Source organism: Myotis daubentonii, chromosome 9 (assembly GCF_963259705.1).
Source record: "Myotis daubentonii chromosome 9, mMyoDau2.1, whole genome shotgun sequence".
Taxonomy (NCBI): Eukaryota; Metazoa; Chordata; class Mammalia; order Chiroptera; family Vespertilionidae; genus Myotis; species Myotis daubentonii.
Window position 1 is genome coordinate 24,086,704 of NC_081848.1, and position 247,525 is coordinate 24,334,228.

A 247,525-nucleotide genomic window follows, 5' to 3' on the forward strand; every position below is an offset into this window, starting at 1 on the left:
TACAATAGGGTGTAATTTCCCCCCACTATTTTATGTCTCTCGTTGTGTCAGGTGGGTGCCAAGACAGAATTAGACATGCAAGAGATGTATTGGTGGGGGAGGGGGAGCATGTTTGGAGGATAAAGGGGTGAGGGAGCCAGAGGAAGTGGGTGGGGCCTTCAGTCCCGGAGGAAGGAGCACTGGGTGGGAGGAGCCTCCCCTTGCCGGAGCTCTGGGGAAGTCTCAGCCAGGCCAGTGGGGAGCCCAGGTGCAGGTGTCCCGCCTGAGGCGTCTGCATTGTTGAGGGAAGGCCTGGCTGCCAGGCCTCCTCGTTGGCTGTGAATGGTGGGGGTGGGGGAAGCATGGCCTCAGCGTGAAAGCATGGGGAGACCTAAACATGTAGCAGCTGGAGGCTGTTCCCCAGCTACCCTTCTTGCAGCAGGTTCTCTTGTTGGGAGGTCTGAGTGGCCATCTCAGTGGCTGTGACACCCTGTGCCTAGCTAACTATAGACCAGCTACTCAATACCCGGCAATCCAGAAATCTCTTTAAGCAGTGCCCACGTTCCAACTTTCCACTTTCTCTTCATCACCAAAACTTAGCTGTTTTGCCCTAGTTGGTTTGACTCAGTGGCTAGAGCGTTGGCCTGCGGATGGAAGGGTCCCTGGTTCGATTCAAGTCAAGGGCATGTACCTCGGTTGCAGGCTCCTCCAGGGTCCAGGCAGGAGGCAACCAATCCATGTGTTTCTCTCACATCAATATTTCTCTCTGTCTTTCCCGCTCTCTCCCACTCTCCCTAAAAATCAATGGAAAAATATTCTCGGGTGAAGATTAAAAAAAACAAACAAACCAAATTTAGGTGTTTTGCATGCTGTTCTCTTAAGATTCTGTGTCCTGTTTTCTTAGGACCTTAATGCCCCTCCAGGAAATGACTGTCATTGGAGAGTGGTTAAGTGTGCAGGGCCTGAGGCCGCGCTGCCCGGGTCAGCGCCTGAATCCACCACCTACTGACTGTGGGAGGTGAGTCAAAGCACTGAACTTTGTGCCTCAGTTTTCTCATTTACAAAATTCTGACAAAAATAATGGCTATCTTGCGGGGCTGTAACAATTGCTATTTAGAACAAAGCTTTGGGAATAAGTTCTCAGAGCCCCCATCAATAATAGGATTAGTGCCCTTATAATGGAGACTCTAAATCAAAACATTTTTTTGCTTAATCTCTTTACCCTTTTCACCCAGCCCCCAACCTCCCTCCTCTCTGGCAGCTGTCAGTCTGTTCATATCTATGAATCTGTTTTTATTTTGTTTCTTAGATTATTTTGTTCATTAGATTCCACATAGAAGTAAAATCATATGGTACTCGTCTTTCTCTGACTGACTCATTTCACTTGGGGTGGCGAGCACACAATACGATCTATAGATGATGTATTATCAAATTGTACACCTGAAACCTATATAATTTTATTAACCAGTGTCACCCCAATAATTTCAATAAAATAAAAAAAGTCTCTTCAGTTAGAGAGATTTCTTGCTCCCTTCCTCCCTTCGCCATGTGAGAATACAATGAGAAGTCTGCAGCCCTGAAGACGGTCCTTACCTGACCAAGCTGTAACCTGAACTTGGACATTTAGCCTTTAAAACTATGAGAAAAAAATTCCTGATGTTTATAAGCTACCCGGCCTACTGTGTTTTGCTAGAGCAGCATGAACAGATTAGGCCAACAATTAATTAAAAATTAATAAGTTCCTGGTCAAAATTAATATTAATATGATTAATTAATATTAATATATCTCCCAGGAACACGTTTGCCTTTGAGTTTTTTGCAATTCCATTTATCCTACTTGCTAACTCCTAGTAGACATTTCAAAAAAGTCTTGCAGAGGCTTTAAGGAACCCTTCATACCATTGCATGTAGGCCGGTATCTATTCCGCCTGGTTTTGGAATCAGACACAGGTTGTTAGCATAAAGCCGAATACATAGTAAATACTCAAAATGGGAAGGTGATGTCAGCACCAGACCAAAAAAACATGACTCTTTTGTTTCTCCCTTTACATTTACAACAAATCAGACAACTATATCTCAACCAAGGATCTCCTGCTCAACACACCAACATGCCTGAAAGATCTACAATCGAAATGGCAGCTATTTCTACCATGAGCACTGGTAAACATAGTCTCTGCCTTCATTTTTTTGTCTTTGTTCTTTTATTTACTCAACATTTATTGAGCATCTGTGGGTGTCAGACTAACCAGACACAGTTCTTGCCTTTCACAAGACCAGATGCTAAGAGGAGAGAAGGTACAAGCACAAAAGTAACTACATAAAGGGTAGAAAAATCACGATAATTTTAGTAGAGAGTTGGATAAAGTGCTAAGAGAGTAGAGAAGAGGGAGAAATTGCTTTCAGATGGGCATCAGGGAAGACATTCTGGAAAAACAGATCCATCACCTGGTTTGTAGATGCCAAGATCTACACATGGGACCCGGGAACGTGCAGAAAGAGCCCCTTGGAAAGGAAACATGTTTGGCATCGTATTTATCATCTGCCATTACCTAGCCTGGAGGAAACTATGTGTATTTTCAGGGAAGTGTTGCTTTATAGGAAACAGCTGCCTCTCAAATCACATTGTAAATATGAATGGCAGAGCCCTGGCTGGTGTGTACCGGTTGGTTGGATGTCCAAAAGGTAGCCAGGCCCAGCCAGCATGGCTCAGTGGTTGAGTGTTGGTTGACCTATGAACCAGGAGGTCGAGGTTCGATTCCGGTCAGGGCACATGCCAGGGTTTCAGGCTCAATCCCCAGTCGGGGGCGTAAAGAAGGCAGCCGATTGATGTTTTGCTCTCACTTTCTCCCTCTCCCTTCCTCTCTTTGTAAAAATGAATTAAAAAAAAACATTAAAAAGTATACAAATGGCAGAACTACCCAGCAAATCAGAAATAATAACAAGGATAACTTCAAGCCTCTCATCTGCTCCTTTTAAGCATTTGATAAACAATGCTCATCTCTGAATGCTTTTCTGGGACTGATGGGGGGGATACATCAAGGTCTTTTCCTTTCTTTTGATCATCATCAGAGTAATTGCATGGGGGAACCAACACCTTGTTAAGGACCCTGACTCCATCCCTTCCTTGGGGGAAATTGCCACCTGTCTCCTGCTCAGCCTGAACTTCATCCACTTCATGCAGGCCCCCCAGTAGGCTTCTAAAATGAATGCAGCCTGTGAGCTGACGTCACCTGTGTTTCTGTTCCTCAAGCCTCTGCTGGGAGAAAGCCCTGGTTGAGATTTCCAGTGAAATGGGCTGGTCCTTGGCCACATGTCAATTGCCCCCATTGGGGGTCCATTTGGGGGAACAGCAGGAGACTCCATTTTCTTTCCCCACTTCACCTTTAATAAGGTGGGAGGCATGGGATGGGCCAGGTGCTCCCTGGTTCCCTGATCTGATTGAAGCAGTCCTGATTTTAAAGAAGGGAAAATGCAGGAAGCTTACAGTGCCCCGTGATGCAAGAGAGGACTCTGGATTCCTGGCACTGTAGACCAGAAACCTTGGGAGGAATTGGTTGAAAGAAGGACAAAGTAGGGGTAATAAGAGTTCAGTTTTATAAAGTTTCAGATCCCTTTTAAATCAGCCGTGTAAAAACATAGAGTAGGCAGTTATATATTTATATATGGAGCTCTGAAAAGACATTAAGATTAAAGATATAATAGGCATAAATAGAGAAAACTTTGGGGATCTTTAAGATATATGTGTTATCTAAATCCATAGGACTGATAATATCACCAAGGAAGTGGATGTTTTTAAAGAAGAGAAAAAGAGCCCTAGGACTTCCCAAAGGTTTGAAATCCAGTAGAAGATGGGGACCCAGCAAAGAGTTAAGAGGCAGGACGAATCCAGGAGAATTTGAAGTCATAGAAGAATATGAGGGAAGCATTTCAAGGCCAAGGAATGATCAAACTGGCCAGCTGGCTGATGGTTCAAGAGAGGAGGCCACTGAGAACTGACTGTTGGATTTTTTTTTTAATTAAATCTTTATTGTTCAGATTATTACATTTGTTCCCTTTTTTTCCCCCCCATAACTCCCCTCCTCCCAGTTCCCGCCCCACCCTCCGCCCTCACTCCCCACCCACTGTCCTCATCCATAGGTGCACGATTTTTGTCCAGTCTCTTCCCACATCTCCCACACCCCTTTCCCCCCAAAGAATAGTCAGTCCATTCCCTTTCTATGTCCCTGATTCTATTATAATCAACAGTTCATTCTTTTCATCAGATTATTTATTCACTTGATTCTTAGATTCACTTGTTGATAGATGCATATTTGTTGTTCATAATGTGTATCTTTACCTTTTTCTTCCTCTTCCTCTTCTTAAAGGATACCTTTCAGCATTTCATATAATCCTGGTTTGGTGGTGATGAACTCCTTTAGCTTTTCCTTATCTGTGAAGCTCTTTATCTGACCTTCAATTCTGAATGATAGCTTTGCTGGATAAAGTAATCTTGGTTGTAGGTTCTTGCTATTCATCACTTTGAATATTTCTTGCCACTCCCTTCTGGCCTGCAAAGTTTCTGTTGAGAAATCAGCTGACAGTCATATGGGTATTCCCTTGTAGGTAACTGAGTTTCTTTCTCTTGCTGTTTTTAAGATTCTCTCTTTATCTTTTGCTCTTGGCATTTTAATTATGATGTGTCTTGGTGTGGTCCTCTTTGGATTCCTTTTGTTTGGGGTTCTCCGCGCTTCTTGGACCTGTAAGTCCATTTCTTTCACCAGGTGGGGGAAGTTTTCTGTCATTATTTCTTCAAATAGGTTTTCAATATCTTGCTCTCTCTCATCTTCTGGCACCCCTATAATTCTGATGTTGGTGCGCTTGAAGCTGTCCCAGAGGCTCCTTACACTATCCTCGCATTTTTGGATTCTTTTTTCATTTTGCTTTTCCGGTTGGATGTTTTTTGCTTCCTCGCATTTCAAATCATTGACTTGATTCTTGCGCTCCTCTGGTCTGCTGTCGGGAGTCTGTATAATATGCGTTATTTCAGTCCGTGTGTGCTTAATTTCTAGTTGGTTCCCCAATATAAGATCGAGGGTCTTATTAGTTTTCGTGTAGATCTCATTAAGTTTATCGGCAGCTTCTAAACAGTTCTTGAGAGACCTTAAAAGTGTGGTTCTGAACTCTATTTCTTCCATTGACAATTTTGTCCTGTTTCTTTGTCTCCGCATTTTGTTATGCTTCCTTGGTGCACCCCCTAGTGGTCTTTGTTCGCAGTCTTATAGATAAATCTTGATTGTTGTAGCTAATTCCAGGGAGGGTTTGACCTCCAGGCCAAGTGGCTATGAGAATCAGCTGTGTCAGCAGTGAGAGAACTTCTGTCCTCTAGGGAGGTGCTAATCTAGCCTTTGCGTGAGGCTATCCGGCAAATGCCTCTGTGCAGGGCGTGGGCAGGGCGGGTCGAACAGGATCAACAGGGTGGGCCAGAGAGAGCAGTTATGGCGGCTCTCAGTCCTGTCCCCAGGGGCTCTGCCTCTCTGAGTCCCAGCACCCACTGCAAAACTGGGAGAGAAAGCTGCACTCGCTCTGACCGAAGCCAGACAGTCCCGCTTCTCCCGTTTGAGTCTGGGTCCCTAAAGACTCGCCTGTATCTGGAGCTCAGAGTCTGCGACTCCCTCCCGATTGAAAACGCCAACCGCTCCCTCCACCGCCAGCCCGCTCCGCGCACTCCGCACCTCAGAGTTTGACTTCAGCACTGCGCCTCCTCTGAGTGTCCGTATGCGTTTCTCTTTCCTCCTAGTTGTAGGACTTCCACTCAGCCAGCGTTCCTGTGGTTCTGGGTGATGTCCGTTCCGTGTTTTAGTTTCACTTTTGAAGTAGTTGTTCAAAGCAGCAAACTCCGGCGTTAACCTATGCCGCCATCTTGGTTCCTGACTGTTGGATTTAATAACATGGAAGTTACCAGTGACCTTGACAAGAGCAACTTTAGGCAAGTTTGCCCTGGCTCCTGGGCACTGAGCTCTGCATTCCCTTCCTGGACCCTCTCTCAGCTTTTCTATGCAACAAACGTCCTTGGAACCCTTTGCCACTGCCCCGATCTTCTGTCTCCAGACATTACAGATATTCTTAACCTTTTGCAGTCAGAGGCTCTTTGAGGAACTTATATAAGTATGTGTTCTTTCTCTACACACTTGTACAGTTATGTATTACTAGTGGCCCAGTGCACAGATTCGTGCACATTGAACGGAAATTAATTAGAAGAAATATTTTAGATTCCCAGCCAAGGCACATGTCCGGGTTGCAGGCTCGATTCCAAGTAGGGGGCGTGCAGGAGGCAGCCGAGCAATGATTCTCTCTCATCACTGATGTTTCTCTCTCTCTCTCTCTCTCTCTCTCTCTCTCTCTCTCTCTCTCTCCCTCTCCCTCTCCCTTCCTCTCTGAAATCAACAGAAGAAATATTTTAATATCACTATTCGCTCTTTCTCTATAATAGAAGTTTCAACCAAAGTCACGATCGACAATGACAGATCGTGCCGGGAGCCGGTCCATCCTTGCTGTTTCAAGGGACCTGCCATATATAGCATACGGTTCTTAATATGTTTGCTCACCTTCTTGGCGCTGTGTTTTAACCAAGGTCACCTCTCCGAGAAAGGTTGAATCCCCAGGTAGGGATTTTCCCCTGAAGTTAGGGAGGGGATGAAACTCCTTAACTAAGCGCCAGGCGGGTAGTTAATCAATTTAACTACAAACAATCATGCTTAAGCTACATAATCTTTACTCCCTGGAATGGAGATAAGAAAAGCCCTAACCTTTGTAATAGAAATTGACAGGATTAGAATCAACTGGTATAAATACAGATGCAACAAGACAACAACAGACAGAACTTAGAACACAGAACTCAGAACACAGAACTAAGGACACAGGGCTTGGAAGACAGGACCAAGAGAGACAGAGCCTAGGCACAGAACCTACACAGAACGTTCTCTAGAGACAGAAGAACTTCGCTGGAGAGAGCATGCCGGAGGATCCTGGAGAGGGACTGGCCTGGGAGCCTGGAGGCGGAGCCTGGCGAGAGAGCATGGCAAAAGTACCTGGACTGAACCTGACTGCGGAGATTGGCAGGAGAGCCTGACTGGAACCTGGTGACTGAACCTGACTGGAGTACCTGGACAGAACCTGGCTGGAGATCCTAAGCAGAACCTCTCTGGAGATCGAGACCAAAACTTGACTGGAGATCCGGGCTGGAGATCCTGGCTAGGGTGCTGATCAACTGAACACTGTCTCCGTGTCCTTCCTTCTTCGCCGACTCCGTCCACACCTTTGGGGACCCCTGGACCTGCTGGGGTTGGACCCCGGCATCTGGCGCCCGAACAGGGACCCCTAGGTAAGCGCCCCACACTCGGGACGGATCAGACTCCACCGTAGGAAGAGGGTGGATAGTCTTCGCCGACTCCGTCCACACCTTTGGGAACCCCTGGAACAGGATTCCCATAGGTAAGCCCCCCCCCCATTGAGAACCCCCACATTCGGGACGGATAGGACTCCACCAGGGTACTGCAGACCCCCCTATAGAAGATAAGTAGGGTAAGAAGGTGGATAGTACAGAACTTAGATTGAGAAGATGTGCCATACTGAGTCCAAAGAAAGAAGACTCTGTATTGATCCTTAGATTGAGAAGATGTGCCATACTGAGTCCAAAGAAAGAAGACTCTGTATTGATCCTTAGATTGAGAAGATGTGCCATACTGAGTCCAAAGAAAGAAGACTCTGTATTGATCTTTAGATTAAGAAGATGTGCCATACTGAGTCTAAAGAAAAAAGACTCTGTATTGATCTTTAGATTAAGAAGATGTGCCATACTGAGTCTAAAGAAAGAAGACTCTGTATGATCTTTTAACATATATGCTTGCTAGCAGAGGAATTAAGGTTACTCCCAGTCAGACAGAACGTTTTATACAAGAAGTATGTCCATGCTTTTCTGAGGAAGGAAAGGTAAATGTAATGGCATGGGAGAAGGTAGGCCCAAGGAGCCTTATCCTTAACCCCACTGCAGCCTTTCCACCCCGGGAAAGTGCAGGATTGGCAAGCTCTCCCTGGGGTGATAGATCAGGACTCAGGTAATAGCAGAAAGCGCCAATCCTACTCTTAAAATGGATACAAGAGAGCGTTTCAGGTTTTTCTTTTTAATGCTTGCTTTTAAAAAATAAAAAAGGGGGAATTTGCCGGGAGCAGGTCCATCCTTGCTGTTTCAAGGGACCTGGCATATATGGCATACGGTTCTTAATATGTTTGCTCACCTTCTTGGCGCTGTGTTTTAACCAAAGTCACCTCTCTGAGAAAGGTTGAATCCCCAGGTAGGGATTTTCCCCCGAAGTTAGGGAGGGAATAAAACCCCTCAACTAAGTGCCAGGCGGGTAATTAATCCCTTTAACTACGAACAATCATGCTTAAACTACATAATCTTTTCTCCCTGGAATGGAGATAAGAAACGCCCTAACCTTTGTAATAGAGATTGATAGGATTGAATCAACTGGTATAAATACAGTTGTAACAAGACAGAAACACTCAGAACTTAGAACAGAATCAAGAAGACAGAACCTACACGGAGCCTAGAGACAGAAGAACTTCGCTGGAGAGAGCATGCCGGAGGATCCTGGAGAGGGACTGGCCTCGGAGCCTAGAGACAGAGCCTAGCGGGAGAACATGGCAAGGGATCCTGGACTGAACCTGACTGCAGAGGTTGGCAAGAGAGCCTGACTAGAACCTGGCTACTGAACCTGGCTAGAGGAACCTGGCTATGATGATCACCCGAAGGCTGCCTCCGTGTCATTCCTTCTTCGCCGACTCCGTCCACACCTTTGGGGACCCCTGGACCTGCTGGGGTTGGACCCCGGCAAGATCGAAACACGTGCGTGCGATTGGCTTCAGTGAGAGCTTGATATGTATCATGCATGCGTGAGTCAACATTTATTTATTTATTTATTTATTTATTTTTAAATATATATTTTATTGATTTTTTACAGAGAGGAAGGGAGAGGGATAGAGAGTTAGAAACATCGATGAGAGAGAAACATCCATCAGCTGCTTCCTGCACACCCCCTACCAGGGATGTGCCCACAACCTAGGTACATGCTCTTGACCGGAATAGAACCTGAGACCCTTCAGCCTGCAGGCCGACCCTCTATCCACTGAGCCAAACCGGTCAGGGCAACATTTATTTTTAAATTGCCAGTGCGTGTCATATGTATCGGCCGTTGGACGGATGATGGTCAGTCACGTAGCCTTTTAGATATATACATAATTTCAGGGGCTCACAGACTTCCTAATCCCTGACTCCAGGATGAGAAAGCCTTACTCTCAGCTCATCTAAGGAGGTTCCTTCAGCTGTGGGAGCACAAGGGTCTTATGATCCTCATTTGTCCTTTTGAGAACCCAAACCTTTTCCAGGAACCTCACAGGTCGTGCCCTGAAGCAGATGCAGAGTCTCTGTCTAGGCCAGCGGTTCTCAACCTGTGGGTTGCGACCCCTTTGGGGGTCGAACGACCCTTTCACAGGGGTCGCCTAAGACCATCGGAAAACACATATATAATTACAGATTGTTTTTGTGATTAATCACTATGCTTTAATTATGTTCAATTTGTAACAATGAACTTGGGGGTCACCACAACATGAGGAACTGTCTTAAAGGGTCGCGGCATCAGGAAGGTTGAGAAACACTGGTCTAGGCAGCCAAGCTACATTTGCATTCTTTAACCTTTTTACTCTAAAAATAGCAGCTTCCATTAAGCAGGCTTAAGTCTCAAACACTGCACATTGCTTTTTTGTTGGAGCGGCTCCCTCACCTTGTGGGTCAGGGGCCCGGCTCCAGCAGTACATCATCTAGGAGGCTCGACAACATTTGAGGCCCTGTGCCCGCAGCAAACCTCCGATGTGGCGCAGACCGGGTGGCAAAGTCACGGTGGTGAAGGGCTGAGAGTTGGCAGCCAGACAGAGCTGGCTGTGAATTTCGCTTTGCCATTTAATTAAGGCTGTGAACCCTGGACAAGTTGGGCCCTGCATCTATAAAATCAGGGTAATAATGCCCATCTCTTAGTGTCGTTGGGGAGTAAATAAGGCATGAAAAGTGCTTCCCCCTATGTCTGGAACATAGGATGAGCCTGGTAAAGAGAATTATTACTAGTACTGAAAGAATAAAAGAATGTTACAAACTGCACAGGCCCAGCTGCCAGGCCTAGCTGCCTGTTTTATCTCAACTCCCTAGGCTTCCCCCACTAGAGATAGGAACAGAGGGAATGACGCCCTCCCCAAGGCTATTACAGGAGATAGCCCCAACAAAGGATGGGTTGAGTAAACCCAGCTTCAATCAACCTTGAGAGGAACAGGCTGTAAAACACCAGGAAGGAGTGCCTTATCCCTATCAAGACACAAACAATTTCTTTGTTCTCCTCTTACCCTCCTGCATGCAACCCCTCCCTGATGTGTGATTTTAGCATATAAATAGCTGAAAAACTCCTTGCTGGGCGCACAACTCCTCTGCTCTTGTGTGAGTACGGGTTGGGCCCCAGCGCGCTGGAATAAAGAATAAAGCCTCTTGCGTTTTGCATCAAGTGACGTCTCCTGCGGTTGATTGGGGTCGCCGTCGATCTGTGGGACAGAGTGAGGGTCCCGCTTCGGGGGTCTCACATTTGGGGGCTCGTCCGGGATTAGACGACCACCCCTCATCCGCGGAGCCGACCTTGGAGGTAAGAAGGGGTACCCCGAGTTGTTTGTCTCTGTCTTGTGTTTGTCAAGCGGTCTGGATTTGAGTGCGTGCTTTCGGTTTGGCAGCCGTTCGGCTACTCGTGAGAGTGGCCGAACAGTGGTCGGTAGACGTGCCTGGAGGACCACAGGTTGCAGCCCTGGGGGACGCCCCAAGGGTAGAGGAGGAGTCAAGGGACGCCTTGAGCCCCCATCTGGGGGGGTGTAAAAGCCCCCATGTGGGGGGGTGTAAAAGCCCCCATTTGCTTTGTTTTCAGTTTTTCTTCCGCGGGGTCGGAAGGCTGTTTTTAGGTGTCTTTGTTTGTTTGGTGTCTGTGTTCTTTTGTTTGATTTTGTGGACTCACTGGACGGACGCTATGGGACAGACTCAAACTACTCCTTTTAGCATTATGGTCGTTTTAAAGTCAAGGGCTGGGTCAAACCTGCTTGCCAGCCTCAGGTGTGGTTTTCCAGAACTTCTGAGAACTTGGGACCTTGAAGCTTACTGAATTCAAATGATAAAAACTTATGTCTTGCATTTTTGAAGGTTATTCTTAAAAATGTTACTGATTGAGAAAAACTGTGTTGTGGTAGCTAAATGCCTTTGCTGAATGAATGTCTGGTGAAAGTGTGCGAGTGTGGAGGGAGGGGGCCTGCCCTCTCCTCTCCTTTGTGTGGCTCCACAACTTTGGTCAGGCGGGTACCTGAGTGAAAATCTATGAAAACAGGTCACCCCTCCCTTGTCTGTCTCTCGTCACCGATCATCATGAGGTTGGGATAAAGTAAACCTGCTGCTCTTAATTACATGTTAAAAAAGATTTTTTAAAAGGGATACAATAGAGATTGTGAAATTAAAATGAATGCTAAAACATTGAGGAAGCATGAGTGAACAGCTGTTTGTTTGTGTGGAACTAGCCAATTTGCTACCAAGAGGGGGGACTGGATGCAGTCTTAACTCCTCCGGTAGGTTCTCACCAAAACGTTGGTCAAGAATTCTGTTCCGGGACATGGGTGCCAGGAGTGCCCCCACGCCCGTCTGGGGAATTGGGCATTGTTTTGTTTATCTGCTCAGCTCCAGTCTGGGCTAGTCTACTGAGAGTGTGAATACGAGTGTTTATCTATTTTGGCTGCTCATTACTAGTCTGTGTAAAGTGAAAGTTACTTTGATTTATTTTGCATTTCTGTTAATTCATCTGGCTGAACGTTTGGACTGGACCCGCGGTGGGCTGCAAGAATCTCCAGCAGTTCTCAGAGTCTTTTGCTCTCCACTACAGAAGGAATCAGCCCACTTAGTTAATATAAATTTCTGTCTATCAGTTGCTCTTACCTGGGTTGTAAATCGCTGTAATTCCAAGATTGCTTATAAAAGAGTAAAAGAAAAAATCTGTGAGGAAAAGCAGCCTGGGCTGAGAGAAGTGGGGCGGGGGAGGGTTGGCAGTTATGCTGCTGGCTGCAAACCTAACAGGTCTTATCAATGAACTTCAAGGTAACTAAAAGTAACTGTAAGCACAGTCTTTCTCTGCCCTGGTTTATTCTTTTAACCCTTCCAATGCTAAATTAAACCGATACCTGTTCTTAGTTTTGTCACAAAAGGTCTAGATATATCTTAAGAATAAAAGTACTTTAAAATGTGTTCATAAATATTAATCTAAAATTGCTGACTGTTCACTTTTGGTAATCATTAAAAGATTAAGGTTTCTAAGAATAAAGAATTCAAATACATTAAGAACAACTAAACTTCCAGGAGAAGGGCGGAGGAGAAACAGACCTGAAATCCACAGCCGCCCTGGTGATTTAGAAGTTTAGAACTGTTTGCTAGGCAAACTCAGCCCCTGAGAGCCAGGTCAAAAAAAGGGGACTGGTGGGAAGTCAAGGATAGGGCCCTGTAACTAGTAAACAGGGTTAACAAAAGAGCAAAGAAAAGAGCACTCTCCCTGGACCTGGGAGCCATCAGGACTTTGAAATTCTCGAAGAGAGGAGGAGTCTGACTCAGAGACTGGCCAGAACCTCATTGGGTTAGAAAAACCGGAGGCTGCATATTGAACTTATAGACTGCAGTTTGTCTCCCTAAACAAAGGTTAAATCGTTTATGTCTATCTGATTAGTGTCATTTGTTGTCCACACCCAGGGACAAATGAAGTTAGAAAATAAGCCTTATTTTAATTAGTTCTTTTATTCAGGAGGAGCCAACCTGGTCCCTCCCTGCAACATGAGTAATAAAATGCATGTTAAAAACTTTTAAAATTGCTCAAACCTTGCTGCCTTGGATCCAGTTCTGCGTGTGTAAGAAGGGACAGAGTAAAGGCCAGAAGAAGCTGGCAAGGCCATCCAAACCACCCAGCCGCTATTGGCCAGAGCTGCCTGAGGCGGACCTCCTCGGACTGGCAACAGCTGACTCTGACTAGCACAGACTGGGCTTTTCCCAACTGGGCCCCCATGAGCCGATGGTCAAAATGAAAATCGGGGGCCAGACTGGGAACTTTATGATTGATACAGCGGCAGAGCACTCGGTAGTTACTCAGAAGGTAGCTCCCCTCTCAGGACAGGAAGTCACCATTATTGGAGCTACCGGTACGGTACCACAGCTGCAGACTGTTCTGCCGCCCCCGCCGATATCAGTTAGGCGGCCGTCAGGTGGTTCATGAATTCCTATATTTACCAGTTGACCTGGTCCCTCTAATGGGCGGAGACCTTTTAGCCAAAATGGAAGCAGAAACCACTTTTACCCCAGATGGCTCAACACAGCCTTGCCTAGGTGAAGAGACCTCTCCAATGATCCTGTCCTTAGCAGTGCCGAGAGAGGAAGAATGAAGACTTTATACCCCCCAGCCAAAGGCCCCCACATCTGTTCTTGTCAGGCCCCCATCAGAAGACTTGGGCAGTGTTCTGCCAAATTTCCCAAGACTGTAAAAGTACTTGTTCACTGAAAAGGTATAAATGTAAATGTTTATTTGATATTTATATATCTACTTAGGTATAAATATTTGTAAGATAAATAAAACCCCCGTTTAGTCTCCTGGTGTATTCTGGAGCAGCCCATTCAGTCTTGACAGAGCCAATGGGACCAGTAACATCTAAGAAGACACCAGTTCTAAGAGCCACCGGACAAACTGCCTTTTTCCTTGGACATCAAAGAGGATTGTGGACCTCAGAAAGAACACGGTAACTCATTCGTTTCTATTCATGCCAGAATGCCTGTACCCCTTACTTGGATGTGATCTCTTACAGAAATGACAAGCTACCCATAAGCTTGTTCGAGATGCCCTGCCAGTGCCACCTCGGACTTTGTACATCCTTTCATCCTGGGAACTCAGTGTGGTTAAAGAAGTTCACGACCCCAGGACTCACCCCAACTTGAAAAGGACTATACCTGCAGAAAATTGTATAATAGACTCATTTCATACACATGGCTTCAGAAAGACAAGAACAATTTTACCTTATATAGAAAGGTCCAATATTATGTTTCATTGTATTAATGTGTTGTATTAACCTTCAATTCTCTTACAGGTTTAAATGTAGCTGTAACTGGCAAATGTCCAGTCTCCCACACTGAGGAACATTGCTATAGCTATGTGTTAGCTGTCCTGGAAGGGGACTATGTGGGGTGAACTCCAAAAGTAAAGGGTGTCTAGCTGCCAAGAGGGCAGGTGCCCAACTGGGCAAAGGAGAATACCCATCAGGTTTTAGTCTCTATCGAGAGACAGTTGACAGTTGGCAGCCTGTATACTATCTTGTAGGCCTGTGTGACCATGCCCATGTCAGAGGTGGCACAAAACCTCAACTGTAGAAAACTGGGAAAAGCCTGTTTGGAATAGAAGGTCTGAGGCAAGGTTATGCATTTATAATTTGAAAGTATGAAATTTAAAAAGGTTGTGTATGTGATAAGAAGGAGAAGAGAAATGTTGAAAGAAAATTAATCAAATGATACAGGCCAGTAGGTCAGAAAGAGTAAATAACTTACATTCTGCCTCCCTAAACAGAGGGTAAATAGTTATGCCAAAGTACTTAGGAAGAATGATAAAAGAAATCTAACAGTTACAAGGAAAATCAGAAGATGTTAAGGCAGGTCAGTGGCTTTTTCTCCTTATGTAATTCCTCCGAAATTTGGCAATGCTTAATAAGTCATGGCAATACATTTCTTTGCATAAATTCAATAAGACCAGTTTCCAGTAGTGGTTTTATTTAATGAAAACTTTGACTGGAGTATCATGTTTTAAAGAAACCTGTCTGAGCTCTGAAGACTTGAAGCCAAAAAAGGTGCCACAGGAAAAGCCCGGTATCCTGCTTGGGAGCCCTGAAGATGGCTGGCGCTGGAGCGTCAGGCCCATGCCCTGCCATCAGTGGCGGTTGGTCAGAGTAGAAGGGGAGCAATAAGGATGCCTCTGCATCCCTGCGAAACCCCCACACACTCTGGGCCACAACGAGTAGGAGGGCTACTGAGATGGGCTTTAAAGCCTAGAGCGTGGGCTCAGGTGGAGTTGCTACAGGTGAGGGATTCACCTAACTCAGCAGATACTGCAGGCAGGCCTGATGGCATCTGGATGGCTTGGCTTCCTGGCCCTACGGGGTACATTAAGATTCAATCATGAAATTCCAGCACAGGTAGTCAGTTACCATTCTTGTTGTATTTATGCAAACATCAGGCCAAATTGAATACAGTAGATAAATTGATCTTGATTTGGCTTTTGGATAGCCATAGAGGAGTTTTAAGAAGAAAAATCCTATTTCAACAGAGGTTATTAAAACTGAAATGTTTTCTTTCCCTCCCACCAGACCATTTGTTACAGTTTGTCTCTGCCAGGTCACAAGCCTACCTCCTTCTGTGCCCAGGCCTCATCGTCCCTCTGACAGATAGCAAGGATCTCTTGGCTCTGAGAGAAACTTCTGTCCCTCCTCAGCACGAAGCAGCTACAGAAGAGAATTCAACGCCCATTTTCCCTGAAAGAATTCAGAGCCAGGATCCTTGAGATAATATAATAAGCAGTTAGACAGACATGAGCAGAGCAAGGACGATGGGTCAACTGGCACTGACTCCCCAGAAGCAGGAGGGACCTAGGCTGCAGACAAAGCAGCCCAGGAGGCTGCCCTAAAACCAGTGGGGCCTTTACAGATTCTAGTGACTCTTCCAGACCCTGTACTACTCATCTCACCAGTTTACTCAAGTTCTTTCAGGTTTTACAGTCTACCCAGCAAGCAGACCAGAAGCACGTCCAAGATGATCTGCCTGTATCCGGTTCATCCCTTCCAACCTGGTGACACTGTTTGGGTAAAGAAATTTGCCACCCAAGGACTGAAAGGACCACCCCCACGGCGGTCAGGTCGACGGGATCCCGACTTGGCTTCATCACACCTGGCTTAAGACAGCCCAGGCAAAATAGAGAAGTCTAGGACTCAGTGGACCCTCATATCCACCCTTATGGGTCCTCTTATTATATTGCTTTTAATTCTTACTTTTGGGCCCTGTATCTTAAACCGACTGGTCACCTTTCAAGTACTAGTGCTCAGGCAGCAATACCAGTCTCTCCGCCAGAGAGATAGTTTCGAAGAGGAATGTCTAGAGACAGAAGTTCCATGATTAGAACTTACCAAAAAGCAAATGGGGGAATGAAAGAATAAAAGAATGTTACAAACTGCACAGGCCCAGCTGCCAGGCCTAGCTGCCTGTTTTATCTCAACTCCCTAGGCTTCCCCCACTAGAGATAGGAACAGAGGGAATGACGCCCTCCCCAAGGCTATTACAGGAGATAGCCCCAACAAAGGATGGGTTGAGTAAACCCAGCTTCAATCAACCTTGAGAGGAACAGGCTGTAAAACACCAGGAAGGAGTGCCTTATCCCTATCAAGACACAAACAATTTCTTTGTTCTCCTCTTACCCTCCTGCATGCAACCCCTCCCTGATGTGTGATTTTAGCATATAAATAGCTGAAAAACTCCTTGCTGGGCGCACAACTCCTCTGCTCTTGTGTGAGTACGGGTTGGGCCCCAGCGCGCTGGAATAAAGAATAAAGCCTCTTGCGTTTTGCATCAAGTGACGTCTCCTGCGGTTGATTGGGGTCGCCGTCGATCTGTGGGACAGAGTGAGGGTCCCGCTTCGGGGGTCTCACAGTACCACCACCACCACCACCTCCACCCAGACCACCACCACCACCACCAACAAAAACAATGCCACCTCCACCACTTGCAGCATCACAATCACCAACACCACCACCATCGCCACCATCACCACTGCCGTGGCCACTGCTGCCACCGCTGCCTCCTCTGCCACACTGCACTGTATTCGTTCATTCATTTGGCTCCCCTGCTGAAGGAGGCAAAGGCAGGGAAAGGAGCTGTGTATCTTCCCATCCACAGTGCCCTACCTTGTGCTCTGAAAGCACACACAGAAATTTTATGAAACAAGTCAATGAATGGACATGCATGACAATATTTTAAAATCCCCTTTAGCTCTATATAATTTTATGCCAAGGATATGGGACCTAACATAACTTGAGTTCCTATAGTGTGAAAGGTGCTAAGTAGGTGCTTTATATCACATGTAGTCTTTATTCTCATCTCTTACCCCCAGCCATCCCTCTCTCTACTAATGCCTCTTCTCATTCGCCATCTCACTTTTGGGGGCCCGCCTCAGCTGAGCAGAGTTAGCATTTTCTAAATAGGATCACTCTTTCTTGAATTCTTAGGTTTATCTGGATTCTTGACACCTCAAGAATGATTTGTGCCAATTTTAGATCGCATTTGTTGTAGGTGGTAGGAAAGGCACCAGGTGTCTGACGGGTGGTGTCAAACCTGAGCTCCGCAACCTCGGTACTTGGGTTCTGGCTGGAAAAGAATTCAGAACAAGACTCAAATTGTAAGAGAACATTTACTGGGTTAATCACAGAGGTAGAAAAAGCAATTCCTGGAAGAAATGGGCTTAGCAAACAAATTCCAGAGGTAAAGGAAGGGCCTTGGAGCTTGGGCTTGAGGAAGCCAATGGTCCCGTGCCTGGGGGGCAGGGGTTGAGGAGGAAGGGAAAGGCACGGGTGTGCTCCTGGGAGGGAGAGCACAATGGGTCCTTGCCCTAAGGGTTTTCAGGTGGAGATTTTAGGGGAGGCCCGAGGGAAAGATTTTCATAGAATATTCAGCAGTTTTCCAGATGTGTCCTTTCAGGGCTGTGGTCTTCCCCTGATTGATTGGCCGGCACCAGGGTGGGGGTCATTATTCCACGCAGCTGGTGCTGACGTTATCTGGGCCCGGAGCTGAAATACAACTGAGACCTAGATGTTACCTCTAGGGAGGAAAGGTCAGGGGGTCCAAACCTCTTGACCAGCGATGTGCTAGGGGAGGAAACGTCACCCTGGGGCCAGGTCCCACCCTACATTGATTGTCCTTTGCTAGGCACCCGGGGCATTCCATCCTGGTGACCTTCTGCACCCGGCCCATCATCCTTGCACTGCTCATGCCTAACTGCCTACAACAGCATTCATATAAAGGAGTGTCTCTCAAAGAATGTTCTGGGAACCTCATAGATATGCACATTCTGTATCCCCCACCTCAGAACTAATGAGTCAGAAACTGGGCCCAGCAACCGGTGTCTTAACAAGCCCTCCAGGCGATTCTGGTGCTCACGCAAGCTGGAGAGCCACTGACGTCAACTACATGTACGTGGGTATGGAGCAGTTCCACAGACACTGATGAGTGGAAGTTTTCATTCTTACCCACTGTAGCGAGGCTATGAGGCTACTTGGTACTCCTGAAATAAGGCATTTACAAATGATGAGGCACTGGCAGGGGCAGGGCAGCAGGTGGAGAGGACAGGCAGAGAAGGACAGGACTAGAGATGAGAGTAAGCCTTCCGAGGAGCCCTCAGGCCTGGGCTAGCCTCAGGGAGGCTTGTAAAATTCTCCCACCTCCACCGCAGAACTCATTTTCAGCAGTTTTAAGTGGAGCCATATACAGCCGGAAAGACAGAGCAGGGCTGGCTGAGGGGCTGGGGCAGCCGGCCTCCTGCTCACTCCCTGCGGAGCCCCTGAGTTCCTTGGGCAAACCATATGCTTCCTCGCAGCTGTGATTCCGTAATGCCAGCAGCAGAGCCACTGGTCCTGGCTTAGCCGCCACAGAGAAAAGCCGCTAAGCTGTCAGCCACAGATGGGACATGCTGACAAATAGCGAGGAGGCCCAGTGGAGTCAGGGTCCCTGCCTGGGGAGGGCACCATCTCACAGGATGCACGGCCGCCTGGTGGGATAGTGACTGTGGGTGAAGCAAGCCCCCAGGAGGCAGGGGCTGACAAGGAGACAGGCTGGAATGACCGTGGACACCTGGCCGGTTTGGGTAATTTCTCCTGGACAGCCTTCCATGAGGGAGGGCATTTGGGGGGACATTTAATAGCTTGTGGTGATGTGTATACATGTAACACACATTCTGTATAGAACAGTGCCATGGTTCTCGTTCCTTGGAAAAGTCAGTCACTCTCAGCAGGCCACTTTGCTGCATTTAGAAGATGTGCCACAATCACACACCGTGATGTTAGTGCCCCTCCACCTGTGCTCTCCGAAGTGCCTTTCCCTCCCTGGGGATTCCTATCAGGGCTGCCTCCTCTTGGAAGTCCCTCGGGGTGGCCGCCCCCCTCCTTCCTTTTGTTCCTGCTGCATGCGTTTCCGCACTGTGTTAACTTGCGGATGGCTTTGCTGCTCTCTGTAGACCATAAGCCCCTGAGCACAGGCTCCGTGCATGCAGCCAGTGCCAGCCCAGCTCTACCGCAGAACAGATGTTCAAGCCATCCTGGGGGGATGACGCACTGATCATTGTAGGAGGGGAGGGCATCTCACCTGGGCAAGCCCAGCTGATGTGGAGGTCAGTTGGGGTGGGGGTACCCTCACATTCATAGCGGGCTCCTGGCTTGTTTTCCCTCCTGCTCTGAGAGCAGCTGGTAAGACAGGGAAGGCACAGATCCCGGAGCTCAGGAAGGCACAGCATCCAGTGATAAACCGTCCTGCTAACACCACAAGCAGAGACGGAACTGAGGCAGGTCTCACGGGTCCCCAGACTCAGAATATCAGATCTCATTGGCTACAAGTTCCAGCTCACCCTGATAGTCTGCCCCGTTGTTCTTTCTTGTGGCTCATTTAAGCCACTGCTCACTGAGGACATAGCGAGGAGGTCTCTACAAACCAGGAAGATGGTCCTCACCAGGAACTAAACTGCCAGCACCTTGACCTTGGTCTCCCCAGCCTCCAGAACTGTAAGGAAATAAATTTCTATTGTTTAAACCACCAGGTTAAGGTAACTTGTTGTGGCAGCCCGAGCTAACTGAGACAAGGACACAGGTGGGAGTGAAACAGAGGGTTGGAGCCAGAGCCCAGCTCAGCCGCCGCCTTCCACCTGGCCTGTGTGCACCAGGCCTGAGGTTTCTTAGCAGCTGTAGAGATGTAGGGACTGGTCACTATGGCAACAGCACTGCAGGTTCAGCTGTGGCCTGGGCGCAGACACTCCCTTCCCCACCTCAGGACCAACCACCTGCTAACCAGGATTGTCATGCCTGAGGCAGACCGTAGCATTCAGGCATGCAACCAATCTCAGGTGTCACCTAGCTTTCCCCCACCCCCCACCCCACTCTAGACCCTCGCTATAGAACAACCCAGAGCCTCACTCTCTTGGGCTTTTGGAGCCAAAGAAAAATAGTGTATGTTTGGGAGAAGTAGGAGATCAAAAAGGTTGCACACACAATCAGCAACTTTCAGATCCTGCCTTTTCTCCCACAGCCGAACTGACCAGTGGGATGTAGAGAGGCTGATAACCTCAAACGTGGGTTTGGCATGTTGCCAGATGCCAACATCTGTTCCAAGGAAAGACAGTGTGCCTCTCTGTCAACATTAGGGCAAGCCTGTTCCTCAGCCCTGCCATCCAGCCAGACCCCCTCGCCAAGACAGGAGTGGGCCAGAGAGCTGGTCACCATATGCACTTTAAAGAGAAAAGGATTAAGTAAACCCAGTCAAAAAGGTTCTCACTCATAGTAGATGTTGAGTTCATGCAAAAAATACCAGAGAGGTTCCATTGTTTGTCCCAGGTGCTCCCTGTAAAACTAACAGAAGCTCCTCATTTCTACCCCACTGCCCCGTGGCTGGCCCCACCCATCCTGAGCAACCCAGGGAGTCAAGGGTCATGGAGTCAGGGGAGCAGATGGTGACCCAGACTTGAAGTGCAAGGAAGGGCTTCCTCTTCCCCATTGAGTTCTGAGCCAGAGGAAATTAAGTCAAACAGCAGGAAGAGAAATGATTTCCAGGAGAGAAAAGAGAAATTCAGACAAAAATGAGGACTCAGGTCTAGAGCTGTCCTGTCCATTTGAAGAAGCCTGGTGGTATATTGGCAGGGGCACCAGACTGGACTCAGGAAAATGGAATTATAGTTTAGTATTGGCGCCTCCTGGCTGTGCAACCGAAGATTACACTTAACCTACCAAGGACCGTTTTCTCTATTAAGTAGAGAAAACACATCCTATTCTGCTTGGTTCTCACAGTGGTCAGGATGATGATGATCAAACAAGAGAAAATGTGTGCAGTGGGTCTTTGTGGACATGTGATATAAAGAAAACAAACTTTTAAGCTCTTTGAAAACAGACACTGGTAAATCTGGTAAGGGGAAGCCAGGCCGCTCTCTGAGGGGCAGCCATTGGATCTGCCCTTAATGGCTCACGCTGGCCACCGTTCCTGGAGTCCCAGCTGCTGAGAACCCGAATCAGTCTCTTCACAGAATGGATTTATGGAGCCAAGTCAGCCAACAGCTCTCCATTCTGTAGACAGAGTCAGTTGAGCTGGATTGAGGTCAGAATTGAATTGATCAGCCTGGAAGGCTCATCTGACAGCCCCAGGGGTAGAGAAAAGCCAGGAACCTGGTAGCTAAAGCCACAGATTTAAAGGGAGGCATTCTGAGTGCACAGTGTGGCAGGGACTGCTAGCAACCACTGGCCTAGTAATACAGCACTTCATTATTGCTTGTTGAGTTCTCATTATGTGCCAGGTGCTATGCAAAGTTCTTTCCAAATATTACCCCTTTTAGTTTTCTGAACATCCTATGAAGGAGCTATTGCTATTTTACCTATGAGAAAACCAGAGCTCAGAGAGGTTAGGTAACTTGTCCAGAATAATACAGGTGAGAGAGCTGGAATTTGAATCAAGGCATACGTGATAGCCACAGTGCCAGCGATTCCTACCCTGTAGGGGCACCAGATTCACCTGCAAGGCCTGTTGAAAGATGAACTTCTAGGCCCCATACACAGAGTGTCTGATTCAGGAGGTCTGGGGAGGGCCTGGGAATTTGTATTTCTAACAGGTTCGCCAGGGATGCTACTGGTCCTGGGGAGCAGCCTTAGAGATCTGTGCCAAAGCCACTCCCACAGGTACCTCTGCAGGCAGGAGGTGCTGGCCCGCCAGAGGGAGCCACCTGCTGTGCACACACCTGTCCTCAACACACTTCCCGGAAACACCCTTCCTAGGAGCCTCGCCTAGACGTGGCAAACATAGGGATTCTCATCTTTCTAGAAAACTGTTTGCCACCTTCCTCTCAGTTCCTCATTCACCTGACTCATGACCTGTTGAAAATAGTCGTTCACCTTCAAAGTGCCAGAATCTGGAAGGATCTCTTACATCATCTCAGGACTGGGTCCTCATGCTGAACCCTCTCTAGGGTGTCCATAGAGCCTGCACAGCAAGATGTCCATTACCACTGAGGCCAGGGGATGGTAGCCATGGTAGGAGACAGTTCTGTAAGCTCTCTTCTTCCTTCCTGTGCAGACTAGCTGGCTGCTAATATGAAACTCAGCCCTGCCCCGCAAAATGCTTGAATTCCTTCCTTAGTCTCCTGAGTGGGTTAAATGCCGCCTCCCACGCACGAAAGGTTGCCAGTTCGATTCCCGGTCAGGGCACACACCTGGGTTGCAGGCTCCATCCCCAGTAGGGGACGTGCAGGAGGCAGCAGATGGATGACTCTCATCATTGATGTTTCTATCTCTCTCTCTCTCTCCCTCTCCCTTCCTCTCTCAGAAATAAATAAAAACATATTCAAAATTTTTTTAAAGAAAATAACTATCATTTACCAAGTACCTACTATGTGCCAGGCACTGAGCCAGGCAGTCTGCATATATTCAGTCCTCCAACTGGCCAACAAGGCAGCTGTTACTACGACTAATGGGATCAACAAGCAACCCCAAGCATCCTCACCCCTTGACACAGCTGGTTTACCATATTTGCAGGCACTCTCCGTGAGCTTGGCATGTGGCCCTGTTCCCATTTCAGACAGAGAAAGCTAAGCCCCGGAGACCGTCTCATCTGGGGCCACACAGATTATGGGGTCAGCTATGACCCCCTGCACTGTCTGCCTCCAGGTTGGGCTCCCTTTGTACTGCAGCTGCCCAGACAGTGCTTGCCCCGCCACCTCCACCCCACCCCCCACCCCCAAGGCCACAGGGCTCTGTCCTATATGGAGGAAAAGAGCTTTGAAATGATCTCATTTCTGCCACCGACAGTCTCTGGAAAACACAAACTCTCCGAGCTTCGGTTTCTTCATCTGTTGACCGGGGCTGGTGATACCTGCCTCTGCTGCTTTCTGGGGTTTTGTGAGAATCCAAAGGCATTTTGAAAAGTATGACATGGAGACAAATGCCCAGGGGTATTATCAGGGACACAGTGTTCAGAGGAAAGCCGACTTTCTTTGCATGGGAAGATTTTATGGCGACCTTTAAGCAAGGAGCCAGCGCGGCTCTTAGTTCACAATAGTTTAGAACGTTTTGATTCAGAGGCCTGAAAGCACAGATGGATCCAGAGAAAATATTTGCAGGCAAGGTTCCCAGAAACAGCCAAAGAGGAGGAATCGGAGCTCCCATGAGGCGTGGGGGTGGGGTCAGGACGGTGGCCCAGCTCTCCTTTGCCACCAGCTCCTCATCCCAGACTCAGGAAATCTTGCCACCCCTGGGCCCTTTCCCACATCCCCCGTGGGGGCAGGGGGTCTCCTTTGGCCTCTTAGTTCGGGGGTGAGGGGAGAGATGGAGATGGCTCTGGGTGCAGGAGTGCCCTGCCTATGGAGAGAACAGGAGGAGGTGTGGGGGAGGGAAGCGAGGGGACCTTCACTTGCTGCTCTCATTCTGCTGTATGGGGCTGGGTGCTTTATGCATTCTAGAGCACATGCTGTGTAAGAGGGCTCTACAGAGGACCTACACCCATTTCCTTTTCGGAAACGAGGAGACTGGGGCCGGGTGTAAGTGAGAACTATCACTCAGCTCTGAGGTGGGGGAGCTGGATTTAGAACACAAGTCTGGTTGACTCCACAGCCCCAGCAACCTGCTTCCTCCTCGGGCTCTCTCTGCGAGTTCATCTGAAGAATACCCAAACCCAGCACTGCGCACTGCCTGGCACCCCCTCCTGGTAACACTCTGAACGTGAAGCGTTCCTCCACACCCCAAGCTCTGGACCTCCTCTTCAGTCCTGCCTTCTGTTTTACCTTCTGTGAATATTAGGCCTTAGTCACACAATTTCCAAACGAGCAAGCGTGCCTCCTTGCCTTTGCTCACAAGGTTCCCTCTGCCTAGAATTCCCTTCCAGCCTCCCTCCCAATGTTCCCCACTCCACCTCACCCCACGCCCAGCGGCCTGGCAGCTACCTACTGTTAAAGGATAAACTGAGGCATATTACATTTTTAAAATGCAAGTTACAGTTTCATTTATTTATTTATTTATTAATAGATTTTTATTGATTTCAGAGAGGAAGGGAGAAGGAGAGAGAGAGAAACATCAATGATGAGAGAGAATCATTGACTGGCTGACTCCTGCACGTCCCCTGCTGGGGATTGAGCCTGCAACCCAGGCATGTGCCCTGACAGGGAGTTGAACCCACTGTAAATGGGTTCACAGTCCACAGGCCTATGCCCTATCCACTGAGCCAAACCAGCTAGGGCCATATTACAGTTTTAAGAAGCCATTTGAGCACGTATTGACTTGAAGCCAGAGGTGGTTTGGAGCGCTCCACCAGCAGGAACTGGGGATAGACTTTTATAGAGAAAATGTGGAAGCAAAGAGAGGAAATGATTGATTGACCATAGCTTGAAGCCAAGTTGGCTGTTTGAGATTGGTTGTCCTTAAGTTTTGATTTTATAACCTAGAGGCATTTACAGGCTTAGATTTGGGTGTACTTATTCCAGCAGCCACAGCATCAGAGCCAGCTCAGTGACGGCCTCCCGGCTTAGTAAATTTAACAGTGCTCATCTTCGAAGGCTCAGCTCAAGGGGTGCCACCCCTGCGATGCCTTTCCTCACCCCCACCATCCACCCAGAGGTAGAACTTATTCTTCCCTCCTTGGAGCTCCCACTGTGATCCTTACAGATTTCCATCATTTTCATTTTCATTTTCCTTCTTATATAGGTCTATCTCTCCCATTGGATGATAAGCCCTTCAGGAGGCAGCAGATGGATGGCTCTCATCATTGATGTAGGGACCATGTAGTATTCATTTTGGAATTTCCACAATTTTCACAGTGCCTGGGACTTAGTAAATGCCATTTTAATTTTAAAATATATGTTAGGGCATAAATACTATAGTAATACATTTTCATGGTAAAAAAGTCCAAGCAATAAAGATAATGAGAAAGTCCTCTTTCACCTTAATTCAATCGCACTTCCCTTTCCAGAGTAATCAATTTGATATGAATCTTTTCAGGTCTTCTGCTATGCCCTCACATATCTGTGAACATGGAGAAAGATATAATTTTGAAGAGGTAACTAGAAATAGGCTTATATTATCAAGTGTTTTACAACTTGGGTTTTTTTTCTTTTTAAAAAATATATATTTTTACTGATTTCAGAGAGGAAGGGAGAGGGAAAGAGAGATAGAAACATCAATGATGAGAGAGAATCATTGATTGACTGCCTCCTGCATGCCCCCCAACGGGGATTGAGCCCGCAACCCAGGCATATGCCCTTGACTGGAATTGAACCTGGGACCCTTCAGTCCTCAAGCCGATGCAAAACACAAAGGATTGATAAAGGACTATTATCCAAAATACACAAAGAACTCTTAAAATTCAACAATAAGAAAACAAACTAATTTTAAAATGGCTGAAAAACCTAAATAGACACCTCACCAAGGAAGACACACTAGTTGGCAAATAACATAGAAAAAAACAACAACTCAATGTCATATGTCATAAGGGAATTGCAAGTGAAAACCAGATAGCACTGCAGGCCTATTAGAAAGGCTAAAATCCAAAACACTGACAGCAGCAGATGCTCGGGAGGATATGACACAGCAGAAACACTCATTCATTGCTGGTGGGAAAGCAATATGGCAGAGCTACTTTAGAAGACAATCTGGCAGTTTCCTACAAAGCTAAACATAAGCTTACCATATGATCCGACAATCATCATGCCTCTAAATATTTACCCAAACGAATTGAAAACTTTTATCCACACAACCTGCACGTGAATATTTATAGCAACTTTAAGGTTGGAAGCAACTAAAATGTCCTTCAATAGGTGAATGAGTAAACAAAGTGTGATATATCCATACAATGGCATATTCCAATTTCATGACATTATCATCATCATCATCATCATCATCATCATCATCATTGCCGGAGTTCTTGTCCCATCATCAAGAAGGGTTCAGGAATCTGGAGAAGGCTGTGCGTAGATGTTATAGGACTCCAGAGACTAATAAAGAGTCTGGAGATGAGATATATAACTTTGAAAGGCATTTGGGGGTCAGAGGAGCTTAGCTAAAGGAGCTAAGTTCTAAGGTCTTAAATCTAAAGTCTTAGGTTCTCTCTGTCCCCAGAGACCCCATGCTTTTTATTAACACAACTTGTCCTGAGGCGAGGCAGAGATATACACTTCAAAAAGTCAGGGTTTGGTACAGAGTCCATTGTCAGAATGGGGGAATTAGCCTACGGCTCTTCAGGTGTTTGGCCAGTAGGAGGCAATAACATGTAGATTAAGATGCCTTTTAGCTGTCTGGCAGCCACAATCAGTTTCCTATTCAGGTTTGGGGAAATGCCTTCAGCCATTCCCAACAGGTGACTACATGTGTGACTCAACTCAGTTGAGTCCCCAAGTCTCATCAACCTTTTTTTTTTTTTTCCTACCCCCACCCCCCTCATCAACCTTTGGATGAAACTCTTGAAATTATGACATGCTGGAATTGGTATCAGGCAATTATCATGATGTTTGCAGTCCCAGGAGAGTTCACAATGTACCCTCTCACCAGTGATCTAATCTGATCCTCACAAGGACCCCAGGGCAGGCAGGGCAGAGATCTTGATGCCAGTTTACAGACAGGGAAGCTGTGATTGGGAGATTGCACTGCCCGAGGTCACACAGCTGGTAACAAAAATATCATCTTTCATCCTAGATCAGTGGTTCTCAAAGCTAAACTTTTATCCACACAACCTGCACATGAATATTTATAGCAGCTTTAAGTTTGGAAGCAACTAAAATGTCCTTCAATAGGTGAATGAGTAAACAAAGTGTGATATATCCATACAATGTCATATTCCAATTTCATTGTTACAAATTGAACATAATTAAAGCATAGTGATTAATCACAAGAACAATATGTAATTATATATGTGTTTTCCAATGGTCTTAGGCAACCCCTGTGAAAGGGTCATTCAACCTCCAAAGGGGTCGTTCGACCCCCAGGTTGAGAACCGCTGTCCTAGATCTTATACCTCACTGCCTTCAGTCCAGCCTTTTGGGCCTTGATTGAACTTGGACCATGATGCAGGGGGCCCTGGTGGTAGGAGGTACTGTGATCATGGAACTAGATGTGTCATCTTGGAAGGGAGAGATGAAGAGAGGGTCTAACACGTGGCTTCAGTGTCTCCTGCTGTCTCCTGCCCTGGATCAGCACTGTTCTCCCTGGATCCCTTCTCTGTCTTTTCCCTGTTGGAGGCATTGCCACTCACAGCACGCAGAGACAGGGCAGCAGGATGCTTGTTATTTATTCACTGAGAGCACATCAGCCCATTCCTTCTTTTCCTGAAGGAGGCAGGTCAAGCTGTGCCAACTTGTGCCTTATTAGTTCTGGGAGCTGGATTTGCTGGCCACAGAGATGTCCACTCCCTGAAAGCACAAAGAGGATTTTCTTTAGGTGGGAGAATGCCCTGAGATATCCATAACTGAATACAGAGGAGATTTGCTCAGGAAATGTACAGAGGGGTGGAAAATGAGAAAGAGGCGAGAGAATTGCTCTTGCTAGCATTTGGTCACCATGACAACAATGGCATCTTAACATAAGCATAACTGATCATTTTAAGTCAGAGGGGTTGATTTTCTCTCTCTCTCTCTCTCTCTCTCTCTCTCTCTCTCTCTCTCTTTCTCTCTCTCTCTCTCTATATATATATAGTTATATATATATAGTTATATATATAGTTATATATATATATAGTTATATATATAGTTATATATATAGTTATATATATATATATATATATATATATATATATATATATATATATATATATATATTAAGACATGCCAGATTCCACCCTCTTCTTTAATTCTGGAATATATAAATGGAGTATGAGACTGCATCCTACCTAGCTCAGCACTCTGGCATAATGTGACTCTGAGCCTGAAAGCCTGTGTTGAAAACAGTCAAGCATGTTGGTGGGAACTGAAAGAGCTCATGCAGGGTGAGACTGTGGAGGAATGAGAAGTACCAGATGGGCTTACAGCACCAGCAGGAGGGTGGGGGGTGGGGTGGGGGGATGGTCCTCACAGCAGTGGACAAGGAAGCAGCAGCTGTGTGGGACCTGTGGTAGGCTGAATAATGCCCCCCCCCCCCCAAATGGTCATGTCCTAATCCCTGAAACTGATAAGTATGTTACATGTTACCTTGGCCAAAGGTACTTTGCAGATGTGATTCAGCGAAGGATGTTAAGTGGGGAGATTATCCCAGATTATCTTGGTGGCCGAGTGTAATCACCAGGGTCCTTATAAGAGGACAGCAAGAGGACCAGAGTCAGAGAAGATTATGTGACAATGGAGGCAGAAGAAAATAAAGAAATAAGACAACAAAAGCAGGGCCCATGTGCGGAAGAATTCAAGCAACCTCTATAAACCGGAAAGGGCAAGAAAATGGATTCTTCCCTAGAGCTCCAGCAGGAATGCAGCCACAGTCCAGCCTCTTGGGCCTTGATTTTAGATATCTGACCTCCAGAACCGCAAGGGTGATAAATATATATATATATTTTAATATATATATTTCAGAGAGGAAGGGAGAGGGAAAGAGAGAGAGAAACATCAATGATGAGAGTGAATCACTGATTGGCTGCCTCCTGCACGCCCCTTACTGGGGATTGAGCCTGTAACTGGGCATATACCCTTGACCCGAATCAAACCCTGGACCCTTTTGTCCACAGGCCGATGCTCTCTCCACTGAGCCAAACCGGCTGGGCTAAACGGGTGATGTTTTACGCCACTAAGTTTGTGGTAATTTGTCACAGTGGCATTGGGAAACATAAAAGACTGATTTTCAAGAATGGCACCAGCCATTGTCATGGAAGCAAAGGGACCAAAAAACAAGGGCCCACCCATGAATGAGCAGCATCTCCGCACCTCTGTGCACCCGGCATCTAAAAGCAGGACCCTCTCCAGGCATTGAGCAAGGCTGTGCTGCAGCAGGGAAAGGAGGATGCCCGGGGGAGGGAAAGGGCCTGACCTTCAGCTTTTTTTTTTTTTTTAAATTAAATCTTTATTGTTCAGATTATTACATTTGTTCCTCTTTTTTTTCCCCCCCATAACTCCCCTCCTCCCAGTTCCCGCCCCACCCTCCGCCCTCACTCCCCACCCACTGTCCTCATCCATAGGTGCACGATTTTTGTCCAGTCTCTTCCCACATCTCCCACACCCCTTTCCCCCCCAAGAATAGTCAGTCCATTCCCTTTCTATGTCCCTGATTCTATTATAATCAACAGTTCATTCTGTTCATCAGATTATTTATTCACTTGATTCTTAGATTCACTTGTTGATAGATGCATATTTGTTGTTCATAATTTGTATCTTTACCTTTTTCTTCCTCTTCCTCTTCTTAAAGGATACCTTTCAGCATTTCATATAATCCTGGTTTGGTGGTGATGAACTCCTTTAGCTTTTCCTTATCTGTGAAGCTCTTTATCTGACCTTCAATTCTGAAGGATAGCTTTGCTGGATAAAGTAATCTTGGTTGTAGGTTCTTGGTATTCATCACTTTGAATATTTCTTGCCACTCCCTTCTGGCCTGCAAAGTTTCTGTTGAGAAATCAGCTGACAGTCGTATGGGTATTCCCTTGTAGGTAACTGAGTTTCTTTCTCTTGCTGTTTTTAAGATTCTCTCTTTATCTTTTGCTCTTGGCATTTTAATTATGATGTGTCTTGGTGTGGTCCTCTTTGGATTCCTTTTGTTTGGGGTTCTCCGTGCTTCTTGGACCTGTAAGTCCATCTCTTTCACCAGGTGGGGGAAGTTTTCTGTCATTATTTCTTCAAATAGGTTTTCAATATCTTGCTCTCTCTCATCTTCTGGCACCCCTATAATTCTGATGTTGGTGCGCTTGAAGCTGTCCCAGAGGCTCCTTACACTATCCTCGCATTTTTGGATTCTTTTTTCATTTTGCTTTTCCGGTTGGATGTTTTTTGCTTCCTCGCATTTCAAATCATTGACTTGATTCTTGCGCTCCTCTGGTCTGCTGTCGGGCGTCTGTATAATATTCGTTATTTCAGTCCGTGTATGCTTAATTTCTCGTTGGTTCCCCAATATAAGATCGAGGGTCTTATTAGTTTTCGTGTAGATCTCATTAAGTTTATCGGCAGCTTCTAAACAGTTCTTGAGAGACCTTAAAAGTGTGGTTCTGAACTCTATATCTTCCTTTGACAATTTTGTCCTGTTTCTTTGTCTCCGCATTTTGTTATGCTTCCTTGGTGCACCCCCTAGTGGTCTTTGTTCTCAGTCTTATAGTTAAATCTTGATTGTTGTAGCTAATTCCAGGGAGGGTTTGACCTCCAGGCCAAGTGGCTATGAGAATCAGCTGCGTCAGCAGTGAGAGAACTTCTGTCCTCTAGGGAGGTGCTAATCTAGCCTTTGCCTGAGGCTATCCGGCAAATGCCTCTGTGCAGGGCTTGGGCGGTGCGGGTCGCACAGGATCAACAGGGTGGGCCAGAGAGAGCAGTTATGGCGGCTCTCAGTCCTGTCCCCAGGGGCTCTGCCTCTCTGAGTCCCAGCACCCGCTGCAAAGCTCGGAGAGAAAGCTGCACTCGCTCTGACCGAAGCCAGACAGTCCCGCTTCTCCCGTTTGAGTCTGGGTCCCTAAAGACTCGCCCGGATCTGGTGCTCAGAGTCTGCGACTCCCTCCCGATTGAAAACAACAACCGCGCCCTCCGCCGCCAGCCCGCTCCGCGCACTCCGCACCTCAGAATTTGACTTCAGCACTGCGCCTCCTCTGAGTGTCCGTATGCGTTTCTCTTTCCTCCTAGTTGTAGGACTTCCACTCAGCCAGCGTTCCTGTGGTTCTGGGTGATGTCCCTTCCGTTTTTTGGTTTCACTTTTGAAGTAGTTGTTCAAAGCGGCAAACTCCCGTGTTAACCTATGCCGCCATCTTGGTTCTCCGACCTTCAGCTTTTGACAACATCAGCCATAGTCAGTAGTCTCAACTAGCTTTCCCAGCCCATGCAAACAGCTGGAAAGGAAAACAGAACAGCGAGGACGGTAACTATGCTCAATACTCATTAACAAACCTGATTAACTACCTGTGGTCTACATTCAGGGTGGCCATGAAGTCAGAGAACACATAGTTTCATTCTGTATTTTAATGTAATTTAAAACCATTAACCATGCACATACACATACACGTATACAGTGTACCTCATCTCTCTGGAGTCTTTCTCCCACAAGCATGTCTCTCCTAGTTCAGTCCATCTTCATCTGTCTTCTTGACTATGGTCACAACCTCTGACTGGTGCCCCTGCCTGCACTCTTGCTGCCCTCAAGTCCATCCTCTGTGTCTTTTCCAAAACGCTAATCTTACTCTGTCATCTCCTAGTAACAGCCTTTCCATGGCTTCCCATTGGCCCAAAGGATGAAAGCCAAATCCCTCACTTCTCTAGACTAGAAGCTCCTCACGTTTAGGTAGGACTTGCTGGCATAAGAACAGGGCATCGCACCGGGCGGGCACCTACTCCATATGAATGGGAGGTCTGACAAGGACCTCCATGAGTCATTTTTTGTGACTTCCACTTTGAGACTGCTCCAGCCACACTAAGTCTCTCTCTTCCTTGAAAGAGGTCTATTTCTCTTCCAGGTCTTTGTACACCACCCCCCCCCCCCCCCCCCCCCCGTTTTCTGGGTCTCCAGCCCCGCCTTCCTGGTGTTGTCATTTCCCACTTAACTTTGAGGATGTAGTTTAAACACTCCCTCCTCTCAGAGGCCTGCCCTGATCTCTAGGTTAAGTTCTCATGATAGGTTCTCACAGTCTTGAGCTTCCTCTACCATCATGCTCATCATACTTGATCTTAACTACTTCTTTAGGCTTTATGCTCAATGTCCCGCCTTCTCAGCCTCAGCACTGTTGAGATTTGGGGCCGGATAACTCTTGTTGTTGGGGTTCTACTATGCACTGTAGGATGTTGAGCAGCATCCCTGTAGCAACCTCCTCCCGAGTCATGATCATCAAAAGCATCTGCAGGCATTGCAATGTCCGCGGGAGGAGGGGCAACATTGCCCATGTCGAGAACACTGCTCTGTGAACGCAGGTGTATGACTATCTTGTTTCCTTTGGCATCTCCAATGTCTGGCAAAGTGCCTGGGCCACTGCGGGCGCTAATAACTAATTATTAAACCTCATGGTGCCCAGCCTTTGTGGTTGCTAAACGCAGTTCTGCGTGTCTTCCAGGCCCTTTCCTCTCTGGGGTCCTCTCTGCCCTTAGAAGGCTTGGAAAGGGCTCTTCCTGGGGTGCTGAGGAAAGCTGGGAGTCCAGAGGAGGGTTAGAGACGTCCTACTGCTCTCAAATATCTATCTCCTGCCAATGTCACACCCTAACTGGTTGATGGCTGTTAAGGGGAACCCGGAGCCCTACACAGTAGGGATACAGCCCGTCAAAAGCTGTTTGGAATAATGGAAAAGGGCAGTGGTCTGGGACTCAGTTCTTCCATAAAAACCTGTGTGACTCTGGGCTATTCGCTCTACCTCTCTGGGCCTCAGTTACTCTCGCGGTGAAATAAGGGGCTTGAACTAGGAGTGGCTTTTTCTAGACTGCTGTGCTTCAGCAAATAACATCACAGAAACCACAGGGAATAACAGACACTTTAAAAAACATTAGAAAAAGAAACAGCCCACAAGCCCAGGATCCTCTCAATGGTGCTGTTGCCCCTGTCTCGGGATATGAACTGCTCTGACTTACATTTCAGTGTTTGCTTCGTGTTGGCTCGGCCGCAGGGCTGTGAGCCGCCTGCCCCCGAGGGCAGGCACACTGTGGGCACCTCTGGGCCCATCCCAAGCAATAGACCCGCAGGCACTCAGACCGGCAGAGCCTGTGAACTGGTGGGAGCTATTATTGTGTCCCTTATACAGGCGTGGAAGCTGAGGCACAAAGAGTTTAAGGAACATAATCAAATTTGCACAGTTAGTAAAGCAGACAAGCCAGGCCTTTAGCCCAGGCAGGCGGGCTCAGGTGTCCACCTGTGCTGCCTTGAGCAGGTGTTCAGTGTATGGCAACAAATTATATGGTGAATGAATGAGTCTGCAGACCTCAGGACAGGCCCCAAGCTCTGCCCAGAGCCAGAGAAAACCCTGCAGGAAGAGCACCCAGGGAAAGGGCTGGACCCCCCAAGCTGTCTGTTTTTCAGTAGGGCAAAACAAGACACCCATAATTCAGAGGCCCTACACCCACACCTGTACCTCTGCTTACACCCAGCTGTGCCCTGATTCACCCCCAGATCCATCTCTCCCAAAGCTTCGTTCATGCTCAGATTCAGGAGAAACTACCAGCTGTTCATCTTAGAGATTTAAAGAAAACAAATAGAAAGAAGGCACGCCCGGCTGGCTGCAAGTTTGCCTGTTCAGGGATTTTCTCCCCAAATGGCACACGTGACAGTGTCAGGCATCTATTCCTCACCGTGTGCACAGGGGCAGCCCCAGAGGCAGGGGCGGTCGTCCGCGCCCAGCGCCACGGAGCTTCGGCGTACGCGCTGTCCCACCAGCGATGTGACATCAACCTCAGACCGTCTCGGGAGGACTAACTCTGTGTGTCGTGAGGAAACGAGCCTTGTTCAGGATGGTTCCGGAAAGCACACTATCCACCTTGTCCGCCCCCATTGTGGCCTGGACTGGGCGCTCCCGCTGTTGGTTGGTATCTCCCGCTGTTGGTCTGTCCTGTCAGAAATATTTCCTGAATAACACGAGAAAGGGCTCTTTAATCCAAACCCTAGAACTGCAGAAGGAAGAATGGAACAGATTGAGCACTCTGTGTGGAGCCCACGTGGCCTGGCTTATGAAGGCTGGGTTGGCAATTGCGTGGTGGCTGGGAGCCGGGCCTGGGAGTCGGGACGTCTGGGCCAAGTATGGGCTCTGACATTGCATCTCCTCAGGAAAGAGACTGACCTGCCTGGGTCACAGCTTCCTGTTCTCTAAAGTGGGGATAACAATAGTCACCACCTCTCAGGGTTGCTGTGAGTATGAAATGTGATAGTGTTTGCACGGTTTTCCAGTTTTCAAAAATATTTATTTAAATTTATTGGGGCAACATTGGTTAATAACATGATATACAAGATTATAGTGTACAAGATTATAATCTGACATCTGTGTACTCGATTGTGTGCTCACCCCCAAAGTCCAGGACCATATATTTGACTCCCTTTACCCACTTCGCCCTCCCCTCCCCTCTTTCACCTCCGGTAACCAGCATTCTGTTGTCTGTGTCTATGAGTTTGTTTTTATTTGTTTTATTGGTTCATTTGTTACGTTTTGTTTTCTAATCCACATGAGTGAAATCATATAGGTTTTGTCCTTTCCATCTGACTTATTTCACTTAGCATAATAATCTCAAGATCTGTCTATGGGAGAATGACAATACTTCATCTTGTTTGTTTATTTGTATAGTTCTTAAGGTCAACATACCCGCCGTTATTGGAACAAATGACCATCTGCTCACAGTGCACTAGCAACGTGCCAAATACAAGGCCTTAGGAGCAAGTCCTCTCTACAACTGGTGAGCAAGTGGCTAGTGCTGTGCACTTCCATGTCTGCACTGTCCTTCAGTTGTCTCGTTTCTGGGTCACTCTCAGCAGTCGTGACCCCATTCTGGTACATTCCAGTCCAACAGAGGGGACTTCCTCCAGTCACAGTGGATCAGTGAGGCGGTTTTAGTCTTGGGATCCTCAAAGATTTGCAGCCATAGCGATGCTGATGTTTTTCAATCATAATTGTTCAAAAATCAGTTCCTATTTGCAACTGCACATACATTAAAAGGGAACGTTGGACAAAGACCTTGTCTGCATATATGCATAACTCATGGACACAGACAACAGGGTGGTGAAGGTCTGGGGTGAGGGGCAGGGGCTGGCTGGAGGGGATAAGTCGGGGGGCAAGGGGGACATATGTAATTCTTTCAATAATAAAGATTAAAAAAAAGGAATGTTGGAGATGTCTTTAATTATCCCAGTGCCTTGCCCAATGCCTGGATCAAAATAGGTGCTCCATAAATATTTATAGAATGAAGAAACAATGCCTCTGAAAACTGTCTCCTACAAAATGCTGGCGAATATCATCGCCAAAGGTGTCTGCTGCAGCTACAGGGGAAGAAGTTTCCCAGAATTCTTGGCACTGCCCCACTTCTCAGGAGCCTTTTTCTTTTGGGGGCATCAAATGTTCTTAAATGCAGCAGCTGGAGCTACAAAAACTGGTTCCCTTTCAACAAAATGTGACTTTGTCCCCATTTTTCAGGTTAACTGATTCATCCTCACTGCATGGGGATTTCAAATGTAGTTTGAAACTGGGAAGATCTATAAAAACATAATTGCTACCGTTCCATGTGAATTAACGAGCTAGTAGGGGTTTAAAGCAAAAGGAGTCTGTTAGTCTCTAGCCCTCATTTTCCAATAGATATAACTATTTTTAAATGGGCTTAATGTAGAAAACTGTATCTGAAAGAAACAAAGAGAGCAGAAACACAAGATCAAAAATTCTTTTGAGCAATTCACTAAGCAGTAGTTTGATTGCTAGGAGTCTCTTATTCCTGTGGGCAGCAGACTCAGTTACATCCGGGAGCCAGAGCCGGAAGGGGGTCACAGAGGCTCAGGCTACTTATTGGCTGTGACTGAAGGATGTCAGTATTTAGAATGTATGAAGCATACTGACCATCTCCCTGACTCCAATCATCCATCATCCAAAGGCCACAGGGACCTTCTAAAACACAGGTCCATTCTTGGCTCCTGAAGCACCACTCACTTCTGGTTTTCCTCCTACCATTTTGGTTTTTCCTTCTCTGTCTCCGTGGAAGGCTCAACTTTCTTATTCGGTTCGTACTATGGAGTTCTTAAAGGCTTCAGCCTAAGTCCTCTTTAAATATATTTTACTGATTTTTTTTTTTTTTGCAGAGAGGAAGGGAGAGGGATAGAGAGTCAGAAACATCGGTGAGAGAGAAACATCGATCAGCTGCCTCCTGCACACCTCCCACTGGGGATGTGCCCGCAACCAAGGCACATGCCCCTGACCGGAATCGAACCTGGGACCCTTAAGTCCGCAGGCCGACGCTCCATCCACTGAGCCAAACCGGTCAGGGCCAAAGTCCTCTTTAATACTTACTCCATGTGCTGTCCCCTAATGATCTCAAGCACACCTAGAGTTTTAACTCCAACCTACAAACAAATGACCAACATATTTCTATCCCCAGCCCAGATATCTTCTCTGATTTCTAGATGTATTTACTCCATTATTTCTTTGGTATCTTCACTTAAATATTCCAGTGGCAGCCCTAGCTGGTTGAGCTTAGTGGAGAGAGTGTCAGCATGTGGACTGAAGGTCCCGGATTCGATTCCCATCAAGGGCACATGACCAGGTTGCAGGCTCATCCCCAGTAGAGGGCATGCAGAAGGCAGCTAATCAATGATTCTTTCTCATCATTGATATTTCTATCTCTTTCTCTCTCCAATTAATAAAAATATATTTTAAAAAAATTAATAAAATAAGTATTTCAGTGACATCTTAACTTCAACCCATTCAAATGAATACAGGCTCCTTTATTTAATTTTTTGCAGTGTTACTTGTCTTAGCCAATGCCCTGCCAATGGTCCAGCTACACAAGCCAGACCCATCTGTCATCTCCAACACAGTCCTCTCTTCCTCCAGCCGCATGTCCATCTAGCACCAAGTTTTCTCTCCATCTCCGTCACTACTGCTCTAGAGCAGCGGTTCTCAACCTGTGGGTCGCGACCTCTTTGGGGGGGTCGAACGACCCTTTCACAGGGGTCGCCTAAGACCATCGGAAAACACATACATAATTACACATTGTTTTTGTGATTAATCACTACGCTTTAATTATGTTCAATTTGTAACAATGAAATTGGGGGTCACCACAACATGAGGAACTGTCTTAAAGGGTCGCAGCATTAGGAAGGTTGAGAACCACTGCTCTAGAGCAAGCCCATGGTCCCTTGGGTTCTCCTTCCAGATCACTTTCCCCCCTGAATTGCAGATCTGATTGTGTCACCCCTTCCTAACAACTTAAAAAAAAAACCAATGACTTTTTTTAAGGATTCCCAAACTATTCTGAAGATAAAGATCACCTAGGAAATATTTTAAAACAGTTTCTGGGGTCCCAATACTGATCTATTGAATTAGATTTTCCAGGAGAGATGCGCAGTAATCTGTGCATAAAATAAGCATTCCAGTGATTCTTATTGTCAGGCAAGTTCCAGCGATGAGGCTCTAAGACAAGGGTGGGGAACATCCGGCCCCTGAAATTACTTAGTCTGGCCCTGCCAAGACATTAATGGTGAGTTAATTAAATGTTTGACCAGCCCTAGCCCAGTTTGTCTCAGTGGCTAGACTCGAGCCTTGGCCTGAGGACTGAAGGGTCCCACGTTTGATTCCGGTCAAGGGCATGTACCTTGGTTGCAGACTTCTCCCCAGGTGAGGATATAAAAAAAAATGTTTGACCAAATATTGCAGGCTATGTTATTTTAATGTTTAGTTCAATATTATTTTACTTAAAAATCTGCAAAACTGAAGGAAGGATCTGATCTGTTGTTAAAGGAAAGCAATTTCCCAGTATCTATTTAGTCATTTTAGCTTTGTGTGGAATAGTAACAGGAATGGAAGTTTCTGTTCAAGATCCTCCCTCCAGCACACTCAGGCAGGAGCCAGGGTCTTACAGCAAGACAACACCTTCTTGGTCTGAACTCACAGTAACCCTCTCACCAGGTGAAACAGGAGCTCTTCCCCAGGCACACACACACCAGGTCTTCTTTTCACTGATCTACATGGGGTCCTACAAATCCTTCACTTTCAAGTTGAGAAAAATGTGAAAGGATTGCTTAACTCTCTGACTGCAACAAACCCAACTACTCGTTAATTCTTGACAATGACAAGGATAAAATGCTTGAAATTTGTAAGAGGTTCCACTTTTAATAGAACAACTCAAATGTAGAAAATGGGGTCAAGTAACATGCTTTCCTGTTTTAAAATGTCACTTGATAAAACTTACTGAGACAAGATGTGCAGCACTTTCTTGTACTTGGTGTTATAAACTAGCATAGCAGGCTAATTCTTTTTTTTTTCATGTTTACAATTTTTTTAATTGAGATATAATTGATATATAACATTATATTAGTTTCAGGTGTACAACATAATTCAATATATGTATATATTCTGAAATGACCCCCACAATAAGTCTAGTTAATATTCATCACCACACAGTTACAGTTGTTTTTCTTGTGATGAGAACTTTTAAGATTTACTATCAGCAACTTTCAAATATACAATATAGTTTTATTACCAATATGCTTTATATTACAACCCTGTGATTTATTTATGTTATAGCTGGGAGTTTGTACTTTTTAACTCACTTCATCCATTTTTTCCCACCCCTCACTTCCCCATGTCTGGTAACTACCAATCAATTCTCTGTATCTTGAGCTTGGTTTTTGTTTCTTTACTGTTTTTTTATTTTTTTTTAATTAAATCTTTATTGTTCAGATTATTACAGTTGTTCCTCTTTTTCCCCCCCATAGCTCCCCTCCACCCGGTTCCCACCCCACCCTCTGCCCTTACCCCCCCTCCACTGTCCTCATCCATAGTTGTACGATTTTTGTCCAGTCTCTTCCCGCATCCCCCACACCCCTCCCCCCTCTAACCCCCCCCCCCCCCCCCGCAGCCAAGAATAGTCAGTCCACTCCCTTTCTGTGCCCCTGATTCTATTATAATCACCAGTTTATTCTGTTCATCAGATTATTTATTCACTTGATTTTCAGATTCACTTGTTGATAGATGTGTATTTGTTGTTCATAATTTGTATCTGTACCTTTTTCTTCTTCTTCTTCTTAAAGGATACCTTTCAGCATTTCATATAATACTGGTTTGGTGGTGATGAACTCCTTTAGCTTTTCCTTATCTATGAAGCTCTTTATCTGACCTTCAATTCTGAATGATAGCTTTGCTGGATAAAGTAATCTAGGTTGTAGGTACTTGGTATTCATCACTTTGAATATTTCTTGCCGCTCCCTTCTGGCCTAGCAGGCTAATTCTTAAGTGGGTCATGTTGCATGGCCTTCGAATGATGTTATAAATATCCAAAGGGCCCTGGCAGCAAAAGCTTCCTCACCCCTGCTCTAACCACTCCTACGTGATCTGCAGTGTGTCCAAGGCCCTGCATTGTGCCCGCCTCTTTGGAGATGCCAGGACTCTGGACTACAACGAACCTGAACTTTCCCAGGTTCCTGGAGAGCCTGGCCTCCCTTCTCCTCACCTCCTCTAATCAAGCTTAGGTAGGAAAACAAGATGAAAGGCAGTGAGGACTGTCCACCAACTAGGGCAGCGTCTTTTCCCATTGCTGCCCCCACCAGCCCCATCACCCTCTTTCTTATTGGCCCAGAGAGCTCAGTTTGGATGGCCCTCTCCTTGCCTTCCTGGTCAGCAGAACCTCAGAGGGGCCGGAGTGACTGTTAAGAGCTCTCTCTTTTCCCCTTTCCTCCTGGGCACTGTTCTGTGAGGACACACAAGAGACCTTTCTTTTGCTGGGACAAGGCCCAAGGAAGTGGCTCCCCCCAGGGAAGGTCCTCAGCCATGAAGTTGACCAGCTGGAACTGGTTCTGGGGCAGACGGCTCTGTGCAGGAGGAAAGCAAGCTCTGCTGGATGTAGGAGTTGGGGAGAGTCTGGCATCTTTGTAACGCCCCGAGTTTGCTCTTCTAATATCTAGCATAGTGCGTGAAGTGTGATTAAGCTCTAGACCTCCTGTCTGGGATCTGCTTCAACATGACATGAGAAAAGGGAAACTGCTGAGGATGCAGATGAAGTAGGATGGGTGGTGAGTTGTAATGTGGAGGAGTTGGATTTCTTCTTGGAGTGCTAAGGCGGAAGCTGTCAGGTCTTCCTCAGCCGCAGGGGGCCTTGCCTCCTCCATGTGGAGGGAGGAATCGGCCCCAGGAAACCCCTTCATCCCCCTTCATCGGAGCCACTTGCTGGAGACCCGCGCTCTGCCAACAGGGCTTCCATCCCTCAGAGTCCCACTTATCCTCACCTGCCCACCTACTGGCGCACCCAGAGGCCACAGCAGACATTCTGTAATTTGTCTGTAAGCGTATCTCCCAGGCTCTCAGGATGAAGTCCAGACCCATGAATGTGGCTCACAAGGCCCCTTTCTACTTTCCCAGTCTCAGCTCCATGCGCACAGCACCCGCATCCTTCGCTTGAGCTCTGCCTGGGCTCCTCCAAGCTCTCACACAGGCGATTTCCTCCTCCAGTTCCCTCCCCACCCCCAACCCCACCTTTTCCCATGGCAGTTTGTCCTTGGTTTAGATGTTACCTATTCTAGGAAGCTGCCCTCTCATAACAGCTGAACTTGCTGAATGGAAACTGGTGTTCCCTGGGGTATGCAGGGCCTGAGGAGTGATATATATATAGGAAGCCTTCCAGCAATTACTAGTACTTTCTTAAATAGCCAAGGGCCTCTCTGGGGCCATTTTAGGTGCATTTTCCATAAGAAATCTGCAGCCCAAAAGAGGCTGCCTGGATTCTCTTTGTTAGTAGCTGTGGGCTACTCAGTGCAGAGAGGTAAAACCTCTCTCTCCACCTCTCTATGCTCACCTCTTTCCTATGCCATTCTTCCTCCACAGGCTGATTTGCCAAATCTCTCTAGAGCGAAATCAGTAACGCAACCAAGACCAAGCTCATATCGCTTGCCACGCAACAGCTAATCAGTCAAGTGCCAAGGAATTGGAGCAAGGGAAGCAACTTTATTTGGAAAGCCAATAAGCCACGTACCTGGCAGACGAGTGTCCTAAAGAAACATCTTAAGGAAGTACAGAATGAGTCTTTTCTGCCAAGGGCAGGGGAAAATTCGAGGGGCAAGAGGTGGTTGACAACTGCAGACACCTGGGCACTCGCAGGGGTTCGAGGAAGATTGTAAAACTTCTTTGTACTTCGTCTGTTGACTCTAGTTGATGTGAGTCTAGTCTCTAGGTTTCTGCACGTCTCTGACAAGTAATCATTATTTTAACACATACTTCCCTTATCTCCTAAGAAGAGGCACTTTCTGCTAAGGGGCTGTCTTTGTACAGCTCAATCTACAAGCAGAATTCCTCTCATGATTAGCGTGTCTGTGTGCAAGACTAAGCAGAAGCTACTAACCTGGAGGCTATGGGAACAAAGCAGGCTTGAACCAGGAGTCAGAGAGGCTGAGCATTTCACTCGGTTACAGTAATAATCACACCTGACATCTACTGAGTGCTCAGTATGGGCCAGGCCTGTGCCAGGAGCCTGGCATGGCTCGTCTGAGTAATCAGGCTGCAGGTTGCCAGCAGCAACCCCAAGAGACAAATGTTATCCCCAGACAGATACATGAAGGTGAAAGTTGAGATGTTAAGTTGCCTAAAGCTTGTAGGAACATCAATTCCAGGTTTGAATCCAGGTCTTTCTTACCCCATACCCGTCCTCTGAGACTGCTCTCAGGGTAAGAAGAGACTGGGGCAGTTGCTCCCCCACTGTGTCAGCAAAGACCCAGTGATAAAGGTCAGGGAGCTGACCTCCTATGCTTTCTGAAATATGCCAAGTGCATTAAAAATTCCCAGAGCCAGCCATGACCGGTTTGGCTCAGTGGATAGAGCGTCGGCCTGCGGACTGAAAGGTCCCAGGTTTGATTCTGGTCAAGGGCATGTACCTTGGTTGCGTGCACATCCCCAGTAGGAGGTGTGCAGGAGACAGCTGATCAATGTTTCTCTCTCATAGATGTTTCTAACTCTCTATCTCTCTCCCTTCCTCTCTGTAAAATCAATAAAATATATTTTAAAAAAAATTCCCAGAGCCATTCCGGAACACCAGCTGGGTGTCCTATAATTTAACTAAATTCTGACACTGCCTACCTAGAGGTAGCCTCAGATGCCATCCAGCTTGAGGGTTCAGTCAGTCCTCTAAGACTGCCTCCTCCCATCTGCCCCGACTTCACTTCAGACACCAGTCATAAGTCCATGTTGTTGCCTATGCTTCTGACCGACTGGCTATAAATCAGAGGTTCCCATGAACCCCTCCTCGGGTTTGATTAATTTATGAATAGTTCACAGAACTCAGGACCCCTGTTTAACAGCTAGATTACTGATTATTAAAAAGGATTCATATCCTTTAATGGGATATGAATCAACAGCCAGATGACAGAGACACAGGGCGGGGTCCGGAACAAAGGGGCGTCTGTCTGCATGGAGTCTGGGGCCTGGCGCGAGGCAGCGTTCTGGTTCCCTGGGTTTTTAGGGAGGCCCCATTACACAGGCATGATTAACTCGTTCGCTGTTGGTGACCAATGCATACTCCAGCCCCTCTCCCCTTTCTAGCCGGTTGCAGGGGGAGGGGGGATTTGAGTGACAGGACTGAAAGGTCCAATCCTGTATTCATGGTTGCTTTCCTTGGTAACCAGCTCCCACCCTTAGGAGCTTTCCAAGCCACAGCATTCACATAAACCCACTGGTGGTGGAAAGGGGCTTGTTATGAATAACAGACTCCCATTTCACTTTATGGTTCTGATTTCAGGAACTGAGAAGAGACCAAGTAGATATACCAAGAGATGCGCCCACGGCTCTTATCACTTAGGCAATTCCAAGCCTTTGGAAGCCGTGAGCCAGGAACAGGGGATGAAAACCCAATACATATGAGAAATATCTTTCGGCCGCCTGAAACAGCAGTGCCACAAGCATCTTCTAGGAGTCAGAGCTGCTGGATGAGAGCCGCCAAGAGCTGGCACAGTGCAACGGAAAAGAGTACAGGTTCCGGCATTAAACCTACTTTAATTTCTGGCTGTGTGTCCTTGGGCAAGTGAGCTAAGCACTCTGGTCTTGTCCCAGAGTAAATGGAAGATGGTTTTGTACCTAACGCATGGTCTGAGAGGTGTAAATCCTTTAGGCAAGTGGTCGGCAAACTGCTGCTCGCGAGCCACATGCGGCTCTTTGGCTCCTTGAGTGTGGCTCTTCCACAAAATACCACGTGTGGGCGCACACGTACAGTGCGATTGAAACTTCGTGGCCCATGCGCCGAAGTCAGCATTTTGTAGAAGAGCCACACTCAAGGGGCCAAAGAGCCGCATGTGGCTCGCGAGCCGCAGTTTGCCAACCACTGCTCTAGGTAATCAAGGCCTGTAAAGTACACCAGGTGACTGTGATCTAAGGCATCTTCCTCCTGCTCAAGTGCCTTCTGCTTCGGGGAGCAGAGAATCTGGAAATGTAAAGCTTCTTCAGATCAACTCACTAGGTCTCAGGGCTGCCCAGTGCGACTCCCTGTGATGAGAGCCATGTTCTAGAGCTTCCCCGTCTAATGTGGCAGCCACAGGTGGCTACTGAGCACTTGAAATGTACTAAATTTTAATTTAATTTTAACTTATTTAAATTTAAACAGCCACATGTGACCAGTGGCCTCTGTAATGGGTAGCCTATCAGAACCATCACTGTGTTGATTTATGGATGCAGTTTATCCCTCCTGTTCCTCGCCATCTCTTTGATCCTGAGAGAGACAGGCACATGCACTATAAATCTCATCTTACAGACAAGGAAACGGTGGCTCAGAGAGGTGCCCAGCTAACGACCAAGGTGGACCTAGCGTCCTGGGCTCCTGAACAACCCTAGGAGGGTGCCGTTCTCACCCTGCAGACATCAGAGGATGACTGCCAGGCCCAAATCATGTCTCACCTCATTGCCATGACTGTGTAAAGGGGTAGAGTGAGATGCCAGGAGCTGCTAGCACCAGAGAAGCAGCATTTCCAAGTTGGGATCCAAGAGAGAAGGGTGGCCATTCCCATGGCCGGGCACTAGAGGGCGCTGCTGACAGAGCCGCAAGCTCTGATACGGAGTCATTTCCGTCCTTAGATGCTTTTTGAAGGTGGAACACATGGCCAACTTCTTGGTGATATTTTCATGTCAGATACAGGCACTGGCTCCAAAAGAGCGTTCCCCGAGGTCAGAATGTACTGTTTAGATTCACTGGTTTGTGTTTTGTTTTGTTTTTTACCTACTTATTCAGAGGCAACAATATCTGAAGAGGCAGCAATCATCCTTCAGTGAACAGGGGGAGGAAAGAATAGGTGAGTAATGGGAAGAGGAGCAAGGTGGGGTGCAGTAGGATTTATGGAAGGAATACATCACTGAAAAGGGTGGAGCAGAGGAAAGTGAAGACAAGACTCGATGACTAACCCAACACTTCCACTGTGACAAGAAAACCACAGAAGGACTTCAAAAGCATTCCCATTCTCCTTCCCGTGGCTGAGGGGGGAGACAGGCCGGTTTGCATGTCCTCCTGGGACAAGGCCCTGGCCTCTGAGTATTAATATTTCCAACGTATCCCAAGAGGAAAATCTCTCCCCCGTCTTCAGCGGCATCTCTTTCCAACCCGTGAACAGGTTAGTGCGGGGGTGGGGGTGGGGGTGGGGGTGGGGGTGGGAGGAGGGGACACTCTCTCCATTCTATTGGAAGCTGAGCCCCAGAGCCCAGAGACCTGCCCCAGGTCACTCAGCCAGGTCACTCCAACATGGCACAGCCAGTTCCCTAGCTTCTTGGGCCCGGTTTCTTCATCTGTCGATGGTGGTGGAGGGTGACACTTTTTCACAGGTCGTTGTGAGGATTAAACAAAATAACACGCACAGAGGGCTTGGCATGGTGCCAGGCAGTCAGGGCATCACCAGGTTTTACCTACGGCTACGGCTTCTGGATGTCAGGCCAGCAGTGAGAGAGGTGGACCGGAGGGCGAGGCTGGGAATGTAGACGTCGTAGGCCTGGAGCCCAGAACCCCTCTGCAGTCCTGGCGGCAGCCCTCGGAGCCTGGGCACTGGGGAAAGGGAGCCCCATTCTCACCGAGGCCCACGCAGGCATCCCGCCCCAACTCCTTAGCAGGAAGGATGTCCAGGAGCCGATCTGTCCTGGGCACTGAGCGCCCTCCCCCTGCCCCCACACATTCCTGTGGGGTGTGCCAGGGGTGCCAGGCCCAGGCTGCTCCTTACACAGACGGGTTCTCGGGGTTGTAGTTGCAGTAAGCCCCCTTGAGGGATGAGGTAATGTCTCCATGGCTTGCTTACCACTCTCTACAAAAGCAGTGGCTTCCTGGAGCTCGGTGATCCTCCGCCGTGATGCAAACACACGGAGTGGAGGCACCAACATGGCCCTGGATGGGGCTCAGGAGTCAGGCAGGCAGAGGGTTTGGATGGGCGGCCGTGCTGCCAGCTGTGCCCTGGAGGAGGGTCCCGGCCTTGGAGAGGGAGTGGGGGAGGGTGGGAGGGGCCCAGCAAGGCTTTGTTGTCTATGGAGTGTGCAGCCTGTCCTGCCTCCCAGGATTGGGCTGAGGCTGAGGGACTGAAATTTCAAAACTACCGTCTGTCACGGATCTTCAGCGTTATTAAAAAAGAGCTGCCGCTGGGAACTTAGAGTCACACTTATCAAGGGTCTCTTGTTTTTATTTGTTTTTTAAAATAATTTATATATATATTATTAATTTCGGAGAGGAAGGGAGAGGGAAAGAGAGATAGAAACATCAATGATGAGAGGGAATCATTGGTTGGCTGCCCCCTATTGGGGATCGAGCCCACAACCCAGCCACGTGCCCTTGACCGGAATCGAACCTGCGACCCTCTGGTCTGCAGGCCGACGCTCCATCCACTGAGCCAAACCGGCTAGGGCTCTTGCTTTTATTTTACTAACTATTCTGTGTGTTCGTGCCTGGCTGTGAGCCGCCTGGAATCCCGGTGGGAAAGATGAAAGATAACAAATAAACACGCAGACGAATGTCAGAGAGAACAAAGGCCCCGCTTGCTCTCCTGAGGGAGGTGAGAAAAGGGAGTGACGGAGGGTTCAGAACAGGACATCGATGTTTTCTTTGAGAGCTGTGTGTCCACAGAAGTTTTGTAAAACTCCCCCTTGCAATGCACCGTGGGGAGGAAGGGAGAATTTCTTGACACACAATTCCTACCAGGAAAGCTGTGTTTTAAACCCAGGCATATCTGTCGCCTTTAATGTTGTTGATGTTTGTATTTCAAAAGAGGACAGGAAAGGAACAAAAAGCAGACCCAGCTACAAGAAAACCTGCGGAGTTGATAATATAGAAAGAGGGGAGGGGCATCCTCGAATTTGGGCCCATGGGAGGGCGGTCCCAGCGGGTCTCACAGTGGGGTCCAGGTGACGGCACAGGGCAGTCTGGTTTGGGAGCGCTCGGATGGAAGGCTGTAGGAAGCCCGCAGGGTTGGGCCAGGGTATGTGTCTCTAACGGTCCTTCCTGTGGGACATGGGAGCCGGGAGCCTCTGGTGTTCACGTAACGCAGGACTCTGAGGAATGGGGGACCCGAAGGACCCAGCCCTCCGGCTTTTGCAAGAGGAGAGATGCATTGGCTCACAGAACCAAATCACGAGGACAGGAGTGCCCCTGGGCCAGGGACCACAGGAACAACGGCAGGAGCTCAGGGACGCTCTCCTCGCTCCCCTCTGCTCCTTCTGCCTCAGCTCTGCTTCCATAGCGCTGGGCACCTGCCCCCCGGACCCAGCTCTGCCACCGGAGCAGGAGTGCAGCCTGGTACAAGTGCAGGCCGGCCCAGGGGAGTGCAGAGTGCCGGGGGGCTCTGACTGAAGGCTCCAACACAGACCCCTGTGCCATCAGAGGTGAAGGGGACCATCCCAAGGAACAAGCCTGGGAGGTCGGGAGCAGGCAGGAGGCGTGGCCTGGATATGGATGGCAGCTCCCATGTAACCAGAGGGAGGGAGGGCAGTTGGGTGGGGTGGGAGTGGGGGTGGGAGAGGTGCTGGGCTCTCCAGGTGACGGGAGAGTGGTGTCCCCCACCGTGTGTAAACCAAAGAGCAGGCTGCCCTGGAGCTCTGGGGTCCTGGATTTCTCTTCGTTCTTCCAGAAGCAGCTGTGGAAGGGTCTGTGCAGCCTGCAGAGCCCGCACGGGAGCTCCGGCCCTGCCTCCATTCCGGCCCTGCCTCCACTCCGGCTGTGAGCTGCGTCCTGGCATCTCTGCCTGCTGGTCTGAGGAGAAGCCTCTCTGTCAGCTTCAGCAGCAGCAGGAGGACACGCCCCCAGGTCATGTCTCCGCATGACAGAGGCTGGATGGGGCCGGGAGAAAATGGGTCTAATTCAAAGTCTGAGCAGGTCCCTCCTGTGCTGGGCCTCCTTCTGGACGACCATGGGCCCCCCCACCTTTCTCTTTACAGCAGACTGTGTATGGCTGACAGTGACGCCAACCATCACAGGAGGCTCTTTCTTGCTTGCTGGTGGCAAAGCCCCCCGCCCTCACCAGGGTACAGGGGCTTGGGCCCTGACTCAGTGGCACCCCTGGGTTTGGGGCCAGCTGTCTGCACTTTCCAACATCCATGGAGTTGCACAGTGTCTGCAAATTCCTCCTGCGGACCCCCCGCTCACTCCCCATTTCATTGGTTGGTTTATGCCTGCCTGTGGCTGGGCAGATGAACCCCACCTGCACCCCAATAAGGAACATGTAAACAGTTGCTTCCTGGCCCTCTGCAGAAAACAGTGCAAATCCCTGGACCGTGAGAACTCCCGGTCCGCCGCTGGATCCCACGGAGCCATGGGCACCAGCCCCGCTCCTAACACTAGCTGACGTCAGGGAGTGCTTTATCTGTGCCTGCCCCGGACACTGCCCGGCTGGCCTCGTCCTCCCACTGGGAACCTCCGCGAGAAAGGGGCTGTGCACTCAAGTGACAGATAAGGACAAGGAGGCACCATTAAGCGACTGGCCCGAGCTCACACAGCTAGTAAATAGCGGAGCTGCTTCCCAACCCTATCAGCTTGGCTCTGGAGAGAGGCCTTCCCAACGACTCTGTGGCCAGTGGACTCACCAGAAGGAGGCCATCAGTTCATCTGTTCGTGCGTCGTGGCAGGGAAGCAGGGGACGCCTGGGGTGAGGGCTTCTCTAGGCAATATTAACATTTTAGAAAAGTGTTTTTATTGATTTCAGAGAGAAAGGGAGAGGACGAGATAGAAACATCCATGATGAGAGAAAATCATTGATCGGCTGCCTCCTGCACGCCCCCCAATTGGGGATTGAACCCGCAAACTAGAATCGAACTGTCACCTCCTGGTTCATAGATTGATGCTCAACCAATGAGCATCAAACACTGGCTGGACTTAAATTTTTTTAATTGATTTTTTTAGAGAGAGAGGAAGGGGGAGGGAGAGAGAGAGAGTTGCATCCTGCAACCACCCCACTGGGGATCGAACTGTCAACCTTTCGCGCATGGGACCATGCACAACCAACTGAGCCACACCAGCTAGGGCCTCTCGATGTAATATTAATTAATGCTTTTAGGCCCAACAACAATAATAATACCCGTTTCATAGGGTTATTGTGAAAATTAAGTTAAATAATGCACAGAAAGTGCTTAGCACAGAGCCTGACACGTGATGGGTGATCAGTACCTGCTAGCTATGACTCCTTGTATTGCAATGATGACTAGAGAAATGCTTGTCATGTAGCATCTATTCAATTGGTCAGCCAGCTCTGTTGATTTAGCCTCCTATTCAGCTCATCAATCTCCCGCCCTTTTTGGTGGTGACAACATTCCAGGCAGAACAATGACCTTTGAATTTGTCCGTCTCTGTGCTTTCCTTCCCTTGGCTGACGTGGACGCGGGAAGTGGGAGAGGGTTATGGGCTTGCACACCGAATCCGGCTCCCTCTCCACTCGCTGTGTCATTTCAGGTGGACCACTCAACATCTCCAAGTCCCAATTCCCTGGTGTATAAAAGGTGGGCACAATAATACCTTCCTTATATGAGGTAGAGGGGAGAAAAAATGAAAAAAATGTATGTGCAGCTTTAGATACGAGGGTTGGCATATGCTCAGTGTGGCATATTTCATTTTCCAAAGTGATCACAGCACCAGCAGTATTTCCAGTCCCTCATGCTCTTCTAGCAGCTCGTCATTTCCACTTGAAGAGACGAACTACTCCGCCCTGCCCCCGCCCACTGGACTCCGGAAGGCCCTCGTTAATGCCTTGACGAATAGAAGAACAGTCTAGATGTGGCAGAAGTGATGCTGCTCTGAGCCCAGGGCATATAAAAGGCAATACATCTTCTGCATCTCTCTCTCTCTCTCTCTCTCTCTCTCTCTCTCTCTCTCTCTCTCTCTCCCTTTGACACCCTGAGGCTGTCACACTGGACAGACCACACAGGGAGAGATGCCCCAGGACTCCCTTAGCCTTTTGAGTCCCTCATTCCTCCAGCTGAATCAAGCAGAGATGAATTATCCACACCGAGCCCTGCCTAAATGGCAGAATTCTGAGCAAAATAAATGGCTGTTTTATGCTGCTAACTGGGGTAATTGTTACATAGCCATGGAAATGGAATCACCCAATGCCATATTGTCCCTTCCAAATAGTGCGCACGCTCTGCAGCCCTCAGTTATCTTTCTATAAAACAGCATCGGCCAGATCACATTCTTGCTTAAATATACCTTTTCTAGCTCTCAACATCCTATTGCCACGGGACAAAGGCCATATTCTTTGCACAGCAGCTCAGGGACCTAAAGGGCCCCCAGCCTCTTCTCCACCTGCCCTTGCAGACTCAAGCTGTGTGTCCTGAGCATGGCCTGCTGTTCCCTCTGCCCTTCAACCTCAGTACTGTCTCAGTCATCTGAGTTCTACTCACGTGGCACCTGGTTTTTGACCCCTCTCCTTTCCAGGGGTGGGGAACCTTTTTTCTGCCAAGGGCCATCTGGGTATTTATAACATCACTAGAGGCCCGGTGCATGACATTCATGCACTGGGGGTGGGGGTGGGGTGGGGAGGGGAGTTCCCTCAGCCCAGCCTGCGCCCTCTCACAGTCCAGGACCCCTTGGGGGATGTCTGACTGCCAGCTTAGGCCCACTCCCCACAGTCAGACATCCCCTGAAGGGTCCTTAGTGCTGCTGTGGCTTCTGTCTGAGTGGTGCTCCCCTGTGGGTGCGCACTGACCACCAGGGAGCAGTCCTGTGTTAGCATCTGCCCCTGGTGGTCAGTGTGTGTCCTAGTGACCAGTCGTTCCAGCATTCTGTTGATTTACATATTAGCCTTTTATTATATAGGATTCTCCGGCCATATACACATTATCAACTTAAAACTTAGCCTGCTGTATTTGGTCAAACATTTAATTGACTCACCCCTTATGCTTTGGCAGGGCCAGACCAAATGACTCTGCAGGCCTTGTACAGCCCATGAGCTGTAGGGTCCACCCCTGCTTTAGACCAACAGGACAATCCGTACAACCCATAATTTTGACATTTACCATACATGGTATTGTGCTCCCTTCTGGTCTTTTCACCCAGACTATGAGCTTGGAGGGAAGGGCAGGTAGAGCATCTTACTTCTCTTTACACCCTTCATTTAACACAAGATGAGTATGCTGAACTAGTGTGTGTGTGTGTGTGTGTGTGTGTGTGTGTGTGTGTATTGCATTTAAGCGTATTCTGGGTGTGAATTATTTACATCACAAGTTATCTGTGATGCTGTGTATATCCCGAGAATCCTGAAGAGCCAGCTGTTGCATGTGGTCTCCACCAGGCGGTGGTGAGTGGCATTTCTCCAATCCCATAGCTCACCTGCAAAAGGGACCTGCATTGGCCATCAGCCCTGGTCCCCCTGGGGAAAGGTCCCTGGTCTGTTTGCACCTGCCATCCTGTTGCTATGGCCATTCCCAGCTCAGCTGTGCAGCCACAGGGCTCTGAGGCTCTCCAGGGAAGAGTCAGACATCTTCCACGGTGACCTCACGGTACCGGGGCCGGCCCTCCCGGCTCTGCCATCGGGAGAAACCCCAGCTCCCCCATCCAGAACAGTGCCTTTGCGGAATCTCCTGGCTCTTTAGACACACAAGTCAGGCTCGAGGCTCCGCTTAGGTGACTGCCGACTGATCCACAGCACACCCACCACCGCTCAGGGCCCTGATCACCAGGCAGGGAGGGTGCAGGCTCTGAAAAGTCCTGATGCCCTCAGCGTCAGTACAGATGGCCCACGCTGCCCAGAGAGTGCCAGGACGGCTGCGGGAGGGCCCAGCTCGAATCTGGCTCTGCTGGCATTTCATGTGTGAGTGGGAAAGTGCCCGTGTTTTCTCTTCTGGTTTCTGCCAGCTGTGAAAAAATAAAAATCATGATAGCCATCCCTAGGCCATGCTCACAGCACAGAAGACACACGTAGGCTCTTTAGAAAAAGGGCAGCATGCACAGGGCGAGGGATGCTACGTGGAGTCTGCACATTTGTCGGCCTCTTGTGACTGCCCAGAATGACTCTGCGGGAACAGACGCGGGCAGCGCTGCTCTGTTTGCTGGTTACCAGGAGCCTCCACAGTGGCCTTTCATCTTTCCCTTCGGGCGCGGACGGTCCTGACTGAGAGGCACGGATGGCTGGGGCGGCGGCCGGTGTCTGCTGTGTCTCCTCTGGTTTATGACTGATGCGCAGCAGTTGCACGTGCCTGGCGAGCTGTGACGGGTGTGAATTCAGTGGTGAATGATGCGGCCAAGGGAAAACGGGACAGGGCATTTTTATTGACTAAGATATAAACTATTACGTATTGTATAAACGATTGACATGTGAAAATTTAAACTCAATTTTTTAAATTAAAGAAGTTTCATTATGGACATTAAGTTTTTTTTTTTAAAGTAAAGACACTGACAGTTACTGCCTCTAACTACCTTTCTTCCAGGTAAAATCATATTGAGAAAGTAGCCTTGAGAGAGAAGAGGCAGGAAACTCCCGGGTCCTGTGTAGGCCCCTCCCAGCGGTTCTGGGGAGGATGGGCCTGGACAGCAGCTGGCCCTGTGGCAGGGGAGGAGCCCTGAGAGGTAGTAGAAGGGGAACGAGTCTGTCTGCGCTCTCTAAATGTGTCCCAGCTGTGGGACTGCCCCCTGCAGACGTGGTGGAGCCTCTGTCTGTTCTCACGGCCACCTTGGGGCTGGGACTGCAGGGCATGGCTGTGCACCATCTGCCAAATTCTCTCCAAATGCTGAGGCGGTGGCGGGGGGCAAGGAGCAAATTGTTTCCTGTACCAGGTGACTTCAGTTAGACTTAAACGGAGGCTGCATGGCATCATGGGGAAATCTTTGTGTTGAGTCAGCTAAGCGTAGGCTTGCATGCTACCCTGCCACTTCCTTGGGTAAGCGCGGACCGTGGATCATTTGCTTCATCTCTCTGCCTCTCTCTGCACTTGCTCTCCTGAGGACCAAATGCAGTGATTGATAGAAAATGCTTGGCACACAGTAGGTGTTCAGTCCTCAGTCTCCCCCCCCCCCCCCCCCCAACAACTGGCCTTCCTTCAGGGCAGGAATGGCCCAAGCAGTCTGCACCCTCTGGCTCCCCTCCAGCATCTGAAATGTGCTGGGCACATAATTGATTTTTAGTAATAACCTGACAAGTGACGCGCAAACGGGGCTTCTGTCTACGGGCTGTTCCTAAAGCTAAATATTTAGAAGACTCTGGTGGACACCCTGCAACATGGAAGTGCTAGGGACAAGGGGAGGCTAAATGCCATCCACAGCCTGGGCACAGTCAGACGCGCATCCAGCTGGATTACGCCAGGAAAATGAGTTCTTCTCTAGGCCACAGGCTGCGACGCTGAACAGAAAACCAGCCCCTCCGTTAGAGCTGACAGGCTTTCTGGGAACAGGGCAGGCCCGGCCAGGGTGGGCCCGAGCCGTCTGCTGGGCCATGGGACTGTCAGGTCCTCGGGACCCCAACGTCATCATGACATTCGTCACCAATTCGTGCTCGGACAGGCGATTGGAAATGCCATGGGGAGCTGGGGAGCTGGGGGACTGCGCTTGGCCACGCCTGACACGCGTTGCAAAATTTGGCTCTTTCTTAGCCCAAAACCCGAACACCTCCCAAGGCCCATGGTCTTAGCTCTCAACTCCTGGGTAATGCTGTGGGGAAGCTGGGTGGCAGCACAGGGACACACCCTGGGTTTCAATGACCTCCCCTCTTCCCCACAAAGAGAGGTGCCGGCGGAGGAATCTCCCTCGTGAAAAAGCAAGTTGTAGGAAGTAGCATGGTCTTATTCTCTAATGTTCATCCATATATATCTGTGTACCTATCTATTCGGTTATATACAATTGTTAACAATGGTTAATAATAAAAATTTTTTATTGTTAATCCTCACCCGAGGATATTTTTCCATTGATTTTTAGAAAGCATTGGAGGGAGGGGGAGAGATAGAAACATCGATGTGAGAGACATACATCAATTGGTTGCCTCCCACATGTGCCCCAACCAGGACCAGGGATGGAGCCTGCAACCGAGGTATGTGCCGTTGGCCGGAATGGGACCCGGGACCCTTCAATCCGTGGGCCAACGCTCTATCCACTGAGCCAAACCAGCTAGGACAATCATAGGGATTTAGAGGAGTGGCTTCTATTTTGTAGACTTCTATGCCATTTGACTATTTTTTATAACAAATGTGTATCCCTGGCATATTTAAAAAAATATTTTACTTTTGTTTCCCTGAAAACAGTTGCTGAAAACGCAAGAAACTTGGAATAATTCACATGTAGCTCAAATTTTAATGCACATCTATTCTGGGTACCAGACAGTATTCCTTCCCCAGACAGAGGACACTCATGTGATAAGAGGCAGACTGAGGCAAGGGCTGGAATAGATGCCATGACCTGGGGGCTGGCATTGGTGGAGGGCCTACTGTGTGCAGGCACAGTACAACTCTTCTCCCAGAGTTGAGAGAATGAATCCTGCGGGTTGACTCATCCAGCCATCAAATACCCCAGCTCCAATGGTGCCTGTCAGGTCCACCCAAGGATTTCATTTGACTGAAAAACACAGACATCTCTGAGCCACACGTCTGAGCCTGAGAGCAGGTCCTGGGACAGGTCTGCCTCTGGGTCGCTTCTCCCCACCAGGCACACTCTGTGTGATAAACAGTCAAGCTGCTCCAAATTAAATCTGTATCTTAGAAACAAGCTGCCGGCTTTCGTCCAGTCCGTCCAGGACAGGCCTTCTGCCAGAAAGAGCACGTTTCCAAAAAGAGCCTCAAAATGTTACTTTTTCCAATGAGCCAGGTGCCTATCAATTCTCTTTAGAATTATTAAAAACAAAAGCAAGCTGGTGAGCCATTAAAAATAAAAGCTAAGCAGAGTCCTAGGCCGCAATGGACTGTAGGGAGAGCAGGGGCTTGGCCGGAAGCAGGCCCGAGTGGGACGGTGGAGCCCAAGGACTCACCGCACTGCACTTCGTGTGAGGCTGTTTGCTCATCTGCAACTCAGGGCTGAGGAAGGAGGATAACACCACCTCAGGGCTGTTAAAGGGAAGTACTATTCCAAAGCCAGCTCAGGCTAGGGCCTCCCTCCCTCCCTCCAACAGCCAGAGGGTGAGTATCATCAGTTTCTGGCAATAGGACCATGACTCACATCAGAAGAGCCTCCCTTTGACAGAAACCCAGGCCAGATGGGGAGGGCCTCCCTCCGGGCTCCACAGGGAAGTGTGGAGGGGACAGACTGGTCCAGGGAGCAGGCTCACCTGGACATGCTCAGGACTATTTCTCCTTTCGGGCCTCACGCCTCACGAGGAAGAGCCTGGGCAACCCAAAGGCATCGTCACTCCTAGAGTGCACAGAGGTCCCAGCTCAGGACTCAGGGCAGAGGCCAGCCTGCCTTCAGGGTGCAGCCACAGGGCTACCACTTGGAAGAACTGCACAGAACCGCGGTCTCGGGGTGCACAAGGAGCCAAGAGAAAGGCCGGAGCTCAGGGCGCCCCCACAAACTGCAAGCACAGGGAGATGGGCACCAGCTTCGAGGGCCCTCGGCTTAGCCCCAAAGGCAGCGAGGCTTCCAGCTGCTCCTGGAGGGGCGCCGGGAGGGGAGGCCGGGGACTGCAGTGTGTCCTTTATGCCGCGCCAGTCACACCCGCATGCAGCAGAGGCCTGGGGGTCCCCCTGGGAGGCGGCAGGACGGGTCAGAACCCAAGCAGGTAGGAGCTTGCGCTCGGCTGACGCCCAGCACCTTCTGCCTGTCCCTGCCAGTGCACAGCTCTGCGTCCTGGGCTCAAATACCCCGCCACTTCACATCACCCTCTCCGCTGAAGGAGGCCCGCTCGGAGGATAAACAGAGGGCACCTCCTCCTCCCCAGCCGTGTCCCCTGGAGGTCACTGTCCCCTGGGGGGGGGGGGAGCCTGCACCCGAGGGCCCTCACAGGGTCTATTCTGTTCTCCTGCCTGAACTTGACCAGTCACCATGAGACCCCTTTCTGCCAAAGCCCCGCCCCTCTTTCCTGTGACCCTGAGTCACTAACAAGGCAGTGACATCTTCTGTGCCTATCCTGGGGCGCAGGCTGGTCCCCCACACTCTGGGCCCAGGCTGCTTAGATTAATTCCTGAGTGACAGCGGCCACTGGCAGGCTCTGGACCCAGGAGCCCCAAAAGAGGAGCCCAGAGGAGATCAAAGTGGCCCTGCCTCCCGCCAGCCCTGGCTCCTGCGCTTCCTCTGTCCTTTTTGTGTGGAGAAGCCAGGAGGGGGCGGGTGACACACTCCCTCCCGAGATCTGGGTGACTCACTTCCTTGTCAAATCCAGAGCCCGTTGGTGGAAGCAGAGCTCACAGGAAGCAAAACAGCCAGCGAGGCTGCCTCCCAGCAATAAAGTGAAATGAAACTCAACACACATTGATGGTGCACCCGGGGCACAAGTTCTTTGGAAAAGAGCAAGCTTGAGGACAAGAAAAGCTATTTCATCCTTTTATTATATACAATATTAAGGCACAAGTTTAAGCAGCAAAGAACAGGAAAATCTTTGGCTGACCAACAGTATCGGCGCTCTCTGGGGGACACACTCGTGTTCTTGGACCCCCCCCCCCCCCCACGCGGTACACAGACCCATCTGGCCGTGCAGCCCGGACACCCAGGTCAGGACCGACCGGCAGACTAACATGCCATCTGTCGCACCTAAGTCTGCTGGAGAGCACAGCACGCTGCCCCCAAGCACAGCGACACACACGGAAAGGCGGTGGCACCGGTGCGGTCCGAGTCCTGGCCGAGGCCGCTGCAGGCACCCGCCCTTCTCACAGAATTCCACAGGCTCTGTGCGTGCCTCGTGGAGGAGGAGGTCCCACTCTCACTCCTCAGAGGGAAAAAACACCTTCACGCAAAGATAACCACCATGGATACATCTGCATACATTCTGTTCGTAATAAATACTTACAGGCAGGTGTCTAGATGTGAACAGAATCCTAGGCAAAGTCACATGTAAACACACCACTGGGCGTCAAAGCTTCCGGGGCTGACACAAGAAAATGCGGTATAGGTACTTCATTATATTGAGAACAATTATTTTAATTCTGCAACGAAGCAAAGTTTCATGACAAACACCTCGCTCAGAGCATAACATGACAATAACATGCGCTAAGCATACACGGCTTTACAGGGCACCTACCGGAGTTTAAACCAATGACTCCGCGCTCACATCTGTGTGTATGCGGAGATGGGAGCTCATAGAAGGCACGGCGAGAGAACAGATTTAAAAAATGGATCCACTAGAAGTTACACAGACTCATGACGGCTGTCCTCCTAAGAAGTGGTCACTTTGAGGGGCTCCTGGAGTCCAAAGACTCACTCCGAGGAACATCTTAGGGGTTTTCTTGTGTTTTTTTAAAGCTAAAATGGTGTGACTTACCTTAATCACACAGCTTTGTTTAGCCAACCGAGTGAATGACTCGGATTTCTTCCAAACCTAAGTCCATGAAGCGTTCTATGTGTAAGGACACTGACATGAACACGCCGGTCCCAAAGCCATACCAACAGAGCGTTCGTTCACACCAAGTTCTCCTCGGGCAGCGCGGCCGTGACCAGGACAGTGTCGCCCAAAGGGCCGCCTTCTGAGGAGGGTGCGTAAGGTGAAACACTTGGATCTTCTGGATTTTAAGAAGAGAAACCCGACACACCACCTTACAGTCAGACCTCACATGTGTGCACCTACATATACATGTGTCTTTATACATCATTACATGACTAAACCAGAGAAGGGTTTTCCACTTAAAGGAAGAGAAGGAAACTGGTGGTTGGTTCCGGAGGAAATCCACGTACTGAAATGCCGACCTTGCCATGCTCCCAGCGGATCAGCTTCTGGCAACTTCTTTTTTTCCTTTTTTTTTTTTTCTTGGCATCTTCTTAATTCCTCCACCCACTTCCCATGGAGCCACATGTCAGAGGCAAACCCATTCCACTCCTCACACTGAATGAAGATGCTTTAAGCACACTGATGAACTAACCAGAAGGGAGAAAAGGAGACCAACATGTACATATAAAGCATAGACCACAACGGCCTCCGGTTTGGGGTGGGGAGAAGCCAACGGTGGGCTGGATGCTCTCTGGCTGCTGACAGCCTTCACCATTTCAGAACCCTGCGGGCGCCCGCGGGCCATGACCGTGTGCGCCTTCGCTCAGGAGCGCACGGTCATTCGGAGGGCACAGAAGCGCGCGCCACGGGCGCCAGTGCCGAGGCGCAGCGGGACTCTGGTTTTGGAAAACACACCTCCTTGCCCAGCAGAGCGCCCCATAGGATGTGCGCCAGCTCCCTGCCTGGACGCCTTTTAAACCCCAAGGTATTCTTCACCGCCCTGGGAGCGGGCCTCCCCTGACGGCTGTGCTCACTTCGGGCTCAGAAGGCTGCTGCCCGGGGGAGCTCGTCAGTCCAGCAGCACTCGCTGTGTAAAGGCCACTGCACCGTGAGGACCCAGGTGGCTGAGGGTAAAGCCGGGAGAACCAATCGGTCTCTGGAAGGTGGGCTTCTCTGCAGGGGGCGCCCTGACAGCCTCTCCCCTGAGCAACAGAACCCCGAGCTGTTCCTGTTCACAACTCATCTGGAGCCACCGCCTGGATATCCGAACCAAGCCCCGTGCAGTCAGGTGCACCCAGGAGCCCAGAGAGCAAGCCTGCAGGGCTGCAGAGGGAGGCCCGGCTGCTCTGGGTCTCCAGGCAGAGGCCCGTCGTGCATGCCTGCTTGGAACGGCTGAACTCAACACCGTCGTTAGCCAACACCGAGAGGAAAAAATGCACATGCCCTGAAGTTAGCTGCTGGAATCTGGCCGCACCGCCTAGCCCGTGCAGCACCCCGGGCGGCACACAGAAGCTGCCACCCACGTTCAAGGAGGAAGCAGAATTGCTCTGCACGTCTTCGCACAAAGTCAAAGCCTTGCCCTTTCTGCGATAGGCCTGCGAGCTCCATAATCAGACACCGCGGGGAACACCCACCAAGTCCAGACCCTGCGCAATGCACACATGCTTCTTAGGTGGTTGTGTAGCCACGCTTATAACGGGACACAAGGAGCTCCATCTATGCCTGGGGTTTATGGGCAATGCTAGGCGCTCTGGGCCCACTCCTGTTTTCTTTCTTTCTTTTTTTAAAAATCCTCACCCGAGGATATTTTTCCATTGATTTTTAGGGAGAGTAGAAGAGAGAGGGAAAGACAGAGAGAAACACTGATGTGAGAGAAACACACCCATTGGTTGCCTCCTGCATGAGCCCCGACCAGGGCCTGGGCCGGGGAGGAGCCTGCAACCAAGGTACATGCCCTTGACAGGAATCAAACTCGGGGCCCTTTGGTCACCAGGCTGAAGCTCTACCCACTGAGCAAAACCGGCTAGGACACTCGTCTTGTTACTTAGCTCCTGAGAGTGGGGCAGCTGCACGTATACACACACACACACACACACACACACACCACACACACGCACACACGCAAACGCATGCACATCACAGACGTGGGGGAGAGCAGGCCAAGATGTGGCACCAAAGGACAGTAATTATCCCTCCATCAGACGCAGTCCAGCCTGTGACAAAGGCACAGCTCCTCTCCACATTCATGGTTCAGATCCGGGTAATCCTGGCTGTGAGGCTCTGGGAAGGGACTCAGCCTCCCTGACGCCTCGTTTCCTCCTGTGAAATAAGGAGAATAAACGTGGCCCTGCTCCCGGGTGGCCTGCACTCACTGCAAGGTATTGCCATGGCGCCAGCATACAGTCAGCACTAAAAACCAGAGATGCTATTATTTCTTCTGAAAAATCAAATGATAACATATTGCAAACTGCCCAGAACATAGAGTGGGTGCTGAGGACAAGCACGCAGCGTGGCTTCAAGCGGGTTACAGAGATGAGGTGTCAGGGGCCCTGGCCTGGCAGGAAATCTCCCATAAAAGAGTTCTTAAAGCTGTAGGTCCCTTTTGTTAGGGAAGTCTTGGCAGGTTAGAAAACAGATCCACAAAGACCACAGCGCAACTGGAACGTGGTGATGTCCCTGCTTGCATTCTGACAATAACACGACGGGCATGTGTGCCAGTTGGTGCCAGGAGTGCCAGTGAGGTGCGTTAGAGCACGGAGACCAGGTCTGGGGGAAACTGGGCTGTGGCTCTCGCCCTCACCCACTTTCAGGGGAGCTGCCCAAGTTTGGAGTAGCCCAGACATGGGTGGGGATGGGGCTGGCAGAGGCGACTTGCCTTCCTATCTCTAGATACTTTCTCTCCTTCCTGGTGCATCCCAACAATAATCAGGCATCAAAATGTCCTTAAGAGTCAGTTGCCATCTACTGACCCTCATCACCCACAAAAAGTGATGAGAACAGAGACTGGAATGGGGATCCTCTGCCCCATGCACAGCAACCCTTTCCTCACTACGGGGCCTCTGTGCCTTCTCCTCACACGCCAGGGCATTTGGGGAGCTCCTCGCCCCGGCCGCTGCGGCTACCCGGCTGCACAATATTCAGCGGTGCTTAACCGGGGACAAAGGAGGCGGCAGGACGCGCAAGCTCAGGGCGCAGGCAGAGCAGCTGGGGGGTCACACCAACGCCAGGCCCCTCTGGGCAAAGCACTGGTTTCCTCCCTCCCCTCCAGCCGACACTTGTCATCCTTCAACCTCCTTATTTTGGGGAGGCTGTACCTCCACCCAGGTTACACTCTAAAAACCAACCCTCAAGTAAGCCAGCCAAGCAACATTTCCTGAGCAGGGCTGCCTCCAGGCTTCACTGAGGTGGTCTCGAGCCGGGGCCTCCCTCTCTTTCCTGAACTGAGCATGAGGCGCACGACCTGGAATAACAGCGTCCCGCTGGCTGCCGATGTGGACGTGGAGGGAGAACGGGAGAACGGCCTCAGGGCTGGAGCCGCTGCTCCTCTGTTCTGACCCAGCACCTCCTGGATCTGGGAGGAAAGCCTCCCGTCCGAGGGGTGAGATGGAGGCCGTCACACACAGGGACATGGGCCCCCACCTCCCTCCCTCCTGGCTCTTTAACACGATAGTCCTGTCTTTCATGTTAAAAAGACAGGCCTAAAAAATCAGACCAACCTGTAGGTTGCCAAGCAAGTTCATGGCAGAGTGGAGAGTGGGGAACGTGCTCAGGAGCCACAGGTCCGAGAAAGGGGACAGGGTACCCGCACAGGGCGGGCCCAGAGGCCACGAGTCCAGGGCCATTCATTTCCTGGCGTGCCATCCTGAAAGCCTTACCCTGCAGAGCCAAGAGGCGGGAACGCCAAGCTCCGTGCAAGAGCTGACGTGAGGGAGAAAAAAGCCAGGGCCACGCTCCTCATCCTCACACAGCGGTCACACTGGCTCTGGGCCTCCCGCCTCGCCAAAGCTCACCAAGTGCACAGTCAGAAAGACAGTAGCAGCTGCGGGGGAGGCAGCAGCCAGGAGGCCAGCCTAGGGCTCTGTCCCGCTGGCCACTGAGAAACACAGCAGGAATGCTGACAGTTCAGACACGGCTCTCGAGAATCCCAGACCTACTCTGTCACGTTTCACTTAAAAATGAAGAAGAAGAAGAAGAAGAAGGAGGAGGAGGAGGAGGAGGAGGAGGAGGAGGAGGAGGAGGAGGAGGAGGAGGAGGAGGAGGAGGAGGAATAAAATGAAAGAAAACGGAGCAAAGACAGAGAAGTCAGGCAAGTCGGGGAGGATGAGCACCAAGATCAAAACGCTCCCATTCTGTTCAGAAAACACCGCCTCGAGTCCACACAAGCTAGGAAGCCCCACCATCTCCTGCAAAACCCAAACCAAGCCGGTCATTAGCCGAGGCCCGGAAGGTGGCCCCTCCACATTTCATCTCGTCGTCACAGCCACACACATTCACAGGACACCCCCGGGGGGCACAGGTGGTATTTCATTACACCCAGAGGGGCTCCCAGAGACTTCTAGGAGGTTCTTAAACAGATGCTAGAGGGCAGGGAGAAGGGGGGTATTCCAAGGAAGATTCCGGTTCAGGTTTATGTGTTTATAACCAGAAAATGGGTGTACACAGACCCTCCCCATGAGATACATTTTCTGTACATTGGAAAATTCCATTTCCTATTTCTTCTTCATTTCCAAACCTACATGCATCGTCTCTCTGCCACCATAGGCAATAAAAATCCATAGCGTTCACTCCATCTTCATTCGTGTAGGTCTCCTGTTTTTTTTTTTTTTTTTTAAACATTTATAAAAAGTGTTCTTACGAATCTGAAATCTTTATCAGTTCCAATCATTCCTGGCTTCCCATCTACCACCTTCCCGATCGCTCTCCTTGCTCGTGCCGCTCCCTTGGCCACGCTCCTTCTCCTCCTCCGCTTGTCACCGTCCCGGCACGACGTTCCTCAGGGACACAGCGCTAGATGAGGACCTCCATCATCTCCGCGTCCGGGAACTCGGGCTTGTGCAGCAGGCTGCTGGCGCGGCCTTTGTGGTCAGGCGACTTCCCGTGGCCAGGAGAGCTCTCTGCCAAACACAAGAGAAGCGTCGGCAGCCCGCTCCTCGGTGCGGGCACCGGGTGTCTCTGTGGAACCCTTTCAGACACCACCCTCGCCCCCAGGGCCTGCAGGCAAGGCCCCTGGCTCACGTGGGGCAGGCACTTCTCACACATCCCCGTCTTCCTCGGAAAAGTGCATTCCAGGAATTAAATCTCAGAACAATGGCAATGCTGGACATGCTTATCTATTCCGTAGGATGAACAGTTCATTGATGCCCCAAATAACCCCACACTTCCTCAAAAGCATTCCTGAAGAGACCCATCCCCATGACTGAGATGAGTCCCCGTGACAAAGCCAGGTCTACTCTTTCCCGGGCGCTTCTGGACTCCTCGCAAGCTCACTCCTCCCAAGCCGTCTTCTCTTAAGTGTTTTCGGGTGACCCATTAGCACCGGCCTGAGTGCAGCGCCAGAGTTCCCCTCCTCTGCAGTTGAACCTGCCTTGTCCTTCAGGAAGGAGGCACCCCGACCCCAAATCCTGAATGAGTAAGGCCCCGTCCAGGTATCCCAGCCTCGGAGGCACCTGGTGCCTGGTACTGCCGCCCCCCACCCCCCCATACCTTGGACCACGTCTATTTCTGCCCCTTGTAGGAAAGGGCTGGTTACAAAGCACGGTAATAAATTAGGGGTGTCTACACACATTGCATTCCATAAGAGCGCACAGCCTAGCTGTATTGGGGTAACCATAATCATAAAAAACACCCACAGAGTGAGAGCTGCCCCCTCCCCAGCTCAACAAAGGCTCCCTCTCTCAGGCCAGGGAGCCCCAGGGTGTTTCCCTACAGCGTAACACCTCAGAACATCTTACCCAGTTTCTCTGCGGTCCCCTTGGCCGCTGGGTGTTTCAGGACCGGGCTGTTGGAAGGGGTCACACTCAGCCGGCCGCGGGTGGGCAAGGAGGCCATGTTGGGCCAGAAGAGTTCGGTGCTCTTGTCCGTCTGGGTGCTGCTGTCTTTGCTGCCCGTCTTGGCGTGGGCGCTGCCGGCCGACGTGGCGGACACTGTTGGGGCCGGTGCTGTGGCGGGCGGGGCGGGCAGCGCGGGGGTGGAGGCGTGCTCGTGGTGCTCCTTCCCCAGCAGCAGCCCTGAGGACGGAAGGATAGGTTTTCAATGCTGTTCTTTAATACAAACCAAATCCCTCCTCTCGGGGATCATTTTCTTCTTGACTCAGGACTCACCAAAGGCACTTATAAGCACTGACTCTGTGCCTGACCAGTTGAGAAGCACTGAGGAAATTAAACAACGGAAAAGACCTAGTCCCCTCCCCAAAAATGTATAGTTGTTTTTAAGGAGTTGCAAAGCAAACTGATTATAACCTAATATGATAAACAGTAGGATAAAATGACTCTAAAGTGGCATGAGATACCCAGTAGCCAGTGTCGAGGGTGGGGGATTCTGTAAGGCTGTCTGGAGCAAGTTGATGCTTGCTCCGCCTCACGCAGGCCGGGGAGGGCTGGCCTCGAGTCGTGGTTGTGTGCTTTAGAAAAACGGAGTCCTAGGCATGGCCCCACTGGCCTGCTGTGCTTCTCAACGGCCCACAGTTCCACCCGTCTTGGCACTGGATGGTCTCCCGCAGCACCGGGGTCAAATACAACCTTGTTTCCAGGTCAGGCCGACACCCAGGAGACCCAGCAGCTGAGAGCCACGGCCCCGAGAAGCAGGAAACCAGCCGGGCCCTGGGAAGAGCCACTCGGCCGCTTCTCGCGGGGGCCCGGGGTAGGCAGGCTGGGGGCAGGAGCGAGGAAGCGCTGGAGGGAACAGGCAGGCACGGTGGGCAGTGCTTTCCCTCCTCCTCAACGTCTCCCTGCAGCGCCGGGCAGGACAGCTCCGTTTTTATTTAAATAATGAAACACGGCACACATTCAGAAACGTGCCAGCACTCCGAACACTAGCCTATAGAAAATGCGGTCAGCACAGTCAACTGCTTGTTCACGCGGCCGAACCAGCCAGCGATTCATACAGTGTCCTCCCCAGGGCTGTCGGAGGTGCCATTCACAGAAACACAGAGCAGCTCGGTGCGCCCGGCTGCGTCCTCCAACGGAACGTGCCTCTTGGTGGCTTGGATGTGTTGTTAACAGAGGATTCCATTCAGCGGGTGGGGCCTGAGGCTGCTTCTCTAACAAGCTCCCAGGCGAGGCCGGTGATGCTGGTCCACCGGCCACACTCGGAGAGGCCGGGGACTTCGCACACGTCACCTCCCTTCGTACGTCACAGCAGCGCTGAGGTAGGCCCCGTGTTAGCCTCTGCTTTCCGGACATGGAAACGGCGGAGAAGTGAGCATCTCACAGCTAAGAAGGCGCAGAAATGGGATTCAAGCCCAGCTGTGCCCAGCTCTACCCCAACCTGTGTTCTTCCCTCCTAACCAGCTGCAGGCTGACAGGGATGATCTCATGGAAGTAGGTCACTGGCCAGTCATCTCACCCGGAGCCCTCGCCATCAGCAGGGCGTACACTGTCACCCCCACCCCCTTCCAGGGCCCGTTGGGCAAGAGATGGTGGAAGCAGCGTGGGGACTGTGCAGAGGCCGTGTCTGCTGCTTCTGCCCTGCCTCTCAGAGAGCCTCTCTGGTTTTGTGACGCGTGGACACCAATGACAATGGCAATAATGGGAGGAACACAGTGCAGAGAACACAGCAATTCTTCCTGCAGACGGGGTCCTCTCCCAGGCCTGGTGTAGCCCTGCAGATGCCAGGGACACAGGCACAGAGACCAGAGAAACGCCCGTCTGGCTGCATGTTGCAAACGGACCTGGGCAAACGGGCCTGGGTACCAACTCTCGGGCTCCCTAACTGTGTGGGGAGCTAAGTGTCCTGTGGGGGGGGGAAGGGGAGGGGGGGCGCCTTTGATGATCCCAGCTGCTGTCCACCCGCATCGTCTTTGAAGTGCTGTCCCCGAGCGCAGGGGCTGCTGAGGCCACCTGTGGAGGCACTTCACTCGGAGATTCTGGCTGGGAGCCTTGATCCCCCGACCCTGGCAGGTTCATACTGGAAGCTCTTATCCCTTCTGGCACGAAGCAGCCAGGCTCCTCTGGGGTTCTGTGCTGACAAAAACTGGCTCTCGACTCCACAGATAAAGAAAACACACTGACCCAGGGAAATGCATCAAAGGAGGCCAGACCCTGCAGCTGCCAGAGTGCGGCAGGGGGAGCCGGGGGGAGCACATGTGTCTGGGAATGCTGCCTGCTTCCTCTCCAGACCCAGCGAGCCGTCGACAGGCTGGCCCTCGCCCCAGGAAACCCATTCGTGGCTAACACCACATCTGCAGAATTCTCAAAACTCTGCCCGTGTAACAACCATGCAACCAGCACCACAACCACCAGCCTCTCACGCTCGCACACTTCCTCCGAAGTGCCTCTGCCCGGTTATCTCACTTCGCTCTCCCCACGGCCCAGGAGCAACAGGACAGGCACTGCCCTGCTTTTCCAGGCGCAGAAGCGGAGGCAGAGCAGTCTGACAAGTGGTCAGGGGCAGAGCCAAGTTCAGAGGCCTGATGTCTATGGGCTTTTCCATTTTATGCTGTGAGGGTCGGGCACTTCCACTTTCAACCGTGATGATAAGTACATGAGTCAACCCATGGCCAACAGCCAATCTGGTGGTATAGCCACTGCCTCCACATCGCTCATTCAGCGTTCACAGCCAAAGTATGATTGGTTATCCTCCCCATTTCACAGATGAGTAAACTGAGACTTGGGAATACTCAGCGACAGTTCTGTGTCCCATGAGGGGCAGAAGCCAGACACTACAAAAGTGTCAGGACTTTTTCCACCAGATGAGGTTGCCTCTCAGAGCTGGTGTATAGCTCTTGCCTTCCAGACCCTAGACCCCAGCCGGATGGAGTCGTGGGGCTCACCTATGCTCCCCTTCCAGGTCCTCTCTTCCTTCTTCTCCTCCGCTAACTGGCTGCTGGTCAGAGAGGTCTGGCGGGAGTGTGTCCCGGTGGCCGCAGCAATGGAAGGGACGGAGCGGGCGGGCCGCAGGCTTGAGGAGTCCGCCTTCCCGGCGTCTTTGCGGGATCGCTGCTGAAGGACCTTAATCATGGCATCCCTCTCGATGATCTTGGCATGGAGATTTTTAATGCTGAATAACAAAACAAAACAAAACAAGTCACAATCACACTCCATTTGGCTAGGAAAACACGAAACGTTTTTCAGGTTGCCCAGGGACTTGAATTAGAATTCAGGATGGAGAATGAAGCGCAGTAAAGTCTTCAAACATTTCCTATCTGCAAAGTGTATAAGCTGGATCTTTGGTAGTAGATCAGAGGGGTGCACCTCCTCTGGCCCCTGGGGAGCCCCTGGGACTTGCTGGGAACCTGAGGACATAGGTGAGAAAGGTGTGGCCTCCCAGCAGCGGCTCAGAGGCCCGCTCAGAGGGCCTGGGTCCCTGGCTGTGGGTGGGAGAGCAGCAGGAAGCCTCATTCAGGGCCAGCCTTCCACGGAGGTCAGTTTCCCTATTTTCTCAGAAAGACAGAAGATGAACAGGTTTTCTGGGAGAAGTTAATTTTCCCCACCAAGGCCAAAAATGAGAATCAGAAAACACTCGAGCTCTTTTCAAACTTGGAGAGTAACTTGCCGCACCTGCCAGCTGTTCAGAGCAGGGGCTGGGGCTGGAGTGTGAGCCCAAACGCGGGCCCGGGGGTCGTGAGGTGCGTGGCCAGGGTGGAGCGCAGTGTCACGGCCGCGCACGCGGCTGTCCTTACGTGTACTCCATGTCCTGACACCTCCTGGCGGCCTGCACCACCTCCTCCTCCTCCTGCCAGATGTGGGCCTCCAGCGAGGCCTCGCCGTAGCTGCCGTTCCGCGAGTGGTTGATGATCGTGGTGTCCCTGGCAACACAGGACACATGGAGGGTGATGCGAACGCTCACTGAGAGGCGTGAGAGGCCACCGCACTAAACATCTCTCTCCACACACTCCTCCCCCCGCTTTCCCTCCTGGATCCTGGCCCATTCCCTCCCTCAGCTTGGTGGAATGAAGACAGTATCTAAGGAAAACAAAACAAAATCCCACAGTAACAATTCCCTGCCCTCTACCAGCACCACCGTGGATCACGCTATGACTATGGACGCTGCACCTGCTGACACGTGGGTACTATTATTATAGTTCATAGGGTCTCTCGTTCACACTTATCCTTTCTGACTTTCTCAATCGGAGTTGAAGTTTTATGGCTGCTCCTTACCCACACAGCAGCTATTTCAGTATTTCACAGTAAATGGGGACTCAGTAAATACTTAAAGCGGATACTGGTCCTCTTGGACAGAGAGGCTCACGCTGAAAGCTCCATCCTGCTTGCTTTCTAGCTCGCTTCTCCTTGCATGGGCCCCTGCCCGGGACTCAGGTCCACTCGGCGTGACAGCCACGCCAGCAGCACCGCCGAGAGATGAAGACACACAAGACACCCTGTCCTTGGAGAGTGCAGCGCACGGTGGAAGACGGGAGGGACAGACACGGGCTGTCTTATGGAAAACAACTGGCCAAAGAGAACTCTTCCTGCCGCTGGTTTCGGCAATTTGATCGCTCCTAGTTAACGATGGCTGCTAAGAATAGGATCACTGTGCCCTGGCCGGGTGGCTCAGTTGGTCAGAGTATCATCCCGATACACTCAGGTTGCGGGTTTGATCCCCAATCAGGGTATATGCAAGAATCAACCAATGAGTCCAGCTCGCAAAGGCTTTTGCAGAATCGCACGTCTGTAGGCAGCCAGAGCTGGGGAAGCCTTGCATGCGGGGTCCCGCCTCCCTATGCCATGCTCTTGCCATTAAAAACCACAGGGCATCACCGAGAGCCATGCCCCAGACCAAAGCTGGCAAAGAAGCCAAGCCCCTTTGTAACTCTAGGATGGTTTGTTCTCTTCCACAGGGTAGAGAGGTGATATACTAATCACCTTACAGAGCAAAAAGCTGAAAAGAAAAACATCCCAATTGTGTAACCATCAAGAAATACTTCCAAGAGCGTCAATGTTCCCACCCAGATGGTCCAAAGACTGAACTGGGGGCTGCAACCCCGTCCCCTCTAGCATCACGACCGCAGCTTCGACACAGCAGACGTCTCAAACGTCCATCCCCACCCCCGGGGGCTCGCTTGGATGGGGTTCTGTGGGCTGTTTCCCCTCAGAGCACAGACCTGCATGAACAACACTCGGGCACTAGGAACTGATTCCCAAGTGGCCATGTCCCCCGTGAATCCGCAGGTCTCCCCAGACGCGAGTGTGCCGTGGCGCCCAGCGGAGGCATCGATGCCCCCATGGGTGGCACTGCCCTCCGCCCAGTCCTGGAGGCATCAGGTGAGCGTACTGCTGGCGGGTCTCCTCTACGTGAGGATGAACACGAGAGCCCATGGGCGGCTTACGAAGGACCCCCTCTGCCCCAATGGGCCTCCTCTTCTTCAGTAGAGAAGAAATAACACATCCCAAAGAAACGTGGGGCTGACCAGCCCAATATTATGGATGCACTTTTGAAACTTGAGGATGGCTTCCAACTACACCCGTGGTCGGCAAACAGCGGCTCGCGAGCCACATGCAGCGCTTTGGCCCCTTGAGTGTGGTTCTTCCTAAACCTTAGGAGTGCCCTAATTAAGTTAATAACAATGTACCTACCTATATAGTTTAAGTTTAAAAAATTTGGCTCTAAAAATAAATTTCAATCGTTGCACTGTTGATATTTGGCTCTGTTGACTGAGTTTGCCGACCACTGAACTAGACTAATCCTAAATTTTAGTGAATTCCAAACAACTCCGAATGAAATGTAACTTATTGGCAAAGGGCAAAGTGGTGGGAGGCGGGGTGAGGGAGCGGCAGTGAGAGAGAGAGAGGATGGGGAGATGCTCGGCCGCCCCAGCGGCGCGGGCGATCACGCGTGCAGGTGAGCGCGGCGATCAAGGAGCTACCTGCTCACCCAGACAGCAGGAGTTTCACAGAATTTTTCTGTCAATTATTGAACATTTTGAGCCAATTTTGAAAGAAGAATAAGGTTGTGCACTACAGAAAGGAAAGAAGGCAACAGAGGTCATAACAGACGGCGGCAGAAAACAACTGCCAGCCAAGTGGAATCAGGCTTGAAGGCAGACAGGTCTCTCTTCCCGCGTGGCCCCACCACTGACGAGCAGTGCGACTCGGAATAAACCGCCGCACCTCCCTAGCCCCATTTCTTCACCTGCCAACGAGGGTAATAACAGTGCCTCCTTTCAGGGCTGTTAGGAGAATGAATTCTTCTTCTTGTCCGGCCCCTGTCACACACCCGCTGTTGAAATAAACTCTCCCAACATCACACTTGAAGACCGAATAGTAGCCCTGGGCGGTTTGGCTCAGTGGATAGAGTGTCGGCCTGCGGACTGAAGGGTCCCAGGTTCGATTCTGGTCAAGGGCAAGTACCTTGGTTGAGGGCACATCTCCAGTAGGGGGTGTGCAGGAGGCAGCTGATCGATGTTTCTCTCTCATCGATGTTTCTAACTCTCTATCCCTCTCCCTTCCTCTGTATGTATTTAAAAAAAAAAAAGACCTAATAGTATCCCGCTGTGTGAATGCACTTTACCTAGGGGAGTGAAGCCCCGTGGGACCCCAGGCTGGCCTCACCTCTCAGCTGCGGCGGTGGCTGCGGCGTTCATGGCAAAGTGCCGGATGGTGCTCTCTTCCAGATACTTCTGCTCCCACTTGGTCATGTCGGCCTCCAGCGCCAGGATCCGCTCCTCCTTCTCCCTCACAAGTTCCATGAGGGCCGGGGCATTGTATTCCAGCATGCTGGCTGGCGGGCCGTTTCCATGTTTCTAGAGAAGCAGAGAGAGAACATCTTGATGCGAAACGGGGGCTATAACGCAGACCACGTGAACCGTGTCTGCAGTTGCCTGGGTGGAGCACAGAGTTCACCCAGAGCCGCAGCGCGTTCGCACACCTTACCATCCCACTCTCGCTCCCTCTCCAGGAGGGATGACCAACCTTCGCAGATCCTAACACCAGGCTACCTCACCTACCAAATTCCTGCCTCAATGAATTGTCATGTAACTTTATCGTATAAATAGACAATATTATCCCAATTTTACAGAGGAGAAAACTAAGCTTCAGAGAGGCTAGATGAACTGTTCCATGTCTCTGGGCGACAGCAGGGTCAGGATTCAAACCCACGTCTGTCGGTCCATACGGCTCTGCATGACAAGAAGTGGCTTGTCCAACGTCCTGCAGCTCATTTATACCAAAAGCAAGAGCCTCCTGGTCTGGGCACTTTCTCCCGCGCTCTCAGAAGTGATTCCAGGTGTCTGTCTTCCCCGAGGCTGGGAGATAAAATGGAGAGGCCCAGGAACTGGGAGCGAGAAGCCCTGACACGCGTGCTCTCCCGGCTGCAGAGCTCTCGTCTGGGAAACAAATGAATACCTGCCCCACTTAGAAGCCTGGGAGTCAAACAAGATAATGCACATGAGAGCATTTAATAAACTTTAAAGGGCTAAACAAAGTAAGGAGCTGCCAGAAAGTCTGTGATGCAAGCTCAGCCCGTTCTTGTCACCGGGGTCTGTAAGACAAGGAATAAAGCGGATGTCTTAGCTGGATGCTCACAGAGGAGAATATTCACGTTTCAGATTTTTTTCCCTTTTAACTCAGGCATCCTATTTCCTCTAAGCAGCACGGCTTGGAGGACGATGGGGTTTGAGGAGGTTCTGACTTCAGGGACAATGACTTCATCCCAGCTATTCCATGTCCCCTCCAGTTTACCCAGGGGTCACACACTGCAAATGCAGAGCTGGCTGCAAGGTGAGAGAGGCACTCTGAACCACACACAAGCTCGAGCCGCCCTGATGGAGGCTCATCCTACCAGAGAAAGAAGAGCAATGGGCCCACAGGCTTTTGTAAACCGTATGATTGTGTTCAATTTTTTAAAGCTACAAATACCAACTATTCTAGGATCTTGCCAGGGACTAACATTTAATCAGGAGCAGAGCGAAGGCATGCACCTGTCCTCATCCACCTGCACAGGAAGTCACGGACTCCGGAGCCAGCCCCTGGCCTCAGGCAGGAGGACATCGGGTCCGGCAACACAAGAGCTCCCTTGTTCTCAGAAACGGTCCAAGAAAAAGATCCCACAGCCTCACTCAGCTGCCTCCACGCTGGTCAGGTTCTCTCTGAATCCTAAGGTTCCCATCTCAGCTGGTTTATTCATTTTGAGCTCACATGAGTCTTCACAGAGCACCTAATTCAGGCCATTAAGACTTATTAAATAAAAGCATGAGTTTCAACACTCAAGCATAGCACAATCTAACAGGCAAGCATGCCGGCCAGGACAATGGGCCGACGGTTAGGCAGGCCAGCTTCTGCTGCCCATTCAGTTGATCAACAAATATTTACTGAGCACGTACTAGTACACCATGTGCTGGGAATACCACAGTGAACACATTTCTGTCACCTTTTCCAGTGGGACTGGAAGAGCTGGAGTAAGGGAGGGATGTGGGAGAGGGTGCCAGGATGCCCGGGCCTTGCACATACTCTGAAGGTCATGATGGTAAAACAACGATAGCTATTCTTTCTCAATGAGTTGCTCAGTGCCGGGCACTGTGCGGATTTTCTTATCTGAGGTTATACGTGTAAGGTCAGCATACGTATTGGCCCCATTTTAAAGACAAGGAAGTTGAGGCTCAGACAGCTCACTCACCCAAGGGCACTTTCCTAGTAGGAGGAGCAGGCAGGGGTCACCCACCTTAGTCAGTCTAACCCTGGAGTCATCCTGTGAATCAATTGACTCCATGTTGCTCTGTTACCTCCAGTCTACCCACTGTCGGGAAGGTTCCAGGCACCTCTCAAGATTAACCGCGGCTCATGTGGGGGCTTTGTGCTGTTAAGGATGTGGGTGGAGAAGTTCGGCTGTGTCCCGGCATCAGTCTAAGGGCAGAGAGCCCTTGTGTGGGTCTTGATTTAATAAGTTCTCTGAGCTACTCTCTCCAACGGTCCCTTCAGAATAACACCCTATGGGGAGTGGCTTTGTTGAGGGGGGATATGACCAGGAGCTCTGCTACCATGTGACCTCAGTGTGACCTTCCTACAAAGGTCAGATAAATGCCTCTGCAGCTCAGGAGTGAGGAGCGGGGTGCCAGTGGGCTGGTTACATCCAGGCAAGCATATGCAGGAGCTGCTGCAGAGTGAATGAGGAGGAAGCTGATCAGCAAGGCCCCTGGGTGGCCTTTCCTAGAAAGGCTGAGTTTCTTGGGGGACCTCAGGCACGGGAGTGGACTAGAGTGGACTTCAGGCATCCCCGCTGAGAGCCAGCAGGCCTGCACTCACCACACCGTCCATGGGCTCCAGGCAGGAGTCTGACCAAACTTTGTAGTATACTAGAGGCCCTAGTATACTAGGGAGGGAGTCCCTCAGTCTGGCATGCACCCTCTCGAAGTCTGGGATGCCTTGGGGGACATCCCTCTTGCAGTCCAGGATCCCTCGTTCCTTACCGCTTGGCTCGCTGCTCCTTAGCACTCTGCAGAGGCAGGAGAGGCTCCCACCACCACCACTGTGCTTGCCAGCCATGAGCTCGGCTTCTGGCTGAGCAGTGTTCCTCCTGTGGGAGTGCACTGACCACGAGGGTCAGCTCCTGCATTGAGCGTCTGCCCTCTGGTGGTCAGTGCGCATCATAGTGACTGGTTGTTCTGGTCATTCCACCATAACAGTCGCTTAGGCTTTTATTATATAGATTCCACATGGAACTAACTAGAAACTCAAGGTTTTGGGGTGAATTTATGTGTAATAAAATTTTTACCTTTTTTGGTTATAGAATAACTAGTGTCCGGGTGCACAGATTCGTGCACATGGAAAGGAAATTAATTAGAAGAACTATTTTAATATCGCTATTTGTCCTTTATAATAGAAGTGTCAACCAAATTCATGATTGACAATGATAGATGGAAACACACGCATGCGATTGGCGCCAGCAAGAGCTTTATATGTATCGCGCATGCGTGAGTCAACTTCGCCTTGTATATATATATATAGATGTATGCTCACTGACAAAATGATAGAATACAGAAGTATTCAAGGAAAAATTAAAAAAATAATACTCATCTTTTTAATGAGGAAGTAAAACAACAAGGAAACTAATATCATAAGAGATGGATCAACACGCTCATGAAAAGAAACTGATATTATTTTTAAAGAGATGCCGAGGTAAACAAAGTTCTGTTTAGCTCTATATAGATCATCTCCCCTCTTTTTGGTCTCATGTCAGCCATAACCAGCAGGGAGTCTGCTGTCAGCCCCCCAGACTAGATCCAAAATGCAAGCCAAGTAATTTTCCTGGAGAGCCTCATCATGAAACCTCTGTCTCCCCTCCCCCTCCCCCAGGTACTCCCAGAACTGCCAGCAGCCTCTGGCATGGCAGGGACTCGTGTCTGCCCGTCTGAGAAAGCAATGGGCGTGAGGGTGCATGGCTCTGAGCGTGCACACTGTGAACAGTCCTCTGTGGCAAGGGATATTTTTCAAATCATTCTCACCTCACATTTCTCCTTGGTACACAGCAAGGATAATGGGGTTGAGTCTGGCTTTATAGCATTCAAAATAGAAGGTCCCAGGATAAGTTACCTAACCCTAGGGGCTGGGGACACAGGAACTGGAAACAAACATTCTCTGCAGCGCTGAGTTTTGCCCGTTTTGCCAGCCAACGGTTCGTGCGGCTCACCGGTGCCAGCGCGGTGCCAGCTTCCGAGAAGCCGGCCCTCCAGGGAGAAGGTTCAGACCTCAGTAACTGCACAGGGGGAACAGCTGGAGGGTGGCCCACAGGCCAGGGAAGACGGCCCAGGGAGGACGGGGCAGCAGTCCAGAGACAGACTCACCCTTCCTTACGAGCCACCAACTTAGCCAAGGTGGTGGGCGGCCGGGTGGGTTCCTTAATGTTCTGGGCGATCTCACCGACACCTCCTCCGCCCGCCAAGTACACACGCCCGGGAAACGTGGGCGCCGGCCATGAGAGAGGGCGGGGCCGGCCCGCGTGTGCTCTTTCAAGTGTTTCCAAGTCTTTCACCCACAGCCACTGTGCCCCGTCCAGTAGGTAATCCCACGGAGCCGTCTTGCATTCCCCTGGTTCCCGACTGAGGGCGCACCCTTCATCGCTGCAGAGGGCTTTGCCCACCGCACTGGCCAACGGCGCATGGCCAGGCGCTCGCTGGAGCCAGGAGTCTGACGGCCTGGGAGGCTCCCAGTCCAGCCACAGGGCCGTCCTGCAGGCTCGTCCCCTAGCCGAGGCACACGGAGCCCGGCTGGGGCGTTTTACTTGAGCTTATTTATAGCTGAGTTAGGCTAACTGCTGCTGCCAGGATGAAACGAGGCAGAGGAGCAGGAGCTTACGGCCAATATTACACTCCAGGGATCGTCCTGAACGCCTTCCTCTCCTTTACCTCGGACATGCACTGATGGTCAGTCCTTCTAATCTCCCGCTCTGCCCGCTCCCCCTGGATTCCCACTGCCACTCCCCGCGATGACACCAACAGCCCTCAGGCCGGCTTCCTCCCCGTCGCCATCTGCCCCCCAAGACACCCCTGACACCACCAGAGCACTCCTTCCCCAGCCCTGTGCACGACATTCCTCTCCAGCTGAAAAACTACCATCGTTGGCTCTGTTGTCACAGGACAAAGCCCAGTCCCTCACCTGGACCACACGCCTTCCATGGCTGCCTCATCCCTCCAGCGCCGCACTGGGCTACACCCTGCTGCCCCGAACTGCCTCTCTCCTTGACATATCCTTCCTCTACTTCTGATGTTCTACTCAGAACGCCCCGAAAACTCATCTTTCAAAGTCCAACTCAAATGTCCGCCTCTGGGAAGCCGTCTAAAGCCACATTCCCCAATGCCCAGCCACCTTCTGTGAGGACATCACTCGAGTGAGTGGACTCCCCGTCCTCCCCTGGCCGCTGTGCTGGCTCCCTAGGACAGGGAGCTCTCCTTGACCCCGGCCCCCCCAGTGCCGAGAGCGGAGCCTCGTGTGCATCCTGCCGTCTGTCAGCCCCGCCCCCGGCCACGCACCTGCTGGGTCCTCAGGGCGTCCAGCTCTCGCTCCAGCCAGGTCCGAAGTCTCCGCTCCATCTGCTCCCGCTTCTCACATGCGGACTGCAGCTGGGTCAGCGCCTGCTGCAGCTTCTCCACCTTCTCCACGTAGGCTTGCTTCTCTCGTAGCTGAGCGGAGGGAGAAAAGGAACCCAGGATCGGACTGGCGGTTCTCAGCACCGGTGTGGAGGGAGACCAGGCTTCAACTACCAGTGCATGTGCCCCCCTACTCCTCCCACTGCCGTGAGCTGGCACAGAAAGGGGTTAGACACGGCCACCAGGTGTACCTCACACGGCTGGGATGCTTGGAATCGAAGACCCTACTGGGGCCCCTGCCTTCAGTTATTGGTACAGCTCTGAGCGCAATCCTTGGTTACTGCTTAGTAATTATAGCATTTGCTGGCATTGGAAATGGGGTTAAGAGTTTTTAATGTGATGAGGAAATGCTTACTCTACAATGTTAACTGAAAAATCCAGAATAAAAAATTATATACAACATTATCACAACTCTGTCTATCCATCTATGAAGACAACAAGACAGAAAGGAAATACTTAAAAGCACTAACCAGCCCGGTCAGTTTGGCTCACTGGTTAGAGCACCGGCCCGCGGACCGACTTCTGATCAAGGGCGTGTAACTCAGTTGTGGGTTTGATCCCGACCCCAGTTGGGGGGAGTGCAGGAGCAACAAATCGATGTCTCTCTCACATTGACATTCTCTTTCTCTCTCTCTCTCCCCTTCTCAATGGAAAAAATATCCTCAGGTGAGGATAAGAAATCAATAAAAAAATAAAAATAAAAGCACTAACCGTGTTTATCTGTATGGCTGAATAGACATTTCTCATCTTCTTTATTCTCCTCCGGATTTTTCAAATTTTCCATAATAATTATGAATTACTATTATAATAGAGAATAATTGTGTGTGTGTTTATATGCACGTGTGCCCATGTGTATGTCTGAACAAAGATTAAAATTTCTCATTCTAGGTAATGGTGGAGTAACTTTCTCCTAAAGGTTTGAGCCTTTACAGAGTAGCTGACAGCCCTGAAGAGGCCAGAAGGGCATGAACACCCAACAACCACGGAGGAGATGGAAATTAAGGTCAAAATGACCGTTGGAAACGTCACGTCCAGTATGGACTGAGAATCCCAATTAACAATTTCAAGTTCTTACCCTCAGACTTTGTTTTCTTCCAGCGACACGTTTGGGCCGTGACCATGAATCCCAGGCACATTTCTAACTTTCTGGGAAGTAGCTGGTGTCAAAAATCAGGTCGAGGCACTTATTATCTGGTCCTGAGTGGGGAGGCCAGATGCCACTTCCTGCCATTCTGCATCTGGGCGTGCAAATGCCTTGCAGGTGACTCAGATCCTGGGTTTAACCCACAGCTGCACTGGCGCGGGGGAACATGCTGGGATGTAGAGCTGCTGTGAGGGGGTCTGACTTAGCAGGCTGCACTGCCCTGAGCTGAGCCTGTATGCTAGCCAGAGCCACTGGAATAAAATGGAGGTACTTCTGATCTTTCAAGGGTAGTGGCAAGAACAGCAACTTTATTATTATTTTTTAAATTATATTTTTATTGATTTCAGAGAGGAAGGGAGAGTAGAGATAGAAACATCAACGATGAGAGGATTATTGATTGGCTGCCTCCTACATACCCCCTACTGAGGATAGAGCCCGCAACCCGGGCATGTGCCCTTACTGGGAATTGAACCATGACCTCCTGGTTCATAGGTTGATGCTCAACCACTGAGACACACCGGCTTGGCAAAACAGCAACTGTACAGCCTTTTTTTACACCTGCTCTTGGGATCAATTTTCATATGGCTCTTTAATTCATTGTGCCTTTGATTGCTTGATTTGATTTAATAGGCATGTGAGGTCCTACTAACTGCAGGTTCTTGTTATAGATGACTCATCTGATCAAATATTTTGTGAGTACCATTCATATACCACTTACCAATTTTCTAAGTGTGTAGGTTCTAGAAGACCTTTGATCCCTGTTGGGCAGAGTGCACACTGTGTGTCCCCAATGCCCGGAACAGCACCTGGCATCCAGCAGGTACTCAATAAACACTTGTTAAGTGAATGAATTAGTAACCCTAATCAACTGCAAGATTCTCGAAGGCATGGCTCTCTTTCATTTACCTTTGCAGCAACCTTAAGCCTCGCAAGGAGTATATGATGATGAAGATGGCTGATAATAACGATAATCATATTCAGCCAACATTTTTAAAGCACCACCATGCAAGCTTTGTGCTTCATATATAGTATCTCACTTAATCCTCCCAATAACAGTAAAAGGCACACTCCTTTATTATCTCTGTTTAAGGGATGAGGAAACTGAGGACGGAAGAGGTCACATGACTGTTCAAGGTCACAGAGCTGATACATCCGTCCTGGGTCACGAAGCTCGATCATTGTGGTCTGGCCCGAGAGTCCCAGCTCCTCACCATCCTGGGGAGTGATGGGAAGCACACACAGGAGCCATCTGGACTGAATAAGGCCCTTCAGAAGGAACCTTAATAAGAACAAGGAGTGTGTCTGGGAGCCAGACACAGACATTCAGAGAGGCTGCACACAATCAAATACCTTATATGGATATAATGACAAGAAAAGATCCACAATAGTGATCAGAAAGAACCTGTCTCCAAGGACTTCACAGCTTTCACTTTGATAGAAATTAAAAAAAAGATTAAAAATGTATAACTTTCCTTTGTTCCTCACACGGAGAAGGAGCCTCAATAAGTGATTTCAGTTATAACGATAGTAAGGGTCCTCGCCTCAAAGCAGACACCCTGTCCTTCAGGGGCGGAGGTCACTTTCTGGGCACATGCTTTCCTACCTGATGAGTTCCTTCGTGGTGACAGGGAAGATGCAGTGAGGCTGCTGCCTGGGATGGCTCATGCTAGCATTCACACGGTTTCTACACCGGACTTACAGGGTTGAAAAGGTTTCTCATGGACAAGACCCTGGGAGACTTAACAGTCTTCCCCTTCAGCTGCTTTAACCTTGATGTTTGCTGAGACACTGAGTGACCTGGCATCAGGAGATGTTTCTGAAGGAATAGCTTTTTATTTTCAACAGCAGCAGCAACAGCTGAACCAATCACGGCACTGTTTTCTGCATGTCGGGCACCAAGCAAAGCAGTCTGCGTAGACCATCCAGGCCATGCGTCCTCCGGACTGGGGGCTCCTACTGTCCACAGGGCTCCTGCTTACCCGGCCAGACCTCGTCTCCTTTTCTGACACTGTCTACAGCCTGCATCCCCTCACTCAGACCTCAGAAGGGGACATTCTACCTCCACAGCCAGGAGTAAAGGAAAAGTCTACCTCACAAAACAATCTAAAGGGTTAATCTCATCAGAAACTACTAATCCACAATGCTTACGTGGGATCACACTTTCCTGGATCTGGGGGGTGGGGGAGTCATTGCAGGCCGAGCCCACTTCTGAAAACTGGAGACAGGCTTGTTTGAAAGCCACCCCTGCTCCACCCCACGGAGGACTTTTGCCTTTCTCAATGCTATCAGGAGTCCAAAGACAGAGTAATTGAACTCTTTTTTGAAAAATTGTTAGTCTGTTTTCTGTACAGAACCAGTGGTTTCCAGTCCTCCCACTTATGTCTAGCCCTGAACACATGCCAACCAGCGGGCTGCAGGCGGGGCTGCAGGCTGAGGGTGAGCTCTCTGCTGATGGTATTCATGTGTGCCGTTCATACTTTGCCTGGCTCTGGGTTGGATCAAGTCTGCTTTTATTAATTTTTATTTGGGAGATCTCCTACATTCCCCCCTTTCCCTCCATCCCAACTCAACTCCTTGCAGTTGGCTCTAGTTGAAGGTGCTTGGTTAGAAAATGGAAATGGAGGCCCTCAGGGCTTTGCCCCCCCCCACCCCGCCCGCCAATCCTCCCACCCCGTCTCACCTCCTCTTCCAGCTTGATGACCCTGGCCTGCGCATTGCTCAGAGCCTGGTCCAGGATTTCAATGTGTCTCCGGTGGTCCTCGCTTGCAGTCCTCACTGCTGCTAACTCCATTTCTAACTTCTCCTTTTCCTTCAAGAATTCTTTGTCTAGAAGGGAGACAGAAACAAAACTACATCTATCAGAAAAAGTGTTCCCCTCTGGGCTCACTGCCAGCCTACATCTGGCAACGATTAAAAACAAGAAGCATGGAAAGAGTAGAGGGTCGAGTTACCGCCTCTGCTCCCTCTTAATAGCTGTGGTGTGTGAGGTAAAGGCTTTCTCAGCCAGCACTGTTAGCTCTACACACACTCAGTTCCAGAGACGAACCAGGGACCCCACGTTCCCAGTAACTCACTTCTGTACATTTCCTCTAAGGCTGCAAATTAACTCTTTACCTACGATTCCATGTTATGCTTACAACCTCCCCCGTTTCCATCTTCCAAACCAGGGCAGGCGACACTAACAACAGCACTAATATTCTCATTCACAGAAAAATAAGCCGGGGTCCAGAAGCCAAAGCTCTTGGTCTGAGGCCAGACAACAGAAGGGCGCTCCCAGCCGGGCCTCCCTTCTCTGGCTGGTTCCTCTTCCCACAGGACCTGGCCCCACATGTTCCCCTTCTTCAGTTCAGGAAAGAAAAGGGCATTGCTTTGGGTTTGGGGAAAGGGCTTTCCTCTCCCCGACGCGGGCAGGGCCGATGGTGTCACGGGATCAGAATCATGTAGTGAAAACATTTTTCCTGTGGCAAAGCAATACATTTTATTTTTCAAATAAGTTAGAATGGTTAGATATGTTGTTTATCATATGGAAAAGCTTGATTGGGCTGAATGTGTAAGACTAAGGGGTTGGTTGAATAAACTACCGTGAGCCCTATCCTGGGACAGGATGCCACCATTAAAATGAGTGAATATTAGAAACATGAGGAAAACAATCCCCGTTATTGAGAAAAAGTGGTTCCAAGTCCTATGCACACTATCCCATAGTTTTAGAAAGCAGCATGTCAGTAAGCAGCAGCAGCAGCAATGGTTAGGAATTGACTTTATGTGCCCACACTGTTATCTCAGTCCTCCTGTCAACCACACTGGAACACAGGGAACCAACGCCTGCAAGAGATACCACATGTGACAGGGGCTTCATTCCTTCACGATTTCCTGCAATAGTCACACATTAACTTAACAATGGTTACCAACAGTGAGGACTAGCTGTTGGGCACTGAAGCAATAGGAAAAACGCTGTGCTTAAGGAGCAGCAAATGTGACAGCAGGACACGAGGATGAAAAGGACGCTTTAAGGCTGCAGATACCCAGGTAACAAACACACAGTCTTAGAGCCGGAAGAGATCATAGGAAACATCACCATCCAGTTGCACCCCTTTCGCTTTAAGGGCAAGAAAAGGAAAGCCCAGGAGCGAAGGCACTTGTCCCAGATGCCCCCACTGCTGGGGCGGGGCCAGGGCCAGAATCCCAGTCCTCTCATGTCCCATGGCCATGAGCTTCCTGCTGGCCTGCACGGCCCGCATTGTGAGCTATGTCAATGGGGTCAGTGTGCAACGGGACAGCCTCGGGACTGACGGAAGGAGTGAGCAGCCCCGGAAGCTAAGTAATGGCCATGCTGCTTAGAAACAGTAGCATCCGCTGGAAACAAAATGAGGCCCCAGAGACCCCGCCCAGAACAGAACACTCCTCTTGGGCTCTTTTTGCTCCATTGCAATGTCCAGCCACCCCCTTTCCCCACTTCAGTGGCATTTGAAATGCTGCCTCTGAAACTTCCTTCCCAGTCCATGGGGAACAGGCTCTGGGCCGCACCATCTACACCCTGAGCAGCCCTGGGACCAGGGCACTTCACTCTTCTGTGCACAGCCCCTAACATTGGTGCCCCAGCTCCCTGGGCGTGGCCATCCTCTCAATGGGCACCATGCCCACTGGCACCCAGCAGTTCCTCAGCAGGCAGGCCTGGGAATGAACCACATTCAGAGCTTCTACCTGCTTATCAACATCAGCCTAAGAGTTCTTCTCTCTGCTGGAGGCAGCCAAGGACACACTGATTTTGACCAGAAGCCGTGAAATGGTAGACTGAGCCCAAGACTAGAAGCCACAACCAGGGCTTCTTGTAGTTTGCAAATCGATGATCACAATCATCGCCGTGTCACGACGACAGCTGTTTACATTTCTAAATTAACAGATACCACCTCCCAGCGTGCGTGCGCGTGCGCGCGCGCGCACACACACACACACACACACACACACACACGCACGCATACACACACACACATGCACGCACGCACGCACACACAAGCACGCTCCAGCACTCGCTCTTCCCTTCTTCCGCAGTATCACATTGTGCTCAAGAGTGGACTCTGGCATCAGGAAGAACTGGATTCACATCCCAGGCTCATCCCTTGGCAGCTCCGAGGTGCAGTATCTGACCTCTCAGAGCCTCAGCTCCCTCATCATCAAATGGGAAGGATAACACTACATGGCAGTGCTGTGCCGACTCTGTGGATGGCGATAATGCATACAAAGTACGAAAGAACCTAAATATCTAACACTTTATCTGCTTGGGTCATTATTGATTCCCTGAGCCTAGAATACTGCCTGGCCCAGTAAATGTTGTTGAATGAATAAATGACTTTCTACCATCATTACCAACTGTACAATAAATGGCAACTCTTTTTCTTTTATTGTTTAAAGTTTTACATATGTCTCCTTTTTCCCCAATTGACCTCCCCCCCCCCCCCGCCCCACAGCCATTCCCACCCCGGGCAAGCCCCCACAGCCCCTAATAAACTAAACATAGGTTATTCAATGGACACAATGTCTGTGTCCATTGGTTATGCTAACATGCATGCATATAAGTCCTTTGGTTGCTCTCTAACCACCCCCCCCATTTGTTTCTAGATCGATCTATTCTTGTTCATCAAATTATGTTGATCATTACATCCCACATATGAATGAGATCATGTGATATTTATCTTTCTCCGACTGGCTTATTTCACTTAGCATAATGCTCTCCAGTTCCATCCATGCTGTTGCAAATGGTATGTGCCTGCAACCATGGTACACGCCCTTGACTGGAATCGAACCTGGGACCCTTCAGTCTGCAGGCCGATGCTCTAGCCACTGAGTCAAACTGGTTAGGGCAATAAATGGCAACTCTTGCTAGATGTTCGGTATTAGGCCTTTGTTACACAGCTGTCCCCTCCACTTGTGCGGCCACCACGCAGCAGATGGCTGGTGCAGACCATGGACATCCGGTTCCCTTCTCTGCCCAGGCTGCTGGAACCTCAGTGTACCCGACAGGACAAAGATTTGGGTACTGGATGAAGACTCCGTTCGATCTGGAATGCTTTGTAGCCTCTGGAATTCATGGGTGAAAACACTGTCCGAGTTGGGTGACTTAGACTGAAGCGTGCCACTTACTATGCCCCGCCCTGGCTCGGAGCTCCTGGTCCACTGACAGGAAGTAGTGCTCTCGATAATAAAGTTTTAAAAACAACCATTTGTGACAACAGTGGTAACAATAACTAAACCTGCTCATGTATGTTGAATGACCATGTTCCAAAATGGTGACATACTATTCCCTTTATGTTATTCCTTTAAGTTTACTGTAAGAGGTAGGCACCGTTAGTATTCCCATTTCCAGTTGAGGAAAACGACGCTAAGAAAGGATAACTATCGTGCCCACAGAAGTGATGCTCATCAATGGGAGAGCCAGAACTCGCATTCTCATCTAGGCCATGTCACAAGCATGGCTCTAACCACCTCCCCTGAGGAAGCGTGCAGAGATAGAGAGTGGCAGGACAGAAGCAGGAAGTATAGAGGAGCTCAACTATAACACAGCTCATTACTGCACAGATTTAAGTACGTCACGGGTCATGTCATAATTCTCAAAATACAGCAAGTACACCCACATGTGTTTCCACTTACAAATATCAATTAATTAAGCATCTACTTAATTAATTGAGTAACATCACAGAGTCCTGGTTGAAAGCATGGATCCAGAATCAAGCTGCCTGGGTTCAGATCCAGCTCCACTACTTATGGTTTTGTGACTATGGAAGCAAAAGCACTTCTTTGAGCTTCAGTTTCCTTGCTTTGAAAGTGAGGATCACAACAGTACCTGCTTCCAACTGCACATGGTAAGTGCCCAGTAGATGTTAACTATCACAACGCTGTGGTTACTGTGGTTGTTTTGAAAAGTGTGATAATTTCTGGGACTGCAGGCGAGCAGGACATAGCGTTCTGTGCTCAATTGGGTGGGAAGCAAGGCAAGGGCATCAGCACAGGGTGCTATGAGAGCACAGAGGACATATAATTCAGGCCAGGGGGAGAAGGGGAGGGGGTGTCAAAGCAGGGAGCCCATAAAGTGGACTACCTGTGCCTCTTTAACTCCCTGGAGACTTGGGGCTGAGGTACGTCAGAGCCATTGAAAAGGCACCTCTTGGGAGATGTCAAGGGAGAGTCCTATGAGTGAAACCACCTCATCGGAAGGTCCTTTCGGTTTATCATTAGCTAAGCCCCTTGGGAGGGATCTCAAGAAAGACCAGCCTCACACTGAATTTTTGGTTGGGCTCCAGTGTATATATTGAGAATTCCTAGAATAGGCAAGTTGACACAAGGGAACTCTTGCCCGGAATGGTCTGTTTACTCGGTGGATATGAATTACCCTGGGCTGCGTGGAGCGGGGAGTTGTTTAGCCTGATGGCTCTGGGCCCACTGACACAGAGATGCCTGCTCCTACACTGTTTACTCTGGAAACCACAGCGATGGCACAGGCTTTGTAGCCAGGCCGACCTGGTGTGGTTCTGGCTCCTTCGCTACTGGCTCACCTTGGACATGTGGCTTCACCTCTGTGCCTCCATCTCTTCAGATGGAGCTAATAAGATCGATGTTGCAGGACTGTTGTGAGGATTAAAAGGACTCTCTGCAAAATACCTACCACTGGGCTTGCCACATAACAGCTAACATGTATTGCTGGGGGCTTACTACATCCCAGACACCGTGCCTCGAACTTTACAACTGAACTTCACTTAATCCTCACAACAACTCCATGTGACAGTGGAGGAAACGGAAGTGCAATGGGCTATCACACTTGCACAAGGCCAATGGCAGCTGCTGTTGTGCCTCCCTCCATAGGTTAGTCTATTTGTGTGAGGAAGGAGCAGAGTGGACGGAAACTAGAACTGGGCCATGTAATCAAAGATGCTCCCATTGTATCTGACCCCCACCCTCCCCTTCGCCAGTTCTGGGTAAGGCCCACTGTGGACAGCCTGTTGAAACTGTTTCTGAATTACTATTTGAGCACCAAGCTTAACTGCTGGCCGAACCACAGGATGGTGGGCCCTGGTAACCTGTCAAGAAATACCGTGGGCTGGGCTGGGCATGTGTGGGGACCAACAGTGGGGTGTCAAGACACCATGTGTTATGCTACTAGTTTTGTGTTTTTTTAAAAAAATATTTTTTATTGCCGAAACCGGTTTGGCTCGTGGATAGAGCGTCGGCCTGCGGACTGAGGGGTCCCAGGTTTGATTCCGGTCAAGGGCATGTACCTGGGTTGCGGGCACATCCCCAGTGGGAGATGTGCAGGAGGCGGCTGATCGATGTTTCTCTCCCATCGATGTTTCTAACTCTCTATCTCTCTCCCTTCCTCACTGTAAAAAATCAATAAAATATATTAAAAAAATATTTTTTATTGATTTTTAGAGAGCAAGAGGGTGAGGAAGGGAGAGGGAAGGAGAAACATTGATTGGCTGCTCCTGCACACCCCCAACTGGGGATCAAACCGGCAACCTTTTGGTGCACAGGACGATGCCCAAACAACTGAGCCACACTGGCCAGGGTGGCCCTGCTAGTTTTTAACTCAGAGTTTCCATCTTACAGCTGGAGCTCATGAGGAGGGCAAAGCTTCAACCTGGCCCTTCTCAAGTAGGAATCCATTTCTAGGCTTTTCCTCATGTAAAGGTTTTTAATGAGTTTCCCCCAAGCTCAATAGAGCTGGAGGGACAGAGGAGTCCAGCTGCTGCCAGCCTGACCGAAGGGTGACTCATCCCCAGGAATGTTCGGAAGTAAAGGACGCGTCTTCCTCTCCCTCCTCTCTTCTTTCAACTGGAACCAAGGTTGGACCTTTCAACCGGCCAGTTCTTCACAGGTTCACATCTGTCCTGGATTGTGTGTGTGTGTGTGTGTGTGTGTGTGTGTGTGTGAGTGTGTGTGAGTCTGTACACATAAACACAAACTAAGCTAACCCTGTTCAAGCTCTGAATCCCATGTGCTCACACAGCAATGCACAACGAGCCCACTTGGGCATCTGGTTCTGCAGTCGTTTCTCTGGCATTTCTCAAGGAGGTACTGGTGGCCTTGGATGCAGGAGGAGGGAGTGGTGGGCATCAAATTAAGGGAAGAGGAGGCAGGTATGATCCGACAACCTCTAAAATGCCAATGACAGATGAGACTGATGTTAGGAGTATAATCCCTGGGCCTCTCTGAATGAAGAGAGCTTAAAGAACTCAACCAGAGAAGAGGCCGTAGATCAGTGTTTCTGAACCTTGGCGGCACATTAGAATCACCTGGGAATCTTTTTAAAATCCTGATTTCTGGGCCTCATCCTCCGGAAATTCTGTTTCCTTGTTATGGGGTAGGGCCACAACATTAGTGATAAAGAAACAGAATTTCCAGAGGATGAGGCTCAGAAATCAGGACTTTAAAAAGATTCTCAGATGATTCTAATGTGCAGCCAAGGTTGAGAACCACTACTGTAGATGAAGGAGAGGCTCGGTAGGGAGGCAGAGGTTGCAGGTGGCTAACAGGGCCCGGGCCATCTGTTTGTATTTAAGGGTCTGTTTGCCAACCTCCACCCCCCCATCAGCACTGGAGGTTCACCAGGAGAGGGCCTGCCAGAGGCAAGTGCTTCCTAATCTGGAGATCTATACGGAGCAGACAATGTTCACATGTCTGCTCAGAAAACACTCTGTTTTGAAGAGCTATCGACCGCAGCCCTGTATACAAAGTTTTGGGAAGTAGCCATGACTGCAGTGCTAAGCCCTTCTCATCTGCCCCTGCCCACCACTCCCATTCAACAGGGTCAAACCTGAAGGGCCACGTGACCCAAACTGGGCCAATCAGAGTCTCTCGTCTGGGGACATGCCAGTAGGAGCCTGGGAGAGGTGGTGATGCAGACGGGCCACCTGGCTCTTGGGCTAGCAGCCACATCCAGCATGTGCGTTAGAGAACAGAGAAAGCCATGCTGTAGAAAATGAAGAATCAAGCAGATGGATGGAGAAAAGTGGATGAGAGCCCATGGTTACAGGGAGAGAGGGTTACAAACAGAGAGACACACACAGACTCTTAAGTACAAACTACACCTGATTCTCAGACATGCCAGCCCTGGCCCCTAGCCTTGTGAGGCCTACCTGCCCGTCCTGCCTGGGGTTCCCTCACACACCCGTGCACTTCAAAAACAGTCCTTGCTCTAGGCTTAAGCTAGCTCAAGTGGGTTTTTCCTTTTGTAATAAAAACATCACTAGAACCCTCTCCTTTTTTCTTTACACCTCTACTCCCTTCTCCACCAAGAGGACTTGGTATTTGGTAAAGCCTTAGACCAGCGGTTCTCAACCTGTGGGTCGCGACCCCTTTGGTGGTCGAACGACCCTTTCACAGGTGTCGCCTAAGACCATCCTGCATATCAGATATTTACATGACGATTCCTTACAGTAGCAACATTACAGTTATGAAGTAGCAACGAAAATAATTTTATGGCTGGGTCACAACATGAGGAACTGTATTTAAAGGGCCAGAAGGTTGAGAACCACTGCCTTAGATGATGCTGACTAACACTAATGCATTAATTCTGGTAACGAGAAACCTCTCCACAATGCTGATGCATGGGTTCTCTCTCATGAAAAGATGTCAGAACACTTATTTGCCATAGTATCTCTCCCTAAAATCTCTCCTCCTGCTCCTTCCTCAAGGATCCTTCGTCCCGGAGCTCCCTGACACCGTATCTTGTAATACGGAACAGATGCTGGCGAGGAGTCCACTTCGTGGGGCGGCTACCATCTACTTGAAGAGCCAGATCCATGCGGACGATGTTGTGGACACCAAAAGGAATTTTCTCATTATTTTCTCTGCGGTTGTGGGAGTGGGAAGTCAATGGGAAATAATTTAATTTACTTCGCTATTTACAAAACTATTTCGGCTCATCCTACCTCAAAGACAGTCCACCCTCAAGAGCTCATTCTTCACATCTGCTCTCACTCCCTCACCCCAGTTTGAGAGTCAAACTGATGAACCCAGAAAGAGACCCCCTCAAACTAAACCGAACAGAGCACTGTTCACATCATTTAAGAGTTATCTGTTCACATGAGGCTTATGGGATGCAAAACCACGTGAAAGGGGACACAATTCATCAACTCAGCAATGAAAAAGCAATATAATACAAAGCTAACCCACGAGCCCCCGGCTTGGCTTTTCGATGTCTTTTAAAGTGTTGCTGATAAAGTTTCTCAGGTAAGGAACCCTGTTGTTTCTGGGAAGGGTCTTTAGCTCTACACGGTCCCTGTAGGCCACAGCAGGTTGCCGTGGTTCTGCCAGGCAACTGGAGACATAGGTTATGAGCGGGCGGCTGACTAAGTCTATTAACAAACACAGGAACACTCCAGTGAGGGCTTGTCTTAGATGGCTGGGAGAGAGAATTGTTTTTAAATGAGTTTTGTAATAAGGAATATTAAAAACAGCAGCACAAACCAAACTGTCCTGCAGAGCCCTGGGAGAGAGAGAAGTAAGGGAGGGGGAGAAGTGATGTCGGGGACAAGCAGGAATGAGGTGGAGCTGAAACAACGCACTCCTGTCTGAACCAAAATGGATCTTCAGCTTCAATGCATTTTACATTTGGGGCTTCCAAGAAAGCTTTCTTTTAAACAAGTGTTCCGAGCGTCAGAGCCTCGGGATCAGACATTACAAAAAGGAACAAAGGTTTGTGGAAATGGCTACTGTAAAAATGCAGGGAAGAAATCTTCTGGAGATGAGTCCATATGAGAAAGTGAGACAACGCCTGACCTGTGCAGGTTTATTCAAACGTTGTTGCCCCAATTTAAGAGGAAAATAGAAATTTCCCCTTTTACATAGTACTGTGGCAGCAAAATCACCCTGAAAGACGAATCCCTTTTCAAGGCCTGCCCGCAAGGCCACACACTCACGCAGCTTTCCCGATCCCTTCGATGGCAGGTCTTCCCTGGACAGGAGGACCCCCACCTGCACTTCAGGTGGGAGCCGTGCCTCTCTAACGAGTGCTGGCCACCTGCTGCCTATATCCCAGGCACAGAGGCGAGCCAGCCTGTCCCATCCTCCCTCACCGGCGCACTTCAGCGCGTGCCTACACCCTTCTAGCTCTGCAGGATTTGAAGAATCTAAGATAGCAGAAGCGCCTCCTGTATGAAGAGATGCAACAAGTGTAGGCAACAGTTAACCGAGTAAGAGGATGCTGTTGATACAGGACCATATTCTAACTCAGTCTTTAAACTAAAATTTTAAAAATGATTGTTTTCAGACACTAATCATTGGAAAGTAATAAGCCCAACCACCAACACTTCTATTGACCTAACGGAGGAGAACATTTTGGTCTTCACATGGTATTTTTGTTAACGTTATAAAATTTACCTATTGCTCTTTAGCACCTAGGCCCCAAAGTGAGTGTGGAGCACCAAAAGAAATATATCACAGGTAAGATTTGGTAAAATATTTACTGGTATTTGAATATCAGTAGAAGTTGTCTTGAATGTAGTAATTTTCTCTGACCCATATCCTATTTCCTATTGCATTTTATTTCTAAAAACTGTACTGACACATTGAGGTGTAGCTGAGTTGTTTCTTTTTTAAACTTCATCGTTTTTTTACACATGCAGCTTGCAAACTTGCTTGATCGAATATACACCCATTCATCCAGCTCAGCTTCCACATGTACTGCTCAACTTTCCACTTTATTTTCTTTTTTACCTAAAATAAAAATGTCCAGCGGCTTCCATATCACTGCTGACAGCTTAATAACAAACTGGGCAACGAGTTAATAGTGCCACATAAAAATAGGATGCATAGGGCAGATGGTTTTGACTAGACACCTATTCGGAAATCACTTAGAAAACAAACCTGAAGACTTAAACTTTCCATGACCACCAGAGAAGAGGTCCTTTTTTGGCCTTCTCTTTCCTTAATATAAAAAGATATACAACAGACACTTCTATTTCCAGGGATGACAAAGTAAGACCCTACCAGACGGTTTGGCTCCCCACGCAGGAAACAACTGTAAAACTTGGACACAGAACAAAGAGCAATGATCTGAAGGCAGTGAAGAGTGAACTTGTGCAGACAGACGGTGGGAGTGCAGCTCACGTGGAGAGGAAAGGAACTCCACAGGCGCGGCAGGTGCTACGCCTCGACTGCGGCGGTGGCTGCATTTCACCACACTGTACCCTCAGAATATGCACATTTATTTTATTGTACATAAGTACTTATTTTGTTGTATGTAAACATATCTAAATAAACACCTAGATATTTATAGGTATGTATTATTAATTATATTCCTAGGTTTGTTTTAAATAAGGCGTTGGGGCATTATTAGAATACGCACATATAGAACTGAGTTTTTCTTTCTTTTCTTTTTTTTTTTTTTTACAGTGCAATAAAAGCAAAGTGATTTATTAGAAAGATTGTGTCTTCATGCCCTTGAACCTCTGGAGGGACTATATTATTTAAAGCTTGTCTCTTCTCTCAACAGGACTTAAACCAGCTGCACTTCTTCCCCTGGAAGGTCTTTTCTGATGCTTAGCATTTGATAAGATCCCAATGACCTTGCCCACTGGCTTCACTGAATTCATTGCCCAAGGGGACTTTTATTTTACAAACAAAAATATTCTTCCCTTAAGATAAGTAGAAAGAATGACCAGCCTTGACTTTGGGGTATTTGTAAAAAATTATAGGCAAGAACTGAGTTTTTCAAACGGGCCCTTTGAATGGCTTAACCTCCAAACTTGGCCCAAAGATCGAAGTTCATGCTGGGGAAATGGTTATACGTGGATAAAAAAAGCAGTTCATTTTGGGTTGATCAGGGAGAAAGCAATGTGTTGCCTGCAATTATATTTTCTCCCTTTCGTTAACTTCTGCAACCCCTCCCATGATTCATTTTTGTAACTTGCTCTCTTCCCCGCCCCCTCTTTTTTTCTACCAAACCAGTCTTTTGTAAGCAAAAATTAGTAACAGACCCAAGTTTATGTTTAATGGTCTAAGACCAAATTTCCTGGACTTAAAACAAACACTTTGTCCCCCAAAGTTTCGCATTCCATTAAGATATAGCTGCCTGCCCTCACTACAATTCATGAGCCCAAAATAGTTTTAAAAACAAACTGACAGAGCCGACATCACAGAGTCACTCATTGCATTCTGCTTATTTTTATCATTCAGAGAACAAAAGCTTTCATTTCAAAGACATTTTGAGAAAAGTGTTTTTAAAGACTCTAAACTCTATTCTGGTCTCAACAATTTTGCTTTTGTATCTGAAGAGATACACTAGATTATCAAACAAGGCCTTTTACTATAATTGGCTCTGGTTCAAAGACAAATGTAGAAACCAGAAGGACAAACTGTGAATTCCAGTAGTTAGAACTCACCTGAGGAGAAATGGGGACCTTACTACTAAGTCACAGTACTGGGATAAATAATTCGAATCCAAAGAAGACTTTTAGTACAAAAATTATTTAACATTCACTTACTGCCCTGATACTTCTAGGGGTAAAAATGTGAAAATTTTCACCACCCCCAGAGCCAACTAAGGACAAGCTATTCGATCATTCTTGGTTGCAGTTTCTTCATCAGTGAAACATGAAGGCCACGCTCAATGAGTTCTAAAGCTACTGAAGTTCACAGTTACAACCTCTTACATTAGCACGTCTCTGCACCACCCCAGGACACAGCGGTGGCTCCCCCGCTACAGCTCAGTATGACTTTGGGCTCCAGTCTTAGAACGGCCTGAGTTCAAACCCGTCTGCTCTACTCACCAGCTTGATGACCCGGGACAAGTTACTCAACCTTCCCGTGCCTCAGCGCCCTCACCTGTGAAATACCTGATAGGGACAGTAGGTGAGCGCTCAGCTCACAGAAAGTGCTCAATGAGTGCTGGCAGCCGTTACTGTCGTAAAATGACCAGAGCAGGCCAGCCTGAAACAGGACCTAAAGGGGAGCAAACAGGAGCCACCCTGCAACTCCACCTGAGGATAAACTTTTAACCATCAAACCAACAGCTTCTGGAGAATCTGTCATTCCCAGTGCAATCAAATGGCCTCTTAATGAGCTCAAGTTCAGAGGACACATGCACTGTAGAGGCCAGACTTGTGACCTTTAAGGTGCTCCCCAACCCTGGTATTTAAGATCCACAGACCTCATCTCACAGTAGGACGCTTATGGTAAGACATATGGCACTGCTGAGAGGCACCCCTAAAGACCTCACTATCCAGCAGTTAACTACGGACCCCAGGTTAGTCCTGCCCAGCCCTATCATTCATCATTAGCCAATTTTGGACCCCAACTGGGTAACTAAGGATTGTGACTACATTTCCATGTGTCTGTTTATCTAAAATGAAAATGGTATGCTCACCTGATTAGGGCTTCAGGAAAAGATGACTGTGAGCCCAGCTGGTGTGGCTCAATGGTTGAGCATCAACCTATAAACCAGGAGGTCACGGTTCAATTCCCAGTTGTGGGTTCGATCCCCAGTAGGGGGCGTGCAGGAGGCAGCAGATCAGTGATTCTCTCTTATCATTGATTTCTCTCTCTCTCTCTCTCCCTCTCTGAAATATATAGCCTATTTAATAAGGAGGTAATATGCAAATTGACCATCACACCCTCATAAGATGGCTGCCCATGACCAGGCTGGCAGGGGGGTTAGTGAGGTACGACCAAACAACTGTACAGCAGACTGTGTGGGGCAACCAGGCCAGCAGGGGAGTTAGTGAGGGACAACCAAATGACTGAACAAGCGGCCTGCGTGGGGCGACCAGGCCGGCAGGGGGTTTAGTGAGGGACGACCACACGACTGAACAGCAGGCTGCATGGGATGACCAGGTCAGCAGTGGGAGGGGGGGGCAGTTGGGATTGATTAGGTTGGCGGGGGGGGGGCAGTTGGGGGCAACCAGGCTGGCAGGGGGGGCAGCAGGGGTGACCAGGCTGGTGGGGAGGGGGCAGCTGGGGGCGACCTGGCCGGCAGCAGGGGTCAGTTAGGGGTGACCAGGCTGGCAGTGGGGGCAGTTAGGAGTGATCAGGCTGGCATGCAGAGGCAGTGAGGGGTGATTAGGCTGGAGGGGGGGGCAGTTAGGGGCAACCAGGCAGGCAGGCAGGTGAGCGATTAGGAGCCAGCGGTCCAGGATTGTGAGAGGGATGTTCGACTGCCGGTTTAGGCCCGATCCCCTAAACCGGCAGTCGGACATCCCCTGAGGGGTCCCAGAATGGAGAGGGTGCAGGCTGGGCTGAGGGACCCCCTCTCCCATGCACGAATTTCGTGCACCGGACCTCTAGTATATATAAAATGACCATGAAACTCTCCCAGGAAAGAATACCAATTGCATCCTAATTTATAAATTAGGCAATTTACAAAATAAGATCTAGAGAACTTCTGCAGTTCTTTTTTTCATCCTCCTTATGCTCAGAGTCCTTCTTTCTCTTCCTTCCATGACGGGAACAAGGGTCAGCCCGCCATGGCCTGCAGGCCAGATCCACCCACAGCCTGATTCCATAAATAACGTTTCACTAGAACTCGGTCGCTCCCACTTGTTTACAGACCATCTGTGGGGCTTTGGGCTACAGGGCAGAGCTGAGTGGTTGTGGCCTGAGATCACTTACCACCTGGTGCTTCACAGAACACGTTTGCTGCCCTGTGGCCCACAGGAAGCTAGCTCACAGGAAGTAGCCCATTATTAGAATAAATAATGACTATCATGTCATTCAATATCCAACAAATATTTATGAAATGCCCCTAAGTGCCAGGTTCTGGAAGCATATGACATGGGACCACAAAGGTGAGGGTGTCAGACAGGGCCCTTGCCCCCTGGTGCATGCAGTTTAGTCAGGGAAGACAGGACAAGCACAGTGAACAGTTACTTATTCACATCTAAGCTGAGACCTGGACGTGGATTTCCTGGCTCTGAACTGGCAGGGAACGCGAGGGCTCCCGGATGCCACATGAAATGGGAACGAACTCTAGTATGCTTTCCAGTCTGGGCTTACTCCATCCACCCCACTAGCCATGCAGTGCAAGGACCGGGGACTGTAATAAAGTTTAAGACACTTGACTATTCCATCTCCAAGCTGGAAAGCTAAGCCAATAAATCAATCATAAGTCATGTGCACTTGCTGGAGCCCTGATACCAACACGTGACCGGGAGACAGTTCTTTAACGAGCTCCGGGCCTTTAAGCACAGAAAACCAGCCTCACTGAGTCACACTGACTTTCACACTTGGGAGAAGATTTGATGGAGCATAAACAGATGCCCTGAAGCTCTGGGGCACTTCTGGCTGTCATGTGGGTTTGAAGTTTCTCAGTGCTGCCTGTCAAGATTGAACAAGTGGCTTAAGCATTCGCATGCTCTGCTTCCCAAATCCAGGAAGGCTTGCTAAGCCACGCCAGCATTCTCTGGGAACACAGACCATCCCCCAACCCTGAAAACTGGCAGGTCCTTCCGGACAAGGTGAGTGCTAGAATAGATGGAGGAAGGAGGTAAGGAGCAGGAAGAAGTGCTGCAGAATAAATAATGTGTTTTATAAAGTCTTCTTCACACTTCCTGGCTCTGGTTCTTCCTCCGAGCTCTACTGGCTGAATGAGCAGATTTATCCCTCTGTTTAGAGGAAATGGAAGTGCAGGGAGGTCAGGCATCGACCTTCAGGTCAGAAGCATGTCAGTGAGAGCCCAGGCCTTAGAAGATGCAGCAACTGTTCCAAAATTATTTGCTCGAGGCCATGCCTACAAAACTGTTCACTTCATTGAGCTGCACAGTCCCACTAAATGTAGGGGTTATCTTTAAAGAGGATCAGTTAACTTAAGGCCAGAAAATGTTCTTGATTTAAATGATACCACCTTGGCAGGCTCCACGGACAATTCCTTCCCCTTTGCCCAGGTGGGTCTGGGTATCTGGCATGGTCCATGGATTGGCCAGTGCGCTGCTCCAAAAACCTTTCTATACCACAGCCAATGGTTACCTCCAACACATCTCCATCAGAGTAAAAGAGAAGTCAAGGGAGTCAGAGATCAACTATATTACACCAATTTTCATGACAAGTACCTAATAGTGAAAGGTTACTTGGATATCCTCCTACTTGGAAAAAAAAGGAAGGAGGGAAGAAGGCAGGCAAAGAAGAATCAAGCATTCTTAAGATGCTTCTATTCTGACAGCAGTTTAAAAAAAAATAATTTTGCCAAATGCCTTGAAATAACAGAATAACTTGGGTATATCTCCCAACATGATGAGGAAATATTGAGCTAAAAAGAATGATTTTTAAAAATATATCTTTACTGATTTCAGAGAGGAAGGGAGAGGGAAAGAGAGATAGAAACATCAGTGATGAGAGAGAATCACTGATCAGCTGCCTCCTGCACGGCTGGATTGAAACCAGAACCCAGGCATATGCCCTGACCTGGAACCGAACTATGACCTCCTGGTTCATAGGTCAACACTCAACCACTGAGTGGAGGCGTTCCATGCAACTAAAGGGTGCCCCTACAGAATGCAGAGGGAGGAGGTGCTGTAGTAGGAGCTTTGCAGTGACTCGGGAGGTAAACCAGTGGGCCCAGATGTGACCACATCTAACCCGTCCTCCCTGACGATGTCTGAGAGAAACCCACACAAGATGCAATGAAACGCAATGGAGATTCAGAGTAACCTCCTTGTGCTCCATGTAGGCCAACAGAATTCATGTTTATGTCACCGTGATTTCTGTTTCACACGGGCCCTTATAGAACTACAAAAATAGCCAGAGGGATCCACTTATAGAAAATTATTTTAGTCTCTTTTACGTTCTCTAAGAGACAGAAAACCAAATTACCTAAAATAAGACCCAGGGTAGGATGATGATTTTAAGATTCACTGAAAATGGTAAATCACTATTATTTTCTTAAAATATTTTTATTGATATTTAGAGAGAAAGAAAGAAACATCGATGTGAGAGTGCAACATGGAACAGCTAATCTCCTATTGGGGATCGAGCCCATAACCAGGACATGTGCCCTGACAGGGAATCGAACGAACGGGCAACCTTTCGATGCATGGGATGACACCCAACCAACTGAGCTACACCGGCCAGGGAAAATTACTATTATTTTTAAAACAAGGTGGTCCCACACATTCTTTTGTTGTTAACTTTTAAACCCATGGGAATTATGAGGAAAATCCAAAGTATATGAGTTCTGACTCATTTACACACATTACTCATCAATTTAAATGAATAAATGCTCAAAAAAAGTCTTTCTTCAAGAGATACCGTTTAACAGCCAGAATCCAACTCACAAAGACTTAAACACAACTTGGTTTTATCCTGGAATAACACAAGCACAAGCCAGGGCTAATCAGGTCCCGCTCAACCCAAGAAACTAATAAGATTCCCTCTACCCACCTAGTTTCCCCACATCTAATATTTTATTTTTGGCTTTCTGGTCTAATGATGATGGAAATTCTGCAGTCATCAATTTTTCAGAAAGAAACGATTAAAAAGTTTCACTTACTGAGAAGACAGTGCTAAAAGTGAATGATGACAGACATTCCCAGGACTCTGATGTGTGTGTGTGTACGTGCGCGCGCGCGTGCATGTGTATGACAAATGAACAAATAGAAGAAGCAGAAATCTCAGTAAGTTAAAGTAGTTAAGGGACAAAGATGCCCTAGTGTCACACAGCCAGACCAAACCGGATGTCTTGTTTTTCAGGAGCAATTTGGCTGCAAAAACATTTGGAAAAACAACAACAAGCAAGCAAAAGCAGAAAGCAAGCACACTAAACTCTGAATGCTACACTACGATGTGATAGAGAAAACGATTTGTCACAGTCCTCAAAGTCCTAAGCACTCAATCCAGTGAGATTTTTAACACAGAGCCATCTCCTAACCGAGAGGAGCACAATCATCGCCCTGTTTAACGTTCCCCCAACCTGCACAGCTCAGTGGCGACTGCCCAGGCACTGCACCAAGGCCTTCATCAGGCTCCAACTAAAGAGCAGAGCTCAGTGTTTGAAGGAAAACTGCCCTGGACAGCAGGGAAATTTAGAAATCAGGCCAGGAAGGACCTTCCCCTTCCATTAACTAAGGTGTTACAGAGCTCCTACCGACAGCTCGTTCTGCGAGAGTGTGTTGGGTGTTCTTGGACTGAGTGCTTAGCTTCCCCATGAACACCTAGCAAAAGAGCCAAACATGCTATTCTCTCCTCTGACTTTCCTTCTAACTTCTCCACTGGCCAAGGTGTTTGTCAGAGGCTTCCCAACTGAGCCTCAGCTCCTTGCGAGGCATTACCCAGAGAGATCACTACTCCGCTTGGCAGGCCTGCCTTTCTCTCAGCCAAAGGCTAGCATTTCAAAAGACTCACGTGAGAAGGTTGGCTCCTCTGAAGTGCGCAATGTGAATAATTATGGTTACAAGGCATTTGGCAAGTGCTCTAGTAATAGAGTTTCAAAAGAATATGTAGATCATGAAACACATTAATAACTCTGAAGCGAGGCAGTAATTCATGCCTGCCATTCTGTACCCACATGCTAAAATGAGTCTGACAGAAAGCATCGCCCATCACTAGCCTTCTGGGCATGTCTGCACCTATTGCTATTATACTTGCTCACTTAGCTATGGGCCGCTGTGTGAGGTGACTCCACATGTTCAAACTTCAACTTATTATCTAATCCCAACGTGTTCCTTCCTCCTGATTGTTCTGGTCACACTCCCGTCTTTCTTTTACTGCCTTATTCAATTGGTCACCAAGTTCCTAATTGTCACTTGCTTATCTTCCCCTACTCTCCATTACTACTTCTGTCTTAGTTAAGACCTCTACCTCTCTTGCCCAGATACTAAAATACCTGTTATTAGTCTCCTTGCCTCCAAGTTAGTTCCTGATGAATGTCTCTTGTACTGTTCCTAACAAGCTTCTAAAATATAAGTCTTGCCAAAGGAGGCAAGAACATACAATGGAGCCAAGATAGTCTCTTCAATAAATGGTGCTGGGAAAATTGGACAGATATATGCAAGAAAATGAAACTAGACCACCAACTTACACCATACACAAAAATAAACTCAAAATGGATAAAGGACTTAAATGTACGACAGGATACCATAAAAATTCTAGAAGAATCCAAAGGCAAGAAAATCTCAGACATATGCCGAAGCAATTTCTTCACTGATACAGCTCCTAGGGCACTTGAAACTAAAGAAAAAATGAACAAATGGGACTACATCAAAATAAAAAGCTTCTGCACAGCAAAAGAAACCATCAACAAAACAACGAGAAAACCCACTGTGTGGGAAAACATATTTGCCAATGACATATCTGATAAGGGCCTAATCTCCAAAATTTATAGGGAACTCATACAACTTAACAAAAGAAAGATAAACAATCCAATCAAAAAATGGGCAAAGGACCTAAATAGACACCTTTCAAAAGAGGACATCCAGAAAGCCAAGAGACATATGAAAACATGCTCAAAGTCACTAATCATCCGAGAGATGCAAATCAAAACAGCAATGAGGTACCATCTCACACCTGTCAGACTGGCTATCATCAACAAATCAACAAACGACAAGTGCTGGAGAGGATGTGGAGAAAAAGGAACACTTGTGCACTGCTGGTGGGAATGCAGACTGGTGCAGCCACTATGGAAGACAGTATGGAGTTTCCTTAAAAAACTGAAAATGGAACTCCCATTTGACCCTGTGATCCCACCTCTAGGAATATATCCCAAGAAACCAGAAACACCAATCAGAAAGGATATATGCACCCCTATGTTCATAGCAGCACAATTCACCATAGCTAAGATCTGGAAACAGCCTAAGTGCTCATCAGTAGATGAATGGATTAGAAAACTGTGGTACATCTACACGATGGAATACTATGCTGCTGTAAAAAGGAAGGAACTCTTACCATTTGCAACGTCATGGATGGAACTGGAGAGCATTATGCTAAGTGAAATAAGCCAGTCAATAAAGGAAAAATACCACATGATCTCACTCATTCGTGGACAATAGAGACCATTATAAACTTTTGAACAATAATAGATACAGAGGCAGAGCTGCCTCAAACAGATTGTCGAGCTGCAGCGGGAAGGCCGGGGAGGGTTGGGGGGGCAGGAGGTAGGGGGGTAAGAGATCAACTAAAGGACTTGTATGCACGCATATAAGCATAACCAATGGACATAAGACACTGGGTGATAGGGGAGGCTAGGGGACTGTCTAGGGCGGGGGGATAAAATGGATACATATGTAATACCCTTTGTAATACTTTAAGCAATAAAAAAATAAAATAAAATAAAATAAAATATAAGTCTTGCAAACAATAAATTCATAAACACATTTGAAAAAAAATATAGATGCATATTTTTTATAATCTTGGAGTAGGAAGAAACATTTCTGAGCATAACATAAAATCTAAAAGGCATAAATATAGTTACTAAAAAAATCTGTAAACTAAAGGACATCATCAAAGGTAAAAAAAACAACTGGGGGAAGTAGCGGCAACACAGATGGCAGGAGACATGCTAATTTCCTTAATATAAAAAGAGTTCTTACGACTCACTAAGAAAAATACCTATCTGTAAATCTGAAATAACATACTGAGTCCATCTCTTCCCCACACTAGGAGAGGAAAAGCTAATGCAAACAATTATAAAGCGTGACTATGGCACAAAGTGTCCTGTAGAGACAGGCATTAAAAAATTGCTTAGATATCACTATTAGCAAACTTGCTTCAAATGCCCTGCCTAGATTCAGTGATATCATATGTCAACAATGAGATACCTGTAAACAGTTGAAAAATGCCTCTGGACTCTGTTTCTGCCTTTGGAGCACAATGGAGCATGCTCACACAGAACAAATCATTGCCATAAAGTCAGAAGAGTCTCTTGGCCTGCATCGTTAATGTTTTATTTTCTGAACTCACACAACACCAAACCCCATCATTCCATGAGCACAGCCATGGGCTAAGAGGCCAGATGGAACTAACTGGATTTCCCACTTTGACCTGAACTAAGTGAGAGAACGATACCCCCTGACATAAGGCAGAGGATCAGCAGAGCGACACTGCTGACAGAACTACCACAAGGACACCGACTCTACTCAGGCAGCTGATCACCCGACAGCCAGGGACGACACGCAGGTACCACAGGTGAGTCATTTTTCAAAGGAAAGCTCAGAGGAGGTGGTAAAGCTGCTGTACCCTCAGGAAGAGATACATTCTGTAGGAAAGTAAATAATTCAAGATGCTGATGGAGCTCTTCATGGGAACCTGGAGCACAGGGCAGTTCAACTGCTGCAAGACGACGAGGAAGGCTCTGATACAGAAGGCCTGGACGGCATGAGTGTCCGTCCGCCAAAACAAAACTTAAAAATGAAGCTGGGACTAATCCCTGGAGTGCGATCAGGAGTAAATGTGGGGGAAACAAAGGAGCTTAACCCAACCAAAGAGGACTACACCTTGGAAATTTCCCCAATGATTTCCCCGCCTTGAAAATGCAGGGCTGTACCGAAGGACCCGCATCAGAATTCCACCACCACCCCACATGGGTGGTCAATGCCAGGTAACATTGTTCCTTGAACTGTCTTTAGTTAGTAAACACTTAACTCACCATGTTGTTGAGATTTATGCCAGAGAAATGAATTCAGTTTTCTAAACAGGCTTAAAAAAAAGGAAGTTGTATTTTTACATTTCTGACCTGTACAATGGATTTGCAGAAATTCTAACCCTGACCGATGGTTTCTCAAAACCCATTTGCCTTTGGTGAAATTAACACAATATTCTCCCAATAATCTGGAGGCACGGGAAGCCACTGTTTATTTCATTCTGGGCAGACACGGGCTCAGTGATTTTTTGGCAACGAGAATCACATATGCAGATATATGATGTGGTCCTTCAGGTGGCCCAGGTCAGAAGGTCAGAATAAACATTACTGAAATAATGCCCAATAACTTTGGCTTCATCTCTGGCAGACCTAGGAGGCCCAACGGCTTATGTGCTAAATTACAAAACCCCACAGGTACACAGCACAAAACCTACTTAAAATTAACACGATTCTTTGTTCAGGCCCCTAGGTTTTAAAAATACCAACGTTGGGATGGATAAACATGGAGACTCACTCTGGGAAGCATACAGGCCCTCCACGGCTCTGTCTTCATGGCCGTCATACTCCCTGCTGGACAGCTGCCTGTTGGCAGTCTCCAGTCGATCTGTGCACAGAGAGAAAAGGATTATGAAGAAATGTGTATGGATCTAAGTTGTCATCAACTGAGAAATAACGTGGGAGCCAAGAGCTGGGTATGAAAAGATGCTCAGGCAGGAGCCCCAAACTGAACAACTTTTGGGGAGGAACAATACATTCCAAAATGTCAAAAGAAGTCTTCAGATGCCACACTGTGCCTTTATGCAATGGAATGCCAAGATGTGCACCAGCAGGGGGCAGCTAAGAACAGATTCCAAGAAAAATCGCTTTGCTGCCTGTGAGCAAACCTCTGATTTGAAGTCCTTGCAAAGGGTTGACTCCTTGGCCCCAAACCCAGCCCTAGTCTAACCCTGACCATGAGCCCTCTGTTTTAGCCTGCAAATGCTACCTGTATCTTAGAACAACAATTAAATACCAAAAAAGGTCAAAATGACCTAATGGATGAAGATTCTACACAGTTAGTTCTACATTTGCTCAAAGCAACTGGCAAATTTTCATTTATTCCATTAAATAATTCAGCTTAACAGGTCTTCATTGAATGTACACGATATGCAAGATAAAGAGGTTTGTAATAATAGAAAAAGTAGGATCTAGAGACTACATACAAGGCAACTGAAAAATGGCTTGGCTGATTGAAGGTGAAGTTAAATTTTATGCGTCGAGTTATTCTGTATGTTGGAGGTTGCCAAAACCCTGTAGCAGGTGACTCCTAGTTTTGGGGAAGTATATACATATACTAGAGGCCCGATGCACAAAATTCATGCAAGAGTAGGCCTTTCTTCCCCCAGCTGCCGGGCAGGCACCTGGCACCTGGGCTTCCCTTGCAGCCCTGGCTTCATCCGAAGGTCGTCTGGTCTAATTAGCATAATACGCTTTTATTATTATAGATACACATCTGTCGGCCTATTGGCCTTTATTTTTCCATCAGAGGGACATGTCTAGTCTGTCTTCTATGCTATACCAAGCAAGTGTTCAGCACTGGCTTTTACAGCATGCTACCAAATGACTCAGCATGTGTGGGAAGAGCTGTGCATCTAACACTCTTTTCAAAGTTGCCACTCACATAGTCACAAGTCACAAGTCACAGTCAGGACTTTTCAAGCCAGAAGAAGCTGCACTCCTACTCCCTCACTTTGCATATAGGCTGTCACTTCTCAGGCTCGGTGCTGAAACCTACACCCTAAACGGCAGAAAGGAACAATTCCGCTCTCTGAGAGCCCTTTCCCAGGTGGTTGGAATTTCCAAGGTTATCTCACACTGTTGGGACCTGAAGTCAGGCTGTTGGTCACAGAGCGCTGTGGGATAGAGAGAAAACATGAACGGAAGCTGACGTGCCTCGAAGGTCCCTGTTGAAGTCATGAAGTCTTCGAATCTCGCCCTCCAGTTTGTTTCTCATCGCCTTGTCCAGGGACTCTCGCTTGGCAGTGGACTTGACCAGACTCTCATAGGCTTCCGAAATCCTCTGAAGTTCTTTTTCAAACTACAAGAAAGAAGTGACATGAAAGTGGGACTCTGACATTCCCATCGGTGCCTGAGTTACACCAACTCTTTAAAAAAATGTTTATATTGATTTCAGAGAGAGGAAGGGAGACAGAGAGAGACAGAGATAGAAACGTCAGTGATGAGAGAGAATCATTGATCAGCTGCCTCATGCACATGCCCTACTGGGGATCGAGCCCACAACCTGGGCATATGCCCTGACTAGGAATCGAACCGTGACCTCCTGGTTCATAGGTCAACGCTCAACCACTTAGCCACACTGGCTCGGTCTACACTGCCTCTTTGACATTCCAAGTGTGAAAGCTGTATCTTCAATGTGGCCTTTTCTGCATCTCAAGTTTCATGTATACCAAATGGTGTAATCAATTTCACCCCCACCCTCGTCTGCCTTCTGAGGGCTACATTAGGGTCCTGCAAATAGCAGACTCACAAGTCTGGATGGACCATCTGATGTCACCTTGGAAAAATCTCTGTACCAATTCCAGAAAGGGTGAATTTAAACACAACTTAAGCCTCTAATATTTTGTACAGCAATTTACAACTATTACTAGAGGCCCGGTACACGGATTCATGCACCGGTGGGGTCCCTCAGTCTGGCCTGCGCCCTCTCGCAATCTGGGACCCCTTGAGGGATGTAGTAGTGTGTGAAGCAGCAGGCGGCAGGAGAGGAGCCCGAGCCAGGGCCAAGCGCCACGCCTCTCCCGCTCACCACTGTGCCTGCTGCCATTGCTGCCACTCAGTAGTGCTCACGCCAAGTAGGCGGGAGAGGCTTGTGCCACCGCAGCTGCACTCGCCAGCCATGAGCCCAGTGTCTGGTTTCTGCCGGTCAGCTGAGCAGCGCTCTCACTGTGGGAGCGCACTGACCACCAGGGGGCAGCTCCTGCATTGAGCGTCTGCCCCCTGGTGGTCAGTGCGTGTCATAGCTACCGGCCGGTCGTCTTGTGGTTTAGGGTTTTATATATATAGATTAGTATTCCCAGTTAACATAAGGGAAAATATTAAATACAGAACAACTAAAGGACCACAACTGGAACCCAAATTTCCAGACTCCAAGTACAGTGCTCATCCAGGAAACTTCCTTTTATGTTCCCATCCCCAAAGGAACATAAAACCCACTTGAGGAGATGCTGCTTTACTTAGCATTTTTACTCCTTTTCCTAGGAAACTATCTATATAAAGGACGAATGGACTTGAAGCTAATCATAAACAAACGTACCATAGACAATCTCTTTGCATGAAGGAATTGAAAAATATGGGATTAAACCATTTTTTTTGTTGTTGCTCTTTTTTTGTATTTCACTAAATCAAGAGCTGTAACTGGGAGAGCATTTAATCTGCGGCATATATAAATCTATAATAGGTAGCTCTAACTGTGGTAACAGGAGTCTAACTTACTAGTGAGTTTCTGAAGTAGCTATCAATAAATCCCGTTTTAGTGTTGTGTGACCTAAATAAATACCAGAGAAAGGATAAAGAGTGCCTGCAAACACAGAACCTTGATGTATTGCTAAAAGTCGGAATCAGAGGCAAGGCAGGCAGGGTTGAGAGCACTGGCGTCCCTCATTGGGCACTGAGAGACTTGCACCATGTTTTTGGTCTCCACTGGAGAGCTATGTCACCATGAGGCAGGCACCCCAATTGCCCTGATCAGAAGTCCCTGCTGGGGTTCCTATAAACAAAACATATCCTAACAGGTGTTCACTGTACACTCACTGTGTGTCTGGGTGCCAAGGATACCTGGTCTTAGGAACTCAAAGTCTAGAGATGGCCTGCACCCAGACACATCCACTTCAGTAAAGCAAAGTCATAAGGGGTGTGGTGGTGTAATGCTACGACGGAGCTGGGCGGCAAGGTCATTTTGCAGGGCTGAGAAGAGTTTCTTTAGATAAGATTTCAGAGAAAATGCCACTGAAAATGAGTCTTGAGGGATGAATAGGGATTTGGCAAGCGGAAAAGAAAAGGCCAAAGGGTGTTGGCATCCCAGGCAGAAGATAGGACGTGAGCCAAGGCCAAGCCATGAAAGTGCATGTCTCTGATGAGCGCGAGGGGCAAGTGGTAGGAGCCAGGGCCAAGTGGAAGGACTTTGTGGGCCAGGGAGAAGTATGGGAGGACACACACCCATATAAGCAGAAGGGCAGCATGGTCTTACCAGAGGTTTTACAAAGATAAATTAAGGATGGGGTTGGAGAGAGGGGGTGGGGAGACAAGGCAGGAGAAAAGAAGTCCAAGGAAGAAGCTAATGTAAACGGCTCAGTGACCGATGACAAAGCGTGAACTAGGGTAACTATAGGGTGTCCCAAAATTCACACAAGATTTGAATTTTGCGTGAGCATTAACAACAACAACAAAAAATAAAAGCCTAATTTTACTTGGTTTATTGAATCGGATTCTAATATCTGTTGCCCTTTGATTTCAATCCCTTCAATTTGATAAGCATTACCAAGTACCAATTATGGCCCAGGAGCAGGGACAATGAAGACCATGGCTTTGTGTATGTGCCAGCAAAGCCGTGGAGGCCATTTACCTGATGTGCTATTCCATACATAACCCTATACTGTATACTTTATGAATCAATAAAAAATTTACAATTTTTAATTATAAACCTGTGTTTTCTATCAAAATTACTTCTTGCGTGAATTTTGGGACACCCTATACAAGGACAGATTCCAAAGGCCCTGAGGAGTGGAATCAACAGGTCTTAGTGACGGTCTGAACTGGACGGGAGAAAGATATCAAAGACAGCACAGACATTCATTGCTTAGAAGACGGAGCAGTAAGACTGGCCAAGATCAATGGTTGTAAGAGAAACCATTCTTTCTTTAGCAAAGAAAGAAAGCCAGTTCAGTGTTGGAGTTACCATGTCTGGGGAGAATGCGGAACATCTTGGCGAGGATTTCCCCTTAGCAGGAGGAGATACAGGTGGGAAAGTAAGGAAGGGAACTGTGTCATGTGCGGATGACATGAAATCATACAGTGGAGACCACTTAGGGAGAGCAGCAGCATATGAGAGGGCCACCCATGGGGAGCATCAACACTGCAGGGGTAGGGGCGGCAGAAGAACCGGTGGGAGAGACTGAGCCAGTGATGCCATGAGCCGGGAAGCCAAAACTTAAAGGAGAGAGAATGTGGTTAGTGCCCCCGGAGGCTACAATCGAGCCAAGATACATCTGAGGAGAGGACAGGGAAAGGCTAGGGAGCTGCAGGGTTTCTTTAGTGGCAGCTGACCAGGGCAGGGTCGAGAACACTAAGGCTCCTGTCGGTACTGTCTTATTTTCTCCAAGGCCTCCTAATACCAGAGTTGATACTTCCACGGTCCCCTCATTTCCACAGACCTGTTTCTTCTAAAGAGATTATGACGGTCAGTAATGCGGCAGCAGACAGAACAGCATGTCCTGAATCCTGTTCATAGCTCTAGCACAAATCATGTTCTTTCCTTTTATTTTGTTTTCAAAAGAGATGACTCCAAAATACCACCATTGCTGTGCTAATTTCATCTATAAAAGGTGGCTTTTATTTTTGGATAGATGGGCAGGGACAGTACCTGTCACGACCAAAGGGCATCACCTAGTCGCTATGTAAGGAGAGAGGACCATAAAACCTGATGTGTCCACGATCCACTGTAACAGAGTGCCAATGCTCCAAGCCCAGGACAACTAGGAAGCCTTCCTCAGCTGCACACCCACTGTACGCTCACCTGCTGTATTCATGACTGAACTCAAATGTGCGTGTGCGTTTTGTGACTGATTTGATTGTCAATTCCTTCAGGGCAGAAATAGTCTATAGCCCAAGCACTGTGCCCTGCCAGTGAAAAAATAAGTTTAATCTTTAAATTTATACCTCCTCAAAAACAGTCTTGGGCACTGAGAAATGATACCTGATCTTGGATTTTTTTCCTTTCATTAAAAGAACTTCTCTCTGCACACTATGAAAGGCAACTGCAGGATCCCTCTGACAGCCTAGTTAGTAATCTCAAATACGAAACAACCGAGAATTGGGATTTGGTTATGTGCTTGTAGCTACCAAGAGAGAAAGGGCAAGAGTCTTAGTTCAGATAAGATACTTCCTGTGAGAAGTGACAGCTGTCACAATGGAGACAGATTAGTCTCCTTTATTGTAGTCCTAGAGGACAGAACAATGACTATATGTAGGAAGTTAAAAGATGCAGATTTTGATTCAACATAAGAATTTCCAAACTACATTTTCCAGAAGCACACTAAGCCCGGTAGTGAGCTTCTCATCCCTGGAAGCATTCATGTAAAAAAATAAAATAATAAAATAAATGACCTCCTTTCAGGATATGACACAAGGATTCCTAAGGGGTGGGAAATTGGACTAGAACCATTCTCAGAATTTCAAGTCCAAAGTTCTCTGAGTTCTAATTGCACACTCCTTCAGAACAAGAACCACACCCAATTCTTCAAATCCCTCATGTTCAGAGCATCTTAAGTCCTCCCTGACGTTTGTTAAAGACGAAGACAAGGCTGGACAGACTGACTTTGATATAAACACCAACTGGGCCAGGTCAGAGTGTGAGTGTGACCTTGTGATGAGAATACTGGGTTTGCCTTCACAACCCCATCCTCCCTTCCAGCCCAGATGTCAGCAAGCTCTTAGGCCAGGTCATCCAGGGCCCTTGAACTCACAGAGAAGCACTCACTGTCCCAGAAACAGAACCACGAGCAGACTGGAAAGCCCTGGTGCCATGAAGCCAACAGGCAGACAAGGACCCTGAGAAAATCCCAGCCATGCCAAGCTCTGGGTACTGGCTTCTCCCCTGAGCACCTTCCTATGCACAGCTCAGGGACCCACAGGACCCAAGGCAGGTCTACTATCTAAGTCCCAGATTGCCCGGTCAGACAATTGAGCAGTGAGGCCCAGCCGAGGGGAGGCCTGGGACGAGGATGACCTTGGGCACACAAGGTGTGGAATGCGGAGTCCCAGACTGCCCAGTCAGAGCCACCACGCTGAGCTGACAGGAGAGGGGCTTCACTACAGCAAGGCCTGGGGTAGCCGTCACTGCCTCGCATGCCTTCCAGCCCTCTCCCTCCAAATGTCCATCGCCCCGGTGGCTTCTGAGGCCAACCCACTCGACGAAACACAGTCTGGTCCTGCTGGAAGTGCTGTCCATTAATTATGCTTCAGGGAAACTGGGAGGAAAGCGAAGCAAATGAGTGAGTAAAAGGAAATACTGAAAAACACCCTCCCTTCCTGAGGGTCCTCAACCCTCATTCCAACACTAACAGGGAAAATTGCCACCTCGTGCCTCTGGAAACGTCTTCCCGTCTGGGCTGTGCACTGGCGTCTCTGAGCTGGGTCGTTCTTTCCTGCCATGTTCCTGGCACAGCGTGCACAGGCTAAGCCTGCAATCAAACATTCTTCTGTTTTCAGTGTTGCCCTCACACTGACTCTGAACATGCCCAGTGTGCGAGGATCCAGCCCGGATGTTACTGCTGGCACAGGGCAGCACATCCTACAATCAGCACAGTGGCTCCACCCCAAAGTGACAGTCCCCATCACTGAGAAGCAAAATCGTCACCGTGCCCACATGACAGTCCCCTTCCCGGACCTGAGGCCTAAGCAGCGGCCGAGAGACAACTGAACAGTGAGGCCGAGCCGAGGGAGGCCTGGGACAGGACGAGCAAGGCATGCAGCCGGGGAATGCTATCACCAAGTTCACCGGCTCCTCCGGCTCATGGTCCTAAGCTGTTGAGAATGGCTCCGGAACTAGTGATGGGCACGGCAAGTATTTGTCAAAATCTGAGCTTTTTTTTTTTTTTTTAAATATATTTTATTGATCTTTTACAGAGAGGAAGTGAGAGAGATAGAGAGTTAGAAACATCCATGAGAGAGAAACATTGATCAGCTGCCTCCTGCACATCTCCTACTAGGGATGCGCCCGCAACCCAGGTACATGCCCTCGACCGGAACTGAACCTGGGGCCTTTCAGTCCACAGGCCGACGCTCTATCCACTGAGCCAAACCGGTTTCGGCAGTCTGAGCTTTTCAATTGACATATGGGCCTTTCCAGTTGGATGTGTGGTAGATCAATGAAATGTAATATCTATAGAACTATTTATGGTAGTCAAAGGACTGAGGGGTTTTGGGTTCCAGAAGGCAAACAGCTTTTATTTTTCTCCTTTTTCAGAAGTCATCAAAATCCTTTGGTCACAAAAAAAGAAAAAAAAAGAAAACCAATTATATATTTATAAACTATTAAAAAATTAAATAATAAATTATAATAGAAATTATTTTAAAAAATCCTTTGGTCACAAAGGTTAAGAATCATCCCCTGTGCAGGGAATTGAGTCACTGGGAGATGAATTCTGTTTTTCAAAAATAGAAATGTGAGCCCTAGCCAGGTAGCTCAATTGGTTAGAGTGTTGTCCAGATACACTAAGGTTGTGGATTTGATCCTCGGTCAGGGCACATATAAGGATCAACCAAAAGAATGCATAGATAAGTAGCACAACAAAACTGATGTTTCTCTGTTTCTTTCTTTCTCTCCCCCTACCTACCCCTTCCTCTCGCTCTCTCTCTAAAAAATAAATTTAAAAAATAGAAATGTGCATCAAAATCAAGAAAGAAATGCATGTTACACGTCAATAAAGTATATATTAATAAACAAGTCAATGGAAAATATCAAAGCCTCCCGATCTCTGCCCCCTCCACGAAACTGTGAAACACCCGTGTGAAAAGACTCAGAACCAAACTCTGCCCTCAGGTGGGTCTGCATAGCGTCTGGACGCGTGTGCCACAGAGCTCATTAGGGAGAAGAAAGAACGGCTTATTTCGCAGAAGTGCTGAGCTGGTCCTTTCCAGTTGTAGGCCGTGCCCTGGGAGGTGTCAGAGGCAAGCTGGGGCCTGAGCAGCAGCCACAGCCAAGGCCGGAGACAGCGGGTTTCCCGCCTCCTACGGGTGTGCCTGGAGCGCGGCGGCACTCTCGCAGCCCGTGTTTCTGGCTCTCATTTTTCCTCCAGTAAAGGCAGCCAGAGCTCTCTGAGCCAAGCCTGGTCTTGACTGCAGACCAGTGGTCGGCAAATTCATTAGTCAACAGAACCAAATATCAACAGTACAATGATTGAAATTTCTTTTGAGAGCCAAATTTTTTAAACTTAAACTATATAGGTAGGTACATTGTTATTAACTTAATTAGGGTACTCCTAAGCTGGCCTTTGCTAAAAACGTCCTCAATCTGATTGAGGTATGTTCGCTGAGGTCGACCCCTTCCAACTCTCCCATCCACACTCGTCTTGTATACTTGTTTCATCTATCTCCTTTCGTTCATCCTCTCTATATGTCCAAACCATCTCAACATACCTTTCTCAGTCCTCGACACTACATCTTCTTTCACTCCACAACGTTCCCTAAAATTAACTTAATAAACTTTACTTAAAGTTTTAAGTCAACTTCGCACTGTACGTGCGCACCCGCACGTGGTATTTTGTGGAAGAGCCACACTGAAGGGGCCAAAGAGCCGCATGTGGCTCGCGAGCCACTGTTTGCCGACCACTGCTCCAGACCATTCCTGTGGAAGCTCCGCACAGATGCGCTGGGGCAGATTCAGCCCGTGCACGTATTTGTCACCAAACCCACTGCTCCCAGCTGTCTACACCAGCCTCAAACGCTCAGAGGAGCTGAGTGCTCTGACACCCTGACCAGCAACGCGACCAGGCTTCCCCTGAGGGATCCGTGCTAAACAGTGACCACCAAATGGCCAGCCAGGAGCACTGCCTGTCACAGGACCAGATCCTGTGGTTGGGAAGGTTTATATCCCTCCCTTTCTCTTTACCAAGGCCTCTGATTGGCCAGGGCGGAGCCAGGGACTTAGACTCTGGCAAGATGCCTTCCGCCACACACGCCTCCTTGCCTGCAGAGAGGAAACTCCAGCGCCCCGTGGCTCTGCTGCCTTAAAACATCCATGACCTTTGCCCCCCTCACGTCTTCTGTTCTACCCGCAGCATTTGGAGTGCTGACCTGGCTGACGTTTTCCTATCGACTCAGGCTCTCAGCATCAAGCCAAAGGCCGAAGGCTGCCATAGACTCCAATATTCCCACGATACTACACACGCTGGAATGACACAGCATCTTCCCACCTGACAAGTCACAAGCACAGGGAGAGGGCACAGTAACTCGACCTCGCCCCTCAGTGCTGAGACAACACCGAGAATGGGCTAGCTGCTTTTGAAGGGACCAGCTAAGGAAACCAGCATGGCGATGACAGGGCTCCTGAAAATCCCCGATTTAATGGAAACCTGTCTCTCTCAACTCATTCCCTGGGCTACTCTTCCACACTGTCCACCTGGGGAAATACTCCTTAGCCGCTGATTCTCCAGACCAGGGCCACCTCTGCTGTACCTACTGGAGCCCCAGAAGTGCCACTGCAGGCATGAGCTTAGGCAACTCTCCCCTTTTGGACTGTATGCTGTAGGCAGGCACCGCGTAATATTTATGTTTGGCCTCCTTCGAGCCTTACACAGTACCTGGCATAAAAAGGGATCTAGTTAACTGCTGGCAAGGGGTCAATGAATCAACCCTCCCCACCCCCAGCAGGTAAAGAATTCTGTCCTGCCCAGCCAGCGTGCCTCAGTGGTTGAGTGTTGACCTATGAACTAGGTCATGGTTCGATTCCGGATCAGGGCACATGCCAGGTTTCGGGCTCAATCCCCAGTGGGGGGCATGCAGGAGGCAGCCTATTAATTCACATCATTGATGTTTCTCTCTCTCTCTCTCCACACACACACACACACACACACACACACACACACACACACACACACACATATATTTCTGTCCCTTTTAAAGAACCTTCTCCCTCCCCTTCCCTCAGAAGTCACATACCTTGTGGAGCTTGTCAGCGTTGTCACAGTAACCCTGAAGTTCCTGGTGAAGCACGCGGTTCTCCTCTGTTAGTATCTCCACCATCTGCTGGGCTCGCTCCACAATCGCAAAGGCATCGGGACCCAGCTGCTGGCTGGGGGAGGCGGCAGGCGGCGGCTGCGGGGCGGCCAGGGTCACCGGGAGTGGCAGCGGCAAGGAGGTGGAGTGCAGAGGCCCGCTGACCGAGGAGTTCTGGGAGGACATGGGGCTGTGCTGCTGCACTGTTGACGGGAAAGGAAGCTGGCATGGGCGGCTGCAAGGGAACAGAAGACCAGCCATCAGACCCGGGGAAGTGGTGCAGAAGGAAGGAAGGCCCAGCAGCATATGCACATCGATGCTTCCACGACCAGAGGTCATCAGTGAACTTCCCAGGGCTGGGCTGAGTACAGCAGGTTCAGTCCTGCAGGCCACAGATTTACCGCCTCCCTCCGAATCAGCACTGCTCTGGTCACTGGGCGTACAGTGAACGAGACAGGTAAGGCCCTCCTCACGAAGCGCACAGTCTCAGGGAGAGGGACAGGCCAGCCACCAAACAATCAACAAACAAAGCCGGGTACTGAAGAGGAATGAGTCCTCTCCACAAACCAAGCAGAGTGGTGGGGCAGTGGATGACTGAGCGGCTAGTTCACACTGAGAGGTCCGGGGAGGAGTCTGCGAGAAGCTGATGTTTGAGTTAGCGGAGTTAGCGGTTGGGGGAGGGAGGAGAGAAGTGGGGAAGGAGTATTTCAGGGAGGGAATTGCTAGTGCTCGGGGCTCAGGTAGGGCCGAGAGCGGGCAAGATCTGACGCAAGCACAACCAGCAACAGCAGTGCAAGCTAAGACCAGAGGGATGGACAAGGGCCTTCACAAGCAAGGCCGGCCGTTCCCTAGGGTGTAAACAGAGGCCGGTGGAAAAGCCGCCTGTACGCTGACCTGGTACAGATGGTACATCGGTGGCGGGAACGGACAAAAGGCGCCCACTGAGGAGGCCTCGGTGAGGTCTAGGTGGGACTGACGAAGGCTCACAGGGTAGAGCAGAAGAGAAGTAATGGGTGGATTTTATGTATATCATGGATGGGAAAAGTAAGTGAGAAGAAAAATTACTCCTGGATGTTGGGCTCCACACAAATGGGGTGCCATTTAATGAAATGGGGCGAAGTCCTGGGGAAGGAACTAATTTCTTTGTGTTTTGATTTGCCGGGGTGAGGAGGTCTGGATATCACGTCTAATTTTAACCATGTTGAAAAGAACACACAGAGGTGTCTCCTTGACTTTTCGAATTCCGGGTCCAGCTCTACATTTAAAACACGAATTTCCATCTCCTGTCTCCACTCCCTAACAATCCCCTCCTCACTCCTGTTAACTTGTTTCATAAAAACCATCGTCTTTGCTTTCAGCCTAAGCCAAGGCCTCCTAACAGCAACCTTTACCGGTATAAACACAGCAAGGACCGTCTCCATGCCTAGCTCCCCAACCACAGCTGCCTCTCTTCTGCAGGGACTTGGGAAAACGAGGTTCCTTGTTGACTCCCTCAACCTGCAGGTCTCAATCTGGGAACCGGGGCTCTAAGAATTATAGCAACCCCAAATCACCAACATTCTGTCTCAAAGGGCTGGGTCCTCTGGAGATCCAGCTACTTCTAATCCGTAAGCATCAGCCTGTGTCACCTCCTGTTACTTGGGGCCATCCATGGCCAAAGCTCCCAGGACTACCCCCAATTTTCCCAGGAGGTGGTCTGGCCTTGTATACTTGCTGGAATGTTTTTGGACCCTGCCAGCCTCCAAATCTCACATTTTACAAGCATTTCTTGTAGCCAGGATTCCTCTGAGTGCTGACTCCTGGCAGCTAAATGTCAAACTCTGGAAGGCAATTTGACAAGGGTCTCCTGAGCCCTCCCTCACAGACACCCAGCTATTCATAAAGATGGCCACACAATAAACCTGGCAGATCCTGACAATTCTGACCACAGGCCTTGCCTGGGTAGAAAACTAACATCAGCGGCTCCACCTGAGCTGGGGAGGAATTTCCCGACCAGATTCCTCACGCCTTCAATCCAGAAGCCCTTCCATTTCCTGTGAAAAGAGCTGGGATCCGGGTTCCCCAAGGCAAGGTGAGCCATGGAGCCAATGTGGTTCTTTAGTCCTTAAGTGAGCTTCACCTTCCAGCCATCCTCAGATTTCAGAAAGGAATGCTGCCCGAGGGAGATGTAAGCCCTCCCTCCCCTCCCTCTCCACACCTATCACACAATGATCTGGTCATCCCTTTAGAACTAAACCGTGTGTGCACCTTGATGGAAATGTGTGATATGTGTCGGCCCGTGTGTAGGAGGAGGTCTGTGCGTACGAGGTCCAACTCCATCCCAGGAGGGAAATGCCCCCGAGGGCCATTCACAATGCCCAGCTTTCACCCAGGTTCCAGGTACGCCTGTCTGGGGTGAACCCACAAAAACCACAGATCTGTTACTGAGTAAGTGCATTCCTGAAGGTTGGCGAAGTCCTGCCGATCATGTCTCACGGAAAGAGGTGACCTTGGCGAAAGACAAAAGAACCACACAACACACCGCCTCGACTCAAAGGCAGACGCCCATTCCCACCTCCTAAGCCAGTGGTTCTCAACCTTCCTGATGCCGCGATCCTTTAATACATTTCCTCATGTTGTGGTGACCCCCAATTTCATTGTTACAAACTGAACATAATTAAAGCATAGTGATTAGTCACAAAAACAATATGTAATTATATATGTGTTTTCCGATGGTCTTAGGCGACCCCTGTGAAAGGGTGGTCCGACCCCCAAAGGGGTCGCGACCTACAGGTTGAGAACCGCTGTCTAAGCACCCCTTCACGCTGCGTAAAATGCAAGGGATACACGCATCAGTCTCCTCGGAGCTGAGGGACCCAGCCGAGCCGACAGTCCTGGCTTTTGGAGCACCAGGCTTCCCTCTGACCCATGTAGCTTTGCCAAGCTTAAGGGACAGGAAAGAATAGGCCTTTCCAAAGTGGGGAGTCTTCTATTAAACAGAAAACACTGGCCTCACAGATAACTTGGTGACACATTCAATACACTCCATGTTATAATGGACGATGTGCAGGCAGGGGAGCAAACCTCTATTACTTGGTCCCACTACTCAGCCAGCTTTAGGCTTAGAGTAAATGCGGGGGAAAGAGTGTTGGGAAAGAATAGGAAAATTTCACACAGGATCATCTGAGTGCTACGAAACAACCTATCCCCAGCTTCCAAAGAGAATACTACTGATCAGCCACCAGTAGGATAAGGATCTCATAGTAATGGGGCACAGAGAAAAGGGAAAAAGGGGGGACAGAACCACCATTTATTGAGAAACTACTGCGAATAGAACTCCATGCTACCACATTGTCTACTTTGTGAGCCTATTTCCCGTTAGATGGTGAAGTCAGAGAGCTAGCTTATTCGATATCATGTGTCTCAGTTTCCTGGGACTATATGCCATTTAGCTCATCGTTACAGGACTTAAGGAGTTAGTATGTACAAAGTAAACCTTGGACAAATGTTGGCTAGGAATCACCATTACTATAACTATCATTTGTAATCCACAGCCCCAATTCGGAGCCTAGCACTGAGTGTGGCATTCATGAGAAGTCCAGTAAAATTTTCCTGTTATGGTTCACATTGGCCGGGCACTTACCACAGTCCAGCCACCGTGGTATGCACGGCCACATGCACCATCTCATACTGACCTACCGCCAGTCTCTCTGTTCAGATGAGAAGAGCAAAGCACGGGATGGTAACTTGCAAAATACGTGCAACAGAGATATTAGGAACGTAAAGGAGATCCAAGCCCTGGCTTTCTGTTTCCAGGGTCTAATGGAGCTCACCATTTCCCTGTATTGGTGAAAGCAGAGAGGGCAGGTCCTCTGCTCCTGGGTTCCTGTGGCCCAGTCTGAGCCACCACCATGTCCACAATTCACACCCTAACACCCGAGGCTCCAACACCCTCCCGGGGAAACACGAAGGCTAGAAACCTGCCTGAGTTGCTCTCTTATAATCAACTGAGGCTCAGAGAACGTGTGCAATTTGTCACAAAGTGGAAGAGCCAGAATGCCAACCCCCTTGAACCTTACTTTCCCAAACTCACAGCTTCCCGATGGGTTTTCCCTTTGGTTGTGCAGACACTGTAATAGTGACAGATGTTCATATTAAGACTCAACTCTTGGGTGAACTATGGTCATAACTATTGCCATGCAGGATGGATAGCGATAATCCTCTTGTTTGGAGAAGTCACTCATTTAATTCAGGACAGCTGGAATTGTGTGAGGCTTCCTGAGAAAGTAACCTGAACTTGACCCTCTCCTTTTGAAATTCCCATACTGCAGAGCTGTTTTTCAGGATAAACAGGGCATTTGACTTGGCTCAGCCAGCTATAATTCAGCTTAAAAACTGGAGAAACTCCTGAGTGCTAATGCTGGTATTCAAAACACATGTTTAGCTGGTGGAATCTAAACAAGGCTCCACGGCCTCATTTTGTTACGGACAATGCATAGTTTTTCATCCAATAGCCGTGGGCCTGGCTTACCTTTTGGCCCCACACAGCAACTGATTTTCACAACTATATAAACTGCAAATCATAACCCCCCACTTTGGAAATGCAGACTTACTGCAGACATGCTCCTTCCTCCTCCAGCCATTTCCAACTCAAGGAAGATGGGATCGTCAAACATGCTTTCTCCAGCACGTTCCAAACCTCAGGCCCGCCAAGGGTCCGCCCTGCTCTTTAGCACATGTCTTTACGCTTGTTCACGATTTAATCTACATTCTGGCAGCATTGTTGGGTTGACATGGGTTTCTTGTGGAGAGAGAGGCATTCTTTCTAATTTGCCACATGTCCTCCGGGGCTCTGTCCCCCTTTGCTCCCTGCCTCCTCCCTGCACTGTCACTTGGCATGTTCCCAAGAAAATGTCAATAACTTTGACTCCATCTATATATATAAAAGGCTAAGTAACTAACTGACTGTCTGTCCAACTGGCTGACCAACCAACTGACTGGCTGGCTGGTACATATGATGCACACTGGCAATCCTATATAATAAAAGCCTAATATGCTAAGTGTCTGGTCATCTAGTCAACCATTCAACCAATCAAAGCATAATATGCTAATGATATGCTAAGGCCACTCAAGCGCTCGCTATGACATGCACTGACCACCAGGAGGCAAATGCTCCAACCGGTAGGTAGCTTGCTGCCAGGGTCCGGCCGATCGGGACTGAGGGAGACAGGCCGAACACACCCTGGAGCCCTCCCACAGCCCCTCCATGGCTGGCCAACCTTCTGCATCCCTCCCCCGCCCCGATCATGCACCGATGGGGTCCCTTGGTCTGGCCTGCACTCTCTCCCAATCCTGGACCCCTTAGGGGATGTCGGAGAGCTGGTTTTGGCCTGATAGCAGAATGACCAGTTTCTATGACGTGCACCGACCACCAGGGGGCAGATGCTCAATGCAGGAGCTTCCCCCTGGTGGTCAGTGCACTCCCACAGGGGTAGTGCTGCTCAGCCAGAAGCTGGGCTCATGGCTGGACAAGTGCAGCGGCGGGGGCCTCTTCCACCTCCGCAGCAGTCGGACATCCCTGAGGGTTCCCAGACTGTGAGAGGGTGCAGCCCCCCCCCCACACACACACGAATTTTGTGCACTGGGCCTCTAGTTTAAAAATAAACATTGACTCGTGCATGCACAATACATATAAAGTTCTCACTGGCACCAATCGCATGTGTGTATTTCAATCTGTCATTGTTGATAGTGAATTTGGCCGTACTGTTTACATTCTGAAGCTGAAAGAAAGCGGCATCATCGCCAGAATATGTCTGAAGACCAACTATTGGCACAACATACGTCTGAAGCCAAAAGAAGCCAGCGTGGTCAACAGAATGTATCTGAAGAACCAACTATTGGCACAACATAACTCTGAAGCTGAAAGAAAGTGGCATCCTTTCAATGTGCACGAGTCTGTACACCGGGCCACTAGTCTTAAATAAAACCAAACCAGGAGCTTTTCTGGGTACAAATGCACAGTGCATTTTTTAAAGAAAAATACAAGAGATTCAGGGGATTGGTTGCACCATAGGTCCCCCCCCCCCCCAATTGATGCAGGAAATTGCAAGCCCCCTGCACAGATGGAAGGATGGTGGAGGTGATGACTGGTGGCGATGAAGAGAACTGGGTGAGCGCACTCTGTGGAAGGAAATCACAGCCCTCTGCCTCTGAAATCTCATAAGAAGATGCTTTATCAGCTTAGGACAGAAGGGCATTCATGCTTTTATTAAGTATCCATCTACATGCTAGAAAGCAAATCCACATATTCCTACATGAATAAAATATTAACAATAAACAGGCTCCACTCTTCTCTCTGCTTCCAGGCAGCTAGTAAGTCAAGCCCACTGTGCCAAATGGGCAAGATTTAGCCCAGAGAAAGGGCAAAAAAGGCAATGGGGAGGTTCAAAGAGGAGAATATGCTCGTTTTACCAACAGAAGTGACCTTTCCTCTTCTTTTTCATTAAATGTTTTTATTGATTTCAGAGAGAGGAAAGGAGAGACAGAAACATCAATGATGAGAGAGAATCACTGATTGGCTGCCTCCTGCATGTCCCCCACTGGGGATTGGGCCCACAACCTGGACATGTGCCCTGATTGGGAATCGAGCTGTGACCTCCTGGTTCATAGGTCAATGCCCGACGAGCCACACTGGCCTGGCAAGTCTGGAATACTTAATCAGTATTCTGGTCCTCCTGAATAAAAACAAGAGGTAGGCAGAGTGCAGGCTGGACAGCAGGTGCGATATGCAAACCTGATTAGAAATTCACCGGGTAGGCCACACAGTGAAAACGTAAATCTTTGCATCCACTGCAGCATAGAGTAGACACATATACATACAGTGTGAACTCACGGGAGGCGCAGTGTGGGACAACAGATCCAGGGTGCACCCTGGCTCCTACAATTCCCAGCTGGTGCCCGTGACTAAGTTACTTTAATCTCTCTCCCTAAGCCTAAGGTTTATCACCTGTGAAAACAGAGATATTAATAGTATGCATCCCTTAGGAGTGTTGGGAAGATTAAGGATAACCCACACCAGGCGCTCGGAGGTGCAGCCTCTTGCCAGCACCACCTGTGCTCCACTGTTACCTGCTAAGGGTGGCAACGGAGTTCTAGAAACTGAAAATCAGAGCTAGTGTCAGAGAACCAACGTTTAAGATCAGAATAATCTAACTACTACAACATACCCTCCCCAAATTTAACCTAGCTGATAATTGTTAACTTCCAGGAGTTAACACTAACTAGCAAAGTTTTTCTAATTGTACTGACCTCATGTTGGTCAAAGTACAGTGATCAGGCACTATAATATCTTTGCAAAGTTATTCAGTGTCCGAAGTCTTTTATTAAATGTTCACTACAATTTATCCAACAATTTCATTTCTAAATAATGATTCCTAAGGAACGAAACCAAAATATGGAAAATTTGATATGCATGATGATGCTCACAATGTTATTCATAAAGTGATGTAAATTATATACTTTATGAAATGCAGTAATAAAAGGATGGTAATGGAAACAAACATTGTGGAAAAACATGATAAGATACTATCTAACAAAAGCTAACATACTAAACTCAGTATAGTCTATGATTATAACATGTGAAAAAATTAATTTGTATAGGGGAAAGTTTAACAGTGGGCATATTACAAAAGTAGAATATTTTAAGTGATTTTTATTTTTATTTATTTTTTAAAATATATTTTATTGATTTTTTTACAGAGAGGAAGGGAGAGGGATAGAGAGTTAGAAACATCAATCAGCTGCCTCCTGCACACTCCCTACTGGGGATGTGCCCGCAACCAAGGTACATGCCCTTGACCGCAATCGAACCTGGGACCCTTGAGTCCGCAGGCCGACGCTCTATCCATTGAGCCAAACCGGTTAGGGCATTTTAAGTGATTTTTAGCATCTTTAGTTTCCACTTTGGGAATATGGACAGATTTTTGGGGGAAAATAAACATGCATTTGACTAATTACTCCTAACTGCTCTGATAAAAATCAGATCATCCACCGATGTTCATTCATGCATTCACTTCCGTTAACGGCACAGCCAACATGAGCCAACTCATCCCCCTGGAAGTGCTCTATTTTCACAAAGTGAGTCAGAATCAATAACCAAATGCTTGCCTTTTTTTTTTAAAGACACAATTCTCCGTAAACAACCTGTCCCATTCTCACCCTGTCTTCATTCCTACCCATTTCCACTTTCAAGATGCAGGAAAGGGAAGAGGGCACAGGAACAAACCAGAGCCCTGTCCATGTCGGCTCATGGTCCCCGAGTCCCCACCAGCTACCTCAGCAAGGTGAGCTCACCTCAGTCCCCAGTCCCCAGTCCCCAGCCCCACGAGCTCACCCACACAATAGTCGAGCTGTGCACTAGGCCTTCCCTAGTGGCCCCTTCATGGCGCTTCCCACCAAGGGAGCCTATCGCGCTTTACAACAATCCACCGCACATCTCCATCTTTAGCAGATCAGAGCAGGTGAGAGAATAAGTATTGGCAACACACTGAGCCCATTTCTGCAGCTCCAGGCAAGGAAAAGGACTCAGCGATCTCACTGGGAGGCCTCCCCTCTTCCAGGAGTCTATGGCTTATTGACCCAATAGCCTGCGGCTTTCTAAACCATCACCATTAACGACAAACAGAAAACCCTTTAAGCACAAGGGAATGTGTCCGTGAAACCGGAGCGTCCTGCTCATCTTTTGGGTCAAAGATGACTTGTACATCACTCAGTGTTGAGTTTTAGATCCAGCCCCTGGAGCTCAGGCCACAGCGAATGCAACTGAAGCAGAAACGGTGTGGAGGCAACTTTGTTTACCCCGTCAGCCAAGGCTGTGCCGCCGGAGCCACGCTGGCTGGCCACGGCCAGGCTCACAAAGGGGCCTTGTGGTTCTGGGGCCCAGCCTCAATGGCCTGTCTGTTGCGTCTCCCGGGACATTTTGATGTCATGTCAATCTAGCTGCCAAGTCTGGCAACTGGCTCAAATCCCTCCTGCATTTCTTTTTCTTTTGACATCACACATTGAGACAAATGACACTTTCCACAAATAAGGGGTAGATCTCCAAGAAGTGCTTTCCTCCTCCCTCTTACTATGCCTCCCACCTTATATCCCACCTACTGCCAAGTAAAGAAAAGCAAAACAGCCCACTTTATGCATTGCCAACCGCCTTATTAACAAACAGTGCCTCCAAAGGGGAGGAAGGAGACTTCACCTGGGGATATTTTCACCTTCTGTCGAGCTCTGGAGGTTGAGTTAAAAATTCAGGGAAAAAATGTGAACTATTGCAAACTAAACCCTGTTACCATTCCATGGGATAAAACCCCATGGATTATTTTAAGCAGCTATGGTAAACCAATGTGGTGCAAACAGCAGAGATATGAAGACTACTTTATTTTCCTCTTCAAACCGATAGTTTTTGCGTTTAACTTTCTCCTTTGGCTAAGGAACTGAGAAAGGGTAAGAACAGGAGCCCGAGCCCCGTCCTGGATTCCCCAGCGGGGTCAGACTGTGCCCACGCGAGGAAGGAGTTCTGGGCCTGTCAGGAGTCTAGAATGTTGGCACACCGCTTCAGAGCTGGCTTTCCCAACCTCCTGGGGGAAGGTGTCAGCAGCTGGGTGGGGAGTGGACGGCAGGCCAGCTCTCTCTCTGCCAAGGCCAGTCACTCCCTTTTCAGAAGATGTAGACCAAGGTCTGCCCTGCACACCACCGCTGCGGTCGCAAGGAGAAGCCTCAGCACATTCGATTTAGAAACAGATAAATCAGCCCCTTTGTGGGAATGAAGACTGTCCAACAAACAGGCCGTGGCCACTTGTCTTCTCTCCTCATGCCCCACGCTCTCTCTCTGCAGGCAAAGTCAGCAACATCTAAATGCTGGCAAGCGCCCATTTCCCCTCAACCGCCTTATTTTCAACTGCCCTATTCCTCAACGCCCACACGTAGGCAATCACTAAATCCTGTCAATTCTATTTCCCCTCCTCTCTTAGCACATTTTGCTCCCCTAGCCAGTGGTCGGCAAACTGCGGCTCGCGAGCCACATGCGGCTCTTGAGCCGCAGTTTGCCGACCACTCCCCTAGACCATGGTCTCAAACCTACGCCACCTTCCCCATTTCCTATCTGGGCTACTGAAACTGTCCCTGGAGGTCCTCACAGCCTCCATTCTCCCTTCCCTCCAATTGGCCCTTATTGCCACTGAAGTCGCCTTTTGATTAAACACCAACATAGCCTCTTCTTAAAAACAATTGTTTATGGCCCAGCTGATGTTGCTCAGTGGTTGAGCGTTGACCTATGAACTAGGAGGTCACAGTTTGATTCCCAGTCAAGGCACATGCTGGGGTTGTGGGCTCGATCCCCAGTAGGGGGCATGCAGGAGGCAGCTGAACAGTCTCTCTCATCATTGATGTTTCTCTCTCTCTCTCTCTCTCTCTCTCTCTCTCTCTCTCTCTCTTTCTCTCCCCCTCTCCCTTCCTTTCTGAAATAAATAAAAATATATTTAAAAAATACAAACAAAAACACAATTTTTTTAAATATATTTTTTTCATTGATTTCAGAAAGGAAGGGAGAGCGAAAGAGAGAAACATCAATGATGAGAGAGAATCATTGATTGGCTGCCTCCTGCACGCCCCCTACTGATCGGGGGTGGAATCAAGCCTGCAACTTGGGCATGTGCCCTTGGCCGGAATCAAACCTGGGACCCTTTAGTCCTCAGGCTGACGCTATCCAGTGAGCCAAACCGGCTAGGGCCAAAACCACAATTGTTTATGGATACATTCTAAACTTCTGAGTATGATGACACTTAAGGCCTTCACCCACTGGTCTCAACTTCCACGTCCAAACACATCTTCTTCCACCTCTTACCACACCCTATCCCACCAGAACTCTGCAGGACGGCAGCTCAATTCAGACAAAACCTCCTAAACTGCCTGCAGCAACGATAACCCCCCTGCATAGTACATCCTGCTCCTTCACCGCTAACCCCCAGCTCTGATTTATCCCTGAAGACCCAACTCAGATGTCCCTACTCCCTCTGGTTGTGAGTCATCCCGGCGCTCTCTCACACCCCTGTCCTAAAACAGCAGCCTGCACTGCAATGATGTGCTCAGATGCCGGTCTCCCTGGAGACAGTGTTGCAGGTCCTCGAGAGTAAGGACCATATCCTTATCTCCGAACCAGGGCTGCACAGGATACATTCTCGGTAAGTGTTGCTGACCCCATCAACCAGTCAGAAGAGCAGCTAAGGGTCATGGAGGGGAAGGACTTTGGCAACCAGGAACACTTGAGCCGAGCTCCAGCTGCCTCGGAGTGTGCACTGTGGAAATTTATTAATCTCTCCAGGCTTTAGCTTGTCATCTGTTGACTACGGGGATGGGACTCTAGGATTTCTACGGTCCCTTTAACTCCACCGTCCCAAGCATTTAGACTACATTTTCCTTTAAAACCTACAATGAAGAAACACCCTATAAAACCCATAGTAATAATATGTTCCAGGAGTTCGGATGCTTTCCACAGAGCCTGCCAGGAAAATTCCCGCTTTGCCTGGCCACCAGGCAGAGCGCCCACGGACGGCCAACAACTCAGGCTCCTCCTCTAAACTCATAAATCCCCAACTGCCCTCGGATCGGTTCCACTCGACATATTTTGGCCCAAAATTGGCTTATTCAATAATATGCACAAGAGAAAACAACAACACCCTGATGACAAAAACCTAACATGCCTTGAAAATGACAAATGCTAAAACCGTGATTGCTGCGTTTTGAAAAGCCGAGTGAAAGGGCTAGGCTCGATAATCACCTCGTTACCCCATACTCCGGGGGTGGCTGGTACCTCAGGACGGCCACTTCCGTTCTCGCGGGCTGCGGAGCTGGGTAAGGCTTGACCATCTCGTGGACCATGCCAGGGTGCTGGTCGCTGTAGAAAAGTCCGTGCTCCTGGGTCTTGCTGACCGGGGACATCATTTGCTTGGGCTTGAAGGGGTACTCGGGTGGCGGACCCCGGGGGTCCAGCACTTTACCTGCAGGCTGGGCTGGGGCGGGCCCCCCTGCCGCCTTGAACCCCTTGCCACTCCCTGAGCCAGGGAGGTGCTGCTTAACGCCATTCCTCTCCAGCGACAGCTGCATGATTCTCTCACTGAGCGAGCGGACGTGGCCCTGCTTAAGTTCCTTCAGCGCCTCGTCCTTATGCGCCTGCCCGCTGTTGGCACGGTTCACCGTGGGCCTCCCCTCAGTCCGGGCCTTCTGGCTGGTGCCCCCCGCCATGTAGTAACCGTGACCCACGGCCCCCTGCGGCGGCGGCGGCGGCGGCTGCCCCCTGAAGAACTGGGACTGCGCTTTGGCCTCCTCGTAGGTGGGCAGCTCCTCGTTGTTCTGCTGAGGCTGCGTGGACCGGACCTGCTTCTCCATCACCGTGTTGTCCACCTGGTGTTCTTGACCCTGCGGTTCCTGGCGTGCCGACTGGTAGACCATTTGTGGGTCTTCTTGGGTGAGGTTTTCCGAGGAAGAAAAGCTGTTTGTCGGGTGGGCTGGTCCTGCACTCCCTGTGGCCTGGTGCTGAATGGCCAGCAAGTTCATGTTCTCGGTCGGGGTGCCATAGCGCAGTTGTTCCTGGATCAGCCGCTGCAATACTGTTCCAGCTGCCGCATCCTCGGAACCTCTCATTTCCACCTCTGAGATCCTCAGGAAGTTCGGGGCGTGGAAGTTACAAAGAGGATCCTCAACTACAAGGTGAACATAGGAAAAAAAGGTATCAGGCTGTTCCACAGCAACATAGGTCTGTTAGTATGTGGTAAATAATGAACATTCTAACCGGAGTAGCATGTAACAAGGTTTTAAATCCACCACCGCCTCCATGTACCTGCAGTTTCTCATGGAAGTGCTCCTCCAATTCTAAGTGTCTCTAATACTCTCCCTTCTCTGGCCTCCTACTTCCTCCTAGGCCAGTGATGACGAACCTATGACACACGTGTCAGAGGTGACACGCGAACTCATTTTTTTGGTTGATTTTTCTTTGTTAAATGGCATTTAAATATATAAAATAAATATCAAAAATATAAGTCTTTGTTTTACTATGATTGCAAAGATGAAAAAATTTCTATATGTGACACGGCACCAGAGTTCAGTTAGGGTTTTTCAAAATGCTGACACGCCGAGCTCAAAAGGTTCGCCATCACTGTCCTAGGCCTTGCTCCCTCCTTCATCCCTGCCCTTTCCTTTAATCTTCCTAATGGCCCCCTCTCTTCTTCATATAAACATGCCACGTCTTTTCCATCTTAAAAAAATACAACAAAAAACCAAAACCAAACAATAAGAAACCCCCGTTCATGGCCTTACCTGCATGTACCTCTAACACCCGGCCTCTCTCCTTCCCTTTTCCCTTAATTGTCCTCAGTGAGCAATGGACGCTTGCTGTCTCCACTTTCCAAATGCTCCAGGCACGGCCCTCCCTCCTGCTCTACTAACCAAGCCCAGTGAGAATTTTCCAGCTCTCATATGACACAACCAACCCTTCTGAAGCGTCTGGCCTGGTGATCGCCCACCTCCTGAAATGCTCTCCTAACTCGGCACCCAGGTCCTGGCTCCGGCCTCTCTGCCCACTCCTTCCCAGCCTACCTTTTCTCCACCTGCCCCTCAATTCTGGTGTTTCCCACAGCTCTGCCCTCAGTGCTCTCCCACCCTCACTCAACAGAATCTCAGGGGCATCACATCCACTGCTCATCTTCAACGACTGACCCATGACCCACATACCTACAACTGCCAGCCAATGGTCCGTGAGTCCTTCAAACGCTACCTGTCCTCCCCACCCCGAGAGGCCTACCCACCAACCAACCCCCCACATCCCCGCCTTGTCTAATTTTTGACAAACCAGAAACCTGAGAGTTTTCTAAAATTCCTTCCTCTCCCTTACCCCCAACACCTGGTCAGTGACTGCTTGTCAATTCTACCCCCAAAATATCCCTCCCAACTCTCTTTATTCCCATGCCAATCTCCAGGTTGATTATTAATAACCACAATACAACCACAAGAACCATTTTAAAGTGCATATGATATGCCACCGCACTACATTCTCTCCGTATACTCATTTGTTCCATATGAGGCAGATATTAATTCCCCCAACCTTACAGATAAGGCGAGAGGTTTAGGAAAGGTAAGTCAGAGGTCACAGAGGTAGGAAGAGCCAGGATCTGATTCGCTGCACAACAAGATCTGTGTTCATTCCACACTTATAAGCCCTTGGCGTCTCATCCCAGACCATTCATTCCAACAGCCTGCTCATCTATTTCTCCGACACTGGGCTCATTCCCATTTCCAAACCCACCCCTCAGGCAGCAACCTGTCTCCCACGCTACCTGGAAGACTGCTCAACTGGAAAACCTAGTCACATCAATGCTCTGCACAAAATTCCTCAGTCACTAGTTACAAGATGAAACTGACATTCTATCACACGGTGTAGCGCAAGCATGTCAAACTTGAGGCTCGCGGGCCACATGTAGCCCGCAACAAGTATTTTTGTGATCCAGCCAATAATTATATACACAGGAATATAAGAAACATTTTACTAAAAATTTCATAACTTAATTTTTACAATATCTTGTTATACATAACTAGAGGCTCAGTGCACGGTGGGGTTCCTTGGCCTGGCCAGCGATCAGAGCCAATCGCGGCCATCTCGCCCAGTCCCAATCAGGCCAAAAGGGGCTGGCTGGCTGGGGAGGGACCGTGGGAGCGCTCTAGGGCATGTCCGGCCCTTTATACCCAGTCCCAATCGGCTGGACCCCAGCAGCAAGCTAACCTACGGGTCAGAGCGTCTGCCTCCTGGTGGTCAGTACGCATCACAGTGACTGGTGGAAAAGTAGAATGAATGGTCAAATGAATGGTCAGACACTTAGCATATTACGCTTTTATTATACAGGATTATTAATAACGAGCTAGAACGTTCACTAATGACTGATTACTAATAATCGTGTTGCACTCATTTCCCTTACCTGCCTTACACTACCAAATGGTGTAGACGCACCATTTCTCTCCACTAATACTAGCAGCAAATATTTTAGCAGCAGATTGCCACATCACTAGTCTTGAACTGACTTGTTTGGTGTGCACAACAGGAAATATTTCGCTTTAAGAGAACAAGAAAAAATAAGTTTATTTGCGTTACGCTTATTAATTTGTGCAGTTATTCAGCGTCTGGTAAGTTCATGTTCAATAAAATATTAGTTTTTATTAACATGTTCTATTATTTTATGTTAACAATTACTCGTTTATTTCAGCCCTTTGTATTCAGCATGTGTCTATCGAAATAAACCTACATTTCTATGAAAACTGAGCTTTTTTTTTTTTTTTGCAGCCCATGTAAGCTTAAACCTTGTTTATTTGGCCCATGTTAGCCTTTGAGTTTGACATGCTTGGTGCAGCAGGTGCCGCCTGACCTTCCAACAACATTTCAGGCCACCACCACCCCACCCTCACTGGCAACCCCTTGGAGTTTAAGCTCGAATTACACCTAAGAACATATAGATCCCAGACATGCTGGCTCTCTCTGGCCTCAGCCTTTGCTCACATTCGTCCCTCTGCCTAGAAAGACGCATGTCCCCATGTCCTCCTGGGGATTCCTCGCCATGCTGCATGCGATAGCTCCAGAGCTGCCTTCTGAGCAAGTTCTTTCCTGCTGCAGTCCAGCAGGCTCAAGCCCTCCTCCAATGTCTACTCCATTGGCACAGATCTCGGTAGATCAGTGATCACCGGAGATGGCAATTATTATCTACACAGACTCTAAACTCCTGAAAGGTGAGGGTCATGCCTTCTTATTTGGGTCTCCCTAGCACACTACCCAGTGAGGGGGATCAAACATTTAACCAGTAAAAGGATACGTACACAAGCTCCATGAAATATAAAATTTAGCCCTGGCTGGGTGGCTCACTTGATTGGAGCATCATCCCGTTCACTATAAGGTTGTGGGCTTGATTCTTAATCAGGGCACATACCTAGGCTGTGGGTTCGATCCCTGGTCAGGGTGTGTACAGAAGGCAACCGATCGATATTTCACTCTCTCTTCCTCTCTCTCTAGAAATCAATGAAAGCATATCCTTGGGTGAAGATTAAATACACCCACACACAGGGTGTCAAAAAAACGTATACACACTTTAACAGCTTATAGCTCAATTCTAAAAATGAAATGTATTTTAATAAACATTGTCTTTAAAATTATTCAAAGTGTGGGAAACCCTATATAAGTTACCCCATTTCACAACAGCACTAGTACGTAGCGTATTGAAGATAACGTGTAGCATGGTAGTAAAATCTGTACCACTTACCACTGGCATGACCCTGAGCAAACCACTTACTCTCTCCTACCTCGACAGCCTCACCTGTAAATTGGGGAAGATGCAGTAGATCATCGCTAAGCAGCCTTCAGTTCTACAATGCCATGCAACGATGGCTGTGTTTCTATATATACATAGAACACGTCATTTCCCCCAAAGCCGTCTCTCTTTCCCAAGGTTGCCTTTTTTTAAACCTATAAATGGCATCCTCATATGAGTCATCCTGATAGAAATTTCAGATTTACTTCTGACCTTCTGTCTCCTTTGCTCCCTCCATTTGATCAACCACCAAGCTAGGTTTTCTTAATCCACAGTGAAATGAGGAAAAAAATAAAAGTGGAGTAATATGCTTATCTATAATAATAAAAGCGTAATATGCTAATTAGACTGGACGTCATTCCGGATGAAGCTGGGGCTGCAAGGGAAGCCCGGGTCCCAGGTGCCAGAGGGAAGCCGGTGCTGGCAGCCAGGGGAAGGAAGGCCTACTGTTGCATGAATTTCGTGCGTCGGGCCTCTAGTATATATATATAAATACTAGTATACGCATACTTCCACATTTACATGAGTATGCACATAGACACCTTCCATTAGGTTTACTGTCTTCTTTTGGCAAGGATTATATACCACTTATTCTCTTTGGTATTACAATATGAGAAAAGGTGACAGTAGATGACATCTTTAGTGTCTCAGCAATAGCAAAGACTGTGACTCTGGCTTTCATGCCCTAGGCCAGTGGTCAGCAAACTGCAGCTCGCGAGCCACATGCAGCTCTTTGGCCCCTGGAGTGTGGCCCTTCCACAAAATACCGACTTCTGTGCACGGGCTACGAAGTTACAATTGCACTGTACATGCGCGCCCGCTTCTGGCTCTCCTAACCAGTGGCTAAGATGTCCTGAATAGCCTCTGAATATCTCTAGCCTCTGGCCTCTTCTCTTTTCAATCCACACTGTATGTATTACCTGTCTTCCTCTACTAGACCCAAACACCAGCAGGTGGAGAGTTTATCTGCTACATTCACACGCTGCATCACCAGCGCCTAGAACACGGCTCTGACCACAGAAGGCCTTCGGGAAATAATGGCCGAGTAAGGTACAGAGCTCTACAGATGGTTCCTGAAGCGCAACGCTGACCATATCACTCTCCCCGTCTCCCCAGAACCTCACCTGGGACCTCAGGCAAATTGCTTGGCTTCTCTGAACCCCTCTCCCCTGTAAAATGGGCAGGCTTCCTATCTGCCTCAGAGGAGTGCACGCGTGGAGTACATTCAAACGTATCCCTTACCTTCAGATAACTGCATCTGAAATATAAATCCGAAGTTCAACAGCAAAACATTTTAAACAGTAAAAACAGATCATGGAAGGTCCACGCAAGGTGAACTGCCAAATAATCGTAGTAAGTGATGAACGACCCACGGAAAGAGCGATCAGTGTGGGTTGAACTGGGCCACACTCACTAAACAAAGACGGACTGAAACCTGCTACATCAGGCTTCCCGACAGATGCGGGGGCAGGAGAGTAAAAAAGGACGCCCTTACCCTCAGGATAACTGATCCGAAAGGCTTACTGGAACAAGCAGATTCAAATAAAAATCATTTTTTATTTCATTAAAATAAAAATGCATATCCAGAGGAAAATGAGGGTTTTTTTGGATGGATAATAAAAGGAATGGGGTCTCATCGGGCATGAAAACGATTACATTCTCTTTTCACAAGCACATTCGGACCCTGAGATCCTTCCTAAAGTGGTTTTAAAAATTCCCTTACATGCCCTAAGCTGGTTTGGCTCAGTGGATAAAGCGCGTGCCTGCAGACTGAAGGGCCCCTGGTTCGATTCCGGTCAAGGGTACATGCCTGGGTTGCAGGCTCGATCCCCAGTAGGAGGCGTGCAGAAGGGAGCCAATCAATGATTCTCTCTTATCATTGACGTTTCTATCTCTCCCTCTCCCTTCCTCTCTGAAATCAATTAAAATAAAAATTCCCTCATAGTTTTATCTCAAAAATAGGCAGGAAATTTTTACAAAGGAGAGTTTCCTCCCTACTATAGTTCTGAATTTCTTCTGAACTTCTGAGTTATTTGCAAAAAGATTAAAATGAAGTAGAAAGAAGGAAAAAAAAAAAAAGAAGGAAAGATTCTAGGAAGGAGTACCAAAAATGTATTTAGGAATTAGAGAAAAATTAGGAAATAAATGGTATAATTCTGAAGTTCCTACATACCTAGGAACTCTCTCTGCTGACTCACAAGTTATAGTGAGATAGTCTATTAACACTGTAACACAAACATTAAAAATAAGGCAACTGCCAAAAAAGAGACAGCCAATAATCCCACAAGCTGATTTTTTAAAATGAGCACAGAGAAAAAAAATTAAGCAAAAGCGCTAAACATGAGACACATCAGATCTTTTTTGTGTTTCCAACACCAGTGCCAGTAAAAGAACTTACCACCTTTCTCCCTGATGGTACCGCCGGCCTCCACCGTCAAAGCAGGCGCTTCATGCCTCCCCGAGTAGAGCGGGAAGTCTGGGAAAAAGTAGCTGGGGTCTTCTAGAATCTGGGCGGGACTACTGGGGCTGTAACAAGCAGGAGGGGGACCTGCGGGGGCGGGGGGAAAAAAAGCCAAGTGTCCCTTAGCGTTAGCGCCAAGTCCTCCCCCCCCCCCCCAACGTGTGACTCCCAAGAGCCCGCGGGGCATCCTCCCACATTTCAACGTGCAGTTCTGTCTTTTTGATTCATAAAATTCCAAAGTTACTATTCAGAATTATCACTCAGCCGGCCACCCACCAAATGACCCACAAAGTCAAAATAACAATCTTCAAGACACGCGGAGCGGAGGCTCGGACGCTTTCACACAGCCGCAGCCCTGCCAACAAGAACCAAGTCCCCAGCGACCCTGGACAAGTCGCGAAGCTCCGAACAGGCAAGGAGGGGCACAGGACAGGGCGAGGGAGAGGCCAGAAAAGGAACCCCAGGATGGGGAGAGCTGCTGGCTCTGGAATTTAAAGGACAGAGAGGGGCGGTCTCTTCGCCATGTGTCAGCAGGAGTGCGTCCCAGCCTGGGACAGAGCACTCACCCTACTCTAGGGTTTGGGGGGGGGGGGGGGGGCCCTGTGGCTGGTGGTTCTGGCCCTCGGCCACACACTGGCCTTTCGCTCCAGGGTATCTGCTTCGCACACAAAGCGGCGTGTGCTTCCTGCTCCAATTAAACGTGACACTGTGTTCAATCCCACAGTCACTGGACACGAGATACCGCAGACAACGTCCTGGGAAGACTCAGCAGCTGCCGGGGTCCAACCCCAGCAGGTCCAGGGGTCCCCTTCCCGGCAAGCAGCAGGGCCCCCAGTCCTCTCTAGCGCTGATTTCCCTGTGTGGGCACCCAGTTTATGGCTCTTTTTGGCAAAGGAACTTGGTTTATTACTCTGGGGGAAAGAGTCATGCTGTTTTTTTAAAATTAAAGTCCTTGCCTAAAAGATAGTTCTATCATAAGGAAAATGTTTCTCAGCAGTCACTTCAAACTAGTAATTTGAAACGTATCGCTAGGTTTGCTATCTACCCCTTTCCCACAAGGCCGAGGCTAGTAGTAAATAACATTATTCTGAGGCCCCAGGTGGGAACTTACTCATCGTCTTTCTGAGTTTCCTTACCTCACGACATATTTGTAGGTGTGCTCACATGCATCATAAGCATGTTTGGACTGGAGAGAAAACAGTTTTACAAGTAGAATATTTATCCTATAAAGCTAAAAATAAACCATGTTGTTGTGACTTTCACCGTAAAAATGAAAATAAGCCAAGTATGAATGAGGAGTATACGAAGACGAGCCTGAAATCACAGTCCCAATGAGGGTGGCGGCTACCTGTCAGCATTCTCCTTTTGGCCAACCTGCAAGGGCTGCCCCTGGAAAGAAACTCACTCTCTGGGCCTCATCCTCTCCAACTATAAATCTAAAAGCCTAGGGCTAAAATTAGGAATTGTGATGGCCCAGATCCAAAGGCAGATCCTGACCTGGCTTCCACTTCAGGCCGGTGGAAAATGTTGGTGGAAAATTGCAGATGGGCAAGGTGCAATCGTGGCCATACGTTAGAATGACCCGGAATTTTTAAAATCCTCGTACCCAGGCCTCACCCAGATCTGTTCAGTCAGATCTCCAGGGACAGGGCCCACACACTCGTATTTTATAAAGCTCCTCAAATGACTCCAAATGTGCAGCCAAAGTGAGAAGCTCTCTGTCAGCAGAGAGCAGCACACACGGGCAAAAAAGCAAGACACAAAAGCACATTTCTGCACCGGAGTCCCACTCCCCACCAAATCAGAGTCAGAGAGGTGATGAGAACCCACGCACTTCAAGAAAAGAGTGTGTGATTTTTATTTTTATTTTTTTACAGATCAGAGTCAGGAGTGGACTAAGAATTCTAAGTGGTAACGGAGAGCAAATTGCTAATAAAATTGAGGCCTAATTAAGGATATATGTGTATGTGCATCTAATATATAAAAAGAAGGAATATGCTTATGAGGTCAGGACTCCGTAAGGGTCATGACCAGCTCAGGAGGTGGGGCTGGGTGGGGCTGGGTGCACCCGGAGCCTGAGAGATCAACACAGAGATCAACACAGAGGGGCGCCTGCTCCGACCCTCCGCAGCCAGACTGCAGCTTAGGCCTGCTCCCCGTCAGTAGGACATCCCCTGAGGGCTCCCGGACTGTGAGAGGGGGCAGGCTGGGCACCGGGCCTCTAGTATGTATATAAAGGAGAGAGAGAGAGAGACAGAGAGAGAGAGGGAAAATATACACTTTCAATATGGAGCCCAGTTAAGAACTGTGCTATAAGCCATCTCCAGTCACTAAAATGTACTTTGATTATCCACACCTGGAAGCAAGAGACTGGGGATTCCACAGAAATCTCAGGATACCACTCCCACCCTGTAAGCATGGCTCGGGCCCAGGGAATAAGTAATGGTCCCATTCCTTTTGTTGTTGTGTTGTTGTTTTTAGAGAGAGGAAGGGAAGGAGAGAGCAGAGAGAGAGAGACAGAGAGAGGAACATTGATGTGAGAGAGAAACATCGATCGGTTGGTTGCCTTCCATACATGCCCTGAGCGGGGACTGAACCTGCAACCCAGGTATGTGCCCTGACTAGGAATCAAACTGGCAACCTTTTGGTGCATGGGGCGATGCTCAACCAACTGTGCCTCTCTGGCTGGGCAATGGTCCAGCTTTTAAAGGAATCTGCGCCACTCAAGGACTCTGTTGGCTCAACAGTGTGTAATCCATTCATGTGTTGCCTCTGGGGGCTTCATAAAGACTATTTCCATGTAAGGTCCTCTGTACTTAGGAACCTGCAGGCGCCTGTTTCTTTCAAACCAGCACCTTGTCTAAGGATGACCACTCACACAGCTTGTCTGCATGGGGAGAGTGACAAAAGCAAAGGGCAGCAAGCTAAGGTGAGCGAGCGTACAGGAGTCAGCGCTCTGGGGACTCCCCCTCGGGGGAGGGGCCGTGCAGCTCCCAGGGCCCAGCCCCACAGGAAAGCTGGAGATCTGTCTGTACCACACTTGACAAAGGGGGGAATTTGGAAATTCCAGTTGGAGGGTTCAACATTTCAGCCCTATATTGACTATGACCCATGTCACCACAAATGGTTCCCTTTCTTTACAAAACCTGCATGTCATTTGTCAGCAAGAAGAATCTTTGCTTCTCCGTCTGAGCGTGACTGCTTTTGGCTTGCTCTTAAAGCACCACGACCTTCCTTCCCATTGTGGTCTTAAGCTGTTACTTCCTTTGTATGTGTCTTGAGGCCTTTACGTGATGTGACCCTGAACAAGACTTTTTTTCCTTACTCAACAGTAGCAATAACAAAGGGCCTCAGTGTTGGAGGACAAAATGAATTAAGGCAAAATGAAGCCGTTTTCCGGGGAGTCAGGGGCACGACATGAGTCCTGGTGACCTGCTCAACAGCCTCACCTCCACCATGACTAGTTACGACCCTCAGATCAGACCCTGAATCTGTAACCAGGGCAACGTAGCAGGTTCTCCTTTAGGTGTAAACACTGTCGGACACTCAAACTGACACCCCACTATCACCCAACACTCACGCAGCTGGGAAATCGCCCGGCCTTACATGCCACTTGCTTGCACATAACCACCCTGGCCTTAGCCTCAAGTTCCGATCTCTGGTTTCCAAGGCTGTCTACAACCAGACCCCTCCTGTAGATGCCGTCAGTCTCGCTGGTCCCCTCAGCATCCCGCGAATGTGTCAACCTCATTCTCCAAATCCTGGCTAACAAAGCCATCCTCTAGCTTCACAGCTACTGTAAAGCTCTCTCCAGTCCACTGACCCCCTCAGTTTGCCTCCACACCTTCTCCTACACTTTCCGTCCTTCCCTCAGCTGCCACAGCGATGGTGATCGGAAGCACACAACTCAGCACTTACACGTCAACTGCTCTCAGAGAGTGGATTTGGAGGGATCTTTGACCTTGTCTGTAAACGAAGTAGGAGACCATCCCAGAGGACAGTGCCATATTCTCCATCAGCAAGTAGCAAGAGGGCACACACCATATATACTGCTCGCAGAGAGTAGCACGCACATGAGTGGTGCCCATCTTCCAGCGTTCCCAGGGCGGCACCCCCAGCCTGTGCCAAATGACTGCTGCAGAACACCAGGCGGTTGGTGGGTAAGTGCTGAGTGGGGTGGTGTGCCTCCCATCATAATGCTGACTCCCATTCTAAGAACACAGCCAACATGACAACACAATCTGTCTCGAACCACAGCAACTCATGTCTATTGCCTTTGCACAAACTCTAGAGAAACTCTGGCAGCTCTCCCCAGGTTTCCTCCATCTGGGGGGCCTTCCTCCCCTACGAGTCGAGGAAACGCTTGCTTGGCACACACTAAATGCCAAAACACATCCTCGGAAGCTCTACTCTCAGGCCACTTCCTCCAGGAAGTCATCTACCCTTCCTCCCCTAACATGCACTCATCTGTGCTGCCATCTCATTGCAGGCATATTTATGCCACAAAATAATACATTGCCTATGTCTTTAGGTTTTTTTCCTTGACCATTCAGTTGATTCACAGTGAGGACCCAGTCTTATTCATCTTTGTATTTCCAGTTTCTAGCAGAAATAAGATCATCATAAGTGCTCAATACATATTTATGGATTCAGTGAATCATCCACAGAGGTTCACAGTACCTAGCAGTCTCAAGCACTATATGGACACTCGATAAATATTTATTAATGGAATTAAGATGCATTCTTTAATAACCAGTTATGAACATATTCTTAATGCTACCGAGCTTAAATTGAAGGTGAGTTTGTCTTTTTCAAACTTCTCAGGAGACCAAGGCTGGGAAAAGCTACTGGGAAGAAAAAAAAGCCATCTCGTGCTGAAACGGACTAATGACAGTGCACTGTGATCCAGTTCCCGCAGGGGCTTTGTACCTGATGCCACAGTAACCGCACAGGGATTGTGCAGCCTGATCACAAGCTTCCATTACAGAAAGGTGCTGCTTCGGCCACTCCACCTGGGCTGGGCCACCCTGTCCTGGGCCAGGCCCTCACTGCCGGGCCCTCTGCCGCCCGTGGCTCCTGCGTCCTTCCCAGGTCTGCGAGCAGGAGCAGAGCCTGGAGACCTCGGAGGGTGTGCGCTCCCTCACCATAAAAAGAGGAGCCATCCCCAGGCCCACCAATCACACAGAGTCAAAGGGAGTAAACAATGAGCGTATCTATAATAATAAAAGTGTAAGATGCTAATTAGACCAGATGGCCAGACAGCAGAACGACCATCCGGACGACCTTCCGGACGAAGCTGGGGCTGCGAGGGCCGAGCCCCTTGCACGAATTTCGTGCATCGGGTCTCTAGTCCATAATAAAAGGATTTTCTCTACAAAGAGGTAATAATTTTTCAAATTTGGAGCTTAACATAAAATCCAAAGGTTATTTAAGTATCTTGACTCAAACTGCACACAATATCAAAGTTCATATTTCATGTTGATATATTTGGTTCTTAAATTATCTAAAACTAGAAGTATCTAGAGACTCTGGAGATTCTTTTCCTCAGATAAGTTTTTTTAAGCCACTTTATTGAGATTTGACTGACATGTAAAAAGCTGTACAGATTTAATGTGTCCAGCTCGATGAGTCTGGGGATAAAAGTATTAACCCGTGAGCCCACCACCACCATTAAGACCACAGACATAACCATCACCTCCCAGTGTCTCCTCCCACCCTGTTTATTATTTGTGTGTGCTTGTGTAAGAACACTTAACATAACATCTACCTTCTTAGCAAATGTTAAGTAATACAATAATAAAGTATTGTTAGCTACAGGCACTGTGCTGCGCAAGAGATCTCTAGGACTCATTCACGCCGGTAAGTTTTAACAAATAAGCCCTGTATTTATTAAATAACTGAGATTTAAATAATCTTTAATCATATTTGTTTATACCTATCCCAGGACCAAAAAGGAGCTCCTTGGGGTGGCTGTGGCACACATGGTTCTTATTAGTGTGTAAGCGCCACTGCTTAAACATGTTTCTATCACTGTATGTAAACATCGAGTACTTAATATTTTTTGAACAAAGGAAAACAAACAGGATGGAAAGCCCTCAGAAAAACCCACGATATAAAATGACAACATGAATGCACATTGATGCCCCTCTGAGCTCTGCCTCTCACCCACCCTAAGGAGGGAGAGGAGAGGTCAGACGCTCTGGCTGCCCCTGACTCCTCCAGCTTCCTGGGCCCCATTAGCGCCTGTTGTCACAGCTAAGTGACAGTGCCATGTCCATCAGGGAGCACTTTCCCAGGGACTGGGACTCTCAAGAGACAAGTACATTTCTTCCCATCACACGCACCCAACTCATAAGTCAACATCAGCTCCCAAATGAACTACATAATTTAAAGCAACCAATATTCCCAAGATACCAAACATCCATTTAGCAATCAGAGTATAACCAATATAAGCAGGAGCTACCATTTATTGAGGGCCTATTAAGTGCAGGGATGATGTAAAGCTATCGCTAGTGATCACCACCCTGTTCCCATTTCGTGGAGATGGGGACCAGGCTCACATCGGTCAGGTGATGCCCAAGGCCACAGCACTAGGCACAGCACCGCCCCTCCAACAAGAAGGTCTTTCCACTACGCCTTCCAAAGGCCCTCAAGAATCCTTCACTTAATCCTAAATCGTCTTTCCCTGACTCATTTCTTACATTAAAACCAGGAGTTTCAATGACATGCTTGCATTTACAGAAAGGTGCTGTTTCGGCCCACTCCCCCTGGGCAACCCAGCATTGCCTGCCACCAGCAGTGCAAATGTCAGCAAGAGGGAAAAGGGCACGTATGTCTTAGTATTATTATGAAGATAGTTTTTAGGTCTCAGGAACCTTCAGGGTTCTACAGACCGCACTTTGAGAAACACTGCTCTATGTGCCCTAGCCTCTTCTAGGGGGAAGGGACTGAAACATAACAAAACTTAAGATGAAAATGGCTGCAAACCAGTTAGAACTGAGTCACCTCCCTGCCCAGGCAAAGGAAGATGGTGAAACCTGAAGATGGCGCCCAGAGGCCCTCTGCTGCACAGCGCGGCTTGAACACGGCTTGTCGGGTGAATGGACCCACTGATTAAAGAAAATGTATCGGAGAGAGCGCGCAGCCCCTCCAGAAAACACCTGCACATGAATGCATCTCCCGGCCCTTGGGGAATTTTTATAAAAAGGAATACAAACCTGCAGTGATATTTCACTGGCAAAATGTCTCCATGAGATTACTTTGAGGAGGTGGAGAGAAAGGAAGCTAATAACTTGCCCAGCAGGAAGTCAGGCAATCCTTGGACACAGGCAAGGATGTTGAGGCATGATGACTGGAGAGGAAAGAGAATGATGCTGTCAAGCCCAAAGACTGGAGGATTAGAAGGATTGAAAGGATAAAACAGACAGAAGAGAAAATATCTGCTACATGGAAAAAGAGGCTATGTGTGCCTTTTGATTTGGTAAGTCTGTTTCTGAAACAGTGCAAGAATCCAGGGTGGGCCATTTATGAGCTTTGTGAACTTAAGCAAATGAGTTAACTTCTTGGTGCCCATTACCTTCTCAGTAAATGGGGGTAATAATATGGCACCTACTATGCCTGGCTGTTATGGAGATTAAATGAGACAACAGAATGGGCTAAACAGTGTCCCTGCACATAATAAGTGCTCAGTAAATTCTAGCTTCTTTTTTTGAGAATGGGGAAATGGAATGGGAATCGCTGCTATAAAATTCACTTCCCAAAGAGGATCAAATCAGCGAGCTTTTAAAAAATAGACCGCACTTTGAGAAACACTGCTCTATGTGACCTAGACGCCCAGATGCTCAAGCAGATCAGAGATGAAGGCTTTTAGAGTTTTTTAGGTCAGACCGTTCAGCTGACCGACAAACTAGACTAAAATTACATTTTCAATTTTCCAAGAATTTGAAACAAGAAAAGTCTTAAATACACAATTTCTCTGAAAATAAGCGTAGTGTTGTGGTCCTACTGGAATAACAAAATAAAATAAAAACAAAATAAAAAGAACACATAGTGATATCCCAAGGCTCTTCAAAACTCCTAACTTGTCTGGCCACCTTGGCGTTCAGGTTTAGGGTTAGGTGGGTCTGGAGAAGGTATCAGGACTCTAACCTGAAAACCTTCAGCTGCCAGGAGGCTCCACCTTCAAAGAGGACAACACGGTGGTTACCAGGAGTGTAACTGTACCAACTGTACCCAGCACAACAAATAAGAAAAACCTCTCTTTTCCTTGGCACCCTTGTTCCATAACTTTCACTCCACCTGTGGTGTAAGAGGATGAAGGTCAAGGTGTGAACTCTGAATCTCTTCTCTGCACCAACTGTGGTGAATCTATCCTTTTCACAGACAATGGAGAAGAAACTGACCCTTTAGAAAGCCCAGTCCTTCAGGATCATAACATATGTGGCAATTTAAAGACTATTTTCATCCTCCAGTGAGTCATTTTTTTTCTCTTTAAATTGCTTTTATTGATTTTTAGAGAGAGCTAGATAGAAAAACATCCATCAGCTGCCTCCTGCATGTCTCCCTACTGGGGATGGAGCCCTCAACCCGGGCATGTGCTCTGACCGGGAATCGAACCAGTGACCTGTTGGTTCATGGGTTGATGCTCAACCACTGAGCCACACCAGCTGGGCACCCAGTGAGTCTTACAATGGCCTGGCCAATACGATGAAAAATAAAAGAAATAAAACAGCTGGCCTCACTTTAAGATATAGAGCATCATCTGTTGACTGGAAGACCCATTATAACATTTCTCTAGTATCCAGTGCAACAGGCAACTGAGTAATTCTCTGGGGGGAAAAGTATGAATCAATGTGACCAGAACATAAGGTAACATTTCTGGAGATTCTGAATCTCAGGCCCAAATCAGCACAAAAATCACCAATGCGAGCATCAGTTTCACTGCTGTATGGATGAGCTTTAAGTTTGTTTGCTTTTTAATGGAGATCTATAGCGGCTAAACAAAATGACTAGTCTGATGCTCTGAGGAGGCGAAGACCACGGAAAGTCCACCTTCCGCGGACCCAGCCTTCTAGTCACCCCAGACGTGTGGAGAAAGAAGCCCCCAGAGGCCATTTGTTACACAGCAACTGGAACTGGAGCAATGATGATAGGGAACACATAACTCTTTCCAAGTGTCAGATAATGTTCTTAGCACTTTATATGCTTTAACTCACATAATACATGTAATCCTCATAATGACCTTTTGAGGTAGGCATTAATTACTATTATCTCTGTTTAACATACGAGGAGACTACTTGACAGACAAGCTAAGTAATCTGTCCAAGAATATAAAACCAGTGAGGCCCTGGCCAGGTAGCTCAGTTGGTTAGAGCATTATCCCCATACACTAAGGTTGCAGCTTCCATCCCAGGTCAGGGTGCATACAAGAAGCAACCAATGAATATAGAAATACGTGGAACAATAAATCCATGTCTCTCTATCTCTCATCAATAAATAAAAATTAAAAATAAAACAAAGCCAGTGAGTGGCACAGTGGAAAGTGAATCTAGGTTTTCAGCTCTGGGGTCTTCATTAAGCTCCACAGAAGAACACATCCCAACTAGCCCATGAGGCCCATGTCCCACAATCAGACAGGGCCACAGGAAGGCACAGGAAACCAATTTAAAGAGCTTTCTAGACCGAGACACTCCACATTTCTAGTAATTCACTGGCTGCGTCTTTGATCTCCATATCCTCCCAAGCTCCCTGGCAGGGGCCCTTCCATACTTCTAGAAATCACATCGGTACTTTAAACCCATTTCCTCTTAGTCAGTTCACAGTGAAGACAGAATTCTTGAAAGGCAGGTTATGAGTCCTTCCTTGGCCTTCTCAGAGTGGGATACACCAGCTCACCTGCCTGCTGTTTTCTATCACCGTGCGGCATTACATCCCTTTTAAAATACAAGTTCCGTGGGCGCAAAGGACATTCGCCCCACATTTAGTCCAGTGCCAGGCGTATGACAGACTTTCACATGTCAGATGGAGGGGGAAAGGTCCGCTAGAGAAACTGTATCCTTTTTTTTTTGCATTCTTGCCAAATTCTCCAACTCAGTACTGACTTGTACAATCCAGACTTAATCATTCAACAGGTACTTCCTGACCAGTGACTGCTTCTGTGCCATGGTTTATATTCTGTCCAAAAATAAGAAATGCCACGCTCCCTAATACTCAGACATGTCCCTTCTTTAACAGAAAGTGAAAATATCTCACATAAATTCAATTAGAATGTTTGTGGCGGCTGCCTAAATAAACTGTTAAATTTAATACTACAGTCTGTTCACTTTATAAACAAGCTTAATTACACATAACCCATTTTATGTTACTAAACTAACAAAGTGATCTTAGTTACTTAATAAATGCTATTAACATGTAAATATTTGTATTTACTTCAGGCTTGCCCCCCTCCCCCTCCAAATTCCTAGAATTTATGTTAGAGAAAGTTGAAGGTAAGAAACTTCAGAATTTCAGAAATTTTTTTCCTCTAAGTCCAGGACTAAGATAATCCAAATGTCAGAGTAGAGCTTTTTAGACTTATATTCTTAAACTTTTTTTTGATGAGTATTTTGAAGGATCAAATCCAGAAGTTAGCTAAAGGAAGCTGATTCGCTCTCATGCCACCACCATTCATTTTTACTCTACTGGGCCAGGCACCAGCATGGGAAGTAAGTCCGGCAGGATTGTGTCTTTTAACAAACTTCCTGTTTATTATCGGACACTCCCACAATCTTCAAGGTTTGTGATGCTGTTTACATTACTTTCCCGGGTGTCTTACTTTAAGCTGTTTCCTACTCTCTTTTTCTGTCTTTCCTCATCTTTCTCCCCCACCCCATGCAAGCAATCTTGTCTGCCCTCGTATCTTCCAATCTTTTCCCACATGACTAGTCCCTCAGGACACAGGGCCTTACAGAGAATTTCATATTCTCTTCTTCCCCCAAGGCCCCCAGATAGAGAGGGCTCATTCATAAGAAACTCGGTTCTCTGTGCCCTTCACAGTATAGGAAGGGCCTGCCTCTCTCCTGCTTTCGGGGATCACACCATCCAGAGAAGCCCTTCCAGCTGAGAGCAGTTGAATGTGAGAGGCCTTCCTCCCTCGCTGGCACGGGGCCACCGGGCGTGTGCAGAGCCCCACCTCACACTGACGAAGCAAAGCGAGCCTGGAGGCCAGGGTATCTATCATCCTTGTCTTGCTCTGTCTGTTCCGAAAAGGGTGGAGGAAAAGGTGGAGGAAAGGAGGGGAAAAGGGAGGGCAGAGTAGACCAGAAGAGGTGTGAGAGAACAGAATTGGGGAGACCTGTTATGTGGCTCCCATAATAGTCCAGGAGGTAGGTTGGGCTGTAGAGACACGCCAAGGAAGGGAAAGTATGCAAGACGTATGTTGCATACGTTCTGCAAAGGATCTAGTGACTGGGTGTGGGGCAAGTAAGGGAAGGGACTTTACAGTTTACAGCACACTTTGAAAGGAGGCAGCTGCTAGGACGAGGTGGTGTGGAATGGTATCTGAGCAGGCCCACACTGGCAGGGTGGACAGGGCAGCCCCCTGCCTCTCCCTGACAAGGGCTGGTTCAGCAGCAGAACAGACCCAAGTGGAGGAGTCCAAGCTGGCGCAGAGCCTCTCTCGAGAAGGACCTCTTACTGCTAAATCCACCCGAGCATTTCTATTTGCTTCCCTCAAGGACCAGATCCCGGGGAGAGTCCCAAGAACTAAACCAAAGCCTCAAACGTCACTAGAAGCAGTAGATACCTTGACAACAGCCTGCTAACCTGGTAAACTCTACCCCCAGCATAATGCAAATGCCGTGCTGACTGACCCACCTTCCAAATGAAATGAGTCTCCAAAACCAAAGTGGCAAAATGAGGTTCAAGATGCTGGAGCAGCCACCCTTTGTTATTCCTCCCAATCAGGTCCACACCAGACTTCCAAGGGAGAGATAAGAGAGATATTTCACTCATAAACGTGTCCCTGTTCTGTCCCAGCTGGTGTGGCCCTGTTGGTTGAGCGTCGCCCTGTGCACCGAGTGGTTACTGGTTCGATTCTTGGTAAGGGCACATGCCCAGGTTGTGGGCTTGAATGCAAGAAGCAGCCGAATGATGTTTCATTCTTGCATTGATGTTTCTCTCTCTCTCTCCATCTCCCTTCCTCTCTCTCTAAAATCAATAAAAACACACACAAAAAAGATGTCCCTGTCCCGTCATATGAAACCCAGTGATGCTGCCACCAGATAAGCAGAGCTGATAACTCTCTAGAAGAGCAGGAGCCAATGAAACTTGCTGCGATGATGGAAATGGCTGTTCAGTACTTGAATTGTGGCTGGTATGACAGAGGACCTGAATTTTTAGTTTTAAGTAATTTAAATACTACATCTGGCTAGTAGTTACTGTGGGCAGAGTAGGCTTAGGAACTTAAGGGGGGAAAAAGGATAGAATTTTTATTTCTTGACTACAAGCAAGCTGAATCTCTTGACAGTCCAGCATCTACTTAGGCTGTTTTCCAGCACCAAACTCTTCTTTCTTTGGCCATTACTACACTACACATCGATGTGCCTCCAAAATATGTTTGTAAGCACTCTGAGCCTTCAGCCCGACGCCCCAGCCAGGAACCTTCTCCGGGACACCTCTGCAGATTTCTGCATAATCTTTACCAAGTCTCCCCAGCAGCAATAAAACTCACACCAGGAGAGGCAAGTCCATCCCCAAGTCCCTTTGGACACTGTCCCAAAGGCAAGTCGAGATCCCACAAAATAATAAGACACTAATTTTGCACCATGTTTTACTCTGACACAGCCCTTTCACATGCAATATCTCATGTAAGCCTCACAATAACCTCAGGATATAAGAATTTAGTAAACACATTTATTTCACAGAGGTTAAGTGACTAGATAAAGCAATATGGTTTGCATATGGTAGCCATATACCCTAACTTGGCATGTCTTCTACGTGAGGAGAGGTCATAAGACAATTGAGGAAAAAATGGGGTTGGGAAAGGGGGAGGTAGAAAAGAATGAGTAGAAGAGAGAATAGTTATGTGCATCAAGTAGTAACCTGAGAAACCAATCAATTTATTTCCATCTCATTCATTAACATGAGTAGACACAATTTCAAAGAGTTAAGCACTTTAGTATGGGTCCAATTTAAAAGAGGACTGGGCTCTAAAATAGTGGTTCTTAATGTGCGTTCTTGAGTACTTGTTAGAAATGCAAATTCTCAGGCCCCATCCAAGATCTGAAACAGAAACTCTGGGGGTGGGACTCTGCTGTCTGAGTTCAAGTAAGTCCTCCAATAATTCTGATGCCCACCCCCGTCCAAGAACCCATGCTGGAGAAATGTACATCTAAGGCCTCATGCATTTCCTCTGGGAAAGAAACAACCTGGTCAACAAGGGACAGGAAAGGGAGCTAGCTGCCAGTGTGAAGTCTGGGACGCATCCTGGTGACAGGAGTCCTGGCTTTCTGTGCCTCGGGCAATAAACTCTGAACCAGCTCACAACAGCAGACACACCTCCCGCCACCTCCTGTGGTCAGGGCAGAGAGGAAATCGTTCTTTATTCAGAAAAATCTTGGTTTATGGGTGGGGAAAAGGCATATTTTATGGGCAGTACTAGACAGTGAATAGAGTATTCTAGCTCCTAACCTCATTCAGTAAATATTTGGTACATGACACAAAGTTTCCAACTGTGAAAAGGTAAGCTTCTATGAGTAGGAACTGGGGTTCCAGTTCCTCAGGGAAAGGAGATATATGAAAATACACATAACATTATCAAACAGTTTGCCTCTCTGCTGTTTTAGTCATAGCAATTATTATTATTACTAGAGGCCCGGTGCACAAAAATTTGTGCACTGGGGGGGGGGGGGGGGCGGGAGAGGGGGTCCCTCAGCCCGGCCTGTGCCCTCTCGCAGTCTGGGACCCCTCGGGAGATAACGACCTGCTGGCTTAGGCCTGCTCCCGGGTGGCAGAGGGCAGGCCCAATCCCTAGGTGCAGCCCCTGGTCGGGCTCAGAGCAGGGCCGATTGGGGAGTTGGGGCGCCGCCCCCGTCATGCACAGAGCAGGGCGGATCTGGAGGTTGCGATGCCACCTCTAGTCACTTTTTCAAAATTAAACATTTTTTTCCTGCAAAATATCCTGTTAAAAGGTTAAGAAGACAAACTGCATGCGGGGGAAAAATGTGGAAGCAACATATCTGACAAAGTTTTAGTACCTAAAACATATGAAGGACTCTCAAAGCTCAATAGTGGAAAAAAAATAACAACCCAGTTAGAACATGGCCACAAGACAGAGCAGACATTCCACCAAAGAGGACATTCAGATGGCAAATAAGTTCATGAAAAGATGTTTAACATCACCAGCCATTAGGGGTTGCAAATTAACACCATGATAGACTAGAACCCTTTGGGAGCAGTTAGAATAATAAACAAATGCAGGTGAGGATGCAAAGGAACTGGCCCTCTCATACTCGTGGAAATCCTAATATATAAAAAGCCAGGGGCCGTCACGACCAAAACAACTGGACGAACGACCGAACAGCAGGCTGCGTGGGGCGACCAGGCTGGCAGGGGGGACAGTGAGGGGCGACCAGGCCAGCGGGGGGGAGGAGGGGGGCAGTTGGGGGCAACCAGGCCGGTGGGGTGGGGGGGCAGTTGGGGACAACCAGGCCACAGGGAGGGCAGTTAGGGATGACCAGGCCAGTGGGGGGGGGGGCAGTTAGGGGTGATCAGGCCAGCGGGGGTGGGGGGGCAGTTAGGGGTGATCAGGCCAGCAGGCAGAGGCAGTTAGGGGAGACCAGGCGAGCAGTTAGGAGCCAGCGGTCCAGGATTGTGAGAGGGATGTCTGACTGCGGGATCAGGCCTAAACCAGCAGTCGGATATCCCTCAAGGGGTCCCAGACTGGAGAGGGTGCAGGCTGGGCTGAGGGGAATTTCATGCACAGAGCCTCTAGTGTAAAATAATGCAGGCAACTCTAGAAAAGAATTTGTCAGTTTCTTAAAAAACTAAACATACACTTACCATACAGAATCAAGCAATCACACTCCTGGGCATTTATCTAATATTAAGAACCCCCAAACTGGAAACAACCTGAATGTCCTTCAGTAAGGTGAATGGTTAAATTGTGGCACATCCATACCATGAAATACTGCTTAGCAATAAAAAGGAATGGCCTATTGAAAATGCAACAGCTTGGTTGGATCTCAAGGGTATTTGGCTTAGAGAAAAAGCCAATGTCTAAAGGTCACATACCACATGATTTTATTTATATAACATTCTCAGAATTATAGAGATGGGGTGTGGGGGGAAGGGAGATGGGTGTTACTATAAAGGGCTGGCACCAGGGAGATCCTTGAGATGATGGAATAGTTCTGTACCTGGACTGGGGTGGTGGCTACAGGAAATCTACACATGTAAAAAAACTGCATAGACACACACACACACACACACACACACACACACACACACACACACAAACGTGTGCATGTTAAACTGGGGAAGTCTGAATATGCTCTGGGGATTGTACCAATGTCAATTTCCTGCTTCCACTACACTAATGGCTAATGAGGTCCCACACACAGATTAAAACATACTCAGTAGGATTACATGACTTCATTTTTTAAAAAAAGTAAATCCAATTCCCTAGGCCCGTGGTCGGCAAACTGTGGCTCGCGAGCCCATGGGCGGCTTACGAAGGACCCCCTCTGCCCCAGTGGGCCTCCTCTTCTTCAGTAGAGAAGAAATAACACATCCCAAAGAAACGTGGGGCTGACCAGCCCAATATTATGGATGCACCTTTGAAACTTGAGGATGGCCTCCAACTACACCCGTGGTCGGCAAACTGCGGCTCGCGAGCCACATGCGGCTCTTTGGCCCCTTGAGTGTGGCTCTTCCTAAGCCTTAGGAATGCCCTAATTAAGTTAATAATAATGTACCTACCTATATAGTTTAAGTTTAAAAAATCTGGCTCTCAAAAGAAATTTCAATCATTGTACTGTTGATATTTGGCTCTGTTGACTAATGAGTTTGCCAACCACTGCCCTAGGCCCTAGGGTCTTAACAGGGATATATTTCCTAACACCTTAGAGCATCAATTGACAACCTTTCTCATATCACAGCACACATAAACTAAATACTAAAATTCTGCAGCACACCAAAAAATATATTCTTTGCTGATCTGACCAAAAAAAAGGTATAGTTGATTCATTCACATTGGACAGCTATTGTTGTGTTAGCTGTTGTCGTTTGTTTTTTGACAATCTAACGGAAAAGCGATCGGTGCCCCTGACTATAAAGTCAGCTAATTGCATGTGTTAAAATTCTTGCAGGCACACTGGTTGAAAATCGCTGCCTTAGAGCTATTCCCCCACCCCCCTCATAAAAGGAAAACCAATGCCTGATGTGGGAGCCCCTCTGGGAGTCCAGGAGTCCTGTCCTAAGTGCTTGGAATGAACATACCCTAAGGTTTCACAAGGGAGGCCAAGGGCCTCCCAAGTTAGAGAACACAGCATGGTGCCAACACACAAACAAGCCCAGGCCTAGCTTCCCACCAGCAAAAGTAGTGTACTGACCTACCCACAATGGCCAAGATTTAAATTTTGTCTTTCCTCCAAGACAAAACAAAGTCAAACCAACAGAATAATTTTTTTAATTGCTAAGCAAACAAACAAAAACTTCAACAACCCCAGACTACTTCCAACAAACCCTATAATCAAAGATGTCCTCTTACTTGACCTCCAAACTACTCCTTGCCTTTCAAGTATTCTATTGCCTAGTGATTCTGGGACTTAAGAGCCTACAAAAATTAATGGGGAAAAAAACAGGAGAAAAATTATTCAAAACACTAGAGAATTTCCTGACCTGAGCTTCCACATGCACTTAAAATGCCAGCAGCCACATTTGGGCGGGGTGGGGGGAGGGGTATTACAATTCTCCAAAGAATTGTGCACATCAGAAATACTAATAGGTCTTACAAAGTTACTTCCTTTTAATTTATGGGCCTGGAAAATCTTTCAGGTTTTTACAATTTTTACTAGCAATTCCGTTGTTTCATAGTCATTATTTTTTCTTTAAAAGGCTTACATTATATATGGTAGCCCATGGTTTTGCTTTCCAAGGTTCCAGTAACCTCAGTCAACCTCAGTCTAAAAATATTAAATGGAAAATTTCAGAAATCAGCAATTCATAAGCTTAACATTTCACGCGGTTATGAGCAGCATGACCAAATCTCACGCCATCCCAGTCCATCTGGCCCAGGACGTGACCCGCCCCTTCGTCCATTGTGTACACTACCTGCCCATTTGTCACTTAACTGGCTCAGTTATCACATGGACCGTCCTGGTATCGCAGTGCATGTGCTCAGGTAACCCTTATTTTACTTAATAATGGCCCAAAAGTGATTCACATAACTTTTATATATATGGCTAATATGCAAAGTGTCCTCTCGGGAGTTAGATCACTCGCTATGACGTCCACTGACCACCAGGGGGCGGCATGGAACGAAGGGAACCCCCGGCGAGCAACCGGAAGGCCCCGATCGGCCCTGATCGCCAGCCAGGCCTAGGGACCCTACCCATGCATGAATTTCGTGCAACGGGCCTCTAGTTATAGTATATTGTTATAACTGTTCTATTTTCTTATAGTTACTGCTAATCTCTTACTATGCCTAATTTATAAATTAACCTTTATCATAAAGATGTATATACAGGAAAAATCATAGTATACATAGGGTTCAGTACTATCTGCAGTTTCTGACATCCACTGGGAGGTAATGGGGGAGTACTGTAGCACTTCGTCATTTTCAGAGCACTTCCACAAAGTACTAAGTAAAAACACAGCACTGGTACTGAGGGGCTGTACTTTTCAACAGAATTCTCACCAGCCAGACTGCCATCTAATTTCATAAATTGGCTCAGCCATCTCTCCCAGGCTTGGGTCCACGCTCCTGCACAAGGGTAGACCAAAAAAAGGCAGATGCCTCCAGACGAACTGGCCAAGGCAGGCATTCTCAAGTCTAATCAGCAGTGTGCCTGCCCATAAAACCACTCACATTCCTGCATTCATGTGCTTTTCTTAAGGACAGCACTTTAAAACCTCATTTAAACTGCAAGTCCTCCATTAACTTCCATGAAAAGATATATGTGCCCTTCCATACATTAGTATTCTTCACCCTCCCTCTGCACAGGACCTAAAAGACCAACACTTCTGTGCACTTTAAAAAGAAGGGGAGGGGGAACGGACCTTCTAAGTCCAGCACCTTCTCCCCCTTCTATCCACTTGCAGAGGTTACAAGGGTTTCCTTATCTTGAAAATGTATCTCTCCAAAAACTAAACACACCCCACCAACACCTCACCAGGGAGAGTAGGGCATCTTTACAGCCTTCTCTATGCCCTACTCCTTTTCATTCTGCTCAAATAAGTGGCTTCCAATCCTTTACTCCTCTGTAAAACAGTTCAAAGTGTATTTAGGTATTGCTCCCACAAGTCCCATAAAGAGCAGTCACACTAACCGCACTATAACGCTCAGAGCAATGTGTTGGGAAATGAATTTCACATTGGTCTAGAGCAGTGGTTCTCAGCCTTTCTGGGCCATGCCCCACCTAAGCATCTCCAAAATCCTGATGCCCCCTCATGTGACATATAATTCTTATTATTCAAAAGTGAACTCCTATTCACGTGGAGAAAACCTAAAAGGCCATTAAGTTAACAAGCTTCAAAGAAAATGGCATCCATGAAAGAGAAAAATAAAAGAACGAAAGGACATTGAAGTACTGAGGAAGAAATCACTAAGAAATTATTTTAAAAATAATAATAATATGAACTGATATGAAAAATAGCAAATGAAGTTTCAAAACATATATAATAGAGAACTGAAATGCATAAATATGTCACAATATATATTTATATACTGTATATGAGGTCCCTAGAACCATAAGAAATGCAAAAAATTCATTGTTAATAACTCATTCTCGAATTGCCCCCTTGTGGGGCGTGTGCCCTACGTTGGGAAACCCTGGTCTAGATTCTTCAAGAGTTCGCAATCCAGACAGACCCCTAATTGTTAACCTGGGTCTGACCACCACAGGGAGCTACCAGAATCCAGAAGTGGTAGACGCCAAGAGTGGTGGGCAGTGAGGAGCAGGGGTGTCCAGGAGTGGTGGACGCCAGGAGTGGCAGGCAGCCAGGAGTAGGGGTGTCCAGGAGTGGCGGGCAGCCAGGAGTAGGGGTGTCCAGGAGTGGCGGGCAGCCAGGAGTAGGGGTGTCCAGGAGTGGTGGGCAGTCAGGAGTAGGGGTGTCCAGGAGTGGTGGGCAGCCAGGAGTAGGGGTGTCCAGGAGTGGCGGGCAGCCAGGTGTAGGGGTGTCCAGGAGTGGCGGGCAGCCAGAGGAAATCTGTCAGTTTGGCAGGGACTCAAGCGGCAGTTTGGAAGCAGAAAGCCATGACTGTTCAACATTTCAAGCCCTGACTATTCTTTTCTCTTTTTTTCAGCTTAAAACAAAAAAAGTTTTTTTTAAAAATATATTACACAGGAGCAGCTGAATGAGGTCATTCTGTCAAGCCCTGACTTTTCACTTCCCGAAAAGCAAGGACATTTTTTTGGAATTGTAGCTATTAATATCCCTCCATTCTGGTTTTACTTGCTTATGTCAAATAGCATTATTGTTTGGAGTAGTCAGGGGCATCTCAGGGTATCATAAATGGCTCTCCACCACCACCACCACCACCCCCCAACCCCAACCCCCACCACCCAGGACTTGAGCAGCAGTACAAAAACTCAACTCTCGTCGTGATATGCCTAGAAGAAGGTCATGGGCAACCGTGTCCGCACTGTGTCAGGATGGCAAGGGAGCTCAGGGCCCAGGGGCCCAAAATGTTGGTCCAAACCACAAAGCCTCCGGAGGCTGCATGCGAGGGTCCCAGCTGCTGAATCCCCAGTCCACGCAGGTGATCCACATGCAAGCTGGGCACTTTCCAAAGCTTTTGCCAATTGGAGACAGTAAACCCATACCGAAGCCACAAAAGCAAAAAGACCTTCGAACAAAAATGGAAAGTCTTCCCTTCCACCAGTCGAGATACTAGAGAGCCAGGCGTGGCGAGGCTAGGGAGCTGCGGGCAGGCGGGAGTCGGGATTCTCCGGCTGGGGCTCCCAGGGGTAACCCGGGCATCTTCGCTGCCAGCTCAGTCCAGGCGGCGGAGGCCCTCGAGGTGGGTGCGTGCAGGGGCTGTCAGTCCAGCAGGGCTGACTACCGGGCACGTTAGGCCCCTGCCCAAGCGCAGGGCCTCGGCTCCACTCGGCTGTCATCCATCGGGCGACGCGCCAATCTCCCTCCCGCCACCAATGTCACAATCCAAGAAAAAAACAGTTCATCTTGGAAAGTTTGATCCCGCCCCCCCCCCCCCCAACCAGATTCTTTTAAAGGCGGCATTAACAGCAAGGGATGTAACTCCCCGGCTTCGGTCAAATAAACCGGGGAGAACAAAGAAGAAGCTAACGCGATCCAAGCCTAGGCGGCCGGGGCGCAACCCCTGCCTCTCCCCCATCCGCCAGGGCCGACTCCCCCGCCGGCAGGAAGGGTCAGGCCGGGAGCGCGCAGCCCGTCGGGCCGGAGGGTGTGCGCGCCTTTGTCTCGCGCGGAGGGAAGCGGCCACCGGCCACCCCCTTTCCGCCTCCTCCCTCGGCAGTCGGAGACCCGGGCGCGGGCGCGTCTCCGAGAGTGTAGCCATATGGCAGGGCCCCTCCGGAAAGGCCGGTCCCCGCGTCCGGGCGCGCCCGCACCCCGGGTCCTGGGCCCCGCGGGCGGACACAACTTCCCAGTGTTGGAGGGGGCGCGGAGCAACAGGGCTCTGTGACCCAACCCGCTGGCACTGGGGGCCTACAGGGTGGCGCGGAGACGGAGTTCTTCTCTTTAAAAAAAAAAATCTGGGTAAGAGAGCAGGATTCCAGTGGCGATCACTCGGGCCCCTGGCGCCGAATCGGCTGCCCGAGTCTCTCCGAGCCGAGGCTCACTCAGCCCCGAGCCCCCGAAGAGGGCGCCCAGCCTCGAGCAGGAGGGGGCGGGGAGCACCGGGTCCCTCCCGCGGGAGACCTGGAAGACGCGGAGGCGCATCCCGAGCGGGGACGGGTTACCTTTCACCGCAGACTCACAAGTTCCCCGGCGCAACTTTGCCCTCCACATGAGGCGATCATGGCTAGTTCAGTGCCGCGGTTGGAAAAGGCGGCCGCCAGGCAGCGCGCGGGGCATGGCGTGGGGCTGCGCGGGGAAGCGACGCCCGACCATCAGCCCCATTCACACAGGAAGAAGGGAAATGCCGGGACTTCACCTCCAGCCCCAAACCCGACCACCGCTGCTGGGTCCTAGAGCGTCCCGCGCGCTCCCGCCGCGCGGGTCGGGGAGGGTCGTCCGGGCTCGTCACTGTAACCCTACACTCCACCCCGCCCCGGCGCCCGGCCGCTGGGCCCTAGAGCCCGCCTACAGCCGGGCTCCACCGTCCTCGGGTCCAGGAACCCGCCGGCTGTCTGGCCTGAAGCTCCAGCGGACATGTCTCCCGGAGAGTTAGGAAGGCGATAGCCGCCCTTGTTTTGTCCCCCGCTGCGGTTTAATTAATGTCAGTTCCTCCTCTTTCGACTTGCTCTCCCTTCCCACCAGGCTAACTCCGGCAGATAATCGGTTTCTTATCTGCCCTCTAAGTCCAGGCTAGGTTCCGTTTAGGATTTTTTTTTTCTTAAGTGGAATTTCCAGGTGAAAAGTGGCCACACGCGTTCCTCTTTGCATTCCCCAGGCCCCAGTGCCTCTGTCACACGCGGAGAGTGGACGACATGCTGCTAACGGGTCTTACACAGCCTTAGCTCTTAAATGTACTGTACATCCTGTGGCCACAAACCCCAAGCCGTTATCTGCCCTACTGGAGGCAAAGACAGTGACTCTGGGAAAATGTGGCTGATTCTCCCCCACCTCTTATTAAGCCAGGCCTTAAAGCTAAGTAACATTCTTCACCCACCCCATTGTATCCAATTATCCAGGGCAGGCCTTGGGAGTCTTGATCTGGAGACAGGGAACGAACGCCCCACCATAACATTTCTCCCCGGCTTTCAAAGGCAGCTCTGCTGCTCCCAGGACCAGAGGCCAGGTGATACTGCGGTTGCGCAGGAAGATGTTAATAGGGTTAGTGCATGCACAGGGCACACCGCTGGTGTGCCTCCCCTCTCCTTGCCCTTTCACAGACCAGGATCCCTTTGAGCATTCCTGCCGGATTGTGACAATCGCCTAATTAGACTGCCAGCAGTTGTTCCCCTTCAGTCATTCCTCTGGGATTGTGTGTTCTTCGGATGGTTCCAATCTAGTCTTCTGATTCTCAGGATGGGAAGCTCAGGAACCTCTCCAGATAAAGTCCAAATGCAGTAATTTAACGATTATTTACCAAGTACCTACTCTGTTTAAAGTCAGCTATCCTAGTACTTGATAGCACACAAAAGCAGCTAAGCCCTTCACCGATTTATTTCAGAAGACAAGATATGCAAACACAACAGGAAGGCAACAACACAAGGGCTGGAGGTGCCTGAGAAAGGTGGAGAGAAGTTCTGACTGCAGGAAGAAGGAGAGCACTGAAGGGTGGTGGAGCTCAGAGGCAGCTAGCATTTTAGCACAGACTGGGAAAGAACAGACAGAAAAAGGAGGGAAGGAAGGAAGGAAACGCACATTTATTAACTGACCTCTATTAGATACCATACTGTATCCTAGGAGGCAACAGAATTTATAAGTTTCAAGCACCCCTGGGAACAAAACAGGCATGGATTGAGTCATAGCGCAACCACTCACCATCTGTGTAACCTTGGGCCAGTCGCCTAACTTCTCTAAACCTCAGTTTACACGGTGATGAAAATAGCACTTAAGCCTCACAGGGTGGTTGTAGGACTGAATGAAGTAACAAACATAGACTATTTAGCACAATGCATATAAGTGCTCACCATATACTTGCTATGATTATTTCAACCAAGCCTCCAATAGCCCTGTAAGGCAGAGAGGATCTGGGAAATAGTTGCAGGAAGCAATGACCTGAGAGGTTGGGGCAAAGGAGATGGAAAGGAAGAGATACCATGCAGATACCTAATCTTTGAATATACCACATGCAATGAAGAAAGATACCAAACCTTTGGAGCAAGATTTTCCTCTTTTCGTGGACTAGATGGCTATCCTGGGAGAAAGAGCAACGCAATCAAGTTAACCCAGATTTTGGACCTGCATCATAGGGAGAATGGACCGTTCTTTGAAGAATGGGTCATTGGACCCATGATGGAAGAAGCAGAGGTGAGAGACTGAGAGAGGAAACTTGTCTGAGAAAGATGTTAAGAGACTTACTATCCCCTGAGCAAGAGGAAATAAGAAGAGCTTGAGGCCGAAACCGGTTTGGCTCAGTGGATAGAGCGTCGGCCTGCGGACTGACAGGTCCCAGGTTCGATTCCGGTGAAGGCCATGTACCTGGGTTGCGGGCACATCCCCAGTAGGAGATGTGCAGGAGGCAGCTGATCGATGTTTCTCTCTCATCGATGTTTCTAACTCTCTATCTCTCTCCCTTCCTCTCTGTAAAAAATCAATAAAATGTATTTTTTTAAAAAACACTGTAAGCTCTCTTGAGCAAGTAGTTTAAAAAGAAAAAAAAGAAGAGCTTGAGTGAGAAGCCGAGAAAAGGTATAGAGGGGAATAAATGAAGCTGTGAAGATTGGTTTACCTGGAATGCCCACAACAAAAAATTAGGGAAAAAAGGAGAAGAGGAAGAGGTGGGAGAAGCAGAGAACTGGGCAGGTTTAAAGGCATAGAAGACAGGAAACTGAGGAATTGGGTCCCTTTCTCAGATTCCTCGACTTCTGATGAAGTGACAGGCACAGCTTGTGGGCTCAGGAATCTTCTGATTCAATTAGGTGGACCAGCCTGGACTCTTCATATTGATACCAAGTGATAACACAAGTCAAATTCATGGCATTATCGACAGAAAGACCTGCTGGAGGCCAATTTCCCCCTCCATATATATACCTGAACTCCAACTATTAATAATCACTACATCAAATATGGAAAATGAATAATCTTCTACATCAATTACATCTGAATCTACTGTTCAGGAACTAAGGCCTGAGAAAAAGACTTTGGATCTGACTAGCAAGAGATCATCAATAACACTTTACAGTAATATTTGGTTGGAGATTCCAAAGTATGGGCCAAATAGGAAGAAGGTATGTTAATAATAAAAACTAAATGCAGTTTCACTATCAGCCAGGTGAACCAATCAGCATCTGTGTTTTCTTTGGATCTGCACAAACACTCTAAAGGTCAGCATCTTTCCTTTCTAAAGTGACACAGGTTGTCTTTTACTCGCCCCTAGGAAAGTTGGGAAGGTGATGATGGAACAATTTCAGCGTTCTTAGGAACAGCTCAGAGAACTGTCTCCAAACCAGGCAGGCACCAGGATGTACCAGACAAGCACAGAGGCCGGAAGAAGGGTGAGGTAATGGGCATCCAGGTAAAGGAGCATGAACTTGGCCTTTAGAGTAAGTCCTGGCTCCACCCATTTCCAACTATGGAGAGTAACCTAACAAGAGCCTCGGCTTCCTCCTCTGTGAAATGGCTGCCATATCACAGGTTAAAACAAAGCATTATGGGAGCACAAAGGAGTGACCAATTTTGCAGGATTGGGAGGTGGGAGAGGGTGAGAAGTTTCAAAAAAATCCATGTACTGAGAGAAAGATATTACTAATAAAGGCATGGGCATGTCACATGGCACTTGCCTCCTCTGGAGATTCTGACACACGCCTTGCCTCATCTTGCAAACTATTGACAAAATTCAGGGACTACTGGGAGTGCTTAAAGTAGAGGGTGCAGGGAGACTATTGCTCTGACAAGAGGAAGGGCAGGGGATGAGCTTTTGCCAGGCCAGAGTAATGAAGAATGGAAGAGTGACAAATGAAGAGGAGGAGGATGTGCAAGGCAAGTGGAAGATACACAGGTGAGACACCTCTGTAGGTCTGGAAATTTCAGCTGCCTTAGACATGAGGGAACTCCTCCTAGGAAGATTTAGATGTATTGTAACAGATCATCTGGAAACCCTACTCTGTTTGAAACTTACCCAAAGACTCTTTATGAAAAAACCTCCCAACAAATATGTATTAAATACCTCCTAGGGGCCAGGGTCTATACTACCAACCTACATGGGCGTTTGGCTCAGTTAGCAAGCTATGGATCGGCCTGTTTGTCTGGATGTTATTAGCTTCATGCCCATGTGACACACCAGTCTCTTCTTGCCTCATGACTTTCTCCTGTGAACTTATTACCAGTATGCACTAAACACACCATTTGTTCTATCTAAAACACAAGAAACAGAGAGTAGATATGAACTTGTCCAGGGAAAATGCACCTAAATGCAGCTAAAGAGGAAGGGTAGCCCTAGCTGGTTTGGCTCAGTGGATAGAGCGTTGGCCTGCGGACTGAAGGGTCCTGGGTTCAATTCCGATCAAGGGCACATGCCTGGGCTGTGGGCTTAATCCCCAGTAGGGGGCGTGCAGGAGGCAACCAATCAATGATTCTCTCTGATCATTGATGCTTCTATCTCTCTCTCCCTCTCCCTTCCTCTCTGAAATCAATAAAAATATATTTAAAAAAAAAATAAAGAGGAAGGGTAGAGACATTGGTCCCAAATGAACCCGAGGTCAGATCCTGACTGACATACGGAGTAGCTGTGAATATAAAGAGCCTGGCATATAGCAGGTATTTAATAAATGATATGCATCTTAATTTGTATTTGCCACTATTACTACTACAAAAACCTTGGGAGTATTAAAGGTCATACTTTTTGGTTGATTATCTCAGGATTTCTCAGCCTTGGCACTATTGACATTTTGGGCTGGTAATATTTTGTTGTGAAAGATTGATCTGTGTATTATAGGATGTTTAACAACATCCCTGGCTTCTACCCACTAGATGCCAGTAGCAACACCCTACCCCAAATCAAGTTGTGGTAACTAATAACACCTCCACAGATACTGCCAAGTGTCTCTTATGGGACAAACTGCCCCTGGTTGAGAACCATTGAGTTAGTTGAGTAACTGATGTTGCCTAGTTTACAGGCTCCCAAGCTTCTGACCATAATGATCATTCTACTGAGTTGTTGGGTGAATCCAATTGCATACTAATAAGAAGCAGCCTCAGTTTCATTTATCCTGTAGTATATCATGCTATAATAGTTTCTTCCTTTCCCTCTTTTCACAAACAAAAAACTAGTCATGGGTGCAGGGTGGAGGGGGTCAATGGGGAAAAAAGCTGACATCTGTAATACTTTCAACAATAAAAATAAATTTAAAAAATATACAATATCAGCCAAAAAGCTAATCATGTTTTACTCTCTTATTTCCAAAGATGATATAGACACCTTTTTTTCCTAAAGCTAGGATCGTACTGAATTCCTAAAATAACAGCAACACAAGATGTCTATTAAAAACAAGGATTGTCACAATAATTGGACATAACTTAGGTCAGAATGTTCATACTTGAGATCCCTTGTGGTTGCCATTCTGAAAAGGATGCTTCGGTGTTTTATTCGGAAAATATGTGCTTTCTGCCCATAGCTAGAAAGAACAGTGAGAAGAATGGCCCCTCCACAACTTATACAACAGTTCTCGTCCTCCTCTTTCTAGAATATACACTAAACACCGTCATGTCTTGTACTTTAAATGCCAAACACAGAGAAATGGGGAAGCTTTCACCATTCCTAGTGGCTTCAGCAGCTCTGGATGGTTCGGTTCAGGAGAAAAACTTGTTTTACAGCATAAACTCAGAGTGGGGTGAGGTGTTAAAATTTAAATGATGTTATTCATCCGGAAATCAGGAAGTACTTATGGTGTTCTGTGATAGAGCCAGTGTCATACGATGCAGAAGAGTCTTCAGAAAAGTCCAAGGTAGAGAGTGAAATAATTAGAAATATTCAGAAAAAAATAAGTCCTAAACAGAAGGATTAACTGAAAGGAAAGCACAATACAGTTTGAAAGAAGGCAAAACTATGTGAGCGCTACAATGGTTCATTTATTCATTCATTCAAAAAATGTTATCAATTACATTGAATGACAAGACACTCCACTTGTTGCCCAAATACCTTGGTATGGGCTCTGTCTCACTAAATGTATATATATAAATCTATAATACAAATTTGTCCATGTGTGATGAAGAAAAGGAGCAATCACTGAGACTAACAAAGGAGAATGGTGGCTTCTTAGAAGGGGTGGAAAGGGAAGGCTTCTGGAAGGTGATGAAGAAGGGAGAGCAAACAGCATGTCCAAAGATCTTGAAGCAGGAAAGAGCTCAATGAGTGTAAGAAACAAAGGAGGCAAAAGGAGAGAGGACCTGCAGGTATCCAGTACCGGGGATCCAGGGATGGGTCCAGGAAGAATTCCTTAGCCATGGTACCAGTCTCCCTTATCCAGTATCTGGGAATGGATCCTTTCTATTCAACCTTTATGACATAAGGCATATACAGATGAGTTTCAAACTAAGTGGAAGTGAGAAAGGAAACATCAGAAAATGACCAATTGGGGGTAAAATATAAAAGGATTAAATAGAAACAACCTGAAAGTAAACTCCATAGTCTATGTATTTGATCACAATATTTATACAAAAGATACGATCTCTCTAGAGGCTTCGAATGAGCCCCATTAAAAAAGGGGAAGACCAGGATCCCCAGTGCAGTAGGGCAGTGGTTCTTAAACTTCAGCTGCATCAGTCACCGGAAGAGCTTGTTGACACACAGCTTCTGATTCAGTAGGTCAGGGTGGGGCCCAAGAATTGCATTTCTAACAAGTTCCCAGATGACCCTAATGCAGCTGGTCCATGAGTCACACTTGGAGAACCACTGGTGTAGCATATTTGGGGGAACCTACCTTTCTATGAACACAGACTCCCAACCTAAATAAGGCAATTGGCAAGAGTCGTCGTAGGAGAAGAATGGTCAAAGCCCAGTTCTCAGTTCTAACATAGCACGTACCGAGTAGTGTCTCCTCTGTGCCAGGTGATCTCAAACACTATCGCATTTTATCGGTACCTGGAAGGTAGGTATTATCATCCAAGTTTTACACATGAAGGAAAAGTCTAGGTGAGGTTATGTGAATTTCCCGAGGTCGGGTGGCTTATGAGTGACGAGGCAGGATTCAAGCCTGGTTTAACCACTGCATTACTTTTTCTGACAAGCAAGCAGTTCCTCCTCCCAGCTCGCCTGGACAGGAGAGAGGCTCCCCGCAAGTCCAGCCTGGGTGAAGCAGTGGAAAGCACTCTGAGGCCTGACCCTGGTGTAGCTGGTGATGGATGGACTCACAGACTCTTGGGGGCTGCTAGGGACCTGAACTTTTACTAAGTTTTTCCCTTCTTGTGGAAGGGAGTAGGACCTATTAAGACTCCACAAAATCACTGTGCTAGGCATGTAACAAACATCCTCTTTTTCTAAACCACCAGAGGTGGTTTCCAGTCTGTGGGACACAGTTAAGTATCTTAAAACACAGGCTGAGAAGTCAGATGGGCCTGGGAACAACTCCCCTTCTGCCACTCTATTGTTATCTGACTAGCTAACTCAACTCACTTGACCTTACTAAAGCTTGGTTTTCCTTCTTTTAATAAGTAGTAGTTAACAATAGTATCCACCTTAAAGGTTGTGAGAAATCCATGAGTCAACAGCATGTAAAGCTCTCAGCACAGTGCTTAGCACGCAGCACATACACCATAATTATTAGCTATTATTACCAACTTGTTATCCATTTTCTTTCAAAATATGGTCACATTAGAGGACTTTGAATTATTGTTCTGCTAGACTGTGCTAGACACACAGTTTCTTTTTGTTTACATGTCCTGCGTTTTTGGAATATTTAATAGGTAAATCCAGGATATATGAATGATGAGCATCTTGATTTCACGGCCACTCACGCCTCAATTAAGAAAAATATCTCCAGATATTGTTATAGGCAAAACAGAGATGAAATGGTCTAGATTGTGTATTTTAGGCAAATCTGTAATAATAAAAGCATAATATGCTAATTAGACCAGACTGCCAAACGACCTTCCGGACATCATTCCAGATGTCCTTCCGGACAAAGCCATGGTGGCTGGGGCCGAGGAAGAGTGGTTAGGAGCGATCAGGCAGGCATACAGGCCAGCGGTTAGGAGCCAGTGGTCCCAGATTTTGAGGGGGATGTCCGACTGCTGGTTAACTGGCAGTCGGACATCCCCTGAGGGATCCCAGATTGCAAAAGGGTGCAGGCCGGGCTGAGTGACCCTTCCCATGAACAAATTTCGTGCACCGGGCCTCTAGTTTAAAATAATTAAATAACCATCGCTAATGGGTATTGATTCATGGAGTGATAGTAACGTGGTTGCAGGCTTGATATCAAGGGGTCTGATGACCCCACTATGCCAAGTATTGGTCAAGTTATATAGTGAGATCATGTGCTTAGTTCTCAGTACCAGATTAAAGGGAAATACTCCTCAACTGTCAGGCAGTCAGCCGATGTTGAGCAGGATGGGAATGGATGGAGAAACCAGAGCATATTAGGAAGATAAACAACATGGAGAAGAGAAGATTAAGATACAACCTGATAGCCATCTTCAGAAAGGAAAGAGGAATGGATGAACTTATTCTAAATTCGCTATATAACACACCAGAGCATTGTTTTCAAAGAGTAGTTGGCAACCCATTAGTGGAAATCACTGAACAGCATTTTAAATAAATAAAATAAAACATATTAGAAAACATCAGATGCAGCCCATCTAATAAGGGTGTAATTGCTATGCCACAAAACTTCAATTTTAGCTGTATTCATATTAAAAATTGTACCTGTGAGTCTAAATGTAAAATGTACCCTTATGTTGGGTCACAGTAAAAAAAAAAATTAAAGGTCTAGAACACAAACATGGAGAACTGGGTTCAAGAACAAGAAGTCAGGGTTAAGCTGCCTACATAGAAAGTGTTATAAGAATGGTCACTGCAGCTCTAGACCAGGCTTTCTCAGGAGGCTCCTCCCACATACACACAGCACCCCCTCTGGTGACGACCTGGCACAGGCTGAGTGCCCATGCATTAAGGAGGGAGGACCCTGGGTGTTCAGGGGATGAGGACACTAAGATGCTCTGACTCTTCAAAATGGAGTAGATTAGACCTCAGCTTCAGGTTACAAGAGAGAATAGAGAAAATGAGTCTTCCATACACAGACACCAGAAGTCCTGCAGCCAGTCCAGGAGAAAGACTGGCCTGGGATACGTGTTATATAAAATGGAGCGCACATCAAATCCCTGAAGTTGTCCAGGATTTCTGCTGCAAGAAGGGTTAATTTTTGCATCCATTTTCTAATGAGGTGATAAAATAAGACACCTATCAGCCATTGCATCTCATTGACATAAGCACCCAAATGGAGTCCGATGGGGACTGAGTACCGACGGCAGGAACGGAGCAGGGCTTGAGCTCACCTAACAAAGCAAACCAAACGCAATGCAAGGGCAGAGCAGCCCAGGTGCTGCTCCCACACCCAGGGCTGCCAGATAAACCCCCAGTCGGACTTGAATTTCAGATAAGCAACAAGAGCTTTTAGTTTAGTAAATCCCAACTGGTGCAGGGGACACATATATACTACAAACAATCATTTGCTTTTTACCTGAAATTCAGCGTTAACTGCTATGCTGTATTTTTGTTTGCTAATTCTGACAATGCCTTCCTACGCTAGGTTATGTCCCTACACCTTTAGAGGGTTCCTCAGTCTCTCATTTGCTAAACCGTGTGGAATGGCAGCTCCCAGGAGCTGAGAGTGGTACAAAGAATAATGATGATCCTAACGGGGAAAGAGTGAAATTCACGTGAGCTTTCTCCCATGGAGCCCCACTTAGCCAAATATAAGGACCTTTTACTGGTGGGACAGACTCCTGGAGCCGTGAGGATATGCACAGCATTTCAGGAAGGAGTTCATGAGGTCACAGTCCCACTGTGTAGACCTGTCTGAGGCAGAAGGTTCAGCGTCACTCACTGGCACTCCATTATTCCGCCCTCGGTGACACGGGCCCTGGAGGAGGAGCTGCTGTGGCTGCGGCCAGCTGTTAAGGCAGATGATGCTGCTCATGCCCTGGACCTCTGTTCTTCAGGTCACACTGGGAAGATTGCTCTCCACCAGGAAGCCCGCCTGGCCTCCCATGGGCCTCCACGACTGAGTCAGGTTCCTCTTCTCTGGGGCCCCCTGCCTCCTTGCCTACTGCCCTCACAGCACTCACCCTAATCACTGCAACCGCTCCACTGGGGATGGAGGCGGAGGTGACCAGCAAGAATGCCATCCACAGCAAATGTGTGAGTTTGGGGGGAAATGGCTTTTGAGTTTGGGGGGAAATGGCTTTTGAGTTTGGGGGGAAATGGCTTTTGAGTTTGGGGGGAAATGGCTTTTGAGTTTGGGGGGAAATGGCTTTTGAGTTTGGGGGGAAATGGTTTTTAGAGCCAAAAGGAAAATATGTTTTTTTTAAAAAAAGATGGAATAATCTAAATTCTCTGGCTGGTCAGCCACAAAGGGCCACAATAATGGACTTTTCTTTTTGGTCAACAGTCAGTAAACAGCAAACCTTTGGGGACAGAAAGAAAGGAGCCCTGGCAGGTTACAGACTATCATTCAGCCCCCTTCAACCCCGAGCTTTCCCTAGACTCCATTTCAGATGAGGTTCTACACCCGCACGTCCGTCCTTTCTCTATTTTCTTAAGAACCTGGCCAATGTGCTCAATGGTTAGAGCGCCGGCCCTCGTACTTGGGTTGCAGGTTCAATCCCTTATCCTAGTTGGAGCACATGCGGGAGGCAACTAATCGAATTGTTTCTTTCACATCAATGTTTCTCTCTCTCTCTCTCTCTCTCTCCTCTCCTCTCTCCCGCCCTCCCTCCACTCGCTCTAAAAATCAATGGAAAAAATATCCTCCAGAAAAAAAAAAGAATCGTAAGTTTCCATAAAATGCTGACTATTAAACAGCGCCTGTCCACTCTGTATGTGGGGGTACAAAGGTCACCGGGAGAGGAGAATTAAGCAGCAATAAATGTACATGCGTATTTGACATGAAAATAACCCCAGGAGTGCCCTGGCGAGGAGTCCGGCAAAGGAGGGCGTTTCAGCAGGCAGCAGGCAGCGAGAGACAGCAAACCCAGCCCTGAACATCTGTTTCCCCATTTTGCCAAAAAGCATTCTTTCTAAATCATTTCTATAATTTGACCTGTTCCATTTTCTGGCAGAGAGCCCCAGGAAGGCAAGCCCTGCCCTTTCTGTCCATATTCCAGCTGACGATGGGAAAAGGAAGGAGGGAGCTAGCGGAGGAAGGGGAAGGACACTGACATAGGGGACCAGAGACAGAAAGGGGGCAGGGAGAGAGAGACGAGGCCAGAGAGAAGAGGGGAGAAAAGGGGAAAGGGTAACAGCGAGAGAAACAAATGGTACTGAATCATTTTGATGGGCCCACCCTGGGCAAAACCAGTTGGAGAGAAACAAAAACAAACAGGGCATATTCCAGAACGATCATCCAGTGAGAACGTGACCCAGAAACCAGAATCACAGTTCTCCCGAGCAGGTCAGGCTGGGCATTAACACCCTTTAGGCTCCAGTGTCCTTAACACGGGAAGAAATACTATCCTTTCTAGGCAGTCGTGATTGTGTTTAAGACCCAGGAATAACTCGACACAGTCTCTTTCTAGACTTCTAGTAAAAACATCGCTTTGGCAAGAAAATGTCCTTTCCATTTTCGCATTCATGCGCACCACGCACGTGTGTGTGTGTGTGTGTGTGTGTGTGTGTGTGTGTGTGTGTGTGTTTTATCCCACTATTCCCTATCTCCCTTGCTCTTTTTTTTTTCTTAGCCAAGGTAACTAAGCATTTAATCCTCAGAATGTATTGTCATTTTCCCTTTCCTACTCCAATCTCTCCCTGAAAAACAAACTCTACCTCCTGGGCAATGTGTAGTAGTATCAGTTCGCAAACACACATCCAGGGAGCCGTGATGAATTTCACACCCGAGCCTGCGTCCACCTGCCTTCAGTTATGGGTCCAGATTTCTCTCCAGGCTTCTACCGACCTGCCCTAAATGATGCGGCTACAACGGTTTAGTTCCCTTTAGAAATCACATCCGCGCCATAGGAGGTTTCCTGTCCCCGGAGCCCTACACTGGAACACAGAGCAGGAAGAGCAGGAAGTGAATAAAGCTCAGAGAAATCTTTCTGGTTGTTGCTTCGAGTCCCATGACAGACAATTCCTTTAGCGCATATTGATCACTAGGTGATGGTCTAATAAAGTATTTATATCTTTTGAGTACCTACCATTCACTTATTCAACAAGCATATGTACTGAGCAGCCACATGCTGTCTTGCCAGGCTCTGTGCTGGTTACTTTCACATGTTATTTACTTAACCCACAGCCAGGTCTCCCCGGGAGGAGGGCACTTGTCTGTTCTCCTCCCCAGGAAACTGAGATTGGCTCTGGAGTCAGAGATTATATTTTGAATCTAAACTTTGCCTCTAACCAGCTGTGTGACATTGGACAGATAATGTAACCTCCTGAACCGCCCTTTCCTCCTCCATAAAGTGAAAATCCTCTCTGCGGCTTCACTGAGTCGTTCTGAGGATGAAATGAGCAGTGTGCCCAACAAGATCAGTAACAGAACAGACAGAGTTGCCCGGACTTAGGGAACCGGGACAATGGCGAACAGTTCTGTGAATGTTTTGTTGCAGCCTGGAGGTCAGACCACACCCCCTGCCGTAGGGTGAGGTTTCCTGTGAAGGGAATTGAATTTTCCACTGTCAATCATCCTGAGAAAAAGTTAAACTGGGGTGAAAACTCCCTTCCTCTCGGAAGCTATGTTCTGGGATTGCGGCTGGAGGAAGGCAGGAGAAATAGCTTCCAAGGGTGGTGAGATCTGGGGCGGGTCCAGGGGTGGGGTGCCTGGCCCCGGCTGATTGGAGGCTGGCTCAGAGCTGGCCATGGTGCCAATCTGATCCCAGACTCTCAGTGGGGCTAGGCTTGTGTAGTAATTTGAAGGACCTGGGTCCCTTCTGAGGCTGAAAGAGTACAGAGGAGAGCAGGGTCCTCACCCCTGAGGCCAACATAGGTTAGGACAAGGGGAAACAGACAAATGCCAAGCCTCCAGGTTCTGGGGTGAGCTGGGGCAGCAGCAGTGATGTCCGAGACATGTGGTCACTGGTTTCTTAAGAGAGGACTTGGAGCAGTTATCATGGTGTCCACGAGCCTCAGCAAGACAATCTGAATTCCAGCTCCCCTGGTGAAAGGCTAGAGCAGCCAGAACTAACTCCGTGGATGCAAGGGCGCACCCCCTGAGAATTCTTGGACATAAGATTGGGGAACAGCCCTAAAGAAAGACTTGCTTTCTTAGCAATATGGGCAGAGACATGCTCAGAAATCACTATATTTGGGGGACATGTTTTAAACTCCAGGCTGGGAGGCTGAGCGGACTATTTACACATGTAAAGTGCCCGGCACCAAGTAGGTGAATGTTAAGTCTAGGACGTGTCTCCTTATTCGCCCCCAGGAATGGGAGGGAAGAAACTTTGGATGCAGGATATATTTGACTTGGAACCGATTTTTCCTAACTCTTGAGTCTTGGCGGAACCTTCCAATACTGGGTGGGGAAGAGGAGATGAATGGCAACATTTAAAAAACTTATATGTTAAAAATTAAATCTTTCAGAAGGTTTTGACCATGCCCAAAGGTGTCAGAGCATTTGCCTAGGGACATGAAAACAGGACATGTTTAATGATGGCTATTTCGTTTGCCCCTTCCTCCTAAAATGATTTATTCCTCACAATCACGCTCGGAAGCTGGTGCTGTTATCATCCCCACTGTCCCTGTCAGGGCCCTATCAGAAAATGGGTGGTGTGCCCAAGAGGAGTGACAGGAGAAAGTGATGAAGGGACTGCTGACAAAAGTGTGTGTGTGTGTGTCGGGGGGGGCACTGAAGGGTGGTGAGTGGGCCTAGAAGAGCATCTGAAAATAGTCAGCACATGGTTTGACGGGTTAGGAAGCAGAGACAGGGATTGAGTGCCTTGCCCATGGTCGTAAGGCAAATCAGAGGTGGGGCACAAACCAAACCCACATGCTCTTAAGCACTACACATGGTTTTAACACTTGAATTTTTAAGAATAGTAATAAGAGATAAATTGGATAAGCCTAAGAAACGAACAAAGGAGAGAGAGGTCACAGGTCAAAGGATTCAGTCCCCAAGGCACCATCACTACGAGCAGAGAGGCCAATCTTGGAGCTGTATCATCACTATGAAAAGACACAGCATCCCAGGCTGACTCCCTCACTCACTTGTGCAACAAACATTTATTGAAGATTTACCTGGGCCGGGCACTGTGCTGGCTGCTAGGTTTACCAAGGAGAATGAGGGGCCACAATCAAGGGCAGTAGCGGACAACTCTGGCTACATATGGGAGTCACTTGAGGGATGACTTTAAAAAAATCACACAAGCTGATAAAACACTGATGTTTGGGACTACACTTCAAGGATTCTGGTACAGTTAGTCAGAGTCAGGACTTTTAATAGCTCTGCCCATTCGAATGTGCAGGCTTGAGAAACACTAGCAGGACATGACTCATGGGCTTAGTGTCAAAGGAGGAGGAGGAACCAGCCATGGGAGGGGAGCGGAGAGGAGGAAAGGCCCACAGACACAGGGAACAGATCTGATTATGGAGACCACCCCATAGTTCAATATAACCAGAAGGTTATAGCAAATGGGGGTAATGCAGCGGGTGGAGGTCCTCCTATGCTGAACCAATCCTCTAGGTAGTGGGGAGTCGATGAAGGCTATTAGACAGGGGCAGTCATGGTCACAACTAGGTTCACCCCAACTCCTTAGGCATCTCTCTTACCTCCTGAGATGGCCATCGCTTCTACCTGTGGATGGGACTACAGAAAGGCTTTGAAGAGGTGTGGGTATTGCCTCCTCACCCAGTGAAACTGCCGCAGGAGGGAGGACATATTTCTGAACTCTCCATCATGGGAGGCCTTCAACATAGCATTCATCCAAAGGTATATGCCTTTTCAAAAACCCCCTTTTTTGGTACCTTAATTTCATTATGTGATCTTGCTATAACACTGAGAAGTAATTCCTCAGGGAGCCAGTTGTGGTACGTTGGGAGACTGATAGGAAAACTTGGAGGTGAAACAGACTACAGATCATGCCAGAGAAAGTGGTGGGACTGTTACCAAAGGCCTCATTCCATGTGCTGCTTCAGGGACAAATAACTAGACAATTCAACTGACCTGATCGCTATGCCCGCGCATCTGTTTCTGGAAACTAGCTACACTGCAGAGAAAATTGTAGAAATAAAGTTGGTTTTGGTTACGAGGTGGGACAATTGATAAGAACTAGTCCATCCTTCACACATGGGAAAGGAATGTCTTTCAAATAAATAACAATAATAAGATAACAACAACAAATACTTCCTGAATACCTGCATATACAGCCCGTGGTGCTTCACGTGCACCGTTACAGCATCCGTGCAAGGTCTCCCCGTGGGTTGCTGAGTTACTGAGGCGAAGGGCACTTTGGACACCTGCCCAAGGTCACAGTAAGTGCAGTGATAGAACTAAGTTTTCATGACCTACCTCTCCCTCCACCCTTACATTCTAGCCGGGGGTGAATCTGTGCTCCAGAAAGGATGACTGCTTGACAAGCTCATCACCGGCTGTAAGAGGCATTGTTCCCGCTGAGTCTAAGACAAGCACCAAAACCTATCCTGATTCTTTCCAAGGGAGAAACCCAGCTCCCTCTTTGACCCAAATTGCATGGAAACAATGCAGTGCCATCCAGTGAGCCGCTCCGTCAGAGAGAGGATAGCCCTTCGGAGGACACCATGCTCCCAAACAGCATGGCACTTGGATGTGAGTAATAAATACCCAACAGCTACGGGCACCCTCTGCTTTCGGGCCCCTCACAGCCGATCAGGAGGCTAGAACTGGATGACACCTTAGAGGTCATCTGGCTCAACCCCGGCTTTTCCACGATGAGAAAACAGGCTGGTTAACATATCTGCTAAGGAAGATGAAGCAGAGTGAGGGCGAGAACCCTGGTCTCAGACTCCCAGACTTGTGTTTTATATTCCCTGTCACCCTGGACGCCCAGCGCCCCATGATTCCTCTCACACTCTCATTTCCTCGTGAGAAACTGGACTTGCCCCACAGGAAAGCTGTAGAGAAAAAAAGGTTGCTTTCTTATTCTCTACCGCTAATTGGAAGGGCTCCCCTATTTATCAGTGACTCAGCTGGGCAGTCCTGTCAGTCTCAGAGAGAGAGATGGGGATGGAAGAGGGTCAAACACCTGGGCCCTTCTGGTGCATAAATCATTCTGTGAGTGCAAACGATTTAGCAGTTAGACAGGTGGTTTCTCAGAGCAGGGAGGCCCTTCCTGCCACTGCTTATGCTTATCTATACTTGAAAAGGACCAAACAGCTTCTGTCACACTGTGGAGTGGCCATGCTGGCGACGTTAACATACAATTATCCACACGTGGGGCAAATCACTAAGCGTTCGCTTTTTTAAAAAAAAAAAAAAAATCACTTCATGCAAAGCTATAGTTGAGATGTCATTTTCATTTCATAAAAGGATTCACCATCGTTTGTCTTTAAAAGCTAGTTTTGCGGGTGTGCTTAATTTATGATTCCATTTACAGAGATGCGATTGTCTCACAACTTGTCAGAAACACATCTGAATAAAACAAGGTACCCATCTCTGCCTCAGAATGCCATCCTTGATCCAGACCTAGAAATCAATGCAAGGCTTGGCTGAGATGGAATTTTACTTCAGGTGGTGTGGGGCTTGACCCCAGGCTGAGAGGGAAACACAGTCCCCAAGGCTGAGAAGGGCACTGTGGATAAACATTTTTAAACAGTCATTCGCCGGAGGAAGGCAAGATTTTTAAGCCGGTGATAAGAGAATAGCAAAGACAGGCCTGAGAGCCCAGACTGATAGCAGCTAAACTAAACCAGAGTGAGAAAAAAAGAAGAAAAGAGTAAGAGAAGTAGCAGCAGCAGAAAGAAAAACACACAACCACGAAGCCACCAAGTGAGACTGGGTGGCAGAAATACTGAGGGGGATCCTAACGGTGCCAATGTCCTCTTCACATAAGAAAGTCTGTCTTGGACAAGTGTCTGATTCGCCCACCACAGATCTCCGCACAGGAGGAGGAAATGCCCTATTTCCAGACACCGACGGCCAAATGAGGAATCGGAACCAGGAAGGGATGCAGCGCCCAGGTCCTGGAATTTAATTACTGGATCGCCGGTTGTGGTCCTGCACTTCATTACGTTCAGGTTAAGGATTATCCACAGGATGTCCTTCTCGTGCACGGTACGTGGCTAAGCAGAACCTGCCGCCGTGGCGTCCTTCCAGCCAGGATGGGTCTGGATGCTTACAGAGGCCCCAGGTCGGGAAGTTTGCTGTGCGTGGTGCCCGGAGCAGCACCCCTGGCCTGGCCCCCTCCCTCTGTCCCTCATCGCACACAGGACCCTGTCCCCACCACCCCGGAGCACACACCCAGAAACTGCCAGTGCTCGCCCTGAATGAACGCGCAGACAGGAAGTGTTCCCTGGCCCTCCCCCTCCCCCAAACCCCCAAGGATTTCGTCTGGGCGCCCCCCAAACGCGTGGTTTTCGAGCAGAATTAGAGAAGAAAGGCAAAGGGGGACTTACCCAACTCCTCCGGGTTGTAAGGCGCGGGAGAGGATTCCACAAAGTCATTGTCTGGAGGGAGAAGAAAAACAAAACAAAACAAAAATGGAATTGCAACCATTCGGCGCCAATCGATTAAGCATCAGTTAGCGCGCAGGTCTTCGAGAAAAGCGCGGTTTCTCTCCCAGGGATCAGAATTCGTGGACCCGGGGCCACGCATGGCTCGGGACGCCCGATCCCCGGGGAAGAAGAAATGGCCCAAGAAAGTCCGGGAGCAATTCGGTCGGGACCGAGCGCCCCCAGCCGCGGGCAGGTGCGCGCCAACTTTCCACGGGTGCGACCCGCGGCTCCCCGGGCCCAGCGCGCGCCGCGGCCTCATCCTCAGCCCTCAGCCCGCGGGGCTCATCGCTGCGTCCGCCAGGCCTCGCGCCGACGCCCCAGGGCCGAGAAGCCCCAAAGTTTCCCGCGCGCTCCGGGAGGCTGGAGGGCGTGCGGTGTGGGCGGCGACTGCGGGAGCTCCCTGCGCCCACCCCGCCCGCCGCCCCGCGCGCATCCCCGCCGCCCGTTGCTAGGCGACCGCGGCCGTCACGCCGGGCAGCGGCGCGCGCGCTTCCTCCCAACTCTGGGTTGGAGGGGTCCTCTCCCACCGCCTTGACCATGTATTAAAAATTCGAGCATAGCCAGTTCTGAAATGATCGCTGCTCTTTTGTATTGTGTCTGCCCTACTCCGATGCTTGGGAAATCGTGTGGTCTGTGCTTCTCGGCGGGGAGATGCAGGATGTTTAGAGCTTGAATAGGTCTCGCTGCAATGGAGGAGGAGCTTCCAATGCTCCCACCTCTCCTTGTTCATGGACCTGAATTCTTACTTGGGTCCAAACATTTCTTCCCCTTAAGACACCACCTGGTGCAAACAGGGAAGGTAATGTCTGCATTCCCAGGCAGGCAAACTGAGCCTGGGAAGTTAAGTAACTTATGGATGACTGCACAGCACTGTGATGGTCTGTCTGTCTGTCTGAGGGGAGCAGAACAGTGTTCCTTTTCCCATATAAAGAGCTGAGCGGTTTCAAATACATAATGCAAAAGCAGAAGTTACGGTTTGGGCGTCGGAGTTGTGCTAAAGTAATGCATGTCCGATTGTGGGAATATCCTCTCTGGGCCCGTGGCCTGAATAAATGGGGAGGTTGTATTGTGTCCCCCCCCCCCCCCAGGGCTAATGGACTACCCTACCTGGGAAGGCCCTGGGCTTTTTGGGATGTGCTCCAGAGAGAGTGCCCACACCGATGCAGGGGATGCAGGAGGAGTTAAGAGGAAGGTAGAAGCAAACATGGAAAATGGTTTCCCTTCTCTGTCCTTGTCATTAGAGACTGACAGTTGGAGTCAACAGCCTGGGCAACCTGTTGGGGCCTTCTCTAATCTCAACATGATCAGATCACCAACTGCCACAGCCTGAGGGCACCAAACCTCTGCCAACGGGCTGTAATTGTGCAAACACTCAGCCACCTCTGGCTTCTCCACGGTCAGCTTTCAGTTTACAAATGACCTTGAGGGCAGAAAGAAGACTCTCTAGCCAGCATTGCTCATGGGGAAGCAGCCATTCTTGAGCTGCCTGGCTTATCTCTCCATCTTCTTTCCCCGACTCCTGACAATCAGAGCTCCCAAATCCAAGAAGCGAATGTGCTTGGGTGAGTGTTTGCACACATCACTCTTGCCTTTCTCACTTCCTAGAATCCTCCCTTTTGCCCCCAGGAATTCATGGGTCATCACCAGCAACATTCCCAATACCCTTAGCCTCTTATATGAATGTTTCTTTCAATCTCTTACTCTGATCAAAACCTGGCTCCTCCTTGAAAATAACAGACCACATTACCCTACTTACTGCAGCCATCTACAAACCCGTGGGTTCTTCTACTTCATTCCTTGAAGCTATTGGCATCTGACTCACTATCAATTCCCCAATACAATTCCCATGAATATTCTTATATCCAAGTCTACCTAATGGATCCTTCTCACACTCTGGTCTCTCAACTCTTCAACATCCTCTCTCTTCCTTGACCTCCAACTGTCTCAGCTCTCTGCTCTCATAGTGGCACCATCCAAAGATCTCAATTCAAGCATTCCACTCTCCAGCCACCACTTCCTACCTTCTCAGCTAGTCTATTTTCTTAATTCAATGTCTCCTTGACCCTAACAGCTCCAATAATTTACTTTTCCCATGACCTTTTCTCTGTTCCTTACTGTTCTCATGGCATTTCTTCCTCTTATATCCATCTTAGTTTCCAGGTTCATTATTATCAAACTAGAGGCCCGATGAATGAAATTCGTGCAAGGGGTTTGGCCCTCGCAGCTGCGGCCGCTGCCTCAGCCCTCACAGCCCTGGCTTCATCCGAAAGGTTGTCCAGAAGGTCGTTCGGCTCTTCAGTCTAATTAGCATATTACGCTTTTATTATTATAGATTGTATAAGCCAATGTTTAGGAGAATTCTGCATTATGTAGTTAAATCAAATTGCCCAGGTTCATTATTATCATCTCTCTTGATAATACATACTCAAATCTATGTCCCTCTCTCTCCATATTACTTCCTTGGAAAAACCATAACCCTGATAAAGACTAATTCTTGCTCTGCCAGCACCCAGATAAACATAATGGAGAAGCTTACAGCATGCTTTCTGGTCTTATGTTCAATTCGTTACCACTAACTGCAAGTGAACCTTAGTGAGCCCAGCAATCACTCTACATTTGCCTGGTTTACACACTTTCCTGCACCCCTGTTACTGTGGATGAACTGTCTCTATTCCATCGAAGGCCAGCTCCTCCACTGCAGATCAAATCCTGTGCCTTCGCAGGTGACTGTCCCCCCTCCCAACCTAAATTACAGTTTTCTTCTGTTTTAGATCTATACAGAGATGCCACTGTTTCTATCTTAAATAGAAAAAAAAAATCCTTTCATGACTCCACCCTTCTCTCCATCTACCATTCTCAATTCTCAGCTGTCTTTTACAACAAAATTCATTAAAAAATTTTCTACACTCTTATCTATTTCTACCTTTTACTCTTAGACAAGCTTCTAGCTCACCACTTTTCCAAAGTAGCTCTTGTCAAGGTCAAGGCTGGCCTTGCCATTGCCAATTCCAATGGTCAGTTCTTGGTGCTAATACACTGATCCCATGAGTGAATGGGCTCAGATGGACTTTCTGCAGGAACAAACTCCTCCATTTCCCAATCATGTTGCTGTTGTTAATTCTCACCAGAATATATTTTTGCATTGACTCTTTTTTTAGAGTGGAAAGGAAGGGGAGAGACAGAGAGAGAAACACATCCATTGGTTACCTCCTTCACGCACTCCAGCCAGGGCCAGGGATTGAGCCTGCAACCCAGGCATGTGCCCTTGACCAGAATCCAACCTAGGATCCTTCAGTTTGAGGGTTGATGCTCAATCCACTGAGCCAAACCAGCTAGGGCTTCCCCTTCATGATGAAAGGCAAACTAGTCTTTGTGTTCTGAGAGAGACCATCTGCAGAGGGCTTTGGGGTCAGCCAGGCCTTGGTTCTAATACCAGCTCCACTATTAGCTAGAATTTTAATTTCTGCCAGCCTCTGTTTTTTGTAAAAATAGAGATAATAATCATTCCTAACTCATAAGGTTGTGATTAGAGTGCAATAAACTAATCCATGTAGAGTTCCAAGAAGGAAGACTGTCATATTGTGAAGATCTGGTAAATAATAGTTACTAGAGGCCTGGTGCATGAAATTCGTGCACAGGGTGGCAGGGGGGGCGGGGGGTGTCCCCTCAGCCCAGCCTGCACCCTCTCCAATTCAGGACCCCGACTGCCGGTTTATACCTGAACCCGGGCTCCTAATCGCTCACCTGCCTGCCTGCCTGGTCGCCCCTAACTGCCCCCCGCTGCTAGCCAGGTCGCCACCACCTGCCTCCTCCCTGCCGGCCTGGTCGCTCCTAACTGCCCCCCCCACCCCCCAGGTCTTGTTGCCCCATGCACCCTGCTTGTTCAGTCGTTTGGTCATCCCTCACTAACCCCCCTGCCAGCCTGGTTGTAGGCAGCCATCTTGTGAGGGTGTGAGGGTTAATTTGCATATCACCTCTTTATTATATAGGATTATTGGATGACAAACTCCTTTTACAGCTGAGAGAATGGGCTCCTTAACAGCTTTGAGTTACTGGAAGGAGTCACAAACCACAGAATATGCTCCAAATTAAGGGTAATGTAATATCGTCCCTACTTGTGTTCCAAGAGTTGGCTTGAAAGTTGGTTATATGGAGCCAGCACCAGGTACTTCCCATAAGAAGAGCATCGCAAATGCTCCAGCAGCAGTTAGATGCTGAGCCTGCCCAACTGTTCTAATTCACAATGGACTCCCCTTTGTTCCTCCTATAAAATGATGCCTCCTAAGCTAAGAACTTTTCTTATAGAACTTTAGGTATTTGAATTTCCTAATCAACCAAAGCTAATGAGAAAATATTTTTCTTTTTTCAATATTTGCTTTTGAAAATGCTTCTAAAATGTATGATTCCAATTTCCTATCTTAGGGAGCCAGAGCAAACAATAATATTTCCTGTTAATCAAACAAACATTTATGGAGAATTTACCACAATTCCAGGTACTGCGAGGCACTGCAGCTACAAAGGTGATCAGAACAGGGTCCTGCCCTCAACTTGCTCAACTCCTAACAAGGGATTCGATGTCAGAGGACCTTATAGAACTGCAGGGAATATCCCAAGTGCCCAGCCTTACTTGACTCTGATAGGCCTCTTATAAAGACACGGTTCTGCTCTAGCTCATTTGGCTCAATGAATAGAGTATTGGCCCACAGCAAGCTCGATTCCACTCAAGGGCATGTGCCTTGGTTGCAGGCTCGATCCCCAGACCTGGTGGTGGTGAGAGTGCCTGTGATAGGCAACCAATCAGTGTGTCTCTCTCACATCGATGCTTCTCTCTCTGTGTCTCTCCTCCTCCCTTCCACTCTCTCTAAAAGATCAATGGAAAAATACCCTCAGGTAGGATTAACCAAAAAAAAGGAAAGAGTTCTGCTGGAAGGCCACTGAATTATAAAAGACAGTGCATTCGTTTATGGGTTATCAATTATTAGGGGCAATCCCAGGATCTCATTAAGCCTCTCAGAGCCTCAGTTTCCTGACAACAACCCTCATCTCATTGGGTTGTCCAGACAAGCAACACAGGTAAAGTATGAGAGAGACCAAGCACAGTGCCTGACACACAGTGGAGGCTGCATAAATGTTCCTTTCTCTCCCACATAGCAAGCTTGAGTCCCTCTTTTTACTGTCTTAGGAGGAAAGTGAGCCTCCTGCTGCCATGGCCCCTGCAGACAGAAAGAGCGAGTCCCCCCCCCCTCCTATCTCTAGGACAGTATTTATGAGACAATGGGACATGTGGAGAGAGCAGCAAGAAGAAAATATTCCTGGGACTCAGGCTTTCCCTAGGAACAGATAACACAAGGGGCTAATGTCCACTCTTACTATTGCCTGCTGCATCACAAGTTGAATGGGTTTTGGAATGTAACCTAGGAACCCAATCCCTAGTTTTAACATTCATATATATATATAATGTTATAATACATAACAACATAGAATTCTAAATTAATTTTCATTATATAGGCAAATAATACATATTCAAGGCGAAGGAGAAAACATTGAGTCCAGATGGTTATAAACTGAAAAATGAAAGTCCCCTTTCTCATCCTCTCCCAGTCATTATCCCTGAACTGAAACACCATCCACAGAGTCTTATGTGTCCTGCAGAGTTTTCTTTAGGCATATTCAAATGAGTATATGAATTTTTAAGCAAGTTGGGCATCGTATTATAAATCCCAAATTAAAGACAACACATTTCTAAAATGAAAAATTGGTCCAACTTCAATTGTAAGCTGATTGTGACAATTTTCTGTTTAGTAGGGCAAGAAAGAATACAAAAAACCATAAGAAAAAAGTCTTATCAACTATTAGAAAACAGTAAAATTTGGAACTAAACTTAGGCTTTTAAAGGGTTATGCTCCAGTTATCTGGAAAACTCATTAAGAACCTTCATTCCTCGGCAAATGAAGTATGGTCACATAGTGATATTGGATATAAGTCTAGGATCAAAGGAATTCTTAGCTTGATTTCTAGAGCCAAGGGCACACTCCAAATGCTTTTTGCGGTGGAAGAAGCGTTCTTAGCACAAGGCCCATCACCGATATCCTGCTTAGATGCAGAACTGGGCCAGCCGCTGCTGCAGAAGTGGCAGGGACCTTAACTGCAGCTCTGCTTGGAAGAAAGACCAGCGAGAGGGCCCCTGTGCTGTCCCAGCCGGCCTTTCTGGGCTGCTTTGACTCCTGAGTCTTCTGGAGCCACATAGCTCCTTGGCCAGTAGGAAAGAGAAGGAGCTGAGTCTCCCACAGGCATGCTCCAAGCGATGGGTGAAGGGATAGATGCCACATGGGGAGAAGGGTTTTTAATCAGCCAGGTATGCTATCACTACCCTTTAAAAATGTCATAACAACAAGTTAGAATGGTAGCTAGAGGACACTAGGATCTGTATTCAACCTTCCCAGCCCCAGTTCCTGGAGCATGAAGACTGAAAAGTGTGGGCTGAGCCCTCTCTCTGCCTCCCTCTCCTCTCTGGCATTGCCCTTTGCTCATCTTCTCTGCAGGTAGCCTCCAGCCTCCAGTAGGTCCTGCCAGTTAACAGCAGAGCAAGTGGAGAAGCAATGCCCACCCCGCCTCCCCTCCTCTCCTAGGTGAGCGTGGGCGGGGCAGATGTAGGGGGTGGAGTGGGGCCATGGCTGCCTGAGCACAGCATGACTCCCTTCTGCTATCCAGTCCCTTATCTGCATCTTCTTAGGACAAGCCAACAGAGGACAAGGACAAATGTATGTCCCCCTCCCCCATAAGGTTTCATCAAAAAGAAATTTGTACCTAATTGGTCACAGCATTAGCTCTAGGGCTAAATGGCCAAAAGGGCATTTCTCCTTCTCTTGGGGTTTAATAGTCTTTTCTTTTAGCACAACCCCACATTTTTATGATACTTGATGAAAGGGAGAAAAAAAAATACAGTTGCTTGATTTCCCTTAAAAAAATAAATAAAACCTCAGATAACTGCTTTAAGTGCTTTATAACTTCCAGGAGAAAGAAATGGGTTCTATAGGAAGAACAGTTAACTATATCTCACCTGGAAAAAATCATTATCAGTTCTCAGTGGTTCTCAACCTTGGCTGCACATTAGAATCACCTGGGAATCTTTTTAAACTCCTGATGATTTTAAAATCCCAGGTGATTCTAATGTGCAGCCAAGGTTGAGAACCACTGAGTTAGGCCAAGACATGATATCATAGTAAGTCTGGCAGGAAACCAAGGATTCATTTTGGTAAAAATGCTAAATACGTCTTCTGAAAATTTCAAACACCAATGCAGTTGATGCTATTAACAAAAGCATGGTGTTTTATGAAATATATAAACAAATTGAATCCATCCAGGCCCCCAGGGTTCCTGTAACCAGCTATGGAATAGAGATGAAGATTTAAAAGACTCCTAACTCAGCATCACATCAAAGGGAATAAACTCTGGCTGAGCCAAGAAGCTACTGGAAGGTGTATGTGAATATGAATCAGAATAAAGAACCATTCCAGAAATACACACAGAAACAGGTCCCTGCAGAGGAAAATCATACACTTCCAACTCACACTTAGATCTATTGAGTGAAATCAAACAAAATACCCTGCGTTAAGATTAAGTGCAAAAGCATTTGCTGCAATGGATGTGTATGACTAAGCCAGTAAAACGAAGACATCTACAGTATTAATGTGAGTTTCTGCTGAGAGCAGAGACCTCTCCAATCTCACGTTTTCCACCCTGTCACTCTGGACAGAGGCCGGAGAGGGAATTGCTTCTTTTGGGGACTGCAAATAGAGTCTTCTTGGCTGCACAGGGGCCTCTCTTCTTTCATATTAAAATGATTTTTCCAAGAAGCTAAGGTCTTAGCAGTCAGCATAGTATAGGTGCTGGAAGGAGAAGCAGAGTCTGGGTTCCAGCCCGAATTCTGCCTCCAAGCCTATATAATAAAAGCCTAATATGCTAAATGTCCAGTTGTCCAGTCGTCTGTTCAACCAATCAAAGCATAATATGCTAATGATATGCTAAGGCCACTCAACTGCTTGCTATGACATGCATTGACCACCAGAGGGCAGACGCTCTGACCTGTAGGTTAGCTTGCTGCTGGGGTCCGGCCTATCGGAACTGAGCAAGACAGGCCAGAACCCTCCCACAGCCCCTCCCGAGCTGGCCTACCTCCCACGTCCCTCCCTGACCCTGATAGTGCACCAGTGGGGTCCCTCGGCCTGACCTGCGCTCTCTTGCAATCCAGGACCCCTTAGGGGATGTCAGAGAGCCAGTTTTGGTCCAATCCCACAGGCCAGGCCGAGAGACCCCACTGGTGCACGAATTCATGCACCAGGCCTCTAGTCTTTGATAAGTCTCCAAACCTGCTCTGTAAAATGAACAGACCTTTATGAATCTTGTTTAAAAAAATGCCAATCAGAGATCATGGAGAACAGATTCTATCGTTTTTGTCCTTTTACCATACCGTATGCAAAAGAAATAGACAAAAAGGATCAAGCACCACAGAAAGGTGGAGGTGCCCAAGAGTGTTGCACTTTGGAATTGACAGAGAATTAAAGTGGACAGAGCACAGCTCTGGGGCATGAAGACCTGAGTTTGAATGTGAGCTCTACTGGCCTTTGCTGGGTGAGCTTGGCCTAGTTATCTTGCCACATTACAAGACTCGGTTTCCTCATCTGCAAAATGGAGATAATAACTACTTGACAAGATTTCAATGAGGATTTGAATAAAATGAAACAACATCCATGGAGTGCTTGGCACACAGACTGCTCTCAGAAAAAGTTCCTTCCTTCCTTCCCGATGTGTTAAAACTCTGTCTGACCGCCCGCTGGCATGGCTCAGTGGTTGAGCATTGATCTATGAACCAGAAGGTCACTGTTCGATTCCCAGTCAGGGCACATGCCTGGGTTGCGGGTTCGATCCCCAGTAGGGGTCGTGCAGGAGGCAGTCAATCAATGATTCTCTCTCATCATTGATGTTTCTCTTTCTCTCTCCCTCTCCCATCCTTTCTGAAATCAATAAAAAAAATATTTTAAAATGTCTGACCTTGAGAGGCACCAGAAGGGAAATCTGCTCCTTCCTGATTTTATGGGCGTAATGGGAACAGCACCACTGGCTTCCTAGATGCACTGGCTTCCTAGATGCACCTAGATCACCCCCAGACCTGGCCCCCACCGCCAGGTTCTGTTTCCCAGACTCCCTGCCTGTCTTCTAGGCAGGAACCTAAGCAGGTTGAGTCCCCTGGGAAGAGTGGGTGACAGCAGGAATCCCAAACAGCCGAGTGAGCATATCTATAACAGGAAAGGTGTTTCACAGATTCATCGAGAAGGGCTGCGGGGCCTTGGCGCCTGCACCAATCCCCACACGATGGTGTGGCAGCTGGCAAATCAGAGCAACAGCCACATCAGCTTGTAATGCGACAGTCAGAATCAGTCTGGCCCCACACGGCCCCCTCTGTTTTGTGTGTCAGGCACTGCATATGATTTCGTTGGGGAAATGTCTTCCAGACCTTTAAAATAAGTTTGCAAAGCGCCTGGCCCAAGTCCTGGAGGGTATTTTTAGGCATGAAGGAGGCAGGAGTGGCAGGGGGACTTTCCTCCAGAAACTTCGGATCACCCCCAGACCTCCTGGATTCTCCCCAGGTAGTTTCCTGGAGGCTGTCCCACATTCCTGGCAGCCTGGGATACTCTGAGGATAATACGAAAGCAGATGTTGCAAGGATCTGGTCCAGCTCAAGGCCTGTGACTCACCAGGATGACTGGGCCTCCCGGGCAGACGACACCGTCCTTGGAGGACTCCGTGAAGCCAAGAAAAAACCCCAAGGCCTGGTCTCTTCCAGGACTTTCCCTAGGACTTCACTAGAAATGTCAACCCCATCAGCCCACATGGGGCCTCAGAGATGGAGCAGCTGGCACTGCCCAGGAGTGGGAGAGGAGGGACGGGGTGTGGGGTGTGGAGGAAAGCCGCTCTGGAGCAGGTAGGTCAGGCCTTGGCACTGCATCAGCTGAGGCGGCCATAGGAGGTTCTTGGATGATAATTGCCGCAACACGTTTCTTTCCCAACCCTGCTCAGAGCTAGTTCTCTTTTCTACTGTGGCAATAAAGTAAGAATCTGTAACAGGGACCACCAGAGCCTGAAACTGAGAAGGCAGAGTAGGGAGTGTTGGAGAGTGAGTTGAGGGGCAAAAGCCTACAGTAACTAGGGGTTAGGCAGATCTAGGTTTGAACCCCCCACTCTGCCATTTTCCAGCCGAATGACCTTGCACAAGTTTCTCAGCCTCCTCTGGCTCAGTTTTTTTCATTAATAAAATGAGAATAAGATTGTTGTGAGAATGAGTTGAGAAAAGTCTGTTTCTATACCAAAAAAGCTTAGCATTTTGTCTGGTATAATGTATCTACCTAACAAATGATTACAATGGTTTTGGTAGTTCATCTGATTCTGACGTGGGTCTGGCACAGTGGGGTTTCCACTTTGTTCCTGAGTGTGAGCTTCCTTATCTCGATTCAGCTTTTCGCTAGGCTCCCATTTGGGCCCTCTACCTAGTCCTTTAGGACCTGAGCCTTATCCTGGACCCCAGCCTATGCCTCTGAGAACCACCTAACACCAACTGCCCGCAAGAATTTTCAAATTTCAGCCACACTGATTCCTTGTAACTGTGCTTCACCCACATGCAGCAATACTACCTACTCTGCCTTGGACACCTCCATCATCACAGGCTGATTGTCTCAAGGGGACTCTCCCATTGTGTGGAGTAGTCTTGGTGAAAGATGCAGTGGCAGGTGCAGTACAGGAGCTCAGTAAGTGCTCATTGCTGAGAATGGGGCACAGCGGAGAGAGTAGTCTGGTGATCTCTATGTCTACCTCACCCTGTCTCTCTTGTATTCCCAGTGCTTGGCACATAGTAGAAACTCAATATTTATTGAGCGAATGGATAAACAAATAAATGGAAGGCATATCCTTATTAAAAGCATCATGTGACTGTGTTAACCTCAGTGGGCTTTGATCTCTCCATCCATAGACTGGCTCCTACCACCAAAGTAGATCTCCAATAATTTGGGGAGATGGGAGAAGGTTGAACTCTTAGACATGACCGAGGACCACAGCTCTGTGTCAGGGTATGGGTCTCACATTTATGCTGCAGTCCAATACAGTAACAACAGCCCCATCATTTAATGGCGAGTTGCCTTAATCAGATGCGAGGACAAAGAAAAAGAAGGGAAGGTGAGCTGACCTACTCTGTTTATGCTGGTTGCATTGTCCTCAACCCTAATCCTTGCAGGGCTGGGGAGAAGAGAGGAGAGGAGGCGAGGGGAGAAGAGACAAGCAGGAACACAATACCTGACATGGATTAGGTCTTACAGGGGTCCTCAAACTACGGCCCACGGGCCACATGCGGCCCACCGAAAACATTTGTTTTTTTACTTCAAAATAAGATATGTGCAGTGTGCATAGCAATTTGTTCATAGTTTTTTTTTAAACTATAGTCCGGCCCTCCAACGGTCTGAGGGACAGTGAACTGGCCCCCTGTTTAAAAAGTTTGAGGACCCCTGGAGGAGCTCAAAGATATGTGAGTAACTTCCCACCGGGCGAGGGCTCAGCAAATGACAGCTTACGTTACTCACGGTCCTATCACAGGCCTATGAAGCAGGCACTCTTACTCTCATGTTAGAGCTGAGGACACGATAGATTTTTCTCAAGGCCACATCGCTTGTAAATAGAATATTTAGGATCTGAACCCAGGTCTGCTGACTCCAAAGTCCAGGTTCCTCCTCGCTACCGACTGCTTTTGAAATGACAGATGGCACTGGGCACCTACTGAGCACAGCTGGGTTGATACAGTGAGTTCGGGAGTTGAAGAGTACCACGTGTATTAGGGACGCCCAAAGCAGCCGTACCTCCTCTGGTGTTGGCAAAATGATGAATTCCAGCATGAGACAACCAGGCTCCTTCCTCCAAAGGCCATGTTTCACTGAGGTCCATGCTTCCGACAAGTCTCTTATACCTGCAGCTCTCACATCCAATGACGCCTCCTAAAATAAAAAATGAGCACAAAAATGGAGATGAGTTACTGGTGATGCTCTCTTGAGAAGGGGAGGCTTTATGGAAGGAAAGGAGTATGTTTCCAGCTTATTATGTTTCTTTCACATGCAAAGGTTGCAAGATCTGGGCAAGGCCTGAGTGCGCGATCTTACAATGAGACTGCTCAAGTCCAGGAACCGCGGCTCTCTCTCCATCCGTGAACAAATGTTTATACTTAATTGAGCAACTAATACATGCCAGGCTTTGAGCAATAAACTGACTGTTCAGTTCTGCATATTTTGTAGACTCCTAGAATTCCAGCGTTGGATTCAGTAGGGCTCAATTTCATAACAATAAATACATATATACTATATATGCCTGGGAAACACGCTGGAAATTTTTTTAATTAAAAAGTTGAAAATAGCTATCATTGCATTGAAAATATGAGTGCTTTTTATTTTTTTGTAATTTTCTTCACTTTCCAGAATAAACATGCATTCTTTTTATGGTCTGAAAAAATATATTATATTATCTAAAAGGAAAATTCCAGGGCCAAAAAAGACCATGGAGACTAATCTTGCATTTCCTCTTGAAAATGATGATAAAAAGTCACAGGTCCAAGGGCCCTCCTGAAAAGGACACCCTGCTGGCTGCCCCCAAGAAGTCCCGCCTGGGGAATGTCCCCCTCATAAACTGCATCTGGGAAAACGACACCTCACGGCCAAACTTCTGCCCACATTGCAGAGCTCTTCATACCGCTGTGCGGGTAGCAGGTCCTCGAATGGATGCGGCTGAGTAATTGAGCATGACTGATGGACCTCATCAGCGAATGCAGCAACCGGACCATCCACCGGCAGAAATCCTGTCGCCTAATTACGATGGGCAGCCATTATCATTTGTTGTAATCAGAGCGCCTGGCTTGACTTGGTCTCCAGAATGCTGTTCACATTTGCCCTGCAGGCTCCCACACAGCTGCCCGACTGCCTGCAGACGTGGCAGACTGACTTGTTGCTTTTCGGCCGTCTGCCTAGAGAAGTGTGGCACTCTTGGGAGTCGCAACAAACCACCGAAAGTCTCTAGTCTAACACCAGGAGGTACCAAAGCCAGTACTGCTCTTTGCTGGGTACTGGCTCACTAGGGACTTGTGTTTAATGCGAACACTCCAAGTATTAGGAGGGAATCCCAGACCAGAACGGATATGGCACAATACTGTGGTGAAAACATTGCATTTTTCAATAAATCCCGATTTTAGCCCTGACTCTGTGTACTAACTGGGTGAGTTTGGGCAAACCACTTATTCTCTGGACTTAATTTCCTCAACTTTAAGAGAAGAAATTGGGACTAGATGTTGCCAAAGGCCTGTTTAGTCTTTCAAGACTTGCAGCCTATAATAATATGCTTTTACAGACAAAAGCAGCCTCTCCGCCCACATCTGGGGGCTGAGAAATATGCATTATTTATGCATTAGCAAAGGGCGACATCAGCCTCAGCAGTGAGAGGTGGCTGATTGAGGCCGAGGTGTCTGCCATTGGAAGAGAACATGCTCTCTGTGCAAAAGGGAAAGCATGTCTGGAATAGAAATCCAATCTCGGGCCATGATCACACTAGTATTGTCATCTATAGTTCTAATCAAATGAACTATTTAACACCTTGTATCTTCATCAATTATGAAATAACATTAACAATAATACTACATTCTTCAAAGGCAACATTTCTTTACAATGGATTGGTCACTCAAAACCATTTCATTAGTCCTTGCAGGATCCCTGAGAAGGGAGATTCTAAAAGCTCTGTTTGACAAAAATCGAGCTTTATTTTTTAATTGGAGAGTGATTTGTTTGTTTTTTCGTCCTCACCGAGGATATTTTCCCATTGATTTTTAGAGAGAGTGAGAACGAGAGTGAAACATCAATGTGGAAGAAATACATCCGTTGGTTTCCCCCTGCATGTACCTCAGTCAGCTGGGGATCAATCCTGCAACCTAGATATGTGCCCTTGATGGGGAATTGAACCTGAGACCTTTCAGTGCGTGGGCTGACGTTCTAACCACTGAGCACCACCGGCCAGGGCTGGAGAGTGGTTTTCAAAGTAGATTTCCCATCTTTCTTGGCCCAGTGGCCTAGGCACCCACTGGTCCCAGGAAACAGACTTGCAAGATGACATCTCTGGATGTGTGAGGTTAGGCTCCTACATCCATGCATTTATTTTATTAATCCAGTCTGCATAGGTTCATGTTGAGTGCTTTAACTTCAACCTGCAAACCGTAAAGATTTCTCTGCTGCCTGAATTTCACACCTCAGCTTGAGAAAGCCAAGCATAAAACATGAAATGAAATTGCATCAAACACAGGTATTTTGAGGAATATTTTGATCAATCACATCTGTTACTGTAACTCTAACACCATCACTTCAGGCCCAGGAAGCCACAGAGTGGCTCACGAAACTCTGGAGCCTAGAAAATATTTTCCAGGCCTCTGGCCATATACAATAAATTGTCCATGGTTTTCTATAATGTGTTTAACCTTTATACAGGGCAAAACTGTCAATGACTGCCCTGGCCAGCTGCTCAGGTTAGAGCATCAGCCCATGCACCAAAGGGCCCCTGGTCGGGGCCTGTGTGGGAAGCAACTGATGGATGTGTCTCTCTCACGTTGATGTTTCTCTCTCTCTCCCCACAAAACAAAAAAACCTTGTCCATGACTAAGTTCATGAAGAAGAAACTAAAGAGAGAGAAAAAAATTAATGCAACCCTGGGAGGTGAGTAAATGCTTTTCTCTAAAGCAGCACATGGCAGCTCAAACAACAGCATGCAGGATAAGGTGGGGTGGCATGAGTGGAAAGCCTACTGAAAACTTACAGTTGTACTTTGGGCTTTAAACAGCACTTTTTCAAAGAGATGTCTGTACTCCATGTTCATTGCCACATTATTCACAGTAGCCAAGAGATGGAAACAACCTAAGTGGCTTGTTAATAGATGAGTGGATAAGATGTTATATTTACACACACACACACACACACGCACACACACGCACGCACACACACACGCACACACAGGAATATTGTTCAGCCACAAGAAAAAAGGCAATCCTGCTATTTGGGACAACATAAATGGACCTGAAGGGCATTACACTAAGTGAAATAAGCTAGACAGAGGAAGACAAATACTGAATGGTATCACTTATATGTGGACTCTAAAAAGAAAAAAACCCCACAAAACTCATAGAAATGGAGCAGAAAAGTGGTTGCCAGGGGCAGGAAGGTGGGGGGGAATTGGGAGAGGGTGATAAAAGTGTACAAACTTTTGGCTATAAAATAAATAAGTTCTGAGGAGCTAATGTATAACATGGTGACTATCGTTGATAACACTGTGTTGTGTAACTGAAATTTGTTGAAAGTGTAGGACTTAAATATGTTTACAAAAAAAGATAAGAGAGGTGAAGATTTGTTCACTAGATGGGAGGAAATCACCTCACAATGTACACTTATATCAAATCATCACAATGTACACTTTAAATATCTTGAAATATTATTTGTCAAATATACCTCAATAAATCTGAAAATAAAATAAATAACTAGCAAAAAGGGGAAGGGGGAAAGGAGAGGGAGAGAGAAGAACTAAGCCACCTGGATAGTTGGGCACTGGGATCTATGGAATGTTGGAATATTATTAATACATAATTGATATTTAATAAATATTGGCCGAATAAATGGATGAATAAATGATAATAACCAGTGAATATGGCCCTTAGTCCGATGTTAAATACCATTAAGTTCCCAATAGAGACCTGTCTACGCTGAGAGAGTGGTGTGAATACGGTTGGATCATTGGACTTAAGGAGGCTTCACTCTATGGCTCTCCCGACGACCAGAACTCTCCTTAAACCAACACAACTTCCTCCCTTTTCAGAGCTGTCTGTGGAGTGAGCCATCCGCCCAGCTACCTGAGTCAGAAACTGGCCATTCTTGCTTGATTGATTACATCTCACATCCAATCAACCACCACACTTAGTACAGTCTAACTTTCAAATGTCTCAAGAATGCATCTGCTTCTCTCTGTGTTCATTGCCTCGGCCTTAGATCAGCCACTATCATCTCTCACCAAGATCCTGCAAAGACTTCAGTAGGTCTTTGGCCTCCCTTTCTTCCAACCATTCTCCACACTTTGCTGCAGTAATATTTTAAAGCACAAAGCTGACCACATAACTTCTTTTTTTCAAGTATAGGTGTTGTGTGTGTGTGTGTGTGTGTGTTGTTGTTGTTGTTGTTTTAATATGTTTTTATTGATTTTAGAGAGTGAGGAAGAGAGAGAGAGAGACAGAAACATCAATGAGAGAGAAAAACATCAACATTGATTGTCTGCCTCCTGCATGCCCGCTATTGGGGATGGAGCCTGGAACCTGGGCACGTACTCTGACTGAGAATCGATGTGATGCCTCTTTGTGCATGGGTCAGTGCTCAACCACTGAGCCACATTTGCTGGCTGACACATCACTTCTTGATTAAAATACTTCAATTATTCATCATTCCTATGAGCCAGTTTGGACCACTTAACATGGCATCTAAGGTCCAATGATAGCGAAGCAGTTGCCATCCCTGAATAAGTTTCCCTGTTTGGTCTTTTGTATATTTAGCAATTCCTGGGGCTCTGGCAAGATTGTTCTTCCTGCCTCACAGTGCTAACTACAACTTACCATTCTCATCTCATCTTAGATATGGTCACGTGTTCCCCTCAGACTTCCCTGTGCTCTCCCCATTACAGCATGTATCACACTATCCTGTGATTGACTGTTAATGTGTCTCTAGAGTTTAGTCCATACTCTATGTAGTTGAGAGCAGACAAATTTGACACAAGCATATCTCAGTTTAGCATATCCATTTGGAAAGTATTCTCTTTGCTACCTCACCCTCTGCCTCTGCTTCTTTGGAAATTTCTCCACCTAAAAACCACACCCTATCTGCCTCTGATTCTTGACCTCATTCTGACCTCAGCCAGTCTAACTTGCTGAGATTCTCCCACTTAAACTCCCACTTCAGTTGGCATACCTGCTCCTCTGCCCAGCATGCCAGTAGAACCCCCTCATTCACCTGCCTCCCTCCCCAAGCTAGGGATGAAACTACACAGAAGACACCTGCCCACCTAATGCAGCCGAGCCCGCCTCGGCCTCTAACCAACAGCTCCAGCCAGGGTCATTGCTGACAGAGGGGGCTTCATTTAGGAACACAAATGCAGAGAAGTCTTGGCCATACTTTGACTCTGCCTTAACTGCCATGATAGAGCTCCATCTGTAGAGAAGGAATCACTTAACCTGAAGTGCCATGTTCAGGGAACCAAAAGGCACCTGCCATCATACAAATATCCAAGCAACCACGGGTTCTAAGGAATATGAACACCCTCATAACAAGCAAGCCCATTTGCTGATAACTTATACTATAAATCAAGATATACATTAACGTAGAGAGACAGAGATATACAAGATGAATTCATTCATTCATTTGATAAATATTTACTTAGCATCTCCTGTGTACTAGTCACTGTGCTAAATGCTTGGGATATAAAAGGCTAAATATCCCCCTTTCTCCAAGGAGTTTTTAACCTTGTGGGAGAGACACGTATCTGGACATACAGTTACAGAACAATGTGGTAAGTGCAAGCATGAGGCAGGCACAAGTTAAACCAAAGATCTGCAAGTAACAGAATCTGGAGGTTGGGAGGGATCTTAGGGCCTTCAGTCCAACCCTTAAATTATGCATGACTCCCCAGCTGCCCACCCAGCCTATTCTTAAATACCCCCAGGCAGCCTATTACACTTGTGAACACTTCTGCCAAGCAGTTCACTTTTAAATTCTCAACAACATACGGATGTGCATAGGTAATCCTCAGGGCCGCCGAGCTGTTCTAGGACCTCCTGCCCCTTGCTCTGTTCTTCAAAGGCTGCTTGCAGGTGGGACACTCCACCAGGAATATCCAGGTCTTACCCCGTTCTAATGCCCTGCAAGCCCCCAGATCTGCACCTTCTTCAGCGAGTCAAGAATCAGAAGGAACGTTCCATCTTGGTTATGAGTAGGGGGTATAAATATATCTTGTCACACCCAGAAAACAAACCAAACACCTAAGTTGAAACCCAAGAGAGAAGAGGTCACATGATGGGCCCTTCCTTCTCAGCAGGGCATTTCTAGCTAAAATCTACATTATCTAGGCTCTCGGTGTCCTAATGCACTTGGTATGCTTAACACACACATAGGCTGGGTGGCTTGTAAACAACAGAAACTTTCTCACAGTTCTTGAGGCTGGAAAGTCCAAGATCAGGATGCCAGCATGGTCAGGTTCTAGCCAGAACTCTCTTTTGTTGCAGACTACTGGCTTCTCCTTGCGTCCTCACATCCAAAAAGGAGATCCAGGGAGCTGTTTGGGGTCCCTTTTAAAAGGGCACGGATCCCATTCATGACCTAATTACCTGCCAAAGGCCCCACCTCCTACTACCATCACATTAGGAGTTAGGAGTTCAACTTACAGATTTTGAAAGAGACACACATTCAATCCATTGTGCAAGGTCAAGCCTGGTTTCAGCTAGCAGAAAACCCCAATCACCGGTGGACCACAGCAGGCTAGAGAGCAGTCTCTTCTAGGGCTGCCCCAAGGGTTTGGCTCTTATGAGTTTCAATGTCTAAACTTGGAAGGTTATTTTCCTTCCAGCTCCAAATAGTCCAAACATTTCACAATACTCATCTGGGCTCTTAGTATTCAAGTGGTACAATTCAGTGGCACTTAACAATAGGAAACTCTTAAGCTTGGTTGGAAGAGAAGAGTAGAACACCCTAAGAATCCACTGTGAAAGAAAAGACCTCTTTATGTCAATAAAAGGACAGGAGATGCTGGAGGCATAGAGTCTTACTCTGTCTGAAATGGCTGATGTTTAGAAAGTTGACATGATTATTCTGGCCTTCTGATGTGTTTTAAAGAATTTTTAGCAGCTTTGTAGAATTGGAATGTTTGAGTAACTTGAAAACTATTATTTCAAACTAGAGGCCAGGTGCACGAATTCGTGAACCAGTGGGGTCCCTCAGCCTGGCCTGCGGGATTGGGCTGAAACCAGCTCTCCGACAACCCCCAAGGAGTCCTGGATTGTGAGAGGGCACAGGCCAGGCCGAGGGACCCCACTGGTGCACAATCAGAGCCAGGGAGGGATTAGGGAGGGTTCCAGGGTGTGTCTGGCCCATCTCACTCAGTCCCAATCGCCCGGACCCCAGCAGCAAGCTAACGTACTGGTTGAAGCATCTGCTCCCTGGTGGTCAGTTCATGTCATAGCGAGCAGTTGAGCGGCCTTAGCATATTATGCTTTGATTGGTTGAACGGACAACTGGACGACTGGACAACTTAGCACATTAGGCTTTTGTTATATAGGACTGGCTTATCCAACTGGTCAGAGTATTTGTGAAGCTACCATGGGATTTATTGATGTTAATATTTTAAGTATTCCAGTAAATAATTTATGCTACTATTCCCTAAGAAGCCGTGGCAACAAGCCTATTTTTAGGAAACCTAATGAAGTTATAAAATTATGAGGTTCTTTGCAGAATTCTCAGTGACGCAGGCTTTGCATTTCCAAGTTAGTCCACTGAGACCAAGCTCAGAAGTCACCTCCACCATGAAACTTTTCCAGACCCAGTTATTTCCTTTTTCCTTTGTGCTTCTCAGAAGTTTCTGTATTCCATTAAGACACCCCTTTTCTACTGGAGAGGAATATTCTCTTTACAAAGTGATTGTCATATCCATTGGAAGGTGTCTTTGTCCTCAGCACAAAGTCATATCTTATCCACCCTTCCCTTCCCACAAAATGACTGGCCAGGCCTGGGGTCAGGCAACGCTTACTGAATGAATGAGACTGACCTACCTACAGCTGAGAAACTGAAATGAGTTTGTACCTGCAAACTCTTCACATAACTCAGGGTTAAATCAGCAATCATAATAAAATGTGTGTGGCCATATTCTGCTATCCAAGCAGCACAAGTACACATGGAAGAATGGAAGAGTAAAGAAAAAGAAATATATATAATATAATACTAATAAAAGGGTAATATGCTAATTAAAGTGGACGTCTTCTGGATGTCAATCTGGACAAAGCCATAGTGGCTGCGAGGGCCTAGGGCCGGTGCCCCGTGGGAGAGGCAGGCAGTGCCACGCAGTAGGGGTGGGCCATGGCTCAGGCAGCCATGGTGGGGTAGCTGGCAGTGGCTGCAGCAGCAGCAGGGTAATGGGGGCAGTGCCTTTACCTGATTGGCCAGGTTGCCTCCTGCAGAGGGAGGACAGACTGCAGCTTAGGCCAGGGGTGAGACAGAGGCGGTTAGGGGCAATCAGGCCAGTAGGGGAGCAAGTTAGGGGTGATCAGGCCAGGAGGGGGACAATCAAGTAGGGGCGATCAGGCAGGCACCTGCCCTCCTGTGCATGAATTTCATGCACCGGGCCTAATAATATATATATATATATATATATATATATATATATATATATATATATATATATATATATAAAATTAAAACTGGGTTCTCACCTGGCTTGGGGTCATTTCTTAATTTATGACCTTGGACAAATCACTTCATCTCTCTGCAGCTCAGTTTTTCTAGTGGGTGAAACAGGGCCCATAAAATCCTTTATTCCATCCTTACCAGAGTTTTATGAATATCAAATGCAACTGGAGAATCATCAAAACAGTGCACAATGCATAGCACTGTTATCATTCAGCAAATTTGCTTATAGATATCACCTGCTATGCAGCTTGAATTGCAACTTGGAGTTGCTCAACTTGGGAGGTGACATAGCATGTGGGAGGCAGTATAAATGCGGTGGGGAACAGCAAGGACTTTGCGAACAGATCTAGATTTACATCCCAGGTCCACCATTTCTTCGCAGTGATCTGTGAGCAAGGCATATAATGTTGAGCCTATCTGTAATAGGGGATCATAATATACCTTTTTGTGGGTTTGTTTAAGGATTAAATGCAAAGATATGTAATATACCTAGTATAGACCCTCGCCAGTGATACAACTCAATAAATGGCAATAGCCGTTGTTTTCATGATCATCATTATTAACTCTTAAAGTAGATACACTTCTGGAAGTGAGAGTCCCATCTGCAAACTTCATTCCATGGGGAAACAGGATGAACTGCGACCAGGCATTAGAAAGCAGCCATTTGTCCCCGAAGGAAAGCTGCGGGCTAGAACGCACTGCCCCAGAAAAGGGCCTGTGCAAAGTGGGTAAGAGTACAAACACCAACAATGTGCAACATGCCAGGGCTAGAAAGGGAGGGGGGAAGCTAGGCAGACAGAATAACAGAGGCAAAGAGGCAGAGGAAACTCCTGTAAGGACTTGCTGGGGCAGAGCCCAGAACAAGGCTGCCTGCGTGTGGAATGTTGGGAACCCACAGGAGAAGATTAAGTGGTTCTATCTGAGACAGGGAGCCAGGCTGCAGCCTATGAGGCAAAGAGACAAAGAGCCAGAATGAGATAAACCGCCACGGCTCTGATTATGAACCAAGAATAGGATATTGACGTGGGTCCCACGGCAAAGGGCTGTTGTTCACACTCAGATCTTACAGCCACACCTGTGCAGGGGGAATATCGGTCACCGTCTAACCCAGCTGCCCACCAGAAAGATAACATGAGCAACATGAATCATTTAAAAATAGCCACATGTAAAAAAAGTAATACAGGTGAAAGTAATTTTAATAATATATGTTATTTAAACCACTATATCTAAAACAGTATTTTGACATATACTCAATATAAAAATGAGTAATGAGAATATTAGATTTTTTTTCACATCAATGCTTTAAAATCCGGTGTGTATTTTCACTCACAGCACATGGCATTTTATAGTAGCCACACCTCAAGTGCTCATTAGCCACTCAGCACAGATCAAATCCCAAGAGAAAATGAATTCCATTCTCCTGACCTCCTAGCCCAGTGATGGCGAACCTATGACACGCGTGTCAGAGGTGACACGCGAACTCATTTTTTTGGTTGATTTTTCTTTGTTAAATGGCATTTAAGTATATAAAATAAATATCAAAAATATGTCTTTGCTTTACTATGATTGCAAATATCAAAAAACTTCTATATGTGACACGGCACCAGAGTTAAGTTGGGGTTTTTCAAAATGCTGACATGCCGAGCTCAAAAGGTTCACCATCACTGTCCTAGGCTGTTGACACCTTTTGAAAGTCCAAATTCATGGAGCCAGAAACAACCTCTGGAGATGTTCACAGTGCAAGGGCCATCCATCTATGCATTCCTGATAGGTTTCCCCTTAGGATCTTTCCTTGAATTTAGGCAGTTTCATACCCATTGAGAACCATCCTCCAATTAAACATTCCCAGAGGGCTGACTTGGTGGTTCACTGGACAGATTAATCATGGTGGATGTACTATCCACTCTCCCATTCTAAGGGAAATTGCCTTGGTCTGGCCCAGCTGACCAAGAGTGGGAGCATGACTCTCTGAACCATTCCATCCACTGACGTAGTCACCTGACATGGAAACTCCTACCCAACCAGGGACAGACCCTGTGGACCAGCTGGGCCAATCAGGCCCTCTGTCAGGAGTACAGAGGCAGCTGATGGGGAGAAGCATGGGAAGAAGACACACAAGGGGCAGAATGAGCAGTAATAATACTGGGTTCCAGTCCATCCTCAGCCTTCTTCAGGTTCCTCTCCGATCTGTTTTCCAGATCAGCCTTCCAAAAGCCACTTTATTTGAACAGAGCAGGCCTCCAGATGAAAGACCTTTGGAAGCCTCCTGTGGGAAGGTCTTTAAATAGCGCTGGTTCCCGGAGCTCAGTTGGAACCTTTCAGAACCAACCACAGTGTGGGCTCCGGAGGAGCAGCTGTTTTGCTGTTTCTGGTTTTCCAAGAGATTCCTGTATCTCTTGTGGTCATGACCAGATTATAAGAATCCCGTATGTTCTGAGGGAGCCTTGCCTCTCAACACCAAGGCCTACCACAGAGATGGAAGCTTTCACACACTTTTGAGCAAAGGTCTTTTCCACCTCTCCCCTCCGGACTGTGTTTACATTCAGGCCCATGCCAACAGTGAGCCCGGCAGAGGAGTGATGGATCACTTTGGGTTGCATTCCTAAGTAATTATTCTGAAAAGACCTCATCACAGTGGCCTTCTGGGGACTCTTTGAAGCCTCACATCATCTACAGCCGTGGTTCTCAGCGTGACTGCACATTAGGGCCACCTGGGGCACTTTCAAAGCATGCCTGTGCCCAGGCCCGCTCCCAGACACCGATCAGAATCTCTAGGGCAGGGCCCGGCCATCTGCATTTCTTAAAAGCTCCCCAAGCAATCCTAGAGGGCAACCACAACAGAAATTGCAAAAGTGATCTAGGACTGATATACAGAATATGCCCTTATTATAGGCTTGGGTTTCTAGCAGAAAAATTGCATACTATACACACACACACTTCTAATCACAGAGAGGAAGGGCTGGAAGGAATAGCAAACTTTTACTACAGCTAGGGAAAGAGGAGCAGTTTCAAGCTTGGGAGTATGATAAGGCTTAGAAGGAAATATTTAATATCATACCCTTTATGTGTGTTTTTTTACCTTTTTACAATGCATATTTATTATTATTGTAATTTTTTAGATAAAAAGGTTTTCTCACTTTTAATTTGTGCTTCTATATTTGGAAGTCCATTTTCTTTTGTTATGTTTATAGGCCATTTGTATTCCTTTTCTTCTGAACAGGCTATTCGTGTGCTTGGCCCATTTCTACTCAATTTATTTTTCTTGTTGAATGTACTACTTAAAGCTTAAGAAAACATATTTTGCTATGTTATGTACACTATGTGAATGATTTTTTCCATATGTCATTGTATTTTATTTTGCTTATACTGTTTTCATCAATATTTCATGTAATTATATGTATCAGTCTTTTTCTGTATAGGTTCTGAGTTTGGTGTCATGCCTGAGAAGGTCGTTTCTATTTTAAGACTATTAAATAATTTACCCATTTAAAATTATTTTTATTGTATCACTAGTGGCCTGGTGCACGGATTCATGCACATTAAGAGGAAATTAATTAGAAGAAAGATTCGTGTGGTAATTACATTACTGCAAAAAAATCACATGTCAAAATAGTATATATAATATAGTATTATAAAATTAAAATACAAAATATTTTAATATTGCTATTTGCCCTTTCTCTGTAATAGAAGTGTCAGAGATGAAAGAAAATTAGTAAAATATATATGAAAATAATAGATAAATTGATTAATAACTAAACAATATTCTGTCAACGACATGGCTTTCTTTCTGCTTCAGAGATACATTGTGCAATAGTTGGTCTTCAGACATATTATGGCGTTGCGTGCGATTAGTGCCAGTGAGAGTTTTATATGTATTGTGCATGTGTGCGTGCGCGAGTCAACGTTTATTTTTAAATTGCCAGTGAGCGTCATATGTACCGGCCGGCCGTCAGTCAGTCAGTCTGTCGGTCGGTCAGACAATCAGACAAATGTCTTAGCTTTTTATATAGAAAGATATTAATATTTTTTATCACTCTGGGATTTATTAGAGATAGGGATCCAGCTTAATTTTCCTTTCCAAGTGGCAGTCTTCTCCCAATACCACTAGGTTTAAATGCTACATTGCCATGCTTGTTGGCTCTATTTCTGGATTCTTTATGCTCCTCCATTGATGTCTCTAATGTTGCAACAATATTTTAATTATTGTATATTGGAGCAGCTCGAATATCTAGTACGGCTAAACTTCCTTTCCTACATTTCTTTTCTCCCTCCCCCCAAATTTTTTTTCTGGCTAGTCTCATTTTTTAATTTTAAAAGTTTGATAAGGGACAAGATATTATAGACTCTTTTCTCTTCACTTGTCTCCTCTAAATTTAACTAAATACCCTGGAAATAACTCAACAGACTATCATAAAAGGAGCCTAGAAGATGGAAAACAGAAGGCTGACTGGCTATGGACCTCAGAACTCAAGAAACCATTGGTGATTTTCCCAGGTTTTCTTCTTATCTACCATATATCCCATACTGGGCACCAGGGAGGCCTACAACCCAAAACAACAGACAAAAAATTAAAAAAAAAAAGACAAGAAAAGCCTTCTCTCTGTGACCAAAGGACAGGGAAAGGACGCACCCAGCAGAGACCTAGTGGGAAGATACATCCCTGACCTCCAGTTAGGCAGTGACAGGACCAAGAGACTGATCTCCTACAGCTGCAATTGAGTAGAGCTAACTCATTCCCTGCCCTGCAGCAGGATCCCCACCCTACGCCCAGAATAGCAGTGGTCCACATCTTCATCAGCATCAGTAGGGGTCTCTGTCCCACACCTGAGACAGCATCATAGAGCCTGAGTGGGATCCATCACCTGCCCCACACCCACCAAGCAGCCCAGAGGAATAATGCAGGAGCCCAAATAGTAACCCATGTTACTGCTGTAAGAACTCTGACAACAAATTGTCATTGGAACTAGAGCTTACAAAAGTAGGCAAGGACCTACACTCTAAGTCTGAATAGGGTGACTACCTACAAAAATAAAATGTTTAAATAGGATCAAGCATCTCCTATCATAACATCAAAATTTCCCAAAGTATATTTGGAAATCACTCAACATACCAAGAACCAGGAAAAATACAAGTTGAACGAGAGAAGACAACCAATGCCGTACTGAGCTATAAATCAGAGGCTGGAATTACCTGACAAGGATGTTAAAGCAGCCATTATAAATGGGCTTCGGTAAACAATTATGGATCCTCTTGAAACTAATGTAAAAATATAATGTTTTAGTTAAAAAAAAAGTTCTGAAAAAGGACCAAATGAAAAATGTAAATTTAGACAATAGCAAAAATAATTTTTTTTAAAAAAAAAAAACCTCACTAGATAGGAAGGAAATAAAAAACATAACAATAGAAATAAATGAAAACTGAAAACAGGAACACAATAGAGAAAATCAGTAAAACAAACAGCTGGTTGTTGTAGGAAAAGAAATCAGTAAGATCAATAAAACTCTCGCTAGACTGATAAGGATAAAATGAAAGAAGATATAAATTACCAACATCAGGAATGAAACTGTAGGTATTGCTACAGATCCTGTAGCCATTAAAAGGATAATAACAAAATCTATGGACAACTTTATCATATTAAATTCAACAACTTCAAAAAAAATAGCTTAATGCCTTGAAACCATAAAGAATGAAAACTCAACCAAGATGAAATTGATAATCTGAATAGTCTACAATTATTAAAAAGTTTGAATTTATAATTTGAAAGTTCCTGAAAAAGAAATCTCTTGATCCAAATGATTTCACTGGAAAATTTTACCAAGTATTTAAAGAAGAATTAACACCAATTTTACACCAGCTCTTCCAAAATATAGATGAGAAGGAATCACTTTGTATCTCATTTTATGAGGCCAGTATTTCCTTGATATCAAAAATCAAAGGCAATACAAAAAGGGAGAACTACAAATCAATAACTCTCATGAACTGAGATACAAACATTCCCAATAAAATATCAATAAATTGAATCCAGTAGTTCTTTATAAACCACCTATAATATACCATGACCAAGTGGAACTTATTCTAGATATGCAAAGCTTGTTCAATATTTAAAAATCATTCAATTCTAGAGGTGAAAAATAATATGATCATATCAATTCTTGCAGGAAAAAAAACATGGAACAAAATCCAATACTCATTCATGACAAAAATTTTCAACCAAGTAAGTATAGAAACTTACTCAACTTGATTGAGAACATCTACAAAAAATCTACAGTTAACACCTTATTTAATGATAAAAGACTGAATGCTTTTCCTCTAAGAATAGGAACAAGACAAGGGTGTGTGTTCTCACCACTCTACCTCAACATAGTTTTGAAAATTCTAGCCAGCAAAATAAGGCAAGAAAAAGAAATTAAAGTCAAACAGATTGGAAAGTGAAAATTAAAATTATCTCTATTTTCACATGAAAGGATGGTCTATATAGAAAATCCCAATGAATCTACAAGAAAACTAGAACTAATAGATGAATTCAGCACAATTACAGGATTTACTATCAATAAACAAATTATTAATTCTATTTCCGGGAGATATAGGTCACAGGGTACAGACTTTTAGCTACAAGGTGAATAAATTCTAGAGACCTAATGTATAGCCTGTGTCTACAGTTAATCATAATGTATTATATACTTGAAATTTGCTAAGAGTGAGATCTTCAGTAAGCTTTCTCAAATGTTCTCAGCACACAAATACGCATACACATAGTAACTATGTGAGCTGATGGATATATTAATTAGCTTGATTATGATAATCACTTTATAATGCATATTATATCAAACAGCATGCTGTACACTTTAAATATAAGCAATGCTTATTTTTCAATCAGACCTCAACAAAGCTGGGTAGTAAATAATAGAAAAAATAATTGTATTTTTATATACTAAATTTATACATGAAAAATGAAATGTAACAATGCAATGCCATTTTCAATTGTTCCAAATAAAATACTTAACTATAAATTTAACAAAATATGTTCAGGACCTTCATGCTGAACATCCCAAAATGCTGAGGGAAGAAACCAAGCAAACATGAGTAATGGCAGAAATTTCTCATATTTGAGGACTAGAAGACGCTACGTAGCAAAGATGTCATCTCTTCAAATTAAACTACACGTTTACCAGGATTCCTATCTAAATCCCAGCAAGGTTTTTGTAGGCAAAGACAAGCGTTTTATAACATTTATACGAACAGTGAAAGGCCTGAGGGTAGCCAAAGCAATTTTGAGAAAGAACACCAACATGGGAAGAATCACGCTGCCTGCTGTCTGTTTTATTATGTGGCTTCTAGATAGCATGTAGAGTAACCTAGATGGTGTGGTATTGTCAGAGGGAGAGACACATGGGTTAATGGAATAGAGTGGAAAGCCCAGAGGTAGAGTCATATGAATATACTCAATTTATTTTTGACAGAGGTTCAAAACCAATTCAATGAAGAAGAGCTAGCCTTTTTATCAAACAGTGCTAGAGCCATTGGACATACAAAGGCAAGAAAATGAACTTCAACCTAAACCTGACTCCTCATATAAAAATGATCTCAAAATGGATTACAGATTTAAATGTAAAACCATAGAGTTCTTAGAAAAAAATAAGAGTCCATAAAAGGGAAAACTGATAAATTGGACTTTATCAAAATTTAAAACTTTTGCTCTGTGAAAGATTCTATTAGAGAATGAAGTAAAAATTTACAGAGTGGGAGAAAATATTTGTATACTACACATCTGAAAAAGAATGTGTATCTAGAATATATAAAGAACTAGCAAAACTCAACAGTAAAAAGCAAACTATCCAACCAGAAAATGGGCAAAATACATTAACAAACATTTCACTGAAGAAGATATATAGAGGGTGAATAAATATGTGAAAAGATGACCAATACCAGAAACCTTTAGGGAAATGCAAATTAAAAATCACAAGGTATCACCACCCAGCTATCAGAATGGCTAAATAAAAAATAGGGATGACGTCAAACTGTGACAAGGATGCAGAGAAAGTCTGTCACTCATGTATTGCAAAAGGTAATGGCCACTCTGGAAAAACAGTTTGGCACTTCCTTTTAAAACTCTTGGGAATTTATCCCAGAGAAATGACAATTTATGTTCCTGAAGAAATTTGCATACAAATACCTGCTCAAGCAGCTTTATTTGTGATAGCCCCTCTGCCCCAGTGGGTAAACGGGTGAATAATTAAACTGTAGTACAGCCATACCTGTGGAATACTACTCAGCAATAAAAAAGAACCAACTATCGATACATACTTGGTGGATCTCAAAAAATTAGGCTGTGAAAAAAAGTAGAGCCCATGCATATAAATACTGTATGTCTCCATTTATAAACATTCATGAAATAAAATTATATAGATGGACAACAGATGAATGACTTCAAAGGGTTAAGGAAGGGAATGGATCTCTTACCCCCCCCTTGCCCCCCAGCCCTCCCCAGCCTTCCCGCTGTAGTTTGACAGTCTGTTCGATGCTGCTCTGCCTCTGTATCTATTTTTGTTCATCAGTTTATAATGGTCTTTATTATCCATAAATGAGTGAGATCATGTGGTATTTTTCTTTCATTGACTGGCTTATGCATGCATATAAGCATAACCAATGGACATAAGACACTCGGGGGTAGGGGAGGCCGGGGGAATGTCAAGGGGCGGGGGGGAAGCAGACATATGTAATACTCTTTGTAATACTTTAAGCAATAAAACAAAATTAAAAAACTAAATTAAAAAAGGAAGGGAATGGATACAAAAGGATAGTATAGAGAGCCTGTGGTATTCATGTACTTTAATATCTTGATTGTGGGAATAGTTTAATGAAGTTAGCATGATAAAAATTATGTTCAATTATACACAGACACACAAATGAGTACATGTATAACTGATCATATCCAAATAAGGTCTGTGATTGCATCAATGTCCATGACCTGCTTTTGATAGTTATGCAAAATGTAAACACTGGGAGAGGCTGGGTGAAGCAGGCACACACTCATGAATCTATTAATATTTTGTAATAAAAGTATTTTTTAAAAATACACGAATCAGTTTTTCTTTAATAGTCAGAAAGTTTGTATTATTCTTTGTTTAAAATATCCATATGACTAGACCAACCACAAATTTAATGAGACAAGTTCATAGATTGAAATTTCAGTAACTCTTATTCACAAAATATAAATAAAGGAGAACTTAACACATTTTTCTCTCAAGAATTCTGTTACCCTTCATTTTGACTACCCTACTAAAGTGATGGCATGTGTAAACAGGGGAACCTGACATTTCTGGACCTTCCTGGCTACAAGTCCCCCAACTTTAATTTCTCCTTAAATAGAATTTTTAAAAAATAATAATAGTTAATATGTTTTGAGCAATAAGCTACTCAACTACCTGCTACACAGTAGAAGGTAAGAAGAGGACTTATAAGAAATTGGAAAATATGGTCTCAGTTCATATTGTTTAAGATATAGGGGATTTACAGCATGGAGGCACCTGGTGAGTATTATGCTAAGCAAAATAAGCCAGTCAGAGAAAGACAAGTATCATATGATCTCACTCATATGTGGAATCTAATGAACAAAATAGATCCAGAGGCACAGAAGCAGGAAACAGACTGATAAATCTCAGAGGGAAGGCGAGGGGAGGGAGAGGGAGTGGTGGCACAGGGAGAGATTAACCAGAGAATTTATATTTATATGCATTTATGCATAACCCATGGACACAGACAATAGTGCGGTGAAGGCCTTGGGGGGCAGGTGCAGGGTGGAGGGGACCAATGGGGAAAAAAGGAGACATCTGTAATACTTTCAATAATAAAGATAATGAAAATTAATTAATTAATTAAGCCACAAAAAAGATATAGGGAAAATAATGCATAATTATGCTTTTTAAGCATTTGAATATATGTTTGGAAGACAAGAGAAAAAATGGCAGTAGAATAAGTATTCACATATAGATATTTGGTTTGATTTGAACAATTATTGAACACATCTTGGGCACCTATAGTGTGACTGATTGGAGCTCTAGGCTTGCCAGGGAGCCCGTGGCTTTGGAATTTGTGGCAATAGTACCATCAGTGAGACACCAACACCATCACTACTACTACTGGTGACTGCTATTCAGTCAGCACGGTGTGATAGACACTATGCTAAGCGCTCACAAATATCATCTCATTTAAATCTCCACGAGAACTTTGTGAGATGGCATTCTTATCCAGATTTTGAAGTTGAAGAAATTGAGAAGAGAGATATCTAGATACTTTCCAAGGTCAGCCAACTGGAAAATGTCAGAATCCAGATCACAACCCAGGTCATCTGATTTCTAAATTCAGGCTCTAACCACTATTCCATGCGTCTTCCCTGAAGCTTATTTTAAATTCTCCTGTTTGCTGCTCTTTTACAGGAGTCTCACTAGCTTTCCACCAGACCGCAGGGCTCTGGGCATTTGACGTCATATTTTTTCTGCTCTGCCTGCTTCCCCCAACAAATCCCATGTGGAGGATGGAGCAGCATTGGAAGGGCAGGTAAAGGAGATCTTCCTGAAGAGCTGAGCATGAATAGTTAGGTGGGTAAGTGATGGAGGCAGATGATGAGAGAAAAGTGTGTGTGTGTGTGTGTGTGTGTGTGTATTTTCCCCCTCCACTGATTTAGTTATAAGGGTAAAGCCAGTTAGTAAAGTAATCGAGCCTCTTTCTCAGGTTTTTAAAACTAAAACATTTCCTTCCTTAGTGTCTAAGGCCTGAGAATATTCAAGGACAAAGGACTTTCTGGACAGATTCCTCTACTCCTGCACACACCCGGGGGGCTTGATCGAGGCTTGCTTCTAAGCAAGACTACCACTTCCTTCCAGTTATCTATTGCTGTGAAGCGAACTGCCTGCAAACGATAGCACACATTGCACATGGTCATCTCCCAGGGTTCTGTGGGCTGCCTGGGCTGAGCCGAGCTGGTCTCACTCGGGGGCTCTCACACAGTTGAGGTCTGGCTGCGTCTGGAGTCATTGGAAGGCTTCCTCCCTGGGGCCTAAATCTGAGTGGCTGGAAAGCCTGGGGCCGCCTGGGCTTGTCTGCATGGAGCCTCCCCACCAGCTAGCATGGGGTTCCTCACAGCGTGGTGGTCTCAGGGTAATTAGTGGTCGTGCACTGGGGCTGGCTTGTACCAACATGTCAGAGCTGATTCTGTGTGTTTCTTTCCAACCCTGCATTCAGTGTTGTCGCTTTGGTAGCTGGAAATTGGCCATAGTGGAAGGTAGTATTTTTACCATGAAAACGAACAAACACTGCAAATCTGGGTTTTTCTCTTCTCTCCCCGCCTCCCACCCCCAGACAGCCAGGTTGCCAGCACATGAATTTATATCGTGGTTGGCTCCCAGCCCAGAATGAGTGAGCCAAGACAACCCAAGAGGAAGCAGCAAAGCTTCTTAGAACCTAGCCATGGGAGTCCCCAAATGTCACTTTCTTCTTATCCCATTGGTCAAACAAGTCCCTAAAGCTAGCCCTAATTCAAGAGGAGGAGAGCTATCATCCATGTCCCATGGAAGAGTAGCAAGTAAATTGTGTAACATAGGACCTGGTACAGAGTAGGCACTCAGTAAGTACTTGGTGAATGAATGAATGAGTCAAGTCACTTAAACACTAATCCATATATCCTTAAATCACTTGTAAGTATAACGCTTTCTGGGAAGTTTTATTTCAACATCAGAGAGGCCAGTGAATTTTAAGTCCTCAAAAAACCTAAATCTAAAAATTCCTTGATATAGATCTACTCACCCTCTGCCTGCAGGTATTCACAGATCTGATCTGTGTATGCAAGCCCTCCCTGCTTATCTACTTGACTGCTGCTGTACACATGACAATTGCAGAATGCTTGTGTTATAGATGTTTTTATACTATTTATATTTGCTTTGCTTCCCTGAGTAAAGGCAAATTCCTTAAGAGAGTCCTCATGTGTTTCTTTGCCACTCCTCCTTCCTACTGTGCCGAAAACAGGTCATTATACATGTACATACACACGAATGCTCACAAGATATATGATGGTTAGAGATTATAAGCCTTAAAAGGGAAGGAAGTAAAAATTCTTAATTGCTATGTTTCAGAGCCTTCCCTAAAGGTTCTAATTGAACCCTTATGTTCGTCCAGTGAAGGAGGCATTATTATTTCCACTTCACAGGTCAGGAAAACGTGTCTTAGGAAGGTTCAGCAGCCTGGTCAAGGCTACATAGAAGCGGAGGAGCTGGGATTCAAATGCAGACCCGCATGGCTCCAAGGCCTGAGCTTTATGCACCCACCCTCACCTACCCCCATTCTCTCTGCCTCCCTCCTTGAAGGACCTATAAGAGTCATAAAAATGCTGATGTTTCTAAACCCCAAGAGGGGAACAGGTGTTTCAAGTTCTGCTCTTGTTTAAAAAAAATGTCCTTTAAAAGCTTGGGAAGATAAGAAGTTTAAAATGCGTCAGGAAGGAAGTGAGCCTGGTATCAGGGAGGTCAGCTAGAAGGTTATTGCAATGACTAAGGCAAAGAGCATTAGTAGGTTGGACCAAGGTGGTGGTAGTGGAGTGGAGCGATGTGAACATTTTTGCGGGATATTAAGAAGACAGAATCACAGGCTAGTGGATGATTGGTTTGTGCAGGTGCTGATCACTCACTGTAGAATCATCTGGCTGCACCAGGATGGCAAGGCTAAAGAGAGGAAGCCTGTGTGGGAGGTTTCTATAATCCTGGAAGAAGATGATAAGGGCTTGTTAAACTAGGAAAATAGCCATGGAACGGAAAGAATGCATGAATTTGAGAGATTATATGGAGGCAGAATCTGTTGGATGTGTTGTCAAACTGGATGTGGGAATGTGAGGACAAAGGAGAGGTCAAGGGTGAAGTTCAGAAATCTGTTATGGACAACCAGATGCTTTTCACTGAGCTAGGGACACAAAACGGGGAGCAGATTTCAGGTAAGGATAAACTCTGGATGCGCCAAGGGAGAGGTGAACGTGTCAGCAGGTGCTGGCAACCAATATGCAATTGCATTTATAACAAAACATCCTTATCTAATGAGATTCTTGCTCCCTTCAGAGGTTAAAAATGGACATACCACCGGCCAGTGTGGCTCAATGGGTGAGCATCAACCTGTAACCAGGAGGTCATGGTTCGATTCCTGGTCAGGCCACATGCCCAGGTTGCAGGCTCAGTCCCCAGTGGGGGGCATGTGGGAAGCAGTATGTTGATGATTGTCTCTCACAATTGATGTTTCTAACTCTCTCCCTCTCCCTTCCTCTCTAAAATCAATATATCAATATATGTGTGTATATATATATATATATATATATATATATATATATATATACTTATATTTAAAAAGGAACATATCAAATACTATGTGTAGTAGGGTTGTGTGTCAGGTAATAAAAGGCTTTTGCAAGTCTCAATGTTTTCACTTCACGGTGGTTCAACTCTCTCCAAAAGCCATTTATCACCCTGTAGGCGCCTCCATCATAACCAAGATGTCTTTATTGAGCCTCCAAAGCTAATAAGAGATGTCTGATTCAATCAGGGACAGTGACTCATGTAACCCATTGAAAGTGCTGCAGGGAGACTTCAGTGGTTCCTCAGGTCACAGGTCCGCCTGCACATACACACACACACACACACACACCCCAAAACTCATGCTCATTTTCTTAGAAGCCAAGACAGGCGCAAAGATGTGTTTGCACACTTCTGCACGCCCCCCTCCCCCCCCAAGCAGGACAGCCATTGTTTACACAGGTGCCTGCATGTCAGGGCAGGAAGCGGGCCCCTTTGTCTCCTCCACTCTGAGGAAGATGGAGCATTCACCTCGGCGAATGAGCAAATAAAGGCTCTTGGGAGAGCTGCTGCCTTCCTGCGCATCAGCTTTTGTCATGAGATCCTACAGGAGTTCTACCCAAACGCAAAGCCAGTCCTTAGGAAGGCAAAGGGGGTACGAGAGTCCCAACCCCAAGCAAACCACCTGTAGGCGCTTCCCCAATGTGCCTGTTACACAACTCTCAGCACAGGCACCGAAACCAAGCTCGGATTAGAGTTCCCTGCCCACGGTGAGCACCCCTACTTTCGCACCCAGCTGCGTGGGGTGCTCCTCATCCAGCTCAGAGCCCGTCGCCCCCCCCGGGTGATACCAGATGGCTGGGAACCCACTGGCCTCCTCCCCCAATCCCAAGTCCCTGGACCTGACTCCACCTTTACCCAGAGATGCCCCCCAAATAAAGCTTTCTTGGGTGAAAACCCACGAAATCAGAGCTTGCTTACCTGAGAGAAGGTCCTGGCGACCAGCAGCAGAAAAAACAAGTCCTCACAGAAGTGACAGGGACTCACAGGACGAATCTGTTGGTTTCAAAAGAAGAAAGGTGACTTCATCCCGTGCCCTGGAGTTGAAAAGAGCAACGAGTGCTCCCTGGCTGAGCCAACTCTGCCTCATCGGCGATGACTCCATCCAAATTATGCAGCCGCTGCCCAGACATGCTCACACTCCAGAAGGTAAATCTCTGGAATCTGACTAGCCCTGTTTTCAAAGAGCTTCAGCAAGTCCTGAAGCACCAATCACCTTGCCCAGCACGAGGGACAGAAAAAACAAACACTATTTCCCTGCACCATATCATTGTCTCTCAAGAATCCCCCTGTCTGGAAAACAGCTCCTTTGAAAAGAAAACAGGTATTTAAATTCCTGAGGGGTAAAAATTTTGCAGGAAGGAGGGTAGAGAAAAGAAGCAAATATATTTCAGTCAGGACGAGGGGCATTAAGAAGCTGGAAATAGCCCAGTCAGCGCCGCTCAGTGGTTGAGCATCAATCGATGAACCAGGAAGTCACAGCTCCATTCCCAGTCAGGGCACATGCCTGGGTTGCGGGCTCGATTCCCAGTGTGGGGTGTGCAGGAAGCAGCCGATCAATGATTCTCTCTCACCATGGATATTTCTATCTCTTCCTCTCCCTTCCTCTCTGAAATCAATTTTTAAAAAATGTTTTTCTTAAAGAAGCTGGAAATAGTCACCTTGCTAAAAAGTTTCCAGAGCTGGTGGAAGCATACAAAGGTGACAAATAAGTGACAGTTTGGACTTGGCAGAGGGGGAGGTATTCAGTTAAGCAAAAGGATGAGTCACTTTTCAGAAAGTGCAATAGCCTTTCTAATGAAGGCAGCGAATTTCTATTTTCTTTTTACTGAATGTGGTGTCACTCAACCAAATTGTCACATTAACATATCAGCTCAAAACATGCTCACATTCCACCAAGAAGACTTGGGAAAGGGGGTGTTTAAGTAAGGAATTTTCTCTTTTGTATGTTAAAGGTGAGGCTGGACAATTTAATTGGTAACATGGGATTCAAGGTCACGTCAAGCTATCCGTTAGGCCAGGCACCTCTCCTTGATGCCATGTGCTTGGGCTAATCTTTGGACAGGACTTCTGACTGTGGTGCTAAGGCAAGGAATGGCAATGGTGTGACCTCTGTTGGAAGTGGGGCAGAGGGTTGAGCATGCTTGCCCAGTGCCCTTTCCCTCTCACCCCTACTTCAGGAGACTGTCAGGGGACTTTGGGTCACTAGGCCTGTGTTCAATTTCTTGCTAAGCTATTTCGAGGCTTTGGAATCTTCTTGTGTCAAGCTTCACTCCAGAGAGAGTAAAATAAGAAAAAAATCTCTTTCTTTTTAGATAGAGATATTCAGGCCCAATATTAAAAAGGCTTTTTTGAACTCAGAGACTTAAGAAATATCAACATGGCAGCCTGGCCAGGTAGCTCAGTTGGTTGAAGCATTGTCCCGATATGCCAAGATTGTGGGTTCAATCCCTGGTCAGAGCACATACAAGAATCGACCAATGAATAAGTGGAACAACAAATCAATGTTTCTCTCTCTCAAAATTAATTAATTAATTAAAATTTTTTTCTTAATTAAAAAAGGCAACATGGCTTATAAAAGGAACCTGTAAGTCTTCTGGTCAGGGTGTAAATAACAAGAAACGTAGAAGAGAAGCTGAGTTTTATCAATGGTAAGATGAATAAAAGGACAGGAGTCATTTTTATGCATTTCATCATAGTCTCCTCAAAGCCTAGTACACAAAGCAGCACACAGTCGGCACTCAGTAGGTAGGAAGTAAAGAGTGCCAGACAGCCCCATTCCAGTTGCAGATTTCTAGAACAGATCTGTTGCATCACCATCTGGTAGACAAGGCAAGTGCAGAGAGCATGAGCCAGGGGTCTTTACGGAATGCAAGAGGAACTTGCATGTGTTTTGCCCCAGCCCCCAGGTTCATTGCCAAAGTTAGAATAGAGCAAAGAAAGCCCATTTCTTCTGGACCCGGAAGCCTCCTTTGTCCGCTCTGTTCCCCCTTACACATCAGCTAGATTCCAGGATCTTTCCCCAGGGCCAGGACTCTAATGGGAAATTTGCCAACTATCCCAATGTTTGTTCTCAACAGTCTATCATACAATTTTCAGACTTAGAGATGTGTTGAAAAACTTTTACAATTAACATGCATATACTCACCTCGTAGTTCCTTCAGTTGACATTTTACTGTATTTTCTTTACCACATATTGATTCTCTGTCTATTCCTCTACCCATCTAGTAACTCATTTAATTAATTTTGTTATTGTGTTCCAAAGTAAGTTGTAGATATTGATTTCTCCCAAATGTTATTAACCAGAGTTCAATATTTATTTAGAAATATTTTTTTCCAGTGCTCTCATATCATTTCCCCCTCCTACCAACAATGCATAAGAGTTTTAGTTGTTTTACATCCTTCTGATGACAATTGGTGTAGTAGTTATTTCAACACCACTTGTTGAAAAAATTTCCTTTCCCAGTGGGTTGCTTTGACAACCTTGTTGAAAATAAATGTGTAAATGTGGATCTATTTCTTGGTTCTTTACTCTGTTCTATCAATTTGTTTGTTGATTATGTGGGGGTGGGGGGAATGGACTTGTATCAGTACCACACTGTCTTGATTACTGTAGTTTTAGGGTAAACCTTGAAGTCAAGTAGTATAAGTCTATAATCTTGACTTCTTTTTCCAAGACTTCTTCAATATTCTAAGTTCTTTGCATTTCTAGAAACATTTTAGAACCAGCATGCTAATTTTGATGAAAAAGCACAGAATTATTATTAGGATTGTACTAAAGTCATAAATCAACTTGGCAATTGCCATCTTAACGACACTGAATCTTTCAATCAATTAACTTGGTAAATCTCTCCATTTATTTACATCTTTAATTTCTCTCAGCATTGTTTTGTTGATTTTCTCTTTGTCGTTGATTTTCAGCACTTTGATTATGATATGCCTAAGTATTTTTATTTTGTTTGTTTTTTATATTAATCTTTCTTGGTGTTTATTAAGGTTTTGGAGTCTGGACTCTTTTACCAAATTTATGAACTTTTCATCCATTACTTATTCAATTATGTTTCTGTGTCATCCTTTCTCTCCTCTCCTCCTGGGACTCTAATTATAATACATAGACCTTTTGGTATTAATGCAAATATCTTTTGGATCATTTCTGCTAATGTACTAATTCACTGACTTTTCCTTCTTTCATCTCCGTTGTGCTTCTTAAGAACATCCATTGAATTTCTATTTCAGCTATTTATTTTTTAGTTTCTGTATCTGGCCCATTGTCCTTGCTCTGAAGTCTGTCTAACATTTGACCTTTCAGTTTTAATGCTGTTTTTCAATTCTGACTTCAGAATTTGAGACCAACCTCAACCAGAAATTGCTGCAAAACTGTGCATTGCAGGTCAGGTGGCCTGCTTGGCGGGTGTGGAACCCAGGTGACTGGGGCATAAATATCTATCACCGGCCCATTTCTCCTATCTCTCCATCTTGTCCCAGGGGAACTGATCAGCAACACAGCACTGAGCCTAGTTTTGTTTACCCAGGTGGCACAATAGAAGCTCCCAGGAGATTGTAAAATACCTATTCTTAGGCCCTGCCCCAGAACAGTTAACTTAGAAAGGGGGGTGGTGGTGGTGGTGATGATGTTCAAGCATTGTTATTTTTGTCAGAGTGCCCCAGGGACTTGGAGTATGACCCAGGGTGAGAAATATCAGTGAGGCAACTTGATGGCCCATCCCCCTGGGCTGTGGGTGGATCTGAAATGTCTCTTCCTGCTACTGGTGAAGGCAGCATAGAGGAAAGTGCCAGGCATTACAATAAAATAGGCTACGGTTGAATCCCTGCTTTCCATTTACTGGTTGTGTGACATTGGCTAAGTTACTGAATATCTCTGGCATTTCATTTAGCTAACAGTAAAAGAGGCAAAATAAGAGAACCTACAAGACTCAAGGAGACGCCATATATAAAGCAACTGGCACACAGTGAATACCTAATAGCCATTCTCTCCTTCCCTCCCTAGCATGCCCCCTCCCCCCACCCCCAACACCCACCCTACCTCGTGCGGAGTCAGCTACCTGCAGCTTGGTTTTGTGCTTGTTCTCCTTGGTGTGCCCATGACCATGACATCAGTCTGGATTTGCAGCCCTGGACCCTGGATCTGACATTTTGATCTCAGCTTCTGAACTTGATCTGGCTCTTCTCTCCTGCCATGCAGGTTTTGGGCCCAGTTTCCATCACCTGTTTCTGTTGCTCAGCTCTAAGCCCCAGTGGGCCAGTTTCTAAAAGTAACTGGCCCCCTGTTGCTCCAGCTCCAGCTGAGTTTTAGCACCAGGAGGGGGTGGGGCTAATTTTAGACTTGCCCTGAACTAACATCTGAGAAAAGGCAAGGCCAGGCAAGTCCAATCTGTCTTCTTCATATCTGGGGTGGAGTTTACAGAGAAAGGTTGGGGAGATTTTGCCACAGGGTTTGTGTTTCTGTATCAAGCCAGGCACCTTATATGGAAACATAATACAGGAAACCGTATGCCTCAGAATCTATTTGGATTTGAGCCTCGGGTGTTGTGCTGAGTGGGAGTAATAACAATGTAAATTGGAATTTTTGATATGCTCATACTTGTTCTCAGCTGGGATGGGTTGTTAGCTAGCGTCAGGGACAGGACCAGGCAGGTGTGAGCAGGGCCCTGGGCCTGAGACCCTGCAGGGAAGAGGCTAATGAAGAGAAAAGATAGAATAGGTTATTGATTTGTTTGTGTTTTAGAGAAGCTGAGAGGAAATAAGATGAAGCAGTGCCGTGACTGAAAGCCCTAACTGAGGGAAGCGGGGAAGGCACAGCAGCTCCTAGAACAGCCTGGCACAGAGGAGGGGTTGAATGACTGTTGGTTGCAGGAGTGTGGAACGAAAGGCCTAAGGTGGGGAAGAAGAGATGTGTTGGGTTGCCCTGTGAGTATCTTGTGCTTTGGCAGGAAGAGCAACCAGCTCACAGCAAATTGGGCATCAAAGGGCTGTCCAGGGACCCACAACATCAGAAGAAATGTGTGACCTCTGGGTAGAGGGAAATTAGCACTTATGTGGTCAGGCCTCCAAAGTAGGCTTGGACTTACAGGATGAAGAGATAAACAAGGCAAGGAGGAATAGTGAAAAGAGTAGAGGCTGTGGAGTGAGTCAAACTAGTTTCCCCATTCCACCACTTAATGCTGTGTGATCTTATGCAAAGTACGCAACTACTCTGAGCCACAGTTTCTCCATATATTTATTCAACATTCACTAACATATGTTTATTAAAGATTCACCAACAATTTATTGAGCCTCCATTTTATGTGCCAGACACTGGATACTGTAGTGAACAGACAAGTTTCTTGCCCATGTGGACAAAAAAGGGGCCACATACTAAACCTGATGAGCTCAGGGGAGGCCTGCTGGGTGATCCTTACAAACTCAGACATCGGATGGTCTGAAATTAAACTTCCTCACTAAAGGTGAGTCATGGTTGGGTAGTCATGTTAGCCTGATATCTTCCTTCACAAAGGTCAGTGTTTACCTTAACTGAACATGTCCATTGTCTTTTTTGCATCTACACTAACAGATGACATACCTTTGCAATGTCAGAGTAATCCCCTTCTGCCAAATCCTTCAGGGCACCATCTCCCACCGGATCATGAGGTCTCAGAACCTCTCCTTGTTATCTGGCTACCCCACATACCATCTCTTTGTGCTGTAAATGTGCGCTGTAACTATCCTATGCCCACCGATGTAAAGGAAATATGTGTCTATTCATTTTGCTTTTAATCTCAGAGATGTTCCTGCTTTGCTTTCTTCTGCCTCCCTAATCTACAATCGAGGGATTTCACACAGCCGCCTTATGTCTTCCTTTGATTCTAATGTATAAAATAAGGTGCAAAACTGCCATTTACCGGAACATTTTCTCAATCCGTTGAAATTTTGCTTCCCAGCAATTGTAGTCAGTTCGGCTCAAATGAACTCATAAAAATTCTCTACAGTTTTGGATGTAGAGGAGGAGGCAAGAGAAAAGAATAAGATAAAGGCAGATGATGGGTGAAGAAAGTCAACAGAATGAAAGGATGGAGGGCTATTTGGATAGGAAAAGAGCCTGGAGGATGTCACTGGAACTGAGCGCTGAATGGTGAGGAGCAAGCTCTGCGGAAGACACTCTAGGCCAGCGGTTCTCAACCTGTGGGTCGCGACCCCTTTGGGGGTCAAACGACTCTTTCACAGGGTCGCCTAAGACCATCGGAAAAACACATATATAATTACGCATTGTTTTTGTGATTAATCACTGTGCTTTAATTATGTTCAATTTGTAACAATGAAAATACATCCTGCATATCAGATATTTACATTACGATTCATAACAGTAGCAAAATTACAGTTATGAAGTAGCAATGAAAATAATTTTATGGTTGGGGGTCACCACAACATGAGGAACTGTATTAAAGGGTCGCGGCGTTAGGAAGGTTGAGAACCACTGCTCTAGGCAGAGGTAACAGCAAGTGCAAAGACCCCCACATAGCAAAGACTTGACAGGTTTGAAGATCAGAAAGGTGGCCAGTGTGGATGAAGGACAGTGAGACAAGGAGATGGACTGAGGTGAAAGAAGAGAGGAGGCAGGAGCGCACAGGGCCTCGAAGGAGCCTGAATTTTGTAGGATGGGGTAACTCCCATCTCTTGGAGTGTGAGGAAGGCTGGGCAGGAGCTGCTCCTGAGAACTATGAAGGACATGAGCTCGGAGCAGACGCTAAGGCAGAGGAGGTGAAGAAGTGCCTGTGAAAGGGGTACCATTGGAGCCTGAGATCCTTAGAATACGGCCCAGATGTCAACGGGGGCCAAATAGGTTAGAACCCTTACAAGAGAAAAAACATTTTAAATCTGGCCTAGGAATGATAAAATGCTTACCTTCATTTTCTGGTCAACTTTAATGAGATTAAGCTTTGTTCTGGGAATCGAATCATCCAACTTCCTACCTGCGGACTGCCCATCAGTGGTTTTTGTGTTTAGTCAGTTGTTTAACCAAAAAATCTTCCTTTTCTTCTCCTTTTGTATCTTATCCTAATAAGGATCTAACCAGTCTCTTTTGCCATAAGATGCCCCTACCAGGAGCAAATTTTTGAATCAGCCTAGTGGGGTCCTTCTACTTGCAGCAAGATTGCGAATTGACATGTGCTTTCAACTGAATGTTCTGAAAAGTTGTCTATAACCCTGAGTGGATGGCCAGTGGACATGAGAAGCCCTTTCTCAAGTTTTCTGTGAGCCTGTGGCCCCCCAGCCCCTGAGCTCTTGCTTGTGCACATGGTACCTGTGGTGCACGTGGCCCTCGCCGTGGAGTTCTGAGGGAATCCAGCTCAACAGGTGATTCGGTGAGGAGTAAGAGGAAGGCTGTTATGGGTTGAATTGTGTCTCCACTCCCACTCCCACCAGAAAAGATGCTGGAGTCCGAACCCACAGCACCCCATAATAGAGCTCATTTGGAGATAGGTTCTTTACAGGGGTAGTCAGGTTAAAATGAGGTCATTAGGGTAGGCTCTAATCTAATATGACTGGTGACCTTATAAAAAGGGGAAATTTTTATAGGGACACATTAAGGAAGAGGCAGACCCACACACAGCCAGAATGTCATGTGGAAATGAAAGCAGAGATTAGGGAGTGCTTCTGCAAGCTAAGGAATGGCAAAGATGTTCAGCAAATTACTAGAAGCTGGGGAAAAGCATGACATAGATCCTTCCTCGAAGTCCTCAGAAGGAACCAGCCCTACTGATACCTTAGTCTCAGACTTCCAACCTCCAGGACTGTGAAACAGCACATTTCTATTGTTTAAGCCACCACACTGTGGTACTTGTTGTGACAGCCCGTTAAAGGGGATTTTGTAAAACATCCTATCTAATAATAGACAAACATGGTAATTAACCATACCTCTGCTATGCTTCCCATCGGCTAATCAGCAGGATATGCAAATTAACTGCCAACCAAGATGGCGGCTGGCAGCCATGCAGCTGAAGCGAACATGAGGCTTGCTTGCTCCAGTGATGGAGGAAGCCTAGGTTCCCCACCTGCTGCGGCCCAGCTCTGAGCTCCAGATGCAACAATGTTGCAATTATAGAAGCTAAACAAACCCCAGATACCTGCTTTCAGCCAGCCGGCCTGGGGGTTGGAGCCACAACAAAGTTTCAATTACAGAAGGCAAATAAATTCCACCCCCTCCCCCGTGCACACCCCCTCCCCCGTGCATAAAGAAAAAAAAAGAAAAAAAGGAGAGACTGGAAGCTTCAGTTGCAGGCTTGGCCCGCCTGAAAACAGCCCTCAGTCCCTCGTCCAGACTGGCCAGGCACCCCAGTGGGGACCCCCACCCTGAAGGGGGTGTGGGCAGCCTGAAAACAGCCATCAGCCCTTTATCCAGGCTGGCCAGGCACCCCAGTGGGGACCCCCACCCTGAAGGGGGTGCGGGCAGCTTGAAAATAGCCCTCAGCTCCTCTCCCAGGCTGGCCACGCCCCCCAGCGGGGACCCTCACCCCATGGGGGCATGGCCGGCCTGCCAACCACCATAGGCCCCTCGCCCAGGCCGTCCCATGCCCCAAGGGAACCCCCATCTTAATCTGGGACACCCTTCAGGGCAAACCAGCCGGTCCCACCCATGCACCAGGCCTCTATCTATACTAATAAAAGGGTAATATGCTAATTAGTCTGGGAGACCTTCCAGGAGATTTTCCGGACTTTCTTCTGGACTAAGCCATGGTGGCGGGGCCAAGGTAGAGGCGGTTAGAGGCCAAGAGGTGAGGGCAGTTGTGGGTGATCAGGCTGGTGGGGGGCGGGGTCATTGGGGGTAAGCAAGCCATCAATGGGGGTCAGTTGGAGGTGATCAGGACAGCGGGGGCGGGCAGTTGGGGGTGAGCAGGCCAGTGGGGAGGAGAGTGGGATGAGCAGGCCAGCAGGGGGGGCAGTTGGGGGTAATCAGGCTCGCAGGGGGCATTTGGGGGCGAGCAGGCCGGCAGGCAGAATGGTTAGGGGCAATCAGACAGGCAGGCAGGCAGGTGAGCGGTTAGGAGCCAGCAGTCCTGTATTGCGAGAGGGATGTCCGACTGCCAGTGTAGGCTCGATCCCTGTAAACCGGCAGTAGGACATCCTTCGAGAGGTCCCAGATTGGAGAGCGTGCAGGCTGGGCTGAGAAACACCCCCTCCCCCGTGCATAAATTTCATGCACCGGGTCATTAGTGATTCTTTATAAAAGCCTCCGTCAGCATCCCTAGCATGGAGTAGCATGGAATCTTCCACACCTGGTCCCGGCCTCTCTGTCTGACTGGCTCTTTTCCTCTGCCTCCTCTATCCAACCCTCTCCTCCCACCGCCCTGCCCTTCAGTATTCCCCCACCTATCTCTCAGAGAAAAGCACATTTCTCATCTTGCATTATGCATAAGGGTCTCACTCCCATCCGAAACAGCTTATTAAATTTTATTTTTTAAGCAAATTTTTTATGCAATTAAAATATATGTCCACAAATCCTTTTTGTTTTATGTTCCTTTTGTTAATCCTCACCCAATGATATTTTTATTTTTATTTATTTATTTATTTTGAATATATATATATATATATATATATATATATATATATATATATATATGTATATATATTATTGATTTCATAGAGGAAAGGAAAAGGAGAGAGATAGAAACATCAATGAGAGACTCATGGACTGGCCCCCTCCTGCACACACACACACACCCCACACACACTGGGAATAGACCCTGCAACCCAGGCATGTGCCTTAAATGGAATTGAACCGCGACCTCCTGGTCCATAGGTCGACTCAACCACTCAGCCATGTCAGCTGGGTTTTCCATTGATTTTTAGAGAGAGTGGAAAAGAGGGAGAGAAAGAGAGAGAGAAGCATCAATCACATCAATTGGTTGCCTCCTGCACATGCCCCAACCACAGCCTGGGGATTGAGCCTGCAACCGAGGTACATGCCTTTGACCAGAATCAAACCTGGAACTCTTCAGTCCTCAGGCTGACACTCTGTCCACTGAGTCAAACTGGCTATGGCTGTCCACAAATCTTAAGAAAAAAATGGATGAAGCCCAGCTTCCTGCTGAGGGTTCCCTGCCTACCCTCCCTCTCACAGTGGATCCCAGACACTCAGTGCTGCCACTTCCCAAACCTGGAGGCTCTCCTTTCACCCGGAGATGCCCTTTCCAGTTCAATCACCCAAGGACAAGGTGCTGAAGATATCAAACAGATCAACGTGGAAACGAAAGATTACGGTATCTTTCAGTGGCATTGTTTTCAGTTCCAGACTCCATGTTGACATGGAAACAGGAAGTGCCTCTAGATTTTTGTCCTCTTTTATTCCTGATGGTGGCTCCCACCTCCCAAACTTCTCGAAGGGCATGATGCCCCTTCTCCCATGAAGGTTATTTTCCTCCGCATTGGGCCTGTGAGTTAATTAGAGCAGAAAAATGGGCGCCCCATGGGTTGAGTTAAACTTGACAGACACAAACCTTGAGAGTTAGCAAGCCAGGTGAAAATAGCATAGAAAATAGCATAGAAAATCTCTTATAAAGGTATCATTTTGGAGACTGAAATACTATTTCTCAAAGTCCAACATGACCATTGCAACCTGTACAGAAATAAGCCGCCATTCATTCAGCTGAGGTCGCTGGCTCTTAGACAAAAGATGTACTGTGTCTTTTATTCCAGAATCACATTCAGTGTGGCAAGTAGCTTGCACTGGAGCTGACTGAGGGGAACATAAGGCTCATGTCTCCCCTCTCCCATTTCTTCTGGAGCACACCATTAGTACTAAGTAGGATGGTTCATTAAGCAGAATTGCCCATACTATTTAAATGGTTGTTTTCTCCTTCTAACTCCTAAGTGTATATAGTTGAATTAATTCACAATCAATCTTTATTATTATTATACTAGTGACCCGGTGCACAGATTCGTGCACATTGAAAGGAAATTAATGAGAATGTGGCCGGTGGAGCGGGACTAGGTGAGACGGCCAGACACTCCCTGGAGCCAACCTCCTGTGGTCCCTCCATGGCATCTGTGGAGGGAGCGAGGTCCCTTCTGCAGGTGGGGCCCCTCAGCCTGGCCTGCAGGGATTGGGCCAAAACTGGCTCTCTGACATCCCCCGAGGGGTCCCGGAGTGTGAGAGGGCACTCTGTTGCATAGGGTGTGGAACACAAACACAAGTGTGCAGTAAACCAGATTCGGGGCCGACAGTACCCCAGCAACAACATAACCCATGGCTGAAGGTGGAATCACGCGGCCTTCTCGAGGAATCGGGCTCCCTGCTCTCTGGTTTTGGGGTGCGTCACCCGGGAACAGAGAACCACCGCTGCCAAGTTACTGCAGCTCGGCAGCTCCTGTGTTGAGCATCTGCCCCCTGGTGATCAGTGCATGTCATAGCGACTGGTCAGACAGTCAGACACTTAGCATATTAGACTTTTATAGATATAGATAATAATTTCGAACACTTCCAAGCTCATTCTATGAAGCCAGCATCACCCTAATACCAAAACCAGGTAAAGACAACACAATGAAAGAGAATTACAGGCCAATATCCCTCATGAACATAGATGCCAAAATCCTCAACAAAATCTTAGCAAATTGGATCCAGCAGTACATCAGAAAGATCATACACCATGACCAAGTTGGATTTATCCCAGGGATGCAAGGATGGTACAATATCCGCAAATCAATAAACGTGATACATCACATAAACAAATTGAAAGGAAAAAACCACATGGTCATATCAATTGATGCAGAGAAAGCATTTGACAAAATTCAACACCCATTTTTGATAAAAACTCTCAGTAAGGTGGGAGTAGAAGGATCATACCTCAACATAATAAAAGCCATATATGACAGGCCCACAGCCAGCATCATACTCAACGGACAAAAACTAACACCATTTCCCCTAAGAACAGGAACAAGACAGGGATGCCCCCTCTCACCACTCCTGTTCAACATAGTACTGGAAGTGTTAGCCATTGCAATTAGGCAAGAAGAAGAAATAAAAGGCATCCAAATTGGAAAAGAGGAAGTAAAACTGTCCTTATTTGCAGACGACATGATATTATACATACAAAACCCTAGAGACACCATCAAAAAGCTACTAGACTTAATACATGAATTTGGCAATGTAGCAGGATACAAAATTAACCCCAAGAAATCTGAGGCATTTCTATACACCAATAGTGAACTTTCAGAAAGAGAGATTATAAAAACAATCCTGTTTACCATCACACCAAAAAAATTAAGCTACCTAGGAATAAACTTAACTAAAGAGGTAAAAGACCTCTACTCAGAAAACTACAAGACGTTGAAAAAAGATATAGAGGAAGACATAAACAGATGGAAGAACATACCGTGTTCATGGATTGGTAGAATCAACATCATCAAAATGTCCATACTACCCAAAACAATCTATAAATTCAACGCACTTCCCATTAAAATACCAACAGCATACTTCAGAGATCTAGAACGAACTCTCCAAAAATTCATCTGGAATAAAAAAATACCCCGAATAGCTGCAGCAATCCTGAAAAAGAACAAAGTAGGTGGGATCTCAATACCAGATATCAAGATGTATTACAAAGCCACTGTTCTCAAAACTGCCTGGTACTGGCACAAGAATAGGCATACAGATCAATGGAATAGAATAGAGAGCCCAGAAATCGGCCCGAACCAATATGCTCAATTAATATTTGACAAAGGAGGCAAGAACATACAATGGAGCCAAGATAGTCTCTTCAATAAATGGTGTTGGGAAAATTGGACAGATATATGCAAGAAAATGAAACTAGACCACCAACTTACACCATACAGAAAAATAAACTCAAAATGGATAAAGGACTTAAATGTACGACAGGAAACCATAAAAATTCTAGAAGAATCCAAAGGCAACAAAATCTCAGACATATGCCAAAGCAATTTCTTCACTGATACAACTCCTAGGGCACTTGAAACGAAAGAGAAAATGAACAAATGGGACTACATCAAAATAAAAAGCTTCTGCACAGCAAAAGAAACCATCAACAAAACAACGAGAAAACCCACTGTGTGGTAAAACATATTTGCCAATGACATATCTGATAAGGGCCTAATCCCCAAAATTTATAGGGAACTCATACAACTTAACAAAAGGAAGATAAACAATCCAATCAAAAAATGGGCAAAGGACCTAAATAGACACCTTTCAAAAGAGGACATTCAGAAAGCCAAGAGACATATGAAAACATGCTCAAAGTCACTAATCATCCGAGAGATGCAAATCAAAACAACAATGAGGTACCATCTCACACCTGTCAGACTGGCTATCATCAACAAATCAACAAACGACAAGTGCTGGAGAGGATGTGGAGAAAAAGGAACACTTGTGCACTGCTGGTGGGAATGCAGACTGGTGCAGCCACTATGGAAGACAGTATGGAGTTTCCTCAAAAAACTGAAAGTGGAACTCCCATTTGACCCTGTGATACCACTTCTGGAATATATCCCAAGAAACCAGAAACACCAATCAGAAAGGATATATGCACCCCTATGTTCATAGCAGCACAATTCACCATAGCTAAGATCTGGAAACAGCCTAAGTGCCCATCAGTAGATGAATGGATTAGAAAACTGTGGTACATCTACATGATGGAATACTATGCTGCTCTAAAAAGGAAGGAACTCTTACCATTTACAACGGCATGGATGGAACTGGAGAGCATTATGCTAAGTGAAATAAGCCAGTCAATGAAGGAAAAATACCATGTGATCTCACTCATTCATGGATAATAGAGACCATTATAAACTTTTGAACAATAATAGATACAGAGGCAGAGCTGCCTCAAACAGATTGTCAAACTGCAGCGGGAAGGCCGGGGAGGGTGGGGGTGCAGGAGGTAGGGGGGTAAGAGATCAACCAAAGGACTTGTATGCATGCATATAAGCATAACCAATGGACATAAGACACCGGGGGATAGGGGAGGCTAGGGGACTGTCTAGGGCGGGGGGAAAAAATGGACACATATGTAATACCCTTTGTAATACTTTAAGCAATAAAAAAAATAAAAAAAATAACTTAGATAAATTTCTATCATCTTAAAACTCATCCATAATTCTGTAGATGAAAACCACCTTTAAGTGGAATTTTTTAAAATCCTCACCTGAAGATATATGTTTATTGATTTTAGAGAGAGAGGGGTTGGGGAGAGAGAGGGAAAAAGAGAGAAAGAGAAACATCGATGGCCTGACTCTCATGTGCATCCTACCTAGGAATCAAACCTGCAGTCTTTTGGTGTATGGGACAATGCTCCAACCAACTGAGCCACCCGTCCAGAGAAACTGGAATTTTTTTTTTTTTAAGAGAAACAACTGACTTTATTTTCAGCAGTGCCAGCTACATCAGATTAATTTGCAACAGGCCAAACCTCCCACTGACAAACAAGCAAGCAAGCAACACCAAAGCAACACTAAAAATGACCAAGGGCTTTAGAAGAAGCCAGGACTTGAGGGACCAAGGTCTCGGAGAAAAGAAACTCCTTGAGGTAAGCCTGGCTCTCCATGCTGCTTCCCCTTGCAGTGGTTCTCAACCTTCCTAATGCCGCGACCCTTTAATACAGTTCCTCATGTTGTGGTGACCCCCAATTTCATTGTTACAAACTGAACATAATTAAAGCATAGTGATTAATCACACAAACAATATGTAATTATATATGTGTTTTCCTATGGTCTTAGGCGATCCCTGTGAAAGGGTCTTTCGACCCCCAAAGGGGTCACAACCCACAGGTTGAGAACCGCTGCCTTAAAGGAATGTGCAAGCTCAGTCGGTTTAGGATGGGAGACAAGGGAGCCAGCAATAAAGGGATCAAGGGAGAAGGGAGCACAAAAAAGCAAAGGTGACTATCTGAGATGCTTCTGGTCTCAAAGCATTTGTCTCTTCATAAGCAGCATGGAGCTGAGCACCTGAGCGGAAAGCGACTGATAAGAGGCTAAGAACTTAAGCAAACCTCACCAATCTTACTGTGCTGACAAGGGAACCTGGAAAACTCCTCAGGCTTCCATTTGCCTGTGCCCCAGAAATCAGGGTAAATTCAAAATAGACCTAGCATCACAAACACTGACATGCATCTCAAATCAGTCCAGTCCGAGTGGACTGCCTTGGAGTAGTATTTGGGGCTATAAACTCACAGTGGTCACCATTGTCCACTGACCTCTGGTTAAAATAAGCAGAGGCTCTAAGACAGCTCAAGAAGGCAGCCCTGTGCAGAAATTCTAGAGCTGATGGGCTCTTCCCCAGGGTCAGTGATATCTTGCAGCTTGGCTAGCAGCACCCATCCCTGTGCTAGGAAGCACTCTGAGTGCAGTAAGCAAAAAGGCATTCAAATGTATCTTTGTCCTCAAGGGGCTCACCATCTACCAGGAAGACTAACAAGTAAAGAAGTTGATGAACACCGAGTGACAAGTGCTATGAATGAATTAAACGGGTTTCCTGGGAGCTCGGGGGATGGGCACCTTATCTATCCTTGAGGTGTGGTGGTTGTGGTGGTGTGTGTGTGTGGAGGGAGGTGGGGGTGGTAAAGCCAGGGGGGATTCCCAGAGGAAGTAAAACTTTAGCTGAGTCCAAAGGACTGGAAGGATTTTTCCAAGTGAAGAAGGTGAAAGGTAGTAAAAGCAGTTGTTAAGAGAATAGATCCTAATAGTTCCCATCACAAGAAAAATATTTTTTAATCTATATGAGATAATGGATGTTCACTAAAGTTATTGTGGTATCACTTCATAATATATGTAAGTCAAATCATTATGTTGTCAAATATATGTAAGTCAAATCATTAAACTTAGACAGTATTGTATGTCAATTAAATCTCAATGAAATAAGAAATATAAAAGCAGAGGGAATAGTATGTGCAAAGAGAGATATAGAGTATGGCTTGTCCAGCAAACAACAAATGATTCTGTTCGATGAGCCTGCAAAGCACCATGTGGGGGAGAATTGAGAAGGAAAGCTGGAGAGAGTGGTGGGAACCAGATCATGAAGGGCCTCTTCCACTCGGAGTTAAGGGGATCCTCAAGTCATGTTCAGCAATTTCAATAGTCTAAATCTACCATGTCAAACTCACGGCCCTCGGGCTGCATGCCTCATTTATTTGACCCATATTAGCCTTTGAGTTTGACACGCTTGGTTTAAATAGTACATTGACCAGAACTACATTATTTTGTTTCTTATGGGAACACTGGTCATCTCATACGATCAGCTCTAACTGTCTAATTGTGTGCATGTCTTTGATGAATAAACTGATCAATAAAGGAGGCAATATGGGGGCATATCATAATGACTTAGATTGATAAAGAGCCCTTAAAAAGGAACATATTGCCCGGCCGGCATAGCTCAGTGGTTGAGCATCAACCTATGAACCAAGGGGTCATGGTTCGATTCCCGGTCAGGGCACATGCCCAGGTTGCGGGTTTGATCCCCAGTGTGGGGTGTGCAGGAGGCAGCCGATCGGTGATTCTCTTTCATCATTGGTGTTTCTATCTCTCTCTCCCTCTCCCTTCCTCTCTAAAATCAATAAAAATATTTTTTTTTTAAAAAAAGGAACAGATTAAAGATATCTGGCACTCAGGCCTGGCTGATTGGCCTTGGTGAATGAGGGTGAGGGAGGAGTCAAGGATGACACCTAGCTTTCTAGCTTGGGCAACGGAAGTAATTATCTTATGACAAACAATTATAATCTTGCGTTTTATCTAACATCTAGAGTGAAACCGTCTTAGATCAAGAAGTTCAGAACCACGGAATTTATTGAATTCCGATTACTTGTCAGGCACTTCCATATCCCATCCATTCCTCACAACTTCCCAAAGAGGTTATTACTACTCTTTTTTGCTATTTGGCAAATAAGAAAACTGTTTTAGATTCTCCCAAATTGCAAATGGATGACTTACCACGCTGGTGGATGGCCTAACACGCCGGGGGCCGTTGGATGACTTAGACTTTGAGTCCAAGTGTACCTTACTCTAGAACCTTAACTCTTAATATTAAGCGTTTCCAGGAGACCATGCTTAGATATGAACACAAGGCTGCTTTAAATTGGTTCTCAAATCCACCCAATTTGGTGTGGCTCATAAAGCTGGCCCTGCAAACTGTGGAATGACTTGGTATGTCTAGGTCCTCTTTCTCTGGGAACCTTAGCTGCTGAATAGATGGAACTGTTCCAGTGGATAAGGTGGGCCCAGCTCTGGGGATAGAACTCCAGGGACGTAGGAGCTGGTTCTTAGCCTCTCCCCTTTGTGCGTCCCATTCTGGGAGTCTCAGAAATATGACCTCTTCCCAACCATTTAGAGCTTCTGCTGACAGCTGAACTTGTGATGAGAACCAATTAGTGTCAGTCAGGAGTGCAGGGCTGTTCCCAGGAACAGCGGAGGGCGGGCAGGGAACTAATGGCAGCAGGGCTTCTATTATGTCGCTCTCCCTCCAGAAAGAGCACATGGATATGCTCTATTGCATGCCTCTCTGAAAATACAGCAGTTCCCTTCTCTTTCTACCCCTAACATGGGAATCAGGGACATTGTAATCAGCACATCCTCATGACCCTTGTGCCTCATTTCCTGAAAATTATCTCCAGACTCCACCTGGATTTGTTTCCTGGGTATCCAGGTCCAAACTAGTCAGTGAACATAATCGTGATAATCATCAGCATAATCATAGCTTAGAACTTGCAAAACACTTTTACTTAGATGACCTCATTGCATCTTCACAACAAGCCTGTGAGATGGTCAGGGTAGGTTTGATCCTTCCCCCTAGTCTACAGCTGTGGGAACTGAGGCTAGAGTTGTGAAGTGGAGCTTGTGAATGGCTTCTCCAAGGCTAGTGTGCCATCATCAGATCCCTTTAGAACCAATTGGAAATGAATGTGGGGCAGCCCGGCTGGTGTTGCCCAGTGGTTGGGTGTCGACCTATGAACCAGGAGGTGACGGTTCCGTTCCCCATCAGGGTACATGCCTGGGTTGCAAGGTCAATCCCTAAGGGGCATACAGGAGGCAGCCGATCAATGATTCTTTCTTATCATTGATGTTTCTATCTCTCTCTCCCTATCCCTTCCTCTCTGAAATCAATAAAAATATTTTTTTAAAAGAAAGAACATGGGGCGTATGGACTCACAAAGGCTAAGGGACTCCTAGCCAAGGGAACCAGCAGGGTAGGGGGATCCTCAAGGTCTGCAGGGAGTTGAATGTGTAGGAGGGAGCTGGGCGGAGAGGTGTTCTGTGGATGATTCCTTGGAAAAGGAGAACTTCTGAGCCATCCCCTGGGTAGCGAGGGCTCATTTTAGGAGCTGTCTGGGCCTGCCTGAATCTGTCTGCAACAAGCCTACCACAGTCTCTTTTGCAGGTTAGAGGGCCAAGAATCTTCACCCACAGTTGTTGGGACAGGTCTAGACCCACCCAGTTAGCCTCATAGAGGAATACCAGTCATCCTCTAATGCAATGCTGACAAGTCACTCTTGAAAAGGACCCCAAGAGAGAAGACTGGAAGTGAATACCCCTCACCCCCATCTTTCTCACCCCCAGGAGCTTTTCACATCAAGTCTAATGCATGATGGACAAACTGAAGGTTCCCGTATAGGTGATGATTGCTTCCGTCCCCTCCCCATGTGCGTGTATTTGGATAAAGCTTTAGTGTCCCTTTGAAAGATGCACGTTTCTGTCTTCGGGCACAGTGGCATGCCAACTCCCTGCCCTGGGCCCCCAGAGCTCTTTGTGAGGTCTGTGTCTCTATCAAACACAGCTCGCATCACCTTGGATTAAGTCCCATGCCCCTGAGCTGTCTCTTTGTGTCCACAGCATTCCAATAAGTGAAAGGAAGAAAGGGAAGAAATGAAAGGAGCGAGGGCCCCTGGTCAATTACGATACCTTGTTTACAAGGGGTAGCAATACGGTTTTAGCATTGAATCCTGGTTCTGCCACTTAGTTCTGTGATCAGGAACAAGTATTTCCAAGTTTTTGAGCTTGGTTTCCTTAGTTATAGAATGGGGATATTGCGACATGCTCTGCCTGATTCAGAAAGATATTATGAAGATCACATACGATAACACAAGGCAAAGTGCCTTAGTGGAAGCCTAGGACTTGCTCTATGAGCAGTTCTGGCTGGGAGGGCTACATTACCAACCCCAGCTTTGGTATGGAAATTGGGAAAAGCAGAGAAGAAGCAGTGGTCTTCAATTTAGTAACATAGGCAGGCCTGGGGGCATTAGATAGAAACAAGCCTTACTCTGAAATGATCTCCTTTCTCTGGGCCTTGAGCTCTTACACATGGGCTATCTGCTACATTTATGACCTTACTAAGCCTCATGCACTTCTGGAAGGAGACACCTTTAGCTGATGAGCTACCCAGGAGTTAGGGAACAAGGCTGGGACGAAATCTCATGCCTCCTGAGGCCCGTGCCTGTACCGTTTCTCCATCTCAGCCACCTCATTGGGGAGGACATTTTGATTTGGAGATAGAGAAAACTGAGATTACTGGTATTTTGGAGAATGGGCTACTTCAGGAAGATTGGGCCTGGAGGGAGGGGAGCTGTAGCAGTACATATCTAAGAACCACAGCATAGCATGAGGGTCCTAGGTGTCTGTGCAGAAATTTACTCATTCATTCATTAATTCACTTGCTCGCTCATTCACTCTGATAGCCCTTCCAGACAAGTAGAAGCTGAAATGATCAGAACCAGACTGGCAACTCAGGGGCCGGAGAGCTCACAGAGTGGGGTGGGGATGAGGGTTGCAGTGGGGAGGTCACTGAATCAACCCACAGAGGTTGTTAGCGGCACCAAGGTGAGCCTGAAATCATAACCAAAGTCAGGCAGACGTGCAGCCAGTTCATTAACCCAAAGTACTCCTCAGAGAAAGATGTAGTTTCAAGACCTCAGGACTAAAATAAGGGACTCCACATCCAAGTGAGAGAGTTTTAAAGGCTGGACTTGGGCTTCAAGAAGGCAGCCTGGGAAACCCCCTGGGTGTATGGGTTTAATAGTGAGAAGGAGCTGAGGAGGTGAGGAATCAGGTGAAAAGGACACCAACTTAAAGCTCCAGATTTATTCTTGGGAGACTGGCAACCACAGGAAGGTCTCAGTGAAGAAAGGGGCATGATTGGGTTTGCATTCTAGAAAGATGACTCTGGGGCCCGGCTGGTGTGGCTAAGTGGTTGGACATCAACCTATGAACCAGGAGGTCATGGATCCATTCCTAGTCAGGGCACTTGCCCGAGCTTTGGGCTTGATTCCTGGTGGGGTGTGTGCAGGAGGCAGCCGATCGCTGATTCTCTCTTATCATTGATGTTTCTATTTCTCTCTCCCTTCCTCTCTGAAATCAATAAAAATATTTTTTTAAAAAAAATCACTCTGACTGAAGTATGGAGGATAAATTGTAGGGGTCATTAGGCTACTGAGTACCTGAATGAATTCAGTAACAATGGTGATAGAAATGAAAGGCATTAAAGAGGCAGAATCCATTGAATGTAATGATAATTGAATGTGGAATGACTCATCATGGTGAAGGAGATGTCAAGAATGACTTCCAGGCCTAGCCAGTGTGGCTCAATAGTTGACCATTGACCCATGAACCAGGAGGTCACGGTTCAATTCTCGGTCAGGGCACATGCCCAGGTTGCAGTATCAATCCCTGATTGGGGTGTGTATGGGAGGCAACTGATCGATGTTTCTTTCTCACATTGATATTTCTCTCTCCCTTCCTCTCTCTCTAAAAAATTTTTTTTAAAAATAATAATGTTATTAACAAAAAGAATGACTTCCAGATTTACTGACCTGGAGACCAGAGAGCTTAATTCAGACTCCCACTTTGCCATTATTATCAAGCTGTCTAATCCTGGGCATCATACGTTTTTAGGCCGCAGTAGAAACTGATCTGGAGTGGTGGTTTTCTAATTACAGTCCTCAGGGCCATCCGGCTAGGTGGCTGGGCCTCAGGAAAAGAGCCCTAAGCTGGAGTCAGAAAGTCTGGCTTGTGTCCTGGCTCTGTCTGTGACATAGGGCAAGACACAGTATTTCCAAACCTGGGTCATCTTTTGTACAAATGGAGATAATTATTTATTTATTCAAGAAATAATTATTCATTTATTCAAGAAATAAAGATTACCAAAATGAAATTGGGCCCTAGCTGGCTTGGCTCAGTGGATAGAGTCAGCCCAAAGACTGAAGGGTCCTGAGTTCAATTCCAGTCAAGGGCATGTACCTTGGTTGCAGGCACAATCCTTGCAGGACTGATATGTGCGGGAGGCAACCAATGGATGTGTCTCTATCACATTGATGTTTCTCTCTGTCTCTCCCCCTCCCTGTCTCTCCCCTCCTTTTCACTGTCTCTAAAAAATAAAATATAAAATCAATGGAAAATATCCTCAGGTAAGGATCAGGAAAGAAGAAGGAGGAGGAGGAGGAGGAGGGGGAGGAGGAGGAGGAGGAGGAGGAGGAGAAGGAGGAGGAGAAGGAGGAGGAGAAAATTGGTCTATGCCTCATGGAGCTCACAGCCTAGAAGGAGAAAGAGACATAAAAATAAATAATTACACAGGAGTTTGCTAAGTGCCCTCATGATGTAAAATGTACACAGAGGGAGGAACCAACAAGGGCAGGGGCTGCAGGGGCTGCATCTCGGGATAAGACAGTGGTTCTCAACCTTCTTAATGCCGCGACCCTTTAATACAGTTCCTCATGTTGTGGTGACCCCCAATTTCATTGTTACAAACTGAACATAATTAAAGCATAGTGATTAATCACTAAAACAATATGTAATTATATATGTGTTTTCCAATGGTCTTAGGGTCGTTCGACCCCCAAAGGGGTCGCGACCCACAGGTTGAGAACCGCTGGGATAGGACAAGTTGATATCCAGGTAGATCAAGGAAAATGTGCTATGAATTGAGAAAAAAGGCTCAGACTTCTCTTGTCTATCCCCTCCTCCCGCCTTTTTTGTTGTTGTTGTTCTTCCAAAACTCCATTCTGCCTTCTAAATGGCAGTTCTCTTTCTCACCTGCAGGTGAGACCCTGAGGGATTCTTCAGTAAGCAAGACTTGGGGTCAATTTCCTATTATTAACACCTTGCCAACAAAGAAATCAGCTAGCCCAGCATCAAGGGGCAGGCGACCAATAGTGGACACCCAGGCATCAGAGACAGGCCTCCTCCACCTCAGTGAGCTAATATTGACACACGTAGATGATGTGCTGCAGGTTCTGGAGAGCTGCTACTGCCTTTAGTTCATAGTTGTATCCCCAGTGCCTTACACCATGCCTGGCACGTGGTGGGTGACTCATGATTGCATGTTGAATGAATAATCTCCATGGAATCTTTCAGTCTCAAAGGGTCATTGTCTCCTTTACTTCCCAGCCTCCAGGCAGGACTGCATCTCAACCACCACACCTGGGGGCTGTTCAGACTAACAGATATCATGGCACCGACCCAAGAAGTAGGCAGAGAGGTAGCAACACCTCATATTTTTTAACTCTCTCTTATTCAAGAAGTACATATTGAGTGCCTCCTCTGTGCCAGTCTGGACACAGGGATGAATATGACCCAAAAATGTCACGGACTAGTTGCAGGACAGATATTGCTCTCCCAGTGGCCACACAGTAGAGGCACAAGGAGGAAGGGACTGGCTCTACTGCAGGATGTGTGTGGGAGATGTATCTTGAACAATGAATAGGTCCCCTAGAGGAGGGTAGGCTGGAGGGGCTAGGGGAGAGTAGGGTAGCTGGGGCAAGGGTGTTTGAGATGAGAGAGACCCACACGTATAGTGTCTGCAGATCTGCAATGAGATAAAGAACTCTCCCCAGCACTGTTTCCTTCATCGAGGAAGGCTTGTTATAAACGAACTGTCCTCTGGACTAAACTGTGTTTAGCAACCATTGATTTACGTCTGGCGCACGCTCCTCTGTGGAATTAGTAACCAATGGTCTGTAGACAGGCAGCTGGTCCACAGACCACACCACGGCTTTACAGTTTACCCAACCCTTTCACACAAGTTCACGGGGTTTTAGTCCCTCAGAAAACTTCGATGAGGTTGGCAGGGCGAGTATCATAATACTTATTTTTCAGGATAGAAGTTGAAACTCATAGAGGTTAAGGTTGACGTCACACCGCAAGTAAGCAGTGAGGTTGGACCTGGAGCCGGAGTCCTCTCCCCACCGTCCACCCTCCCAGGCTGTGTGGGAGCGCCCCGACTCTGAGGGAATGGCTCCACGGCCAGCAGCAGGTCCCCAGGGACAAATGCCAGGGAGAGAGTCTAGAATAAGTGGATGAAGTGGATGACCTCATATGGCATTTCTCATGTTCTCCTGTCTCATGTTACTGTCAGGTCATAAATAGAGGCAGGATGACTCTTCCTTTCCATCCACCTCCCCGCCTCCCGCCGCCCTTCCCCCAGAGCCACCCCACCTGCCATTCCAGGAAGCTCCCTCCAGCTCAGCTCTGCTGGACATTGCACTACCTGAAAGGAGTTGACATCGGAGAGATGATCTCATAGATACAACAAGCTTCTGCTGCTTAGAGGCTTAACTGCTCACAAATGCCATTCTGGGCATGTTGCGGTTACCTGGCCAGGTGGGCATGGCACTGTGGTCAGCTGTCCTGTCCTTGGGGCACAGCAATCTGGGCACGGCCTTTTTATTTTTCAATCGAAGAAGCCAAGAGCAGGTTGAGACGGCTACGGGTCAGGGCTAGGAGCGAAGGGAGCCTCCAGGCCCCAGGAACCTTAAGTCTGCAGTAATGGTCTGACCACTCCTCCAACCGTCAGGCTAGCGGAGAAGGTCCCAGGGCCCAGGCCTGTGCTCCCACAGTCATCTCACAGTGGGAACATTCTTTGAAACTGGAGCAAATTGCCTGCTGAGAGTCCATGGCTCTAACACCCAGCCTCCTGGGACAGTCACGTGACCTGTTCTGGAGGGGTTTCCGCTGGGAGAGGGGCTCAGGCAGGGCTACTTCCACCTGCGGACCCTCTGCTGGGAAGCAGTGTGGGTCCCCAGCCTTTTAGCAGTTGATTCTGGGGCACCAAGGAGAATAAAGAGGGAAACAACTGTCCTTCCTTCACCTTGGCCTGACGTCCCATATTCTGAAATAGCACCGTGTGGAGCAGGGAGAGAATGGCATTCAGGAGGTTGTCCTTATTCTAGTAGCTACTCTGCTTGGATCCAGGGCAACTCCCTTAACCTCCCTGAGCCTCTGCTTTCTGCTCTATAAAGCGGGGATGCTGTTAATTGTCATGGCTGCCTCGGGAAGAGGAGATGATCCCAACCAATGCCCAAAGGCCTGGGGAGGCATCAGACTCCAGCTGTCCCCCTCCCTGGCCACAGTGCCTGCGGTGTGATTTACTTCTCTATCCTGTTTACTTAGATCCATTGGCCAAATACATTTTTATTTTTTCTTTCCCTCTTGTCTTTAGAGCAACCTTAAAATATCCTCCCATACTGATAAGTTGCTTTTTAAAAATATATATATTTTATTCATTTTTTGCAGAGAGGAAGGGAGAGGGATAGGGAGTTAGAAACATTGATGAGATGGAAACATCAATCAGCTGCCTCCTGCACACCCTCTACTGGGGATGTGCCCGCAACCAAGGTACATGCCCTTGACCAGAATCGAACCAGGGACCCTTGAATCCGCAAGCCAATGCTCTACCCACTGAGCCAAACTGGTTAGAGCATTGCTTTTTTAAAAAGTGAATTTATTAAGGTGACACTGGTTAACAAAATTACACAAATTTCAGGTGCACAATTCTACAACACTTCATCTGTACACTGTCCTGTGTGTTCTCCACCCCACTATCTTTGTCCAACTGTGAGCATCTCCAAGTCAGAGTCCTCACCTTATTTGTATTCACAGGAGTCACAGAATGATGGATATTTCCTCCCCCACGATGGCAAAATATTTCTTTTATTTATTTTTAATCCTCACCTGAGGATATTTTTTCCATTGCTTTTCAGAGACAGTAGTAGGGAGGGAGGGAGAGAAATATTGATATGAGAGAGAGAGACACACATCAACTGGTTGTCTCCCACATGTGTCCCTACCTGGGGCAGGAGTGAACGCAAAGCCCAGGTACTCGCCCTTGACCAGGAATTGAACCCAGGACCCTTTGAAGCTCAGGTCAGGTTTTATCATGCTGACCTGCACTTATTTCTCTGAAGAGCCCTTCCCCCAGTGAATTTTTTTTAATAGAGAGAAAGGGAGGGCTAGAAACATTGATGTGAGAGAGAAGCATCGACCCGCTGCCTCCTGCACGCCCCCTATGGGGATGAAGCCTGAAACCTAGGCATGTGCTCTGACCAGGAATCAAACCAGCAACCCTTCGGTGCACAGGATGATGCCCAACCAACTGAGCCACACCGGCCAGGGCCACAGTAAACTTCTTGAGGTCAGAGTCGGTAGTTTAGTCACTTCTTTACCCCCAGGACCCAACACAGTGCCTGGAATAAGGCAGGTGTTCTATAAACACTTGTTGAATGGAGTTAAAGTCATTTTTTTAAAACAGGGAGAAGGAAACCAGAAGAGGATGAAGGCCATGAGATAATGGAGATTAATTCAGCCTGGCGGTCAGGAGTCCTTGGTCCACCAGCTCTAACAGCAACTCTGTGTGAACATGACGAGTCACCTCCCCTGCCAGGCCTCAGTTTCCTCCTTGGCGGATTGGAGAGGGTGGACTAAACAACGCCTAAGGTCTTTCTAGTAATATGTCCCCATAGCTGAGTTTGACCCCACAGAGGAGGAGTGGGCATAGCCCACCCCGCTGCGGTCTCATGGGCCCTCTTGAGGCTGCAGTACTGGACCAGATGGTCTGTCAGTAAAACCAGGGTGGCTGCTCCTAAGTCTGTCCCCTATCATCTCCCATGGACAAATGCAGAATGAGAAGGTTTCTCACGCTCACCTGGCACCTGCCAGAAGTCTCATTCAGGACAGGCCAGTCGGAGACAGGAGGAGTGGGAGAAGACATTCTCTAGGTCCTCTTCCCCTGACGTGCCCCAGCCAGCCTGCTCTCTCTCTCCCGCTGCTCCAAGCACAGAACTGACTTTCCTGTTGAGGAAAACAGCATTGTCTCTCTGGCCAGCACAGTGCTTGTCTCAGCGAGCGTGGGGAGAAAGCCAGTCCCCTCACCTCATTTGGCCGAGGGGGGCTCCTCTTTGCAGACACCCCTCTCTCTGTCACCCAGGCATCTGGACATTCTCACAGAGGCGTCCAGGGAAAGGAGTGGACACAGATTCACCCTCGGCTGATGGGAGGCAGGGACCTGTACTCCCTGCGAGAGCATCTGCCTCCAAAAGGCTCTGTGGAAGCCGAGAAGTGTGGGCATGAGAGCAACAAGGGGCAGCGTAACACCCAGCCAGCTCCCCTCTTTTTATGGATGAAGGGCCCAGAGAGGGCTGGAGGTTCTCCTGGAGCCACATCATTGATGTCCAGGGTGGGGGGATGGGATTTACTGTCACAATGGGACGTGGGCCCCATGGACTGATTTCATTATTGAATCAGACAACCAGCTTTCTAGGCTTTTCTCATCACACGCCCCGGGGGCAGTGAGCCCACCAGCCACCCAGCAGTCCCCGGCCAGCTTTCGTCCAAAACACTGAAGTCGGCTGGGGAAGCATTTGGATCCAATTATATATTTACAGCTCCAGAGGTGGGAGGCGGGAGAGGAGGGGAGGGGGGGGGGAGAGAGAGAGAGAGAGAGAGAGAGAGAGAGAGAGAGAGAGAGAGAGAGAGAGAGAACTGCCAAAGGTTGGAGAAAGTGCTGAGGAGATGAAATGCCCGACTGGGGTCTTTGAAACGTTGCCTATTTTAATTGGATGTGTCTTCTCAGAACTAGCTGGTGGCAGGCCCGGCACAGGCGCCGTTTAATCAGTGGAATTCACATTTCCCCGCTGGGACTTCACACAGAATAAAGTGCAATGGGGCAGGGGCCATGAGCGGGGAGGCGGGGCTGGGGCAGGGATGTGATTCCAATTTGAAATATGATAATTGAGGACAAGGGTTTTCCTTAAATGGAATTGGCAGGTCCTCTGTTTTATGCCTTAGTGAGTAGATTTTTCTAAGGAGCAAGAAACTGGTCTCTGCCCTAACCGGTTTGGCTCAGTGGGTAGAGCGTCGGCCTGCGGACTGAAGGGTCCCAGGTTCGATTCCGGTCAAGGGCATGTACCTTGGTTGTGGGCACATCCCCAGTGGGGAGTGTGCAGGAGGCAGCTGATAGATGTTTCTATCTCTCTGTCCCTCTCCTTTCCTCTCTGTAAAAAAATCAATAAAATATAAAAAAGAAAAGAAAAAGGAAAAGAAACTGGTCTCTTCTTGGGGCAAGAGCATAGGGTGATCTTCCGGCCCACTCTCTTCTCTTTTTCCTGAATGTACACATGTGCATGGGTGTCTTTCTTTTTGAGATTTCCCGCAGCAGAGTTCACTGTTTCCCAGGCAAAGGGGCAGAATAGAGAAGAGATGGAGGGGTGTTTGTGGCTAAGGGTGGAGAGGAGCAAACGCAGGAGGGGCGAGGCCTTTTCCTTGCAAGGGCCAGGCAAGCAAGGAGCAGCCATTGGCCTGGGACTCATACCAGGGGCCAGGTGTGTGCCTTCCTTGTTTAACCTCAGGATAGAGAATCCGACTAGAGTGGGGCCAAGGTTGTCCCTAGCATTCTCTCATTCACTCGATAAATGTTGATTGGGCTAAGCTACTCATTGCTAAGCACTGGAACTCACCTTAGAAACCTGTCCTTAGAGATCTAGGTCCCAAGCTCATTTTGGGGCCACCCTGGAGCAGATCCAAACACTCGGGAAGATCGCAGGACCAGCTGAGGTACCTGGAGCCCGTGAGACCCCAGCAGTGGGGCTATCCAAACCTTGTGGACCATGCAGCACTGTTCTAGGCTCTAGGGTACACTACATCCTCAGGGCAGCCTCAGAGTCGTTGAGATTGAGAGACAGAGGGAGGAAAGGTAAAAAGGAAGAGATGGGAGGTGGAGAGAGGGCTTGCAGTTAGGTACAGTGTCGGACCGACTGGCAGAGAGACTGAAAGTGGCAGCTTAATCTGTAAGGAGGAATTGATACGAACCTCTGGATTTCCCATTTCTGGTTCAAAAACACTCAAACCTGCTTCACTCAACAGTCACTTAATGAGCAACCATGGTGTTTCAGGACTCCGAGACTAGGTAGCCCCTGCCCTTGAGGGATCACAGTACAGTCAGGGAGAGTCACCATGGCAACACATTGTTATCAAGTGCTTGCTATGAACCAGCTTGTTCTGGGTGGTGGGGATACAGCCAAGCTTAAGACAAGCTTTCTGCCTTGAAGGCCTATACATTCTATTGTGGGAGGGGGAAGCTGACAATAAGCACATACATACATACATACATACATACCACATAAAACACAAGAAAATATCAAGTATTGATAAGTGCTAGGCAGGAAAAATAAGGTAATATGTTTGAGAGAGAGGATGTGGGGTAGGGACAGAGTTAGATAAGAAGGTGGAAGAGAAGGAGGCATGATGAGAAGGAGGCGAGGAGGACACAGTGGGAAATGGCTTGAGGAAGAGCCAGGATAAAGGCCAAGATGTAGCCTGGTCAACATGTTTGAGGGGCAGCAAGAAGACCAGGGTGGCTAGAGAAGAGTGAATAAACCGGAGTGTGAAGGATGATATCATAGGGCCGTGATGGCGAACCTCTGACACGCGTGTCAGAGGTGACACGCGAACTCGTTTTTGGTTGATTTTTCTTTGTGAAATGGCATTTAAATATATAAAATAAATATCAAAAATATAAATCTTTGTTTTACTATGGTTGCAAAGATCAAAAAATTTCTATATGTGACACGGCACCAGAGTTAAGTTAGGGTTTTTCAAAATGCTGACACACCGAGCTCAAAAGGTTCGCCATCACTGTCATGGGGGAGGTGTGGGAGGCTGATGGAGAGCCTTGATTTGATTCCATTTATGATTCCATAGAGAAGTCAGGGATCTGTCTCTACTCCTCTTGAATCTAAGACTGGCAGCTTCTACTTCCTGTACCCATGTTGTGAGGAAATCCAAACAGTCCCACACGGGATCTAGAACAAGAGTCCCAGCTGAGCTCCCTGTCAGCCATGTGAGTGGGCCATTCAGGAAGTGGATCCTACACCCTAGTCAAGCGGCCCAGCTGAACCCACATGGATAAGAGAGAGGTGTTCCTGTGAGCCATGCCCAAATTGCAGATTCATGAGCAAAATAAATGATTGTTATTGTTTCAAGCCACTGAGCTTTGGGGTGTCTTGTATGTACAATAAATAACCCGACCAGATGGGGCACCAACAGAGCAGGGGGCAGCAGAGTTTTTCTGTTAAGGACTAGATAGTAAATATAGTAGGTCTTGCAGATCAAAGGGGCTCTGTGGCAACTACACAACTCTGCTGCCGCAATGCAAAAGCAATCATTGTCAATACACAGATTAATGAGCATGGCTGTCTTTCAATAAAACTTCAACAGTAGGTTTCTACTGAACATCTTATGGAAGTGCTACCTTGATTGCATGCTTTTCCTGTCCCTGAAACCTTCCACTCTTACATGGAGCAACCGAATTGCCAGGTCCTGCTACAGGTCCTCTGTCCTCTCTGCCTCTGAGCAGGACAGTGATGGAACAAAGTATTTTGCCAAGAACAATAACACATGATGCCTGGCAAGTCACAAAAATATGTATTTGCCTAGCAAGAGGAATGGCTTGGGAACTCACGTAGTAACATAAACAATAGAGGCAGGCATAGAGTCTCCTCTGAAAATCTGGGCCTGGGCCACAGGAGGAATCAAAGCACAATTTGCACATTTCCAGTTAAATTTAATTAAAATTTTTAAAAAAGGGGAATAAAGGAAACAGTCCTTTTCTTTGTCTTCTCAGAATGCAGTGTCTGAAAGGAAGAGACTGCAGCTGAAGGCCAGCTTCTAGCTAAGGTTAAGACTAGGAGACTCATCTTGATAATTTCCAGAAATTCTTACTAATGTATCCTAGAAAAATAAAACTGACAACAAACACAGCAAAGCTACATCACTAAAAGCCAGCAGTTTTGCATTTTTCAAACAGGTGAGTGGTTAGTAGCTGGCCTTAATGAGCAAAGGTCTTGAAGTTCATGGGAGTGAGAGAGAGGAAGGAGCTGAACATAAGATTTCTAGTTGGGAACTCAGGCATTCTTGCTTTTTAAACACCTACACTAATAAAAGATGCAAATTGACCGTACCTTCATGACACCTACCAGCCAATCAGGGGTGTGTATGCAAATTAACCCAACAAAGATGGTGGGTTAATTTGCATATGCAGGCATTGAGCAGCAGGGGTGGGGCAGGATGCTTGCATCATCGCCATGGTGATGACTCAGGCGTTCTGCACCGCCCCCGCTGCTCCAGGCCTCTGGGCAGTGAGGGAAGGTGGAAAGGTGGCTCAGGGCTGGAATGAAGGCAGAAAGGCAGCTCTGGCCGGAGCGAAGGCGGTGCTGGCAGCCAGGGGAAGGAAGGCCTATTCTTGCACGAATCTTCGTGCATCGGACCTCTAGTCTTTTTATAAAAAAAATTTGATTTTAGAGAGAGAGAAAGGGGGAAGAGAAAGAGAGTGATTTGTTGTTCCACTTATTTATGCATTCATTGGTTGATTCTTGTATGTGCCCTAAGCAGGGATCAAACCCACAACCCTGGCATATCGGGACAATGCTCTGACCAACTGAGATACACAGCCAGGGCAAACCTTCATTTGATAAAGCATGTGGAAGTCATCCTCACTCAAGTAAAATGAGCAGCAACAACCTAAAATATGTGTGCTTTTTGAACAAGGATCAAAACTTGAAGCTAAAAGTAGATGCACTGAATAATGGTGAGCAGGGATCTGGGACAGAGTGGGCTCAGTGTCCTGTAAATCAGGAAGCAGGAGAGGTTGCCCACAGCTTTCTCTCCATGTGAGCTGGGTCGGCCCTGAGGGGAAGCCCATTTAGAGTCCCCAGCTACTTACAATTCCCTGACAGCCTTTTCATACCTCCCAGGTCCTCACTAGTCTGTATGCTGAACCCTTCTGTCCTCCCTTCAAACTCGTCCCAACACCCTCCATCCCTCCTCCCCTCCAACAGCAGCCCTGCTCTGCGTGACCTCTGAACCTGGAGCATATCTCCGCTGCTGTACTCCGAATGCTGTTTCATGATTTATTGCTTCACATAATTTATTTGTTCACACACCCGTCCCCTCCACTAACCCATGGGATCTTCAATAGAGCATTGTACCCTACAGGTCTGGCACACCGGTGTCATCCAGACAATACTCATGACTTTGAACTGAAAATTGGTTCGAGCCCTCAAATCTCTCACGGTGGGGTCTGTTCTGGCTGAGTTTCTCTGGCAGCAGTTTCTAAAGCATATTTTTTTAATTGTTGAGAACTCATTGAGTTGTACCTTTTAGATATAGGACAAGTGACTTTACAGGTCAATGGCAAAGCAGTGATCTCACACATCCTGAAGCTGCCATATTTGATGCGAATCCACTCCAGAGCAGCTCATAATTGCTCAGAAAAAAAATTTTTCTTCCTTATTTTGTCTGTGCTAGCAGTTAGGGATTGCTTGCGGACCTGGGGAGAGTGGGTCTTATCATTTAGACCCTGCCAGCCATAGCCCCAGCCTGCCACTCCTGGCAGAGGGCAATCTCCTTTCTGAGAGCACCACCCTCTCCATCCTCACTTGCTATTTAGCTGGCATAGACCTGACTGAGTTTCCTTTCTGGGTCTGTATGTCCTACCCACTAGTCTGTATGTCCGTGTCTCATACCTCTTTAGGTCTCTCTCATCACCTTGCAAAATAATCATTTTTATTGAGTAATCACATAGTGGATACTCAATAAATATTTTTCGATTTTTGAAAATCAAGCTACTTCTTTCATGAGCCCTCAATTTCAAATTGAAATTAATTTTTCTATTATTGCTAAAGAGAGTGAAGAACTTTTCATTCAGCACCAAAGAGTCACAGCATACCAAAAAAAAAAAAAAAAAAAAATCGTTTCCTTTGAATGTAAGCATACTGACAATATCGTTGCTAACATTTATTGAATGTGTACTCGGTGCCAGGTGTCATGTTGGTTTTGAATGCATTGTCTTACTTTTCACAATAACCCGTGAAGTAGAGGCTTCTGTCAGTTTTCATCATTTGTGATACAGAAAGGGCGACTCACATACTCAACATCAGGCAGCTAAGGAATGAAAGAAGCAGGACCTGAACCCAACTCAGAGTCCAAAGCCCACGAATTTTCTAACACATCGCTCTGCAAGACATGACGAGACACCCGGATGAACTGAACGGCACCCAGTTCCTTCCTTCTCAGTCTGTACCTCTCCAGACTCTCCCTCCCCCAGAATTTTGAGGAGAAAACTTAAGAACAATTTTTTTTTAAAATTCTAAATAGTTCTCTCATCATTCTCAAGATAAGCAATCTTTGGCTTCAGAAACTTGTAACACTAATGGGGTTAACCTCAACATGGCATTTTGAGCATTTTATGTAACGTGACATTTTCCCTCTGTTACCTAACAAGTTTTTTATTTTTTCTGCCTGGGGACAAGTTCAATGTCTTCCTCAAAGAGCCCGATCAAACAGGTGAGCCTCAAGTGGAAACATTTTGCCTGATGCTGTGGGAGTCCCTAACAATGGGATATTTGAGGAGCTTTTAAAGTTCAGTTGAAAAAAAATTAAAAATAAAGTTGAGTTGATTCTAAGAGCTTTGGACTAAATGAAGGCTTGGCTGGACTTCCTTTGTGCTCCAGCTGCTGTGTGGAAGGGCCTGCTTTTTCCTTTGTTCTGTAAGATGCAAAGCAAACAGAAGAAGCCTGGGAGATAATGAACACTGCGGAGAGAAAGAAAGCTTTGATCCCGTTTCTCCCTCGCCGTCACCATAGCGGGTCACGGAGCCCACCCTCTTCCCTGCATTCCCGTCACCATCACACTCACCATGTCCTTTGCTTGGACCACGGCAGTAGCTCCTCGTCTGTCTCCCCATTTCCACGCCTCCCCCTCTAGACCTCTAGTCTGTTTCCTAGACGGCAGGCAGTGTGATATTTTAAAAATACAAATCTGAATATCTGACTCCCCTGGCTAAACACCATCAAGGCTTCCCATTGCCTGAATCACGGCAAAAATCTTTAACCAGAACTTCAAAGTGCTACATGGCCTACCTAGCCCCTGCCTGCCTCCCCAGCCTCATCTTGATCCCTTCCTCCCTTTTTCTATCCTGCAGCCATATTAACATAATTTCCTCTTCCATGAAGGGGATAGGCTATTCCCCTGCCTGGAATGCTCCCCCCCCCCCGCCCCCCCCCCCACCAGTCTTCTGGTCAACAACTTTTGGCTTTTAGATCTTAGCTTAAATGTTATTCCATCGGAAGAAATGTTTCCAACAACTCAAACTAGGTTAGAGACCCCTCAAACTCTCAGGGGACCTTGCACCTCTTCTCCGTGGTCACATTTTAACTAACGATTTCCGTCGTTGTTCATTTGATGGCCATGCCCTAGTCATTGCCACCTCCCCCAAGCACAGCACAGTGCCTGCTGCCTGGACGACCTGGGCATGTCTTTGTGGAAGGACCTGGCTTCCAGGCCTGGTTCTGCCACTCAGCCGTGTGACCTTGAGCAGGTCATTTAACTTCTCTGGGCCTCGATTTCCTCATCTGTAAAAGGGTTGATGACGAATGCATTGCTTCCAGGCCTGTGGATAGAACCAAATGATACATGGAGCTTAAAGTAATTTGGAACCTGTAGCATGTTATGTGGATGTCATATATTGTCATTCTTTTACAGGAGGATTTGTTACTAGAGGATTCAATAGTACCAATACCCAAATCTCAAGCCCCTTAACTCTCATGTTTTCCAGAAAAGTTCTGAATGTCCAGGAGCCTGCTGGGCCTGTGACACGTGGTCTCTGGCCAGTGGGAGAGTGAGCTGGATAAAGAGGGAGGGCAGTGAGCCAGGGTTCCTCCTGCCAGAGCAGAGCATCTGTCTGGTTTCCCCAGGAAGCCCTATGTCTACAAAGATATGAGGAGAGTCCCATCAGGAAGCCTCGGGCTGACATTGTGTGTCAGGGCATCTAATTCCCACGGGTTTTAATCCTTGGGACGAGGCACTCCTAAAAATTCTGCCTCCCACCTTTCTCCTCACTGCTGCCAGCAGCTGAGATGTTCTTTATGAGGAGCCACCAATTCCATGGCAAGCAGAACTGAGCAATGGTTTTCATAAGAGTTCATTGAGGTAAAAGGCTGAAGTGGGAATACAGCTAACTGACCGCTGAGGGTCCATCTAGACCAGCGGTTCTCAACTTGTGGGTCGCGACCCCTTTGGGGGTCAAACGACCCTTTCACAGGCGTCACCTAAGACCATCGGAAAACACATATATAATTACATACTGTTTTTGTGATTAATCACTATGCTTTAATTATGTTCAATTTTTAACAATGAAAATACATCCTGCATATCAGATATTTACATTACGATTCGTAACAGTAGCAAAATTACAGTTATGAAGTAGCAACGAAAATGATTTTTATGGTTGAGGGTTACCACAACATGAGGAACTGTATTAAAGGGTTGCGGTATTAGGAAGGTTGAGAACCACTGATCTAGACAATCAATTGGTGTCTTTATAGATCAGTGCTGGTTATTGTTCAATGGAGAAAGGTGGGAAGAGGGGGACTTGAATGAAAAATAACAGCACAGCCACTCATTTGCCTTCTTTTTTATTTTTTATTTTCTTTATTGATTAAGGTATAACATATGTGTCCTTACCCCCCTATAGCCCCCCATCCCCCTGCTCATGCCCTCACCCCCCTAGTGTCTGTGTCCATTGGTTATGCTTATATGCATACTACTAGTCCTTTGGTTGATCTCTCCCCTCATTTGCCTTCTGCATTAGTTTTCCGTTTTGCTATGGAACAAATTGCCATAAACCTACCAACTGGAAATGTCCAAGTTTTGGTATATCAGAAGTTCAGGCCTAGTGTAACCAAGTCCTCTGCTCAGGGCCTCACAAGGCTGTAACCGACATGTCAGCCAGACCTGGCTCAGCTGAGGCTTGGGGTCCTCTTGCAAGTTCACATGGTGATTGCAGAATTCAGCTCTCAGCAGCCACACATTGTTTCTTCAAGGCCGGCAGCAGAGAATGAGTTTCTGACCTCTCCACCCTTTTCAAGGGCTCACCCGATTAGTTTGGACCAGGCCAGGATAATCTCTTATTTGATGAACTTTAAATCAACTGATTAGGGACGGCAAACTCCCTTCATTTTACACTAACGATGGATGCCAGAAATAGGAGTCAGGAAGGCCAGCTTAAAATTCTGCTGACCACACGTTGCATTTGCTGAGCTCCAACTGTGTGTGTGTGTGTGTGTGTGTGTGTGTGTGTGTGTGTGTGTGTGTGTGTGTAAGCAGAAATAAACTTGCTCCCACTCACTTAAGCAAACATAGGGAAATTTGTCTAGAGGAAACAAAGATGTCTGCGGACAAGGGCACAGTGCAGTGGGCCTGAGGGAGGACGGGAGCTGGGATTTGGCGCGCCCCAGGGAGAGCAGTCCCTGTGCGCATTTGCTTTAATCACTGTATCTCCCTGTGGACCAACTCTATCTGCTGTCCATTTATGCTGTACAGTTGTAGCCACATGCTGCCACAGGTAGAATTAGCCTCTCTCTCTCTCTCTCCTCTCTCTTTCTCTTTTCTCTCTGTCTTTTTCTGTGTGTCTCTCTGTGTCTCTTCTCTCTCTCTCTCCACCTCCCCCTCCGTCTCTCTCGCCTCACCTCCACTTCTAACCACTCAGGGGAGGAATCTTGGGCCAGGTGCTCATCCCTAGGGCAGTCACCTCTGGCCAAGTGGGAAGGACACACGCTGCAGCAGAGCTTGCGGCCATGGTGACCCTGCAGAGAGAGGAAGAGGCTGTTTCCGGCAGCTGTCCGCTGCCCAGGGCAAGGCACTGTCCTGGGCGGCCAGGATGTGCACCCTCCGCATCACCTTGTTCATGATTCAGCAGCGTGGCCCTCCAGTTCGCAGTGGAGGGAGCAGACGGGTGTGTTTAATGATGGCCCACAGGTGGTGCCAGGGGCTGCCCAAGCCAGGGTCTGTTTCCAGCCAGGAATGACTGCCCCTGTCAAATGAGGCTAAAACCCCCTCCCGTGACCACAGCTCTCAGAAGAAGGGTCCTCCCACAGAAAGAATGCAGGGGTACAGAGCACGCAGGGACAGGAGGGAGGCCCAGTGTGGAGGCACAGCCAGGCGGCATCTTAACAATCCCTTTCCTAGAAATGGCTGAGAAAGAGAATGCTCTGAGTGAGTGCAGAGAGCAGAAGGGTCTGGGTAACCGAAAGCCCTAACGGAGGAAGGCAGTGTTCCAGCACAGACTGTACTGCTCATGATCTGATAAGAACAAAGAGAGACACAGAAGATAGATAGTCCAGACAAGGCCAATTGTGTAAACTCAGCCGTGCTGCTTAGGCGCGCTCACCAGTTCTCACTTGGGAGGCAATGGAGTCAGAATCCCTCCGGTGTCTGATCATTGCCTCCTATAAATGTATAGAGTGATGTGTAAACGGAGTGTGGTTCTCACCCTAGGGCATGGCTGCATCGCCACCACATTCCTCTGTGGTCTTCATATGGTTCAACGTTAAAGAATCATCTCCAGCGTTGGCAAACTTGTGTTCATTGTACGCCTGCACAAAATGGTCTCCACTAACGGTCGCAGCCAAGATTCTGACACTCAAGGGGCCAAACCAGCCCCATGTCCTTAAAGACCTTGGTTTCCATGAGCTGATTCACATCTGGGGGTTCTACATGCTACAAAAACATTCTCAAAGGGGCATTTGACGTGGCTGGTGGTAGAGCCCCACTAGATTGGGGGCGTCTTAGTGACAGGGCCCCAGGCCTGCTCATCTTCATATTGTGGTGTCAGCACATATTAGGTCTGCAAAAAATGTTCATTGAATGAAAAATCATAATTACTTATAATTTCCATATCATATAATCACTATAGTTATAATTTGCCCTCTGTCCTAGTAGATAGTGATGCCTCTAGAATTGTGCTGTCCAATATGGTTGCCATTAGCCACACAGAGCTTTTTAAATTTAAATTAAGTCAAATGAAATAGAATTTAAAATTCTGTTTCTTCATCGCAGAAGCCACATTTTAACACATAATGCACAAGTGGCTAATGGTTCTAAACAGAACTTTCCCATGATCACAGAAAGTATTGTGGGGCAAGATTGCTCTCAGAGGTGGAAACTTCATCAGTATCCCTCACAGAACCTATAACATTATGTTCAACTACCATTTTTTGAACTAATAACAATTGCACTCTCCTTGTAACACTCAGCCTGGTCTTCATTTCTGGGTGGAAGTCTCCACTGAGTTTGACTCTGTGCTCCCTGAGACTAAAGCCAACCTCTGTTTTAGATTCTGACTCATCTCAGACCACACACAACAATCAACTCAAAATGGATTAAAACCTTAAATGTAAGACCTGGAACTGTAAAGCTCCTAGAAGGAAACATAGAGGAAAAGCTTTTTGCCATTGGTTTTGGCAAGGATTTCATGGATATGGCACCAAAAGCACAGGCAACAAAAACAAAAATAAACACGTGGGACCACATCCAACTGAAGGTTCTGTACAGCAAAGGAAACAAAACAGAGAGGAAAAGGCAACCTGTGGGTGGGAGAAAATGTCTGCAACACATACATCGGGTTTAAAACCATACATAAATCTCATAAGGGGATAATCTCCAAAATATATGAGGAAATCCTACAACTCAATAGTAAAAAACAAATCAAAACAACAAAACTTATAAGCCAATAAAAAAATGGCTAAGGACTTAAACAGACATTTCTCCAAAGAAGGCACACAATTGGCTACATGCATGTGAAAAAATGCTGAATGTCACTAATCATCAGGGAAATGCAAATCAAAACCATCATGAAATAGCACCTCATGCCTGTCAGAATGACTATCATCAATAAATCAACGAACGACAAGTGTTGGCAAGATGTGGAGAAATTGCCCTTGCACAAAAATGATGCACTGCTATGAAAAACATTATGGCGGTTCCTCAGGAAATTAAAAATAGAACTGTCATATTATCCAATAGGCTCACTTTGCGGATACTTATCCAAAAGAACTGGAATCAGGATCTGGAAGAGATATAAGCGCTCCCATGTTCATCACAGCCCTACTCACAATAGCTGTGATGTGGAAACAATCTAAATATTCATCAACAGGTGAATAGATGAAGAAAATGTAACACATACAATGGAATACTATTCAGTCTTTTAAGAAAAGGAAATTCTGCAATATGAGACAGCATGAATGAACCTTGAAGAAATTATGCTAATTAACATAAGCCAGTCACCAAAAAGACAAATACTGCATGATTCCATTCACATGAGTTATCTAAAATCATCGTATTTATAGGTTCAAAAAATGGAATGGTGATTGCTGGGGCTGGGGCAGGGAGAGGAAATGGGAGGTTAGTAACCAACAGGCACACATTTTCAATGAAGCAAGTAAATAAACTCTAGAGACCTGCTGTACAACATTGTACCTATAGTCAAAAATAATGTATTGTACACTTAAATTGAGGAGGGTAGATCGCATGTTAACTGTTCTAACTAAAATAAAACGCAAATACAAATATTTCTGCTTCACATTGAACTGGCCTGTCCTTTGGGCAATGTCCTGCCAGCAAGGCAGCATAGCCCTTGAGAGCAGGGATGGCTCTGACAGCTCAACCCAGAATTAACAGCTGTTATACTTTTTGTAATATTTATTTTTTAAAGCGAATAAAATTCTATTCCCTTTGTTCAGCATCCCTATCTACAGTCTCAAAACACCCCCTGCCTCGTAGATGCAATGGTCTCCTTTAGCGTGTAAGGTTTCATCGCCATCTTTTCCTTTTAGATGTGTGTACATGCACACCTATGCAACCAGGAATAATATAGTATTGTGTGTATTTTAAACTTTTCCATGAATGGGATTATACACACATCATTCTGTAACTTGGATATTTTTTTTTTACACTCAATGTTGTTTTTGAGAACCATTCATGTAAAATCTACGTAGACCTAGCCAGCTCATTTCTGTTAAACTGCTATATTCTCTAATATGACTATTGACAGTGTGGCTATAAATATTCTATAATATGAGTATCATGTATTTCATCCATTCCATTCTTGTACCCATGTACAAGAGATGCTCTAAAGTATATACCTCAAGGTAGACTTGCTGGTTTGTAGGGTCTAGAACAGTGATGATGAACCTATGACACGCGTGTCAGAGGTGACACGCAAACTCATTTTTTTGGTTGATTTTTCTTCGTTAAATGGCATTTAAATATATAAAATAAATATCAAAAATATAAATCTTTGTTTCACTATGGTTGCAAATATCAAAAAATTTCTATATGTGACAGCACCAGAGTTAAGTTAGGGTTTTTCAAAATGCTGGCACGCCAAGCTCAAAAGGTTCGCCATCACTGGTCTAGAACTTCTAATATGACTGCACCAGTTCATACCCCAGCAGCAATGGTTAAATTTGTTTCCCCACATTCTCAGTATTAAAAAACTTTTTAATTTTTCCCAAACTTATGAGAGTGAAATTAAGTCTCATTGGTATTTTATTTTTAATTTCCCTGATTACTGGTGAGCTGGAGCATCATCTCCTATAATCATTAGTCATTTAGTTCCCTTTACTATGAATTGGTCATTTTGGGCCCACTTTTCTATTGGGTGATTTTGTTTTCTTTCATTTTTTAAAAACATCTTTTGGATAAAATCCTTTTTCTGTTGTATATGTTACACATATATTGTCCTAGTCTGCTGTTTGTTGTTTAGCATTACTATTATCTCACTTGCCATTCAGAAGCTTACATTTTGACATAGTCAAAGTGATCAGTCTTTTCCTCTATAATTTATGCTTTTTTGTATATTGCTTAAAAAGGTTTTCCTTACCAGAATATCATAAAAATATTCCCTATATTTTCTTCTGGTTGTTACAATTTTTGTTTTTAGTAATAATGAAATTTCTTTTTGTTTTTCACTTAAGATGGAGATCTAATTTCCTTTCTGTAGAAAGCCCAACTACTTTTATTGAGTAGTTAATTCTCTCCTCTCTGATCAGTAATACTAGCTCTATTAGATAAGTGGCTACATGTCTTTAGAATTTCTATGTTCAACTGATCTTTTATCCATGGCTCAGCCAAAGCTACCATTTTACTTCTTTAGCTTTATAATAAACTTTGATACCTGATAGAATAAGCCTTCCTGTCTTATTAATCTTTTTTCAGAATTGTATTGGATATTTTCGGACTTTTATTCTACCACATGAATTTTATAATAACTTTACTAGCGGCCCAGTGCACAAAATTCATACACAGGTAGGGTTCCTAGACCTGGCCGGCAACCAGGGCTGATCAGGGCCTTCCAGCTGCCAGGCTGGGGCCTTCCTTCATTCTGTGCCACCCCCTGGTGGTCAGCGCATGTCATAGTGAGCGGTCAAACTCCCAAGGGAACAATTTGCATATTAGGCTTTTATATATATAGGTAAATTTTATGGAAAACCATGTTGGGGTTTTTATTGGAATTACATCAAAGTTTTAGATTTATTTGGGGGAAGATTTCCATCTTTACCATATTCAAGCTTCCTATTGGTGAGCACAGTTCACCTTTTTTTTAAGTAACTTGTTATATGTTTTTCAATGCAGTTTTGAAATTTTCTAAGCAACAAATTTCACAAAGTGCTTGTTTTATTTACTTTTAAGCATCAAATTACTTTTATTGCTATATTTTTTCAATGTACTTGTATAATACTAACTCATAGAAATTTGTTTTTGAAGGTAGTTTTATATGTTCTATTTTGTTGAATTAATTTATTAATTCTATAGGACTTCCTGGATTTTCTAAATAGATAATAATACCTGAATAAATCATGATAATTTTGTCTCTTCCTTTTTGATCTATGTATCTCCATTGTTTTATTGATTAGAATCTCGAATACATTATTAATAATAGCTCTATTATTATTATATATAATATCTTATAATACAAAGTATATATTATATATAGACATATAATAATATAATTATATTATTATAATATAGCATTGTTAATGTGGTAGTGGATATCTTTGTCTTGTTCTTGACTTTAGTAGGAAAACTTTTAAGCACATGATATATAAAATTTATTATAATAGGTTATAGATTTTTTTGTTAGAAGTCTTTTTTCAAGCCAAGGATGTTCGAGTTTCTGTCTGTTTATATTTTGTTAAGAATTGTCTTTTAAAATCACACATGAGTATTAAATTTTCTTGAATGCTTGGTCTGCAGCTACTGCAGTGACCATGTGGATTGTGCCTTTAAATCTGCTAATTGCATTGATAGATTTTCTTAAGTAAAACTTTTGTGCATTCCTGAGATAAACATGCTTGGTCTTCTATTTATTTATTTGTTTGTTTATGTGTTTGTTTGCTTGTAATCCTCATCCAAAGATATTTTTCCATTGATTTTCAGAGAGGGTGGAAGAGAGAGGGAAAGACAGAGAGAAATGTTGATGTGAGAGAAACACATCAATTGGTTGCCTCCCGCAGAAGCCTGGACCAGAGCCCAGGCCGGGGAGGAGCCTGCAACTGAGGTACGTGCCCTTGACCAGAATCAAACCCAGGACCCTTCTTTCTGCAGGCCGATGCTCTATTCATTGAGCCATACCAACGAGGGCTTGGTCTTCTTTTTAAAATGTATTCTTCTATTCTGCTAAACTGGGTTTATTCGTATTTTATTTGGATTTTTTACATCTATGTTTATAAGAGAGGTTGGCATATATTTTAATACTGTCTTTGACTGGTTTGGAAATCAAATTATACTGTCTCATAAAATAAATTAAATGTCTCTATTTGTCTCTTCTTTGGAACAGTTTGTGTAAGGCAGGAATGATCTGTCCCTCGACCATGGTAAAACTCAGCTGTAAATCTTTCTGGCTCTGCTTCCTTCTTAGGCTGGACATTTTGACTACTGAGCAAGCTCTTGTTTTGTTATTACCATATTAGAAGTAGGTAACACTTATACGGTGCCCCTGTTCCAATCTAAGCATTTCAACAACTAATTCTCATTCATGAGAATTCCTGAAAGTGGACCCAGCATCTGTATTTTTTAAATCTTTTAAATGTCTACTCCAACCCCCCTTCTCATATGACAGATTGGGTAACTGAGTCTCGGAGAGGGGATCCCACAGCTAACAGTGTTGGAACCAGAGCTCAAATGAAGAGTTTCCTAATCCCATGTTGGCTTCTGGGAGCCAATTTGACATTGGCTCTTCTTCCACCATCTGCTACACCACACCTGCCAAGGGGAGGGCTCTTGCTCGCACACAGTCCTTGTCTGCCCCCTGGTGGGCTAAAATGGCAACGAATCCTACGTTGAGCAAAACTTAAGTTACAAAGCTCTACAGAGTCCTTCCTGTGTGGATTAATCCTAAAGCCGGCTGCTGGTGATGGTGCTTTACGGCATCCTTGTACTTGGAAGGAGAAAACAACATCATCGACACAAAAATCCAACCACTCTGGATTGGTTTAGTACCTTGCCAACTTTAAATATAAGGCACTCCCTCACCTAAGAAACTCAGGGAGAAAATTTTTAAATCTTACTGTACCTTTTATTCCAGTCTTGTGGTTCATCTCACAGGTTTTGGAGTCCAACACACCAAGGACAAATTCTAACTCCACAATTTATTAATTTTACAGTTGGTGAGCCACATAGCATCTTTAATCCTCAGTTTTATCATCTGTAAAATGGTCGTTATAGTGCCCAATTCACACAGTTGTGAAGGTTAAATGTGAATGTAAAGAGCTTGGTTTGGCACTGTGCCTGGGACCCCCCCCCCCCCTCACACCCACACTGGTTATCATTACTCTTACTCTTACTGAAATGGACCATGTTACCAGGCCTGAAAAACACACTCAAATGGGAAAAGAATGTTTTCCGTGCCATCGTATATCTCTGCAGAGGGGCTTGCTCTCCTCACCCCTCATAAAGAACCTTCGGCTCTCCACACCCCCTTCACTACAGCCTTCCACCTAATCTCTCTCTGTGAGAAAAATATAGAACTTCGATTTTTTCCTACATAACAATAGATTTTGCATGTGGTCATATTCTCATTCCTGGGGAATCCCCTATGAAGGATGAGATGAGAAGATGGGGAGAAACCAGCAATGGAGACTGGGAATGTGTGACTGACTTAGTGGGAGAGAAACTAGGAGAGTGCCTTATCCTAAAGGCCACACAGCATCACAAGACGAAGGAAACCATCAGTTGGGCCAAATGCTCTAACAGGTTAGGCAAGACCAGGACCTAGAATTGACGATCACATTTCACAAAGTGGAGGTCATTAGTAACCTTGGCAAAAGAAATTTTTTAAATCCTCACCCAAGGATATGTTTTTACTGATTTTTAGAGAGAAAGAGAAATATCGATTGGCTGCCTCTCGTATGGGCCCTCACCAGGGATCAAACCCGCAACCTAAGTATGTGCCCTGATTGGGAATTGAACTCGAAACCCTTTGGTGCATGGGACAATGCTCCAACCGACCCACCCAGCCAGGGCAACAAAAGCAATTTTGATGTGGTGGTTGTGAAATTCTGATTGGAGTAAAGAATTTAATACATTGAGGATAGACTATTTTTTTTGAGAAGTTTTTCTAAAAAGAGGAGCAAAGAACTGGGATGGTAAGTGGAGGGGGAAATAGTTTATCAAGCTGGAAGAAATAGCCCAGCTAGTGTGGCTCAGTGGTTGAGCACTGACCTACGAACCAGAAGGTCACGGTTCAATTCCCAGTCAGGGCACATGCCTGGGTTGCGGCTCGATCCCCAGTGGGGGGCGTGCAGAAGGCAGCTGATCAGTGATTCTCTCTCATCATTGATGTTTCTCTCTCTCACTCCCTCTCCTTTTCTCTCTGAAATCAATAAAGATATATATATTTTAAAGATGGAAGAAATAACAGCACATTTATCATGCTGATGGGA

The 247,525-nt window shown here is 47.1% G+C and overlaps 1 protein-coding gene across 5 annotated transcripts; it reads right to left on the reverse strand.

The window, feature by feature from the left end:
- Positions 1–56,054: 56,054 nt before the first annotated feature.
- Positions 56,055–203,517, reverse strand: AMOTL1 (angiomotin like 1). Of its 5 annotated transcripts, XM_059708111.1 has the most exons (15): positions 203,415–203,514; positions 180,457–180,591; positions 168,458–168,508; positions 129,646–129,795; positions 122,684–123,605; positions 110,821–111,112; positions 101,818–101,962; positions 100,400–100,489; positions 79,012–79,157; positions 75,071–75,220; positions 69,660–69,850; positions 66,791–66,916; positions 65,942–66,168; positions 62,904–63,179; positions 56,055–62,066 (listed from the first exon to the last, which is right to left on the reverse strand). In XM_059708111.1, exons 2-15 carry the CDS (start codon positions 180,539–180,541, stop codon positions 61,960–61,962), a joined length of 2,958 nt encoding a protein of 985 aa, XP_059564094.1. In that variant the 5' UTR covers positions 180,542–180,591; positions 203,415–203,514; the 3' UTR covers positions 56,055–61,959. The 5 variants fall into 5 exon arrangements, with proteins under 5 accessions (XP_059564094.1, XP_059564098.1, XP_059564096.1 ...); XM_059708115.1 differs by lacking the exon at positions 66,791–66,916 and having other exon boundaries at positions 203,415–203,517; XM_059708113.1 differs by lacking the exons at positions 168,458–168,508; positions 180,457–180,591; positions 203,415–203,514 and adding an exon at positions 150,870–151,128.
- Between the last annotated feature and the right edge of the window lie 44,008 nt (positions 203,518–247,525).

What these genes read in the sequence shown, in the direction of transcription:
- AMOTL1 (XM_059708111.1), bottom strand. Translation starts at nt 180,541, where the DNA reads ATGGACCTCAGTGAAACATGGCCTTTGGAGGAAGGAGCCTGGTTGTCT. An exon ending in TTTTGCCAACACCAGAGGAG is followed by an intron (nt 168,509 to 180,456) that starts GTACGGCTGCTT and finishes TTCTCCCTCCAG; the next exon opens with ACAATGACTTTGTGGAATCC. An exon ending in TTACAACCCGGAGGAGTTGG is followed by an intron (nt 129,796 to 168,457) that starts GTAAGTCCCCCT and finishes CCGCCCCCGCAG; the next exon opens with GTCCCCCTCCTGCTTGTTAC.